The following is a 243,108-nucleotide window of genomic DNA, read 5'->3' on the forward strand; positions in this document are numbered from 1 at the left end:
GTCCCTTTGTTAAGAGTTCATAAAGATTCCTTAAGCAAAGACTGGAGAGATGACTCAGTGAATAAGAGTTTGACTCCCGTTTTGGGCAGCTCACATTGGCTTCTAGCTCTAGCCCTAGAGGGATGTGATACTTTTTTCTGTCCCCTTTGGACTCTCTCTCTCTCTCTCTCTCTCTCTCTCTCTCTCTCTCTCTCTCTCTCACACACACACACACACACACACACACACACACACACACGAAGGAGTGACTATCCCAGATGTGTTCTCTCATCTTGGGTGACATGCTACTTTCACTCATGTAGCATGTGAAATACTTCCTCCTTTCTGTCTTCTGAATGGTTCTTTTTAGAATTCTCTGTGAGTGATTTAATATTCCAACCTACCTCTAACAGAGGAAGTGTCTACTATTTCATTTCAAAAGGAAAGAAGATAGCTCTGTTCAGAGAGCACCGAGTCTGTGTAAGCAAGAAAACAGAGCTTACAGTGACAAAAGCTGAGTGGGCAGCTTATCTTCATGTCTAGTCATGCCTGTGAACGAGGAAGGATTGAAGTCATGTGCTCTGTTCAAGGAGAAATGCCTCGTAAACAGGTGTCAGAGAGGAAAGTATTTGACCAAAAGCCAGACAACCTCTGCCACAAAAGGCAGGCCAGGAAACTCTGAGTTGCTATTTCACCAAGAGGCAAGATAATTACTGAGTTTGAGTGCTAAATAAATCACTGAAATCCTAATATTTTCCTTTGTCTCATGAAGGTCGTATTCATATATGAATACATACACGCATATATAATCTCAAGAACATAGTCACTAAAGGGAAGTCGGGGAGATTCAGCAGCCCCAGGTCTGGGCATGTAGCCAAGTTGAAATCAGTGTATCAAAGAGATGTTTGTACTCCTATTTTCATTGAAGCATTATTCTTAATAGCCAAGACCTGGAAACAATTGAAGTATCTGTAACAGCCTAGGCATGAATTTTCTGGACAGGACTCCAGTAGCACAGGAAATAATCTGAAGAGTTGACCAAAGAGATTATAGGAATTTCAGAAACTTCTCCACAGCAAAGGAAACAGCCAAAGGAGTTAGTATACAGCCTAGACTATATAGGCCCCACAGAGTGGGAAAACATCTTTGCCAACCATACATCAGACAGGGAATTAATATCCAGGATATATGAAGAATTGTATAAGTTAGATACTAAGAAAACAGATTATACTATGAATGACTGGACTAATTAAGCAAGCAGACAGTTCTCAAAAGAATGATACAAATGGCCAGTTGATACTTGAAAGTATTCAGCATCCCAAGGCATCGGGGAAATCCAAATTAAAATGTCTCTGAGATTCTGTTGCAGCCAGGCATAGTGTCTCATGCCTTTAATCCCAGCACTCAGGAGGCAGAGACAAGTAGGCCCCTGTCTCAGAGATTTTGCTTCACCCCAGTCAGAATGGCTGTCAGCAAGGAAACAAACAATAACAAATGCTGGGGTTGGGGGAAGAGGAACCATTCTTCATTATTGGTAGGAATGTAAATTTGTATATCCATCATCGGAGTCAGTGGGTGATGTTACTTGAAAAACTGACAGTGGGTCTATTATATTATCTAGGTATACCATACTGGGGCATATGCCCAAGGTAGTCTAAGTGGACATATCGCTAACCACAACAGCCAGAAATGGAGCCAGCCTACTATTCATCAAAGGATGAACAGATAAAGAATATGTAATACATTTGCACAATGGAATTTTATGCATTACAAAATCACCCATTTGCAGGCAAATGGATGCAACTGGAAATTATTATCTTAAGTGAAGTAAGCCAGATTCAGAAAGACAAATACTACATGATTTTCTCATATTTGAAACATGGATTTAAAATTATGTATTATGCATATATATAAACAAGGAGAAACAAAGTGTATACAACAAAATAATGGATGATATAATACACACACACACACACACACACACACAATGAAAACTGATTCAGCCTTTACAAAGAGATTCTGTCATTACCTCATGGATGAACATAGAAGACACTACATGATCCTCCTGATACAGGGTTTTTTGGTTTTGTTTGATTTTTGAGACAGGGTTTCTCTGTATAACCATGACTGTCCTGGAACTCATTCTGTAACCAGGATGGTCTTGAACTCACAGAGATTGCCCTCCCCCTGCCTCCTAAGTGCTGGGTTTAAAGGCATGTGCCACCACTGTCTCACAAATTTTTTAATGGTTATTATTGTTGTATATGACTTACAATTGTCTTCTCCCAATCTAGAGTAGCCTTCATTCCTTTAAGAATGCCAGGGGCTAGAGAGATGGCTCAGTGTTTAAGAGCACTGGCTGCTCTTGCAGAAGACCTGGGTTCAATTCCCAGCACCCATTTGGTGGCTCGTAATCACCTATAACTCCAGTTCTGGAGGTCTGATGCCCTCTTCTGATCTCTGTGGGCACTGTTGCACACATAGTATATATAAACTCATGTAGATGCACACACACACACACACACACACACACACACACACACACACACACACACACAATATTTTTGGAAAAAAGAATATCTTCCAAAGAACACAAGTTTTTATTTTGGTGAAGTCAATTTATTTATTTTATTGTTGTATAGTTCTCCCTATATTGTTGTATAGTGTCCTGTTTTAGAAATCTTCATCTAACAAAAAGCTATTAAGACTCTTCACAGTTGGGCAGTGGTGGCGCACATGTTTAATCCAAGCACTCAGGAGGCAGAGGCACGTGGATCTCTGTGAGCTCTCAGAGCTCCCCAAATAGAAACTATGTCTCATGGCTTTGTTCTATTTACTCTTCGCGAATCCCCACCACCCAGAGGATAGTCTCAAGTTCCAAGCCATCCAATTTATGTTTCACCCTCTGCTACTTCTCACATTTCACCCTCCAGCATTCCTCTAATTTCAGCCAAGTTCGAGTTTTGTAGTTTTGCCAGTGCCTCCCTTGGCTTTGAGAGTAATGCTTCCTTCCTGGAAGTGCTTTCTCTCTTCCTTTGCCTCGCTGAAATTAACTTGCTAGAAATTAATAGTCTGCTCAGGCTGGTGTTTTTCCCTGGCGCCCTATTTTTACCTCCCTTTGATCCTTATATAGCACCATGTGAAAGGTCTCTGTTTGCCTTGACAATGTTTGCTCACACATCTGTATCCCTGGCTATGTCTCTCCCTTAGGGTAGGAGGAACACTGTCCTATTCAGTGTTTGGTATTAAATAGGCAGTCAACAAATATTTGACAACCTAGTACACGCTATTTTATTTGTAAGGACAAAGTGGTCACCAAAGCAAAGAGGGATATTTCCCTGTCATTAACTGGATAGAAGCATGTGAGATACACAAATAAATGAGTATAAGCAAAGAGTCAGGTAGGTATGGTGGCTCATACCTTTAATCTCAGCACTTGAGAAGCAAAAGCAGGCAGCTCTCCCCTGCAACCCTGGTTGCAGGTTAGCCTGGTCTATATGTGAGTTCCAGGGCAGTAAGATATGTGACACCCTATCTCAGTAAAACAAAAACAAAAGCTATGAAGAGAACAACAAGTAATAGTATGAAACTGAATAGAGAGGGCTACTCGAGGCAAGTGACAAGGAAGCTGATACGGGAACGCCGGCGTAGAGGGTCGGTGGGTCTCCACGTGTAGGAAAACAGAGAAGCTAAGGACAGACGAGACAGGGGTGAGACGATGTAAACTTTGCAGCAGCGCGAATTTAGATTGTGCTGAATTCAAGCGTGGAGAGGGGCCTCGTCTGGTTTACATCTTTACGAAGGTTGCTCCGAGGCTACGTGGCAGAGGCCAGAAGGGAAACTGAAACCGAAGCTCCAGTAGCTCGGAATGGGCGGCGGCCGCAGTTCGAGGGAACCGAACGGGAACCGGGGATTTACGCATTTAAAAAGGCTGTTCCCAGCAGCAGCGCCCGGAGCGGACCGGCCGCCCAGCGTCCCAGCCCAGCGCTCCGAGGGAGGGGCCGGAAGAGGAAGTCGGGGCTGCACCCCAGAGGTCCGGGTGCCGCCAGCGCCTCCTGCGCCCCGCTGCCCGCCGCGGGATGGGGCTGCTGCCCTCGCTGCACGTTCCGGCGGCCGCCCTGCTCTGGAGCTGCCTGCTGGGACTGGTGAGAGTCTCCCTCCTCTCCCCTCCCCTCCCCTCTGCTTTTCCCTCCCCTTCCTCCCTCTGTCTTCCCCTCCCTTCTCCCCTCCCCCCCCCCCCCCTCTCCTGCCCTCCACCCCGCACCCTCCGGCCCTCCAGTTGTGCTCACCTGCGGGTCCCAGCATTCCTCACCCCGCCGTGCCCTGAAATCCTGCGAAATACCCACCCCAGAAGAAACCCGCGGGGGTGGAGGGGCTTCTTACACCTTGGTCCTGAAGCTCTCTCTATAATTTTTTCAGCCTGCCGGCACGTTTTCTTTTTAATTTAAATAATTCACTTGTGTTTTATTATGTAGCCCTTCTTATTGCTGCTTCCCCCCCCCCTGGAAAAAAGGGGGGAGGGGTAGCGATAGGCTGGGTTCCAGTGTTAGCGTTCTGGAGTTCTCTTTAGTTAACTGTGCTCACATACATTTCTTTCTATAACCATATGAATATCTGTGTGCTTTTCTTCCATTCCCATACAGTTCATTGTCTGTAAGGTGCACGTGATTATACTGTGGGAATTTGTTTTGTGCTTTTGTTTCTAATATACTTTAGGTATAATAGGTATACTTTAAAATCCCTTTAAAGAGAAAGTATCAAAGTGGCCCTCGGAGGTTTTTAGTTTGAAGTCTAAAGGGGTAGAAGAAGGAAAAAAAAAATAACAGATATGTTCGCACATAGCCATATTTGCAGAAGTAATGTTTTAAAATTCAGCATCAGGTAATTTGAGTTCTAAGGGGTGACTAAGAAGCCAGCTTTCAATATTTCTGATTTTGTTTCTATTCACTTTCTTTTCTGGAGTTTCAGGTTGGGACATTTATCAGTGTTGTTTGCACACTGTTGTGTAAACAGTGTATGCAGTCATTTCCCGGAGAAACTAATTTCACTCAAACACTGTTTTATTATTCTGGGCTTTAAAGGGTCGGCAAGAAAGGGTAAGCTCAAAACCGATTAAGAAGAAAAAAAAAAAAAAGAGTAGCCTTTAGTGTTCTCAGAACTACAGGAGAGAACTCATACAAAAGGTATTTTGAAGGGAGAAATAACAACACAGTAGCATTACTTTGAGTTTTTAAGGTGTGTACTGAGTAATCAGACAAGTGACATTTAGGTCCAAAAGAACAACTCAGAGGGTATGTAAATGTCCTGAACCTATGAGTTATATGTTAAACTTAGAGCTCGTATCATTGAACCTCTTAAGATGATTAAGAAAAAATGACGTTTACACACTTATAGTTCCACTAATCCTTTCTCAAGATAAATCAATATTTAGCATAGTAATGTATCAACTCTTGATTAACCACATTGTCAGGCAGTGGTGGCATATGCTTCTCCCAACACTCTGGAGGCAGAGGCAGGTGGATCTCTGTGAGTTTGAGGCTAGCCTGGTCTACAGAGTGAGTTCCAGTAAAGCCAAGGCTACATAGAAACCTTGCCTTGAAAAAACAAAACAAAAGAATTGATCAACCCACACTGTGGTCATTAGTAGAGAACATGAAGATCTAATGGCATGGATCCATAGGGTTATGGGTTGCATATTTAGCAAGCTGTCTTTAAGTACCACCCTTGCTTGTGTCAGGTACTGGGTGCCACTGCTGCTGCTGCTGCTGCTGCTGCTGCTGCTGCTGCTGCTTCTTCTTCTTCTTCTTCTTCTTCTTCTTCTTCTTCTTCTTCTTCTTCTTCTTCTTCTTCTTCTTCTTCTCCTCCTCCTCCTCCTCCTCCTCCTCCTCCTCCTCCTCCTCCTCCTCCCCCGAAATAGGATATTGTGTAGTATAAACTTACCTTTGACCTTGAGCTAACCAAGAATGACCCTGAACTTCTGATTGTACTGAGTGTGGGGATTATAGGCATGGACCACCAAACTCAAACACAAGGCTTCATGAATTGTAGGCTTCATTCTTAGCCTTCTGAGGGTTTTCTTTTTTTTAATGGTTGGGGGTGGATGGGTGATCTATTCCCATGATTGCAACTTTAAACATATCCCTTTTCTGGACAAATTGCAAGGATTCCAAATACTTTTGTAGTGTTTGTGCCTCTGATTCTCATCGTAAATCTTAACTAAAAGCATCCAATAGTACCTGTGCTATACAGTTTGAACACCAAGCTACCAGTACGTTACCTCTTTCAGGTTAGTCCTTTAAGCTCAGCTTCCCACAGAGTCAGAGTATGGACAAAATGAAGACAAATTCTTTGCCAGAATGTACCACGTATTGCTTTTAGCCTAATTCGATAGTCATCATTCCAGCTGTGAGTTGGTGAGTCTGCCTTTTGACTGTCTACATTGCTGTCAGCATTCTGCTCTTCTGTTCTCTCCCCCAGAATGGCCTTGTTAAGCTCTTCTTACAGCATTGTAGGCTTTCTCTAGCCTGCTTCTCCTCACTTCCAGACTTCTCCTGCAAACTAATGTCAATGGCTTATGGGCCATATTATCAGCTATAGTCATAAGCAACAGTCTTCCTTTGCTAGTTAGCTTTCTGTCACTATGACAAAATGCCTTTTTAATGCCTTGAAAAGAATGAAGCTTGGCAATGGTGACACATGACTTTAATCCCAGCACTTGGGAGACAATGGCAGGAAGATTTCTCTGAGTTCCAGGCCAGCCTGGTCTACAGAGCGAGTTCTAGGACAGCAAGGCTACACAGATAAATCCTGTCTTGAAAAACCAACAGAATGTGTGCTTTAGCTCCAAAGGCTTGTATGTTGTGTTTATTTTGTGTATGCTTGTCTATGTCTGTGCACACGTGCCTTCCTGTGCCCAGCCCATGGCAGAAGTCAAGAATTCAACTTGCAGGGGTTTGTTTTCTATCCACCATGTGGGGCTCAGGTATGGAACTTGGGTCATTAGCCTTGGCTGCTTGTGTTTTCACTTACTGACCCATCTCCCTGGACCTCTTTTTCTTCCTTGTGGATTTTGAGATAATTTGCTCATCGAGAAGACAGGAAGAACATCTGTTGAAGGTGGTGGATGACAGGAGCAGTATGCTAAACATTTGAAGATGTCTCTGCGTGTCTCCCATGTCCCCCCCCCCCACCTTCCTTATCCTTTTCCATCACTTTGTCCTTTCCCCCTATCTTTCTAGGCAATAGGAAATAAGACAAAATGAAAGTATTCTAGTTCTTTTTTTAAAAGTTATTTTTGTTGTCTTATTTATTTGGGGCAGTATATGTCAGGGCGTATGGTCATGCTAAAGGACAACTCATGGGAGTCATTTCTCTCCTTCCCCCTTGTGGGTCCTGGGATCAAACTCAGGTGGTCATTTTTAGTGACAAGTGCAGTTACCAACTGAACTATCTTGCCAGCCCTTCTAGTTTTTTTTATGTTATGTTATTTATTTTTGATTGTTTTGAGACAGGGTCTCTCTGTATATAGCCCTGACTGTCCTGGAACTTGCTCTGTAGACTAGGCTGGCCTTGAACTCACAGAGAGCCACCTGTCTCTGCCTCCTGAGTACTGGGATTAAAGGTATTGGCCACCACCACCACCCGTCAGGCAATTTTTCTCTTACACTCTGCCTTGGTGTATTTGGATAGGCTGTTGAAAGTTCTTGAAGACTTGAGTGAAATGCTTTTAAATATAAGGTGATTGTATTATACAGAGGATACTTAGAAGTACTCCTGCCTCTCTTTAACCCCACGGAGAGGTTTTGGGTCCACTCTTCTTCATGATGAAGTCATAACTCATCAAAGAGTGGAGAGAAGAGTGTCAAGCTGAGAGGGCAGGCTGGCATTATTACATCACAGCAAGAGCCCTCCTAGGGATGTTGCCCTTAAGACAAGGGTCATGGTTAATCTTGTAAGAAATTGACCCATCTTCCCCAAAGAATGAGCTCTAGACAAGTGTGTTTAGTTTCATTATTCCTGGGCTATTTAAATTAGAGTAAATAAACTCATTGGAGGAGGACTTGCCCTCTTTAGGAAATGTGATCAAACCTGCATATAAGTAGTTTTATTAAAATCCTTAATTACGGACAAGCCTAATTACGCCGCCACCATGAAAGTTGTTGTTTGTATTTTAGACAGCTGCTCAGGAAGCCATCCTGCATGCGTCTGCAAATGGCGCATCTTTACTTTCCAAGGACTATTGCATGCATTATAACCCTAAATGGACAACACTTCCAAGTTCCCTAGAAAATGCAGTAAGTAAATAACATGATAATTATTCATAATAATAAAAATATTGAATAGGAGTAATAACTATATTTTAGGGTATGGCTCAGTTATGGTATTTGATGATTAAAAAATACTTTGTTGACTTTAGTTCAGTGTTTTCCTCTTCATTAAAGAAATGATTTAGGGAATTCTTTGGTTTTTCTTAGACACGGTCTCACTAAATAGACTTGACTAGCCTGGAACTCATTATTGTCAACCGGGATAACCTCAGAGTCTTGGAGATCTCCTTGTCTCTGCTTCTGGAGGGCTAGCATTATAGACAAGTGCTGCTGTGCTGGGAATGATTAAAGATAACTTACTTGACTTTATGTATTGGTGTTTTGCCTGCGTGTATGTTTGTATACCACATGCATGCCTACTACCTGCAGAGGCCTCAAGAGGTTGTCAGATCCCTGGAGTTACAGATGGTCATGAGATGACATGTGGGAGCAGGGAAGTGAACCTGGGCCCTCTGGAAGAGCAACCAATATTCTAAGTTGCTGAGCCATCTCTCTGGCCCCAGATTTGGGGAATTTTGACATTTGTACCTCTCTGTCATAAAGTTGGTTTTGTTGGTTAACTAAGGCGTCAGTGCATGCTCTACCCCTGAGCTACATCCCAGCCCCTAAAGCACATTGTATTAAACCAGGGTTGGTGTTTTGTTGCTGAATGCTGGTAGATGAAATAAGGTATCTGTTTTATTTAAAACATTTCTTCTTTTCAGACTTCTCTTAGCTTGATGAATCTGACTGGCACGCCACTGTGCCACCCTTCTGATATTCCTCCTGATGGCATAAAGAACAAAGCAGTGGTGGTACAATGGGGACCCTGCAATTTTCTTGAGAAAGCCAGGGTTGCACAGCAAGGTGGTGCTGAAGCATTGCTGATTGCCAACAGCAGTGTCCTCGTAAGTGTGAAAATGGAGTGACTTCTAGTGAGCCTATTGAACACCAAGTCTCCTGGGAACTGAGTTAACTCTGTGTGTGTGTCCTAGAAGCTGAACTTTTAATAATCTTGTAGATTATTAATAAGTATTCTAGATTTATTAATAAAACATTCCAATCAGAAAGTTTTATAGTTTTTGCTGTATTTCTAGAGTTGAGAGGACTTGGAGTCTTAGAGTTAAGATATATATATGTGTGTGTGTGTGTGTGTGTGTATGTATGTTGTATGTTTATACAGTGTCTATACCATGTGATGTCATGTACAGTATATCTAAGTTCATGTTAGAAGGATTTTGTTTTGAGGACTTACATATTGTTAAGAAAGAATAATGAAGCTTTGGTTTTACAATTCAATATAATATTTGCACTTAGTGTAGTAGTATGTATATTTTTCTTCTGTAAATGTATTAGTAGTTAATCAAGTTTCATTTTTTTTTCTATTAGCTTCCTTCCTCAAGGAACAGATCTGAATTCCAAAATATGACTATACTAATTGCAGTTATAAGCCAAAAAGACTTAAAAGACATGAAACAGGTTAGTAATTGCATATTGTGTGTTTATAAATGGTACAGTTGTTTGCATTTGATCACTATACTCGATTTTGAGTATTACTCGTTCTCCATGTGCTAACAAGGAGCTTGAAGGACTGAATGAGCTTCTAGTTGCCCATCTTCCCAGCTCCCTGATGAAATGTAGATGTTGCTGCTCTGCTCTCACAGATTCATTCCTGTGTTTAACTGTCACTTTGCCCTTCAGACTCTTGGAGATAACATTACCGTGCAAATGTATTCTCCATCCTGGCCTAACTTTGACTATACTATGGTGGTTATTTTTGTAATTGCTGTGTTCACTGTGGCATTAGGAGGATACTGGAGTGGACTCATTGAATTGTAAGTTTAATTAAACTCTTTATGGCTTCCTGATAAATGGTTTTAAATAGTGTTTCATGATAATCTTAATAGCAAAAATATTTACATTTTTACCTCAGTGTGTATAGTGCCATTAAGACCAGACCAGATTGCAAGATTGTCCTTTTTTTTTAATAGGAAGGTTGTAGGCACCTGAATTATTTGTTTGTAGGGAAACATTTAACTCACATTAAATACTCTGTGGCGGCTTATCAAGACACTCAGTGGTTAAAGTATTCACTGCACAAGTGTGAGGACCTGAGTCCAAAACCGTAGAACTCACATAAAGCTGGACACAGCTGTGTAACCCAAGTGCTCCCACAGCAAGATGGGAATCTGTGGACACTCGAAGGCCAGTTAGACCTGTCCCAAACAGAGAAGACAACAAGGGCCAAGGACTGACTCCTGAAGTTGTCTTCTGACATCCACACATTTGTTGTGGCAGGTGTGCACTCACACACAGAGTACAATCTCACAGCATGAACTGGGAATATAGCTCGCTAGTAGAGATTTTGCCTAGTGTTTTGACCTTTTACCTAGTTGTTTGAACCACTGAACTCCCAAAAGAATACAATTAATGCTAATATTTAATGTATAAATCAGGTAGTTGGTTCCCTGTCTAGAAATTGTTTTATAAAAGCTATGTATGGTGGTTCATGCCCATAATAATCACAGCACTTGAGAAGTGGAGGTCATTCTTGGCTACATACTGAGTTCTAGGCCAGCCTGGGCTACATATGACCCTGTCCCAATGCATCCCCCCAAATTAAGTGTTTTATGTCAGGTATGGTGGTACACACCTATGACCCCACTGCTCCCAAGTCTGAGTCAGGAGGATCATGAGTTTGAAAGTACCCGGGTTACATATTAAGTTTAGGGCCAGCTTGTGCTACATAGCAAGAATGTGTTTCAGAATGGGGAGCGCCTTATGCTCTTCAATATGTGGATATGAATATGTGAAGCATTATGGCTTGCATGTCTACTGTAAATGTGTTTTATTTATTTTCAATGACAGATACCAAAGGCCGGCACCTTTTTCCACTTAGGTACCACATTACTAAAACTTCTGTTAATGCACCAACATCCTGATCCAGAGTTCTGGGGGAGGTGTTGGTGTCTCTGCACTAGTCTTGTCCTATATCCAGGCAGCCTGTCTAGAGTTGCAGATGCCACACACTTGAGACCATGACAATCGTCTGTAATTTCCTGATGGAAAAGTAGTGTGTTGGTTAACAGTTGCAAATGTGAAAATGTTTAGATATGAAGTGAGCCCAGACTTAATGATCAAGGCCAGTAGATGCACGCCAGGGTGTTGAACAGGGCAGAGGTGAAGAAACTAGGGCTGGGAACACGGATTAGGTTCTGTGTAACCCGGATGATACAGTGATGTGATAGCAGAGACAGTAAGCTGTCTACTTACCAAAGCCACCTGCTGCTCCTTTCTCTTTGACACCTGTCTCTGCCTTTTATTAGTGAGGTGATTACTTGGGAGAATTCACGGAAAGTAACAAAGGTAGGACAGGACTGAATCTGGGAATTTAAAAATTCTTCCAAATGCATTAATGAACACAGAATAGACGTATAGTAAATACTGAGTTTGCTTATTAACAAAATGCATTAACTTGTTAATATAATAAACGTCATCTGTTCTTATTTCAAATTTGCGTAGTGACAGATTATCTCTGGAGAGTAGGAATATAGGATGTTTTAGTTTCTAGATTAAGTATTTCTTTTTGGTACTATTTATTTATTTTGGGGTTTTGAGACAGGGTTTCTCTGTAACGTCCTGGCTGTCCTGGAACTCACAGAGATCCGCCTGCCTCTGCCTCCCAAGTACTGGGATTAAAGGCATGTGCCACCACCATACCTCCGGTACTTTTTAAAAGTGCATTACCTTTGTAATTAAGCTTAAGTTGATGTTAGAAAGGGACTTTTTGAAAAATAACCGAGCGTGGTAAAGCCTTGCTGATGTTTCTCTGTGTGTGTTTATACAGGGAAAACATGAAGTCAGTGACAGATGCTGACGAGAAAGAGACGAGGAGAAAGAAGGACGAGTATTTGACTTTCAGCCCTCTTACAGTTGTCGCATTTGTGGTCATCTGCTGTGTAATGATCGTCTTACTCTATTTCTTCTACAAGTGGCTTGGTAAGAAACTGGTTTTTAGGGCTGGAGAGATGGCTCAGCCATTAAAGGCTAGGCTCACAACCAGAAATAAAAGAAACTGGGTTTTATGTGTGCTGTATCCCCCCCATTTACATTGCTAGATTCATCTTTCCCTTTAAAACATTCATCTGAAAATTATGTTAAATAAAAAAAAATCACCTGACAAACAAGCAAATAATGTAAACAATATGCTTAATGTACAAAAATGTCAGGTTTTAATTACTGAGATATGTTAAAATTAAAATTAAAATTACTACAAAAACACACACTCACTCACTAGTGTACATGTTCTCAAGAGGCTGAGGCAGGACGAGTGATGTGGGTGTGGGGCCAGCCTGGAATATGTAGTAATTTCTAGGCCAACCTAGGCCTCAGAATTGTTCATGAGACTCTATGTCAAAATACTGAAAAATTGGGGCCGGAGAGATGGTTCAGCTTCTGAGGGCATGTACTCTTGTGAAGGGTCCATTTGGTTCATAGCACCACATGAGGCAGCTCACAACCGTCACTGTAGCTCCAGGGAGTCCAATGCCCCTGGGAACCACACTCACAGGCACACATATGGACATATAATTAAAAATGTTAAAAGAACATTTACAAGTATAATTTTTAATGTGAGAAGGAAATCATTCAACTTCTTAATTATTCTAAGACATAGTACTTAATTAAGATTGGCCAATGCCTCATGGAGTATTTCTAGATTTTGTTTACCCAAAATGAGTCTTCATGGCTAAGATGGCTGCTATTTCCTAGTATATTCTAATAATTGACAGGATTGTACTGAATTGCTAAGGCTTCCTTTACCATTTTAGGATTAAGATATACTTAGGAAAATAACTGGTGTTCGCCTTGAGTATGCTTTCCGGTAAACTTCTCACATTTAAAAGAAAACCAACTGGAAATGTGTTACGATAATAAAGTTCTTCTTCACATGGGATCATTTCCTAAGTGGTAGTACCCTACTGGATGAGGCACTAAAGCTCTGTGATGACCTTGAGAAACATGCTACCTAGCAGGCAGTTAAAAACTTGGGTCAGGCAACTTGGCAGAAGATATACCAAAATCCAATTGACATCCATGAAGGGTCTGTCTTACTCTCCTCTTAGCACACATGACCACAAGTAACACGTGCAGGGTGCATGCACTTTATACATTGCTTATCTAATCCTCACAACAACCCAGTGTGTACTTTTCATGAACTTGATGTGTTAGATCTGAACACCAGGGGGCTTAGAGTGGCTTATCAAACTTCACTCAGAACCAGGACAACCCCAAATTTACTGTACTTAGACCATCTCTGTTTCTCACTTCCACCACTGAGCTACATTCTTCTGAAATCAAATAGACCTTGAAAATTGAGGTGCAGCTTGTATCTCTATCACAATATTTTCTAGAAAGTTCAGAAAAGGAATATTGTAAGGAATATAATAACCCTACCCCCTTTATAACAACAGAGATAAAATATCTTCAAATAATTTTCAAATAAATCTGGATAATATAGAATGCTTGTCAAATTTTACTACCTTGGTATCCCATTGCAACAAAGTTTCTTTGCATGGATTTGAGTGGTGCCTGTGGGTGCCTGTGGGTGCGTGTTGGTGCGTGTTTCCCTTGAGGCAGCATCTTGCTGTATAGTTTTGGCTAGACCAGTACCTTCTGCATAGCTCAGGCTAGTCTTGAACTGGTGGTTACCATGCCACCAGTTTTAACATACGTCAAGTTGTTATAAATTCTCTATAGGAAAACATGGATAACATTGTTGATACCCAAGGCAGATATTTGTTCTCATTCCTAAATTGCATTACTAAAATATTAATAGTTTGTTAATTCAAAGCCAGGCCCAGTGGCACACGCCTTTAATCCAAGCACCAGGGAGGCACAGGCAGCCAGATCTCTACAAAATCAAGCCTATATACGTGTATATAGCAAGTTTAAGGTCAGACGGGGCTACCAAAAAAATTTGCTTCTTAATCCATTTTGGGATAACTCAGTTGAGTACTTGCCTAGTATGCACAAAGTCCTGGGTTCAATTCCAGGTGTCAAATAAGCTGGGTATGATGGTGCACCTGTAACTTCGGGAATTAGGAGGTAGGGACAAGAGGATTATAAGTTCAAGGTTTTCAAGGTCATTCGTGAGTACATAGCTAGTTTGAGCTACATGAGACATGTCTCAAAACAAAAAAAGGTTTGGAGAAATAGCTCCTTTGGTAAAGTGCTAACTATGCAAACAAGACCAGAGTTGGATTCTAGAACCATGCAGAAAAATCCCCACCTGATGGCACAGTCTTGTAATTCCATCACTGGGTAGGTAGAAACAGGTCGATCCCTGGAGCTTGCTGGCCAGTCAGAGTAATCTGCTTGGCAAACTTCCAGGCTAGTGACTCACCCTGTTTCAAAAATAAAACAGAAGGGAAACAAGACATCTGAGGAATAAAATTGTGTTTGTTTTCTGGCCTCTACACATATCCAAATACATGTATGTACCTACCTACATACATACAGACACACATATGCACAAAAGCTCACCAGTCCTGTTTAAATTAAATGTTTATAAATATCTGTAATTCACTTCACAAAACTTTTAACAAACATGTCACTTTGAATTATTGAAAAATAGAAAATGTGGCTGGGAGTTGGTGGCACACACCTTTAATCCCAGCACCTGGGAGGCAGAAGCAGGCAGATCTCTGTGAGTTCAAGGCCAGCCTGGTCTACAGGGCGAGTTACAGGACAGCCTCCAAAGCAATACAGAGAAATCCCGTCTCAAAAACAAACAAACAAAAAAACAAAAAGTTAGAAAAGAAAAAGAGAACGAGAAAATGTAGAACCATTTTCAGCCAGTTAACAGTTCCCTAGCAGTGTGTGTTGCAACTAAAATCACAAGCAACATGCCCCACTTTAAAACTCAAGCTATAAATATTTGCAGCTTAGCAACTACTACAGATGACATTATAGTTACAGTCTTGAAAATATTATATAATAAAAGGAGCTAAAGAATTAATAACTGTCTTGTTCTTTTCTAGTTTATGTTATGATAGCAATTTTCTGCATAGCGTCAGCAGTGAGTCTGTACAACTGTCTTGCTGCATTGGTTGATAGGATGCCATGTGGACAGTGCACGTAAGTATCTCTTGGAGAATGCTGTAATTTGTAATGGAACTTAATACTGGAAAACTGAGGTGTTGCTTTAGGTCTGTATATTCAGTATACATTAGATTTATGGCTATCCAAGTCTAAAGTCAATAATGTGTTTGAGATTTGTTTTATTTTTGTTTTTGATTTTTGAGGCAGGATTTCTCTGTGTAGTTCTGGCTGTCCTGGAACTAGCTCTGTTGACCAGGTTGGCCTTGAACTCACAGAGATCCACCTGCCTCTGCCTCCGTAGTGCTGGGATTAAAGGCATGTGCCACCACCACCCAGCTTATGCTTGAGTTTTTTTTTTTTTGTTGTTGTTGTTTTTATTAGTTCTAGTTAGGGAACAAGCTTGTTACACATGTAAGTCCCTTCTCCCTCTCCCTCCCCTCACCCCCATATGCTTGAGATTTTTAAATTGAATTCCTGAGGTACATTTGAAGTGTTCAGTAGCCATCTGTGGCTAATGGCCATCAATATTGGAAAACAGAGAGAACATTCCATTACTATAAAGGGTTATTTTGAACTAGTTGTTATGCCTCATGGGTTTTATGTAAAATCATGACATCTAGATTAATATTCAATAACTTCTTGTTAATGTTTGTCACGCTTTGTATCAAGTGAACATTGTATTTTATCCACAGCAAAATGAACTATTTTGATTTATTTTTAGGATTTCCTGTTTCGGCAAAAATATTAAAGTGATCCTGATTTTCCTCTCTGGACTGTGCATCTCTGTCGCTGTTGTGTGGGCTGTGTTTAGAAATGAGGATAGGTACGATGACTTGAGTTTGTTTTAGATTTAAGGATGCAGTGTTTTATATCTTGTCCTGACTCTTATTTGTTATGATTATTGTGGATTTTTTTTTATTCCAGAACATATCTTAAAACGAGGTAATTTTGTTTTGTTTTGTTTTTTGTGTTTATTTCTCTGTGTAGTCCTGGCTGTCCTGGAGCTCACTCTGTAGACCAGGTTGGCCTCAAACTCACAAACTCACCTGTCTCAGCCTCCCAAGTGCTGGGATTAAAGGTGTGTGCAACCACCACCCAACTAATATTTTTCTTTAATGAATACTGTATTTAACAGGATCTCTGTATGTGTCCCTTGCTAACTTGGAACTTGCCATGTAAACCACTCTGGCCTTGAATTTGCGATGTCCCGGTTTCCTCTGTCTCCTGTGTGTAGAGGTTACAGGTGTAAGCCACCAAACCCAGCAAATAAACAGATCTTAGGCTAATGCTTTGCACTTGTACAGGGAAGGAAAATGGATTATGCTTTAAATGTCTAGGCTTAAATTATGCTTAATTATGGTATGTTCTTTGAAATGCCTTGTAACTTTAGCAAATAGTCTCTGAATTGATAATGCAGTGATTTCTAGAATGTATTTTTAAGTGAAAAAGCTGTCATATTTTCAGTTCCATTACTGTGATAAAATACCCTGCCAAAAACCAATTTAGGGGTGAATAGGTATTTTAGCTCACAGTTGTGGGTGATAGTGCAGGAACTCGAAGTAGCTGATCACATCACATCCACAGCCAAGAGCAGAGAGAAATGAGTGCATGGGCGCTTGCCTGTCCCAGCCCTATCTCTGCATCTACACAGTCCAGAACCCACACCCAGGGAATGGTGCCGCCCACATTCAGGTATTTCCACTTGAGTTAACCCAGTTAAGAAAATGCCTCACAGACATGCCCACAGGACAACACAACTTCCTTAGTTAGGGTTGCTATTGTCGTGGAGAGACACCTTGACCACAGCAACTTTTATAAAGGAAAACATTTAATTTTGGTGACTTGCTTACAGTTCAAAGATTTAGTCCGTTATCATCATGGTGGGAAGCAAAGCAGCATGTAGGCAGACAAGGTTCTGGAGCTGAGAGTCCTTACGTCTTGATCCAAAGGCAACAAGAAGTGAATTGAGCCAGGCGGTGGTAGCACACGCCTTAATCCCAGCACTTGGGAGGCAGAGGCAGATGGATCTCTGTGAGTTCGAAACCAGCCTGGTCTACAAGAGCTAGTTCCAGGACAGCCTCCAAAGCTACATAGAGAAACCCTGTCTCAAAAAAAAAAAAAAAAAAAAAAGGTGAATTGAGATACTGGTCAGTATCTTGAGCATACAGGCACCTCAAATCCCACCTTCCCATGACAGACTTCCTCCAACAAGACCACATTACTCCAACAAGGCCACACCTCCTAGTAGAACCACTCCCTTTGGGGGCTATTTTCTTTCAAAATACCTCAACAGACCATTCCTCTTTGAGATTGTCTTCCCAAATAATTCTGATCATGTCAAATTGACAAAACTAATCACCATAAAAGCAACACGTAGCTGCAGAGGCAGGTGAATTGGATGTCTGTGAGTTACAGGCCAGCCTGGTCTACAGAGTGAGTTCCAGGGCAGCTAAGACTACACAGGGAAACCCTGTCTCAAAAAAAACGAATAGACACAAAAAAGGAAAATGTAGAAGAATACATATTTTGCCTTTTACATTAGAAAGAAGGGGATATGAAAGATATCTGTCCATTTACTGAGAGCAACAGATATGGTGTCTCTCTTTTAAAAAAATTATCACCTGCATTTTGTGTGTATGTGTGTGTGTCTCTCACGTGTGTTCATACTAGGCATAATTGGGGCAGTCAGAGGCCCACTTGAGTCAGCTCTCTCCTTCTACCCAGTGGGTCTTGGGAATCTCAGGTCATTAGGTTTGATAACAGGTACTTTTCCTGCCCAGCTATCTTGCTAGCCCGGTGTCTGTCCATATCAGGAAAGAAAACCTGAGGAAAGTATATAACATATGTTTAATGGCTTATTAATTAAACTATTGATGACCTAGAAATATTTTTATAATTATCAAAGTTCTTAATGTTATCACTGGTTGTTAGTTATGCATATTAGTATCTAATAAGTAAGTTGTGTAGCTTTCACTTGGTGTTCAACTGGTCTGGATATGAACATGAGGATTTTGTTGGCAGCTGTCTTTGTAGAGGGAAACACACAAAGCTGCGAAGATTAAGGTGAAGACACACTTGCATGAGACATACATTCTTCTGAGGTAGCCTTTGCAATCATTATTCTGCCAGGACAGTAACTTGCTGATCAGGGAGGATATGAGGAGAATGGCATAGCCATAATGATCTATTTATTTATCTTTCATCTAAAAGTAATGGAATGAAACAATAGGTTGATCTCTCTTTCTCATTATAGATGGGCTTGGATTTTACAAGATATCTTAGGAATTGCTTTCTGTCTCAACTTAATCAAAACAATGAAGTTACCCAATTTCAAGGTAAAATATATTACTTTCATAACTGTAACAATATTTTTAAACAGTATGATTGAGGTATAATTTGCATGCTGATTTTGATTACACTGTTGAAATGTTGCACATGTATGTATAGCTTTTATAACTTCCATCCAGATGAGCTGCAGGCCATTTCCCAGTCTTCAGAGAGTTCATCCTGCCTGTTTGATCTTACTTCTAACCCCAAGGCAAAGACAGCTAGTATGATGCTAACTGAATGTTTTTCATCACTCATTCTCATTTAATAAAACTTCATAAAACTAAATATTGGGGAAGAACATTCTTTTTAAAAATTATTCATTTTTATTTTATGAGCATTGATGGGTGTTTTGCCTGCATATATATGTATACGAGGGTGTCAGATCCTTTGGAATTGGAGTTACAGACAGTTGTGAGCTGCCATGTGGGTGCTGGGAATTGAACTCTAGTCCTCTGGAAGAGCAGCCAGTGTTCTAACCACTGAGCTACCTCAGCAGTCCCCCATGTTGAAGAACGTTCTTCAGCTCAATGATATTTTTAAGCAAATGGGATGCAGGAAGTAAGGATTTTTAAATGATGTGTTAAATAAAATTATGTATGAAATGCCTTTTAAAACAGTGTTCAAATGTATATTCCCATCCTTACTTGTATTTGCAAAGCAATTTGATGTGTTAGTTTAGCTATAGGAAGTTTGATCTTTTAAATCCCTTTTTTTCCCAACAGTCATGTGTGATACTGCTAGGCCTTCTCCTGGTCTATGATGTGTTTTTTGTCTTCATAACACCATTCTTCACAAAGGTATGACCATACATGCATTTTAAAATCATGATGAAACATTAAAAAAGATGAAACTCTTTTCAAAATCCATTCATTTGCTTTGAGACAAGGTCTCTCAGCATAGCCCTGGCCAGTAGAGAACTCTCCATGTACACCAGGCTGGCTTTGAACTCACAGATCTGCCTGCCTCTAGATTAAAGGCATGCACCACCATGTCCTGCACTGCCACACATAGCTCCTAAAATTTTTAAAAAGTTTATTTATCTTTATTTTATGTGTATATATGAGTACCTGTGTGTATGCGTGTGCACCCCATGCGTGCCTGGTGCTCATGGAGGCCAGCAGAGGGCATCCTTTCCTCTAGAACTGGAATACCAGACTTCCGTAAGCCACCCATTATGGGTGTAAGGACCCAGGTCCTTTGCAAGAGTAGTGGGTGCTCTTAATGCTGAGCCATCTTGCCAGCCTGGAGAAGAGAACTGTAACTCTCTTCAGAGATTGTCGGTTTTGCCGATTGTGTACCTCAGAGTGAACTTTAATTCCTGAAGGGAATTGCCTTTAAAATTGGCCTTTTAGTAGAGGGTATTTCAAGCTTTCAATTACTTGTTAGAGAAAATAAAGAACATCTGATTAGTATAAAGTGAGAATGTCCAATTTTTCTTTCCTTTTAAAAGTAAATTTTTCTTATCATCAATGTGGACAGTTTAGAGAGAGGGAAGGAAAGAGGGAGAGAAATGTGTCATTGCTGCCTTCATAACTGAGAACAAAGAACAGCACACCAACTCTGCAGGCCTGGAGTGTAGTACTGTCTAACCTGGTGACCCATCCTGTGCACCGAAGATGCCCCTTGTGCTTCAGGGTCCCTGTCTACTGAGTGAGAAGCCATGCTAGCTTTCCACAGTTGAGTTCTTTTGGCTTCAGTGGTAGAACCCAACTTGATCTTTTTTGTTTTGTTTTTTGGAGACAGGGTTTCTCTGTGTAGCTCTGGCTGTCCTAGAACTTGCTCTGTAGACCAGGCTGGCTTTGAACTCAGAGATCCACCTGCCTCCTCTTCCTGAGTGCTAGGATTAAAGTCGAGTACCACCACCTCCTGGTCCAACTTGATTTTTCTGTGCTCAGGATAGAACTCAGGACCTGTGTATTTTATGCAAGTACTCTACCACTAAGGTATATCCTTAGCCCCCTCCATTTCTGTAGACAATATCATCTATGAAACCACTGCAAAAACTACACTTCTGACATATACTGCCAAAATTGCACCTAGGAAATAAAGATTTAAAACTGTCAGGCAGTAATGGCACATGCCTTTAATTCCAGTGCTCAGGAGGCAGAGGTAGGCAGATCACTGTGAGTTCAAAGCCAGCCTGGTTTACAGGAGTTCCAGGATAGCCAGAACTATACAGAGAGACCCTATCTCAAAAACAAAACAAAAACAAAAAACCCCCACCAAAACAAAAAACAAAACAAAACAAAAAACAAGAAATTAAGGTGATCTGTTTCACTCAGTGGTGTTTTGTTTTGTTTTGTTTTTTTCGAGACAGGGTTTCTCTATATCATTTTGGAGCCTGTCCTGGAACTCACTCTGTAGACCAGGCTGGCCTTGAATTTACAGAGATCCACCTGCCTCTGCCTCCTGAGTGCTGGGATTATAGGTGTGTGCCAGCACTGCCCGGCCTCGCTCAGTGGCATTAATGAGCACCAGTGACCTTAAGGAAGGGAGGGAGGGAGGAAGGAAGGAAAAAGAAATCATTAAAATAGCATTGTGAGTTGTAACTAAAACTGGGCACTTTTAAAAAGCATGTTTTCAAGTCTGGCAAGACAGAACGTGCCTATAATTCAGGGGGAAGAGGCAGGAGGATTGCCAGCCTATGTTCCAAATCAGGTTCCAGGACTGCCTGGGCTGCATAGTGAGATCAGAGCCCAAAACAAAGCTGTCTAAGCTAGTATTAATTTATTTGGTACAAAACAGTCTTGTAGAATACACTATCAGAGATCTTTTCATAAAAGTGAAACTTCATTGATTCCAGCGCAGACCTTTAATGCCAGCACTCTGGAAGTAGAGGCAAGCAGATGTCTAGGAGTTCAAGGCCATCCTGGTCTGCAGATTGAGTTCAGGACAGCCAGAGCTAAGTAGAAAAACCCTGTTTCAAAAAGCAAACAGTATGTACCAATGTGCAGCTATACACTGGGTTTATATAGCTGGGGCTTTAGAGTACTTTTTTTCCATTTTTTTCAGCAGACGTAGTATCTCAACTACCACTCAGGAAAATGCTATGAGTGGAACAAAAGAAGGAGGCAGGATTGAATCTCAGTGGGAATCGGGCTGGAGAAGGTTCTCATATTGGTTGGATCTTTTAAATTTGACTTCATAGTTTTGTTGTGGTAAATACCCAGAAGGTCAAATATATATTTTTTTTCAAATAAGGTTACTTATATTTCGTAGAAAGCTAAATTTAAAGGCTTTTAGTATCTCTTTTTTTCCTGATGTTGAAAATGACTTAAGAACCATAGTATACATAGTAAAAAAAAAAAAATGAAATACTTAAATTTTATAACCTATTAACATGTTAGATATCAGTAAGTATAATCCAGATCTCCAGGTACACTTGAATAATCTGTTTGGTATCTCTGCCAATCTGATAATTATTGAGCTCCAGTAAAGTGTAGTGTGCTAGCTGAATTTTGTTTAAGATGACTGCAGTTTCTGCTGTTTCTAGAGTCCAAGGAAGAAGCAGTTGATAGTCCCTGTTCAGCTGGCAGTAGGCTGTGTGCCATGGGCTGTCAATCATACTTGCATTGTGGCAGGTTGTTTCTTAAGAAGACTAAACAACATCTCTTACTTTTCTCCCTTTAGAACGGCGAGAGCATCATGGTGGAACTTGCCGCTGGGCCTTTTGAGAATGCCGAAAAGGTGGGGATGGCATGAATAGGAGTGTCCATCCAGTTAGTGTCTACCTGTCTGTTTCATAATTTTGCCTTCCTCCCATAACTCATTGGTCATGGGTGCATGTTAAAATATTATAAAACTTATTTCTCACAGATATAGCCATTTTCTTAGTTATTCTAAATTATTAAATACATATTGACTTGGGTTTCATCCTAGAATGATGGAAACTTTGTGGAAGCCACTGGTCAACCCTCAGCTCCCCATGAGAAAGTAAGGATTGTTTTCAGATAAGTTCATTGGACTTTAAAATCATACCCTTGGAGAGGAGACTCTTTGGGTGGGAAAAAATGTAGCTTGGCCAAAACAAAATGAAAAACATATCAAAGTCCGAGACCTATTCTTGGTAACAAGAAAAGAAAAAATTGAAAGTTTAGCTGTGGGGGGAGTGCATTAAATGCTGTTCATCCTCCATGTGTTGGATTTAATTTCCTAAAACTACATGTCTTATTTAAGTTTTTGTACAGAGTGTATATATGTATTACATATGTGTATGTTTCTATGTTTATGTCTTCTTATCCTAAGTTTCCTTTAAATAATCAGCTTAAAAAACACTAAAACAATTAGTACAGTGTCAGTCTTTCCCTTCTTAAAAGAGAGATTAGGAAGAGATTTATTGGTTCATTCTCTCTCTCCCTCTCTCATTCCCCTCTCCTTCTCCTTCTCCACCCTCCCTGCTCCTCTCTGGTTTTCTTTCTTACAGCTGCCAGTACTGATCAGGGTGCCAAAGCTGATCTGTTACTCAGTAATGAGTGTATGCTTCATGCCCGTTTCAATATTGGGTTTTGGAGATATTATTGTACCAGGTAAGTGAATATAATAATTTTAGCAAAACTATACTTATGGTTTTAAGGGTCATATCATAGCGTCTGGTAAAAGTTACAAGGCTCTATATTTTTTGGCTGTGGGATCAATGACATAGGTTAAAAAAAAATGCCCTTTGAAGGGTAAAAGAGAAATCTCCATTCAAAACAGCCAAAGTAAAATGTCTGCTGTCTGAAAAGTCTCTTGAAACAGCAAGGATTCATTAAACCTCCAGTAGATCATATTTTGTGATCCTTTCTAAAAGCTGAATATAATAACACAGTTTATTTCCCTTCTGTTTGGTAGCAATAGTTACATCTTAAGAGTCTTTAGCAATGTCAGCAAGGTAGTGTTGAAGAGCAACAGAACCCCAGCTTACGTAGCTTTATAATAAAAGACAGTTGATTGGGAAATGGAACACAGTAGCCTGTAGATTGGAGGCAGACGGGGCCCTGTTGGAGAATTAGAGGTTGAGAGAGACACAGACAGGAGTGGCCAGACTGGGTCAGAACACTAGATGTGAAACCTAGGCTCCATATGGGGGGAGTTATGGAGCGGGGAGCAAGTGACCTCACCTGCCTAGACACTGGAGATGGACATCTACAAATATTTAATTGTATAACATGAGATGTGTCTTTGGTGATGTTTGACAAATTTTTTAAAAGTGGGTATTGAGTTATTCCTGCATATTTGCATGTACAAATGAGAGCTTGCTTTTCATTGCTTTTTAAAATTCTTAGTATTGGGGCTGGAAGATGGCTCAGCAGTTATGGGACTGTTCTTTCGGAGGACCCAGGTTCAATCCCAGGACCCACAGGGTCACTCATAACTCTGTAACTCCAGTTCTAGGGGATAGAATACCCTCTTTTGATAGGCAGCAGGCACACACACGGTGCTCACACATACATGCAGGAAAAGCATTCATATTCATTAAATAAGTTGTTTTTAAATAAAATTACTGTAAATTAAAACTTAAAGACGATGATTGTAGTGATGCACACCTGTAGGATTTGTTGAAGGAGGCAAAGGTAGGCAGATCTCTCTTAATTCAAGGCCAGCCTGGTCTACAGAGTGAGTTCCAGGACAACCAGGGCTACACAGAGAGAAACCCTGTCTCAAACAAACAAACAAAACTTGTCATTCTTCTAAATATTATTTAAAGTTACTTTTCTTAATGTATTTCCAATATATTTTAAATGCACATGTATTTATTCATTTAAAAAATTGAAAAATAGCCAGATGTTGGTGGCGCAAGTCTTTAATCCCAGCACTCAGGAGGCAGAGGCAGGCGGATCTCTGTGAGTTCGAGGCCAGTTTGGTCTCCAGAGAGAGTGCCAGGATAGGCTCCAAAGCTACACAGAGAAACCCTGTCTCGAAACCCCCCCCAAAAAAAAATTGTGTATTTTATTATATGCAACATATATTTTCTAAATATGTGTACAGTGTAGAATGACAAGCTGATTGACATGTATTACCTCACTTTTTTTGTCTGTCATGAGACAATTTGAAATCCACTCAGCACGTTTCCAAAATAATATATTGCTATTAACTACTATCAATGTGCTGTTTGATGAATTTATTTCTATGTGAGTGAACCTTGTCTCCTTTGATCTGTATTTCCTCCCCAAACACTCCTGAATCCCACCATTTTATTCTATTTCCATTTGTTTTCTGTGGCTGGCTGCTTGTTGGTTAATACAGTATTCTACAGATTGATCACAATGCTACCACCACAAATGACAGGATTTCCATCTCCTCTCTCATTTCTGCTTTTCTCCTCCCCCTCTCACTTCTGTGTGTGAGTGAGTATGTGTGTGTGTTTGGTGTATGGAGGTTGTTGGGTTTTGTTGTATTTGTTGTTGGTTTTGGCTGTTAGAGACAGGGTTTCTCTGTTGAACCCTGGCTGTTCTGGAACTTGCTATGCAGGCCAACCTGGCCACGGAACTCACTCAGAGTCTCCTGCCTCTTCCTTTTAGTTCCATTGCTGGAATTAGAGGCATGTACCACCACCTCCTGACATTATTTATCTATTTATTTGGAAACAGGGTCTCTCTACAATAGCCCTGGCTGTTGAAGAACTCACTCTGTAGACCAGGCTGGCCTTGAACTCACAGAGAGTCTCCTGCCTTTGCCTCCTGAGTTCTGGGATTAAAATTATGCACCACCATACCTGGCTCTTTAAAATTTGTATTTTATTTATTGTGTGTATAGGTGTTTTGCCTGCATATATGTCTGTGTGCTCTATGCATACAGTGTCTGTGGAGGTTAGGAGACAGTATCAGATCCCCTGGGACTGCAATTACAGATCGTTGTGAGCAACCATGTGAGTGCTGGTAATTGAACCCTGGGTCCCCTGGAAGAGCAGCCAGTGCTTTTAACTGCTGAGCCATCTATCCAACTCAGTGTTTATTTTTTTGAGCTAGTAATCCTCACTGAGCATGGAGCTTGCTGATTCAGCCAGGTTGGGTGGCATTTGAGATCCAGGGATCCATCTGTCTCCTTCTCCCTAGTACTGAGATCACAAACATGCACTATCACATGTTGTTGCTGGGAACCCAAACTCGGGGCAGTAAGAGCAGCAAGCCCTTTATCCACTGGGCCATCCCTGCAGCCCAATTTCCTTTTTCAAGGATGAATAATACTTGATTTTTTATATGTACTACATTTTCTTTATCTACTGATTCATTAATAAACACTGAGATTGATTTGATGCCTTGGCTGTTCTGAATATGGAACATGTCTCTTTACATGCTAATTTCACTTCCTTTGGATTTTTGCCCTGTAGTGGAATTGCTGAGTCACATCATAGACTTGTTTGTTTAAAACAGTCTTTGCTATGTAGCTATGTAGCCCAAGCTGGACTCAATATCATGATCCTCCTGTCTTGGTCTCCCAAGTCCTTGAATTACAAGGTTATGCCACCATGCCTAGCCTGTTTTTAATTTTTTGTTGTTGTTGTTATTTGTTGTTAGGGCTTTAGCCCTACTAGGCAAATCCAAGAAATGCTGACGTAGTCTTCTGCCCATTTTCTCATTGGGTTATGTTTTTTCTTACTGTTGGCTTGTTTGGGATCCCCACATGTGTTAGGTATTAGCCCTTATCAGATGTGTTTGCAGATACTCCCATTGCATAGGCTTTCTCCTCACTCTGTTGACTGCTTCCTTTGCAGAGTGGGAGATTTCCTGTCATCATCATCATCATCCTCTCTCTCTCTCTCTTTCTCTCTCTCTCTCTGTCTCTCTCTGTCTCTCTCTCCATATATATATGAAACATAAAAATATTTTCTCTCTAATATGGAATATTGAACAGCTAATAAAGGTCATAGTTTTCAAATACTATTGAATGGCTTAGGAGAAATGTTTAAAGTATGCTATCAAATTTTAAAAATCAATATATGAAAGTTGGTTCATAATTCAAGATACTTTAATGGTCTTATAGTACAAAAAACGAAAGTGAAATACAACCAGTATTGTTGCCCATTATAGCAGTTGATTTTGTAATATTATTACTGTTTTAAGAAAATAATGTGAATTTTCTTTTAGGCCTGTTGATTGCATATTGTAGAAGATTTGATGTTCAGACTGGTTCTTCTTCTATATACTTTATTTCATCTACAATTGGTAAAGTTCATTTGTTTTTATTGTGTTGCATTATATTGTATGGAGAAAAAAAAAACAAAGGGCTAAAAAAAGCTAGTCTGTTTCCCTCTTTTTATGACTTTTACATGAAGTGTTATAGATCATGTGCATAGTCCTAGGCATAAATCCATGAAATAGTATTTAAAAATTAAATTATGAAAGCAGATGTCAGGCTGGGGGTAGTTCAGTTGGTGGAGTACCTGTCCAGTTGCATAGTGCCTTAGGCTTGGCCCCCAGCTCCACATACACCAGTATGATGGCTTACCTGTAATGTCAACATGTGGGTGATAGAGGCAGGAGGACCAGGAATTAAAGATAGTCCTCAGCTATCTGAGCAGTCTGAGCATCCTTGAATACATGAGGCCCTGACTCAATAAATACATAAATGCACATAAGTAAGTAAGTAGTAAATGTTAAAGGCTCACACAGAAATATGTCCCCCAAAATAGAGTTACTAATAATATGAGCTTTGGTCTGAAGAGCTATATTTTGGTGGGGAGCTTAGTGCAGGGACTCTGATCAGCTCAAGTGTGGTGGGCATGGCTCTGGCAGGCCTTGCCCTTCTCCCCATTCCCCAATTTAAACAAACAGACAAAAACAAAACAAAACAACAACAACAACAACAAAAAACTGTTAGATTACATCTCTAAAGCTAGCCGCCAAGATCTGTTCCCTTATTTGACCACTTCTTCCTCCTGAGGCTGATTACCAATGTCCAGCTACCAAAGTATTGAAGTCCAGCAACTAAAGCCCCCTTTGGTTCATGCCCAATCAAATTTAAACACCACCTCATCCTAACACAGGGTTTCCCCTTTTAACTTTATGAGCTGCCGTTTGCCTATGAGCCACATATATCTCCTCTCTGCCCAGAGATAGTCCTTTGTCCCTCTGGAGCAAAAAAAACAAAAAACAAAACAAACAAACAAAAAAAAACTCCTTTGTGCTAAGAAGTTGGCTTTGGGGGATCCTGAGCTGATACTTTTCCTTTCAATAAGTACCACTTTTTTTTTTCCCTAAGGCAGGGTTTCCCTGTGTAGCCCTAGCTATCCCGGAACTCAATCTTTAGACCAGGCTGGCCTGGAACTCAGAGATCTGCCTGCTTCTGCCTCCCTAGTGCTGGGATCAAGGGTGTGCCACACCACCGACCAGCTAAGTACTCCTTTAAGAAAAAATGGAAATACATGAAACAGCAAATCTAGTAAAAAGTTAATAGAACACTTACTTTAGAAGTTATATGTAAACTAAAGCTCATTCAAATAACCTGTAAGGATAGTCAGATTTTATGATTTTAAATAGTGAAATGTTGGGCTGAAGAGTCAGCACAGCAGTTAAGAGAACATGTTGCTCTTGCAGAGGACCTAGGTTCAAATCCTAGCCTCTACTTGGTGTCTCACAGTTGTCTGTAACTTCAATCCCAGGTATCTGACTCCCTTTACTGACCTCTGAGGGCACCAGACACACACATGGTACACATACCTGCATGCAGCAAAACACCTATACACATATAATAATAAAATAAATCTGAGTGTGGTGCATGTGCCTTTGAGCCCAGTTCTCAGAGGCAGGTGGATCTCTGAGTTTGAGGCCAGCCTGGTCTACAGAGTGAGTTCCAGGACAGTTAGGGCTACACAGAGAAACCCTGTCTCTGACCCCTGCCACCTCGCCCCCAAATACCCAAGGATAATTAAAGCCAGGAATAGTGGTACACATTTGTAATTCTAGTACTCCAGAAAATGAAAAGTTCAAGGGTATTCTTGATTGCTTATCAAGTTCAAGGCTAATCTGGTTTCCATGAAAACCTGTCTCAGAAAAAAAAAACAAATTAATAGGACAATCATACTCTGTAATTTATATCACAAGATTTTAGAGACTTTAAATTAAAAGTTGAGTATTTACCAGGAGCATGCCTTTAATCCCAGCACTTAGGAGGTAGAGACAGGTGGATCTCAGTGAATTTGAGGCCAGACTGGTGTATAGAGCAAGTTCTAGGACAGCCAGGGCTATGTAGTGAGACCCTGCCTTTTAAAAAATTGAGGTTTTATATATGTTTCTTAAAATACCTGGAACACAAGTAGCACCTAAAATGTTTATTACTTGACTTTTCTAGCATAGTGTATAGATAACCATAAGTATATAAATGAATTAATGTTGTGAGTTGTTAGTTCCCTGGTACTTATGTTTCAGTTATTGAAATGTTAACAATAAGACATTGAAAAGAAAAAGCTCTGCTATCTCTGAGTATTCTGGATGGGTATTTCAACATCCATGCACCAAAAGCTCTGGGTGCTTGGGCAAATGGCCTGAGCCAGAGTCACAGACTCCCCTGCAAGGCTTTCTAGTTCATGTAGAGTTAGTCTCCGTGTTAGGAGAGAACAATGACACTAGAAATGGGAACCCCAACAGCATGAAAGAAATGGGAACCCTAACAGCATGAAAGAAAGCTAAGTGAGGGGAAGGAAAGGAAGTGGAGAAAGGACCAGAGGGAAGTAAAGAGAGAAAGAACAGAGGAGGGGGGAGGGAAGGGGAAACAGATGACCCATATAGTAGCAAGAGACTTGAGGAAGTAAGTACAGCACCCTCTAATGGGAGTAGCACCCAGTACTGCACCGTGCCTTTTCTTGTTGGTGACCAGCCAGCTCCCAAATCACTACACAGAGCCAACTTAATTAGTTTTGAATGCTCAGCCTTAGCTTACCTCTTTTCTAGCTAACTCTTTTAACTTAAACTGTTACTCTTCATCTACCTTTTGCCTTGGGGCTTTTTACTTTTTCTGAATATCTTACTTTCACTGCTTCTCGTGTCTGGCTGGCTGGCTTGCTGGCAGTGGCTGCCTGGCTTCTTGCCCCAGGTGTCTCCCTCATTCTCTCCTCCTCTCTTTCTTCCTTTTCCTCTTTTTTTGAGCCTAGATTTCTCCTCCTATTTATTCTGTCTGCTTGCCAGCCCCGCTTATCCTTTCTCCTGTCTTACTATTGGCCATTCAGCTCTTTATTAGATCAATCAGGTGCCTTAGGCAGGCAAGGTGGGAAAAAAAGCAACACATCTTCACATAATTAAACACACATCCTTACATCATTAAACAAATGCAGCATAAAACAAGAGTAACACACCTTTACACAGTTAATATTCTGCAGCATAAACAAATGTAACACATCTTTACATAAAGTAATTTCCACAACACAGTACCAGTCAATATGATGGAATCAAGAATGCTCAGTCAAAAGACAGCAATAGGAGTATTTGTCAATTCTGCTGTGTGACTTTGGGCAGCTCACTTAACCTCCCTGGTCTTCCATCAACTCATCTGTACATTATGTAGCTAGACTAAATTGCCTGTAAGATCTTTGCAGCTTCAGCAGTCCCAGACCCTGTACTCATACAGCATGCCAGACCAGTAGGAAACTATGTACTTGTTAAGGGAGTCTGTAGACTGCACTGGGGCAATCTTAAGGTTTGGTTTGTTTCTACTTATGTGACATGTGTGCCTCTGGTGAGTGCAGGTGCACGGAAGAGGCCAGAATCATCAGGCCCTCTTGGAGCTGCAGTGTCAGGCAATTGTAAAAGCCCAGGACCCATTGCAGTTGACTCATGTGCCTATAACACCAGTTCTAGGGCCTAGGACACCTCTAACCGCAGGAACCTGCAGTCACGGTCACAAATCCACACAAAGATACAAACCCATAATTTTAAAAATAGGTCTTATTTAAAGATGTCTTCAGAAATATTTGAAAACTAATATTTTAATGGGGAAGGGAGAACCCACTCCTGGAAGCATGTAAAATTGACCTGGCTTCTGTTTTCCCACAGCCTATGCTGTTGGCATGATAATTACATTTGTTGTCCTGGTGCTGATGAAGAAGGGGCAGCCTGCTCTCCTGTATTTAGTACCTTGTACACTTCTTGCTGCCTCAGTCGTTGCTTGGAGTCGTAAGGAGATGAAAAAGTTCTGGAAAGGGAACAGCTATCAGGTATGTGCTTATATTTTATAATTCACTAGCTATTGTGCTATAGCCCATCTATAGCAAATCTTTATGTGTCAGAAGCTTAGTGTAACCACAGGATGCCCTGAGGTCCTTCTGTTCACCCCATTGACATCTGCCTGCTGTGGCATGGGTTCTTGGTGCCCACTGTAAGTGAATGCCAAAGCCCTGTAAAGTTATTGTGAGAAGACATTGGGAAAGCAGAGCATTGCAACATGTATTAAAATCCCTATAAACATCATGCAAGATGCAACTATATAAAATAAATGCTGAAGTTTGAAACTGACATGAGAAATTGATAGTAAGAGAGAGACCTAAGGTTTTGAAAATGAAAAATATATATTCTCTCCAGCATTTGAATGTACCAAACTAACTTCAGGTAGGTACTCATGTCAGACTTAAGTGGATCAAGATTGTCCTTTCTTTAAAATTCCTATAACAAAGAAAATCATAATTTCAGAATCTCTTTCTCTTTCCTAAATGTTCCTGCTAGTCCAGAAACGTTGGTTTGCATCAAAATTGAAGAGAGTTGAGGAGCCCCCCCCCTTCCTACGCAGTACTGGCCCCTTCCCAGAGGCATTTTGTTAAGCAGTTGTTTTTGATTTGTTGCAGTAGAGAGAACTGTCCCCCGCACCACATCCTCATGCATGTGTGTCAGTAGTCATATACACAGAGAGACACTTAGAGTAGGTGGCTGCAACTATTCTTACCAGAGAAACAGTTCAAATCTCTCACAGTATCTTTTGTTGTATTTAAGAAGAGATGGCCAACATTATATTTCAGGCTTCTATAACTGAAAAGGTGCTGGTTTAGAATTCTTCCTGGTAAATATTGCAATTTCTTTTTGAGATTTAAATAAAATAATAATACCTACCTTACCCACTTATCACTGCTATTGTTTCAGCCTGCATTAATGTGTATAGAAAGTTGTTATGCTTACAAGGTCCTTCATTAAACTAGTAAGATAGCTGATAATTTTTCCATGAAGTTGACGTCCACATCAATTTTTTTTTCCCCAATGCTGGAGATCAAACCTAGAGCTCCCATATGGTAGGTGTGTGTGTGTGTGTGTGTGTGTGTGTGTGTGTGTGTGTGTGTGTGTGTGTGTGTGTAAATAAAAGAGTATCCAGTCATGTATATTTCCCACACTTGTAATCCCAACTCTTGGGAGATGGAGACTGGAGGATGAGGAGTTCAAGGCCAACCTCAAACACATAGCAAGTTAGACACCCTATTTTAATCAATTAATAAGATAAAAGTGTGTCCTAAAACTACTACTAATTTTTGAATGTCTTATCATCAAAATGGCTCTTTATCCTTTTTAATAGTTTTATATTTCTGCATTTAATGATTATTTATTGAACAGCTCTTTGGGGTAAGTATGATTTCAGACACTGACTCTACAGGATGAACAAGTTTCAAGCAGACCTCCTCCTGTGACCTTGTGAAATTCCTAGGAAGCACAGACAGAGTCATTAGACATAAATTGTGAATGCATTGATAATGGCTAAGTGTCATGGTACCTAGGGATGGGACATGTAGGGCCAAGAATTCAGGACAGGTTAATGGGTGATTTAGAGAAAGGCTTCTAAAAACTGTTTAAATCTCACTTAAAAGTGGACTATATGTTCATCTTAAAGGAACCATGTCTTCAGATGTCGCAAGGGAAGAATGCCGGTACGTTCTGAGAACTGAATGGAACTTAGGGAAGCTCTAGTGTTTGAGTATGGATGAAGGGCCTTTTCTTAGGGTTTCCACTGCTGTCAGAGGCACCATGAGCATGGCATCTCTGATAAAGGAAACATTTAATTCATGGCTGGCTTCCAGTTGCAAAAGTTTAGTCTATTATTGTCATGGCAAGAAGCATGACAGTGTGCAGGCAGACCTGATGATGGAGAGGAACTGAGCATTCTACATCTTGATCCACAGGCATCAGAAGGAGACTGTGTGTCACACTGGGCATAGCTTGTGCATAGGAGACCTTAAAGACCGCCCCCACAGTGACACACTTCCTCCAACAAGGCCTCACCTCCAATAGTGCCATTCCCTATGAGCCAAGCATTCAAACACCTGAGTGTGTTTGAATTGCTATTCAAACCACCACACTAGGGTGTGGTGTATTTCATTTATAATTTCTTTAAAAAAAAAAAAAACTGCTGGCTGTATATTACTATTCACTGGGTAGTGGTGGTGGTGGCAGCAGCAACAGCAGCCCACGCCTTTAATCCCTGCACTTGGGAGGCAAAGGCAGGTGAATCTCTGAGTTTGAGGCAACCTGGTCTACAGAGTGAATTCCAGGACAGCCAGAGCTGCACAAAGAAATCCTGTGTTGGGAAAAAAATAGTATATTTGCTGCATTCTTTATCATTTATTTTTACCCAGACATTTCTTCTTAAGGGATTTTCTGGGAAATGGTAAAATTGACATGAAAAGATGTTCATTGCAGTACATCTGGCCTTTTTTGTTCTACTTAAGTGAATGTAAGTTAATGTCATTGGCAGCTAATGTTCTTATTGTCTGTCTATAGACTGTTTTTTACTTCAGTAATTCTTCTGTGTGTTTTGATTGGAAAGTAATATATTTGTTTACTGGTTGGTTTGGGTTTAGGTTTTGAGTCTTTTAAGACAGGGCCTCACGCTGAAATCCAGGCTGTGTTAATCTCAAATGTAGTGCCTGATAGATAACCCTGGACTTTCAGAAATCCTCCTGCTTTACTCTCCTGCATGCTGTGATCATAAGAGTCTGGCACCGTTCCTCAGCTTGTATTTGTATTTTTAATTAAAACGTTTTAAGATATATTTATGCTCAGTGGGGGAGGTGCCTGCAGAGGCTAGAAGATCACTTGAAGGAGGGCTTACAGGTTTATACTAGGAACTAAACTCAGGGGCCTCTGAAGAGCAGCAAGCACTTTTAACCACTCATCCATCTCTCCAGTCCTCATTTTTGTATTTTTCAGATAAGAAATACAGAAGTGAGGTTGCAGACATAGTTCAGTGTAGGGAGAAACCCTGATTATAGGGAGAAACCCTGATTAGAGGTACCACTGACCGCGCCTGCTTGGGCCTGGTCACAGGTACCTCTAGTCAGGGTTTCTCCCTACAGTTCAGAGATACATTGATCTTCTAAAGGACCACAGCTCATTTCCCAGCACTGACATCCAAGCAGCTCACAACTGTCAGTAACTCTTGTTCTGGGAACCCTACACACCTTAGAGGATTCCTGCACTCACATGCACGTATTTATTTACTAAAAAGAAAATAAGTCTTGAAAAATATACAGGTGCTAGAGAGATGGCTTAATGGTTGAGAACACTTGCTGTTCTTGCAGAGGACCTGAGTATCGTTCCCAGAGTCCACATGAGAGAAAAATGAAGTAGAGTTTAAGGTTTGTGGGGTGGTATTTTGTTTTTCTAATAGTAAATCAAGTGGAATGAAATCCGTGTAATAGCTTCAAACAAGCTATTTGTTCTGATGCTCTCAGCCTGTTGATATCCAGTGAGCAGTGTGTCTGTTAAAGTCACTGGCACTTGTAATTATTTTTAGAAGTCACAAGCTATAAGTCACGAGTTGGGATACAAAGGTACTTACAGTGACTGCTTGAGGATCAGGAGCTCCAGTTACTCAGGTTAATTTATTAGGAAGTTTTCAGAGATTAGTTCTGAACAAGTAGAACTTTGAAAATGCCAGGTTGGCTGGCCCAGTTTCAAAGGACACATTTTCAAACAGATTGCCTATTTACAAATGTGAAATAATGATTTTGCCAGTTAATTTTAATGGCTGTGTAGGTTTGTTGAGTTTTTATAAATACTTCATGTTTGTTCTGTGTATTTCTCTATTGTTTTTACTGAAATCTTAGAGAACAGGAAGTAGAAATGATAACTTTCAATTAGTAGACTTTGACATTGTTTTGTTGTTGTTTGTTTAGCTTTGTTTTGGGAACACAGGGAGAGTGTCTCACTGTGTAGTCTAGGTTGCCTGAAAATTCAGACTCCTGCTTCAACTTCCTACGTGCCAGGATCACAGCCATGTACTACCATGACTGGTTAATTAATATATCTATATTTAGGGCTGGGATTATAGTACCCAGTGTGATACCTAAGAATTAGGAAAGCAGAAGCCTGTTATAATGCTGGATACATAGCTCTTACTCTCCAGGGTGGTTGCCAGGTACACAGATCACAGAGAAGAAAAGGGTTGTGTTTTCCCCATCCTTCTCCCTCCCTATGGCTGCTTCAGGCCATAGGGAGCACAGCCCTGGCCTTTTGTCAGGAGAAAGGGGTCCTAAGTGTATCTATGTATATATCTATAATCTTAAATGTGATGAAAATGAACTGCCCTTATGTCTCATGTTGTGGAGTGCTTAATGTTACCTATCCTGGCTTTTATTTGTTTCTAAACACATTTAAGTTTATTGTGTATTTTTGTGATGCTGTAAAAGAAACTCAGGGCTTCCATATGCTAAGCAATCCTTTTACATCCCCATCCTTTGATTTCTCTCTCTCCTAGAAGTGCTGTGAACATGAACTGCCTTAATCTAGGTGTTATCTTTGACAGATAAAGGGCCAAATAAACGACTATGGCCTTTGATAACTTCGGTTGCTGACAGGTGAACTTTACTGGAAGTGTCCCCATTGGTTGAGGTGCTTGTCAGCTGAAAGCCTCAGGTTAGAGGCACTCTTGTTTGGAAAGTCCAGAAAACCCTCCTTCAAAAAAAAAAAAAAAAGAAAGAAAGAAAGAAAGAAAGAAAGAAATATGTAGAATCTTAAAAAAAAAAGAAAGAAAAATTTATTGCTTGCTTTTCCATCTTCTGATTCTCAGTAACAGAGAAAAGAAAACATATAATGATACTGAAATCTAGTCATTAATTGACCTAAAAGTCTTTGACAATTTTTACAAAGATCACATTTTCTATTTTTAAGTAATTTTATCTGAAGAACAGGGTAAAAAAAGATTTGAAATATTTAAGCATGTCCTTTTTCCTGCATTTCTGAATATTTAATTTTTCTTTTTCTTTTCTTTTCTTTTTTTTTTTTTTTTTTGAGACAGGGTTTCTCTGTTTAGCTTTGGAGCCTGTTCTGGAACTTACTCTGTAGATCAGGCTGGCTTCAAACTCAGAGGTCTGCCTGCTTCTGCCTCCCAAGTGCTGAGATTAAAGGCATGTGCCACTACCGCCCAGCTAATATTTAAAATTTTTTAAAAAATAGAATATGGGTAGAGTTGATGTAAAAAAACTTCACTTGTAATGCCTTTAAAACATTCTATTATTGAATCCATTTGATTTGTTTTTAAGTGTTTAAGTACTCTTGTTTGCATTTTTATTAGTAGGAATTTTTATTTATGCAATATTTCCAAACTTTCATGTATCATTCTTTTACTTGCTTGAGTGGTGGTGGTGGCTTTTTGTTGATTTTGTTTGCTTGGTGTGAGAGGAATTCAGTGTGTACATGTGCGTGTGTCTCGAGATATTCACCATGTAGTCCTGGCTTGCCTAGAACTTGCTATGTAGACCAGACTGGTCTGAAACTCATAGATATCTGACTTCCTTTGCCTCTCAAGTACTAGAATTAAAGGTAGCTTCCTATGTTATCCTTACATTATCTTAATAATGCAGAGCCAGCAGGCATTTTCATACCAACTTCTGCAATCATTTTTAGCTCTCCACTTACACAAGTGCACACTCCCTCATAAGTCTTCTTTTGAAGTGGAATTCTCACTGCTACAAAGGGCAATATTCACAATAAATGGAAGATCCAGAAAATGCAGTATTCCTATGGGCTGCGAGTCTTATAATCCATCCTTCTGCGAAGTTAAGCATGATGTTGACCTGAGCAGTGTTTCAGAAGAAATGCTTGGTTCCTTGGGGTCACTTGGTTTTTAAGGTTTATTTTTATTTTTAATTATGTGTATGTATGTGGGTGTATACACCTTAATGCAGGTATGGTGGTCAGAGGCAAAGGATCCCCCTGGCGCTAGAATTACTTGCAGTTGTGGTCTCACCAAAGAGGGTGCTGGGGACCAGACTGATAGCAAGTGCTCTTAACCTCTGAGCCATCCCTTTCTTGCCCCAAGATTACTCTTTTTTTGGTTTTGAGATAAGGTCTCTCTGTGTAACTCTGGCTGTCCTGCAACTTACTGTGTAGACCAGGCTGGCTTTGAACTCACAGAGATCCTACCCCCCAACCCCCAGCCTCCTGAGTGCTGGGATTAAAAATTGGGGCATGGGATGGCTGGGGAAGTAGCTCAGTTGGATCTTGGAGGGGGAGGGGACCAGGAGGAATAGAGGAAAGGGAAACTGTGATCAGGATATATTGTAATGAGAAAAGAATGTTTTTAATAAAAGGGAAAGGGGGTGGGGTGGGGCCATAGCTCCGTTTGTAAATTGCTTTCTGAACAGGCATGAAGGTGTGATTCTAAATGCCCAGCACTCATTTGAAAGCCATGTGGAAAGGCTCAGGCTTGGTGATGCTTGCTTTTTAATCAATCTCAGCACTCTGGAGGCAGAGGCATATGGATCTCTGTTAGTGTCAGGCTACCCAAGACTACATAAGTGAGACTCTATCTTAAAAATATAAAAGTAAAAAAAATAAATAAATAAAAGAAAGCTAAGTTCAGTGGGGATAGGTCGTGGAGATAGAAGGACCCTGGAACTCTCTGGCCAGCAAACGCCAGGCTTAGCAACAGTGGAAGGCAGCTGAGGACGATAACTACACACATGTGCATACACGTGCCTGTTTACAAGGATGCACACATGCAAACACACACACACGCACGCACGCGCGCGCGCGCGCGACACAAAACCAGAAGCCTGGAAGAAGGGTTAACATTTGCATTTTCTGATATCTTTCATTTTATGCCTAGGTAATGAACCATCTGGACTGTTCAACAAATGAAGAGAGCCCAGTGACTACTGATGAGCAGGCTGTGCAGCAGTAATTATGTGGACCTACAATGATGTGCTGTTGATTTTTTACAAATAGAATTTGCCACACATACCCCTTTTTATTTTGGTTTTTGAGACAGTCGGTATTGGAGCTCACAGTCCTCCTGCCTCTGCCTCCCAATTGTTTTAAATCAAGGTTTGAACTGAAAATTGGAAACATTTGCAGTGATGTTTGCCAATCCATATATTTTTATGACCTGGTAAAATTCATCATACATAGTGAAAATGCATTTTCTTTTAACTATGTTAAAGTTGTGCCTTCACAATCAATGAAAAACATAGGGTTTCTATAGTTTCCAAATGTATACATTATATTTTTCTAAAAAAAAAAAAAAAAGCCACCTTGACTCTCACCTGTACTTTTCTTACTAAAATATTTCTCCAAAATTTAAGGATAGATCATTTATAAGTGTCAAATCAAGTTTCTTGAGTAGATGTTGTTGTTAAAGATTTATGCAAATCTTATCCCCTCTACAGGAATAACTGCTTAAGGCTGTCCAAGAAAGCATTTCAGCAGCAAAAAAGTGGTCTTTATATCATGTACAAGTTTAAAAAAAATACAAGGGAGTACATAGTAACACATCCCTTTATAGTTTCAGTTTAAAAATTTTTCTTTGCCTTTATTTTGATTTCATGTGTATCGGTATTTTGCCTGTATACATGTCTGGCTGTGCACCACATCCATGCCTGGTGCCCATGGAAACTGGAAGAGGGTGTTGGATCCCTTGGGACTGGAGTTGCAGATGGCTGTAAGCTGCCATGTGGGTGCTGGGACTTGAACCCAGGTCCTCTGGAAGAGCAACCAGTGCTCTTAACTGCTGAGCCATCTCTTCTGCCTTGTAGTTTTAGGTTTTTAAAGACTTGTAACCCTTTTTAAAACTTGAGTACCTAGATTAATTCAGGCTGCATATGTATTATATTAGAGTGTTTTTTAGATAGAAGGAAACATAATATATAGAAATAGACATTAGAAGGACACAAAAACTGAATCTAGTTTCTATCAGTACTCCATTTACTTGAAGATACAGATTAAACTTCCGTACTTACTCAAGTTTTATTTTGGTTTTTCTGATCTTTGAAATTTGATTCCATTGATTAGGTCAGGTTTTATCTTTTAAATTTTTATCTGACTAGATATTATATGTATAATTTATTGTTTGCCTGGACCATCCTGACAATCTTCCCATCATCTGTCATCACCCCTGGTTTCCAGTCCTCTTCCCATAAGTGAGCCCTGCTGACCTGGGAGGGATGTGTGCTGTTCAGGGTACAAATGTACTCTTGTTCATCCGTTTTCACACCTCCAAGATGAGTAGTTAGAACTTTATATGAGTAGTGCTAACTAGCAGTAGTTATCACTCTGCTAACTTGCAACTTGAAAGAAATAATTTTCTTTTCATTCTTTGCAAAATCTCAGGTGTTTTTCTAGAAATTAGAGGTGAAATTAGCTCTCAAATTATTTTAATTTCTCTGAGAAAGTACCAAGTGACAAGTCATTACAAAAGCTCAGGATTTTGCATTTCTGTGTAAATAATGCACGTGCTATGTGAACAAACCCAGTCTTTAATGTTAAAACCAACTCAGCTTATTCAAAGGTAAAAACTAGTGTGTTGAAAAATGGACTAGACCTTTGATATTTGAACGAAAGTTCAATTAGATGCTTTTGTTTAATTGTTAACTTTTGCTGAGTAAATGACGGAGAGGCTGCACCAACAGCCCCATTCTATTCAGTACAGGCCTGGGGTCTTCTGTTTACAGCAAACGAGCTGTCTAACAAGAGAGACAAGTTAAGTGCCATTTTACAATTCTAACTGTACTTTCACTTATAATGTCAATAAAATGCTTGCCAAAATACAGCTGTTTTACTAACATCTGCATCCTCCTTCAAATCCGATATTAAAAGCACCAGTTACGTTTTATGAAGACTGTTAAAGAAAATTAGTCTTTTAAAAACTACGTTGAAATAACACAATTTCTTAAAATAATTTGTTTCATTAATTTGTAACTAATATTTAATTTCTTAATTTAAACCATTGCTCCAGTAAAATATTAACACATCCAGAAATATCTGAATTCAGACTTATTTGAAACAAAGTCTCTTTTACCCACCCATTATATTGTTGTAATTGAAGTCTTACATATGGGCTGGAGTGTTGGAGAACTTGCCCACCATGTTCCAAGTGCCTACCCCGGCACTGCTTACTAAGTAGCTATAAATAACAAAAAGAATTTCCCAGAGTCTCTCTATCCTTACTGCCAATTTCATATGTACTTAAACAACCCTCTTAGCAACATAGATGAAAATAGCTCCTAAAGAAAATAAAATACATAAATACTGGATCTTGGAAATAAAAGTGAATAGATAACCAGAGCTGAAAATTTGACTCTGAGAATTTGCCATCTCTCCCTCTCTTGCTTACCTAACACCAATAATTTTTAAGAGGTAGAGAAGTTGGATTTCTTCCCCTTGAACACCCTTTAAAAACAAAGTTTATTATATTTATTAGCATTTATTACAAAATACTTGCTAGTAAGCTCCACACTTGTGGCTTAGAAAATAGAAATCATTGAACTTAAATGCATTTTATTTACTTCTAGCTTCTAAGTTTTACTTTTGATTAGCAATTCTTTATAGTAGAGTGTAATTTAATACCCCTTTGAAGGAAGATACCTTTGTCCCATATGCTGCTGTCATTCATGTATTTTAGTTAAATGGGCAGACAGGTTCTGGTGGAATGGCATATTTTTAATAAATACTAATGATCTTTCTAGTTTTCTTTGCTCTTTCAGTGTCCACATTTTTTTGTTTGGTTTGTTTTGTTTTTTCAAGACAGGTTTCTCTGTGTAGCTTTGGGTGTCCTGGAATTCACTCTGTAGACCAGATTGGCCTTGAACTCACAGAGATCCTCCTGCCTTTGGCTTGATTACAGTCAGTCAACTTTCAGAACTGGAAGTTGTCTTCCTGGCTGGTAGACTACTCTGCTTAAAGAAGCTTTTGTAGTTTTCCATGAATAAGAAAAATAGGTTGAATCAACTCAAGGTTGTAGCACATGATCAGTTGGCCACAAAATGGTTTTGATGAGGCATTAAACGTATTATAAACAGCCTTGCTATTCCTTTGAAATGTACATTTAAAAATATCTAAAGTATATCTGGTTATCCTGCAACTTCCCAGTAGGAGAAGTGAGCGTAAATTCAGTAGCTTTTGTCTGTTTTCCCCTTCTACCCTTTTAAAAAACATAATTGGATTTTTACTTCTTAGGTGGTTGATTTGTATATGGAATTCTTTTTCTAACACCTTTTCTATGTAAGTTAGTACAAATTGATATTTTTATAACACTGCTAGACTTTACTTTTTATGGAACATGGTTTAAAACTTAAATTTTGCAGTGTTAATTTTGAAGTAAGTAAAACTCTTTATCATGTGCCAATTCTGACAAGAAAAACAACTTTTAGTGTATTGAATTCCCTGCAGTGTTCAATAAATTCTATTTTAAAATAAAAAAATTGAATTTGTTTTATTTTTGTATGGCAAAAGAAGTCATTGAAAAATGAATCAAAGGCACACTAGGTTATGTCCATGTATTATTCACACATGCATTATTCACATGAAAAGGAACAACATGAAATTTTGCCATTATTCAGGTTTGACAATTTATCTTTAATTTATCTTTAATCCAGATTCCATAGGTGAGACTTACTTGAAAATTATATTGTAAAGTATGTATATGTTCTTTTTGAGACAGGAACTTCCTGGTTTGTAACTCTAGATCCTCCTGCCTCAGTCTCTGGACTGCTGAGAAACAGGCTTGTACCACCACATCCCATGGGATCTTTTTGTTGTTATTGTTTGTCTGGCCTGAAATTTGCTCTGTGGCTGGGGCTAGTTTTGAACTCAGATCTTACTACCTTTACCTCCAAGTACTCTGATCATAGGTGTATGCCACCATGTTGGGCAACAGAAGGCATTTTTGTTCATTTGGTTGGTTGATTTGATTTGATGTTTTTAGAAATTATCTGTAGCACGATTAATAAAAACCCAGAGACAGATTTTGGTGTTCAAGCTGAAGATCAGAAAAGCAAAGCAGCCAAACCACTAGAGAGTTCTTACCTCTACCAAGACTAATACCAAAGAGGGGTGATCCTGTCCTCAGCTTAACTGCAGACTGCAATGCTCTCTGCCAAATACCTCAGACTGCTCTGAGCTCTTGCCTTAATATTCCTCTCTAGTGCTGGAATTAAAAGCGTGAACTCCATTTCTCTTTTAGACTGATTCGTTCTCATGTAGCCCAAGGTGGCGTTGAACTCACGGAAACCCATCTGCCTCTGTCTCCTGAGTGCTGGGATTAAAGGTGTGACTACCACTGTCGGTCCTCTACGGCTAACTAGTAGCTGTGTGTGTGTGTGTGTGTGTGTGTGTGTGTGTGTGTGTGTGTGTGTGTGTGTGTGTGTGTGTGTGTGTCGTGTGTGTGCGTGTGACTAACTAGTGGCTTACCTCTGCTCTCTGATCTTCGGCAAGCTTTATTAGATCATAAACAAAATATCACCACAAGTACCTCACCTCAGGGCTGCAGGAATGGCTCAGATTTTAAGAGTGCTTACTGATCTTGCAGAAGACCCCTGTGCCAACATTAGGAGACTCACTACTGCCTGTAACTTTAGTTCTGGGGATCCAACACCCTCTATCCTCCATGGGCACTTGCACACATGTGGTGCACATAAACTCAACACAGGCACACACATCCCACATATACATAAATAAAAATAATAAATAATAAGAAAGTACCATGCCAAGCCAGAAAGATGGCTCCATGACTAAAAGTGATCCCCTGACCCCACAGTGGAAGGAAAAAAACTCTAAAAAATGTTCCTTGGCCTTCCATACATGCAGTGTGGTGCCTGTGTGCCCATACATACATTATATATGCACAAAAATCAACGATTTAAAAAAAACATAAGTATCTCATGTCTTTGGAACAGTGCAAATGTTTCTCCTTCTTGCCATCATGCTGTTTCTTTTTTGTAGTGCTGGAGATCAAACACCAGGAAGCGAGGCAGGTTCTCTGAGTGGCATCCTCAACCCTCTACTCTTTGGTTGAGATTGGTTTACATGTGTGCTGTTGTCTTAAAATGATGAGAAAACACTTTTCTTCCATGCATTCCTGATAGGGAGGAGCCTTATCCCTCTGGTCCAACTATCTGGAAAGATACAGAGTACTTCAGAGAGAAAAAGAGATGGTTAGAACATAGGAAGAAGAATTTAGCCCCTTTCCTGGATCCTTGTGGCATTTTGTGTTTTCTATTTTATGCTTCTATTAAGTATTCAAAGAACAAACTATCAAAGTCCATTGTTATTCTCTTAATGAAGGTACTCATATTAGACTAGGGGTGTAACTCAGTTTGTATGAACTGTGCATTTGACCCTTAGTACTGTGTTATAAAAGCATTCATACTAACAACTGGTTTACTCATATTTTCTACAGAAGGTTGAAAGGTACATGGTAGAAAACAGTTTAATGTATGTGGTGTGAGTTAAAAGAGAAATAATTAATCAACTGGGAGGTGAGGCAGAGGCAGGTGGATCTCTGTGAGTTCGAGACCAGCCTGGTCTACAAGAGCTAGTTCCAGGGCTCCAAAGCCACAGAGAAACCTGTCTCAAAAAAAAAAAAAAAGAAAAGAAAAAAAGAAAGAAAGAAAGAAAAGAAAAGAAATGCAACTTGCTATACTAGAAAATGGGAAGCAGAATTAAATTTTGTATTAAGGTCATTTCCACTTTTATAATCCCATGAAGTCTAGAGTCTTAAGGTTTCATCTTTTTGGTTGTCCCAAATGACCCAGGTCAAATTAAATTGAAAGTAGGGGCTGTGGGTGAAAGAGTTTATGCTTGGCATATATAAGACCCTTGATTTGCTTCCCAACACTAAAGCCACTATCAAAAGTAACGATGTTTACCCCTGAACCCCCAAAAAAATAGAATGTGTCAGAAAAGCATGAGTTCTATTGTGGTAGTCTGAGTGAAAATGGTCCCCGTAGGTTCATATGCTTGAATTCTTAGTCTCCTGTAGGTGAAACTGTTTGGGATGAATTAGGAGGTGTGGCCTTGTTGGAGGAGGTGTTATCACTGGGGTTGGCTTTGAGGTTTCAAAAGCTTACTCCACTCCTAGTGTTTCTCTCTGCTCCTGTTTGTGAATCACTATGTGAGCTCTCAGCACTGTTCCAGCACTGTGCCTACCTGCCTGCTGCCATGCTCTCTGCCATGGTGATCATGGACTCACTCACCCTCTGAAACTGTAAGCAAGCCCCCAATTAAATGCTTTCTTCTATATGCTGTCATGGTTTTTCTGCATAGCAATATAAAAATAACTAAGATACCGGTCTCACTCTATAGCCCAGGCCTCAAAATCAGAGATCCACCAGTCTTTGCCTCCTGAATGCTGAGATTAAAGGCATGTGCTACCTGCCCCTCAGACCCTGAAAACCTTGATTTTAAAACTACCCAGGCCAGGTGGTGGTAGCACACGCCTTTAATCCCAGCACTCGGGAGCCAGAGGCAGATGGATCTCTGTGAGTTCGAAGCCAGCCTGGTCTACAGAGTGAGCTCCAGAAGTGGCTCCATAGCTACTGAGAAAACCTGTCTCAGAAAACAAAAAAAGACAAAAAACAAACAACCATAACAAAAAAAGACATGGTATCTTTTTTTTTTTTAATTCTCAGGAAATAAATCAGGTGACAATAGGATGGATAGTTACATCATTAAAATTAGTAAAATGGTATAGCTTATTATAGGGTGATGTCTTTGACCCTTCTAAATAAGCCAAAATAATTCTTTCATTATACACTCAGTATTAGTCCCAGCATGAATATTCTTCATTAACGTGTTGAGAATGACAAGGCCAAGGCCCAGGGATAATTGCATTTACAGACCAGAATTGATACAAATGTTTTAATAAAGAATAGAAGGTGTGGGCAGAAATGCTGAAGAACAAATGAAGGAGGGGCATGGAGGGGTGAGAATGACCCCCTCTGAGATAAAATGGGGTTCTTATAGAGCCCTTAGAAGTAGCTACCTGGTCTTGCTTTCTGGGCCATTTGTGTGATGCTGTACTTGAAGTGAATTTATCTTAAGGTAGTAAACACCAAGGGTCCTGAGACTGGCCAGTTGGGTGGGATGCAGCCCGGAGGGACCATTAGACTGGAATTGTTTACATAAGGAATCTCAAGTCACTGAGTCAGGCTTCCAACAGTTAGGGTCCAGCTGCTGGAGAATGTGGGATATTTTTATTTTGGGCCTTTAATCTTTTTGTCTCTATAACATGGAAGCTTTGCTAAATTTGAAGGGAAGTTTCTCTGTATGGCTACTGGTTATTTTGTTTATTTACTGAAGCAGGACTTCACTGTGGCCCTGGCTAGGCTGGAACTCACAGAAATCTGCCTGTCTTTGCTTCCAGGGTGCTGGGATTGAAGGCGTGTGCCACCACATCCAGCTCTAGTAATTTGTTTTTGATTTTGTCCAAATCTTGTCACTGAAGGAAGACTTAAGATTGTAGGGAGAAGGCCAAAGGAGTAACTTAGTGTAGAGAACATATTTAGCACATGTGAGTCCCTGAGGGCAATCTTCAACACTGAACCATAAAAGACCCCTTAACACACATACAACAAAATAAAAGTGCGTAAGCAAGAAATGTTTCTCCCTTTAAAAATATTTTGAGGGAGAGCCAGGGAGTCAGCTCAGTGGGTAATGGTGCTCTCAAGCTAAAACACAAGCCTGAGGTCAATCCCTGGAACCCATGCACAGATAGAAAGAGAGAACCCAACTCTATAATAAAAAGAAAAGAAACTCTGAGTGCAGTTCTGTGGCAGAGCACTTGTATGACATCCCTAAAGCCCTGGGTTTATCTATAGACTCCCTCCATAAATATGTACGAAAACGCTCATAAATAGTAAAAGTTTATAAAATGTTTTAGTTGTACATTTATAGATAATTAGCATATTGACATATGGTTGAAGAGCACCTGTTTGCATCTTCTTAAGTCATTCAGGAAATAGTTATTGAATCCTTATGGCATGTCAGACTGTGCTGTGAAAGGGAATCCTGGAGAGGCTGACCAAGTTGAAATTCATGGATGTGGAGAAGATAGAAGGGGCAGGTCCAGAACCTACTACATCTATCTCAGGCTGTCTTGAGCCCCCTAAGTGCCATTCCTCACTTACCTCTGGTTGGACAAAACTTGTAACTAACAAAGTTGAACTTGACATCCTGTGACTAGCAGTTACCCTTTGGAATGCATTAACTTAATAAAACTCTACTTCTACCAATCAAAGAGCTAAGAATGCTCTCAGGTCGCATCGAAAGCCTATAGCAGGATTTTCTCCTCTCCCAGTTCTATAATCCATCCACACAATGTTCCCAGTGATACATTTGAAAGGCGTTTTGATTCATGACATTGTTTCTGTTATTATAAAAACTTCATGAAACTGATTCCATGTTGGACCATGGAATTTGAGATAACCTAAATCTGTGTTCCTGGGCCACGGGCACTCATATTGGGCTCCAAAATAAACTATCTCCTATCCCCTTTGAGGTGAGTGTTGTGTTTTTGTGTCTACAGTACCCTGGTACTGATATTAAAGATTAATTCAAAACAGTCCAAGTATTTGTAGTTGGCATTTAATAAGTTTTGTTTGTGACTGAGGGTCATGCTTTTGAAATAGTATTGTTTAAAAATCCTCTAATATATCCAAAGCAGAGCAAAATTTGTTGAAACTGGTTAATCACCCTCTGTTTATATAAAAGATTCTGTACTGACTGCCAAACATTCTTGACTATCAGACTTTAAGTTATAGAAAAATGTTATGATAACTGGACATTTCATATACTGACTTTCTATTAGATTTAAATTACTTAATGTGAGCATCTTAAGTCACCCTTTTCTTTTTCTTTATTCTGTGTCTTTTTGTTTTGTTTTGTTTTCTGTTTCTCGAGGCAAGGTTTCTCTGTGGCTTTGGAGGCTGTCCTGGAACTAGCTCTTGTAGACCAGGCTGGTCTCGAACTCACAGAGATCCACCTGCCTCTACCTTCTGAGTGCTGGGATTAAAAGCATGCACCAATTTTATGTGTCTTTTACATCATGTATCTTGATCCCATTCATTTCCCTGTCCCTTTGCATCTGCCCTCCATCCCTGCACCCCCCCCCAAATAAAACAAAGTTTAAGGGAAAAAATTAAAAGTTTCATCATGGAAGCTGCAGTGTGGCACAGTGAGACATGCAGTAAACGCTTTGTTTATATATCATTACTTGCAAGTGTTTCTTGCAAACAGTCATTGGTCTGGTTCAAGGCCTTTGATTTCTACTACAGTACCTATGCTGGGCCCTCACTAGGACTCCTCCTGGGTATCCTGTTATTGTCCTGTGTTGTGGAAATCCTGAAGCTTTGGGTCTTCAGATCAGCCTCTTCACGTGCTCCATCAGATCATAGATGGGTGGCTGTTGGGGCAGGCCAAGTCATAATCCTGGTTCTGGTGTCCTGGGCAGCTGCAGGGTTGGTCTGCCCGCCAGTTTTCCCCAGTTGTCACCACCAGGGTGAGCTCTCCAGCTCTACCCCAGCTAAATTCACCTCTTGTAGCAGTGAGGGAGGGGGAGAGGCCTGTTCTGCTTTCACACCCTCAGGGTCCTCTCTCCCACCCTGACACCATCAGGGCCAGCTCCATTGTGTTGCCCAGGTGAGGTTCAGGTACCACTCTCCTGAGTGCTGCAGCTGGTGAGGGGCAGGGTCAGCCCTCCTGCTCTTATGATCCCAGGGCAGCCCCTCCATCTGTCTCAGGTGTTGATGGGTGGGAGGGCATCTTTCCTCTGACCATGCTACCACAGATTCAGATGATTAATGGGGGAAGCTCTCCTTTGCTCATAACATCCGGGCTGCTGTGCTGTGCTGCCTGGGCAAGGAGCAGGGCCTGTTTCCTGAGGGCTGCAGCTGGTAAGGGGAAGGGTCAACTCTCTAGTCTGTTGCAGGCAATAAGGGGGAAGGAGTACAGGGGGGGCATTTCTCACTTTCCCACATTGCCACATGATCTACAAGTAGTGGAGACAACTCTCCCATACTTAAAACTTCCGGGCTGCTTCATCCATGCCTCTGTTGGTTGGTTCTATTGTGTTACCAAGGTGAAGTATAGGGCCTGCTCCCCAAGCGTTGCAGCTGGTGGGGGTCAGGGACAGCTCTCCTCTATGACCACAGGGCCAGCTCTCTCACTTGCCCTAGGCATTGATGGGCTGGTGGGAAAGAGCAACTCTCCTCCACCCAGGCTGCCTCAAGACATGAGTAATGGGGACAGCTCCACCATGTTCATTTCTCAGGGATGGCTCACCTCGGTATTGATATACAGTGTCCCCTCTCAGCTGACTAGAGATATACTGGTGGCAGTCCCATCCAGAGAGGTCTGAGGGATAATTAACGTGGAAATAATCATACAGTTCAACAAGTTGATTGATTAAGCAGAATAAGGAAAGATTTTATAAAAGACTAAAAAATGTATAATCTTTTTTTATACTTTTTATGGGTGTCGCTCAGGTGGGTCTTTTTTTGTCACAATAGGGAACACAGCATACAGCTTGAGGACAAACTCTAGAAGGAATAATATAGTACCTGAATAGCTGGCTCTGCCCTCTGTGCAATGCCTCTGTACAATAAGGTTATTGGTAACAGCTGATTTGTAGAGGCACAAGAGCTTAATGAGTGAACGCTAAGGAATCAGAACAGAGACCTAGAAGAAACTATATAATTAATGCCAGCTACACTGCATAAAGACAGGAGTCTCTGCTTTCAAATTATTTTACCGTCCTGCTTTTACTTACATTGGAAGTAAATCTCTGTATTATCAAGATTTGTGAAGCAATTTTAAATAATTTCAGGAAGGTTTTGTCATTGATGTTTTGTTTGCTTTTTGGTTTTGTTTTGTTTTTGAGACAGGGTTTCTCTGTGTAACAATCCTGGCTGGCCTGGAGCTCGATTTGTAGACCAGGTTCCATTTGTAGACCTTAAACTCACAAAGATCTGCCTGTCTCTGTCTCCTGAGTGTTGGAATTAAAGGTATGTGCCACCACCACCGGGCTAATTTCACAAAGTTTTAAAACCTGACTAGTGTAAGACATTTGCAATCACTTACAATTTGTAGTACTTTTAACTTGCTGGTTTCTAAAAATGTATTTTCGGGGCTGGGGTTTAAGTTTGGTGGTAGAGGATGTACTTAGCATGTATAAATTCAACCCACAGCTCCAAAAATAAACTCATTCAGTGTTGTAGAATAGTATTACTCTTGTTTGTGTTCTGGAACATTTGTTGAATAATGCAAAGATGTGTTTTGATTAAATAAAATTCGCCTGTGGTCAGAAGGCTGGGTCAGCAACTATCTGACAGGAAGTTGTGAGGAAGAGCCAGGTGCGGGGGAAGGGTGAGAAAAGCACAGGAGTTTCTTAGGAGATGAGGTGAGCTAGGTGAGCTGCTTGCTATTCAGCCTCTCTGGGAAGCAGAATTCTACCTCAACCTTTGAATCTTGAGTTCTTTAGCTGGACAGAGATTTAAGTAAGTTTCCTTAGTAGCTTTGAAAGAGTCGGTGCCTGAGGGAGCAGAATTCCCTCAGGCTTCAGCCCTTGTAGCCTAGCCGCTGCTAGCAGCAGAACTGCAGTTGCTGAATAGGATAACTGTAGCTTAAAAGACAGCAACGACAACAACAAAAAAGAAAAACAATTTAAATTTCAAACCTAGAATTAAGACTACTAATCAACACTTTAAGAAGTAAGATGACAGATTATTTAAGCAGTAAATCTGCAAAAGCAAGGACACTGTAGCAATTATATCCCAACCCACAGTTTTCTACACTGTCAAATATACAACAGTTCCCTTCACACTGTCCTCAACACTGACCAACAAGCAAATTGAGTTCATATTTGTGTTGCTATATCTCCTAAGATAATGTGGGCTTCTTCTGATGCCCTGGCATCTCAGGTGGAGGAGAGTGAGGGAAATGAAGCTTCACTTAGTCATAGAGAGACTTTGGGGCAGAGTACCAGTTATGGTGCTTTAGATGGGTGATCCTCCCTCCCAGATACCTTCCTAGTCAAGCCTGTGGAGGAACTGAGCAGCCCTACCATCTTTCTGTTCTCAGCATAAACACTCTGGATTCCCCAGGGGAAGAAGCAATTGCACAAGGGACTCTGGTCTATACTTGGCCACAAATATCACGGCCAGCTACTCTGTCTATGTATATTCTCTTTGAGACTTAGGAAGTACAGACTTGTACATTGCCTTAACTTGTTCATTGATGTGAGTTCAGAGATGGTGAACTTCATCATGTAGTATTATAACTGTGTGGTATCCAGAGGCTTTTATGTGTTCCACAGCTGCTTATAAAATAATCACTCAAGCCGGGCGTTGGTAGCACACGCCTTTAATCCCAGCACTCGGGAGGCAGAGGCAGGTGGATCTCTGTGAGTTCGAGACCAGCCTGGTCTACAAGAGCTAGTTCCAGGACAGCCTCCAAAGCCACAGAGAAACCCTGTCTCGAAAAAACAAAAAAAAAAAAAAAATTACTCAAAGGCTTAATATTAAATATAATTGTTTGGCCAATGGCTCAGGCTTACTATTGACTAGCTCTTACATTTAAGCCCATTTCTATTCAGTGTATTACTATGTGGCCCATGGCTTACCAATGGTGCTCTGGCAGAATGTTCCTTGGACAGCTGGATGGCATCTCTCCCAACTTTGCCTTCCTTCTCTTCCTTATCTCTGTTTGGATTTCCTACCTAGTTATATTCTGCTTGCCATAGGCCAAAGCAGTTTTGTTCATCAACCAATAAAGGCAACACATATTTTCAGCATACAGGACATTCCATACCATGGTGCCATCTACAGAGGAGCAACACTCTTTTTTGTTTGTTTGTTTTTGTTTTGTTTTGTTTTGTTTTTTTGAGACAGGGTTTCTCCGTGTAGCTTTGGAGCCTATCCTGGTACTCCTCTGGAGACCAGGCTGGCCTCGAACTCACACAGATCCGCCTGCCTCTGCCTCCTGAGTGCTGGGGTTAAAGGCGTGTGCCACCAACACCTGGTGAGGAGCAACACTCTTGTAGGATATGTTTAGACCTTTTTTCCTATACATGGTGGGAGCTGCAGCAAATTGTTGGCATGTTCTGGAAAGGTTTGAATTTGAACTTTATCAGCTGCCATAGGCAGCAGGGCAACTCAGGAAAGAATTAAGCACTAGCAGAAGCAGCCAGATACAGCAATATGCACTAGAGTTAGCTGTTCTTGCTGAGCACGTTGCTTTTAAAACTTCATAAAATATAGACTTGTACAGATTAGCCAATGAACTGGAGCTGGTCCCTTAGCCAAATCACAGAATACCATTCTGCTTTAATTCAAGAGAGACTCCATTAAATATGCCCTTGTTATTTGGGAGGGCCACCAGTTGATGGCATTTAAACAAATCTAGAGGTACAGCATTAGTGTGCATTTGCTCACAACTTAAAACCTACCAATGCCACATAATGTGTAAGAATTCATTGAGCCAAATTCACAACTGTTTTCTTCTGCAGCATCACTGTCAGCTTGCAGGAATAAGAGAGCAGGCCAGGTTGGGTATGACTTCAGTCAGGGTGGGTGAGACCATTGGGCATCAGCTGCAATTATGGTGCATTGAAGGGACTCGCTGGTGCTAGGTGGCCACCAAGACAAGAAACCTCTCCCTAAGATGTCCAGCACTCAACCTTTCCCTTAGAAATGTTTGAGTTTCCAGAGGCTGAGAGTTCTCCTGACCCTCAATTCCATGCCTTTTCCCTGAAGAAACTTTGTAATGTTTAAAATGATTGCTGTGGGGCCTACATGTGTATCAGTTTCCTGAGATTAAGACCTTCTATCATTGAGGGCGGCTCATTAAGACAGAGGATATTAAAAGGGGGGTAAAACAGCAGGATATTCTAACCTGAGGTAAAACAGCTGAAAGGCTTCAGGAAGTCCCTGAAACTGACCAGACATATTAGGTACTTCCCTCTCCAAGCAAATGTAACCTGCAAGGACTGCTGAGAGACACACCTAGACAAACTAAGTGCCTAGAAAAGGCTCAGACATCCAAGGTATCTGAGGAGACAGTCTCCCACTTGTTGAGCTGCCAGCAATTTGTTTAGTGTTCAGGTTCCCAGCTTTTGTGAGCCATCACCCATGTTGGGATGGCTTGTTTTGTTTGTTTTGTTTTTTGAGACAAGGTTCCTCTAAGTAATATCCCTGGCTGTCCTGGAACTTACTTTGTAGATCAGGCTGGCCTCAAACTCATAGAGATCCTCCAGCCTTTGTCTCCCAAGTGCTGGGATGAAAGGTATGAGCTCTGTTTCTCTTTTAGACTGATTCAATCTCATGTAGCCCAGGATGGCCTTGAACTCACAGAGATCCATCTTCCTCTGTCTCCTGAGTGCTGGGATTAAAGGTATGGACCACCACTGCCTGGCCTCTATGGCTGTGGCTAGCTTTGTACTCTGATCTTCAGGCAAGCTTTATTAGATCATAAACAAAAATCACCACAATTTAAGGACCAGCGTCTTGTCTCAATTTGACATGATGCTCTGCATGCCAGAATTGGAGGACAGAGTGACATATTAAATTACATACCATGAAGGTGTTTATTTTTATGTATATGTGTATTCATTTGTCTGTGGGTATGCCATATGTGTATATGTCTTGGGGACAGAAAACGTATTGGATCCCCTGGAGGTGGAGTCACAGACAACTGAGTGGCAGATATGGTTACTAAGAACTGAGTTCTGGTTCAACAGAGAATCAGCCAGCCCTTTTGTTTGGTTTTAAACAAATGCCTTTATCTTGTTAAATGCTGGGCTGGGATACACTGGTAAAGATGGCTAAGGCTCTGATCCTTATTCAGTTCACTGTTTAGTGGGCAAAAGACAAATACGTTGGTAATTAGAGCACAGAAAGAACTGGTGAGCTGGAGAAATGGCTCGAAGCTAAGAGCACATCCTGCTCTTCCAGAGAATGGTCAACATCCAGCACCCAGGTAGTGAGGGCTCACAACTGCCTGTAACTACAGCTCCATGGGAATCCAACATCCATGGCTTCTATAGACAACTTTACTCATATAGACACATAATTTTAAAAAAATTCCCTTTAAAAGATAAATTGTTTAATGGAAATATACAGTATGCAATGGGAATGAGCATTCCAGAAAAGGTTCCTAGCCCAAACTGCAAGTGTGCTGAGGGAAGGGCTACCATTTCTTGAAAGAAGAACCTTATAAGTTGTAGTAATAATGGACTCTTCACAGAAGAATGCTTACAAGAGGCAAGGCTGAAATACAAAGATTTTAAGGTATGTGGATGTTTTTATGTATGTATGTATGTATGTATGTATGTATGTATTATTGAAACAGGGTTTCACTACAGTGTTAAAGGTATGCATCATCATGCCTGGCTCAAACTTGTTTATGAGAGCAACAAGCACCACAGAAGGATTTTCAGTGTAGGAGTGGCTTAAAGTACAATTCTTTTTACATTAATTCTGGGTAATTCTTTTGGGCTCATTACAAGAATCCAGGCTTCTTACCACTTAAAAGGATCGATGTGGGTTGGTTATGCCTTTCTACACTATGCTCTTGTCTAGGAATGCCCTTTTTGTTGTGTAATTTCATAAGACTCAATTGTAATTCAACTGCCTTGATGATTTCCAAACATCCCCAGTTGTAATTAGATTATACCATGAAATAATGATTTAGTCATACCATAATTTTATCAGTTAGATATTGCTATGTAAATTATCCCAAAATGTCGAGGCTTACAAGAACAGTAAACAGTATTTTTCACAGTTCCAAGGGTAAGAGTGTTGGGAATGGCTTAGCTGATTTCCTCTAAGAGGTTTTTGGACTTAATGAGGGTGCTGAAGCTTTCCACAATGGCTTACCTACATGACTGGCAAGCAGGCACAGGCTATTGGCAGGAGGTCTTAGTCGTCATGTGTACTTTTTGAAGGGCAGATTGGCAGCTTTCTCTGAATGAGTGATCTAAATGAGAAAGATGGAAGCCAAAGTGTTCTTTATGATCAAGCCTCAGAAGGCATGCACTGTCATTTCTACAATACCCCATTGAGAACATGAGGTCAACCCTATTCAATGTGAGATTGTCAACCATAGGGTAAGGATACCTGGAAGGTGAGAAACACTGAGGGTATTAGTGAGGCTAGCTAATATGGTGTCAGTAGTGTTTATCTTCACTGTGGGTTCATTCTTCTTATAGTTGACTACTCTTGTGCACTACTCACTCTTATGAGAACCCACTCCAGATAACCAAAAGTCAGTGCCCTCATGACCTAAAGACCTCCCACAGGACACCACCTTTAAATATGCTGTAACAATAAATCTTTACTCCAAAGCCGCCCGAGCCCTGCTGCCACATGGGCACCTTCTGCCAGCTGCCCGAGTTCTGCCAAAATAATACAGTGACTTATATTAGGTACAAATGCTGCTTGGCCAATGACCAGGATTTCTTATTTGCTACCTCAGTCTTAATTATCAATGGTAACCATAGTCTATATATTTTAAAAGACTTAGAGGACGTCAGCAGCTGCTGGTGTCTTCTCTAGCTGGGATCACCTGGCCACTCCAGAGCAGAGAGGAAGAGCAAGAGAAAAGGGACGACTTCCTTTCTTCCCTTGCTTATATGAGTCTGCCTGCTATCTCACTTCCTGCCAGGATCACCGCTTCTTTACTACATTTCCCAGAATCCTCCTTGACTCCTAGTCCCACCTAACATGCTGCCTCATTGGCCAAACAGTACTTTATTTATCATCCAATAAGACAAACACATACACAGAAGCACTTCCTCCATCAATTTGGTATTCTGATTATGATTATTATTGTAGTATAGAAGATAAGGAGTGGGATGGAGAGATGGCTCATCTTTAAAATTCTTAGTATTTGTGTGTGTGTGTGTGTGTGTGTGTGTGTGTGTGTGTGTGTGTGTGTGTGTGTGTTCTCTCTTTCTACCTTAACACTGGGTCCAGGGAAGGAACTTAGATCTCTGGGCTTCTGCAGCAATCACCATTTTGGCAACTTCTGAAAAGTTTGAATTAAACTGCTTTATTTTTACTTTTTTATTTTTTGTTTTGGTTTTTTGAAGCATAGTTTTTCTGTGAAACAGTCCTGAATGTCCTGGAACTCACTCTGTAGATCAGGCTGGCCTCGAACTCATAGAGATCTGCCTGCCTCTGTCTCCCGAGTGCTGGGATTAAAGTAGTGCACCACTACTGCTCGCCTATTTTTACTTTTTTAAATTATTATTTTTATTTTATGTGTTTGGGTGTTTTGTCTGTATGTCTGTGTACCAGAGTGTACCTGATACACACAAGAGGAACTTGGGACTGGAGTTACAGATGGCTATGAACTGTCATGTGGGTGCTGGGAATTGAACCTGGGTCCTCTGAAAGAGCAGCAGTGCTCTTAACCACACAATCACCTCTCCAGCCCTGAACTAAACTGTTTTAAATAATTGCCACGGGAGGATAATGAGATGCAGTGAGGATGGGAAATATACATGTCATTGACCAAAATGGAAAAGAGTCCCTAAAACAAAGAGGTGTTGGAGAAAGAACTGTTTACCAAACATTTTCTGAAACACTCAGTTTATCATTCCTGTTCATCACTGTGCTGAATAGTTACATGTTAACATGACCCAAGCTAAAGTCCCAGAGAGGAGGGAGCCTCAATTGTGAAAATGCCTCCATAGGTGTAGGGAGTTGGCTCCACCCCCCACCTGAGAGGGTGCCCCAGTGACCCAGACTAACCAACTCAGCTACTACCCAGGCCCACAGCCAGGCCCTGGGTTGGCCCACCCTAACATCTACCCCATCTAGGACCTGTTCCTGTGGAAAGTTACCTGCTGGCCTTGGGATATTGGAGATGAGTTTCAGTGAGGATCCAGTAATGATAGTGTACCAGAAACCAGAGGCCCTGAAACAGACCAGTGTCTCATTGCAATGAACATTTGCCAGTAAAGTTGATTGGTCGAAAGCGTACTGTGTGACCATCAGGACAATGAAGAGGTGTTGGAGAGGAAGGAAAGATGGAAGAGTGAAGGTTTTTATTTTGTCTTTGTTTGATTTTTTTAAACTTTCATCTGATTTTTTAAAAACTATTTGGGAGGGATATACTGCAGGATTAAGAGGATATTCGGGAACTGAGAGGTTAGCAGAGTTAGGGTGCATGATGTGAAATTTCCAAAGAATCAATAAAGAAATTGTGCTAAATTTAAAAATATTATAAGAAAGGAACGAAGAAAGAAAATGCCTCCATAAGATCAGGCTGCAGGCAAGTATGTAGGACATTTTCTTTATTGGTGATTGATGGGGGAAGGTCCAGCCCTTTGTGGGTGGTGCCATGCCTGGGCTGGTGCTCCTGGGTTGTATAAGAAGGCTGAATGAAGCCAGGTGGTGGTGGCGCATACCTTTAATCCCAGCACTCAGGAGGCAGAGGCAGAAGGATCTCTGTGAATTTGAGGCTAGCCTGGTCTACAAAGCTACACGGAGAAGAAATCATGTCTCAAAAAAACAAAACAAAACAGAAACAAAAAGAAAAGAAAGGTTAGCAAGCCATATGGAACAAGCCAGTAAACAGCATGTCTCCACGGCCTCTGCATCAGCACTTGCCTCTAGGTTCCTGATCTCACTGCTTTTGATGATGAACTGTTATATGGAATTGTGAGGGGAATAAACTCTTTCCTCCCCAAGCTGCTTTTGCCATGGTGTTTCATCACAGAAATAGAAACATTAATTAAGACAATCACTGACATTAAATAGAACTGTGTCTGACTTATTCAAGCTGGCCTCAAACTCTAATAACTCCCTGCCTTTGCCTCCCAAGTGCTGGGATTAATGGCCTGTGCCACCACACCCAGCTATTCCTGACACATTCTTGGTCACTTAATAAATATTTTTATTTAATAAATTTAGTCTTCAGAATGACTTTTGGGGAGCATGGATAAACTTCAAGGCTGTCTGATAGCTGAATATTAGAAATGTATTTTCGTGAGTTTATGGATTATTCTCATTCACCACTTCCCACTTTAAGTTTTGCAATTTACCAGAATTCAGAAGCTTATTTTTACCATTTTATTCCTATATCATCCATGAAAGGAGAAAAACACTTGCTATAGGTACAAAAAGGATTGGAGTTACAAAAAGTTCCCAAGAAATAAAGTACTTTCATTATATTTTGATTTTCTTGTTGTCCTACCTTCTAGACTACAAAGCCACTAAAGGCATGAAATGTATAGCTCCAGTTGAAATAAAAAAATGTTTATTGAATGATTTCACAGGTTAGTTCATATCCCTGAAATCTTGACAGGATATCTATTATAACATATGTATTAAAACCTTTTTTTTTTTTTTTTTTTTTTTTTTTTTTTAGACAGGTTCTTACTATGTAGTCGTGGCTGGCCTGGAGTTTGATATGTAGACTAGGTTGGCCTTGAATACACAGAGAGGTGCCTGCCTCCACATCCCTAGTGATAGTCATGTGCCACCATGGCCAGCAATTAAAATTTTTTTTTTTTTTTTTTTTTGGTTTTTCGAGACAGGGTTTCTCTGTGGCTTTGGAGGCTGTCCTGGAACTAGCTCTTGTAGACCAGGCTGGTCTCAACTCACATAGATCTCCTGCCTCTGCCTCCCGAGTGCTGGGATTAAAGGCATGCGCCACCACCACCCGGCTCAATTAAAACATTTAAAAACCTGTTTCTCCTAGTCCTGCAAGATAGGGAGGGAGTACCCAGTGCCTGAAGATTGTTTATCAGCACCCCAAAACTTGTTAGAGAAACACTGTTTGGGTCAGTTTTGTTGAAAAGGCTCTGTTTCAGTGACCTATGGGTCATATTGCTTGGGAGATAATAGTTATGCAGTTATGAAAGTAGCTAGGCCAAAAGAAGCTAAGTGCACATTGTGTAGAACTTCAGCTTGTACAGACAAAGACAAAATATAAGCTGAATACAATACATTGGTATTGACAAAGCCGGCCAGTGCAGTCAGCTATCCTTATCCTTGGCTTCCACATTTGTGGACTCAACCAACCAAAGAAGGAATCTAGAAATATTTCAAAATATTTGGAAATAAAATTATATTTATACTGAAAATTTTATTAAACTCTAAAAAAATATACTTTTTTGCATTTTGTTAGGTATTGCATGAATTTAATGCATACTTGAGGATTATGTTATATACAAACATATACCATTTTATAAACGGGTCTTGAACATCTGCTGGTTTTATTATAGGTATGGAGAGTCCTGGAACCAACCTAGAGACAACTCCAGTTAAAAGGTGTGATGGTCAGACACAGGAAAAAAAACAAAAAATAAAACAAGCTTGCCAGGGACTTGGGGTTAATGAATTTGTTCATTGCCTTGATTGTAGTGATAATTTCTTGTAGAATTTTATCAAATTGTACACTTAACTGTGTCAATTATTCATCACCAAATCTGTTTTTGCTGTTGTTTTATTGAGACAGGGTCTCACCATGTATCCTGGGCTGGCCTGGAACTTGCTATATACAGACACCAGGCTAGCCTTCAACTCAGCGATTCGCCTGCCTCTGCCTCCCGAGCGCTGGGGTTAAAAGCGTTCATCATCACGCCCTGCTTTTTAATTTAATTTTTTTAAAAGAGAGAAGATAGAGGCAGGAGCCTCTAAATCTGTAAGAGCAGAAAGAAGACGTGTCAAAAGCAGGTTTGGTTTTGTGTTTTTAAGATGGTGTCATTCTAACTCGGGCTAGCCTCCAATTTACTGCAATCCTCATGCTTTAACCATTTGAGTGTTGGGATTACAGGCATGTGCTATTACTCCTAGCCTAATAACACTGTTGCAGGATGGCAAGAGCCTGTAATCCCAGCATTGTGGAGTTAAATGCAGAATTCAGAGTTCAAGGTCAGGAACCCGGACTACAAGAGATTCAAAAACCACTAATTGCCTGGAATCCCAGTTCCGGGGATGCAGCGCTATCTTCTGAGAACACTGCGCGCACACACACACACACACGGTACGCGAGACATGCATTCAGGCAAGACACACATGCACATGAAATAATAAAATATGCCTCTAATAATTGCACCCTTGATGGGAAAGGAGAACGGGCGGAAAGCGATCACTAGTAACCAACGTCGAGCGATGCGACAGCAAAACAGACAGGCGTGCGCTGCTGAGGGAGCTACTCTTGGCGAACCCTGGGGTCTTGTCATGGAAGCGGAACAAGTTCTCACTGCCTGAGGTAGGGGAAGCCGAAGCCGGCAGCATCCGGGAAAGCCGCAGCTCCGTCCTTCCGGGCCGGCGGCTGGGCGGGGCTTCGGGGGAGGGCCGCAGTAAGTGCGCCCTTCACGTGACGCGCCCTCCGCGCTACGCACTCGACGCGCCCGTCACGTGGCTGCCTCGGCCCGTCTCCGGCGGAGGCGGGCGCGGGCGCGTCCCTGTGGCCAGTCACCCGGCGGAGCTGGTCGCACAATTATGAAAGACTCGACTTCTGCTGCTAGCGCCGGAGCTGAGTTAGTTCTGAGAAGGTTTCCCGGGGCTGTCCTTGTTCGGTGGCCCGTGCCACCGCCTCCGGAGACGCTTTCCGATAGATGGCTGCAGGCCGCGGAGGAGGAGGAGGAGCCGCTGCCCTTCCGGAGTCCGCCCCGTGAGGAGAATGGTACGGAGCCGGCCGGGCCTGGCGCGGGCGGGCCTCGCGGGAGCCTGCGCGGCGCTCCGGGGAGCTCTGCGGCCCTCCGGGGCGCCGTCGCTAGCACAGGAGCCGCCGAGTTGACACGGAAAAGGAGGGAGGGCTGGCGAGTTAACGGAAAGGGGGAGGGCGCGGGTTCCGAGCTGTGACTTGTTGGCTGTGCCAGGAACGCTCTACAGGTACATTTTCCTTTCTTTTTTTCTTCTCTTTTCTTTTCTTATTTTTTTTTTTAAAGCTGAACTGGAGTGGTTTTGATGGTGCAGAAGGTGATGTGGCTCGGGGTTTTCCTTAGCAAGAGTGAAGGGACGGGGAAGGGACAGTTCCTGGGAGGCTGAGACCGTGCGATGCCAGGTCTGCGTCGAACTACCTCATCTGTTGTCCCAGACAGTTTGAAGCGAAGGTGCAGACTGGAGGGAGTCGGTGCGTCGCAGCGCTGGGTAGAGTTTTTGTTGTTGCTAAGGCCAGGAACCGGATTTGGAGATTTCTTACAAAGAAAGCCATTTAGATCAAGGACCTGAGCAGGGAAGACATTCCTGGTCAGTAGTTTAACTTGATAGGCTTTATGCAAACTGGTCTCCCCTTTGGCGAAGTCTGACAGGTTTCGTTTTCTTCCTTTTCTTTATTTTTGAGACAAGGTATCACTGTGTTGCCCTGGCTGTCCTGGAACTCATATATAGACTAGATTGGCCTTAAAAACTCAGAGATCCACTTACCTCAGCCTCTGGAGTGCTGGGATTAAAGGCGTGCGCCACCATGCCGGGCTAGGTTCAGAAGTACCTTACCAAACTTGAATCAAGGTTTTACTTTGAAGTACTGAGTTAAACTTTGAGTAAATAATGCATTTTCCACCTTCATTTGTAATGTGTCAGCGGAGAAGACTTTCTCTCTCTCTCTCTCTCTCTCTCTCTCTCTCTCTCTCTCCCTCCCTCCCTCCCTCTCTCTTCCTCTCCTTCCTTCCTTCCTTCCTTCCTTCCTTCCTTCCTTCCTTCCTTCCTTCCTTCCTTCCTTCCTTCCTTTCTTTCTTTCTTTTTTTTGAGACAGGGTCTCCTGTAGCCCACAGGGTGACCTCAAACCGTGAAGCTGCCAGTGAGTTCTTTATCTACCTGCCTTGATCTCCTGAGCGCTGGGATTACAGTTGTCTGTCACCATCCCTGGTTTTTCCTATTTCTTGAAAGGAAAGTTCAAATCCCTCTACCTCCACTAAATCACTTCGTTTTAAGTACTTAAGTGGCTTTGATTTAAAGGACTACTGGAGGGCGAGTTGAATCGAAGTGCCTTGCAAACCGTTAAATACTGACTATTCAGTGCTATATCTAGTTTTTCATTTTAGATGGCAAACAGCATAAATTTCAGCATACTAACTCAGCATTAAAGAATGTTTTCAGTAACACATGAAATCGCCCCTCCAAATTACTTTGTAAGTAATTCACCATATATGGTATATGGCGCATAGTATGAACTTAATATTGTTTGGACATGGATAAACTTGTTGAGAGAACAATCTCATTTAAAATTTTAAGTTAAAAGTAATTTGTTTTGTTTTTGTTTTTCGGGACAGGGTTTTTCTGTGTAACCCCTTGCCATCCTGGAACTGGCTCTGGCTTGTTCAAGTCTGGCCTTGACAGCTTCTGCCTCTGGAGTCCTTAGGTTAAAGGTGTGGCCACCCTGACTAAATTGAGTCTTAATTTTCTTTCTTTTTTCCTTCCTTCCTTCCTTCCTTCCTTCCTTCCTTCCTTCCTTCCTTTCTTCCTTTATTAACTTTCTTTTTCATGATTTCTACTGAATTGAATGGTTAACATTGCAATATGCAATTGAATTATAGTGAAACCTTCAGATAACTTAAAATATGGATTTTTGTTTTTGTTTTTTGAAGACAGGGTTTCTCTGTGTAGCCCTGAGTGTCAGTAGACAGGCTAGCCTTCAACTCAGCCTCCTAGATGCTGGGATTAGAGGCTTGCACCACCTGGCCAATAGGTGGGTTCTTTGTTCAATAATTCAATTTAGTTTCCTCACCATCTAGGTTAATCTTCCAAAAATTTACTCATGTATAATGGGTCTATGCTGTGTAATTTTTATTGTGATTGTTATTTAAAACACTTCTGGTAAGTAGTTTCTACTTTGACACTGTAACAATAAAAATGTTTCAAAACCCTGACTAAATAACAACATAAAAGTTACAAGATACCCCCCACCCCCCAAAAAATTTTCATCTGTCTGGAGTGGTGGTCCATGTCTTTAATCCCAGTGCTCCTGGAGACAGAGGCAGGTAGATATCTATTTGTTGCAGGTAGCCCAAGCTACATAGTGAGACCCTGTCTCAAAAATAAAAACAACTTCTCCCCACACACAGAAACCCCTACAACAAAACTATCTGTTACAGCTACAGGAAGTTTTTCTCTTACTCATTTGATAGTCAGTTGCTTATTTAGTTATGTATTCTAAGTACTGTGATATACTGGAGTGACAAAGATAGGCTAGACAAGTCTACTTTCTTTTTTTTTTTTAAAGATTTACTTTATTATTTTAAATTAGGTGTAGGTGTGTGTGTGTGTGTGTGTGTGTGTTTTCATGTGGGTTTGTGCACATGAGTGCTAGTGCCCACAGAGGCCAGAGGTGTTGGATTTCCTGGAGTTGGCATTGTAGACCATAGTGAGCCACCTGATTTGGGTGCTGGGAACCCAACTTGGATCCTCTCTGGGAGAGCAGCAAGTGCTTATAACTGCTGAATCACTTCTCCAGTTTCTTTTATTTTGTTTATTTGCATTGATGAGACTAGATCCCAGAGTCTCAAGTGAACTAGACCATTGCTGCAACATGGAGATGCATCCCTTGCCCCATAGATAAATCTGCTTTTGAACAGCTTACATTGTACTAGTTTATTAAATAATCTACTTGTCTAATTGTAGATATATTACTTCATGAAACAAACATTTATTGTCTCTTATGGTTTCTTGCACAGTGATAATAACCTTGAAGGGCAATATAAATATACACAACATAAAAGAGTTTAATACAATTGCCTGGATTACTATGACATATGTAGATAGGACAGCCAGGAGAGAAAGGATTATTTTGATTTGGCTTGAAAATGATAGAGGCAAAGAATAGGAATAGAGGTGGTGGGCTGGAGAAATAGCTCAGAGGTTAAGAACACTGCTTGTTCGCCGGGCGTTGGTGGCGCATCCCAGCACTCCGGAGGCAGAGGCAGGTGGATCTCTGTGAGTTTGAGACCAGCCTGGTCTACAAGAGCTAGTTCCAGGACAGCCTCCAAAGAGATGGCTCAGTGGCTAAGAGCTACTGGAGATGGGTATTAGTTCCCATGCCCAGTGGCTTATAACCACTGGTAGTTAGTCATTTCTAGAAAGCACCAAGGAATGCAATATGGTCGGTCTTCTGGTCTCTTGGGCACCTGTACATACATGGCACATTCTTTCTCTTGCTCTCTTACACACACACACACACACACACACACACACACACACACACACTCACTCACTAAATAAATAAATCTTTAAAAATAATAAGAGTTAACCTGGAATAGATGCATTTCTGAATTGGTAATTTTAGTGCAAGGGAACTAACCTCTAGAAGGGAAGAGCATCCTTTTCTAATACTATTGTACAAAACTAGACATGGTTTGTAATGAGTAGAGTATGACAAGATAGGCAGTCCTGGTAGGAAAGCATATTTCTGAAGGTAACAGGTCATGTAGTGGAGTTTGAGTTCTTCTGGAGATGTTGGGAGTCTACAGAAGGCGACACTATGAATGGTGAATTAGTGTGTTAAATTGAGAGCAACTCATAAGAGTCTGTTATAAGGCATAGAAATGGCTTCTTGGGTAAAGGTAGAAAGAAAAGATTAAAATATTTAAAAATTAAAGAATTAGGTCACTTGAGTGCAGTAGTATTTCTAAGTGTTGTTTGTGACCAGCTGTGAAGTGAAACCATGTTGCATTTGGTCATTGCCTAAAATGTGCAGGTATGGTGGTTGAAAGCAGTACTTAAGCTAATAATTCTTATAACTGGATATATAGTTCACTGGTAGATAGTATACATACCTAGTATGTGTGATGCCTTGGTTCAATTTCTAGTATTGGGGATGGGTAAATAAAAGTTTTGAAGTGATTTATTGTACCAAAGTAAACATTTGCAAAACTGAAGTTGGAACGTTCTAGATAGAGATATTTTGACCCAATACCCTTATATTTTTGTTCAATATTTGAACACTGGATTACATACTTCCATACTTTTAAAAAAAGGTTGACCAGTAGATTTGTTATTAGCCTTAGTTGTAAAATTTCCTTTAACTCACTCACATAATACTTTTAGTTGTAGCCTTTAATGATTTTTGCCATTGATAATTATTTAGTCTTGATTCTTTTTCTTTCTCTTTGGGGAGCTTTCAACCCTGAGTATGTTGCATGTGTGTTTTGTGTGTGTTTGTTTCTTTCTCTTTTAAAAGTATGTTTTAAATTTGGTATCTGTAAGTAAACTAGATTACTTGAGATTAGCTTAGGATAAAAGCATCATGAGCATTTGAACTCCCTCCCTATTTACAGTGAATCTGTACTGTAGAAACTTAGATAGGTGTCACTTGTTTTTAATTTTTTGGGTTTGTGTGTCTGTCTGTCTGTATGTATATGTACACATGCGTAGGTGCTTGCAAAGACCAGAGTTGTTAGATCTCCCTGAAGCTGGAGTTATAGTGTGTGCTCTTTACTGCTGAGCCATCCCTCCAGCCCCAGGTGTCACTTTTTTTTTTTTTTTTTTAAATAATGGGGTCTCACTGACACTGTTTGGCCTGGATCTTGCTGTGTAGACTGGCATTGAACTCAGAGGTCTGCCTGCTTCTACCTCCAGATTGCTAGTATTAAAAGGGTACATCACTACACTTGGCTCAGTGTGTCATCTTTAAATGGTATTTTGTAGCTATTAGACTAGTTTGGATGGTTTGTGTATATGATTGAATTGTAGAATTGAACCTTTCAGTTTATTTTAAAAAGTTACTGATTCTAATTTGAAGTGCATTAGTACTTTTAGAGACTTATTGATTCTTTGGTTCAGTTTGCTTTATATTTAGAAAATGGTTGGTTAGTATGCTTGTTCCCTGAAGATTTAGAATTTTTAGACCCTATTAAGTCTTTATGTGTGAAGGTGAGCAGTTCTTCAGCATTGGTAGACTTGGCTGTTACACTGAGTATCTTTATCAGATTAAAATCATTTTTCTCTCTTTCTTTTTAAGAATGGGTCTGGCTTTTTGCCCAGGCTGATTTCCACCTCCTGGGCCTAAGGGATAGGGCATCTCTGGCTCCTGAATAACTGTAACTATAGTTGTATGCTGCTCCACCTAGTTTAATGTCATAGACTGCTATGGTTATTAACTTCTAAAAGTAGATGGTCATTTTTATCTATTTGACGTCAGGAGCTACACTAGGATTAAAGTCTGTGAAGCCCCACCCCCTTTTTTTTGTCTCGCCTACCATTATTTAAATACTCTAATAACCTAATACCTCAATTATCTAAATTCCAGAGTTTTGGAAGCCTTAACCTTTTCCTTTACTCATGGAAAGAAAAAAGATTCCTAAGCCAAACCATATCAAGAATTTTAGCAACCTTGACAAAGTTTATTTATTGCAAAAGTATGCACAAAGTGAAATTTAACAGGTATGGTTACCCACTTTCTTTTGACAATTTGGTAGTGTGCCAAAAGTGATAGAAGAAAAGGTAGCCAAGAAGCTGTTACTATGAGGAGGAGACTGGAGAAGCACTTTTTTATATAAGAAAGAGAGCTTCACCTTACCTTTTAAGGTATGAATCAAATCTTTGTAATCTTTAAGAATATGATTTACAATAACAAACACAAGATATAGTAGGCTTGAAACAAATTTGATATGATTGGCTAGTAGATTAGCTAGTAGCATTTAGATGTGTCTGTTGTTCTGAATGTTTTACGTATGCCAGTTACATATTAATCACTCAAGAAAACTATAAGTAAGCACTTATTTCTCTATTAATTACATAAGAAGGGAAGCACAATTACTTGTTAAAGTTTCACAAGTTACTGAGTGGTGGAATAGGTATTGATTTGCCTGGGAGTGGAGCTTGGTATTTAAAGAAATGTATATTTGTGAGTTTTCAGATGAAAGGAGTTAAAGTTAACTTTAGTTTTTTTTGTTGTTATTGTTTTGTTTTTTCTTTCAGAGACAGGGTTTCTTTGTGTAACAGTCCTGGCCGTCCTGGAACTTGCTCTGCAGAACAGGCTAGTCTCGAATTCACAGAGATCAGCCTGCCTCTGCCTCCCCAAGTGCTGAAACTAAAGGTGTACGCCACCACTGCCCAGCTTGGTTTTGTTTTGTTAAAGTAAGATTGGAAGCTGGAAAGATTTCTTAGTAGTTGAAGAGCACTTGCTGCTCTTCCAGAGAATTAAAGTTTGGTTGCTAGCACCTACATTGGGCAGCTGACAACTAGCTGTAACTCCAGCTCCAGGGCATCGGATACCCTCTTTTGACATATGAGAGTATTGGCAAGCACATGGAACATGTACATAATAAGTATAAAAATAAATATTTGTTCTTAAAAAGGAAAATCAGTGCTACAATCCCCCCCCCCCGCCCCCACCGCGTGCACGCTGCCCACCTGGTTTCTCTGTGTAGCCCTGGGTGTTCTGGAACTTGTTCTGCCTCTGGAGTGCTGATAGGATTAAAGGGTTTCGCCACAACCACCGGCAGTTGTACTTTTTTATTATACCATATTTTTTTCCAGTGACATGAAACCCAGTAGAATTTACTTTATTGCTAAGCTCCTTACATGTAGACAGGTTGCATGTAACTCAGTTTTATTCATTTTACTCTGACAAAATACAGACTTCAACTATGTGAGAAGATTCTTAGTAGTTGGAAAAGTTGTTTACTAAACCAAATAGATTCTTTGAGAGTAAATCCTGTATTAAGGACTGAGAAACATGTATGTATCAATAAAGAACTGTGAAAATACTAAGGGATAGACCACATGTTAACACCATTTGCCTATGGTATAAAAACCAGGCTTTCTAGTAGATAATGCCTCAGTACTTCTTTAGGTATCCCCCTTTCAGATTAATTTTTGTTATATATCCAAACATTATCATTGGTTATTGGTGGGTGGGTACATTTATTTGATGTATCTGCTGTCTTGTTAGGAAAAAAGTCCCTTTATTAAGAGAATGTACCGCTCGCTAAGCGTCTGCTTTGAGTGAGACATGTTTCCATAGACTCAGGCACACTTGGCTCTACTGTTTGGGGAAGTGTAGGCGGTACAGTTTTGCTAAAGAAAGTGTATCATTGGGGGTGGGCTTTGAGATGAAAAAGTCTAGCCTACTTCCCGTCCTTTCTCTGCTTCATATTTATGGTATAGGGTGTAGCTCCAGCCTCCTGTTCCTGCTGCTTTCCCACCATGATGGACTCTTATCCCTCTGGAACTGTAAGCCCCAATAAATTCCACTGTTCATGGTATTTTATCACAGCAGCAGGAAAGTAACTAATGCATGTGCTATGCACTTTCAACTAGTAAGCTGTCTCTAGCCCAGCGGTTCTCAACCTATGAGTTTTAACCTCTTTGGCAAACCTCTTCCTCCAAAAATATTTATATTACAATTCATAACAATATGAAAATTACAAAACCACAGGTATGAAGTAGAAATGAAAATAATTTTATGGTTGGGGGGTCACCACAATATGAAGAACTGTATTAAAGGGTTGCAGCATTAGGAAAGTTGAGAACAACTGCTCTAGCTTCTTTGTGGTTTTTAATATTCTCTGTGTGTGTGTGTGTGTGTGTGTGTGTGTGTGTGTGTGTGTGTGTGTGTGTGTGTGTGTGTGTGAGTGTGTGAGTGTGTGATACCCCTCTCACCTTTCCAGCCATATTATGATTCAGGGCCTGCTTGGATTTATTTTGAGCAACACTGTTGGAATGTATCTGGCTCAGAACTGTGACATTTTAAACCTGGCTAAATTGCTTGAAAGGCAAGAAGAAACTCCTTAGTTCCTGATGCCCACCCTGGTGCTGTATTCTGTACTCACTGATTCCAGCTCTTGTGGGGCTTGCTTCATTTATGGACTCATCCCAAAGCTTTTGTGTTCCTCCTTCAGTTCCAGACCCTGTGTGTTGCCTCAGCCATCTTGGGGCCAAAAGAGTCACCGTTTATGTTTTCAGCAAGCTCACCTCTTCCCATATTCTTCTTCCAGCTACTTGGGAGAATCTAAGACTGAAATTATGATGTCAGATTAGCAGACAGAACCTTTAATTAATAGTTGCCCACCCATCCTTTGGGATTTTTACTACCTATTGTCAAGAAAATTACTGAGTTTCTATAGCTGATCAGCTATAAGCAAAGTTGCTGATTTCACTGTCTAGCTACCGCTTTGTTTTAAGGTAACTAAAATTAATATATCAAAAGGTTACATATATATGAATGTATGTATTGTAATTAGGGTTTTTATTGACTGAAAGCACATGAAATCTAAAAAGTCAAAAACAAGCAGAGTACAGCGTACAGTGGTTACCAGGAGTAGGGTGGTAGAGTCAGGATACAGACTGGAAGCCCTTTCCCACCTGCTATTCATGCAACATATGGAAGAAAAGTGCCTGTGGGGGTAGGTGGGAGAGGTAGGTGCTAAATAAAGGATCATATGCTCTGTGCAGCCCAGCACTTCTGGAGCTTTCCCCTCAGATCACTAGCCTGCTCCCATTCTCAGGAGTGCTTTTCCTTTCTGAAACTGTCTCTATTCCTATTTCTAATCATGTGTTCCAGGTCCAATTCTTTGCTGTGAGATAGAAGGACCTAAATATACTTAGGCAGGAACCTTTAACCCCAGATCCACACTTATAACATTGGGGAAGAATCAAGGAATAGTGTTTAAAGTGTTTCAATTTATAGTCACAAGAGGAATACAATCTGGAAACCTAATTGACATAATGAATGATGTTTTGTATACTTGAAATTTGCTTTGTAGACTTGAAATCTATTTGGATAATAGATGCATTAGTTTAATTATAATCACGTCACATCAAATTGCATAACTTGAAGATACAACTACTTTTCTTGTTTTGTTTTGAAACTGGGCCTGGCTTGCAACCCAGTTAGACTGAAACTATGTGCAACCCAGACTGACCTCAAACCAGCAATCATCCTGCTTCCACCTTCTAAGTTCTGGGACCACAGGTGATGCCACTGCACCTAGATAATGCATACAGTTCTTTTTGTTTGTTTGTTTTTTGAGATAGTGTTTCTCTGTGTAACAGTCCTGGTTGTTGTGGAAACATACAGGTTTGTTGTTGTTGGTTGTTTTGCTTGTTTGCTTTTGGTTTTTTGAGGCAGGGTTTCTCTGTATGGCTTTGGAGCCTGTCCTGGAACTAGCTCTTGTAGACCAGGCTGGTCTCGAACTCACAGAGATCCACCTGCCTCTGCCTCCCGAGTGCTGGGATTAAAGGCGTGCGCCACCAACGCCTGGCTCTAGCATACAGTTCTTTTTTTTTTTTTTTTTCCCCCATGGAAAACTCAATTTATTGACTAATGTTCTTAGTTCTGGCATCGTATTCTGTTATGTCTTCTGGTTTTTTTTTCCCCATTCATTTATTTAGCTCATAAATAAAGTCATGCACAATTATGATACATAATACAGTATGTTCACAATGGCATGGCTAAATTAAACCAATTAACATGTTATGTCACACATTCATCATTTTTGTTTTGAGAACACTTAAAGTATCTCACAACTTTTAAAATATAGCATATTGTTATAAACCATATTTATCATTGCATACAGTTCTTATTAGTCAGTTACACATTAGTAAATAATTTTCTTTTTCTTCCTCCAAGAGCCAAAAGGCAGGATTAGATCTATCTGCTCTATGGTTGATCTAAGGACTCTCATCTGTAACTCTAGCTGTGTCAAGGTGACAGAATGATCAGGACAACTGACCCCTCGTCAACTTGGCACATTACTACATTACTATTAAACCACAACTCTTTCTTTTTTATTCCCAAGATCTCATATAATATCACAGTATGAAACATTAATAACTAAGGTTTCATAACTATGGGTTCCTGTAAAATCTAAAACAAGTTAAATACTTATTCCAAGAGTGAAGAATGGGGCACATTCAGATCAAAGCAAAACCAAAGTCCATTGATGTAATGTTAAGTGTCAGACATCTGGGGCTCATGATCTTCTGGTTCTAAAGAGCATGAGTATCTCCACTTCTCTATCTCTTCATACATAGCATGTATCATAGGCTCAGGCCAGCTACATTTCATATCTGTTTCTGTCCTTGGTGATTGTCCTGTGTCACCAAAATTCTGGAGTCTCTACTGCAACTAGTCTGCACCTTAAGCAATAGCTTCTCTTGGGCTCTCTTCAGGGACTCTGACCCTGCCACATGGTATCAAGCCTCAGCTTGGCCTCTTTAGACCTTCTGTTGCAATTTGAGGCTGCATCTTTACCATTGGCCTTTCCTGATCTCTTATAGTGTCAGGTCCCAGCTTTTCTCCTTGACTGTTTTCATGCCTTTAGAACCAGGTCTCATTCTTATACATGACCAGGTTTAGTTGCCAATGTGAGGTACAGCTTTGGTTCCCTCTAGACTTCAGTTTCTATGTACTGAACCTGAGGAAACACTTCCCAGAATATTTTGCCTCAGTGATCCTGTTCTCTTCTTCATTTTTTTTCAAGTTCTGGTAATTTATTTGTTGTGGTTTTTTTTTTTTTTTGAGACAGGGTTTCTTTTCTATGTATAGCCCTGGCTTTCCTGGAACTCACTCTGTAGACCAGACTGACCTTGAACTCAGAGATCCACCTGCCTCGGCCTCCTATAATCTAAGTACCAATTTTATCCTAGTTAAGTTTTTGTTTCTGTTATGAAAAGCCATCATCATCAAAGCAAATTGAGGAGGAAAGGGTTTATTTTAGCTTACAGATCTCTGGTCACAGTCCACCATTCACCAAGAGAAGTCAGAGCAGGAATTTCCAGGGAGGAATTGAGATAGAAGTCATTGAGGAACACTGCTTACTGGCTTGATCCTGTGCTTGATCAGCCTGCTTTATTACACAAACCTGCCCAGGGTTGGCACTGCCCCCAGTGCATTCAGCTCTCCTGTATCAATCATTAATCAAGAAAGTGCACCCACATTTGCCTACAGGCCATCTGATGGAAGCATTTTAGGTATAGTTTCCTTTTATAACTTTGCTTGGCTTCTTGGGCTTGATGGCACTTGAGAGCCATCAAGCTCTGCATGAGAGCTGTCTTTCAGTCACTACAGTATTGAGAGAATTAATTTGCCATTTGCTGATACAGGCAAAAATGCATGAAGAATGAGTGTTTGTGTGAAGGTTCAATTTTAAGTTTGGGGTGCACTTTAGGTATCAAAAGAACTCAATGCCAGACAGTTGATATGTGACATAAGAGTTTAGTGGAAGTTTTGAATTGAAAGGCAATTTTTTGTTTGTTTTTGAGACAGGTCTCTCTAGTAGACTAGGCTTTCTTTGAACTCACTCCCAAGTGCTGGGATCAAAAATGTGCACCATTACACCTGGCCTGTAATTTTTTTCAGTGTTGGGATTGAATGTAGAAATGGAAATTTGTGAGTTATTCAATGTCTGTTTTTTGTTTTTTATGTATGTATGTATGTATGTATGTATGTATGTATGTATGTATTTTTTGGTTATTCAAGACAGGGTTTCTCTGTGTAGCTTTGGAGCCTATCCTGGCACTCGCTCTGGAGACCAGGCTGGCCTCGAACTCACAGAGATCCGCCTGCCTCTGCCTCCCGAGTGCTGGGATTAAAGGCGTGGGACACCAACGCCCGGCTTATTTATTTCTTTTTAGAGGCAGGGTTTTGCTGTAGTTTTGGAACCTATCCTGGAAGTTGCTCTGTAGACCAGATTGACCTCAAATTCAAAGAAATTCACCAGCTTCTGCCTTCTGATCACTGGGATTAAAGGTGTGCACTACCACTGCTGGGCTCCCAATGTCTGCGTTTTAAAAGCAGCCTTTAAAAGATTGGGAAGGAAGGTTGGATTTGGGGACACATCCCTTTAATCCCAGTACTAGGAAGCACAAGCAGGCAGATCTCTGAGTTTGAGACCAGCATATTCCAGCCCTGGAGTTCAGGCCAGCCAGGTCTGCATAGTGGGGCTTGCCTTTTTTTGTTTGTTTAAAGGAAGGAAAAGAAAAACAATTGGAGAGGACTGGGTATATAGCTCAGTGGTAGAACATATGGGCATGTCCATGAATTCAATCCCTAGCACCCTCCCCCCAACCCCCCCCCAAAAAAAAGAAAAGTAAAGAAAAAGAAAAAGAAAAAACTGGGGGAAAAGAATGAATCTACAAGGAAATGAAGAGTGGACCATGCTACAACAGTCAGTAATGATCGACTTTATTAAGTGATTCTATTTTATAAATGAGAACAAAGTCTGAGAATTAACCTGGGGATCTAAAAAGCTGTCAGTTGGTGGTCTGCCAAATATTTCAGAGATTGGTGCATACCTTAAATCCCAACATTCTGAAGTTGAAGGCAGGTGGATCTTTTGAGTTTGAGGACAGCTTGTCTTCATAGTTCAGGCCAAGCAGGAGTTACATAAGGAGACCCTGTTTCAGTAACAATGAAACTTACATAAGGAGAGTCAACTTGAAAACTTGACTATATACAGTAGGTTCTAGACACTGTTAGGGGTGATAAAGAGCGTAAAACCAACATTCTAGTGCCTTTGTAGTATCATGTAGAGGTAGAAACATGCAGCAGTTTAGCTTGAGGGAAAAAAGTGGAGTCAAGAAAAGTTTTTGTCTTTAAAGAGCTGGAGATAATATGGTGCATCCTGATGGGAGTGAGCCAATTAATTAAAAGGAAAAAAATAGAGAATTGGTCAAGAATGTCCTTGGTTTAGAGTGAGATAGAATCTGGGGCCAGTGGTTGGATTTGAGTGAGAATATAGTTGTAATATAAGGAAAAGTGAATGTATTGATCCAATAGGAAGGTAATTTTGTTGTTTTGTCTTGGGTTCTTTTGTCTGTTTTTAGGGAAACTGGGTCTGATTTTGTAGCCCAGGCTGGTTATAAACTCTTCCTCTGGCCTTTTTCCAAGAATTGGACTCAAGTTACTATGTTTGTGCTGCAAGTACTTTTGCCCTCTGAGCCATCTTGTCAGTTCTAATAGGAGTTTGTTGCACTTTTGTTCTGCTTGCTTTAGTTTTTCTCAGTAGTGGGATAAGAGACTGAGAGTGATGATGGGTGGGAGTTTGGGAAGGAATTGCAGTATATCTAAGAAGAAAAAAAATTCAGTGAAGTTTCAGGTATTGTAAAAACACTGCCAAGGTAATGAAACTACAAGTTTTCTCATATATTTTCTTTTTTGAGTGATAGAAGAGAAACACATTCTTCATAAAAATAACCAGATTTTTAGTTAGACTAAGAAGGTTCTGGAAGCACTATGCAAAATGAGTTTTGTCATGTAAGAAATGTTGACAAAAGACCCTAAGTTCCATAGGGCCTCACCTGTGACTTTGGTGGTTGAGGGCCCTGGTATAATTTTTGTCTAAGCGAGTTTAAAGGAATTTTTTCTAGTAAATGGAGAATTTGAATGAAGTCAGAATGATTGGAAGTGGGTTTGAAATGAATTAAGATTTATCATTATTGTGTTTGACCTTCACTCCTAGTTTTATTTCTTGTATAGGTTTTCTTTAAAAATATAAGTTCTTCTGTATTGTCTCTGAGTGTGTCTGCACATATATGCATGCTTGTGTGCTTATGTGTGTAGGATATAACTTAAAATTTTTTTTTATGTTGTCTGGGAATTGAACTCAGGTCCTGAACATGCTAAGAATTGCTCTGACACTCAGCTATGGTTCTACAGTCTTTAATTACTCTATTAGAGAATAACTTCTAACTTAACCTCATATCCTTGGTTCTCCTTCCTGTTGTTTTTGCTTTATTATTATTTACATTTATTTATTTGGTGTATGTGTATGTCTGCACACATGTGAAGGTCAGAAGCTGGATTGGGGAGTCAGTTCTCTTCTTATATTTAGGCTTCAGGAATTGGATTCAGGTTCATGCCTTTATCTGCAAAGCCATCTCACTGGGCCAGTGTTGTTTTTGTAATTTGTTTTTGTTTTTGTTTTTAATTTCCCTCCCCCTCCTTTCTTTCTTTCTTTCTTTCTTTCTTTCTTTCTTTCTTTCTTTCTTTCTTTCTTTGTGTGTTGTTGAAACAGCGTCTTAGTCTTTTTGTCTCCCAGTTACTGGAATTACATGTGTACTCCACTATATTTAGCTTAAAAAGAAACTATATAATTGTTATTTATATGTATCCCTGTATGTGTGAGCAAATGGCACTTGAGTGCAGTGCTGGCAGAGGCCAGAAGAGGGGACCAGATCCTCTAGTGGGAATTCTAGGCAGTTGTGAACCATCTCATGTGACTGCTGACAGCTGAACTCAGGTCCTCTTCAAGAACACCAAGTGCTCTTAACTGCTGAGCCATCACTAGTTCCCAATATATTTTTTTAATTTGGACATTTAAGTTCATCTTCCCTATGTCCCTCCTTTTCTCTCCCTCCATCCATTCTCTAAGGCTATACTTTTCTTCTCACACAATTTAGACTATATTTAGCCTGTTGTCAACTTTATACATCTGTGAAGAGGAAACCTCATACAGACATACTTTTAGGCAAAACACCAATGAACATAAAATAATAAATTAAGAAAAGAATTTCTTCTTTCAGATTGGCCTATGGGCATGTCTGTAATGCATGGTCTCTTGGGGGAGGAGGTGTCTTGAGACAGGGTTTCTCTGTGTAGCACTGACTGTCATGGAACTCTGTAGACCAGACTGGGCTGGCTTGAACTCAGAGATTAAAGGCATGTACCACCACCACCTGGCAGGGCACATTCCGTGTGTGTGTGTGTGTGTGTGTGTGTGTGTGTGTGTGTGTTTGGAGACAGGGTTTCTCTGTGTAGCTTTGGAGCCTGTCCTGGCACCCTGTAGACCAGGCTGGCCTCAAACTCACAGAGGCCCACTTGCCTCTGCCTCCCGAGTGCTGGGACTAAAGGCGTGCGCCACCACCACCCATCTCAGGGTGTATTCTTGTTACTTGATGTAGGAAGGCCCAGCATACTGGAGGTGATGGGCCCACGATGTATAAAAAAGCTAGCTTTGTGAGACTGTATATGGCATTTTCCCATGATTTCTGCTTCAGTTTCTGCCTTGGTTTCTCTCAGTGATGAACTGTTAGTTGGAAGTATAAGATGAAACAAACTATTTCTTCCTCTAGTTGTTTAGGCTTATGTTTTGTCATAACAAAGAAGCAAACTAGAACAGACTGACACATCATTCACATCTAAGAAGTTTACATACTTGTGGTTTTTATTTTGATTCTTAAGTGTTTTATTTTAAATATTGAGGGGTGATTTTATATGTGCTTTGTTAGTTACAGTGTGATCAGCCGGTATGGTCTACAAGTATACATTGTCTTCATATTTGTTATTCATCCTTTATGGATAAATACACTGTAAAATTCCTATGTGTGCTTGAAGAAAGTGAATGGGTCTTTTTTATGTGGGATGCAAAAATAGGCAGGTGTTTAGCAAGTTGAACTTGTTGTGTTAAAACTTTTTAAAATACCTTACCTGATTAGAGAGAAATGTGTTAAGTGTATGTAATCTAGAATTGTTTAGTTCTCCTCATTGAAATTTTGCTTTGTCTTTTGAATCTGCCTGATATGGTTGGTCTTACAGAATATGGGCACACAAATTTGGTAGATGTTACGATAAATCTTTCTGCCAAAAGCCTCCTGAGCCCCACCGCCAGTGTGAGCTTTACGCCAGCCGCCCGCCTGAGTTAGGGCCCAAATGAATACACAGAAACTGGCATTAGGTTCAATGCTGCTTGACCAATGACTAGGATTCTCATCTGTTAGCTCAGTCTTAACTATCATAAACCTATATATTTTATAAGACTTATCTTATCGACGCCTTATTGGCGTCCCTCCTTGCCGGTGGATCACATTGTGCTGATGGAGCAGGAGCGGAGGGGAAAAAAGGGACCCTTCCTGTTTCTCCTTCTTTAAATATGAGTCTCCTTGCTATGTCACTTCCTGCCTGGATCACCACTTATCTACTACATTTCCCAGAATCCTCTTTGACTCCTAGTCCCATCTAACTTGCTGTCTCATTGGCCAAACAGTATTTTATTTAACAATCAGTAAGATAAACATACACAGAAGTACTTCCCCCATCAGGTAGATTAAATGTTTATAGTCATTTAATAACTTACTGTATCTCCCATCCAGGTACTTAGGAGTTCCTGCCCTGTTTAGCTTTCAAGATCAGGAGATTGGCTGCTTTTTGAGTGGATCATAGATAACCTGCTTTATTTCTGTTGGTGTTTAACTTTTTTTCCTGATATCTTTCCTTTGACTAGAATTTTGTTTGGTATCATTTTGTATGGAAATACCATTAGCTATTATGTGCCCTTAAGCTTTCTAGAAAAACCTGATAGCTTAGGCTAGGCTTTTGTTTTCTTTAAATTAAATGTGGCTGTCACTTTTGGCTCTTTTAAATGGCTTAGGATCTCTTAAGTCCCTCTTGGCTTACTGTGAGAGTCTCTCACTTGTTTCCTCTGGCACAGCAATGTTAAATCATGTTGGATTTAAGTGGAATTATTTTAATGATTTAGGTGTGTTAGCACGGAAAATAGTATATAGCACCTACTTAATGGATTCAAACAAAATTAAATACCACACATATATCTATTGTAAAATTATTTCCTTAGATCAAGAGGCTGTAAACTTGTAAACGATCTTGAACTCTCTGTTTTAGTCCCAGAAATCCTGGATAGAGAGCACTTTGACCAAGAGAGAGTGTGTGTATATTATACCAAGCTCCAAAGACCCTCACAGGTAAGCACATGTTGGTTTCTTCTAGGATCTTCTGGAAATTTAGATGTAAATTTATTGTTATTTGCTTATAGTAAACAAAAGTTATATAGTAATTTAAGGTTCCTGCTAATTTTTATTTTGAATGGGAGGGAGACTAAGCAAGGTACCAGTGCTCTGGGATTTCTTTGTTTTTTTTTTTGTTTTTGTTTTTGTTTTTTGAGTCAGGGTTTCACTGTGTAGCCCTGGCTGTCCTGGAACTCACTCCGTAGACCAGGCTGGCCTCGAGCTCACAGAGATCCACCTGCATCTGCCTCCTGAGTGCTGGGATAAAAGGTGTGTGCAGCCACCATCTGGCTGCTCTGGGATTTCTTTCCTCAAACTGTTTGCCTGTCTCTACTACCCGATCCTGAGAACAAAAGATACTTCAGAATTTGTTATTGGGCATCTTACTATGCACACAATGGTTGATGCTGAAGAATATGAGCCTGTACAGTAGGCACTTCCCTTGCCTTCTTGCTTGAGGATCAAACCTAACGCCTCTCACATGTTCCTGTATGTGTGTATAGATAAATACTTACTAGAAAAGCTGTCACCAAAGGATATAGGTATCAAGTGCCTTTTTGATTTTTAAAATGGCTTTGAGAGGAATCTGACAGTTCATCAGAAAAGTTGGCCTTGTGAAAACTCAAAAGCTAAGAGTGATGACTGCTCTTATAGAGGATTTAAGTTCAGTTTCCAACATCTACATCAGTCTGCTCACAACACTTGCAACTCCAGCTCTGGGGGAATCTAAAACTCTCATTTAAACCCTGCTTCATTCATTCATACATACCTCTCCCACAGTTACACACTTATGCACAGAATTACAAATAAGATAATTAAAGAAAAGAAAAACATTCTTGGACCAGTGAGAGATGGTCTAGTAAGTAAAAGAGCTTTCTGTACAATCCTGATGACCTGGGTTCAGTTCTCCTCCACCCACAGTGGAGGAGAGAGCTGACCATTGAAAGCTGTTCTTTGACATCTGTGCGCATGCACAGTAAAATAAGAAAAAATTCTTATTAAGATTTTTTTTTGGATTTTTTTGAAGTCTAAAATTAGTTAAAAAAAAAGTTTAAAAATGCAAATCAAAGGTTATTCCCTAGCCTTACAAGGGAAGAAACATGGCAAGCATTTATAACAGTGGTTCTCAACCTTCCTAATGCTGTGACTGTTTATTACAGTTCCTCATGTTAAGGTGACCCCCAACCAAAAAATTATTTTGTTGCTACTTCATAACTAATTTTGTTATGAGTTGTAATGTAAATATCTGATTTGTGGATATCTGGTATTCGACCCCCAAAGGGATCACAACCCACAGGTTGAGGACTGGTGATTTAAAAGATCTTTGGGTCTTCTTGCCCTTTCCGTCTGTTAAACCCTGTTCTCTGTCAGATTACTTGCTCTGTAACTTTCACTTCTATTGGGCATGTGATTTTTTTTTTTTCTTTGTTCCCATTGGCCAGTCTCTTCTTTCCTCCCTAACGTGTAGTCCTTTCTGGCTTCAAGCTCAAGGTGGCCCTTATCCAACAACCTCCACAGTCCTAGGATTATAGGCATGGGTCACTATACCTAGCTATAACTCGCAAAAATTTCTAAAAAGACCAGCACCTCTGTTGCACGTAATGCTCTGGGCTTGCGTGACAGCAACACACACACACACACACACGAAAGATTTTTGTTAATAATACTTTTTGTTTTGGTATTTAAGGACTCCAATGTTAGTTTATGTAATGCCAGATGATTTATAAAAGTGGGTTATTTATGAGTGGTAGCAAATACAAGCAGGAACTTAATTGAATATTGACTAGGATAGTATACTCCATTAGCTTCAATATATAGTGATAAATGGAAAATAAAAAAAAAATTAAAAACAAAAGAAAAAACCCCAAAAACTTTAGACAGGGTTTCTCTGTGTAACAGGCCTACCTGTCCTGGAACTTGCAGAGATCCACCTGACTGATATCCTGACTGAGGCAACTCTCCAGACCCTGCAAAGGTTTTAAACTCTTTCAATCATTAGATGACCTTAATATCCTTTGACATAATTAGAATCTGTGATTTCTTTTTCTTGAGTTCTGTTGTTATATCACAGGGAAACAGGAGTAGTTCCTAACACTGGGGTTTGTATTTAGGGTCCTAATTTACCATGCCAGTTCTAAGACACCATTTTTCTTCGAGAAAAGAGTGGTTTATTTTGTTAAAAACACTAGATTCAGAGCCAAGGGTGGTGAGACATGCCTTTAATCTCAGCACTTGGGAGGCAGAGGTGGGTGGATCTCCAAGCTCCAAAGCAGAGTGAGTTCTAGGGCAGCCAGTATGGAGAAACTGTAAAAACAAAACAAAACAGAAACCACCAAGACCCTCCCAAAACATCACCACCACCACCACTAAAAACAATAAATTTGGCAGGGTGTGGTAGTGCAAGCCTTAATCCTACTACGTGTGAGACAGAGACAGGTGCAATTCAAGGCCAACCTTGTCTATGTATAGTCAGTTTTCAGGTCAGTCAAGTCTGTATAGTAAGTGAAAGGTTCAGGCTGAGTGTGGTATCATGTGCCTGTAAACCAAGCACTGTGGTAGGCAGAAACAGCTTGTCTAGCTCAAACAACAACAAAGGTTCAGTGAAAGCAATCCTGAATTAAAAACAATGTGGAGAGCCGGGAGTTGGTGGCACACACCTTTAATCTCAGTACCCGGGAGGCAGAGGCAGGCGGATCTCTGTGAGTTTGAGGCCAGCCGGGTCTCCAGAGCGAGTGCCAGGATAGGCTCCAAAGCTACAGAGAAACCCTGTCTCAAAACAAAAAACAATAAACAAATAAATAAAACAATGTGGAGAGGGCTTTAGAGGACTGAGTTTTGTTTTTTTTTTTTTTTTTTTTTTTTTTAAGATTGATTTATTTATTATGTATACAGTCTTCTGCCTGCATGCCAGCAGAGGGCACCAGATCTCATTCAAGGTGGTTGTGAGCCACCATGTGGTTGCCGGGAATTGAACTCAGGACCTCTGAGAGAGCAGTCAGCGCTCTTAACCGCTGAGCCAAGAGAGCTGAGTTCCATGTCGGAATCATTTGTATTAGCATAGTAGTTCCTTACTGATGAACATTTTACTTATAATCTGTTTTTCTCTTTGATGTTAAAAATGCTATAATGTATTGACTTAAATTTTCATTTTTTCACATATACTTCAGATACTCAGACTGACTTTAGCATATATTTTCAAAATGCTTTTTGGTTATTAGTGTTGGGGAGTTGAACCCAGGATTTTATGCCTGTCAGAAAGGTGTTCCACCAGTTCTGGCCCATACTTTTAGAACTTGAGATAAGAGTTTGAGGAATTGGTATTTTTTATTTTGATAACTATCATAAAATTTTCTTCCATTAAAACACAGTTCATAAAATATACTTTACCATGGACTGGAGAGATGGCTCAGCTGTTAAAGGCTAAACTCACAACCAAAATATACTTCAGCAGATAAAAGAATCCTCTCTATGTTCATGAAGCTATTCAAATGTTTTTAAATCTTTCCTAATTGAATCTTTATATCTGTGTTTTTACTGTGGTCTCTTCATATTTTTCCGTTTTCCTTTTTTTTTGTTGTTGTTGTTTGTTTGTTTTCTGAGACAGGGTTTTTCTGTAGCTTTGGAGCCTGTCCTGGAACTTGTAGACCAGGCTGCCCTTGAACTCACAGAGATCTAACTGCCTCTGCCTCCCAAGTGCTGGGATTAAAGGTGTGTGCCACCACTGCCTGGCTATTTTTAATTTTTTTATGTAGGGTTTTTACAAATTGATTTGAGGAAGCTCTTTATATATTGGGGAAACTTTTTTTTAGTTTGTGTTTAAATCTTAGTTGCAGATTTTTATTACATGGAAACATGATTTTATGTAACTAAACTCGTCATTTTTCTCTGTTGTAGTTGCTTAGTTTTATTTCAAAATTAATATTAGTTTTATTTCAAAATTAATAATACTTAAATCTATGTAAATTTAAAGGGTTAGTTGAATGTATAAACCAAGGTATGTGTTATCTATGGCATCTACTGAAATTAATTATGTTATAATTTTCATTTGTTTCATACTTTTATATGAATTTAATATAGTTTACTATAAAATAAATGTTTTTTAATGAAGTAATAATTTACCTTTCTGCATTTTATAGATGTCTTCCAGGATGTCAGATCTGTCAGCAGCTTGTCAGGTAAGTTTAGCATGCATTGCTGAAATTTTGAAAAATAACTGATACATGAAAAACACAGCTTGGTATAATACAGTGGGATAAAATTCACGTGTTATTATACTTGAAGAACATTTTACTTAAACATTTGACAATTCTGCTACAAACTTAAAGGTACCAGAGTAGGGTTCTAAGAGAGTGAGTTAGTAGAACAGAGTGGGGGACAGGGGATTTTTGACAAGCAAAGCAGGCTGTAGGAAAAGCTGAGAGTTAAAGACACTGTGGTTCTATCAGGAAACTACAGTGTAAGATATAAGGTTGGGCTGCCAGCATTGAAGAGACAGGCAGGCAGATAGATCTCTGAGCTCAAGGCTAGCTCATATATTGAGTTCCCTGCCAGCTAGGCTACACAGTAATTCCCTGCCTTAAAAAACAAAACAAAAACAATTGGAGAGAAATAAGAGACCAGATCATTTATGCATAGTGTATAGTAAGTATGTCTTTTACTTCTGATTTTCCATTAAAAGAGGTTAGTAGCAAGCTGGAAAGGTGGCTTATTGTTAAGAACCCTAGCTGTCTTCTAGAGGAACCAAGTTTGATTTCCAGTACCCACATGGTAGCTCACAAACATCTTTAGCTCTAGTTCTTGGGGATCCAATGTCTACTTTTAGCCTCTGTTGGAATTGCCTGAATGTGATGCACATATATATTCATATACATAAAATTAACATAACTAGATTTTCCCATCCCTCTTCCTTTACAATTCTTTTTTTTTTTTTTTTTTTTGCATGTTGATTTTGAAGACAGGGTCTTGTGTAGCCTACACTGGCTTCAAACTCCTTGACTAAGGCTGGTCTTGAGTTCCTACTCCTCTTGCCTCCGCTTCCCAAGTGTTGGATTACAGGTATATGCCACCACTCCTGGCCAGAATTTATCATTTTTAATTAATTTGCACATGACTATGCCATTTCTTTATTTATGTTTTGGTTAGGTTATATTCTAGTTGAAGAATTTTTTTTTTCCTCAATTTTCAGCAATCCCCTAGCATGGCTGACTTAGTTATCTGTTTTTGAGACCAGGTTTCTCTATGTAGTCCTAGATGTCTTGGAACTCACAGAAATTCACCTGCTTCTGACTCTTTTAAGCACAGGGGCTAAAGGTGTGCATGGTACCACTCCTGGCCCTAGTATGGTTTTGTTTATGCTTGGTTGGTTTTTTTTTTGTTGAACTGCTGAGATATAGACTCAGTAATTTTCAAATTGGAATTTTTCTTTCCTTCAACATGTTTCAAATTTTGATTTCTAGTTCTTCCTTTTGGACGCATAAATTATATGTGTTGAGCTATTTTTATATTATTCTAACTTTTAATATAACTTCCAGTTCTCCTTCAATGTGTTCATATTTTCCTCAACTTTATGGGACATCTTAATACTTGGTGCTTATTTCTAATACTGGCTGTCATTTCTGGTTTTATTTAGTAACATATTTCCCTACCCCCTTTTAAAATTTTTTTCCTGTTTTTGAGACAGGGTTTCTCTGTGTAACCTTGACTGTCCTGGAACTCACTTTGTAGACCCGGCTGGTCTTGAACTCACAGATCTGCCTGCTTCTGCCAAGAAGAGTGGTGGGATTAAAGGTATGTGCCACCACTGCCTGGTGATAGGGCTTTTCATATACTCTTGCTTTTTCTCTTTAGGTGTTTTTGTGGCCGTTTGGTCAAGCAACATGCTTGCTTTACTGCAAGTCTTGCCATGAAATACTCAGATGTGAAATTGGGTGAACATTTTAATCAGGCAATAGAAGAATGGTCTGTGGAAAAGCACACGGAACAGAGCCCAACAGATGCTTATGGAGTCATCAATTTTCAAGGGGGTTCTCATTCCTACAGAGCTAAGGTGTGTCACTTACTTACTTTTTATTTCATTTATCTTGTAATATGTGTAGTACCAAAACAGAAAGTAAGGTGCAGTGCATATATTAAAGTTCTTCATAAGGGTTGACATAAATATAGAATTATTGTATGTAGATCAAATCATTTGTCATTATAAAGTCTTTTTTATTTTATTGACAGAATCAGTGTTTTCTGAAAGGAGACATAAACCTCCTTTCTTTCCATTCCCTTTTTTTTTCTCTTTAAAAAGGGGATATTTCAATTTTCCTTAAAAAGGGGAGACAAGTGCTAGAAACATGCATTTCATAAAACAATGACACTTGTTATAAATACTTCCTATAGATCCCATTCATTTAAAAACTTACGATCAATAAAGCAGTTTTATCTTTAGTGATATTATTTAAAAAGCCTAGAGATTTAAAAACAACAGTAAAGATCTTTATACATTACACAGTAGATAAAGCTATTAAATTCCTCAGTATCAAGAGCAAATCACTACCACCAACCTAGCTACATCACTGGAAGGTGGACACCACTCAGTTAGCTGCTATGTAGATTACTTGGAAATCTACATGGCAGTAAAGCCATGTGATAATTAACTCCTGAAGTGACAATGCTAGCCTAACACACAGAAATACAAATGCAAATATCTATACTTGAGGCATGGCTGTCAAGTAACAAGATGGATTTAATACAGATGAGCAGAGAGACAAGGGTCCCAACACATGCGAAATGTCTTTTTGGAAGAGGCTGGGATTTGCTGTGAAATGTAAGAAAAAAGAAAAGAACAAACCAAAAAAAGGAAAACATCACAAAAAGGAAAAAAAAAGAAGAGAAAAAAAGGAAAAACATTTTTCCCCTAACCGTTCTGAATTCATCAAAAAGTAATCGAATCTTTGGCCTAACTCAGGAAATTGAAGAATTCAATATTTTTAATTATTGTACCTTCCTTTCCCTTTTAAACTTTTCTTACGGTAAAAGATGTCATTTTCTAGGCATTGTGAAATGTGCCTGTCACAGTGCTACTTGAGAAGCCAAAGTTCGAGGACCACTTGAGCCCACTTTTGGGATCACTCTATATAGTATAGGAAAAGCCTGTCGGCTAAACAAAATCAAAGCCACAAAAGTGTCTTTTTAGTAGTGTATATAATTTTTTCTTTATCCCTTTGTCTTATTATTTTTGTTAAGTAATTTTTTTTGTTATTGGCTTCCTTTATTCATATATCATTCTTCTGTTCATTGGTGAAATTTTGTAATAAACACAGTTTTTACTTACTCTAAACTTGCTCTCTGTTAAAAATTAACCACATCTCTTACTTACCACTCTACAATGTTAAGAACTTTCAGAACATCTGTAACTGCATTATTTCTCTTGTGACTTATGTGCATTTGTTGGCAGGAATTTAAATTCTGTGTATTTTAAAATCCTGTAATGTAATTGGTTATCATTTGCATTAACATTTTATAACCTTTGCGTTGTTATTCGTCCTCCCTGTCTTAGGAAGAGTAGTACATAATCATCTCCACGTTTTCTTATTTAGTTCCATAAGCTCTTATTGCTTTTGTAGCTGACTGATCCTAAAATACATGTCATTTGTCTTAATGCTTCCTACTCTTTGTGTACTCATAGTAGGCAATAAATGCTGTGGATGAATTGATAATTCAGTATAAATTTGTAAATTGACATCTGTGTCTTAATTTGTGTAAATTACAGTGCTAGTACTATGTATCACAATTTTTACGAATTTAAAAGCCATTTGCTATTTTATGTCTAGGAGTGTAAATATTACCTACTTTATGTAAATTTTTTGTTGGTGGTTTTTGTTTTTGTTTTGTTTCATTTTTTTTTTTTTTTTGAGACAGCGTTTCTCTGTGTTTCCCTGGCTAGCCCGGAACTCACTCTGTGTAATTACTCTTTCTCTGTCCTGCCAGCTAGCTCCCAAGTAATGACATAGGGACGTATATTAATTATGAAAGCTTGACCTTTAGCTTAGGTTTGTCTCAGCTAGCTCTTACAACTTAAATTGACCCATCTATATTAATCTGCATTTTATTACATAGTGTTAACCTCTCTGCCATCTTGTACCTCATGTTTCCTCTCCATGTCTCCTGCCTTCTTCTGCATGCCTAGATTCCTCCTCCTCCTTTCTTTCCCCAGAAATCTGGTCTTTACTTCCTGCCTAGCTATTGGCCATTCAGCTTTTTAGTGTACCAATCACAGCAATATATCTTCACAGTGTGTAGATATCCCATAGCAACTCTGTAGACCAGGCTGGCCTCAATCTCACAGAGATCTGCCTTCATCTGCTTCAATTGCTGGAATTAAAGGCGTGTGCTAGCACATGCCTTTAATGTATCTGATTTATTGAATATCAGATGATGTTGCATTATTAAATCTCTGAACATAGTTATTTTGGCCCTTTGTTTGTTTTAGTATGTGAGACTATCATATGATACCAAACCTGAAATCATTCTGCAACTTCTGCTTAAAGAATGGCAAATGGAGTTACCCAAACTTGTTATTTCTGTACATGGAGGCATGCAGAAATTTGAGCTTCATCCAAGAATCAAGCAGTTGCTTGGAAAAGGTCTTATTAAAGCTGCAGTTACAACCGGAGCTTGGATTTTAACTGGAGGAGTAAACACAGGTAATATGAACACAGTTTTATTAAATATATTTGTCAATCTTTCATATCAGGCATTTGAAATAATAAAGTATAAATATATTTGATTCTTCTGGTAATCTATAATCTTTGATAATATCACTGATAAAAATAACTTAATATGCTTGGTTGTCATTCAGGCTATTAAAATACATACTTTAGAGCAAAAGTTGGCAAAGTTAACCTGTGTGCCAAATCCAGTTTAGTTAATCCTTGTTCTTATGAATAAAGTTTTATCTGAGCATAACCACATTCATCTATTCCCAATTTTGTACTACAATAGGAAAGGTGAGTAATTATAACAAAGATTAGTAAATAAATACTCTGTACAACCAAAATACTTACAGCTCTCCTTTTACAAAATATTCACTAACTCTACTATAAAGCAAAGTGTTTACATTTTCTGACTACTGATAAACTGGTAAAAGAATGATAGTCTGCTCCTTTGGCTCTGCAGGTGAGAGCACTGGCTGCTCTTGCAGAGGATAAGTTTTTTTCCAGCACTCACATGACATCTCACAATTTTCCAGTTCCAGCGAATCTGACACCACCTTCTGGCCTTCTCAGTTTCTAGGGACATACGTGGTTCACATGCAGATCTGTATATACATAAAAGTAAATTTGTGAAAAAAAGTGGCTTTCAAAAATTAATATTTCATCCATTATTCTCTCTTCACTCAAGATCTATTGTATAATGTTTAAACTTTGAATTTAGGGAGGACAGGTTTATTTTAATTATTAAACCTAAACATAATTATTTAAGTCGCCTTCAGCATCTCATTCATTATTGATAATTATTAGGCCTCGTTGTAAGTTATTCTTTGAGCTGTAGGATATATATTGTTCAAATATCAGTCTGTTACGGTGGGAAGGGCATGGCAGGGTAGAGCAGTTGGTATCATAGTGGCCTAGAAGCAGAGAAGTGGAAATATAAGAAAAAGCAAGGACATCTCCCTAGGGATCTACTTCCTTCAGCTTGGCCCTATCTCCTATCCTTCGTGACCTCTAAATAATGACATAAATCCATTCATCTCATCAGAGCCTTCATGATCAAATGTGTCTGTAAACATCAGACACTTAGACCTGAGCTTTACTAGTCTCTTCACTTCTCAATTCAGTCACGTTGACAAGAGTAAATAGATTTTTACTGATAGGATGACATTTCAAAAAGATGGGAGGAAACAAAGAACAGAAAAACTTGGGACAGAGCAAGTAGAGAAGAGAAAATCACTAGTGTATTGCAAGAAGAATAAGATGTTTCCTATGTAACAGAAAGGGGGGGATTAAGCAAGGAGTTTTGGTCAGAATTCTTGGGAGATGATAAAGCATGGTGATGTGGAAGTGTGGTGCATCATAAGTTATAGACAGATACTTTTAAAGCCATTACAAACATTGTGGCTTTTCCTTTTGATAAGGAAAGGTTTTTAAGGTGCTGATTGGTAAGAACAAAGATTACTTGAATGTGTTTTAAAAATTGATTGTAGGCAAGGAAGGCAGTGGGAAAAGCTTAGTGAAGACTTTATTTTCTATATTTTATATGAAAGATGAGATCTAATATGTTCCAAGAAGCAAACTAAAAGATACATCAGTTTGTTAGGTCTATGTCTACTTACCAGTGTGATAGGATTCGATTTACATGTGATTTGGACAGTTACAATGGATCTGCTATTGGTAAGCTTGCTTTAGATCTTACAGCCTTACGATCTTCTATTTAAAGAAACTTTATAATTGTAATGTTAGAAAGTAAATACAGGGTTTTTCTAATGGTGAATAAATTTTGTATCAACAGGTGTGGCAAAGCATGTTGGTGATGCCCTCAAAGAACATGCTTCCAGATCATCTCGAAAGATTTGCACTATTGGAATAGCTCCATGGGGAGTAATAGAAAACAGAAATGATCTTGTTGGGAGAGATGTAAGAATGATTTTTGTATGTCTTAAATTTGAGCTTGTATATAAACAGAAATAACTTGATAGGCTATACTATACTTTCACATTAAGTTTAAAACAAAAATTTCAGTGGCCATTTCTGATCCTTATGCATCTATCAATATAAATGCTTATAATAGTGTTAGTAATTTTTGTTTTCTGTCTTTCATGTAGAATGTTATTTTTAACGTGTTTTTCATATCATATTTGCATTGTAATTGATTTGTTTGTTTTTTGTTTTGTTTGTTTTTGAGACACCTTGATGTGCTAGAACTTGCTCTGTAGACCAGCCTGGCCTCAAACTCAGAGATCAGCCTGCTGATTATAACATTAAAGATTAATTTTTGTCATTAAGACTAGGAATCAGCCAGGCATTGGTGGCACACACCTTTAATCCCAGCACTTGGGAGGCAGAGGCAGGTGGATCTCTGTGAGTTAGAGGTCAGCGTGGTCTCTAGGGCGACTGCCAGGATAGGCTCCAAAGCTACAAAGAGAAACCCTGTTTCAAAACCCCCCTCAAAAAAAAAAAAAAAAAAAAAAAAAAAAAAAAAAAAAGACTAGGAATCAAATGATGGTGCTTATTTGAATAGATTGAAGATATGAATTGGTTTATAGATGTTCACCATGAGCCTATTAAAATAAACTGGCTTCGCATGGTGGCACAGGCCTTAAATGACATGATACAGCACTGGAGGCAGAGGCAGGCCTGCTTCCAACTTTATCTAAGAAGCAGGTTCCCAGCAAGCTGGGACTATATAGTGAAATTCTATCTCAAAAAACAAAACAATAGGGGGCTGGAGAAATGGCTCAGAGGTTAAGAACTCTGGCTGCTCTTCCAGAGGTCCTGAGTTCAATTCTGGCAACCACATGGTGGCTCACAGCCATCCATAATGCAGACCTTTTCTGGTGTGCAGGTATACATTAATAAATAAAATCTAAATAAAAAAAATGTCTTACCTAATGTTTAAAAAAATTGGCAATAACAAAACTCAATTATGAGGATCATTTTCAAGTGTTATTAAATTTCCAATGTCAGCTTGAAAAGGTTGCATTTATGCTTTGGGAAATAACACTGTCATATTTTACTGCTTTATTACTGTCTTCTTATTGTACTTTACTCACTTACTATCCTTATAATTTATTAGCACTGGATATATACTTACTGCTCCATTTACAAGTGATGATAAAAAACACAATTTTGCAAAAAGGAACAAGATGTAGTTATGTGGTTCAATCTGTTATTCATCTACAAATACTTAAAAACTTAAGCATTTTCTTTATATCTACATGAAAATAGAATTTTACCTCTGTGGGTCACTTCAGAATTTAACTTACACTGTGTTACATTCAGCTTCCTTCAATTGACTCTTGTTTTGCTCTTGTTTAGGTGGTTGCTCCTTATCAAACTCTATTGAATCCCCTGAGCAAATTGAATGTTCTGAATAATCTCCATTCCCATTTCATACTGGTGGATGATGGCACTGTTGGAAAGTATGGGGCAGAAGTCAGACTGAGAAGAGAACTTGAAAAAACCATTAATCAGCAAAGAATTCATGCTAGTAAGGGAGTTAACAGATTTGTTACTGTTTTAATTATTCAAAGCTTATTAATAGCCAGCAGCATACTTGAATAGTAACATTCCCTTTGAAGTAAGTACACTTTTCTTTACATAGCAAGAGAACCTACAAAGCATCCAATAATGACTGATTTAACAAAATGGAAAGACCTAAGTTTCATACTTAGGTTTTACAGCCAAATCCAAAGAGAATTTTTTGTTTTTTAATTTTGTTGTTATTGTAAATCCCTGCTCAAAGTGCTTACTAACAGGTTTTGTTTGTTTCTTTTTAAGATAGGGTTTATCTGTGTAATAGCTCTGGCTGTCCTGGAACTCGATTTGTAGATCAGGCTGGTTTCAAACTTAAAGAGATCCACTTGCCTCTTGCCTCCCAAGTACTGGGATAAAAGGCATGTGCCACTACCACCTGACCTTACTAACATGTGGTAATTCTAATATGTAACTTTGACATTCAAGACAGTGATGTGGTGGTGGCTCACGCCTTTAATCCCAACATCCTGGAGGCAGAGGCAGGTGGATCTTTGTGAGTTTGAGGCCAGTAAGGGCTACACAGACAAACCTGTCATGAAAGAAACAGGAAAAAAAAAAAAAAAGATAGTGATTTAAAAGGAGCAATACCACTTAAGTAAGATTGAGTTTTGCCATAAGTTTATAAAGTGAGTCTGTATTGCTGTGGCAAATGAATCTTAAAAGCTGATATCCTTGGAACAGATTTTGTGTTGGACTTTCTCCTTCAATCAATCTGTATTTTATTACAAGTAGAAGGAATTCTGTAACCCTAGTTCACCAAGAATATGAACTCTGACAAAGTGATATAGAAATACAAAATTACAGAAGAGCACACATAGTAGAGTCACAACATTTGTGTAAACCAGTAATTTAAAAAAATATTCTTTGGGTTGGAGAAATGACTCAGCGGTTGAGAGCACTTGTTACTGTTGCAGAGGACCAGAGTTCAGTTCCTAGCACCCACATGGTGGCCTACAACTGTCTGTAACAACAGTTCCAAAGGATACAATGACATCCAAGGACACCAGGCACACATGTGGTGCACAGACCAGCATGCAGACAAAATGCTTATAAAGAGATAAATCTTAGATAAAATTATTTTATTTTATTATCCTCTCTCTGTGTCTGTGTGTGGGTGACTGGAGGTTACTGGGAGCTGATTTTCAAGGTCCACTGTTGGATTTGGCAGTTGAACTCATATTGTCAGATGCTTTACTCACTGAGTCCATCGTGCCCACCCTGAGAACTAGTAATGTTTTATAAATCTAAACTTAAAAGTATTTTGTGTTTTGTCACCACACTTTAGGTTGTAGTAAAAATGAAAATTGGTATTCTTCACTAATTTCTTTCTTTAATCTTGTAGAGGTCTTAGATTCTTATCAAAATAAATAAAAGTAGGTATATTTTAGAAATTTAACCAATTCAGTATTAAAATGTAAAATAAGCTCTCCCTTCCCTCATGGCTCTTGGTTGTAATCACAGCTCTCAGGAGGCTGAGACAGGAAGATCTTACATGCTAGGCATGCCTGGGTTACATGGCAAGACTTTGAAAAATAAGAAAAAGTGAAGAACCTAGACATACTAAGCCACAGATCAATACTAATAAGTATCTTGCCAAGAGCTCAATTAATACACGAAAGTTTATTTTCAGTAATTATACCCATTCTAGTTGGTACTAAATCATTTATTGAATTTCCTGATTTTTATATCCCAGAACAGATTTCAGTGATTAAGTATAGTGCTCCATTATATAAGCCTGAATGTTACTAATGTCCAGGGCTTAAAGTAAAGCCAACTGTTTCATAAGAAATTTTATTTTTAGTTTTTATTTAAAATAAAAGATTAAATTACTAAATTCTATCAGATTTACTAATTAAACTTTTATCCTTTTTAGGAATTGGGCAAGGTGTTCCTGTGGTGGCTTTGATATTTGAAGGTGGGCCAAATGTCATCCTTACAGTACTGGAGTATCTTCAGGAAAGCCCCCCTGTTCCAGTTGTTGTGTGTGAAGGGACAGGAAGAGCTGCAGATTTACTAGCATATATCCATAAGCAGACAGAAGAAGGAGGGTGAGTGGGGAGTATAGCAGATTTTACACCATATTAGAGTCTTGTACTGGATTCCTTTGTCTATTTAATGAACATGAAAATCTCAGATTTAAAAAAATGCTTTGTTCAGACCTAAGGCAGTAGCTTGGGTCATACACTATTGGACTGAACTAAAGTGTGGTCATCTTGGAAAATAATTATTGCTTTGGAGACATATCTTTCACCTGATAGTTTAATTTCATGTAATGGTTTCTACAGGTGAACACTTGTATAAAATTTCTTGTTGTAGGGTTGTTTATACAAGATAAGGACATACTAGAACATCTATCAGAAGGGGCCTAAGTAAATAAATTTTGGCATATCTATTCTGTGGAATGGTTATAGCTAAGTATGAGTAAAGATGAAACCTGTGTGTTAGATTTGTCAGTTAACTACATGAGAAGAAGTATGGCTCTTGTTTCTAGAGAAGGAGATACCTATGCTTACCCAACTATGACAGTACACATACCCAGACTGTCGTGATGCAGAGAGAGTAGTATACCCTTTATGCAAGGATTACATTTGAACTTGTGAAGCATTTCATACTTTTTTTTTCTGGTTTTTCGAGAGAGGGTTTCTCTGTGGCTTTGGAGGCTGTCCTGGTACTCACTCTTGTAGACCAGGCTGGTCTCAAACTCACAGAGATCCTCCTGCTTCTGCTTCCCAAGTGCTGGGAGTAAAGGCGTGCACTACCACTGCCCAGCTTTCTTTTCTTTTCTTTTCTTTTCTTTGCTTTTCTTTGCTTTGCTTTGCTTTGCTTTGCTTTGCTTTTCCTTTTTCCTTTTCCTTTTTCTTTTTTTTTTTTTTTGCATTTCATACTTTTAAGAAGAAAATTATATTACTGAAAAACATTTCAGAACATTGTAGGTAGAGTTTTTCTGTGTTCCACAGCTGCTCCCAAATAACCATAGTTAAGACTTATTATTGATTATAAATGCTTGGCCAATAGCTCAGGCTAGTTACTAGCCAACTCTTACAACTTAACCTATTTATTCTGCCACGTGACATTACCTCTCTTTCATCTTGTACCTCCTGATTCCTTTCCATGTCTTGCTGGCGACTCCTCTGACTCCACCCTTCTTCTTCCTGTTGTCCTTAGTCTGATTCTTCTGTTTAACCTTATTCTGTCCAGCTACTGGCCAATCAACTTCTTTATTAAACCAATCACAGCAACATGTATTCTCACAATGTAAAGGAATATTCCACAAAACATCACACTGGTGGACCGTGATTCCTGAAAAGAACTGAAGTAACACTAGACAAATGGAGACTTTGATCATGAACTCCTGCATTATTCAAAGTGAAAATACTCCATTCTTATGCCATAGATTAAATAATGGGTGTCTCAGGAAGTTACTATTAATATTACTACAAAACCTTCAGAAGCCTTGCATGGGTCTACTGGTACTCCGTTTTGATCCTATAGAGAATATGAAATGAGTGAAGTAAATTTTTTTTTTTTTCTTCTACCAGGAATCTTCCTGATGCAGCGGAGCCTGATATTATATCAACTATCAAAAAAACATTTAATTTTGGCCAGAGTGAAGCAGTTCATTTATTTCAAACGTTGATGGAGTGCATGAAAAAAAAAGAGCTTGTGAGTAGATTTCAGCAGAACAAATCTTTATTTCTTTTAAAGCACATTCTAATTCATACAATACTTTAGTTTTTAGTTTGTTACTTTAGTTTTTAGTTTGTGTTTTAAGTTTTTAAAGCTGATCTGTTATTTGCTTTTTGGTCTTTAGCTGAGTGGCATAGAAAGACTAATTTTTGCACAGTGATCAGACGTTGTATTTATTCTTTAAAGGAATTTTCATAACTGAGTCTCAACTGACTGCTTAGTATTTAAGAAGACTGCAGAGGAACAAACAGCATGGCTTAGTGGCTATAGCTGCTTGCCACCAAACCTAGTGACCTGAATTTGGTCCCTGCAACTATGCTGGTGTAAGGAGAGAACCAACTCTCTCTCCTGAAACTTGTCCTTTGCCTTTAAGGGGATGCTGTGTGCCAAACACACCCACCCACCCATGTGTGTCTGGCCGAAGAACTATAGCTGCTAGTGGCTTCTCTAATAAAATAGTTGGGAAAGTTTTTTTAAGCCTGCTTAGTTTCATACATGTAAACATAGGCTTATATTTAGAGATAGAATTTTAAAAGTTCTGTAAATAGATAGGAACATGGATTTGCTGTCGCTTCTTGGCCTTTTGGCTTTGATCAAATGTTGATTTGCATTGTCTTTCATTGCAGGCTTTGTTTTTTTGTTTTTTGTTTTTTTTAATTAGCCAAAGCACATACTTTATTAGCTCCTGAATTCTAGTTCTCCTTCTCCTGTACAGTTTTGGTTCCACATAGTCGCCCAGTCTGGCGGGCAGCATTGAGACCCACTTTGCGCCCAGCAGGGGCATCTCTTTGGATAGTGGATGGTTTGCCAATGTGCTGGTGGTTACCACCTCCAAATGGATGCTCTACGGGATTCATGGCCACACTCTGTACACGTGGCCAGCAGTTCCTCTTTGCCTTGTACTTGTGGTAGGCACGACCAGCCTTTAAGATAGGTTTGTCAATTCTACCCCCACCGGCCACAACACCAACAACAGCTCTGTTGGCGGAGGAAATAACCTTCTTGGACCCCGAAGGCAGCTTCACTTGAGTTTTGTTGGTCTCCGGGTTGTGGGAGATGACTGTGACATAGTTCCCGGATGCTGGGGCCATCTTGCCCCTGTCCCCAGGCTTCTCCTCCAGACAGCACACGATAGTACCCTAAGGCATGGTGCCCACCGGCAAAACATTGCCGATATTTAGCTGGGCCTTCTTGCCGCAGTACACAAACTGCCCAGTGTGGATTCCCTCTGCGGCGATGAACAGCTCCGTGCGCTTCTTAAATCGGTAGGGATCCCGAAAGACCACTTTCGAGAGGTTGGCGCCGCGGCCGGGATCATGAATGTTATCCTTTACGATACTCTTAATATAGCCGTGCCACTCAGCGAAGTCCACAGCACGCAGGCGGGCAGCACCCTTACGGTGTTTCACGTGAGCGGGGAACACAGATCCAGCGCCTTTCCTCTGCCCTTGGATCACATGGCCCATGGCGGCAAGTCTGCCAGCAAACACCGCAGGCTTTGTTCTTTATAAAATGAAGTTAGTTGAAAACTTTGTACTTGTATAGTAATCATCTTTTACTTTCTGAAAAGTACCTAGGTAAAAACTTCCTACAATGGTTTTATATTTCATATGATTTATGTGCCTCACCCAAGAATGAATGTGTTGGCAGGGCATAGTGGTACACACCTGTCTATGATTTTAGCACCTGGAGGTTAAAGCATGAGGCCTGTGAGTGCTAGTACAGCTAGGACCACATTGCAGGAACTTTCCTTAAAAGAAAAAGGAATACAGTAGTCATTTTGAATAAGTACTCACACTGTAGAAAGAGCAACATGATTTGTGCTGATAGTAATCTCTAGCTTCTACCCACAAACTGCTTAGTCAGCTGACAGACAAGATAGGTTAAAAAGAAGTGAATGTGATATAAAACAAACTACTTTTGGAAATACCTGGTAATGTGTTTGATTAGTGATAGTCTCAATTTTCTGTTTTTCGTTTTTTTTAGGGTTGAAATGTTAGATCACTTATGTCTATAGATTTAGAAATCTGTATAGTTATAAAGATATGTAAGTGACTTCAAAAATCTATTTCTGTATAAAAAGTATTATTAGTATTGTATGTGTGTATATGATTGTGGGTGGGCATGGAGGTCAGAGGACAACTTTGTGACGTCAGTTCTTCTTCCTTTACGTGGCTTCTGGAAATTGAACTTAGTTTGTATGGTGTCTTAATTACTTTTCTATTGCTGTGTAGAGACACCATGACCAAGGTAACTTATAAAAGATCATTTAATAGGATTTTACAGTTTCAGAGGGTAATTGAGTTCATGATTATCATGTCAGGGAGCATGGCAGCACACAGGCATAGAGCTGGACCAGTAGCTGAGAGCTTTCTCATTGAAACAGTAACCACAAGGCAGGGGAGGTAACTGGGAATGGTGTAGGCTTTTGAAACCTCAAAGCTCCCTCACAGTAACATACCTCCTCCTATAAGGCCATACTTCCTGATTTTCCCCCAATGTTCTACCAACTGAGAGCCAAGCATTCAAACATGAGCCTCTGGGGTCCATCCTCATTCAAATCGTCACATATAGCAAGCACATTTACCCACTTAACCATCTTGCTAGTCCTGTAGATATCTGTTTCTATACATATATACATATCAATGTATTTCTTTGTATTGGTTAAAATTGTTTTTTGTTTTATAATACCTTAGTTTAAAAATAAAGATGTAATACTAATTATTTTGAAACAGATCACTGTTTTCCACATTGGATCAGAGGAACATCAAGATATAGATGTGGCAATACTTACTGCACTGCTAAAAGGTAAGGTTTTCTTTTTTTAATTTTGTTTTGTTTTTATTTTTATTTTTTTTGAGACAGGGTCTGTCTCTCCATAGCCTTGGCTATCCTGGAACTCACATAGAACCTCCTGCCTCTGCTTCCCAAGTGCTTGGATTAAGGTCTGAGCCACCATGATTGACTAATATGTGAGATTCTAAAATCTTATATTATCTTTAGTTTAGTCTTATTTATATATAAGGTAGGAATTTTCATTTAGCTAAAGGTTAAGGAGTGGATTTTTTCAATAGTTTTTTTTTTTTTTAATGAAAGGCACATTAACTTTTTAGTTGACAACAAATTAGTTGTATAGATTTGTAATTTTCTTTCTTGTAGACTTTTATTTTTTTAACTTTATGTCTCCAGGCTCAATTATCAGGTTTTTTATTGGCCAGTTATTCCCGGGCTTGGGACCTGCCCTGGAATCCATGGTTTATTTTTATAAGGGGAATTTTTGTTTCATTTTGGTTTTTTGTATTGTTGGCTTTTTGTTTGTTTTGATACAGTGTGTGTGTGTGTGTGTGTGTGTGTGTGTGTGTTGAGGAGGTAAAATGGATCTGGGAGGAATCTGGGAGGAACAGGATCAAATACATTATATGGAAAATCAGTTTTTTAATTAAAAACAAATGTGGCAGGTGTGAGCTTTGGATAAAATACTTGTTGTGCAGGCACCTGTATAAAAGGCCAGAAGTGGTAATGTGCACCTGTAATCCCAGTGCTGGGAGCACAAATATATGGACCCCAGAGGGGCTCACTGTCATTCAGTTTCTCTGAAAGGGCAGACTCTAAGGTAATAGGATATTCTATCTCAAGCAAAGTATGGAAAATGCTATTTTCTTTTGAAGAAAATTTGAAAACTAATGTTTTCTAGGACTGAGGGGTTGATACATATGCACTTTTAACTGTTTTTCTCTCAGAATCTTACCAAAGATATTCATTGACAGAACAAAATGTTACATTGAAAAATATTTTCGAAAATAATGTCCTATCCGGTACTTGAAAACAACATATTTGGCAGGAGCAAAGGTCACTGTTTTGTTATCCATAAGGATGTCTCAAATATTGGACCACAACAAATTGCCAGTATGTTTTTAAAAATAATATAATTTTTAAAATTTAAAAATAATTTAATTAAGTATATATCATCTATATATCATTTTGGGATCAAGCAATGCCTAAGTATTAAGAAACCCAGAAGCCATAAATATAGTAAGTAAAAAAGAGAGATGACATAAATATCACAGCATAAGGAAATAATAGAACACTATTGGGTCTGGAGAGATGGCTCAGTGGCTAAGAACACTAGCTGGTCTTCCAGAGGTCCTGAGTTCAATTCCCAGCAGCCACAAGATGGCTTACAACCATCTGTAATGAGATCTGGTGCCTTCTTCTGTCCTGCAGGGATACATGCAGACAGAACACTGTATACATAATAAATAAATCTTCAAAACACTATCTGTACTGCTTGCCATATGTATTCTGTGTGCTAGCAGTCATCATACGTGGCCTGTTTTCTTTATCTTTTCTTCATTTTACAAAGGAAGAAACTAAGGAATAAATATCAAAGTGGAGGAATTTGAAAGATGGCTGTGTTGGGCCATTGAGATGGCTGAGTGGATCAAAGCACTTGCTACATGAGCCTGACAACATAGGTTCAGCCCCTGGACTCCATAGTGGAAGGAGATTATCAATTCATGAAAGTTGTCCCCTGGGCTACACATAATTGTAATTACACACCCAGACTCACACACACAAGTAATAAGTAAAATATTTAAAGGCTATAAATTTAAGAAAAAGATGGATATAGTATAGAAATACGAGTATGATACCTTAAAGGAGAATCCAAACATATGGTTAATGGAATTCTATTATTCTATTATTATATAAAAATAGAAATAAGGCATTGTGTGCTGACCTAGTCTGAAAAAGGTAGCTCTCACTCATCAGAGAAGCTTGTTTTTATATAAGATAGGGACCTTTACATAAATACCACAGATGCTTAAAATGTGGAAAACAACTTATTGTAGGATGCCCCATCCCAATGGCTACATTTACAACATAAATGTACACCGAAGACACATTTTGAATGAAGACTGTCAGAGCCAGAAGCCCAGGAAGTCTGCTGTCATATTGTATCTTCTGGCTGTGACAGGGTTGCCACATGAAGTCTCAGCAATATAGTATCTAAGCAAGACCTAATCAGTGATAACGCCAATTGACATGTAAAGTAAATGATGACTCACAAGGGCCCCAACATAGATGAATAACTAGAGGCAGTTAACCACTACTAAGAGTTATTAGTCTTCACCCACAATTGGTTATTCAATACTGAGTGGTCAGCACTAGAAAATAAATTTTATTTGTTAAAAATAATAAATTAACTTTGCTGGGCAGTGGTGATGCACGTAGTTAATTCCAGCACTTGGGAAGCAGAGGCAGGTGGGTCTCTGAGTTCAAGGCCAGTCTGATCTACAGAGTGAGTTCTAGGCCAGCCTGGGATATACAGAGAAACCCAGTTTCAAAAAACCAAAAAAAAAACCCTAAATAATAGTAATAAGGGTTATAACAATAATAAATTAATTAAAGTAGAAATGAATTTTAAATAAGTGCCACTATCTCCCCTCCCACATAGAGAAGTACAGATCTTCTATGTAATGGTACAAGCTTCTGGAATGTATCAGAAGCCTTAAATTGATATTTTTGTTTGTTTGTTTTTCAAGACAGGGTTTCTCTGTAACAGCCCTGGCTGTTCTGGGACTCAATCTGTAGACGAGGCTGACCTCGAACTCAGCAATCCACCTGCCTCTGCTTCCAGGTGCTGGGATTAAAGGTGTGAGCCACCACTCACCCAGTTTAAAGTGATATTCTTATACCCAGAAGATTACCTCCTAGAGAATTGTCCTATTTAAATAATCAAACATAAGCTAATAAAATATACTTTAAAAGTTTTAGATCAACCTAAATAGCTATGTACTAGAATGTTTTAACACATACAAAGTGAAATTATGTATTCTGTTAAGGAAAGACATGTATAGTGAGTCTCATAAGATCGCTACTAAACTTGTGTTTTCAGTCAGACTTGCTCTGTAGAATTACCTGGCTTTATTATCATGACATTCCTCCTGATACAGCGTGTGCGTGTGTGAATGCGTGTGTGAATGCGTGTGTGAATGCGTGTGTGAATGCGTGTGTGAATGAGTGTGTGAATGAGTGTGTGAATGCGTGTGTGAATGCGTGTGTGAATGCGTGTGTGAATGCGTGTGTGAATGCGTGTGTGAATGCGTGTGTGAATGCGTGTGTGTGTGTGTGTGTGTGTGTGTGTGTGTGTGTGTGTGTGTGTGTGTGTGTGTGTGTGTACGTCATGACACAGCCTGTGTGTGTCCAGAGTCGGTTGCCTTTTTATAGTCTCTGAACTGAGGTCCAGTGAGACTGGTTGGCAAGCAAATTCCCCATCCAAGCCATAGGGTTACATTTGTGTCTCCATCTTTTTTTTTCATTAATAGGTACTGGGATCAGACCACAGGTTCTGATCTCAGGTCTTCACAGAGCAGCTACTTTGTCCACTCTGCCATCTTCCCGTCCCTGATCCTGTTTATTCAGTCTTTAAAAAAAAATTAATATGTATTTATTTATGTGTGGTTTGCACAGCCATATGCATTCAAGCATGCTGTGATACACATGTAGAGGTTGAAGAACAACTTGAGTTGGGTTTTCCTTTTACCATGTCACCGGGAGATGGAATTCGATTTGGCAGGCTTGGGACAAAAGCATTTTTTCAGATGCCTTGAAGTACTGTGCCTATGATAAAAACAAATCCTCTTTGGCTTCTCAGTTCCTACATTATGATTTTCTTTTGCCCAACTAATGAGGGGATGTAGTTTTATTCTTGAAAATACAAATGTTCCATGGTGGTGGACACCACCTTTATAAATTTAAGGGTTCTAGGGAGACTTTGTAAATGTTTACAGATTGATGGAGATGTATTCTTCAAATGTTTTCTTTATTCATTTAGGTACTAATGCATCTGCATTTGACCAGCTAATCCTTACATTGGCATGGGACAGAGTTGATATTGCGAAAAATCATGTATTTGTGTATGGACAGCAGTGGCTGGTATGTAGATAACCTAAATACACAATATAATGAAATTAACTATAGTGGACACTTAATAGATACAGGCTTTATATCCATGGATTCCTCCAACCACAGAATGAGTACTATGTAGTTAGCCTGTACAGAAGTTTCCTTTCTTATTCCATAATCAATATAGTGTTAATATCTCTCTATGAAACTTAAGTATCTTAAGTAATCTAGAGATGTAGGATATTTGTATTACCTCAGACAGTGTACATCATTTTGTTAAAAGTGAGCATCTGTGAATTTGTTATCAGAAGAGGTCCTGGAGTTGGAGTGACTATAAGAAAGTATTTATTTGGGACAGTGATTTATACTCACATTTTACCTTTCTGCCCCAAGTGTAAATGCTAGTAAGGTGTATTTGCTTAATAACTTTGTTTTTTTAATAAGGTTTTTAATAATATCTGTAACGATTCTAAGGTTGAAGTCTTGGAACTCTTGCTCTGTGTATAGAACTCATTGTGACATGCCTTGGTTTTAGTCTGGTTTCTGTGCAGTCCCTCCATTTATTATGTATTCGTAATCTATCTTTCTATTCCTAGAAAATAAATTTTGTGAGGGTGAGTGTTTTTTAGGTTCCCTCTCCCACTATATGCACTGCTTGTAATCTGTCTGGCTAGTTATAAGGGAGACAGGGTAAATACAGTATGTAGAGTAGAGGATCAAAGGGAAAATCTAGTAGGTTAGAATATAAATGTTATAAGTAATAACATAATAATTGTATGTAATGACAGAAAATAATGGTGCTTAAAATAGGAGTAACATCCATGATAAATTATAACCTATTAATTCAGATAAAATTTACATTTTTATGTGTTTGACTTTATTTTTTAGTATAACATCAAAATATTTTCCTTTTCACAAAACTGAGTAGTAAAAAATATTTTTTAAAAGGCATTCTTCTGTCTTGAAATTTAATTATCTATAGCAAATATATAAGGTTACCAGGTAAATAAAGTACATTAGAGACCAGACAGTGGTGTTGTGTTGCACACCTTTACTCCCAGCATTTGGTAGGCAAAGGCAGGTGGATCTCTGTGAGTTCAAGGCCAGCCTGGTCTACAGAATGATTTCCAGGACAGCCAAGGCTACATAGAGAAACCCTGTCTTAAAACCAAAAAGGAAAAAAAAAAAAAATTAAAAAAATATTGATCCTCTAGGTGAGTAGAAAAGAAGATGAATTGGTGGTAGTGATAAAGGATAATAGAGGGAAACTATAATTGTATGGAAAACCTTTAAGGACAAAAATCAGAATATTTAAAATGGCAGTGTAAAACAGTGATTTCCAAATTAAATTTTTCTACAAGAGTTTTTTGTTGTTAAAAATCTAATGATGAAGTATTAAAAGTAGAGCTGAGTTGTAGTTCAGTAAGTAGAGTACTGTTTAGTTTGTATGAAGCTCTGGGTTCTAGTACTGTGTAAACTGGAGTGGGTGGCACACTTCTGTAATGCCAGCTCTCAAGCTGGAGGCAGCAAGCAGGTGTCTTGTCCCACTGAGAATATCCTGGCCCTGCTTTGTCAATTTAATTGGTGATGGACTTTGCAGCTCCTTTTCCTTACTCCATACAACATTTGCTGTCTTAGAGACAGAGAGAACGTTTATGTAATGTTATTTAGGGAATCCTGTGACAGGTAGGTCTTTTTATCCATTCTTTGAATACCTTAGATCACTGTTTTGCATCTTTCTCATTTTGTTCACACACTATTTGAGAACATGTAGGTATAAATTATGAGGACTTATATTTAAGGAATCCCATAGTTGGAACATGTGAAATATATTTATTAATTTGGTACTCTAGGTTGGATCCTTGGAACAAGCTATGCTTGATGCTCTTGTAATGGATAGAGTTTCATTTGTAAAACTTCTCATTGAAAATGGAGTAAGCATGCATAAATTCCTTACCATTCCCAGACTGGAAGAACTTTATAACACTGTAAGTCTGATAAAATTCTTTGTTCCCTTGTTTTATTGTCCTTGAAAAATGTCATTTTATCTGAAAATATACACTCCTATTGATAGTTTTTAGTGTCTTATAGTTGTTTCGGGGGAGAAATACAACCATTCTTACTATGGATTCTTGTATGACAGTCTGAAGCTACAACTCTAGTTTTAGAAGCCCTTCTGTAGCCATGTGGGAAAAGTGACGTTGACATAATAGCCTATCTTTTCTTTCCCTTTTTACCTTTAAAAGTATAGGATCAGCTTCTTACTTAGAGGATGATGTTTTACTTTGGCTTTTTACTCTTTTGTTTATTGCAAAACGTACACAGTATTTTTCCTTTCTTGTTTCTAAATTCATGGTTGTTGACCTTCTGGTGTCTTTTTTGGTGTATTTTTGTCATTTTTCTTGTAAAAACTTAATATTCTTTCTCTTTTGATTTCATATTTCATGTCAGTGCCACTAGGGAGGGTGAATACTTCTTCGTGAGTTTTCTGTGGATCCACTGCAAATCTAATTGAGCTATGCTATGAGGAATACTGAACAAAGCCAGGTTTTATAACTTCTAGAAAACTGTGTACTAATTCATCAATTTCTACTACTTATTTATTCCTCAAGTCATTTCTAATTGACTTTGGTCATTTCTAATTGACTTCACTACCATTGTTCAGCATTTTAATTTCCTTCCTTCCTTCCTTCCTTCCTTCTTTCCTTCCTTCCTTCCTTCCTTTCTTTTGGGGGGGGGTGTTGAGATGGGGTTTCTCTGTATAACAGTCCTGGCTCTCCTGGAACCCACTTTGTAGACCAGGCTGCGATCCACCTGCCTCTGCCTCCTGAGTGCTGGGATTAAAGGTATATGCCACCACCGTCCGGCTCCATTTTAATTTTCTTTACTATATTATATCTTTAATCTCTTTCCTTGATCAGATTCTTTAGTTTTTATAATAATATACTTTGCTGTGTCTTTATGTAGTTTAGAAACCTTTGGTAATTCTTTAGTGTTTACACCATATAGTTTGATTATTTTCAGAAATAGATTTTAAAGTTCTGAGACAGGATCTCACTGTGCTGACATGGCTTGCCTGCAACTCTCAATCAAGACCCACAAAAGTTGGACGGCTTCTGTATCTAGAGTACTGGGATTAAAAGCCTATGTCACTGTGTTAGATGGTAGCCACGTTTTTTATGCTACCTACTTTTCTCACTATACTTGGTACCTCCAACTTCAGATACTGTGTGTGCTGAGTATATTACCTACCATTTTCTAAACACACAAGCTATTTAGAAAAGCATTGATTACTTGATGTGCTGGCCTGCTTTTTTCTCTCTAGTCTTCATTTACTGAAATTTTATTCCGTGCATGATGCAGTTCTCATGTTCTACTGCTTCCAAGAAACCTACTAGACTAGTTTAGAAGAATTGCATCTTCCACTATGGGTTATAAATTTCTTTCAAATATGGTTATAGTCTTATTTTGGTTTTATCCATTAATACTGTCTGATGTAAATACACTGAACCTTACTTGTGTTCTGTCTCTTTTTAATTGGTGTAAAAATTAAAAGGATCACTCATTGTTGATATGAAGTTTCTCTGTGAAATATAAACCAAATATAAAGCAGTAAAAATAAAAATTGATCCCATTATCAAGGAAGTCTTTTAGAGTTTGTTCAAGATGCTCATTGTAAGTACTGTAAGTGTCAAAAAGGGAGATTGTTTATTTTAGACCAAAGCTAATAGTTTCTTCTTGTTTTTCCCTAAAGAAACAAGGTCCAACTAATCCAATGCTGTTCCATCTCATTCGAGATGTCAAACAGGTATGAAATTGTCTTCGTTATAGGAAAACTTTACCTTATAGTCATTTGAACTTTATTTTTGCCCTCAAAACACATAAGTGCATTTTAAAAATGAGAGTAGAAAACAACAGCTTTTTGTACAAGGTAAAAATAAGAGTCATAAAAGAAAAGAACTTAGAGTTACAGAGATGGCTCACCTGGAAGAGCACTGCCGAGAACCCAAATTCTATTCCCAGCCCTCAAATAGGGCCTAATAACAGTCTGTAACTCCAGTTCCTGGGCATCTGATCTCTAATGGCTTCTAGGCACCAAGTCCACATTCACAGACACACATGAAGGCAAAATATCCATATACCTTAATTTAAAAAATTAAAAGGTTTATAGTAAAGAACTTATATCCAACCCAAGAAAAAAGAAAGCTTGTAAAATTAATCCCAATTTCCTAAGATTCTATCAGAAAGAACACAAAAGATACATTTTATATGTTAATTGGTTTAGAAGAGGAAGATCAATAATAGAATGTGTCATCTTTCTCTTATCAGAAATATATTACCTAGAAATATGTCTCAATGTAAAGGACACTGAGCAATGCATTAAGGACTGATCTTCATCGTTGAAGAAAGCCCTAATGCCTGCCCGTCATTAACACTTATGCTAGCAGTAGTCACCCTGGATATATGAAGCGTGACAACTTTCTCCTCCTCTTGATGTTCTTTGTGAATTAGCTGTTTTAACTATTTGTCAGCTAATTTTAGAGTCATTTAAATTATTGGTGTCAAATGAAGTTTTTTTCTTTTTTGATTTCGAGATCCACCTGCCTCTTATTCCCAAGTACTAAGATAGAAGACGTACAACACCACACCAGGCAATAATTCAAATGTTTTAAGACTTGTAAAAATAAAATACTTTTTTGTTGTTGTTGTTTTATTTTTTGAGACAGGGTTTCTCTCGGTATCAGCCCTGGCTATCCTGCAACTCACAATGTAGACCAGGCTAGGTTCACAGAGATCCACCTGCCTTTGCCTCCTGGGTGCTGGGGTTAGAGGTATGAGCCACTACACCCAGCTTAAAATACTTTTTAAAATTTACTTTGTGAAACTTTTATGTTCTACTGTGAGTGTACTACTAGTAAAGTTTTTTTTTTTTTTTTTTTTAAATTTATGTTGAGACAGAGTCTCTGTATAGCCCTGGCTATCCTGGAACTCACTATGTAGACCAGGATGATCCACCTGCTTCTGCCTCATGAGTGCTGGGATTAAAGGCATTTATCACTATACCCAGCAATAAGCCAAACTTCATTAAAAAAATTTTGTCATTTCTGTGGTTTTTTTAAATTTTTGTAATATAGGAAGAACTTATACTTTAAAGAAATGGCCAGTTTGTGGCATGTACTGCATTTAACACTCATAATTTATAGCCTGTGTGTGGAATGTTGGGGGGCATAAACATGGGCTGTCTTTCAATGTTAGACTGGACTGACTCAAACCATACCTGAGACCTTAGAAATGTCATAACCTCATCATCTTATGTGAGGAACCACTCATTCATTTCTTCTGTAAAGATAACTGTTAACAACCCAACTTCTTATAACAAGTAACAGTTCTTAATTTGGCAGATTATGCTTATTCCTAGGTCTGGCAAGGCAATATTGAGTAATACTATTCTATTTAATATTTTGTTTCCCAGGGTAATCTTCCTCCAGGATACAAGATCACTCTAATTGATATTGGGCTTGTGATTGAATATCTCATGGGAGGAACCTACAGATGCACATACACACGAAAACGTTTTCGATTAATATATAATAGTCTTGGAGGGAATAACCGGGTATGTATAATTTTGGTGGTTAAAAGTTAAGAATTAGTTATAGTAACTGAGTTTGATGGAGCATACCTATAATCCAGTGTTTGAGAAGCAGATGCAAGATGCTGTGAGCTTCAGGCCGGCCTGATTCACTTAGTAAGTTATAGGTTAGCCAGTACTTCTGATGAAATGCTGTCTCAACAAAACAATCAATCAAAAACAAACAAAAAACAACCAAAAAAAAAAAAAAAAAAAAAAAAGGATGGAAGTAGTTCCAAGGTAGAATGATGCCCTACTTTGTGTCAGTCCCAGCATCATAAAAAGAACAGAGTGTTAGTTTCATTAGAACAGTAACAGTGATATTTGTCTTCAAATGTGAGATTTCAGCTGGTGTGGCAGTGCACATCTTTAATCCCAGCATTCGTGAGGCAGCAGGAGGACCTCTGTGAATTTAGTGTTAGCCTGGTCTACAAAGAGTTCCAAGACAGCCACTGCTACTTAAACTGTCATAAAACAAAACCTGAGATTCAGACTAAAAGTAATTATATTTTAATTACTTTTTAAAAGTTGGTTGGTTGCATATACATATTCAGTTCCTTGAGTGGCTGAGCCAGACTTGGCAATGTTAGAGAAAGCACTATCACAGAAAGAAAGGAGAGGAGACTGTAGCCAGAGGTTGAATGAATGCAATCATCATGATACATATGTAATCCTTGCCCTTGGGGCCAGAAGCAAGAACCACAAGTTCAAGGCCAACCTAGACTACATAGTGAGACAGATATTGCAAGAGAAGGGGGGGAATATGGTAGTTAAAATCCTAAGCCAACTATTTTTACACATAGACATTTACAAATGTTTATAAATTATCCTGGAATTTTTTATAACATTTTAGCATTTTAAATTGTTTTTAAAAAATAAGCTCTCATTTTCAGAGGTCAGGTCGAAATACCTCCAGTAGCACTCCTCAGTTGCGAAAGAGTCATGAAACTTTTGGCAATAGAGCTGATAAAAAGGAAAAAATGAGACACAATCATTTCATTAAAACAGCCCAACCCTACAGACCAAAGGTATGTTGATTTATTCTTTAAAGAAAATGGGTTTGGGTGGCCAGTGGTGGTGCATGCCTTTAATCCGAGGAACTCAGGAGTCAGAGACTGGTGGATCTTTGAGTTCAAGGCCAAGCCTGGTCTACAGAGCTAGTTCCAGGACAGCCAGGGATACACGGAGAAACCCTGTCTTAAACACTTCCCCTAAAAAAGGTTTGTTTAGCATATTAAAGATGAAAATATCCTTCCTAAATTTTGCTTTTTACTAATTACTATTAAGTAAAAAACTTTGATTTAGTGAGAATTATCTTTTGGTTTTGGACTTTTTTATATATTTGACTATTTTTCCATAAACAAAGAGATTTATTATGAATTAACAACTCCATTAGGTTTGTCCAGTTTTATCTATGATAATAACCAGATTTAAAAATTAACAGACTTTAGTTTTTATTCTAGTATATACAACAAAAATATTATATAAACTTGTTAAATTTTTATTTTGTCGGATATTAATTCAAATAGTATGACCATGCCTCATCCTTTTTGTTGAATTTACAATTTTGTAAAATGAATGATGAATTATAATAAAAAGTATGGAATTTACATTATTTTGTTACAGGCATTATGAAGTTGAATAAAGAATATTTAAAAGTTTCACTTAAGCCAGGCAGTGGTGGCGCATGCTTTAATCCCAGCACTCAGAGGCAGAGGCAGGCAGTTTTCTGTGAATTTGAGGCCAGGCTGGTTTACAGAGTGAGTTCCAGGACAGCCAAAGCTACACAAAGAAACTGTCAAAAAAAAAAAAAAGTTGGTTGTCTTATGGTCTTGTTATTACTGTCATTACTGTCAAGCTGGAAGTCAGGTCCAAATCTCTTTGCCTACTGGGTAGGCTGTGTCCCAAAGAGTTAAATCTCCTGCCCTCATGTGGCTTTACCTTGAGTCTTACAGTATTTATTTGCCTTGAAGATGGATACAACTATGGAAGAAGGAAAGAAGAAAAGAACCAAAGATGAAATTGTAGATATTGACGATCCAGAAACCAAGCGCTTTCCTTATCCTCTTAATGAATTATTAATTTGGGCTTGCCTCATGAAGAGGCAGGTCATGGCCCGCTTTCTATGGCAGCATGGTGAAGAATCAATGGCTAAAGCATTAGTTGCCTGTAAGATCTATCGTTCAATGGCTTATGAAGCAAAACAGAGTGACCTGGTAGATGATACTTCAGAGGAACTGAAACAATATTCCAAGTAAGTGACATTTTAACACATGAAAGTGTTTGCCTGCATGCTCCAGTGCTGTGTCCTTAACAGGGATATGTGTAGGGCTGAGGGGAGTATTGAGTTTATTGGTGTAACTAAGGCAGAAATATTTTAGGTGCATTATGTAATTTTAAAATTTGAAAGGAAATTTTCTGTTTGATATGTTAAACATTTCAGAAAGTAAGAAAGAAATGGGAGACGTTAAATAAGTATACCAAGCAGCAATTACATTAAGAATTCTGTTTGGGCCAGGTGGTGGTGGTACATGCCTATAGTCCCAGTACTCGGGAGGCAGAGGCAGATGGATTTACACAATGAGCTACAGGACAGGCTTCAAAGCTACACAGAGAAAAACCAAGGGGGTGGGGGAGGTTCTGTTTGGGATGTAAAAGAAAGAATGTGGAACTGGAGAGATGGTTCAGCTGGACTTCCAGAGGACCTGGGTTCAATTACTAGCACCCTCATCGCAGCTCACAAGTATCTGTACCTACTGTGTGTTTCAGAGACTCCAACACCCTCATACAGTCATACATGTAGGTAAAACACCAATGTACATAAAATAAATAACTTTTTCATAAATGATTGTTTGGTTTGGGGTGTGTTTTTAAGAAATGAATTTAAACTGGGAAGACATTTTAGATGATGGAATCACAGATACTAAAGAATAAAATAGTTTATAAGTTTATAGTTTGTTTAGGGAAATAGTGTTCATTTCACTCTGGAAAGGTAATTTATGAAAGTTTTATAATAGATATTTCTTATCTCCAAGTAAGTCAATTTTGGAAGAAATTAACAGTTGTTACTGAAAAATCTTAAAGGGATTCTTTTTCTACTTAGTGGGAATTGACGGTGTATGTTATTTCTTATGATTAAATTAGTCTCTACTGCACTGTTCCTATTTCCATGTTTGAAATACAATGTAGAGAGGATGGAAAGATGACTTAATGGTTAAGAGTGTTGGCTGCTTTTCCAGAGGACTTGGTCTCAGTTCCCAGCACCCACATGATGACTCACAACTCCCCATAACTCCAGTTCCAGGGGATCTGATGCCTTCTTCTGACCTTTGTGGTCTCTGCACACTTGTAGTGCACATACATACCCATAAAAATTAACTTAAAAATAAGTATTAAAGAAAACAATAAAGTTGTAGGATAATTTAAGACTACTTGATTAAAAGTATAGTTTGTAGACTGGGAATATGGATAAATTCAGTAGTAGAGTGTCTGTCTGTCTTCTTTTTTTTTTTTTTTTTCTGGACAGTGATGATGCACATCTTCAATCCTAGCACTCAGGAGGCAGAGACAGGTAGATATCTGACTTCGAGGCCAGCCTAGTCTACAGAGTGAGTTCCAGGACAGCCAAGGCTACACAGAGAAGCCCTAAAAAAGAAGTGTGTGTGTGTGTGTACACACATTTTTTTTTTAATTTACGTGTATGGATATTTTGTTTCCATGTGTGTCTGTGTACTTCCTGTGTGCCTGATGCCCAAGGAGTCCAGAAAAGGGTGTCATATCCCCTAGGACAGAGTTACAGACATTTGTGATTTGCTGTGTGGGTGCTGGGAATCATACCCAGGCCCTCTGGAAAAGCTGTTAGTGCTCTGAACTGCTAAACAGCTCTCCAGCTTTTTTGGTGTGGGGGGAGACAGGTTTTTTTGTGTAACAGCCCTGGCTGTCCTTGAATTAACTCTGCCGACCAAGCTGGCCTCAGACTCACAGAGTGCTGAGACTAAAGGTATGTGCCACCACCGCCCAGGTCAGCTCTTAACTTCTTAATTATATTTTATTTATTCTTGTCTTTGGAAAGGATAGTAGAGTTTCTGTCTAACATACTTTAAGATGTTTGATTCTCAGCAAAAACAAGACAGCCTTAGAGTTTCTTACCTGAGTATACTTTAGTGGGTTGGTTTGTTTGTTTGTTTGTTTTGTAGTGATTTTGGCCAACTGGCAGTTGAATTACTGGAACAATCCTTCAGGCAAGATGAAACCATGGCTATGAAATTACTCACTTATGAACTGAAAAACTGGAGTAATTCAACCTGCCTTAAATTAGCAGTTTCTTCAAGACTCAGACCTTTTGTAGCTCATACCTGTACACAGATGTTGTTATCTGATATGTGGATGGGACGGCTAAATATGAGAAAAAACTCCTGGTATAAGGTATATCTTAAAAATAAATAGACTTAAAGTATATAATGAGATACAAAGGATAAACAAATTAACCAACACATGGTAGTGAAATGATTTGCAAGGATAATGGAGGGCAATTAGAACATGAAGAAATGAGTGCTTACTAATTTGTAAAATTCCAGACCTATCATATACTAACTTAATGTGTTACTGAAGTATATATAGTAAATTAAATGTATCCATGTGCCTAGTTTATAGTATAGATTAGTATATCAGTGTATGCAGGATTTAAGTTCAACTATTTGGGTAAAATAGCTAGCACTTTCAGTCTTGAAACTTTTTTATTCTCTCCTACATCTGCATTAACAATAAAAAATTAAAAGGCAGAAGATTGTGTAAGTGATAATGTAATGTTTTAGAACTAAACAGTTTATAGCTGTATAATGAGTCATCATGCTATAGCATGGGGTATTTACAAGAGAGGTTTTGGGTAAAATAACAATAGCACCTTCATTATGCTTGAGTCTTGTCTAAATAAAAATATATTTCTTAACATATTATAATGACTTTATTTAAAGGACCAGTCTGTAATGCTTATTAAACCTATGCTGGGTGCTGGAGAGATGGCTCAGAGGTTAAGAGCACTGGCTGCTCTTCCAGAGGTCCTGAGTTCAATTCCCAGCAATCAAATGGTGGCTCACAACAATCTATAATGAGATCTGGTGCCCTCTTCTGGCATGTATGCATACTTGCAGGCAGAACACTGTATACATAATAAATAAATAAATCTTTAAAAAATAAATAAATAAACCAATCTGCCACTATTGCAATACTAAAGTGATACAGTTTGTAAAGAAAAATGAATTTTTAATTTCTGCTACAATTTTAGGGTAAAATGGGTAGCATTCAAAAGATATTTAATATGTAATTTACTGTTTTGTTTTCAAATGCTGTAAAATGCAAGCTTTTATGTTTCTACACATTCTAGGTTATATTAAGCATTTTGGTTCCACCTGCCATATTAATGCTAGAGTATAAAACCAAGGCTGAAATGTCCCATATCCCACAATCTCAAGATGCTCATCAGATGACTATGGAAGACAGTGAAAATAATTTTCACAACATAACAGAAGAGATACCTATGGTAAGAATGGAAGACTTCAGAGCAGATATAAGTTTGTTATGAGTTAGTAGAAACTAAATACATATTTTTAATTTTAGGAGGTGTTTAAAGAAGTAAGGATTTTGGACAACAGTGAAGGAAAGAATGAAATGGAGATACATATTAAATCAAAAAAACTTCCAATCACACGAAAGTTTTATGCCTTTTATCATGCACCAATTGTAAAGTTCTGGTTTAACACGGTATGTTTTTAAATTATTACGTTCATGGTTTGATTTGGCAGGTTTGGTTTATTTGGGTTTTTTTTTTTTTTGGTTCTGGGGAAAGCATACTGGTTTTAAAAAAAAAAAAAATGCCTTGTTTTGTTTTTGTTTCCAAGACAGGATTTCTCTGTATTGTTCTGACTGTCCTGGAACTCATTCTATAGACCAGAACTGGCCTTGAACTCAGATCTACTTGCTTCTGTCTCCCAAGTGCTTGGATTAAAGGCGTGTACCACCACTGCCCAGCAAAAAGATGCTTTGTAGAAGACTTGTAGTCAGGAATCCATATTAATCTTCATATAATTTAGATCACTGAAAATACATTATATTTGTCTTACTTCAGCTAAGTTGCCAGTGTCTAGTATAATAAGTACTAGCAAATTTTAGTTCTGATTAGAAATAAAATTTATTAACATAATAAGCATACACCTTTCTAGAAGGTGACGAATATAAGCTGGTTGTGGTGGTACATGGCTTTAATCCCAGCAGGTGGATCCTTGGGAGTTCAAGGCCATCCTGGTCTACATAGAGAATTTCAGGACAGTCTTCAATAAACAAATAGAAGGTAACAAATATAAGTTTTATTAAAAATAAAGTTGAGACTATAGCCCAGTAGTAGAGCTACACACATGCTTGCATGTTTGAGGCCCCACATTTCAACCCCCAGTATTTGATAGCAGTGGGGGAAATCTAAAGAAATACTGACATCTAGCATCATGGTTGTAAAGGGAGAAGAGAATCAAATCCAGTGTTGTCTTCTGACTTCCACATGTGAACTGGGTTACACACACACCAAGCATCAAACACAATCATAATAAAAACAAAAATAATGCTGAAGGGTCAACTCAAAATGATAAACATTGTAATTTGTGTTTTAGGGTAAATAGCAAATAGCACACAGAAATGTTCAGAAGTAAGTCTGCTGCTTTAAAATAGAAGGTCCAAAGTAATCCATATGGTCACTCTAGTGGCTTTTTTTTTACAATGGCCATTCTTTAGTCATGTACTCCATTGCTTTCCTGCATTGGCTTTTCTCTTAATCTGTGGGGAAATGTATTGACAAAAGCATAAGTCCACAGAAGAATGTATTCATATGTTGAAATGTAGTGTTTGCTTATTGTTGGTTCTCTAGTTAGATTATTGAATGTCTTGTTGGGGCACCCTCTAGGAAGGAACATATCTGAAGAAATACATCAAATTAGCCCCTCCTTCGAACCATGGCCTTTCTCAGAAAAGATGATTTAGGGTTATTTGAAACAGAGCTTCATGTAGCCAGACTGATCTTGAACTTGATATGTAAGGAAGGCTGACCTCTACCTACAAGTGCTGCACTTAGAAATTTCTGATGCTTATATATGGTGGCATGTGCCATCATACTTTGCTTGAGAGAATGGTTTTTTTTTCATTCATTTATTTAGCTCATAAAGTCATGCACAATTATGATACAGAATACAGTATGTTCACAGTGGCATGGCTAAATTAAACCAATTAACATGTTATATCACACATATTTATCATTTTTGTTTTGAGAACACTTAATGTATACTATCTCACAACTTTTAAAATACAGCATATTGTTATCAACCATATTTATCATGCTCTCAGTAGACCTCAAGACTTCAGAGAGTCCATGCCTCTTGTCCAGCTGCAGTTTTATATCCTTAAACCAAACGTTTCCCCATTGTTAAAAGACCCACATTGAAGCCTAATAGCCACAATTCTGCTCTCTGTTCCCATAAGTTCATCATTTCTAGATTACACATAAAATTGAAATTGTGTGACATTTGTCTTCCAGTGTGTCACTTATTTATTTATTTTTTTTGGCAAGCATATGACTTTACTACTTACTAAAGATGAAATCAAATTTGCATGCATAGGTGAGCACTTACTGAAACACCTTGGATTCATCACATAGCTTATATATATATATTTATATTTATATAAAAAGAGCAATAATGGCAATATGTTATGCATCAGTAGCAGCAACAGCTTTTCCAGGTTCTGCAGTCCTTTGAACAAAATTGTAGAAACATCCAGCACACTCCATTTAAAAAAAACAAAACAACAAAAAAACAAACAACAACAAAAAAGTAAAAAACAAAATCCCAGAAAACAGCACAGTTCTGCTACTCTTTTTTTTTTTTTTAGTTCTGTTACTCTTGTGGTACTTGGCACCATTAGTTGAGAGAATGAATTTTTATTCCCCTTCCCAGGAAAACAAAGTAATGGTGTTTGTTCACTTTCATCAGCATTAGACAGTTGCCAAAATTGACAAATGGTTTTGTGTTAGGATGAATATTTAATAGTTTGTTCTCACTTATACTCATTGCTAATCACCCTGTGATTAATTTATTACATTTCTTTTGTATATGAAAATTTCTTGTTCCCTCTAGATGCAGATAGTGCAAACCTCTGTTATCTGATCCCCAAATTCTATCCCACTAATGGAAATAATGAGAAACATTTGCATTCATGTGAGTGGCTGCTTATAACAGCCAGCCCAGGTTGCCACTTAAATATCTGTCTTTACATTTCCCTAATTACCATAGCTCAAATTAGATTTTGCATGAACATGAATATGTCCATAATGTTTTATTTTGTGATCAATTTTGTTCATTTAACTTTTATTTCTTTTTTATTAGTTGGCATACTTAGGATTTCTGATGCTTTATACATTTGTAGTTCTTGTACAAATGGAACAGTTACCTTCAGTTCAAGAGTGGATTGTTATCGCTTATATTTTTACCTATGCTATTGAGAAAGTCCGTGAGGTATGTCTATAGTTTTTCTTACCAGTAACTTATTCTTTAATTTTGTTGTGGTGTTAGTATGTTACTGTAATTTCTGTGGTGATATATAGAAGTCTGGAGCATGTTTATTTTATCTTTCTAAAAACCATGGTTTAAAAACGGGGGTGGGGTGGGGGTGTGGGAGGGCAGGCTCAATGGTCTGGAAGTTCAGGGTCATCCTTTGCTATACAATGGATTGGAGGCCTGTCTGGGCTACTTGAAACACTATTTTAAAAATAAAAACAAACATTTAATTTATTTACTTTTGTTGTTGTTTTCAAGACTACTTTGTGTAGCTTTGGGGCCTGTCCTGGAACTTTCTGTAGATCAGGCTGGTCTCAAACTCTAAAGTTTCACCTACTTCAGCCTGGAAAGTGCTGGGATTAAAGGTGTGTGCTACCACTGCCCAGCTGTTTATTTTACTTTATATGTATGAGTGTTCTAACTGTATTTGTGTACCATGTGTGTACCATGTGTGTACCTGGTACCCACAGAAGCCAGAAAAGGGCATCATATCTCCTAGATGAGTCGGATTATGAGCTGTCATATAGGTGCTGGCAATCAAACCTAGGTCCTCTGAAAGAGTACCCAGTGTCCTTCACCACTGAGCTACCTCTCTAGCCTAAAAGATGGTTTTTTTTTTATGTTGGGTGTTTTATTTGCATGTATGAATATGTATTATGTACATGACTGAGTATTTTCTGTTTAAACCAGTAGCTATATACTTGTAACACACTTGTGAATTGTTATTTCAAGTCTCTGCTTTACATGAAATTACAGAAGTAACCAGGTGATGGTGGCGCACGCCTTCAATCCCAGCTCTCAGGAGGCAGAGGCAGGCAGATCTCTGTGAGTTTGAGACCATCCTGGTCTACAAAGCAAGTTTTGGGATAGCCATGGCAGTTACACAGAGAGACACTGTCTCAAGAAAATTTAAAAAAAAAAGAAAGAAAGAAATATGAAATTATAGAAGTAATTAGGCATAGTATTTTCCTCCCACTTTGCTACTGCAGGAGTGACTTGCAGTCCATGTGTTTTTGAAATCTGTTATTTTGCCAGGATGCCTGAAATTAATTTGTTTAATGATAAAGTAATTGTAATATTTTTTTGCATGAATTTGTGTGAATGGTACTAATTGTATTTGCCTTAAGTGGGAAGGGAAATTGAGAGAGGAAAGCAAAAGCAGCCTTCACTATGGAGGAGCACTCTTATTTTGTAGTTGTGAATATATTACTCAAAAGGAATTTTTTTCTTGTTTTGGGTTTTTTGGTTTGGTTTGGTTTGGTTTTTGCAGACAGGGTTTCTCTGTGTAGCTCTGTAGCCTGTCCTGGAACTCGTTCTTAGACCAGGCTGGCCTGGAACTCACAGAGATCCACCTGCCTCTGCTGAGTGTTGGACTAAAGGCATGTGCCACTACCTACCACAAAAGGTAATTTTTTTCATTACTTGGATAGTAGACATTTTTAATAAGATTTATACAGTTACTCCAATCATTGAATTAATTAACTTTCTGCACATAAGGCATCTTTGGAATGTACTGCGAATGTATTCAAATACTTCTTTGATTTGAAATAAATATTTCAAAAGCATTTCACATTCCAGCTTCCTAATTCCATTACCTTGCTGAGCAAGTTATTCATTCATAAGAAGTCTTTTTTTGTTTGTGGGTTCTTAGATTTTTGTCGCAGGCTTTCTTAGATTTTGGAATCAAATGTATTTGTGACCATGTCGGTCCCTATAAGGAGTCTTTTATCTGTTAATGTACTATTTTATTATTAAATACATCTTCAAATACAAGACAAGATCTTAGATACTTTGAAACTAAAATTCTTCAGTAATGTTATAGTTGGATCCTATATATATTTTAATAGGAATGATTTGATTCAACCTTTTTTTCTGTTAAACCTTTAGGTCTTTATGTCTGAAGCTGGGAAAATCAGCCAGAAGATCAAAGTGTGGTTTAGTGACTACTTCAATGTCAGTGACACAATTGCCATAGTTTCTTTCTTCATTGGATTTGGACTAAGATTTGGAGCAAAATGGAACTTTTTGAATGCATATGATAATCATGTTTTTGTTGCTGGAAGATTAATTTACTGTCTTAATATAATATTTTGGTATGTGCGGTTGCTAGATTTTCTAGCCGTAAATCAACAGGCAGGACCTTATGTAATGATGATTGGGAAAATGGTAAGTTGAAATGTTTGCTGATATGCATGAATTAATTGTTTCTTTAACATTATAAAAAATATTTTAATATAGCTTTACTTGGGCCCACAAATATTTGTTAGGTTTATTTGCCTCATACTCTGAATCTGCCATTCCTTTAGGATATTTCATCAATGTGTGTGCTTATTTGGAATGTGTGTGTGTGGTGTATGTATATGTGTGTGGGGGTGTGTGTGTAGGGGGGTGTATTGTGGGTGTGTGTGGTGGGTGTAGGTACACACAAATGTGATGGACAGAAGATGACATTGGATATCTTTTGTTACCCTTCATCTTACTCCTTGTAGACAGGGTTTCTTACTGACACTAACCTTTTCTCCTTCCCTTCTTTCTTCCCTTCCTTCTCTTCCTTACTCTCTCCTTTGCATCCTCTAGCCCTTCCTCCTTTTTCTCTTAATTTTGAGATAATTATAGATTCATGTGGAGCTGTAAGAAATAATAATAATTCTGCTAGCCTCTATCTTGCTTTCTCCAAAGGTTACATCTCCACTCTTTTTGTTTAATAAGCTTTACCTCCTATGAGGCAAGGTAGAGGAAAGTCTGCACTTCCATTGTTAATTGATTTACTGGAATTAAGTCTCCAAATTTGCCCATGTAAACCATAGTTTTTGATACATTTGTTAGGCTATATTTTGAACTACTGATACAGTTTATTATAGAGACAAAGATACCTGTGACTTGCTTAGCTTCAATCTCCTTCATCAGGTTTATGTAATGTTAACATTTCCCTGAGTGCTATTATCAGCAATAAATGGAAACTCAAATACTATCTTCTACAACATTAGAAACACCTTTTCAGATGAAATTTGTTACAGGAATTAAATTCTCTTGTGTCTTAACCCCGGTTTTTTTTTTTTTTTTTTTTTTTTTAAACAGGTGGCCAATATGTTCTACATTGTAGTGATAATGGCTCTTGTATTACTTAGTTTTGGTGTTCCCAGAAAGGCAATACTTTATCCTCATGAAGCACCATCTTGGTCTCTTGCTAAAGATATAGTTTTTCATCCATACTGGATGATTTTTGGTGAAGTTTATGCTTATGAAATTGATGGTAAGAATTTATATTTACAAAATCATCTTTGGGTTATCTTATAAAGCCAGAATTGCATTCGAAAAATATTGCATGTTTTCCACTCAAACTTACAGCCTAAATCCCCCTACAGTGCAGTTCTTAACAGCAGAAAAAAACAAAATGTGGATCAAAAGTGTTTTGAAAGTTGTTCAATGATATGTGGTAGAGGTCTGTCCTAAATTCTTAGATAGTAAGGCTATTTATTAATTCACATAATAGAAAGTTGAGAAGTAGAATTGTGTTTGGGGCTGGTTAATTCATAGCTAAGGACTTAATGAGGAGGAAATCTGTCTTTCCACTTGCCTTATCTCTTGGAAGATCATCTTTCAGGGGGTGAACTTACCATGATTATCCTAGACCAAGTCAGGTGGATTGGTGTTGGATCAAGCACAGTGTTACTGGCAAAAGTAATGGCCCTATGTGAAAATTGAAAAGCTTAAATAAAGACAATTTTTTAAGGGGATAACTGATTCATTACGAACTTACATCAAAATTTTGAAAATCTGAATAAACTAATAAATGAAGCACCCATCTGTGTTCAACCCATTCTTGGTTAAAGCATTACGTCTGTTGCACATTTCTTTGAGGTAACTTTTGAGCTTAGCTGATAGGTAGTAGCTTCCAGGGGTGTTCTGACCTCTGCATCTGAGCTATAGAGTACACAGTATGATTTTAGTCTCTCTCTACTCTTCCCTGCCCCACACTTGCATCTCACACACACACACCCCTAGTGACTTAAAATACTGATGTTTTACATACCTGTCAAAATTTTTATTTAATGGCTTCTCGTTCAGTGTCATTTTTCAGGGTTTTGTTGCCTGCTATTTTTCTAATGCCGTCTTAATGTGTGATTGTTATAAAATATATGCAAGCTGGGCATAGTGTCATACACCTTTAATCCCAACACTTGGGAGGCAGAGACAGGGTGACATCTATGATTTTGAGGCCAGCCTCTTCTACATGATGATGATGATGATGATGATGATGATGATGAGAATTTCAGTAATATACACATTTTAAAATAGTGACTAAATACTAACCATTAAGTATACTATATATATGTGTATATATATGCATATATATATATATGTACATATACATATTTGTCTCTAATCATAATGGTTTTCGTCCCTTCCCTGCCCAAATGAATCTTGTGTTATTCATTATAATTCTGGTGGCTATGAAAACTATGCCCTTCTTTGCTTGTGTTTAGCTGTGTCCTAGCCTCAAAAAGGTTTCAGGTATAAGTAATGGAAAACAAGGAATTCAAAACTAGTCATCTAAAAATATATATTTATTTTTAATTATGTGTATATTCGTTTGTCTGTGTGTGGGTATGTGCACCTATGTGTGGGTGCCTGTGAGGGTCAGAAGCATGGGATCCATCTGAAGTTGCACTTACAGGTGGTTCTGAGTCACCCATCATAGGTGCTGGGAAACGAACTCAGATCCTAATTTTTAGCTGTTCAGCCTCCTCCCCAGACCCCAAATCTAGTAATTGTATATTTAAAACGCATTTTAATACTCTTTAGAGACATAATGAAGTCTGAAACTCCATAGGGTTTACTATGTATGGATCTGTCATGTATTTTTTAGGTTCAGATTTTTTTCTTATTTAAATGTTATAATTTCACTTTATCCAGTGGTTTTATCTGCCTTTACCTTCAGTGTAAACCTGCTTTTGGATAGCTGTAAAATGTAGTAGTCCTTGCTTGTATGCAGTGCAGTGGTATGGCAGGGCAGAAGGCCCCACACTTCTAAGTGTTGGAGTCTTTGTAAAGCAGAGGTCCAATGACCACCTGTCAGAGATCCTTGTCTTTTAAACTCTTAAGCAGATTTGCCTGTGCTCAGAATTTTCTATTGAGACAAAGAACCTGGAACACTAAATAAACTATTATATTTAAAACTCTTTTTTCTTTTCCCAAAGTGTGTGCAAATGATTCCACTATCAAGGAAATCTGTGGTCCTGGCACATGGTTGACTCCATTTCTTCAAGCAGTCTACCTCTTTGTACAGTATATCATTATGGTTAATCTTCTTATTGCATTTTTCAAGTAAGAATTTTATTTACTTAATATATTCATTGATACACAGTTCTCATTTTGAATGAGAGCCTGAGTTTTAAAATCTCAATATTGTTAACACCTAAAGTATTAGAATATCTTGGAAAAAATTACAAATAAGATGTGAATTTTCAAAACAAAGGAATTCTAAATGTTAGGTTTTATTATTTTTTTCAACATAAAATGTGTGTGTGTATGTTATGTGTGTACTCATTCACATGTGCATGAGGATGTGTGTGAAGTAAAGGCTAGAGGTGGATATTGAGTGTCTTTGTTAATCATTCTCCACTTCATATCTTTATTTTAAATTTCATTTTATTTTTTGTGTTTGGGTGTGTTTTTGCCTGCATGCATGTCTGTAGCACATTATGCAGTGCCACAGTGACCACAAGTCTAACTCCATGGGACTGGAGTGAGACTGTTTTCAGCTTCCATGTGAACCCTGGGAGCCAAACTGTGAAAGAGCAGCCATCCACCTTTTTGTTTGTTTGTTTGTTTGTTTGTTTTTGGTTTGGTTTTTTTGAGGCAGGGTTTCTCTGTATTGCTTTGGAGCCTGTCCTAGAACTTACTCTATAGACCAGGCTGGCCTGGAACTCACAGAGATCCACCTGCCTCTGCTTCCCGAGTGCTAGGACTAAAGGTGCGTGTCACCAATACCCAGTTGTTTTTGTTGTTGTTTGTTTTTGCTTTTGTTTTTTTAATCCACCTTATTTTTTAAGAAAGGGTCTCATTGAATCTGGAGGTTGTCAATCTGGTTAAGCTGCCTAGCCAGTGAGCCTGTGTGGTCTACCCATCTTACCCCTAAACATGTAGTTTCTTTATAAATATAATCTTTCGGGAAACAAAGACAAAAGACTAGTGAAATGAGTTGATAAAGGTACTTATTAACAAGTCTGGCCCGGCAGTGGTGGTGCATGCCTTTAATCCCAGTACTTGACTTCGGAATCAGAGGCAGGAGGATCTCTGTGAGTTCAAGGACAGCTTGGTCCTCAGAGTGAGTGTCCAGGATAGGCTCCAAAGCTACACAGAGAAACGCTGTGTCGAAACAAGTCTGATTCCCCAGGACCTCTGCATATGACACACATAGGAAAAAACTGTTTTATAGTTTTTTAATCTTTATCTGAGATTTTTTCCTAGGTTGCTAGAGAATTACAGAAAAACGCAGAACTTATCAGTAATTGCACTTGATATTTAGGTAACATTCATAATGTCATTTTTCTGAATATATAAATTGTGGTTCTCAAAATAATCTCTGTGTCTGTGTGTGTGTGTTGATTTTTTTTGAGACAGGGTTTTTCTGTGTAGCTCTGGCTGTCCTGGAACTTACAGAGGTCTACCTGCCTCTGCCTCCCAACTACTGGGATTAAAGGAGTACATCACCACACCTGGCACTTTTATATTTTTTAAAGCAAAAATTAATGTTCAGTTTTTTTTTGTTTTTGTTTTGGGTTTTGTTTTGTTTTTGAGACAGGGTTTTTCTATGTCGCTTTGGAACCTGTCCTGGTACTTACTCTGTAGACCAGACTGGCCTTGAACTTATGGAGATCTGCCTGTCTCTGTCTCCCAAGTGCTGAGATTAAACACCTGTGCCACCACCGCCTGGCCATTTATTAGTTTCTAATAAATATGTCATTCTCCATGATCTAGATCATATTTCATGCCAGTTTATTAAACTTCTCAATTAGGTTATAATTTTTGCTAATATACATATTTTCAAAATGTTTTTTCCCCTCTCTAAATGTTCAGAACTGTTGAGGATATGTAGTTCTAGTACTGTTTGGCTTTACATCAAAATAAGGCTGTGTCCCTTCCTGCTGACACTTGGTATTATGTTTCTTATTAGTTGCCAATTTTGATAGTATATAAGAGAATCTAGATTTTATTTTTACTCAATTAATGATAACTTATTTTTTAAGTTAGGATGCCTTTATGTAGCATAAATAAGCAAACTAAGCTTAATTTTGGGGATGTGGGGATATGGGGATGTGTACTGGTCTGTGTACACGTCATGAAATGAGGAGGATACCAAGTGTTTCTTATAGCTGTCCATCCTATTTCCTTGAGACAAGGTCTCTCACTGAACCCGAGATTTACCGTTTTACCTAGGCTGGCTGTCTAGTGCACTCTTGAGATGCACTTTCTCTGTCCCACAACACTGGGGTTACATGCATGTGTAGCCACACCTGATTTATACATGGGTGCTAGAGATTTGAATTCAGGTTCTCATGTTTGCATAGTAAGTACTCTTAACCGCTGAGTCATCTCTAAGGGTTTTTTTGTTTGTTTGTTGGTTTGGTTTGGTTTGGTTTTGGTTTTGATTTTGATTTTTTTTTTCTTTCTTTTTTTTTTTTTTTTTCTGTGTTTCAAGACAAGGTCTTCCTTTATATAGCCTTGGCTGTCTTGGAACTAATTATGTAGACTATGCTGGCCTCAAACTCACAGCTATCTGTCTGCTTCTATCTCCCAAGTGCTAGGGTTAAATGGATATGTAATGGATATGTAAATAAATTTGTAATGGATAAAATGGCCTATTTTATCCATTACATATAATTTTGTAAAAGCCTGAAGTCATTCCTTTCCTGCCCATTTTTCTGAGGTCCTTATTTAGGGCCTCAACAATATCAAGCTTTCATGTTGCATAAATATGTTATAATTTTTCATTTACTTTTTTTAAATGAAAGTATACTCACATGTAGTGCAGAATTATAGTGAATATTTAATATTTAATATTTAAGTTTTTAGAATATAATTGTTTGATTTGTTTTTGTTCATTCTAGCAATGTATATTTACAAGTGAAGGCAATTTCCAATATTGTATGGAAGTATCAGCGTTATCATTTTATTATGGCTTATCATGAAAAACCAGTCCTGCCTCCTCCACTTATCATTCTCAGCCATATAGTTTCTCTGTTCTGCTGTGTATGCAAAAGGAGAAAGAAAGATAAGACTTCTGATGGACCAAGTAAGTAAAATAAATTAAGGAAAATGTTTTTCTTGCTTCTCGTTGTTAAACTTGAATGCTAAGAATTGATTTTAAAGCTTATTGGATTAGTTATTGTGAAAACTTAAATTTTGCCTCTATATGAAGAAATTTTAGGTACAGTTTGAGTATCTGAAAATAAGAACTGTGATAAGTTGAATATGAAAGACCAGTCTTTTTCAGAATTAGAGCAAGTACATAAATTGATAGCTATGAAATCAAACTGGCTAGAAGAATACTAGAATTGAAAGATAGTAAATTATTAAAAGTGCTTCAGACTTCAAATGTTGCATAAAGTGCAAATAACTCTACCCAGAGAAACAACTTATCAATCTGGTTAAAGCATAGGATGATACCTGTCAAGGATCTCTTGGTTGATTAAGGTGCCTACTTTCTTCATCTGCTGCTTTTATTTATTTATTTGTTCTCTGTATCTGGTATATCTGGTATATTTTATATGGTATAAAAAGAGGACTATTATACTTGAAGTTAAAAGGAGACAAAATACCTAAAACTGTGGCCATAATCTGCATGGCTTTAAAACCAGCAGTTGAGAGGCAGAGGCAGAGGGATATCTATGAGTTCAGGGCTATGTTGAGAGACACTGTCTATTAGATAAACAAACAAATAAATAGGCTGTGTAGAGAGGCCCTGTCCATAAGAATAAATAAGTAGAAAGAAAAAGACACAGGAACTGAAGTCTGAAAGCCTGGTGGGTAGTGTTCATTGTTTTGTGTTCTAATTTCTTTCTGGCCTTCTCCTCCTTAGAACTTTTCTTAACAGAAGAAGATCAAAAGAAACTCCATGACTTTGAAGAGCAGTGTGTTGAGATGTATTTTGATGAAAAGGATGATAAATTCCATTCTGGAAGTGAAGAGAGAATCCGTGTCACTTTTGAAAGGTAAATATACTCTTTAATTATCACTGGCTGTATGTTAGAATGGATCCTGTTAGTTGATACATGTTCACTGTTCATTTTATCAAAAAATGTTTTATGTTACATACATTGAGAAATCAGGTTAGTTCTTTACATTTACTACATTTAACCCAGTAGATCTTATGTTACAAGCTTTTATTTTATTTTACTTTTCATAAATATATTTTAAGTTTTTATTTTTATTTTATGTGTATGGGTGTGCACATGCGTGCATGTGCATGTACATTTCTTGTTGAGGTCAGAAGAGATTATTGGGTCCCCTGGAACTGGAGTTACAGACAGTTGTGAACCACCGTGAGGGTGCTGGGACTCAAACCCCAAGTCCTCTGAAAGACCAGCAAGTGCTCTTAACCACTGAGTCAGCAGTCTAGTTCCTTACTTTATTCTTTATAAATGCTGGGGGTCAAGCTCAGGCCTCACACTCATTAGGAAAGTGTTATACTGCTGAGACTGGCCATCAGTGCTCTTGTGTTTTGGCTTCAGTTACAAAGGAGAGACGATTTGATGTCCTTAACTATTCAAGAAAATAAAAATAAAGCTATCATAGTTATTTTAAAGCTTTTGTTTCTTTATATTGTGTTTGTTTCATATTAAAAGCATGTGGTATTTGTATGTGGTATGGCAGTCCTTTGTATATGTAGTTGTATATACGTTTTGTGAGGAATAGACTCAGATAACTTATGGAACAAAATTTGTTTGTAAAACTTTGTGTTTTAAACCACACATGGTGGCACATGCCTTTAATTCCAGCACTTGGAAGGCAGAGGCAAGTGAATCTCTGAGTTCAAGGCCAGCCTGGTTCATAGGGAGAATTCCGGGACAGCTGGAACTACACAGAGAAACCCTGTCTCAAAAAGAGGGTGGGAGAGGGACCCTTTGTGTTTTAATTATGATTGTATTAGCACTGCATCCTTCTCAAACATAAGGTATAATTTGTACAAACTCACAATGGCACTTTATTTTTGCAGTTTATATAACAAGTACATTTTCTCCTACCCTTATCATCATCCATTTAGACTACAAAAAGCAATCTGTATGTTTTTTTTTTTTTAATTATTCTAGCTCACAGACAATAACATAGTCATTAAAAACTGAGAGATAGCTCAGAGGTTAAGAGCACTGAGTTAAGGTTCAGAGGTCCTGAGTTCAATTCCCAGCAACCACAAGGTGGCTTACAACCATCCGTTATGAGATCTGGTGCCCTCTTCTAGTATGCAGATATACATGGAAGCAGAATGTTGTATTCATAATAAATAAATAAAATCTTTAAAAAAAAACTTAAATAAAAAAAAAACTGATAAATGCACATGAAGTTTTGCTTTAAAAAAATCCCAGCACTCGGGGCAGAGGCAGGTGGACATCTGTTAGTTCAAGGCCAGCCTGGTCTGCAGATCAAGTTCCAGGACAGCCAAGGCTGTTACACAGAGAAACCCTGTCTCAAAAAAAAAAAAAAAGTGTCCCTGTGTATGAATGACACTTATGCTGTGGCTTAAGTGTAGATATTAGAGGACACCTTTGTTGCCAGAGACATTCTCTCTTTCCTTTCCTGACCGGCTTCCAGAGCTCAAACTCTGGTCTCCACTGAGCCAGCTCCCTGTTCCATCTACATTAATTTTCACATCTGTAAAATGCCCTTTTTGTCCCCCTACAGAGTGGAGCAGATGTGCATTCAGATTAAAGAAGTTGGAGATCGTGTCAACTACATAAAAAGATCATTACAGTCTTTAGATTCTCAGATTGGTCATCTGCAAGATCTCTCAGCCCTGACAGTAGATACATTAAAAACACTTACAGCCCAGAAAGCTTCAGAAGCTAGCAAAGTTCATAATGAGATCACTCGAGAATTGAGTATTTCCAAACACTTGGCCCAGAATCTTATTGATGATGTTCCTGTAAGACCTATGTGGAAGAAGCATAGTGTTGTAAATACACTGAGTTCCTCTCTGCCTCAAGGTGATCGTGAAAGTAATAATCCTTTTCTTTGTAACATTTTTATGAAAGATGAAAAAGACCCCCAGTATAACCTGTTTTGTCAAGATTTGCCTGTGATACCCCAGAGAAGAGAATTCAACATTCCAGAGGCTGGTTCCTCCTGTGGTGCCTTATTCCCAAGTGCTGTTTCTCCCCCAGAATTACGACAGAGGCGGCATGGGGTAGAAATCTTAAAAGTATTTAATAAAAATCAGAAACTAGGTAGTTCACCTAATAGTTCACCACATATGTCATCCCCACCAACCAAATTTTCTGTGAGTACTCCATCCCAGCCAAGTTGCAAAAGCCACTTGGAATCTGCAACCAAAGAACCAGAACCTGTTTTCTATAAAGCTACAGAAGGAGATAACATAGAATTTGGAGCATTTGTGGGTAAGTTTGGCAAATCGTACTGCATATTAGTGTTGCTTTTGATGTCAGAAATATTACCTTAGGAAAATAATTGGCTAATTAACTAAAATGTACTGTATGACAGGTGGCCTTTTCATAATAGTCTTGTAAAGGAATCAGAAATGTTAAAAAAAAAATAATTGAATTGGGCTGTAAGAGTTCTATTGTCATATACTTATTTGATGCCATTTATTATAATAAACTTATTGGGCGCTGTCTTGAATTGAAATATATCTTCAGTTGGATTTGTCAATTGTTGGAAGGATCTGAGTGATTCGTGAGTGGTAGATACTAAGGTAAAAGTAGAGTGTTACAAGGGAGGTTAGAAGTTGGGCCAGTGTGTAATTTCATATACAACCAGGACAGTGTTGAAAATGAAAGGTGTACTACAAGCAATTGCGTTAGGAATACAGACACAGCACATTCATTCTTTACTTAACAGTGATACATTTGGCAGTATGATCATATGAAAAATTTTAATAAAAACTAAAAAATGGTTTATCTAAAAGCAAGTTTTGTTACTCTACCAATCAAATATATGTCTGTATTTACAGTTCAGTCAATTATAGATCTAAAGATGAAAACATTTCTATTTAAAGATTTTTCTTTATGAGTTTTTGCCTGCATATATGTCTGTGCACCATGGATGTGTCTGTTACCCACAGAGGTCAGAAGAGGATATCCAGTCCCTTGAAAGTGGAGTTATAGATGGTTGCAAGCCACTGTTTGGGTGCTGGGAACTGAACCTGGATCCTCTTCAAGATCAACAAGTATTCCTGATCCCTGAGCCATCACTTCAGCCCCCTTTCCCACTTTTTTTATCAGTTATCTTGTGCACTAAAGAACCAGCACAAAGGAGCTACCTTTTCAATTCTCTCCACTTCCTTTTCCTCACTGTTCCGAGCTCTGGCTAGTGGGCTAGTATCATGTCTCATTTAAGGGGTAGCAGTCATTCTCAGCTCCTTAAACTGTTATGAATCTCTGCATTGACTGCTTCCCACTGCAAAAAAAGCTTCTATGACCACAGTTCAGAGCAGCCCAGGTCTGTGCGTGCAAACAAACATTTAGAACAAGTATCGGCCAAGTATCGGACATAGGTTTACAGTATCAGGATGGATCTGTTGTGGAGCAAGCCTCAAATCCGTTAGAAAGCAGCATACTCTACAAGGTTGTGCCGCTATTGCACCAGAAAAGACAGGTGCAAAAGAAAAGTCTTATACTTACTTACAATAGCCTAAGTAAAATAATAGAAAAAAAATACTCTTTTGACAGTAATCATTTGTTAATAACATTTCTGAAAATCATTTGGCTAGGGAATTGATGGAGAGCTAGACTGTAGTAAGATAAATAAAGCATGAGGAGAATATAAAAGGGTGGTTGGACAATTCCCTGAAAAGCTTAATCTTGAGAAGAAGAGTTGTAACTAACAATGGGGTTTTGTTGTTGTTGTTGTTGTTTGTTTTTGTTTTGTTTTGTTTGTTTAGGATGTTTTATTTGAATTTTGGTTTGAGACAGAGTCTTGCTGTATCACCCAAATTATCCTTGAACTTAGAATTCTCCTACCTCAGCTTCCCCAGTCCTGGCATTACTGTAAACATAGTCTGTCATACTGGGCAGATGGTCTTTTGTTAAGTGGTAATATAGACCTAAGCATATTTAAATGCTGGCAGTGTGCCACATAGAGAAGAATAAACAAAGAGAGAAAGTGTCATAGGTCTAGTTCAGATCTGTGATTTGAGAAAATATAGTATTCTAATTGCCTCCTAAGTATTTAACTAGGGTGGTTTTTGTAATAACCTGCTCTTTTATAGTAATATTCAAATTATTATAAGATCTACCTGAGGCCTTTTGCCTTGTTGTGTCTGACTTTGTCCATTGGCTTTCTACTCAAGTCTCTGTTTTTCTAGCTTTCCCAGCCTATGAATTTACCTAGTTGTGGACATTGTAAGAATCATCTGGGGAATCTGTTAATAAGATCATGTAAAAGATTAATATTAAGGCCAACTTGGCATGCTATCTAGTTATGAGATTACTGATATTTACTGTTAGCTTATATGGAGAATTAACATTTCCTACATTAAATCTGTCCCAATCTTACTAAGTCCAAGTTTCCGTTAAACTCGTTTGACATCTTGTTGCTCCTACCTATACCTCCCAAGTGCTGGGATACAGATGTTTGCTACTATCCCTGTCTCAGCCTATTTTATATTTCTTTATCAAGAGTAAAATGTCACCTTTTATTTCTAAGGTTAATTTAGTTTGTTTGTAGGGTTCTCAATAAGAGGCCTTTGTTGTTTCCTGTTGGACACCTTCCTGGTAGGTATTTTAAGTATGACTTATAAGAGCTAAAAGAAAGTTTACAGAGCCTGAAAGCTACTTGAAAGATCAACATAAATCATTTGTTTCTAAGATTTTACTTCTTCTAATAGGGAAGAAAAAGTTTTCATTGTAATCTTTTTTTCCTTTTCCCCTATTAAGGACACAGAGATAGTATGGATTTACAGAGATTTAAAGAAACATCAAACAAAATAAAGGAACTGTTATCCGTAAGTGATACTTTATAACAACACAATTAAATGTAATTTCACTTTTGTGATCATTTCTTCTAAATAGAACTAAACTTTTTTTCAGCAAAAAATAGGTTAGCAGAGATTGTCATTAGTATGATTATCAGATACCTGAAACTCATTGGTCATTGGTATGATTACCCCAGATAGGTGAAACTGTTGTTTCAAAGAGAAACATGAAAAAGTTCAAATTAGCTTGCATTTTTGTTGACTAAAATAAAATGTTTAATTTTATTTAAATGCTTTTCCCTATTAATTTTTTAGGAGTAATTACTGAGCTTGACTTTTCTTCAAGGACCCAAAGTTTATTCAAACATGATCCTTCCTCTCAAAGAATTTGGAATCTAGAAATAAAAAAGCTATATATAATGTACACATATAGAATATCAAATAAATTCTTACTGACATCTAATGAGTGAATGGAACAACTGTCAAAAAATAAAAAGATGTTTTTCTTGCCTAAAAAGTAGTTTTTGGCCGAGCGTTGGTGGCACACACCTTTAATCCCAGCACTCGGGAGGCAGAGGCAGGTGGATCTCTGAGTTCAAGGTCAGCCTGGTCTCCAGAGCGAGTGCCAGGACAGCCTCCAAAGCTACACAGGGAAACCCCGTTTTTGTTGCTTTCATAAATTGCCCATAGCTATTAATCACTCCCAGAATAGTGATGTAGCTACTACACTATGAGTTCCTTGAAGTTCTTTAATTCCTCTGTCACTCAAAGAACTTAAATTTTGAAATGATCAAATGACAAAGGAAGCAAGATTTGCTTCTAAAGAATAGCCAGGGGTATAATAAGCAGCATGCTCTCTGAGTCATCACTCCACATATGATCCAGTATTAACTGTGTCATTGCTGTCAGAGACATGTTGTATTCTGCCCTGCATGTAAAAGGCAGACTCAGATGTATTAACACAATGAACATGATATCTAATGAAGATAGTTGTATGATTTTCTTGCTTCAATGGAGGATGATATATAAGATGTGATTATAGTGTATTCAGAGGTGCCTGAATATCCAGTAATATCTCATTAGTGTGTGGGAGTCAGAAACTCAGCTTAGTGTTCACATAAGCCTTTAAATGGGGCAATCCGTAAATTTAGTGTACTTTTCCTGAGACTGTTCTTCACTCACAGTCCCTCTTCACCCCCATTTTAAATCGAGTGTTATTTTTGAGGCAATCTCATGTAGCCTGAGGTCAGGCTGGCAGGCAAGTGCTGCCACTCAGCTTCTTTGTACAATATTTTTTTATCCATTTTAATTCTCTGTTGGCATACTTCTAATGTTCTGAATATTTTCATTATATATGATGGTTTTGAAGGAGACAGCTAGATAGGTGAGTTGGATGCATTTTAGACAGCCTTAGCTAGCATGTGATAATGAAAAGAGAAAGAACCACAAGACATAGATTATTGGAGCTTGTTTTAGGATTACTGTATTGGGAGAGATGCTGTGTGCTATGTATTAATTTAGGGTTTTTATTTAAGTTTCCAGTTGAAGTGGATTTTATAGGTAAATGAAGTACTCTATGGATATTCATGAGTCTTAGGAAAGCTGTTATAATCTGAAATTTAAAAATTAGTATATTTTCTTGTCTGTGTATGCAAATAACTGACATTAATGTACTTATGTGGCATTATTTTACTGTGTGAAGCACTTCCTATACATAGAACATGAAGTTCAGGGTAAAATAACACTTCAGACTGTAAAACCTAAGTGAAGACTCATAGCATTGCTGTGTAAATTGCCTACAGTGTGAAGAGTGTGCAGCATCAAAGCCAGAGATGCTTAGTATTTTGAGGTAATATTTTAATTTAATGAAAGTGGTAGATTATTGCAGCAATAATGCTTTGGTGGTCAAGGTTCAGAAGTATTTTAAAGGTTGTGTAATAGTGTTAGAGTTGATAAACACTATGGGGCTCAGTGGTTAGGAGCACTTGCTGCTCTCCCAAAGGATCTGAGTTTGGGTCCTGGCACCTATATCACAGTCAGCTCCAGGAGATCCCATGTTATTTTCTGGCCTTTGTATGCAGCCATGTATATGTAGCTTGCACACAGACACATCCATAAAAATGAATCTTGAAAAAGAAAATGATGTGATGATTTAGTTTGTCTGGAAAGAAGAAAGTTAAAGAGAGCTGCTAGATACTAAGATATTTTGTAGCTAGAATAGTTGAAAGATAAATATTTAATGAAATACCATTCCTGTTGAAATAAACATTGAAGAAAAGAATTTAGTAAGAGGGCTGAATTTGAAAATGATGAAGGAAGTGCTTTGTTAGTGTAAATTGGAGAATGGGGTAGAAATTTGAAAAAATGTCATCATGGCTTCATAAATTTGGATGAATCCTAGCTAACTATGAAAAGTGTAATCAGAAGTTTTTAATGAAATGCAAAATAATTATTAGGCCAGAAAGGCAACAAGCCTCGTTTGTTTTGGTTTGCTTTTTGAGACAGGTTTTCTCTGTGTAACAGCCCTAGCTGTTCTGGAACTAGCTCTGTAGACCAGGCTGGCCTCGAACTCACAGAGATCTGCCCTCCTCTGCCTCCTAAGTGCTGGGATTAAAGGCATGTGCCATCCCCGCCTGGAGCAGTAGGCCTTTTTAAATGTATAAATAATACAAAGCAAAAGGAAAGCTTCAGAGATATTGGAATGCTGTATCCACATGTCAGACAAATTCAAAGAATTTAAAGTTTGACACACAGCTTCTACAAAGTAGTATGTATTGAACCACGGTGGCATCTACTTTTTTCTTTATAAAGTAATGGCTTTGGTTTCAGCTTTTCTCCACTTTTCTATATTTTCCCAAACATATTTTTGTTTGTTTTTGTTTTTTAAGACAGGGTTTCTCTGTAGCTTTGGAGGCTGCCCTGGAACTCGTTCTGAAGGCCAGGCTGGTCTCCAACTCACAGAGATCCACCTGCCTCTGCCTCCCGAGTGCTGGGGTTAAAGGCATGTGCACCAACGCCCGGCCCTTTTCCAAACATCTTGAGAATGCATATTAGTATAAAAAGGATTCATTCAGATGAGTAGGTTCAAGTAGTTTTTGAGATTCATATTCAAGTAATCATATCACACCTTTTAATGCCCAAGTAGAATAAATCATATTGAATTAAAACAAAAGAATTAGTGCGCAAAACAATGGCTTGAAGTTCAATTGTTTGTATTACAATCTATGCAGAATGATACTCCTTCTGAAAACACTTTGAAACATGTGGATGCTGCTGGATATAGTGAATGTCACAAGACTTCTTCTCTTCACACAGAACAAGGTGAGCGTTTTGACCTTATGAATTCTGTTAGCAAACATACTTACTAAGCTTTAAGTATATATTAGTCAAGTATCTTAGTAATAAGTGTTATTTGAGTCACAAGATGAAAATCCTGGTCAATAATAGTTAATGTAGCCTTGGAAATGAGTAATGTAATTATATATAATTATTTAGACAGAAAAGAAAAGATGAAATTCAAAGGTCTTTTAAACCTAATTTTAACATTTACACATTGTATTAGTTGTTCAACAGATTTACTTTTCCAGTTTAACTTGGTTAAATTGTGTTGAAATTAAAATACAATTTGAAAATAATTAACCACCTTTCATTCCAACCACACATGGAACCACTATTGTTTTTTTGTTGTTGTTGTTTGTTTGTTTGTTTGTTGAGACAGGGTTTCTCTGTGTAGCTTTGGAGCCTATCCTGGCACTTGCTCTAGAGACCAGGCTGGCCTTGAACTCACAGAGATCCACCTGCCTCTGCCTCCCGAGTGCTGGGATTAAAGGCGTGCACCACTAACACCCAGCCACTATTTTTTTTTTTTTATCTGCATTTAGCCAGTATATTCATTTTGTGGCCTGAAGATCATATGCAGCCATGGGTAGCTACAAATACAGGCCAACACAAAGTAGTGAAGCAGTGACTTAGTAAAGCATTTAAGAGTTTTGGTGATTTTCTTTTTTTGTTTAAGCCTAATTATGCAATTCTTAAGCATGAACTTGGTGACTACATTGTATCACAGTGTCAGAGGTTAGCCATGTCTGCTAGTCTTCACCCTTGTGCATTCATTTATTACAATATATGTTTTTCTGTTTCCCATAATTTATTCATGAGATAGCATAATTTTCTGTGCCATGGCAATATTTCCGTATTAAGTGTGGGTGGGTTTTTTGTTTATTTGTTTGTTTTGTTTTTTCTTTAAGATTTTATTTATTATGTATACAACATTCTGCTTCCATGTATATCTGCACACCAGAAGAGGGCACTAGATCTCATTACAGATAGTTGTGAGCCACCATGTGGTTGCTGGGAATTGAACTCAGGACCTCTGGAAGAGCAGTCAGTGCTCTTAACCTTTGAGCCATCTTGCCAGCCCTGGTTTTAGTTTTTCAAGACAGGGTTTCTCTGTATAACAGCCCTGACTGTCTTGGAACTCACTCTGTAGACCAGGCTTACCTCGAACTCACAGAGATGTGTCACCATGCTTGGTGGCCTTGTTTTTGAGATGAGGCTTCACTGTAGCCCAAGCAGGTCTCAAACTTTTGGACTCAAGTGGTCCTCCTGCCTTAGTGTCCCTAGTTGCTGGTACTAAAGGTACATACTACCATACCTGGCTTTGTTTTTATATAAATGCCTATAATTGAAAGGTTGAATAATTATGGAGTTTTCCTTTTAAAAATCAGTGCTTCCTTGCCCCCTCACCATCACTTATTTTAATCTGTTTCTGTACACTGAGTTCAGTAGTGTATATTACTGTAGAAAGAGGGATACTCCCTGAGCCTAGACACACGGGGGTGGGCCCAGGCCCTATCCCAAAGGATATGACAGACTCCCTGGGGAGCAGAAAGGGTATGGGGTAGGTAGGGTGTTAGTTGTGGGGGAGGGACAGGGGAAGAGGGGAGGGAGAGGGAACTGGGATTGACATGTAAAATAATCTTGTTTCTAATTCAAATAAAAAAATGGAGGAAAGAAAAAAGAAATTCAGTTTGGCTTGGCAATCAGAAATATAATTATGTCATACATGTGAGTGATCCTAGCAGATTCGAGCCTTAAAATCATCTCAACAGCTGCAGAAAAGGCATTTGATAAAATTGAGCCATCTATACATGAATAAAACTCACATAATGGGTGGGGGAGAAGGAATGGGGGTGAGGAGAGGGAGAGGGAGAGGGGAATTACATGTGAAACAAGCCTGTTCCCTAACTTGAATTAATAGTAATAATAATAATAATAATAATAATAATAATAATAATAATAAAAAGAAAAAAAACTAAAAAAAAAAACAAAAAAAAACTCACATAATGCTGGGCAGTGGTGGTCCACACCTTGATCCCAGTGCTAGGGAGGCAGGCAGATCTCAGTGAGTTCCAGGCCAGCCTGTCTACAAAGTGAGTTCCAGGACAGCCAGGACACACAGAAAAACCCTGTCTAAAAAAAAAAAAAACAACAACAAAAAACCTTACATAGTAATATAAGAGTGGAGTTCTTTAATTACAATAAAAATTTTCTATAAAAACTTACCACAAATCTATTTCATGTCATGCTGAGTACTAAGATGAGAAATGAGATAGAAATTGGAGCTGTTTGTATTTTATATCCTAATCCTGGAAATAAGGCCGGTAAAAGAAATAATAGAAGTGATTATCAAAAGGTGAAACTGTCAGATAATGCTTTTAAGATAATGTGTATATTGTTTCTAAAAATAGCACAGTTATATTGCTCTATTGTCTCATTTCACTTTTAGGTCAAATCTCTTTTAGTTTGCTTGCTTACTTTTTTACTTCATTCACTTATTGTTTGTTTGTTTGAGACAGGGTCTCTTTTTGTGTTCCTGGCTGTCCTAGAACTTGCTATATAGATCTAGACCAGGCTGACCTTGAACTCACAGCAATTTACCTGCCTCTACTTTTCAAGAGCTGAAATTAAAGGTGTGCACCACTATGCCTAGCTCTTAGCTTTCCTATCTAAGTGGAGACTAAACTCTTTTCCTGCCATTTCCAGATTGAACACCTACACACAAATACGTATGCCTTCACTCTTTTCCACCAGTGTAGTCATGTCACAAATTTATTTAAATCAGCATCTTAAATTCCTTGATATTTAACTATGGTTCTTTGAGATACTCATAATGTTACATATTCTGTCATTTTTAAGTTATTAAAGTTTTGCCCTGCATTTGGTAATATGTTTCAGTTTACTATTTTTTACTTTATCTTTTGTTTTATGAGATAAGATCTAATTATGGCCCTTGAACTCAAGACAGTCCCCCTGCTTCAACCTCCTAAGTGCTGAAATTGAAGAGGTGTGCCACCATAACTTACTTTTCCCTATACATTTGGCATAAAACTTTTTTCTAAGAGTTTTAATTTCTTAACTTTGAAAAAATATATTTAAGTTCATTTGGGATTTTTAAAAATGACTGTGACAACAAAGATATATAATCTTAAGAATGGAAAGAACAATATAGTACTCAATATTATCATCAAAGTAAAAGATTAGGAACAGAGCGGGGCCTTGTTGGCTCACACCTTTAATCCCATCAGAGGTAAAGCACATCTCTGAGTTTGAGTCCAGCCTGGTCTACAGAGCGAGTTCTAGGACAGCCAGAGTTGCAGAGAGACCCTGTCTTGAAAAAGGCGGGGCGGGCATGCCTTTAATCCCAGCACTTGGGAGGCAGAGGCAGGCGGATCTCTGTGACTTTGAGAACAGCCTGGCCTACAAGAGCTAGTTCCAGGACAGCCTCCAAAGCCACAGAGAAGCCCTGTCACGAGAAAACCAAAAAAAAAAAAAAAAAAAAAAAAAGTATATCCTGCTTCACAGACAACTCTGTCAGATATGCTAGGCCTTCTAGATGGATGCACCAGTGTTGCAGAGAAACCTTGGGTGACTGTCCAGGCAGCCAGCTATTTCTGTCATTTCTCAGTTTTTGCCGGGCGTCGATGGCGCATGCCTTTAATCCCAGCAGTTAGGAGGCAGAGGCAAGTGGATCTCTGTGAGTTCGAGGCCAGCCTGGTCTCCAGAGCGAGTGCTAGGATAGGCTCCAAAGCTACACAGAGAAACCCTGTCTCGAAAAACCAAAATAAATAAATAAATAAATAAATAAATAAATAAATAGTCTTAAAGAAAAAGATAGGCTGGAGAGGTGGCTCAGCAGTGCAGGGCACTGTCTACTCCAGGTTGGATTCCCAGAAACCCACATTGTGGCTCACCACCTTAAGTAACTCGAGCCCTAGAGAATCCTAATTAATTTTTTTCCTTATTTTTATTAGTTCAAATTAGGAACAAGCTTGCTTCACATGTCAATCCCTTTTCCCTCTCTCTCTCCCTCCCCTTTCCCCCAGACCCCCCCCAACCCTCCACCTGACCCCCACCCAGAAAATCTTAATTAATTTTAAAAATTTAATGGTAATAAGACCAGAGTCAGGTGGATATCTGTAAGCTTGGGGCAAGGGGCAAGTGTACCAGGTACATCAGGTACCAGGCTAGCCAGGGCTACAAAGTAGGACCCCCTTCTCAAATAATAATAATATTAAAGGTATGCACCACCATGCCTAGATCTTAGCTTTCTTAACCTAGTGGAGACATAATAATAATAATAATAACAGTAACAACAACAATAATGATGACAGTCATAATAATACTAATAGGGAATCCCTGTGTACTTTGGTGGAACATCTCCAAGCTTAAAGTTAAAAAACCTAAACAAACCATGCACCTTATCACAACCTATAGTTTTGGATACTCAGGTGGCAGAAATAGTAAGATCATTTTTAAGCCTAGGACAGCCTGGGCATCATACAAAGACACCTATATCTGAAAACAAGCCACCTAACCATTAAGGAGAGAGAGAGAGGAAAAAAAAAGGCACCCTCAAAGTACATATTATGCTGCTGTTTACATAAATTTGTAGTGGTTATATGGTACATACATATACCATACACTGACTGAAGCACTCTCCAGAAAGATGCACAAGAGTGGTTTGGCTGTCAGTAGGGGTGATCTGAAAATAGGAGAGGACTTGTTTTTAAAATATGTTTTTTCTGGGCTGGAAAGATAGCTCAGAGGTTAAGAACATTGGTTGCTCTTTTGGAGGTTCTAAGTTCAATTCCAGGCTACAACCATCTATAATGAGATCTGGTGCCCTCTTCTGGTGTGCACGCATACATGTAGGCAGAACACTGTAAACATAATAAAGAAATCTTTTAAAAAAAAAAAAAAAAAAGAGGTTTTGCTTCTTAAAAGTTTAGTTGCTTAGCCAGGTAGTGGCGGCACTTGCCTTTAATTCCAGCACTTGGAAGGCAGAGAGGCAGCTGGCTCTCTAAAGTTTGAATCCAGCCTGGTTTACAGATTGAGATCCAGGACTATCAGGGCTACACAAAGAAACCTTATCTTGGGGGAAGAAAAAAAAAGTTGTTCAACTATGTCTTGTTAATTTCTTGTAGCAGAAAACAGTAGTCGAAGAACATCTACAGAAGATTCCCCAGAAGTAGATTCCAAAGCAGCTTTGTTGCCGGTTTGTATATTTCAATTAAGTAGCATATTGACAAGAACATGCACATACTAATTTATATTAAAAAGCCATGATTAGTATTTTATGGACAATTATATCAAGTTTTAAAATCAGTTTTCCTTGGAAAATTGACCTCAGTACATAGTGGCAGTTAGAAAAGAGTCTTCTGCCATGAACACTCAGAAATTTTACACAGAAGAAAAGCAAGACCTCTCATTTGAATTGAAACTAATTATATGAATTCATTCCCAGCCACCTGTTGTAATGTAATGTTTGGTTTTTGCAAACTCTCCTTTAAAGAACCCGTCTCACAAAACCAAAAAAAAAAAAAAAACCTTTCATGGGTGTAGAACATGTGCCTTTAACCCTAGTACTTAGTACCTAGAACAGAGGGAACATACTTTAGGCCAGCCTTGCTACATAGAACATCCCAGACCAACCTGGGTACACAGTAATATCTTGTCAAGATTAAAGCCCAAATGTTTCTGTTGGATTACAGGTGAGATACTCTCAAATTACTAAGTAAGGCCAAAATGCAATACAGATGAAGGTACATTTAGGGCTGGAGAGATGGCTTAGAGGTCAAGAGCACTGACTGTTCTTCCAGAGGTCCTGAGTTCAATTCCCAGCAACCACATGGTGGCTCACAACCACCTTGAATGAGATCTGGTCCCCTCTGCTGGCATGCAGGCAGAAGACTGTAAACATAATAAATAAATAAAATCTTTAAAAAATATTTTTATTTAAAAAAAAAGGAAGTACATTTAGATGGAAAAGGAATGAAAGACCAGGGAAGTACATATAATTGGCAGTGAGACAATAGAATTTGAAAAAATGTAAATGAATTAGGATTTCCTAAGTTGATGAAATGTATAAAAATTCAAATTCAGAAAATATGAATTACAATCTAGGGAAGTTAAACATGTCTAGAAATATGTCTACTAAGTTTGCTGAATAAAAACCATGTGCATGGGTGTGTAAAATGGCTGCAGTGTCTTAATGCTTGTGTTTCCATTTTATTTGGATTTAGTTGTGATTTCAATTCTATTTATACTTTGATGTCCTTTTGGCAAGAAGCACAAATTATTTTTAGAATCAGAGACATGCTTGGAGAATAAGATTGTCATCAGAAACAAAGAATTTGAAGAACTAGAAATCCTGGAGGCTGGGAGATGAGTCAATAGGTAAAGTGCTTGCTATATAAGCCTCATGACCTGGTTTCAGATTACCAGCATCCATGTAAAAGCAAGCATGAGATAAAGGAGGATACCCACATGGGTGCACAGAGAGACATAAACACTACTCTTGTAGAAAGTACCGTTCCTGAATTTGCTTATTCCCCTTTATGGTTATTAGTTACTTGTATAAAACAGGTTCTCAGTCCTTCATTTTAAAAGAATGTTAAGAAATGAATGTTAAATAGTTGATATTGATTCAAGAGAACTGCTTCTATATTTTAAGATTTTGTGTTTTTTTTTGACTGAAGGATTGGTTACGAGATAGACCATCAAACAGAGAAATGTAAGTAAGTCTTGTCTTGATGACCTGAAACGTATCTGAGTTAATGAATACTATATTTGTTCTTCTCTGTCTTACCTTGTTTATAGTCATTTTAAGATACTTGAAACATTTACCATTTTTACAGACAGGAAATTGGAAGAACTTAGTTATTAGTTACACAATTTGATTCTGTTCTTCCAACATGCTCTTGAATAAATTGTGGAAACTCCTATCTGGAGACTTCAGTTAATGCTTGGTTAATATTAATGTATTTGTCATTCATTCTAAACAAACTTTATAACATATGTATATATGTTTTGGAAAATAACTTGATGATTAGAGCAGTAATACATGACATACTTTAGAAAGCTTGGGTACTGTAAGGTTATCTGTTGAATGTGCAAATCCAGAGCTAGAAAAGTAAAAAGCAGTCTGATAGGTAATGACCCCTAAATGACTGACACCCATTTGTCAGTATGCCCAGGTAAGTCCTACTGGAGAAGAAAGGCCATTTTCAAGCAATGTGTATTTTCAAGCAGTATGTATTTTTATGAATCTGAAGTAGGTATAAACACAGAAGAAAGTAAATGGTGTTGACATAATTAGGTTAGACTTAACTACATTTAATTCCCTTCTGTTACGTCTTTATAATCAAAGCCTTAGGAAATAAGCACAAAAGTTTGTTTTTTTTGGTGTTGTTTGTTTTTTCCTTTTTTCTTTTTTGGTAATGGGGATTGAGTGAAATAATGAGAAAAATGTGGCTCACCAGCAGCAGAAAAGGGGATAATGCTGGATCAAAATCTTCCTTACAAGAAAAACCTTTACCTTACTAAAGTGAAGATAACCTTGGGGCCAGGTGGAATATGGTAATTGAAAGAGGCCTTGGTGGCTGTGTTTCCAGGGTCCTTTTGGATCTTGAACTTTAGGTTCCAACTAAGGCTCAGAGCTGCATAGTGGGAGAACTCAGCCTGTAATTCATCCTAATCAAATCCCACTCCTCTTTTCAATATAACTCATTTACATATGAATCCTTGGGATTCAAAGTACTCCCACTTAGAATCAAGACTTATTATATCAGTCTGTTGGAGTACTTCTGAAATCATAGAAAATCATTTCCGGGTATTGTCACAGTACTGAAATGAGCCTTCACATATACCGAACCATGAAATAAAAATATTGTTCTATTAAGATCTAATAGCCATCAATTTGGCACCAAAATAATATTTATGTAGCCATAAAATGGAAGTACAGGTTGTTGGTAACATAAATACATGTAAATATATGCATGTCTGTATATGGAGTAGGGGAATGGCAAGTAGTCAAACATAGAGATCTGAACATCTGTATTCCTTTAATTGCATTTCATTAAGTAAATTATAACCTTATAAAATCAAAAGTTAAATGATAGTCAAAACTAAGGTTGTTGCATAGCTTATATTATTTTTATATTTCTTTAGGCCACCTGAAGGAGGAACATTAAATGGTGAGTCTGTGTGGTAGACTTAATAGAAAATTGAAGGTCATAATTAATGCATTTACCACATTATCATAGGCAAGACATTTTAGACTTCAAGTTTTAAAAAGCCAAGGTAGTTGGAAAACTCTTCCCTCATCTTTAATATAGGTATTTTACAAACACATGACCCACCCTGTGAATTACGATGACCACTCCCCACTTAACCAGCACCCCAAACCAGAATATTGCTAATATACCAGGCTCTTGCTGTGGCCTCCATCCTAACTAATATAGTGGCTTACTTTATGGTACAATATAAATGGAGTCATAGAAATGTAATTATTATGAAATTCATCAGTATTATTGTTTTAGTGTAGCTTGTGCATTATTAGTATTTCATAGTATTTCATAGTGTTCCAATATATTGAATTTATCCATTCTAATTGATGGGTATTTCAGTAGCCTCCAGTGTGTAACTATTATGCTTTCTGTTGCTGTGAGCATTCTTGTTCATGTTGTTTGGTAACATAAATTTGCTTTCCATCGGTTATATGCCTAAGGGTAGAATTGCTGGGTCATAGTTTATGCATATACTCATATTCAGTAGTTACTGTCTCCCAGATAGGTTTTCAGAGTAGTTAGTTATTCCAGACTGGCTTCCTGCCTATAGTTTTACTGCTAGTCTGTCTTCTACCACCAAAATAATTTTCCTGAAAGATTTGATCTTGCCACTCCTCTGCTTTACATTTTTCCCATTGTCATTCAGTAAAATGCAGTGTCCTTTCTTTGCATGACATATTAGGCTCTTCACAATTTGATATTGCCTGCTTCTGTAGCTTCACCTCCTTCAGGTATGCTTATGCTCTTGCTCGTTAATTTGCAATCTTGGTTGCATATTCAAATCACTATAGAATCATCTGTGTGATGCCACAGACCTGTGGAATTAGATATTGTGGACTGTCAGTGGGTGATGTTCAGAAAGCTTCACAGACTATTCTGAATGTATTCTTAACTAGTCATTCATACTAAACTGCCTGGGGTTTCTCAAATTTGCATATACATTAGCACTTCAGATATTCTTGTAAATGTATCCCTAAAAATCCACTGCCTTGCAGATTGCTATCTCTTCCCCCATGTGAGGTAGCCTCTGCTCTTATTAACCAAGCACCCTTAATTACCTGCCTTTGTAGTCCTTACGATGCAAGTGTTTGTGTGTAGGTATCTATAGATATTACATCTTTTTATATTATCACAGTGTTAAAACTGTTGGCTTTTATTTCCTGTGAAAATGTAGATTCCTTCTCATTTATATTCTAAAACTTAGCACATCACAGATCTGTTATTCTCCCATCTCTTCTTCCTATGGTTAAAAATGAAATCCTCAGGCTGGAGAGATGGCTCAGAGGTTAAGAGCACCGACTGCTCTTCCAGAGGTCCTGAGTTCAATTCCCAGCAACCACATGGTGGCTCACAACCATCCGTTATAAGATCTGGTGCCCTCTTCTGATGTGCAGATATACATGGAAGCAGAATATTGTATACATAATAAATAAATAAAATCTTTTAAAAAATGAAATCCTCAAAATAAATAAATATATAAAATGTAGATGTGGAGAAGGGGACCTAGAGTATTTTTACATCCCAGGATCTCACTTCTCATGTTAGATCACCTAAAATGGTTAGATAGTTACTGTTTTCCCAGCCCAAAAGGCAAGACACTGGACAGTTTTTCTTTTTGAGTGGCAGGTGTGAAAGTGCAGTTTATGTCAAGAGCATCATGTGCTTCTTCCCTGGTGTTGGGAGCACAGTGGCCACTGTTGTGCCTCAATGAAATAGGGTCATGTGATACATGATAGTTTTGTTACCTTTCTTCCTTTTTCCCCCTGGTTAGGAGAGGTTGTGAAAGAAATTTAAGAGTATTATTTGAGAATGTGTGAGCATAAATTTATACTACACAAGTGCTTTTTAAACAGTCTGGTTTATTTACAATTTTAGGTCTTGCTTCTCCATTTAAGCCCGTTATGGATACAAATTACTATTATTCAGGTCAGTGATACTGAAAACAAAATTTACTGATATTTGAATCATTAGAGATTTCATTTCATTTCTCTCTATTTTAATGCAGCTGTGGAAAGAAATAACCTGATGAGGTTGTCACAGAGTATTCCCTTCGTGCCTGTACCTCCACGAGGTAAATCCTCCAAAAATAAATAAGAAGCAACTCCCACTGGTCTCTGATCATAACTTAGAACATGGGTCAGGTCAGATTGAGAAGGATTCCTTTGAAGAAATACCATTTTCATTCACCTTTGCCTACTAGCAGGGCAAGGTATATTGAAATAGGAGGGAACATTAGAAACCATTCTGTGTGTTCTATTTCAGAAACCTTGATCCATTGTCAGGCAGCAGAAGTGTAGGACAATTGACATCATAGTGTGTGTACAACAGATTTCTCTAACCTCCTGTCTAGAATTATTTAAAGTTTTACTTGCTTCCTAAGAATTTATCCCCAAGAGCTAAGGAAGATGATTCAGTCAGTAAGAAGATGAGTTCATTCCCCAGAACCCTTGTGAAGAAGCCAGGCGTGCAAACATGTCTTGTCATTTGGGGGCCCGCTGGAGTCACTGAGCTTTAGTAGATGGCTGCTGAGGAATAATAGCCTGATAATAAAGTTACCTTCTGGTACCCACTTGCTTATGTGTATATGTACCCCACAAAACAGTTCATCTTTATCATAATTTGAAGCATGCTTATCTTTAAGCATGTTCAAAATATGTTGGGGTGTGTGTGTGCACAGAGACCAGAGTAGAACATTGGGTTTTATGCTTTATCACTCTTTGTCTTATTTCTGTGAGATAGGATCTCTTACTTTATCTGGAACTAGGCTGGTAGCTCACAAAGCCCAGAGTTCCAAATAACACTGGGGTTCCAGGTGCTCATGTGCTGGCCTTTATACGGGTTCTGGAGATTTGGACTCCGGGGCCTCTCTCATATTTGCCTAACAAATATTTTTATCCAGTGAGCCACAGCCCCTCTTAAGGAAGTGTGTTTTTGTTTCCTGTTATTTATTACTTTTTATAAAGTTGCTATAAAATTTAAAAAATAAAAAACTTATTTTACCTTGCTTAATATTAACCATAGATACTTACAAATATTTATTCTACTTTATTATTTTTAAAGTTATATGTTGATCTTAAACTGTGTCCATTCATGTTGTAGGTGAACCTGTCACGGTGTATCGTCTGGAAGAGAGTTCTCCCAGTATACTGAATAACAGCATGTCTTCTTGGTCTCAGCTAGGCCTATGTGCCAAAATAGAGTTTTTAAGTAAAGAGGAAATGGGAGGAGGTTTACGAAGAGCAGTCAAAGTACAATGTACCTGGTCAGAACATGATATCCTGAAATCAGGGCATCTTTATATCATTAAGTCTTTTCTTCCTGAAGTGGTTAACACATGGTCAAGTATTTATAAAGAAGATACAGTTCTTCATCTCTGTCTCAGAGTAAGTATCCATGAAAATGTAATTGAAAGATGTAAAGTGTGAATAAACACAATGAAATTGTATTTTAAATACTGACCAAGGCATTTCTCCCCTTCTGTAGGAAATACAACAACAGAGAGCTGCGCAAAAGCTCACATTTGCCTTTAATCAGATGAAACCCAAATCCATACCGTACTCCCCAAGGTAAATCTTTACATTTGGTGAGGGCTTAGTATTATTTGGGTAACAGTCTCTTTTGGCACTCATTATCGGGTATTTATTATGCATCTTGCATATCAATTAGAATCTTATTTAACAATCCCCCTGGTATTGTCTGTGACTTTTTATAAGGTTCCTTGAGGTTTTCCTGCTGTACTGCCATTCAGCAGGGCAGTGGTTTGCTGTAGAAGAATGCATGACTGGAGAATTTAGAAAATACAACAATAATAATGGTGATGAAATTATTCCAACAAACACTCTGGAAGAGATCATGCTAGCCTTTAGCCACTGGACCTATGAATATACCAGAGGGGAGTTACTGGTACTTGACTTACAAGGTAAATCTATTACTAGTTGAATTACCATCTAGTGAAATTGTGTAGTAGGTTCTCACCTATTCATATATTACACATGATATACAGAGTCTGATAGAAGATGTAAAATAAGTCACAGTCATAGCAACATAGTCATTGGGGTTTTAAGTAATAGGATCTGGCTGTCTTTCCTTTTATTAAGGTGGAGTTTTGCTTTCCATCCCAAGCTGGCCTGGTACTTGTGATTTTCCTGTCTGAATCTCCTCATTGCTGGGACTGAAGGGGTGTGTCACCACACCCAGCCTGCCTATCTTAATCATTGTTAGAGTGGTACATGTTCTTGGGAACTCTATTACTGTATACTCTGAGGTATCTGGCCTTTACTATTTCATAGGTATAAAAGAATTTTTCCTGCTGAGCATTGGTGACACACATCTTTAATCCCATCATTTAGGAGGTAGAGGCAGGCAGATCTCTTGAGTTCAAGGCCAGCCTGGTTTACAGAGTGAGTTCCAGAACAAGCAGGACTGTTACACACACACACACACACACACACACACACACACACACACACAAAAAAAAAAAAAAAAAAAAAAAAAACCCTCTCTCAAAAAACGTTAATAATAATAGTTTAATTGGAATTAAGGATCTTAGGTCTATGTTAACTACCTGAATTCACTTCCTGTCCATGTGACTAACATGGGCTTTCCTATATAGTAGGATGGTTTTAGATAGCTGGCATCTTACATGGTAGCTGCTTTTGCCAAGAGAAAAAGCTCAGACTCTTTTCCCTGCCCTGGTTGTTTGTTTGTTTTTGGCAGGCTCATAGTATATCCTTGTACTTGCATCCTTGGCTGACCTGGAGCCCACTATGTAGACCAGGCCTGTCTATAAACTTAAACTCACAAACCTGCCTGTTTACCTGAGTGCTGGAATTAAAGGTGTGCACCACCACACCTAGTAGTAGAATGCTGAATCTCCTAAGAGTTTGTTCCAGATTCTTTCAGCCCATTTTTCTCCTCTCCCTCAGGTGATTTTTCAAAACAATAAGCAAGCACTCTACCCCTACACCCTTTTAAAAATTATGCGTATATGTTTAGACTTTTTGGGTTATTTTTGTTTTGTTTTTCTTGAGACAGGATCTCATTGTGTACCTCTGAATAGCCTGGAGCTCTCTGCCCTCTGAGTGCTGGGCTTAAAGGTGTGCATCACCTTCTGAGTCATTGGGGTGGGGGTGGTACATCTCAGAGGACAACTTTGTGGAGTTGGTTCTTTGCATCTATCTTTTCCCAGATTCTTGGAATCAAACTGGTGTTCTCAGCCTTGCATCTTCAGGTAGCAAGCTCCTAATCACATCTTGCTGGTCCCCCAACATACACACCCATTTTTAAAGATTTTTAAATTGTATTTTATATGTCTGAGTTTTGCCTCCATGGTGTGTTCCGGGTGCCATGGAGGTCTGGAACTGGAGTTACAGGCTGTAGTGAACTGCTGTGTATGTGCTGGGAACTGAACCCTTGTCCTCTGGAAGAGCAGAAAGTATTCTTAACTGCTGTACCATCTCTCCAGCCCCTCTTCCTCTTTTTCTTCCTTCCCCCACCCCCCTTTTCTTTTCTTTTTTTTTGAGATAGTGTTTCACTAAGTAGTTGGGGTGGCCTTGAGCTCCTTCTGTAGCTCAGTTAGGCCTTGAGTTTTCCATTTCTTCTGCCTCAGCTTCTCAAGTAGCTGAGGGTACAGTGCTGTGCCACTAGGCCCAACTGAGCCATTTTTTTTGTAGGAATATTTTAGGTGATTACTATGACAATTTCATGATACAGAAAGACCAAATATTCCTATCTTTGTTGCTGTTGTGAAGACATCCAGAAACCACAACTCACCACTCCCATCCACTCTCACAGATTAGTACAATTCTTTTAGTTACTTAGGTGAGATATGGGTGTGCTGGGCTTTGCAAAACTAGGATTACAAAATGCATTTTTTCAACCTAACATCATAGGTGACCTCTGTGTAACTGGTGAGTCTGAGTTATGGCTTTTAGTACCAGTGTGAGCATTTATATAGCATGGAGATGCATGATGTATTCCTGCATTGGTAGACTTTCATTCCAGTTTTAATTTTTGCTTCTACAAATGAGAGTTGTTGCTTTTATTTCAATAAAGCACTAGTAGATTACTTTCAGAAAAGCTTATAGGTCCTGACTTCCCTCTCAACCTTGTATGTAAGTGCCCTTCTATCCACTAGTGATGGGTACTCAGCATTGTTAGTTTTTTCCAATCTGTTGGGTAAAACAGCAGTATTAGGAGCCCAGGAGATGACTGAACTGCCACACCTGACAGATGATTTTGATCTGAAGACACTGCATAGTGAAGACAGATGTTGTCTGACCTCTGTACACCTCACCATAGAATGTGCATATTTACACAAACTCTTAAATGTTTTTAAAACCTTTTTTGTAAATAGAAATATGTTGTTAGTGTTTGTTTTGCTTTGCTCTGCTTTTTGTGTTCTTTTATTTTGTTACTTGTTTTTGTGAAATAGGGTCTTATTTATCCCAGGCTGACCTCCACTTCACTTTGTTCAAGGATGACCTTGAATATAGATATGTGCCATTTTCACAGTTTATGCAGTGCTGGGGCTTGAACCCAGACAGAGATTTGAGTATAGTAGGCAGGCACTCTACCACCCGAGCCCTGGTATCATGTTTTAATTCTGGATTTTCCATTTGTGAAACTGGACCATTTTGGTTTCACTGTAATGGGTTTAAGTATTTATGATTATTCAAAAAAAGATTCAGCCAATTTTTTCATACCTCTGGGAAAGATTGAAGATAAAAACAAACAGCCAAAGATTTGCTTAAATGCAAAATAAATGTTCTGTAGGACTTTTTAAAAGCCTTTAGATAGCAAAGCGCACTTTTCTAGTGAAGCTGAACCGGAGGCAGCTTGTGCATACCTTTATACATTGAATCAGGTGCTGGAAACCACCAGGGTGGTTTTGGATGTAATCTCCTACATTCTTCCACACGCTCCTTACCTCATCTACATTTTGCCAATTCTGCTGTCCTCCAAGTCTGGCTGGTGACTCTGCCTTTCTTCCCAGAGTTCCCTCTGTCCAGAAGTCCCTGCTATACCTCCTGCCTACCTTTTGGCCACTTAGCTTTTTATTAAAACAATCACAGTGACACATCTTTATGAGATGTAATCAAATATCAACATTTGTGCCAACCTCACCCACTCTGATATGTAATTTTAATCACATACCAGATATGGTAGAGTGATAAAACACTGTTATGAAATATCAGGAGAGAAAAATACTGCTTTGAATAATTTAACAATATAATTAAGAATGATGCTTTAAAACTCCAAACCTTATTATTATGTAAGCATAAATGTTTATATTGATTGTATAATTTATGTTGTCTTTTTTTATGTATACATTTAAAGGTGTGGGTGAAAACTTGACTGACCCATCTGTGATAAAAGCTGAAGAAAAAAGGTAATAAGATTTAACTGCTTCATTGAGTCATAATTTGCTGTTTTTAAATCCCATGTTTCCACTCAAATAAACTCCCTTCTTTATTTGCCCCTTCTGCAGATCCTGTGACATGGTTTTTGGTCCTGCCAATCTAGGAGAAGATGCAATAAAAAACTTCCGAGCCAAACACCACTGTAATTCTTGCTGTCGAAAGCTTAAACTTCCAGGTAAAAACTTTCCCTCCTTTTCTGTTGTTAGGTAGCCCAAGTTAGCTTTGAATCCAGGATTCAGCTGCCTTAACCTCTGGGATACTGAAATTACATATTTGTCACCATACCTGGCTTCTGTGTTTTAGTCCATATGCTATATAAATTGCTATCTAATTTGTTTACTATAATAATAAGGCCATAGGTACAAAGACTTGGTTAATTGGTCTGCTGGGTTCCTGTTTAGAAAGTCCTATCCTGTGCCAATGAATTCAAGCTTATTCCCAGCTCTGTCCTATATCTGATTCAGGGCATCAGATCTTTTGTTGAGGTCTTTGATCTGTTTGGAGTTGTTGAGTTTTGTATTGGATGAGAGAAAAGGATCAAATTTCATTCTTCTACATGTAGCAGTCCAATTTGAAAAATACCATTTGCTGAATATGCCCTCTTCTCTCCAGTGAGGCTTGTTGGCCTCTTTGTCAAAAATCAGGTGACTGTAAGCATGTGGGCCCTTATGCTAGCCCCATGATGTTTATATTACTATAACTCTGTAGTGTATCACTTAAAATCATAATAATAAAAAAAGGAGGTTTACTATCATTTGTATTTCCATATAAAATTTAAGATTCTTTTTCAATTTCTGTGAAGAATTGTGTTGGAATTTTGATGGAGATTGCATTGAAGCTGTAAATAGCTTTTGGTAGGATGGCCATTTTCACAATCTTACCGTAACAATCCATGAGTGTGGGAGGTTTTCTGGTATAAAACTTTGACCTCCTAAGCTTCACAAAAGCAGGGCCTTGTTCATTACTCTATTGTCACATTCCCATGATTTCAAAAGCCAGCACCATGTACACTGTGTCATTCCTATATAGTCATACTTTCATGATTTACTTATTATGTGGTCCTCATGTAATAATTGTATAGAAATGTATGACTATTAAGTGTAAGATTTAAGGAAATAGATCTGACACGTTTAGAGGAAACTTAATGTAGAAAATGGTTTTAAGTTTTCATTTGTAAATATACTGACTTTTTCCCCCTGCTGGAATTGTGAATGTAGATCTGAAGAGGAATGACTATACGCCTGATAAAATTATATTTCCTCAAGATGAGCCATCAGATTTAAATCTTCAATCTGGAAATTCCACCAAAGAATCAGAAGCAACAAATTCTGTTCGTCTGATGTTATAGTACTGAATCATTGATTTTTGCCTACATTTCACAAAAGTGTGACTGTCATTTTTCCTTCAGGAAGGAATTGATGATATAAAAATATGTGTGCAAACTGAGCTTGCTGGCCCCACACATAGTTTAGAGGCTGATGTTCTCATTGAAAAGCACCTTGATACAATGACAGCTGGGACTTGTAACAGTGATAGAAAGTTAGTGCTTTCAACTTGTGAAGGTCTCTTACAGCAGGGCTCTGAAACTCTGCTCTGTCATCACTTGGTGCAGCACCATTAACCAAAGTCAAGTGTCTTTGAATTGTATTGGCTGCTCAGTTACAGCCATTCAGCTAAAGAAACTAAGTCACGCAGCTTTTTGGTTAAATGGCAGATGTCTTCCTCAGTTTGATGTGCTGCATGATAATGATGCTAGCTTTCAAATAGATTTGTGACCACAGGGAAAACGACTCCTTATTGTTGTAGCTTCACAGGCATCTTCAAAAGCCTGCACTGAGAACCATGTGTCTTCCCTGCCCCTTCTCTGTGTCTCTCCCTCTCTTCTCCCTTAGTATTGAGTATCAAATCCAGGGCCTCACGAAGACCATTTTCTAAGAGGGATTTTATTTAAGAATCAACTTTAGATTCTGTTTATGGATACAGCCTGTTTCTTGTTAAACAAAGCCCCAATTGTGCAAAAGGGTTTTTTTTACATTATTTTATCAATGTTAAGTAAAAGAAAGCCATGGTAAATGAGAACGAACTCACTGTTAAAAGGGTGTTTCCTGTGAGGAAGGTTACAGTAGTAACCACCTGCAGTTGCATACATCTCCAAAGATTTACTGACTTAGTGTATCCAATCAGAGTGTCGTGTGAGCTCTCACATTTAAAATTGTGTAGGAATGTGTCAATGTGAATTCTGTTTTTGGTACTTATTTAAGAAATCAGTTGTTGGGTTATCCTTATTCAATATAGGGAGATCACAACCCAACTTTATGCCAATAAAATGTAATTTAATTGCCCAGATATTTTTGCATATTTAGCAACAAGAAAACCTTATCATTTGACTCAAGTTTTATGCTTTCTCTTTCTTTTCATTTCCTAGGTACTAATTTTAATTTTTATTTGGAAGGGAGCAGTGTAAAGCTTATTTGTATTCAATAGTGTATCTCATAGATACAGACAAGGCAAGCAGAAATGAGCTGTTTAATAGTGTTTAATGTTGATGTGCAGAGAAAAAGTGTATTACTTAAAGATACTATACCATATGTTTTGTATATCATTAAATCTTTAAAAGAAATTAAATTTATTCTTGTTTACAGATGTTTAATGAATATTCATTCTGAAATGTGTGATTTTTCAGTGTCAGTCTGTGTGGGTGTGTCCATGTGACCTGCCATGGGTTATGTGTGGTCAGAGGATAACTTCAGGTGTCAGTCCTCTCCTTTCATCTTAAGAATTTTTTTACATTTATTAATCATTTGGCTGGGAACTGTGCACATCTTACGGTTCACCTGTAGGGTGTGAGGATAACTTAGAGGAGTTGGTTCTCTCCTTCCACCGTGTGGGTTCCAAGGATCAAAATCAGGCCCTTGGGGTTGTCTGCATTTGTTACCTGCTGAGTTGTCTTGCCAGCTGCCTCAACCTTGTAAACACTTTTAATGATGTGGATACAGGGTAGTTGGGCCTTGTGTGTCAGGGTTCCTTCACTCTTTTCCTTCCATCTTTCCATAGTACACTCTGGGATTGCAGACTTGATTACTGCAGCTGGGTTTCACATGTGTTGCTGGAGGTTTCTTGTCCTGCTGCCACCTTTCAATCCCAAATAAACACACAAAGACTTATATTAATTATTAAACTGTTGGCCAATGGCTAGGACTTCTTACTAGCTAGCTCTGTCTTAATTATTAACCCATTTCTATTAATCTACGTGTTTTTACTTGGCCTTGGCTTACTGGATAATGCCTGATGTGTCCTATCCTCCCTATCTCTACATGGCATTCCTCTTCGGCGCCTCTCTGCCTACCTTTCCCAGAATTCTCCTTGTCTCTGAGTCCTGCCTATCTTCCTGCCTCTATTGGCTATTGGCCAAAAAGTGTTTTATTCATCAACCAATCAGAGAAACATATACAGAAGGACATTTCCCATCACACATGGGTCTGGAGATCTAAACTCAGAGCTTACAAGAGCCAGTTCTCCTTCCACCATGTGGATCCCAGGGATTGAGCAGTTAGGTCATTGTGCTTAGGTAAGCACCCTAACCCATTACACCATGTCTTTTGTTGTTTTTAATCTCCAGGTTAATCTGAAAAAGAATTGGTTCATGCTTAATTTTGTTGTTTTTACAAAATAATATTAAAACTTAGTTCTTTTAAATACTTTATGTACTTAAGTACTTTTAAATACTTTATGTACTTAATTCTTGTAACAGTCCTGTAAAACAGATGCTAGTATATTTTGTAGGTAAAAGAAATCAAGGTTACTACAGATGTTTTTAGTCTGTAACTATATTAGGATTCAAACCCAGGCATACTGGTTTTCCCACACCTTTAAGCAGTGTCCTGTATTGACTCTCAAGCCCAGTGACCATTGATGGTCACTTTTAACTGTCAACTTTGACACTTGGGAAGAGAGTTTCCGTTAAGAATTATCTAGCACATCAGGTGGTGGTGGCACAAGCTTTTAATCCCAGCACTAGGGAGGCAGAGACAAGCGGATCTCTTGAGTTTGAGGCCAGCCCGGTCTACAAAGCTACACAGAGAAACCCTGTCTCGAAAAAACAAAACAAAACAAACCCAAACCAGAAGTATCTAGCTGAAGTCAGCCTCTGGGCACTTCTATTGGGGGGGGGGGTCTTCATTGATGTGGGAAGTTCAGCCATTCCCAGTTCTGGACTGTGCAAGAATGGGGGACGGGGTGCTGAGCACAGGGCAGTCATTCCCTTTGCATGACTGTGGGTATAGTGACTTGCTGGTTGGAGCTTCCCTGAAATGCTGAATGGGGACCTGCATTTGTATACCTGCCTCCTTCCCAACTTGAATTTTGTCAGGAAATACTGTCACAGCAACAAGAATTACCTGGCTTGATGGCTCAGTAATTAAAAGCATTTGCTGCTCTCCTGGAGGACCTGGTTCAGTTCCCAGCTCCCACATTGTAACTCATAGCCACCTGTAACGCTAGTCCCACAGGATCAGCTGCCATTTTCTGATCACCAAAGGCATCAAGGCATGAAAACGGTACACATGCTCTCATTCAGGCAAAACAGTCCATAAACTATAAAATCTTAAAAAAGTTTTTCCACAAAACCAAATGAGTATGTGGAACATGTTTTGGGTAGACAGCTAAGGCAAGAATTTCTAGTAAATAGCTGTTAATTGCTTGGAAATATGGTAGGTAGTCGTATGCAGAAAACATATTTACACTTTGCAGACTTTCCCCCCTGTTTACTGCAACTTAATATTTTTACACAGGACATCTTGTGCTGAGAGAGGGCCCACATTACCTGTGGGCTTTTTCCTTAGAAGGATTCCAAACTCAGAAATGTTCTGATTGTCTATACGATTGTGTTTTTTGTTTTTATAGGCTCTTGTTACAGTGTCGGGGCAGAGATACTGTGCTGGTGTACAGCACCCATCAGGACAACATGGCCTTCGTGCCCTTTCCCCCCAATGGCTAGCTCTCTTTAGTCCTGGGATTAAAGTGTGTGTCACTATTGCCTGGCTCTATGGCTTGTGGCTAGCTTTGCTTTCTGTACCCTCAGCAAGCTTTAATAAATCATAAGTAATATATCCCCACACCTATCCTTTGAGACTTTTTCCACAAATGAGTATATCATGGTATAGCTGCTTCCATTAGGAAAACTATGAGTATGCACACTTAGGAGACATGTAGATATGTATAATGTGCATCAAAGTGTTTACATTAATTACACACACACACACACACACACACACACACACACACACACACACACACACATCCTTTTAATGTGTATTGTGAGTGCCTACATGTATGAATGCACCATGTGCATTCTGGGTGCCACTAGTGGAGGCCAAATGAATGTTGGATCTTCTAGAAGTACAGTTACAGGCAGTTGTGAGCTCAACTCAGGTGCTGGGAGCTGACCTCCAGTCCTCGATAAGAGAGAGAAGCCAGTGCTCTTGACCACCAAGCCATTTCTCCAGCCCTCTGTGTTCAACTTTAAACATTTCTTTTTAATTTTTCTTTGTGTATATGTGTTTTGCTGCACACATCTGTGCCCCTTGAGTTCCTGGTGGCTTTGGAGGCTAGAAGAGGGTGTTGGGTCCCCTGGAGCTGGAGTCACACAGTTGTGAACAGCCTCTGAGTGATGAAAATAGAACCTGGGTCCTTTACAAGAGCAGCCAGCACTCTTAACTGCTGAGCCCTTTCTCCGGCCCTGATTTCTTTTTGGTATCTATGTATGTGGATATGTGTTGGTGAAGGCTACAGGTCAACCTCAAGCATCATTTCCCTAGGAGCCATCTACCTTGTTTGTAGAGACAGGGTCTCTTGAGCTCACTGAGTAGACTAGATTGGCTGTCTGGCAAGCCCCAGGGATCCTTGTGTATTTGTTTTATCAACACAAAGATTGCACTCACGTGTCACCACACTCTGCTCTCCTGCATGGCTTCTGGGATAGAACTCAGGTGCTTGTGATTGTATGGCAAGTACTTTACCAACTGAGCCATCTCCCAGATTTCCTCTCAACATTTGATGGCATTTTATGGTTAACTTTTAAGAGTAAAACTAGGAAAAATATTAGATAGAACATTTGACTGGCATGCATGAGGCCCTAGGTTCTACCCAGCACAGGAAGAAAGGGGCGAAAAGTCAGTACAAGCAACCATAATATTACCCTTTTAAGAAATCTAAATTGGTCTGGAGCAATGGCTCAGTGGTCACTGGATGCTGTCCCAGAGGACCCAGGTTCGATTGCCAGCACCCACATGGTGGCTCACAACATCTCTACATCTAGTCCCAGGGGAATCCTCTTCCCTCCTCTGGGCTCCACAGGCACCAGGCACACAGTGCACAAAGCACATGCAGACAAAACACTGGCTATATCAAGTCTTTGTACCACCAGTTCCCAAGTTACAACATGGAGACTTATTAATTATGAAAGCTTGACCTTATCTTAGACTATTTTCAACTGTCTCCCGTAAGAACCCATTTCTATTAATTTACATTCTGCTGTGTACTGCCCATCCTGCTTCCTCTGGCATCTTCTCTGTGTGCCTAGATTCATCCCCAGTTTCTCTCTTTGCCTGGAAGTCCTGCCTATTTTCCCTGCCTAGCTATTGGCTGTTGAGCTTTTTATTACACCAATCACAGCAATACACCTTCACACCGTGTACAAATATAACAACTGGCACACATAAATTTTTGTGTGTGTAATTTAAAAGAGCACTGGTTGCTCTTGTAGTGGATCCAGGTTTGGTTCCCACCCACCTGCATAGTGGCTCACAGTCACCCTTAACTTCAATTCCAGCACATCTGACAGGCTGTTTTGGTTTTTGAGAACACCAAGCACACACATGTTACACATACATACATGTCAGCAAAGCATACATTTAAAAATATCTTTTTTTAAAGTTTAATGGAAATATGCAAGAGTTGGAAATCACAGAGCTGACATCCAAACTGTCAAAGGCCATAAGTTATAATGTGAATAGTTACTTGTATTTTAAACCTGTAATATCAGCACTTAGTAGATAGAGGCAGAAGAATCATGAGTTCTAAACCAGACTGGGCTACATAGTGAGACCTCTCAAAAAGGAGGGAGGGAAGGGCTTGGGGGATGTCTTAGCAAGTAAGAGTGCTTATTGAGCAAACTGGGTGGAATTGCATAATCACCTGTAGCCACAGTACGGAGGGGGATAGAGACAGGGAAAGTAGGGTTAGTAATATTGAGGAAGAGAGCTATGATGGCTTGCAGCTGGATATGAGGCAGCAAAACTAACTAGATAACCAGGAAAACCAGGTACTCTGGTGTAAGCATTGCAGCTCTGATAGAAAGGTATCCTGGTGGCCAGGAGCCAAGGAATACCACAAAGTCACCCTAAAGCATAGCATCTTACAACTCTGCTCCAGGGAAAGGTTTCCCCAATGCAAGTATAGCAACTCTGCTATGGCAATGGAGGGTTTCCCCCAATGAAGTGTTATGCCTCTGCTCCAGAGACGTGTTACAGCTCTGCTCTGCTAAGGGAAAGTTTCCCCAGCAAAAGTGTTCCAGTTCTGTTCTGATCTGCTCCCTCTGAAATTGTTACAGCTGGGCTCCACTCGTAGGAAAATGTTACACTGCACAACAAACCACACTATTTATTAGGAAGGAAGAATCCAAGAGGGTGGTTGCTTCAGGTGAGAAACAGTGGCAAACTAAACAGAGTACAGACCTTATATAGGATTTCTTGGTGTGGGGATGTGGCTTTCCAGGGTGGCTTGGGATTGGTGATTTTTGTAGACTGATTCTGAGGCAAGCTCAGGGATTGGTAAAATTCTGCAACCTGACTCTGGGGCAAGCTCAGGATTGGTGGGATTTTAAGCCCTGGTCCTGGGATCAAGTCAGGGTCAGGTCTTGGGTCTAGTCAGGGACCGGGTGTTTTTTCCTTGGTCTCTTTTACCCTACATCTGGGAAGCAAGTTGATGTTTGCAAGTTGGCTGGCCAGCTCTATGAAGCCATGGAAGACATACACGAGGCATGGTTCTTTCAAACTTTTGCTTCTAATGCCACTAAATGTAATAGACTGAACTTTAGGTGAGGACAGTTTTACCAAGAAACCTCCAGAGGACACCACCCCATAGACAATGAGCTAGTGTGTGGTAATCAAAAAGGACTGTGGCTATGTCTTGATAAGTTCTTGGTAAGTGATAGGAGTCACTTCTCACCCTGCTAAAACATACAAACCAAGAGAACGGATGATCAGTTACAGACCCCACCCAGGTCAGATCAGCAACACCTGCAAGGTTGGCAGAGCTGGCAATGTTGGGCCAGGCTAACAGCCAACAAACCAGCCAAATGCAACAAAGCAAGTCAGAAATGAACAGAGGGCTTCAGGGGGTGACCACGCCCCTCTCTGAATGGGCCAGAAGAGCATGCACAGACTATGTACACCTTTAATTGGTCTAGTCCCTGATGTGTGGAGAGAATCAACCAATTGCAATAGGATTTTTTTTTTTTTTTATGTATACAACATTCTGCTTCCATGTATATCTGCATACCAGAAGAGGGCACCAGATCTCATAAGGGATGGTTGTGAGCCACCATGTGGTTGCTGGGAATTGAACTCAGGACCTCTGGAAGAGCAGTCAGTGCTCTTAACCTCTGTGCCATCTCTCCAGCCCCGGATTCTTTGTTTTTTGAGACAGGATTTCTCAGTGTAGCCCTGGCTGTCTCTCACTCTGCAGACCAGGCTGGTCTTGAACTCAGAGATCACCTGCCTCTGCTTCCCAAGTGCTGGGATTAAAGGTGTGTGCTGACGGGCCCAGGTAAGATTCTCAGTATCTGTCCAGTTTCTACTCTAAATCCTATAAAAAGGCCCTAGACAACAAACCAGTTCTATGTTTATTCTTTTCTTGGGAACCCTTCCACTTGCTCTTCCCTAGTTTCTCACTTTGATTTCTCCCAAGAAAGATTGCTTTCGCTTTGCATGTTTAATCTTCATCATTGTGAAAGAATTAAAGAGGCACAGCCATGCATTAACTTTTGCTGGATGTTGAGTTTGTGGAACCCCAAGTATTGGATCACACCTATCTGGGCGGAGAAAGGTCCCACTGACCTCAAAATTACATCACATTGAAAATTACTAAGTATGGGTAAACCTCAATCTCCTAAATTTTACACTAAAGATCACTTTCCTTCTTGAAGTAAATAATTCAGCTACAACACAAGTGGTTTAAATATAAATTTAGCACCCCAGTGAGGTGGAGGTGTGTGGGTTGACTGAACAGGGAGGGATCAGCCCACTGGATTACGTGCTGGGGATTTGACAAGGTTTTGTCAATTTTGTGAAATGAATTTAATGATTATAGGGGTGAAGTGTCTCTCCCCAAACATCATGCACCTGATCTCTCCTTTTCTTATAATTTTCCCTGTAATATTCTAGAAAAGCCTACAAGAAAAGGGCTGTCAAAACCACAATGTAAATAAAGAATTGCATGAAGTCAGAATTGTGATGAGGTCCTGTTTACAGATCCATTGTAACTGTGCCAGAGTAACAATTGGAAAAGTGCCTGGTGCTTTCATTCTTGATCTATCAGGGAGAACCAAAGTTGCAGCATCAAGGATGTTTAACCACACAGGGGAGCCTCACTGACAGGAGACAGCTACCAAGACAGCAGTTTCCTTTGTTACATCACATTGAACTCCCTACTTTCCAGCCTCACCAGGAGATGTTAAGTAGATTAATATAAATGTTCACACAAATCTGTTATTGATTACAGATTAATAATTATATTTAAATAAGCTTAAAAATAATATAGTTACCCTTGCTACTCAACTTTAGTCATAAATATATTAAAAGGACGTAGACTACACCTTCATATTGTCAAAATATCTAAAGTACATGGAAGTAGATTTTGAAAATACGGCACAAGTTTCAGGTAACTAGAAAAAAAGAAATCTAAGAGGAGCAGATTAAAGCAAACCACCAGAGAGAAGGAAAAATGCAGAGCCAGCCCTCTCTTCTTGTAACTTAGGTAAGAGCATGCTGTGGGGCTGTGCCCTGGTGTGCCGCTGAGGCCTGGGTGTCAAATGCTAGGAAGAGGGAAGGCAGCTGAGTCTCCTGCAGTGGTCAATGAAATAAGGAGAAAAAAACTAAAATAAATCTGGAAAGATTTGGAGTTGGGATTATTGGTGTGAATTCTGATTCTCACACACTGGGGGGGGTATCATTATGGATATAATAATTGATGCATATTTCAGGGGGTGCTCAGGGCCCCCACGGGGAGGGGCAGCATGTGGTTTGGTATAGTATGTGGTGTGCTGAGTGACTTGTAATTAAGAGACCTGTTGAATTGTAGGCTGTGTATGCTCCTGGAGTCCATCATCCTTAAGCTGTCACTCATACTTGGGTGGGTTTTTAGTGATGGCTGTCTAGGTTATATGTGCCTCCCATGCCCCTCATCTATATTCGCTGTTGCTTGACTGCCTCGGTAGATCTGCTAGGAGGCCAGCAGCAGTAAGGACCCCGGCACAGATGCTTTCCCAAGTCACAGCCACGTGCTTTCTTGGAGTAAGGATGCCGTCCTCTTCCCTGGTCTGAAGCACATGTCCCTTGGAATATCCTAAGCTCAGAGAATCACACATACCCATGAGGTCATAGCTTATAATATGCCTGTGTGCTACAGGTAATGTGTCTGTGTGTATCCTTCCCAAGAAGTACTACTACTGGTGACCCCACTGCAGCATGTGTTGGAATCAGAAAGTCTGCTTCCCTCCGTAGGGTGAGAGATGCTCTGCTAGGGACCACGGGAGCAGGGTTGCCATGAACGTCTTTCTGTGCGCTTGTGTGTAACATACATGTACCCAGAAGAAAATGAGCAAAGCAGGAAGAGCGGTGACATGGACAATTCATTCTCAGAAAGTTGGTCTTTGAAAAACAGCTCAGACTGGTATCCCTTGACAACACACTAGAACCTTGGCACGAAGAGAGACAATTGTGATGCAAGGAAAGGACCAAGTTGGAGCAGGCCTGAGTCAGGTGAAATCAGTCTGCAGTAACCACAAGGGGGAGGGGGAGAGCATTCAAAACAAAACAAAAACAAAAACAAAAACAAATCCAGGGAAACAGTCTGGGAGAAATGAAGTTAAAAGGATCAAACTTAGCTCCTGAGTGGAAGTGAAAATCCAACGTGCTCCCATTAAAATGACTTCTCATCGGCCATTCCCTTCAGATGACCTCCGCGTCTACTATGCTCTGTGAGCCTCTATGTGTGCCTTTATATGTACCCTTAGGGACGGGGGAAGAACCCTACCCAGAGGAGCTGGGGCACGTGTTGCATTGGGGAGGGCCCTGCTGGATTTGACCCATGAAGGACCCCAAAGAGGTAACATACATGTACTTCCTGAGCAGTCAGTCCAGGGCCTCTGTGACATCAGTGAGTAAAAGTGAAAATGACCCTCCATGTACCAGTGAGCACTTTTCAGATGGGTGTAACTGTGAGCAGAGGTACCGAGAGAGACTGCCGTACCGGGGACACCAATTTAGATTCAGGACATGGGAAGAAAGATCATAAAGGACAAAGGTGTTGAGTGACCCGACTGAAATAGGTCACTTAATAAAAGGAAGCTGTTGAGGGAAAGGAGGCCGCACAGGAGCCTGCAGCGCTTCTCGTCTCCGTGTGTCAGGCAGATCTTCCCATCCTGTCTCTTACCATTAAGCGATCCTAAATAAGTCACTGTATTTTGTTTAAGATTTATTTTTATTGGGGTGGGGGAGGGGGAACGCACGCCTTTAATCCCAGCACTTTGGAGGCAGAGGCAGGTGTAGCTCTGTGAGTTCGAGGCCAGCCTGGTCTACAGAGTGAGTTCTAGGACAGCCAGGAGTGTTATATAGAAAAACCTTGTCTCAGAATACAAAAAGATTTATTTTTATGTTATGTGTATGAATGTTTTGCCGGCATGTATGTGCAACAAAGCAGTGCTCTTGGAGGCCAGAAGAGGGCATTAGATCCCCTGAGACTGGAGTTTCAGATAGTTGTGGGCTACCACGTGAATGCTGGGAAATGAGCCAGCGTCCTCTGAAAGAAAAGCAAGTGCTCTTAACTGCTGAGCCATCTCTTCAGCCTCCATTTTTCTTTTAAAATATACCACTCACTGTGTAATCTAGGCTAAATACCTAGTGTGGGACCTGCATAACCCTTGCAACAACCCTATAAGGAAGTAGAGTATTCCTTGTGCTGGTGGGGGAACAGGTAGGTGCTCAGGACGACCTACCAGACGTTAAGCACACTACCACACACTCGTCGTTTATATTTTATAAATGAGCAAGCATAAGAAACTCAGATTACAACTGGGCAGTGGTGACGCACGCCTTTAATCCCAGCACTCAAGAGGCAGAGGCAGGCGGATCTCTGTGAGTTCAAGGTCAGCCTGGTTTACAGAACAAGTTCCAGGATAGCCAAGGCTCTTACACAGAGAAATCTGTCTTGAAAAAAACCAAAGCAAATCAACAAAAGAACCCATATAATAAATATATAGTAACTAGTTACTAGCAGGGTAATAACTATGTATATGTGCATGTGTGCATATATGTACACGTGTGTGCATATATACACATTTGTGCTCTTATGAATGTATATGTTCCTACTATGTGTATGTATATGTTCTCAGTATGGCACCAATATACTTACATACATTCTTGGTATATACTAAAATTTCAAATAACCTAATAGTCAAGTAAGATAGATAAATATTTTCTTCTGCATCACTGTATACTTCTCCTTGGGATGCTACTATGGGCAAATGACTAACTCATGTAAGTCTGTTATCCCTTCTGTAAATGGGATTTTAGAAGAACTGTTTCTACTCTGAATGGCTGTTAACAAGTATTTAATGGGGAATGTATATTAAATACTTAACATATACTAAGTGCAAGATATGCATAGACGCTGCTGTTATCTTTAAATAGTTGAACCAATAATTGAACTATACAGAAAGAGGACAGGCGTCGAGGTTTTGGGGTGGGGGTTAGAAACAGGGTTTCTCTGTGTAGCCTTGGCTGTCTTGAAACTCTGTAGACCAGGCTGGCCTAGAACTCACTGAGATCTGCCTGTCTGTGCCTCCCAAGTGCTGGGATTAAAGGTGTGCGCCACCACCGCCCGGCCAGGCTTTGGTTTTTAAAGGAAGGTTTGCGTTTTTAGTCAGGTAGCCTTAGGACCTGGAACAATGCTCTGCTCCATCCTTCTGCTGTAGTTTTTTTAGGAAGAAAACTTAATGTCAGACCCTTGTTCAGAGTTCTGGGCTCTATGATGCAATTTTAGACACTAAGTTAAAACCCTCCTGTCCTTGGTGGGGAGTAAATTTGAGAGGAAACTTATTAGGAACCCTCCCTAGCTAGCCATAGCAGTGCACACCCTTAATCCCAGGACTCCGGGGGGCAGAGGCAAGGGGATCTCTGAGTTGAAGGCCAGCCTGGTCTCCAGAGCCAATACTGGGCCAGCCAGAACTACATTGGGAGAACCTATCTCAAAGCAAAACAAGCAAAACCCATTCCTAGCCAAGCTGGTAGCAGGTAACTGTGAAATGTGAAGTGAGGCAACTGTCAGTCCCGAGACTGCCTAGGTTACAAGACCCTGCCTCTCAGCTGCAAAAGAACTCTCATTTCCTAAGTGGAGAGGGCCTCACTGTCGCTTGCACTTACTCTCTTCCCTGCAAACACTTTCCTTCCATGTGGCCCACACAGTTCGGAGTGTGCAGATTATGACTCCCTTCCAGAGTTTGAGACCCAGCTACACTTCCAGGGCGTGACAGGATTGCGAAACCTGGGCAACACCTGCTACATGAACGCCATCTTGCAGTGCCTGTGCAACATATCTCCACTGGTGGAGTATTTCCTCTCGGGAAAGTACATCACCGCTCTTCAGAAGTAAGAGACAGTCTTCACTGGGCTCTGCCCCGCCCCCCAACCCCCCCAGGTGGGGCAATGGTGGTGGTGGGACAATGGTGGTGGAAGGACCTGCTGGAGTGCTTGTGAAGGGCTGTGGGAGCCCAGGCACTGTCGGTCCCTCCATGCCACATCAAGGCTGAGCAGAGCAGGGTGGGCGGGCACAACTGATGCATGGACTGGTCCTGTGCTCCTACGACTGAGGCTTGGCTTTCCATTAAACCAGCAGGGAATATTTGCCCCTTGCCCTTCTCTTCTTCCCAGGGACTGCAGTGAGGTCACCACCGCCTTTGCCTACCTGATGACAGACATGTGGCTTGGGGACTCAGACTGCGTCTCACCAGAGATATTTCTGTCGGCTCTTGGCAGCCTTTACCCAGCTTTTCTGAAAAAGACACAGCAAGATGCACAAGAGTTCCTGATTTACGTCCTCAATGAACTTCATGAAGCCCTGAAAAAGGTAAGAAGTAACTGCCTTGAGCTAGGAGATGTGCACCTTTATCAGAAATATCTGCTTGTCTGCGTGTGTGTGTGTGTGTGTGTGTGTGTGTGTGTGTGTGTGTGTGTGTGTGTGTGTGTTCAATCTGCATGGCCTGCTCTGTACTGAGTAGGGCAGGGCTATGGGTGCTGGGGGTCCTGAGGAAAATGTACAGGTTAAGATTTGTTGCTTGGGGCTGGAGAGATGGCTCAGGGGTTAAGAGCACTGACTGTTCTTCCAGAGGTCCTGAGTTCAATTCCCAGCAACCACATGGTGGCTCAAGGCCATCTGTAATGAGATCCAGTGCCCTCTTCTGGCATGCACTGTATACATGATAAATAAATAAATAAATCTTTTTTTAAAAAAAGATTTGTTGCTTATTGGCTGGTTTGCTTTTTTAACTTAAAAATATATTTTTTTAAATTTTTATTGAATTTGCATGTATGTATGTGTACTTGCTTGCCAGGTTCCCATGGAGGCCAGAAGAGGGCATCAGAGCCCTTGGAACTGGAATTGAGTTACACACACAGTTAAAAGCCACCATGTGGGTGTTGGGAATTGAACCTAAGTCCTCTGGAAGAGCAGTCAGTGTTCTTAACCATTGAACCATCTCTCCACAGCTCCTAAAAATCTTTTTAATATTTATTTTTATTTTATTTTTTTCTGAGACAGTCTTACTATGTTAGGCAGGTATATGACTACTAATCTTCCTGCCTCAGCCCCCTCTCCAGATGCAGGAATTACAGAAGAGATCTGAGATACTCACATCCCAGCTTTCCTTGGCATATGGCAGATGCCCAGTAGCTTAATAGTACTCCAAATTTGCTCAGACCTTCAAGGGACAATAACCCAAATGGTTCAACAGATATCTAGCAGCTCACAAAAGCCTCCAAGACAACCAGAAGGCAAAACCCAGGGCAAACTGACCAGGAGAAATTTACCTTTGTTCAAAACAAAGTGTCGAAATATTCGGTTCTCTGCTAAATTCAGGTACAAAAGTAGCTCACACTGGCTGAAACCAAAGATCAGAATCCTTCTAGGGGCCATGTGAGGCCTGTTAATCTGTCCTCTCCACTGAGGGCCATGTTGTTTGCAAGTGCCTGCCTAGTTTGCCAAGCTTTTAAAGGGTCAAAGCTTTGGCAAGTTCGGTTCAGCCCCCACCTTCTTCAGGAGTACAGTTAGAGACAGTAACTCTGGAGCAGTCTGGCTAGACTGGGAAGAGAAACCAATAAAGAGGAGGTCCAGTGATCCCCAGTTTGGGGTAGTGACATGAGGTATAGGTGTGACTAGGTGGCTAGAAGTGTACATAACTAAGAATCTGTTCAAAGTGAGTCCTGCTCATCACTGACCCATTATTGTTTCTGTGCCTATCTTTCTTAAAAGACAGTCTGATAAGCTGTTGCAACTAACTGGGTTTAATCTCTGTCTGGGAGACTGGCTCCTTCTCCACCCACACCAGGCTTCGTTCAGCGATGAAAGCAGCAATCCAGTTTTTGAAGGACCATTATTTTCAGTATTCTGATAGCCCAAGGGAGGACACAAATGTCTCCCCTTGAAGTATCTTTTCTTCTGCCAGGGCAATTGCTATCATTCTTTAGTTTCATCTAGAAAGGGAAATGGCTCAGTTATCAAATCTCACACATGGCATATGCTGCCAAGGTCTTACTGTTCTGGCTGAATCCAAAATAACTGTTTTCTGGTCAAAAGGTACTATTCTAACAGAAAAAGCAGCCATTCTGTTTTTGCATGGGTTTTGTGGCCACTCGATGACCAAGAGGAATTTGTCCCTTTATTCAGCATTGCCGAAGAAGAGCATATGAGAGAAGGTCTTCTCAAAAATGCTGCCGGAAGGTGATGGCCAGTGAGACGTCAATCATCACCCGGCTGTTTGAAGGACAGCTCAATTACAGCATCACATGTTTAAAGTGTGAGAATTGCACCTACAAGAATGAAGTTTTCACTGTCCTCTCCCTCCCCATCCCATCCGAATATGAGTGCTCCCTTCAGGTAGGGAGTCCCTAGTTCCTGAATAAATGTTCTTGTTTTAAGACAGGTTTTCTTGCTGTGTCATCTAGGCTAGTCTGGGACCCTGGGTCCAAGTAACCCTGCCTGAGTCTCTCAGATATTGGGATTGTAGTCATGGCTGTCATTTCCTACAATTTTAATAGGAGACAGCTATTGTATGCCTTAAAGATATAAACAAAGGAAGTGTGTGAATGACCAGCAATTTTTGGAAAGGCAACCTATGGTTAATAGTTACTGTGAATTTAGTTGTATTTCTAAATGTATTCAAGACAAACCCTCACTTAAAATTATAAATATGGGTGAAGTTCATTCATTCTTGTGAGATGGGGAGTTTGTGATTTCTATGAAGACCTATGACTCACCTCCACACTCTAGTCTAAGAACAGGACTAGCTATAATAGACTCTTAAAAAAAAGAAGTTTATTTTATTATATAGTGTATGCATGTGTGCCTGAATGCATTTATGTGCACCATGTGCATGCTCGGTGCCCAAGAAGGCCACAAGGGGCATCAGAGTCCCTGGAACTGCAGTTCAAACACTTGTGAGCCACCACATGGGGACTGAACCTGGACCCTCTGGAGGAGCAGCCAGTGCTCTTAACCGTTTAGCCATCCCCTCGGCTCCTAAGACTCCAGACTTATACTTTGGATGGAGGCAGTGGGCTGTGTTGGGAAGAGAGAGGAATCTGGTGGCTTAGTAAAGCCTCTCTGATTAACCAGTATGTAATCGGGGAGGGGAGGTTACGTGGCTTTGGTCTAGGAAGGAAGTGGCTGGTTAGGGACAATGAGGAATCGAGGAACACTTTTCTCGCAGAATTTTGCACAAATTTTTCTTTCGTGATTGTGAAGACTTCTGTATATATCGTTGGGGAACACAAATCTATTGGTTTTCATTTGTTTGCCCTTAGATCAAAAGGCTAAAGATTACTGGAAAGAATTCCAGATTCTTGGGGCTGGAGAGATGGCTCAGAGGTTAAGAGCACTGACTGCTCTTCCAGAGGTCCTGAGTTCAATTCCCAGCAACCACATGGTGGCTCACAACCATCTTTTATGAGATCTGGTGCCCTCTTCTGGTGTGCAGATATACATGGAAGCAGAATGTTGTATACATAATAAATAAATAAAATCTTAAAAAAAAAGAATTCCAGATTCTTGAATGGTGCACTGGAGACAGTTTGTACCCCTCCTCCTCTAAGCTAAGAAATTGCAAAAGCAGGGCCTGGCTAGAGATGTCATCTCCTCTGGGATGCACTATAATTCATCTACTGTGAATTGTCACCCCAAACCATGAGATAGGATCCATTTTCAGATGCCTACCCCTTGTTGAGTCAGCAGATTTATAATAGAAAACAGCTGTCTTGATTAGTTAGTCTGTATTATTCTGAAATAAACCAGCAAAGTTAAAATTCATAGATTATTAGTGGGAGAAGAACCTAAGCCCATGTTAGCAGCTTGGTGAAAAAGCATCACTTGTTGCTAGGCAGATTTTTATTTATTATTCTTGAGACATGGTCTCACTGTACAGCCCTGGCTGGCCTGGAACTTGGTATGTAGACCAAGCTAGCCTTGGACTTGAAGAGTTCCTCCTGAATCTGGATTAAAGGTGTGAGCCACCAGCCCCAGCTAGGTAGATTTTACAGGACTGTGGTGATGGGTCATGACTCTTGGGTCTGTTCCTTAGGAAAACTTCCAGAAGCACATTTACAAAGCTCTTTCAAAGTTTTATGTGCTTGAAAGACAGGGTCTCCTTGTATTGCAAGGCTGGTCTTAAACCCACAATCCTCCTTCCTCTGCCTCCAACGTCAGCAGGGTCCCAGGTCACCAGATGTTCTTTCTCCCCCAACAGGACTGTCTCCAGTGTTTTTTCCAACAAGACACATTGACCTGGAACAACCAAATCCATTGTTCCTTTTGTGAAATCAAGCAAGAAACAGCTGTGAGAGCCACTATTTCCAAGGCACCAAAAATAATTGTTTTTCACTTAAAAAGGTATGTGGATTTTGACATCTGGTGGGCAGATGGTTTTCAACAGTTTTACTGAGATGTCATTCACATGCTAATAGTCTATCCATTTAATATGTAGCTTATCTTAAAATCAATGGCAAAATGGGTGCTTTGCTGCAAAGGATCCTGGGTTTAGTCCTCAGTGTCAGAGAAGTGAAAAATAAAGTGTCCAATCTATGTACTGCATTGGATTTCAATTTAATATGTAATTTCTTTTAAATTTTGTAATAAAATGTATGCAATGTAAAATCTATCAATTTGATCATTTCAAGTGTGTAATCCATTTGCATTTATTATCTTTACAATGTTAAATGTCAATCACCACAATTTCCAGAACTTTTCAATACCAAACAGAAGCCCTGTCCACTCAGCAACACCTTCACGTTCTCCCTCTCCCTTGTTCCTACTTTTCTAATGTATTTTCTATCTGTGTAGAGTGACTGTGCCAGCTAGTTTTATGTCATCTTGACAAGCTATAGTCATCTGAGAGGAGGGACTCTCAATGGAGAAAATGCCTCCATAACACTCAGGCTGCAGGCAAGCCTGTAGGGCATTTTCTTTTTTTATGATTTTTAAATAATTTATTATGTACAAAGTGTTCAGCCTGCATGTATACCTGCACTCCAGAAGAGGGCACCAGATATCATTACAGATGGTTGTGAGCCACCACGTGGTTGCTGGGAATTGAACTCAGGACCTCTAAGGAGGGGCAGCCCATGCCATTAACCTCTGAGCCATCTCTCCAGCCCAGGGCATTTTCTTAATTAGTGATTGAGAATCGAGGGGCCAGCCTATTGTGGGTGGTGCTGCTTCAGCATCCTGGGTACAATAAGAAAGCAGGCTGAGCAAACCATGAAGTGCAAGCCAGTAAGCAGCCCTCCTCCATGGCCTCTGCATCAGCTCCTGCCTCCAGGTTCCTGCCCTGTGTGTTTGGGTTCCTGTCCTGACTTCCTTCCATGATGAACGGAGAAAGGTGAGCCAAGGAAACCCTCTCCTCCCCAGTTGCTTTGGTCACGATGTTTCATCAGAGCAATAGTAACCCTAAGATATCTTCGTACCAGGATAGTGGGGTATTACTGTGACAGACTTGATCAAGTTGGGTTGGGGAGGATTGTGGAAGGACTTTGGAACTTTGGGCTAGAAAAGCCAGTGAGTGTTGAGAGCTCAGTGGGCTGTTCTGTAGGATTTTTGGAAGATAAGAGTGTTGAGAGCACTGGAGACCACAGAGACCTGGCTTGTGAAGTTCCAGAGGGAAGTTTGAGAGCTATTTAAAAACTGCCAGGGCTATTGTATATTTGTGGTTCTGGTCAGCTGGGACTGAAAAATCAGCTGTGATTAACAAGATCTGGGGCCCCTGCAATGGAACCTCTGCTTACTGTGACAATTGATGATTGGCTGGAAGTGAGGAATAAAGTGTGCTGAAAGAGACCAGTGGCACTGGGTAAAAGGAGCAGTGTTTCCTTAGAGTCAGCGTGCAGACGCTGTGTTCCACAGGAGGTCAGGGTTGTACCTTGAACTGGCAGGTGAACTTGGTTGTGTGTAGAGTCTCCCATGTGATACTGTTTTTGAAGCCATGAAGGGGTCATGGAGGACAGATGAGGTTTAGTGCTACAGGAGGCCAGGAGAGGCCATTGGTGAAGAAGGTGCAGCCTCAGTAGCAACTGAAGTCCAGGGATTGAAGGGGTCGGGTGAGAAGTCTGTAATGTGTTTTATATTGTGATATCAATATGAGATGCTGGCAACAACAAGAAGGAAAAGGTTATGTTTAGTAAGTGATGTGTTTGTCTGTCAAATTGACAAGGATTAATTGTACCAGTTAGTTTTTATATCAACTTGACACATGCTAGAGTCATCTGAGAGGAGAGAGCCTCAATTAGGGAAATGCCCCCCCAAAGATCAGGCTGTAGGCAAGTTTGTAGGGCATTTCTTTCTTTCCTTTTCTTTGTTTTTCGAGACAGGGTTTCTCTGTGTAGCCCTGGCTGTCCTGGAACTCATTCTGTGGACCAGGCTGGCCTTGAACTCACAGAGATCTGCCTGCCTCTGCCTCCTGAGTGCTGGGATTAAAGCCCTGTGAGCTGCCACAACACCTGCAGGACATTTTCTTAATCAGTGATTAAGCTCCTGCCTCCAGGTTCCTGCCTTGACTTCCTTCCACGATGAACTGTTAATATGGAAGGATGAGCCAAGTACACCCTTTCCTCCCCAGTTGCTTTGGTGACATCACCCACAGTGGCTACCCAGAGAAACTCTGTTTTGAAAAACAAAAACAAACAACAGCAACAAAACAAGACAGCAATGCACACAGTTCGTCCTTTTTGTCTGGTAGGCTTCACTTAGCATACATTTTGTATTTTATTTGAAGGAGCTCATGTAGCTCAGACTGAGTTGCACTGTCTTCTATCTCCCTCTCCTGCATTCTAAGATTACAGGCTGCAGCCACTACACCTGGTCTGCCTAGCAGAACGTTTTGTAAGGTTTGTCCATGTGTAGCCTACATTCTTGTGGTTGAATAACATTCTACCGGGTGTCCCTGTCTTATTTCTTCATCTAGTGAGAGACACTTGGGTTGTTTCTACCTTTGAGTGACTATGAATAGCCGCAGTTAACACTGTATCCAGCTTCTGCGTTCTGTTCCTCTAAGAATGGGATCCTGTGAGAACAGCCCGTGGTTTCCATCCTGGCTGCACCCATTTACTTCTCTCAGGCTAAACACTAGGACTCAAAGTTCTCCCTTTCCCAATATTGGAAATTTCCCTTTTTGTTTTGTTTTTCAAGACAGGGTTCCTCTGTGTAGTCACTGCTGTCCTGGCACTCACTCTGTAGACCAGCTGTCTTCAAACTCGGAGATCTGCCTGCCTCTGCCTCCCAAGTGCCGAGATTAAAGGCGTGCGATACAACCAATGACTCTTGTTGGCTTTTGATAATGAACTTGAACAGAACCTAGAGGCAGCAACTGAAGCAGAGGCCATGGAGGAGTGCTGCTTTCACTGGCTTGCTCCTCCTGGCTTGCTCAGCCTGCTTTCTCATAGAGCCCGGGGTCACCAGTCCAGAAGTGGCACTACCCACAAAGGACTGGGTCCTCCCCATCAATCACTAATATAAATGAGACAGCATTTAACTCGCTCACTCATATTATGTAATATGTTAGTAAAATATGTTTCTTAGAAATAAAGTTGGAAGCCAGAGAGATAATTTGGTAGGTATCCCCTGATGACCTAAGTTTGACCTTTGGGATTCACACGATGGAAGCAGGAGAGAACTAGCTCTTGTAAGGTGCCTTCTGACCTCCACATGTGTGTGTTGGCACACAGTCCCTTCAAACCATAAAGAGCTTTAGCATTGAGTTTTTTACTATTAAGATACATTTACAGAAGGGCTGGAGAGATGGTGCAGCAGTTAAGAGCACTTGCTGCTCTTGTACATGGCCAGGGTTTGGTTCCATCATGGCCTACCATCTGTTAACTCCAGTTCCAGGGAATCCAAGGCCCTATTCTGATCTCCAGAAGCAACAGGCACTTGTGTGGTGTACACATACACAAGGACAAAACACTTATGTACATAAAACTTTAAAGTAAACGAATTTTTTTTTTTTTTTGGTTTTTCGAGACAGGGTTTCTCTGTGGCTTTGGAGGCTGTCCTGGAACTAGCTCTTATAGACCAGGCTGGTCTCGAACTCACAGAAATCCACCTGCCTCTGCCTCCCGAGTGCTGGGATTAAAGGCGTGCGCCACCAATGGCCAGCTGTAAACGAATTTCTTAAAGATGTATTTACACATATAAATGTATTTTGTCTATGAAATTATACAAATGCATATAATGCATATAATCATGTATGTTGCAACCCATGTATGGACAATACCTGTCATTTCAGAAAATTCTCTGACGGTCCTTTACCACCGTTCTCTCCCTTTGCCATAAGCACAGGGATTACTTAAAAATATGTGCATGCCTATGTGTGAGGTCTCCAATTTCGATCATACAGTTAGCTTGTTCTGGGGTCTCCGCCTCTGAGAGTTGAGGTTACAGGAGGGCCATGTGCTTCCCGGCATTGACATGGGTGCCGGGCATCTAAACTCAGCTTGCATGACAACCATCTTTACCTGTGACCCATCCCCACAGCCCACCCCAGCGAATTACTAATGTTTTCTGTCTCTATGGTTTTGTGTTTCTTAGACCACCCAACACCATGCTACTTTAGCCTTTTGAGTTTGGTTCCTTTCACTTGACATAATGCTTTTTAGGTGGCCTGTGTATATATGCGGCAGGTCCTTGTCGTTGCTGTTTTGGTCCTTTGTGTACAATTATTTCACCATTAGCCCGCTGGTAGATATTGGTCTTGTTTTCATTCTGGGCAAATGGAAATAAAGTCACCATATTGTGTAGCATGAACATCCAGTCTATAAAACTCTTCATGTTTCCTGACTAGGCCAGGTCACAGGGTGTCTTAGGGTTTCTATCACTGTGAAGAGACACCAGGACCACAGCAACTCTCATAAAGGAAAACATTTAATTGGGGTCGGCTTACAGTTCAGAGGGTTAGTCCATCATCATTGATGCTATTTTGAAAATCCCTGGTTGTGGGTTTCTCTGCCGATTCCAAACCCAGCTGAATTAATGAGACCAGGTTTAATAAACAGCAAAGCAAAGGAAAGCTGGGCACTCACGGGTGACTCTTGGAAACTGGAGGAGGAGAAATCTCGGTCCAGGGGTCTTGAGCATCTCAGGGGGAGCAGCTTTCTGAGTGGCAGGGTTTGGAGGGGGGTGGGCTCAGGCAACCTTTCCATCTAAACAATCATCATGACAGGAAGCAGGGTGGCATGCAGGCAGACATGGTGCTGGAGAGGTAGCCAAGAATTCTACATCTGGATGCACAGGCAGTAGACAGAGTGCCACTGGGTCTGGCTTTAGTGGCTGAGACCTCAAAGCCCACCCCAGTGACACTTCTTCAGCAAGGTCACACCTACCTCAACAAGTGCCTCCAAACAGTGCCACTCCCTATGGGCCTGTAGGGGCCATTTTCATTCAAACCACCACACAGGGTATACTCTTAGTTTTGGAGAGTGGAGTTTCTTGCTTTGTGGCCCAAGAATGGCCCATCTCTAGTCAGTTCTCCTGCCTCATACCTAAATAGGCATATTTTCTGGGGGAACATTTTTTTAAAGGTTCTGAATGATCCTGATAAGAGCTTAGATTTGGTGACTTCTGTTTTGAAAGATTTGAACAGAATTTCTTATAAAACAGATGGAGAACTCAGTTTTGAAACTAGATGCTAACATTGCCAACATTAAGACAGGAGCCAGGTGTGGTGGTGCATGCCTTTAATCCCAGCATTCTGAGGGACACAGCAGATCTATATGAGTCTGAGGCCAGCCTGGACTACACAGTTCCCGACCAGCCAAGGCTACATAGTGAGACTCTAGGGAGGGGGGTGGGAAGACAAAGAAGGAGGAGGAGGAGGAGAGAGAGAGGCAAGGAGGAGAAGAGAGAGCTAAGAGAAGAAGTGGAGGTGATTTGACTCGGGCCTCTGCCACGTCTGATGTGCTGGCCTCCAGGCAGACGCTTGCCTTGCTGTCTCTGCACCAGGCAGGGTATCCTGAAGTCTACATTGTCTCTTGCTGACTCACTTTGGTGAGGCTGATGGGTCTGGCATTTCTAAATATATTTCAATAAGGATGTAATTTATATACCAGACAATCATTTCAAAGGTTACTCTAACTGCATGTGTCTAGGGACGTGGACCTCACTCACGAGGGACTTCCACACTTACTTTCAATTTCACGCATTTGTTATTTCTCCAGGTTTGACATCCAGGGCTCCGTGAAGAGGAAGCTGAGGACAGACATCCGGTACCCACTCACCAACCTGGACATCACTCCTTACATCTGTCCAGTTTTCCGGAAGCATCCTAAGTACAACCTCTGTGCAGTGGTGGTGAGTTTACCAGTAAAACTTGCAATCCTAAAGGGATAGAGGTGGCTACTGCAGAGCTCTGAGTCTTGGTCACATGGACTCCTAGAGGTCAGGCCCATGTTAATAGCTTGCCTTGTGTAATCATGAGGCACTTTGTAGCCAGCCCCCACACACTAGGCACTTAACAGTCCCAGGACCCCACGCCTGGCTGAAGCCTGTCCCAGGGGCTCCCTTCGGCTCTCAGTCAGCTATGATCGGTGCCAAGTCCTAGCAAAGGAAGAAGTACAGTTCACACCCACTCTCCAGAATCTCCTGCATGAACCAACCTGAGCATCGAGCCATTCTCTGGGCTCCTGGATCGTGGTATGAGCTGTTGCTTCAGATGGTGAGGGTCCTTCCACAGTGCAGTCCTGTCACAGGAGCCTCTGATATGCTGAAATTGATCCTGCCAGTTCATCTATTGCTCAGTAGTATAGTAAAAAATGAAGCCAAGTGTGGTGTTGTACCCCGCCAGCACTCAGGAAGCAGAGGCAAACAGATCTCTGATTTCAGGGTCAGCCTGGTCTATGAAGTGAGTTCCAGGACAGCTAGGGCTACATACCTTGCCTTAAAAATATTAAAGTAAAAAGAGGGGAGGGGATTATGTCTAGTCCTCCACATTCCATGGTTCAGAACTACTCTTGGATTTGCACAGTGCTCACATCTTTTTTTTTTTTTTCTTTTTTTTGAGACAGGGTTTCTCTGTATTGCTTTGGAGCCTGTCTGGAACTCGCTCTGTAGGCCAGGCTGGCCTCAAACTCACAGAGATCCTCCTGTCTCTGCCTCCAGAGTGCCAGGACTAAAGGTGTGTGCTGCCACTGCCCGGCCAATGCTCACTTCTTACTCCCCTGTAGGCCGTCTGTTTCCTTTATGCTGGCTTTTTTCTTTCTCCCATCAGATGCAGATGCTAATTAATGTGAGTTTCAAAGGTGCTGCGTCCTAAACTTCCGTTTCTGATTCTGGAAAATCTTTTTTTTTTTTTCTTTCAAATGTACATTGGGGTTTTGCTTGCATGTTTGTCTGTGTGAAATTGCCATATACTCTGGAACTGGAATTACAGTTTTGAACTGCCATGTGGGTTCATGGTAATTAAACCTTTGGTCCTCTGGAAGAGTGCCAGAGTGACCAGTGCTCTTAACTGCTAGCCATTTCTCCAGCCCCTCATCGATGAGTTTTACCCCCAGGTTTCTCATTTATTTTACCCTTACCTAACCTGTGTACCAGGCACTGTTCAGATCTCTGTGTAATCCTTGCACCATTACAGCCCTGTCTTTTGAGAAATATCTACTTAGGCCCGTTACTTGCTTTTTAGGTTAGTGTTTCTTGCTCAAGTTGTTATCGTACCTATTTTGTACACACACACACACACACACACACACACACACACACACACACACACACACACACACACACACACACACACACACACACACACACACACACACACACACACACACACACACACACACACACACACACACACACACACACACACACACACACACACACACACACACACACACACACACACACACACACACACACACACACACACACACACACACACACACACACACACACGATTTCGGATACCTCTGGAGGCCAGAAGAGGGTATCATAGTCTATGACATGATGTGAGCTGCCTAGTAATGATGCTGGGAATTGATTTTTGGGTCCCATGCAAGAACAGCAGGTTCTCTTAGCCACTGAACCATCTTCCTAGCCCCTCCACCTTACTTTTTGAAACAAAGTCTCTCACTGATCAGCTAGACTAGCTGATCAACAAGCCTCAAGGATCCAGTTCCTCCTTCCTGATGTAGGAGGGCCCAGCCCGCTATGGGCAGTGTCACCTCTAGGCAGACAGTCTTGAGTAGTATAAAAAGTAAACTGAGTAAGCCATATGGAGCAAGCTGGTAAGCAGAGTTCCTCCGTGGGCTCTGCTTTAGTTCCTGCCTTGGCTTCCCTCAGTGATGAGCTGAGATTAGGACCTGTGAGTCAAACAAACTCATCCCTCCCCTTTTGGCCAGCGTTTTATCACAGCAACAGAGAAGACAACTAGAAGACATAACATAGAAATCTAAAACTTTGAATTGAGGATCCACATATGCAAGGTCTGTCTTTCTGGGCTTGGGTTATGACCTGGCTCGACACAGTATTTTCCAGTTCCATCAGCTTTCTTGCAGAGTTTCTAATTTCCTTTAGTACGAATGGAATCTTAACACGTGAATGTACATTGTCATAACACCTAGGTGACAGCCACATCTGTACTGTGTTTAGTTTCACGAGGTCCCACTCGCCTTGTTTCCCTGGCTGCTAAGTCCTGTCATGAAGTCCTTGCCCATGCTCACATCTTACACGTACTCCTACCCTCTCCTACACTGTGAATTGTCAGGGTTTGTGTGAAGGCATTTGATCTGTCTGGGGTTGATTTTTGTACATGTAGCTGCCAGGTTCTCTGAAGTATTTGTTAAGATGCTGTCTTTTCTGAGTCTTTTGGGCATCTTTGTCAAAAAGTAGGTGGCTTGGTGGTTAGTGGTCCAGCACCCACATGGCAGCTCACAACCACGGGTAACCCTAGTTCCAGAGGCCTCCAACTCGTTCATCTGGCTTCCCCGGGCGCCAGGAATGCCCGGTGCAGATGTACGTACATGTAGGTAAAACTCTTACACATAAATTAGGGGGCTGTGGTTGCACTTGGCTCTTCTGTTCTACTGAGCCACACATCAGTTTTATGCCACCACAATGCTGTTTTGTTACCATGGCTCTGTAGTATACTTTTCACACACCATCCATACACTCCCATTCATCTCTAACCCTTTGGTACTGACTGACAAACATGGCCATGCAGCTCTATCCTGCTGATTTTGCAGATCTGTACCTGGTTGTTGTAAGAATCAAAACCGCTCACACACAGGATTCACAAATACAGACTACTCTAAATTCACCACCACCATCCATTTCACTGCTAACAAAAGCATCCCAGCTCCAGTCTGTTGGAATTGCCAGAGGTGGAGGCAGGCTTATGCCCAGCCTTCTTGTTGTTATGCCCAAGTGCCGTCTGGAGAAAGTGCCCTTGGTTCCGGAGCCTCTGTTATTGGAAGCACTCATTCCTCTGCCTCTTCTCTGTCCAAATCTGAAGATGCGCAGTTCTCACTTCTACTGGTTGAGTTTGGTTTATTAAGTGACTTTTTTTTTTTTTGTATTTGGTATCAATATGTGGCATTTGCCAGTGGTCATGTCAAAGGAGCAGCAGATGGCATTTGAAGTTCGAGGTGTCAAATCCCTGATGGGTGAATCTCGAGCACTGACTGCTCCTCCAGAGGTCCTGAGTTCAATTCCCAGCAACCACATGGTGGCTCACAACTATCTATGAGATCTGGTGCCCTCTTCTTACCTGCAAGCATACATGCAGACAGACACTGTATACATAATAAATGAATAAATCTTAAAGAAAAGGAAAACATTGAGTGAGAGAATAAGGAAGAATGTAGATTTAGAAGAAAAACATCAAGAATGAGAGAAGGAAATCACCAGGAAAATAGAAGAATAAAGAAGGAAAGCATCAAGAGAGTGTCTTTTCCCTTACCCTTCAGATAAAGTCATAGTACACAACTCCGTAGATTCCCTTTGAGGCTGGCCCACAAGGCAGCAGAAAGCATCTGATGAAGGCACCTTTTAGCCCTAAACTTGGTGCTGCCCCTGTGGGAAGGTAATGCTGCCTCTCTGCACCTGTGAGGAGTGGCAGATGCTCAAATGCAGCTATGTGGAAGAGGGCTGACCAGAATGCTGCAGCGCTAGCTGTGTGAGTCTTCTGAGGCCCCATGCACCTGGCCTCTGAGGGAAGGCTCCTCTTGTTCCCCAATTCTTGAAAGCCTTCTCTGTTCCCCACCATGTCACACCACCTAAGTTGGTCACATAATGAGGCTGAGTGGGAGTTGGAGGGCCGGGCTGTTTGGTTCGTGATGCAGCTATCTACTGGAATGTCTGTAGGGCCCTGGAGACGGACGGACCATGCACACTCCATTTAGACAACAGCTCCTGGCTACAGCACCCTGAAGATCGGCAGGAAGATGATGAGAACTGGTTTCCAAAGTCAGGCTACTTGTGAAGATGTGGATTAGATTAGTTATCTAGTTAAAGCTGCAAGTCTGTGTGGGCTGCCAGGCTTTCCACTAGCCAGATTCACCATAGTCCATATGGCTGATGGAGTGGGCAGTCTCTGTCACCCTCACCCTGCAATGAATTCCCCCCTGCCACCGGGCTGGGATAGCCAGAGTCGATGCAGTTTATGCCACTGTGCTGTTGTCCCCAGATCTCTGGGCCTAAGTTTGTTTTTCTGCTGATGACCAGTGTTCTCCCTAGTAACTCCCTCACAATGCAGTTCTACTTGTTGCTTGGTTCTTTGTGGAGGTACAGGGGAATGCTGGCGTTTCTGTTAAATTACCTTGTAGAAAGTTTTGTTTTTTATGTAAATAAACTGGTGGGCTGGGATGTGGCTGTTGATAGAGTGCTTGCCCAGGATCCACAAAGCCTTGGTTTCTGAGCACAAGTTCTAATAGGTCTTAATAAAAACCCAGAGTCAGATATCGGGGTAAATGCTCAAAGGTCAGAGAAGTAAAGGAGTGGTCCATCCTGTCCTCAGACTGCACTGAGCTCCTGTCTCGAACCTTCTACTCCTCTCTCCGCCCAACCACGTCACTCCTGTCTCCACCTCCCTAGTGTTGAGATTAAAGGCGTATGATCCCAAGTGCTAGGATTAACTTTGTGTGAGCTCTGTTTCTCTCTTAGACTGGATGAATTTCATGTAGCCCTGGGTGGCCTTGAACAGAGATCTGTCTGCCTGTCTCCCGAGTGCTGGGATTAAAGGTGTGTGTCACCGCTGCTTGGCCTCTATGACTAGCTAGTGTGAGTAGCTCCACACTCTGATCTTCAGGCAAGCTTTATTTGTTATAGCATAAACAAAGTATCACCACAGTTTCAATCTACAGCACAATAAACAGCCACTGGTGGTGCATACCTATAACCTAAGCACTCAGCACTCAGGAGGTACAGACAGGACCAGAAGGTCAAAGTTATCTTCATCTGTATAAGCCTGAGGCTAGCCTGGGCTACATTCGACCCCCAAACACATAAAATCTGAGGATACAATTTGGTGACTTGTCCAGTGAGCACATCCATGCAATAAGAACAGGGCTCATGCTGGGCAGTGGTGATACACACCTTTAATCCCAGCACTCAGAGAAGGATCTCTTGAGTTCGAGGCCAGCCTGGTCTACTGAGTGAGTTCCAGGACAGACAGGACTATGAAGAGAAAACCTGTCTCGAAAAACAAGCAAGCATAATACAAAACAAAACAAAACAAAACCAGGACTCAGACATCACCATCAGTGTGTAACTGTCCTTATCCCTCAAAACAAAACCAAACCAGGGCTCAGACATCACCATCAGTGTGTAACTGTCCTTATCCCTCAAAACAAAACAAAATCAGGGCTCAGACATCACCATCAGTGTGTAACTGTCTTTATCCCTCTTCAGGTGCAGAGACCATTCTTCTAACACAGTAACTCTGCTTTTGTGCTTTATGCAAATGCACCCTGCAATATGTCCTCATTAGGATCTGGTCCTTTTGCTTAAAATTCTGCAGGTTATCCACACTGCTACACATTATAGTTCATTCTATCACTGGATAGGGCCCATTGTGTAAGACACCGTAACCTACTCATTTGGTGTTCTGCAGATCATTATGAGTACTGCTGTAGTTGTTCATGCATGTTCTGGTGATCAGACGTACCTGGACTTTTGGAGTCTGTTTTCAGGAGTGCGGTACTGGTGGGTGGGTATGCATATGTCAGCATTAGTAAACTCAGACCCATAGCATTCCTAAGCAGCAGCACCAGCAAGTGTGGTTGCCTTAGGTCCCTGTTGTACTCGGTAGCTTTCTGTAGGGCTCTTCTAGTTGCTTGCATGGTGGGATAGCATTTGAACTAGAGTTTGTCTTTGCACTTTCACAATGGATGGGATGGCCTTGAACTTGCTTCCTGGGTGCATTAGCAAGCCCCACTGAAGTTTGTTTCTCTGTGTAAAAACAAGTCTTAAGTCTTTTGCCTGTTTTTCGATCATATCGCCTGTGTGTTTCTTATGCATTAAAGGTCTGAGGACATAAAGCTCAGTGGGAGACCGCTTGCCTGGCATGTGTGCATCTCTAGGTTCACATCTGGGAAAAACCCAATCTTACTGCATTGTGTAGTTATTTACTTGTTTGCCTAACATGCCTCAGCAGGGGCGCATCAGGGCACGGACTCACATCTTGAGATGGGACACATACACATTGACCTAAGGCCGCCTCCAAAGTCCACATCTCTAAAAGTTCTACCACCTTCCACTTTGGGGACAAGGTCTTCACTTGTGGATCTATGGGTGGCACTGTTCCAGATGATAGTGTGTGTGGGTGTGTGTCTGCATGCAACAAATACACTCAATTTCTGGCTGGCTATAAATATCTTTTTGTCTTTCAGACTTAAAAATTCTTATTTGGATAACTGTAAACTTCACTTAGGTGTGTAGAGTTCAGTGGGTTTTGGTGTATACTTACGTACTTGTCCATTATAACAATTACATTTTGGAACATTTTCAGTATTCCTAAAAGAACCTTCACTACTCATTTCTTCTCCACATCAGCCCCTGGCAACCACCCAGGGACTTCTTGTTTCTTCTATTGGTGTGAATCATAAAACTGCCTTATCTTGGGTTTTGTTGCTAAGACAGAATGTTGTTATACAGCTCTGGTCAGCCTGGAACTTACTCTGTAGAGCAGGCTGGCCTTAAGTCCCTCTGCCTCTAGAGTAGATTAAAGGCACGCTTTTAAAGGGTTCCCTGGGTTGTAACATGCACTTCTGTCTTACTGCCAAATAACATTATCTTATGTAAACACGCCACATTCCACTCATTCACTGAGAGGTACTTGGGATGGATCTACTTTATGACTGTTACCATTGATGCCACCACGCAGGGCTGTGTGTGGACAGTTTAATTTCTCTTAGGTATATTGCTAGACATGTGCTAACTGTATACTTAACCCTTGAAGAGTCTCAACCTGATTCCAATGTGATTGCCATTTGTTCCACCAATACGTCATATTCCAGCTCGCTCATTCTCCTTGCTTGTTATTACCCTGTTCTTAAATATTTAACCAATGCTGGGCAGTGGTGGCGCACGCCGTTAATCCCAGCACTCGGGAGGCAGAAGCAGGTGGATCTCTGTGAGTTCGAGGACAGCTTGGTCTACAGAGTGAGTTCCAGGACAGCCTCCAAAGCTACACAGAGAAACCCTGTCTCAAAAAAACCAGATAAATAAATACTTGTTTATAAATAGATGCTCTTGTAACCCAGGCAGGTCTTGAGCCATTCCCTAAGTACTGGGATTACAAGATATCCACCACACCTGGATATCTTATAGTTTTCAACTCTGATCTCCTGCCTCAGCTTCCTGTGCTGGGATTTCAGCCACCATGTCTAAGACTAATGGTTTTACATTGAAAGATTTATGCATATGTATGCACGTGTGGAGGTCAGAGGACAGCCTGCAGGGATCAGTCCTCCTCAGACCACGTGGGTTCTAGATACCCAGATCAGGTCATCAGGCTTGGTGGCAAGTGTCTTAATCTGTTCTTCCATTGAGGTGCGATGACATCAGTCCAGCTTCTTGTTTCCTGGAACCTAAGCCCTGCTCTCCAGGGCCCCTGTGTGGCTTCATGGTTCAAATGCTCTGGTTACCATCCACCTCATTCTGCTCTTCAATCTGCTTCCTCCATTTTTGTGATATGAAAAGAGACAAGATGGAGATGAAGGAAACATAAGTTGGTGTCTACCTCCTTTGTGCTGGTTCTGTAGTGAACAAGGAATCTCCCAAAGGCTGAGAGGGGCTGGAGCTATGGCTCAGTGGTTAAGAACACTGGCCGCTCTTGCAGAGGACCTGGGTTAGGTTCCTAGCACCCACATGGCAGCTCTGTGACTCCAGTTCCAGGGGACCCAAAACTTTCCTCTGGCCTCTGCATACACCAGCACACACATGGCACACAGATATCCATGCAGAGAAACACATTAAAATAAAAAAGCTATCTGGTCCAAACTTTGAACCTTGGGGTAGTCCTCCTGCCTCAACCTTCCAAGGGCCTCAGCTTCCTGTGTTGGGATTTCAGCCATGCCTGGTACTAATGGTTTTACAGGATCTGAGGATTACAGGGATGAGTTACTTCTGGCTTAGGACTTACTAAGTCTTCTTCCCTGATGTTCACAGATGTAAGGTTAGGGCTTGCAAGGTGGAAGTGTGTCTAAGGTTATCATTTGCTGTATTTTCTTTCCTTTATATGATGGGTCAGCAAACTTTGTAAAAAGCCAGCTAGAATATATTTTAGGCCTTAGTGGACATAGTTTCTTTTGCTGGCTACTGTTTTACTGTTGCAGCATTGAGACACCGAGGCCAGGGTTCAGGTCTCAACACACACAGGGGCTCACAACCATTTGTAACTCCAGTTCCAGGGGATCCAATGCTCTCCTCAAGCCTCCATGGACACTGGGCATTATGTAGTGCGCTTGCATATATGCAGGCTATACACCCATACACAAAAATTATCTCCAAATTTTAAAACCTTAAATATACTGTCTGACTTCCTTTGTAATTCTGTCAATGAGTACAATATACAAGCAATTCAAAGTCAGAATTTATGTAAGACTTGACAAAACTATTTCCTCAGTATAAGAGACAAACAATTTAAAAAGGTTTTTGGCTTTGTCATTTTTATTCTACCAGAGCATCTGCATGTAGAAACCATGTCTTACACCCTTTCTTTCCTAGAACCACTTTGGCGATCTGGATGGTGGCCACTACACTGCCTTCTGCAAGAACTCAGTAACTCAGGCCTGGTATAGCTTTGATGACACCCGAGTCAGTGAGATCCCAGATACTTCAGTTCAAACGGCTACAGCATATCTCCTGTTCTACAGCTGCCAGCCCTTTTCTATACCGACACAGAGACCCAAGAGCTAGGACAGTGCTCCTGAGCACTGCAAACAAGCCATCAGAAAATGCAATGAAGTGTGCCTTGTCATTAAACCCTTACCACTTACATCGATAAGGGTTCTAAGTCTCACAGACAGCCTCACTCAGGGTAGCATGCCACACACTGCCAACATAGGGGTCTAAGAACTGCAGGTTTCAAAGGTCAATGTTTCATGAGGCAGGTTTCTATCATAATCTATTTCATAATTATAAGTAACAAGTTATTTTCCAAAAATTTTATACTTATTTTGTATCTATGTGCACATAGAAGTCAGAGGGTAACCTGTGGGAGTTCATTCTCTTTTCCACCATGTGGGCTCAGGAAATTGAACTCGGGTCCTCACTGTGCGATCTATTCAGCCCAACACAAATGATTTTTGTTTATAAATGTGAGTGTTTACAAATGGCTCAGTGGTAGACTGTCTGCTCAGCATGCATGAGTTCCCAAATTTGATCACCAGCACAGGGGAAAAGTTAAGTGCAAATGTGACCCATGGGGCTGAAGATGGCCCAGCGGTTATGAGCCCTTGCTGTTGCAAGAGGACCTGGGCTTAGTTCTTAGCACCTATAAGGTACGTGTACACACACACACACACACACACACACACACACACACACACACACACACAAGCAAAATACCAATACATATAAAAAATCTTACAACTTGAAACCCAGGCTCTAGCCCTTCCCCCTGTAAGCTAAATAACCACTTCCCAAAACACCTTTAGCACTTTATTTAGAAGAGACTCCCAAAACAATATGGACTATTGTACTGCCCTTAGTTGTCTTCCAGAACCTGAAGGTAAAGACCCTACTGCTGAGGACACCACACACTTCAGATACAGGACTTGAAGGAATCAAGCTCGAACTGACCTGGAAGCCTGCACTTGAGGACTAGGTCTCATAATATCCCAACATGCTATGTACGCTACCAAGGGAGGCAAGCAATCAACAGTCACAGTCAGCTATGAGGCAAGAGGCCTCATAGGTGCAATGGTGGCACTTACATCTTGGGGATAACCAACAGCTGTTTAATTGGACTAAGTGGACTTAAACCTTTCAAGAGGAGGGAATCCATGCCTGGTAAACTGAGTTGACTACCCAAAACTGGTGAGGTGATGGACCCTAGAGGAGACCCTCCTACTGCCAGTGTAATTCCCAACTTCATTCTGAATACGTAGCCACAGGGAAGTGTAGTACTCTACCCCCCATCAAAGAAGCTTTTTGCAGCTGATGGAGACTACCAATCAAAATGCAGAGAACACCTGACCAAGTGGTGCTTGGCCCCAAAAGACACATCTACAACATAACTACATCATCTCAGGCTCAGGGAACATCTGGGAGGAGGGGCAGGGCATCTGCTATGAAACAGTGTCTTGTGTTTATGACAAGGAAGCTGCACCCTAAAATCTCAAAAAATGAGACTTGCACAGTGACGCTACCAGTTCATATGCCAGCATTGACAGATCATCTCACAAAGTCCCACCCCTAGATGAAGAGCTACATGCAGTTAACTTAAGTATGGAAGAATAGACGCACTCAGGAGGCAGACTCCCATCACTGTGAGTTGAGGCCAGCCTGGTCTACAGAGTGAGTTCCAGGACAGCTAGGGCTGTTACACAGAGAAACCCTGTTGGAGGGGGATGCAGGATAGTGATGCAGGGGAGACAGGAAGAATCCGTCTTCTCCAGGGATGAGAATCCTGACATTTAATCCAACACCAGAAGGACTCAGCAAGGGTGGGTGGGTGGGTGTGTGTGTGTGTGTGTGTGTGTGTGTGTGTGTGTGTGTGTGTGTAAGAGAGACTTAAGAGGCAATGAATTTGAGAGGAATTAAGAGGATGGGATGGAAATGATGTAAACATGGTACTGTATGAACTCCTCAAGAAGTAGCTTCCTGCTGCTGTCCCGGGGGAAGGCTAGGGCTCTTGATGGTGGCGTGCTTCTTGCTGCAATATTTTACCTTAGAGCACACTGACTCAGCACTCTTTAACTCTTCAGTTTTGATAGGAGTCTGGGGGTTTGTTGTAACTGACCTGCAGCTTTTAAAGTCTGAGTACCACATGTGAGGGGGTTAATTGGGTCCTAATTCTACAGAATAACTAATGTAGTGAGTAAAGTATGTGTAAAAGCACTTAAGAGGCAGGTGGACCTCTTGTGAGTTCGAGGCCAGCTGTTGAGTTCCCGACAGCCAAAGATACATAATGAGACCCTACCTCAAAAACACGGGAGGTGGGGGAGGAGATGAAAGACGGAACACTTACAAGGTTTCAAATGATTTTTTTTCATTAAGATTTTAATGTAGATGTAAATGAATTCTTTTTAAAAAATTAAAGTTTCCATTTTTTTAGAATAAAGATTTAGTGCACAAATACAGCCCAAAGCCAACAGAAAAATAGTTTTGCCTTGTCATTTCCCCAAGAAAGCACTGCAGCTACCTAGAAAAGGCCAAAAGAAAAAAAAAAATCCCTTCTAGGCTTTTCACAGAAGGACATGTTAAACTATGTACAGCGATCTGATGTGCAAGAGTGCAATAAATATGTACATATACATTCCTATCTGCGTTAGATATTCTAGAGTATCCATAGTGGATTGACCTGGGACTAAAAATGAGAAAAGGCTATAGCAGTGAATAGGAAAATGAGGGTTATAATGGTTTGATAACAACAGAATAATAAATGTCTGGCTAATGAATTATTTTTAACTTTGGGGCAGACTAAAAAAGTTGTTTTGAAATAAATACCTGTAAGGGATGCTTACTATAATACTTGTTAAATGTCAGGTTTTTTTTTTTTTTTTTTTTTTTCCTTTTTTGTTTTTGATAAACAGCATTGACCTGATTATATGGTGCTAATAACAGCCCCCAGTATTCTGGAATTCCTCTACACAGCCAGTCGCAGCGATCCATTATCTTTGTAAGCATTAGGAGATGCACCTCTGTGATTTGAAACACCAACATGCCCATAACCTATACCTCTATGTGGCTACATCAGTTATGCGTGGTCCCACTGAAGTATAAAAGAGGATATAAGCTGCTGATGACTTCACAGAAGACACAGAGATATCAGAGACTTCATGATCATCAAACTTAAACCAGCGCTGCCTTGCTGCATTTTTACAATAGGCAGTGTAGTGACCTCCATCCAGCCCGCCGTAGTGGTTCTGTAACAAGCAAGACAAAACAGAAACTGAATCATTACTTAGCATGAGTCAGTTATTTCTAAGTCTTGGCTGTTCTCACACTCCTATGAGGTAATGAAGTGCTGGAGCTGCCTGTTTGAAAAACATCGTCAGTTCAACAAGATACTTACTGAAACAGAAAACAAGTTATACTTCTTCAAACTGCTCTTTGGACCAATAACATACTGTGACAAGTCAAGATTTTCTAGCGGGAAGTCCACAGATGTTTGCAGCTTCTGCTTCCACCTGCCGTCGTAGGAAAATCTGCAGAAAAAACATCACAGGGTTAGGCTGACAGGAAAGACAAGACCGAGCTTTCACTATTTACATGGATTTCAGGGCAAGCTCTTAAAGCTCACATCTGTGAAGTCTTAGGGTCAGTGAGATGATCAGTGGGTGAAGTGCTTGCCATGCAAACCTGATGACTACTTGGGCTTGACACCTAGAACCCACGCAAGGGTGGAAGGAGAGAAGTGATCCACAAAGTTGTCCTCTGCCTGTGTGGCATGACAAATGTAGAACAAAATTAATGAGGCCTCTGTTTTAGTAATGGAAAGATTGATGAAGACATGTTTCATTTCTATTTACAAAGGAGGAGGTGTGGGTTGCAGACAGTAAACAATGTGCCCAAGATAGAAGAAAGAGAATGGCAGAGACAGCTCTCATTCAGGTTTCCTATTCCTGGGCCAGCTACAACACTACAAAGGCACAAAGGTGTGGTGATATTTTGTTTATGATCTAACAAATAAAGCTTGCCTGAAGGTCAGAGTGCAGAGCTAGCCATACTAGTCAGCCACAGAGCCCAGGCAATGGTGGCTCACACCTTTATTTGCAGCAGCTACCCTAGTCAGCCAGAGACTCTGGGCAGTGGTGGTGCTCAATCCCAGCACTAGAGGGAAACATAAGACAGGTGGAGACAGGAGTGCCATGTATTTAGTCTGCAGTCATGCTGAAGATAGGATCACCCTAAGCTTGGTAGAGGTAAGAACTCTCTAGAGGTTGGCTGCTTTGCTTTTCTGATCTTCAGCTTGAACCCCAGTATCTGTCTCTAGGTTATTATTTGTGCTACACAAAGGAGGCACTGAGGGAGAGCATCTCTAGAATTTTGCCTGTACTTGGGGAAACCAGAACTAAAAATGAAACTGCAGGGAGACCTGTGTTCAACTCCTTCCAACCTTCTGTGTAATTACCTCACCGTTGTTATGCACAATGTCAGGGACAAACCCATGACATCATACATAAAAGAACAACAATGAACTGCTTCTCAACAGCTCAATTCTACAGTTGCTTTAGAGCCTTCACTACTAGAACTTTTAATATAACAAACCTATAGTCACTTAAAAACACATTTATTGCCACAATACTCCAAGTGACAGCTAACACTTGTCAAAACTATAAAGGACAGAAAACTGAACATCTCAATGTTGAAACTGACTTAAGCAACTGGCTCCAATAACCCAATATAAATGCTTGATTCAAAACAAAATATACTTCACAACTAAACTGAAACTTTAGGGTTTTCTTGTGAAGCTGACTCCGGCTGGGTATGGTGGTGTGCACCTATAATGGCATTAAGGGAAGGAAGGCTGGGTCATGGCTCACCTGAGGTATATAGGCAAGAGCCTGTCTCTTTATAGAGAAACAAGAGCAGTGGGGCTATGGCTCTCAATGCTCTGCTCTGCTGTGTGGGACCCTGTCCTTCCACTAGATTAGACTCAAGACAAGAATGCTTGTACTTAGTGCCCTCTGGAGGCAGATGGATCTCTGGGAGTTCGAGGACAGCCAGGGCAACACAGAGAAACCCTGTCTGAGGAAAACAACAAAAAACAAGCAACAACCAAAAAGGCAGGAGAAAGCTGACTTCTGTTCTCCATACATGAGCTAATGCAGCCATATTTTGTACTCACTTTTTTTTTAAAAGCATAATTTTTTTAACACAAGGCTGAAATTACAGGTATGTGCCATCATGTTATACATGATTAAATTAATCTTGCTATAGTTTATAATCTGGATATTAACTAAAAAATATTTTATCATTTTATATGTATGGATGCTTTTCCTGCATATATATCTATGCCCAATACATGTGCCTGGTACTCAGATACCAGAAGCGGGCACTAGATCACCTGGAACTGAAGTTACAGCAGTTGTGAGCAGCCATGTAGGTGCTGGGAACTGAACCTAGGTCCCCTGCAACAGCAGCTAGTGCTCTTAACAACTGAACCATCTCTCCAGCACCTGAATGTTAATTTTTATCTGGTAATCTGTTTGGAATTACACTGTGTAACATTTCACTTGAGGTGACTTAAAATTTTGTTGTCTGAAATGCAATAATTTAGTTCCATTAATTTTTTTTTTAAGAAACAGAATCACAGGAAATAACATAAAATAACAAGTACTATTATTCTGCTTGTCATATCTGCCACTAATTATTGCTGGAGAATCTTCATTAGGTTTCCTTAAAAAACAACCCAGAACACAGATTACATAGACATTACAGTTCCTCCATCAACTGCTAGTACGCAAGCAGAGGCTTTACCGTTTCAGGTGTACCAACAGCACAGGCGGCAATTTCCAGATCTCTATCTTCTTTAGAGAGTCCCGCCGAGCTCTGCAATGGCTGCAGTAAAATCTGTTGTTATCTGTGAGCTTTTCTTCTTTGGAAAATAATCTAAGGCAGTCCTAGTGGCAAAAAAACACACTGTGAGCAGTGATTTACTTCCTCATGGAGTTCCAGGAAGCCCTCTTCAGTAAGAGTGCTGCAGACGCACGGACACCTTCAGAAGGTGGAGTAAGTGTCTGGATATGGAGGGACGTCACCAGTGTTGCAGAGGGTCAGCATAGCACACACAAGGACCTCTATCCTGGGTATGGTGGACTTGGAGGAAGTGAAGACTGGAGGTATGAACACAAGCTATTCTATTACTTACACTGCTGTCCTGTGGAAACCAGTATGTCTGATCCCCAAGTAAAGTACATCGAAACAGTAGATCTATGGTAATGTCAATTACAACTTCCTAAGTTAGCTTTCAAAACTAATTAAAAATGCAAACTTTTGTGGATGGGGGTTTGGCTGAGTGGTGAAGTGCTTCTCCATTATACACTGGCTCTGCATTCAATGCTGCCTGGGTCAGAAGCCTGCACCTGACGACATTGCCTGTACTCCCAGCACTGTAGAATCAGATGGAACAGTTCAAGTTCAAGGCCGGTCTGTGCTTTATGGCAAGATCCAGTTCAAAAAGTCAAGGGCTACAGGCTAGAGAAATGGCTCAGCTCTTGCTGAAGACCTGGGTTTAATTCCCAGCACCCACATGGCAGTTCACACCTCTGTGGGCACTGCATGCAGCTGGTGCCCAGAAAGGTACTAGCAAAATACCCATACACATAAAATAGTAAGACAATAAAAATCCCCAAGGGCTAGGATGTAGCTCACCTATTTTCCTATGCGGATGAGGCATTTTGCTATGCACACACAAATAACATTTTTACCAACCCATTATCTCTTCATCTTAAACTTACCTGTAATGTGCATTTACTTGTGGATGCTAGCGGCAATGATAAATACATGAAAGCCTCAAATGTCCGAGACTTTTTGTGACAGGTGAGGCACTGCACTGTGGATTTGAACTGACCCTGAAAAAGTGCGACAATGATGGATTCATTGAGCTGCTTGTGCTTCTGCCAAGCATGTTCTGCCGCTTTAAAGTCATCGAGGTGATCGTTGTTCTCTTCCTTATGCCTCTTCCGATTGTCAGCCTAGGAAGGAGAACAACTCACTCAGTTCTGTTAGTATCTAAGAGTTTGGTGGTATTGACAGTTAAATATGACATTCAAGGAATGACATTTTACAGATTTAGCCACACTGAAGAGTTTTGTAAGTACTACCAGAAAAATTAATTCTACCAACCAAAACCCACTTTACTGAAAAGAGTGTGACTTGAACTTTTCTGTTTTGTTTTGTTTTGTTGTGAGACAGGGTCTCACTATGGTGCTCTGGCTGTCCTGGAACTGTTATGCAGACCTGGCTGGCTTTGACCTCAGGGATCTGCTTGCCTCTGCCTCCCAAGAGTTAGGATTAAAGGTGTGTGCCACACCTGGCTTTTATTACAACTTCTGGACTTTTTTATTTGCAATGTGTAAGAGGCCTGAACTACTTCTGTCAACGCTGAAGACTGACCCACTGACTTAAAGTTGCTCAATTCTGCTTCAGAGTAGAAGCTATTCTTGCAGGGTCAGTGGTGACTGGAGAAACTCATAACTGGTCAATGTATTGAGAATGAATGAATGCTGAATGCCCAGCCATAAATGGAACATCATATCACCCACTCTAAAGTTCATGGAGAAATAGTGGAAGGAAGAGGAGGGCAGAGAGGTGTGTATAACACAAAAGTTAACACACAAGTTGTGACTGCCCACATCAGATGTGAGCGAGACTGGGCCAGTACCATCGAAGGGAAAGGTGCTTCCGACGACTCCCCTGAGGATTTACAGTTAATGATTGATTAATGGAGGAAGGAGAGATATTTTCTTCAGTGACATACCACTGACAAGGTACACATGTTCCAGTAAACAAACCTCGATCATGGTTCTGTGAGTATCATTAATGAAACTCACTGAATTACAAGAAAAAAAAAGTATGAAAGGTAGAAAGGAATTAACCAGAGTGGGAGGGGAGCAAGAGACTAAGATGGGGTAGAAATACTTGAAATAGATTATGTACATGTATTAGAGGTTTTAAGTCAACGCCGTTGGTTTTTAAGAGATTTTACTGTTATTACTGAGAGTGTATGTGGGTCTGGTACGTGTACAGGCACATCTATCAAGGTGCGTGAGGGTAGGAGGACAGTTCTGTGGGAGGTGATTCCCTCCTGCCTCCTTTACTTTTGTTTGGAGGATCAAACCAAGGTCACCTGACTTGGCTTTGCCAGAGCTTTTACACCAGCTGAGCCATCTTGCTAACCCAATAGCACGGCACTGAAGAGAAGACATCATCTCACATAACCAGGCATTAGAGTTAAAACCCAATAGATGCAATTTCAGTGTTACAACAGTATAGGCTCTTGAATTTACATACATCTGACTCCTTGAGACAATCTCTATGTAGCCCCAGGTTGTCCCTGAAGTAACAATCTTCTTGCCTCAATTTCCTGAGTACTAGCCTTAGGTGTGAGCCATCAAAATAGCTTGAATTTTTGTATTTATATTCAATTGAAAACCATGACCTTAAAGGCTTTCTGAAGAAACAGGTAACAAGCTTGGTGCTAAGAGAAGCTGTGTACAGAAGGAGGCAGTCCTTATGTAAAGATACTGCTTTAATAAATGCACCATTTAGATGCACCATTTGGTTACATGGAGCAGTTCTTGTTTTGGAAGATAAGTCTAAGAACATCAGAGTAGAACACACACAACACACAAATATGCAATAATATATAAAGAACAAACATGCTCAGGAGACAGTTGTTTAATAAAACCATGCATGACTTTGCTTTCATTAGCATGAGGGTCATAAAAATACCTGCAATAGCTATTTTACCACTTGTAAACTGTTCAATATTTCCTATTAGTACTTGAGCAAATAACTATACACTTCTTTTCAAATCCAGGTTCCACATTCCTAATCTAAGAATACAAGACATGGCATGCTGCCACAGTGGAAAATTATACTCCATGAGAAAAAAAAAATCACTAAAAAATAATTATTCAAAAATATTATAAAAAATCCACTTGAGGAAATGCGTACATAGAAAACTTATGCTGAGACCAGGGTTCCAGTCCCAACATGTCTCATTGTATAAATGCAAACATTCGGTTTTGTTCTGGGGAGCTCCGCAGATTCATGCTCAGTATGGTCACTGTCTGTAAAGAAGGACGGCTGGTGAATGGGGATTTAAACTGCTACAAAGACGGAAGCAAGCAGAGCTTAGGAGTGCCATTCATACCTTATTTAGATCCTCATGGAGGCCATCCATGAGAAACAGAAGCAGTTCCTGTGAATCTTGCTGGCTGGATCCTGCAAACTGGTCATTAATCTTCCCAATGGTGACTTTAAAGTCTTTTGGACTGATGTATCTATACTGTCCTGTCCACAGCGCTTTCATGATTATACCAAATTCTTCTGCCACTTCACCCTTATGCCCCAACAAATTTGATCTGTGCAAGTAAAGGTACCAAAAATAAAGGGAAAAGATTTTAAAGTTATAGTGGGTTCTTGATATCAGCACAAAACTACATGCACAATACACAAAGGAGTCACTCGCCTACAGGCCTGCACCAAACACATCTGAACCTGACTTTGCTGTGGTCCTCCAGCTGGCTTCCTTATCCTGGCTACAAGCCCTGCTCCTCACACTCATCAACAGGCAGCAGTCAAAGATGGAAGCTGTAACCCTGACAGTGTCTGCCATCTTGTTCGTCCTTTATGACCAGCTGAGATAACCATCCAGTATTCTTGCAGATAAAGATAATTTTCTTTTACTAATTTGACTCCTCGGAGGCTGAGTGGCAAGTGCTACAGTCTATGTCCCTCCAAAATTTAGGTATTGCACATAGACTAGGAATAGGCCCTTAAGAGAAACTGTTGCTTTTGCAGAAGACCCAGGTTTGATTCTAACACCCAGATGGTAGCTCACAATTATCTATAACTCTAGTTCGGGGATTTGGCATTCTTTTCTGGACTCCTCAGATACTTACACTTACGTGTGCATATACTCCTAAAGACACATGCATAAATACACACACACACAAACACACACACACACAAAAGTACTTTGAGAGGTGACAAGCAAGGACATGACCTAATGGTTGAGACTGGGTTTGCTGAAAAAGGGCATAATGAAGGGGCTCACCCTGTGCCCTTCTACCTCCTGCTACACTGTGACAGCACAGATGAGATACTGACACGCTCATCTTGGACTCTCAATCTCTACAACTATGAGAAAACAAACTCAGCGGTAAAGATTTTCACCATGTGAGCTGACAACCTGATTTGATCCTGCAGCCTACACTAGAAAGAACCAATTCCTGAAAGTTGTCTTCTGACTCCACGTGTGTGCTGGCTGGTACACGTGCCTTAGTTTGGGCATATCCACACAGACATACAAATAAAAATTTAAAAATTAAAATTCTTTTATTAAAAAAAGATTACCAGCCGGGTGTTGGTGGCACACGCCTTTAATCCCAACACTCGGGAGGCAGAGGCGGATCTCTGTGAGTTCGAGGCCAGCCTGGTTTCCAGAGTCAGTGCCAGGATAGGCTCCAAAGCTACACAGAGAAGCCCTATCTCAAAACCAAAAAAAAAAAAAAAAAAAAAAAAAAAATTACCTAGTCTTGGGTTCTTTGTTATAACAATACAAACAGAGTAAGGCAGACAGATTGCAGTTAGACTACCTTTTACCAGTGTACTGTAGAAGTGAAAGTCCCTTTACCTGTTGATGTCATCCTGGTAGCAGTTCCGGTTGAAATAGTCAGCCAAATGTGGAGCATTACACAGGCACTGCAATATTGAGTTCATGTAACAGGTATTCCCCAAATTACGAAGTCCAGTAAGAGCTGGTCCAGATCCTCCAAAAACAGGATTGAGGTTCCGAATCTGAGAAGCAGAAAGTCTCGAGATCTCAGCTTTGGGCCTAAGGAAGAAAGAACAGATGCCTTATGCATCTCCATTTGAGTACATACTGAAGATGGCAGACTGCTGGAGCAGCTGGTTCGTGATAATTTTGTTCACAATCCACATGCTAAACTGCTGTGTTTTCTAAGACATTTAGCAATTAGCTTAACTGACTGTGTTCCAGGATCCTCCCATGAAATACATGCCTACAACTTTTCCTGTGAGTTCTTGTTCTTGAGGTAGTCCGAGAGGTCCTCTAGCTTTCAGGGACTGAGCTACTGCCCAAAGGGAGAAAGCTCTTTCAAACTTCTCTAAGTAGCCCAGAGAGGTTAGCATGCTCCTAACTTAATCAGAACATTAGAGAATTAAATACAATAAAATCATACATACTTATAAAATATATGCTTATTATAGAAGGACAAATATATAGTGAGTTCTCTCATATGTAGATCCCAGCTGCTAAAGACTAAATGATATATTTAAGTGGCAATAAAGGTGAGTAGAAAGAAACCCACTAGACAACAAAAAAGAAACTAAGGAAATGCGGTTGGGGAGAACAACAGAACACATGAGACATGAAGGGATCACTGGAGGCAGAAGGAAGCAGTGGGAGGCTGGGAGTTTGGGGTGGGGAGAGTAGGACAGTGTCCGAACTGAGTGTATGCAGACATTTTTCTTGTCACTATTTCCTTAATACTGTATCTGCACCGCATTTACACTATTGTAGATATTATTATATACTTAAGAATTAAAGAGAGGGCTGTTGAGCTGACTCAGTGATTAAGAGCACTGCTGCTCTTCTAGTAGATCTGGGTTAAATTCCCAGCACCCACATGGTGGATCACAGTCATCTGTAACTCCATGTCTGGGGGACCTGATGCCCTCTGCTGGTCTCCAAGGGCACCAGGCATATACATGGTACACAGACATACAAGATACAAAACACTGCCACACGTAAAATATTTAAAAAGTAAAGAGGCAGATATTCACACTCTTGCAAAGAAAAAAATTAGAATACAAGTGCATCTTGTTTATATAATTATAAAACAGGCTTCAAATGAGACAGAGATCATCTGGGTACTATTACCTAACTATGCCTGCACCCTCAAAGTCACACATGGATGGCCACACTCAATTAAAAATTAGAAATTCTGGTCAGAAAGAGGCATCTGCTGGGCTCTGCTGGGATGAAGGTGCCCCTGGCTTCTGTGCATGTGCCCATAGCACTGCAGTGAAGGGGACCTGACTAGGGGATGGTCCTTGTCCTGCTGATCCTCACTTAGTGTTCCCTACCTGTGAGGGAAATATGGAAAATTAGCAAACTATCCCAGCTTTCTTTACATGCTCTTTCTCTGTTCATGTGTCCCTCTTATTAAGACAAAATACATGAATTGTATATGAGATAGCTTCAAAATACTGCCAAATTAATGAACTTTAATAACATTACAGTGTGAAGATTTCTAACATCTGGATTGTACTAATTCCAAAGTTCTTTCAAATAGGTCTCTTCCTAGCAAGGTGAAGTTTGGGAAGTGACCAATTACTTCCTTGGGATGTGCCAGAAAAAATAAATAGAAAATTCTTAGTAATTAACAAATAGTATATAACACATGAAAAAAAAAAGTCACTTTACAAATACACCAAACCATTATCCAAGACCCCTACAGTAAACAGCAGGCAAGGATAGTCTATGCCCGAGACAAAATGCTATGGTGTCTCATTGACCTATGCACATCTTCTTGTTTCCTTTAAACCACTTCTGATTATTCATAATAGTTGTTATAATGTAAACAGCTGTTATGCTGTGTTAAAAAACGATGACAAGGACTGGTGTTCAGTACTTCTATAGCCCCCCCCCCCCACCCACCCAATTGGTTAAGTTCCTAGATGCAGAAACTACTCAATTTGTTCTTGCTTTCGTTTTTTTTTTTTTTTTTTTAAGACAGGGTCTCATGTAGCCCAGACTGGCCTCAAACTTGTTATATGGCTGAGGATGACCTTGATGAACTTTTACCCCTCCTGTCTCCATTTCCTGAGTGCTGTTCTTACAGGTATACCTCACCATGACTGGTTTATATACAGTATTGGGGATCAATCCCAGGATTTGGGATGCTAAGCAATTGTTCTGCCAACTGAGCTACACTCCAGCCCAGACACCATGGACATGAAAGGCCAGTTGCATCTCTACCACCCCCACAAAGTGACCAATTTTTATCACTTACAAAGAGAAACACAAGTACATGACATGCTACTTTGAGAAACTTAACCCTGCTGTGATATCCCACTGTGAGTAGAGATGAGAATAGAAAAGGAGAAACGAGACAGAGGAAAGGAGCCCGGATGGTGCCTGCATTTTTAGACAGGAGACTGTCGTCCTCCATGACTGGTGAGAGAAACAAAGGCTGGATACTGAGCACTGTAACCCTGCCAACGCAGCAGCCCTGTAAATTACCTCCTTGTGCGGTCAGACAGCCCAGCAGATAAAGGCGCTTGCTACAACATCACCTGAGCTCAATCCTCAGGACCCACACAGTAGATGAGAGAACTGAAATCTCTCTTTTACAAACACACACACAGACACTTTTCTTTCATTAATTAAGATTATGATCTATGAGAGATGAGTGGAGGCCTGGGGCATGATGGGGTGAAAGCACTGTAACAATATATGTAACACTTTCATGCCTACATCAAATATAAAATTCATTAATCCTCTCCTATGTTAAGACAGCATTTTGGGGAAAAGCCAAGGGCATCTCATTGGTTTCATATTTTTCCCTCCATCATAACAATGGAATCTTCTGAGACTGTAACTCATACGTGGCGACATTTAACAGGTTTAAAACAATGACAGGGTCTTAGTTCTGTAATTGGGAGAGCTTACTTGTTTTCCCGGTTGACTGTCGGGGTCACTGCTGGCCTCCTCCTCTCCTCTTCCTGCAGGGCCTGAGTGATGTCTGGGGATGAGTAGGAGCGCTTCAGTTTGGATGGCTCCCTGTCCCGTTCGGCAGGGATTTGAGGCTTGACTTTGTGAGTAGGAGGGGTGGAAGGAGGTGCAGAGGAAGGAGCTATTTCTGGTGGATACATATGAACCGTGTTGGTAGGTGAATGATAGTAACGAAAGGTTCCAGTGATTGGATCAAGAAACTTGGAAAAGAAAAGCAAACAAAAAGGTAAAAAAAAAATCAGATAAGCTCTAAAGTAATTAGTGTTACCCCCACTGCAACATTTACGTCCAGGTTAAAACACATATGCGAGCTAAGATTAAAGCACAAACTCTATCAATTACATTAGTCCCTAAAATAATTTGAAAAGGAGTTGTAATCACTCTGAAAACTTTCAATGAAATTTAGGCTTGCTTTAACGGAATATTAAATTTCAAAATTCTCCTGGCAGGGTGCTCATGTGACAGCCAGCACCTGAGGATGTCTATTAGGGGATTTCACCCTGCAGTAATCAGGGGGAAGAGTTCATGTTCTCTATAACAAAGCAGAAGGACAATTAACTAGACAACAGTACCTTTTCAAAATAAAGTAATTTGTATTTCAGTTTACCTTGGCCCAGCCTGAAGGCAGTCCTGGTACAATTCTCCCCATTTCTTCACTTCGAGCTCTTGTCAAAGGTTCTCGTTGAGCCTAGTTTGAAACACAATAATCTGACTCTCCAATTAAAAGTTTCCATTCATGAACTTAAAGTACACACTCTGAAGAAATCAAAAAACAAAACAAACAAAACCCTGTCTTGACTGCCTTTCATAAGACAGAGTCAAAGATGAAGGCAGTTTTGTGTTCTCACAGTCTACCATGCCAAGGGTTAGAGGAGAGTGAAATGAAAAATGTAGTATTTCTAGAGCTTTCCAAAGGAAGCTGAGAGGGAAGCAGGGACTCGAGCTGCTAGCTAGGATGCAGATGAGGTAATTAATGACTACACTGTACTCAGAGGCTGGAAACATTAAAAGGTTACAGCCTCTTCAGAACACTCACTAACAGCTGTGTGATTCTTCTCTGTCACACAGCAATTCCTAAAACTTTAACCAGGCTATTTCTACAGTTACTGTGTTTGCAATGACTAAAATGAGTGTGCACAGAAGCCTGGCAGTAGTGCATTACAGCTTCTCTCTGTGTGTGTGTGTCCGTCCGTGTCCGTGTCCATGTCCACAGTGGTCAGCAAGGAGAAAAGACAACAGAGATAAATAAGGAAACTTACCAGATGATTATCTCATGGTCTATTCTAAACCATCTTGCCCTCCAAACACGGCTTCTTCTATATCCATTTTACAAAAATAATGGAATATTCTACGTAACTAAATACAGGTCAATACATTGAAGCATCAACTTCTATACTGACTACAGATGCTTCTATGTTTAGAAACATTTTTGTTTGTAAGACTTCCTTAAATAAATGAAAGATAATCCTCAAAGTGGAGAAAATATTTAAAAATCTTATTTCTTTTCTTTCTTTCTTTCTTTTTATTTATTTATTTTTCAAGACAGGGGTTTTCCTGTAGGTCTGGAACCTGTCTGTCCAGAACTGTCAGTCTAGGATGGCCTTGAAATCACAGACATCCTCCTGCCTCTGCCTCCCGAGTGCTGGCATTAAAGGAGTGCATCACCACCTGGCTATAAATTTTATTTCAAATAAAGGATTCTATCCAGAATATTATAAATTCATATAGCTCAGTAAAAACTGGCAATCTACTTTAAAAGTTGGCTATGACTTGGATATACATTTTGTCAAGGACAGATAAGCTGGCTGTGATAATGCATGCTTGTAATATCACCTCTTGGAATGGAGAGGCAATAAAGTCACCAGTTCAAAGTCGGCCTGGGCTCTATGAGACTTCCTCAGAAAACCAAAAGCAAAGATAAACATTAAGTCCTATATCACAGATGTGGAAGTAATAAGCCATCACTGCCATTGGGGAAATGTACATTCACATTACAAGCTACAACTTTGATCTTTGTGATGTTTTTGCTAGTATGCAAGTATGTGTGGACAGGTGTAAAATGGGCAATTGCTTAGGAAAACATTCTGTCAAGCTTTTTTTTGGTTTTAAGTTTCTTTTTTGTTTGTTTTGTTTTTCAAGTTTCTCTGTGTAGCCTTGACTGTTCTGGAACTCACTTTGTAGACCAGGCTAGCCTCAACTCAAAGATCCCCCCTGCAAACTCACTATCCTATTGGGGCTACCACTACGAATGTTGGGGAATACCCAGCATACCTTGAGTGTTTTCTTTTTTTTTTTTTTTAACTTTTTGTTGTTGTTGTTTTCTGTTTTTCAAGACAGGTTTTCTCCGTGTAACAGCCCTGGCTGTCCTAGAACTCACTCTGTAGACCAGGCTGAACTAGAACTCACAGAGATCCACCTGCCTCTGCCTCCCAAGTGCTGGGATTAAAGGCGTGCGCCACCAACCTGGTTTTTGTATCTTAAGAACTTAATTTCTTTAATTGTAGGTGTTTAAAATGTTTCACACAGGCTGTACTCTGGTTAACTTTACTCTCAGAGTGAACTCAGGGTTTAAGTGACACTGAGTGAGCTGAGGCTACAAGGCATGTGCAGTACACCCAGGCAGTTTGAGCTTTTGTTCTACAGTGAGGTCCCCACATGATCCTAAAGCACTGTTTGAAGGTATAAAACCTGACATTCTGTATGGTAAGCCTTTGCTTCCACGGAAGTAATTTCTGTACTACCAAAACTGTTTCCTCTTTACTTGGATGAGCTGTTACACAGCATTCAAGAGGAAAGGACACTGGTTAACCACACGATGAAGACAAATTAAAAGTGTATCATTTCATAAACATACCCTCCAAAATTAAGGCAATCAACTTTTGAGTCAAGGAAAGAAAAAAGTAACACTGATTTAAAATGTACTGGAAGAAACAAAAATCACACAGACCTGACACAATCATATGCAAAGATAAACTCTAGACTACACATTCTAAGTAGACATAAACTACCTTAACCTATTGGCACTCTCTCTCTCATGAGATTGTATTTCATCATAGTCTTTTGATGGTTACATACCAAACACAGAAATGAATATAGCTACTTGTAGCAATAACTAAATAGACATGGCATTTTACAGGCAAAAGAAATTCTGTTGCCATCCAACCATTTAATGTACACTATCACAGGCCTCAAAAGAGCAGGGACGCAAATACCAATGGGACAGAACAGTTTTTCACCCTCTACAGCACTATGCAGAATGCTTGCCCTGTTTGTGGAAGGCCACTGTACTGCCATCTTAAACACATTTACCTTTGGTTGGTTTTACCTACCTTGCTTGCACTCAGCTCTCCTGACACAGACACAGGGGACACATCTGCCGGCCTCTTCTGCACTCCTGACGTGGGACACCTTTTACCTTCCACAGACATCTTGGCATCAGAAGCCTCATGTTCACTCTTACTTGGTCTTTTTGTTCCTGTGGCTTCTTCCTGGCCCCTGTCTGCTGAGGGCTCTTTTTCTTCCATCTTGGTCTGCTTGCTGTCTCTCTTCTCTAGTCCGTCCTTTGGTTGGTTCTCACCGATGTCATGTTCTTCTGAGTCCTTTGTCTTTCCAGCTTTGAGTTCTTGTTCCTCCCTCCTCAACTTCTCTTTCTGTTCCTTCTGCTGCCTTTCCCAAAGTTCCTTCTCCTGCTTGTTTTTCTCCATGCGAAGTGCGATTTCTTCATGAATACGGGCCTTTTCTTCATCTGTTAACATGGCAGTTGGAGGGGGAAATACTGGCTTGGTGGAACGATCAGGAAGAACTCTTCCACTCTGATCTGTATTTTCAGATTTTATTCTATGATCTTCAGGCAACCTCACTGTTGGTTTTTTTGTACGGTCAACCTAGAGAAACACAAACAACAAAGCATGCTTTTTTTGTGTCTTTTTTTTTTTTTTTTTTTTTTTTTTGAGACAGGAGACAGGGTTTCTCTGTGTAGTTTTGGAGCCTATCCTGGCACTCTCTCTGGAGACCAGGCTGGCCTCGAACTCACAGAGATTCATCTGCCTCTGCCTCTGCCTCTGCCTCCCGAGTGCTGGGATTAAAGGCATGTGCCACCAATGCCCGGCTTGTGTCTTGTTTTTGAGGCAAGGTCTTGCACATAGGTCAAGTTAGCCTCAAACCCACAATCCTCCTGCCTCAGCAAAATTTACAAGTATTACTTCAGTTTTAGTTTGCAATGAGTCATATGTCTTAATGCTCAACCATAGCACCTAGGCCTGACAGAGGAGAATGAAGCTCCATTACTAAACACCCAACTACCCCCTGCCCATTTCCACATAGTGTTCCATAATACCTCACACCCAATATGGCCCAAAAGGAAACAAACATGGAGCTTCTCTTCATTCTCTAAACATGTAAAAGCAGTCAGCTAACAGTGTTCTTCCTACAGCGTTCTGCTGCCTGGCGAAATTGCACACAGCTTTACTTCCATCTCTGAAACTGCCAGGAAGCCTGTACCTAACATTCTCTCTTCCGGAACTCCAGCAGAGACTCCTACTGCCTGCTCACCTGTTTAGGGCCATTTCTAGTTACTTCCCTTCACTGTGCTGAGAGTGACCAGTTAACTTTTCCTCATTTTAAAAATTATGTAATATAGTATCATAACATATGTCCAGTACGTGTGAAAATTAAAGGATAATTTTTTGGAGTTGGTTCTTTCCTCCCACATTTATGGAGCCCTTTCTAGGGGTCAAATTCAAGTTACCAGGTTTATTTGGCCAGTGCCTTTACCTGCCCAGCCATTCACCCACCCAAGTAACCATTTTCTAACCAATCTGACCATGTTTCCCTTTTGTCTAATAAAATCCTATTTTACATTGTTACTCACTATATTTAGGTTGTAGTGCACACACACACACTCAAGCACTAACACTAACACATAATAAAATAAAAATCCAGTTTATTATGGCCTGCTTACTTTTCACTCTTTTTTTTTAATTTTTCGAGACAGGGTTTCTCTGTGGCTTTGGAGGCTGTCCTGGAACTAGCTCTTGTAGACCAGGCTGATCTCAAACTCACAGAGATCCACCTGCCTCTGCCTCCCAAGTGCTGGGATCAAAGGTGTGCACCACCACAGCCTGGCCTTTTCACTCTTTAGTACAAAACCATACTTATTATTTAGTGTGTGTGCATGATGCACATGAGTGTGAATGGAGAGACAAATGGGGAGGTAAGAAGACAACTCTGAGAAGCTGGGTCTCTTCTGCCATCTTACAGTATCCAGGGACTGAACTCACAGCATCAGATCTATATATCAGTGCCTCCATTTCACCAGTCCTCTTTTTCATCATACTATTTTGTTTTTTAAATTATATCATTACATTTTATTTACTTATTTATATTTTGGGGGGTAGTCAGAGGACAACCTATAGAGTGGGTTCTCTCCTCCTACAACATGGGACCTAGAGATCAAACTCAGTCATCTTTAGCTGCTGAGCCATCTTGTTGGCCCTCCATCTTACTTTTTGAGACAGAGCCTTTTATTGAACCTGGAGTTCACCAATCAGGCCAGAAAACCCCCAGACTCCTTTTCTCTGGCCTCCTGAGTCCTGGGATTTCAGTTGTGTGATGCTGTAATGTGGCTTTGTTGTGGGTGTTGGGACTCTGAATTCAGGTCCTCATACTTGTACAGTAGGCACTTTTGCGACTGAGCTCTCCCCAGTCCCGCCAGCTGATTAAGAGAGTTGCCGTATTTCTGGAATGTGGATCTGCTTAGCTGCTATAACAACCTCAGGAGATTCTAATTAGTTGCCTTCCTCAATTCCTCACCTAATAAGTTGCATGTTTACCACCTGCATTTAACAGCATATTAATAGTACTATATTGTGGGAAGTAAGCACTGAAAATACAATGTGCAAAAACAGAAAGGAGAACTCAGCACCTTCCAGGAATGACCCATACAGCATGGCTAGAAAACGAACTCTGTTTCCATTAGTACAAATTTAGTGAAAGAAGAAATATCCCAATTTCTTTTCACTTTTATTTTGACTTTTCACTTTCTCAAATAAGCAAACAAATCCCCCAAATAAACATATTCTTTTATTCTTTCTACAATTGAGAATGAAGCAGGCAGAACCACTGTGGAGATAAAGTCAACTAAAAATACAGCAAGAACAAAACTGAAGCTCCATTCCTGGCTGGTGGCTCACCCACCCTTCCCCTGCCTGAAAAGCATAACCTGTGGTTTACCTTGTTTGTACTCTAACAAATAAAGCTTGCCTGAAGATCAGAGGGTGGAGCTAGCCACTAGTTAATCATAGAGGTCTGGAGGTCTGTACAGACACAGGAATTGATAAAACTGGATGGAGAGAAGAATATAAGGTAGAAGGAGACATTAGCTCAGTCTCTTTCCAGCCTGGAGATTTCAAAGAAGTAAGAACTCTAATGGCTGGCTGCTCTGCTTCTCTATCTTTCAGCTTTCATCCCTTAATATCTGACTCCAGGTTTTTTTATTATTAAGAACAATTAGAACTCATGCTAAAACAACCTACTCTTAATACCTTAAACTTACAATTCTTTCTTCAGTCCCCCATATCTATAGGACAAAATTCAAATTAGCTTCAAGTCTCTGTCACTGTGTCTGTTCTCCAGTCTCATGCACTGTCACAGTGCTCTGTCCAACACAGACCCTCACCTATTCAGGTAGATGGCCATCTGGTCCCAGTCATTTAGCTTTCTACTTGTCTCTGTTATTTGCAAACCCCACTGAGCTCTTAGAGCTCAGAAAGCTGCTGCTTCTCCGTGAAGAGAAACTCAGTCTTCCTGCTCTGCTCTCCAGTGGCTAGCAGAGCAATGGTTGGCTGGGCTCTACACTGGTTTCTCAGTCATTACAGACAACCATCTTACCCACACTTATAAACTTGCATTTCATACAGAAATTTCCTCTATCACTTCTCAGATTTTAAGTGCAAAGGACCTCAAAATACATTGAACAAACTGCACATTTCTCAGTCATCTTGGGATAAAAGATTTAGAATTCAGTTTAGTCGGTTAACTTGACATATAATATACATTTTCTTTGTAATTTCTTACATTTCTGTTTTAAGGAAACCTGTTTATTCAATTTGCTTCTTAAGATTTAATCTGAAATATTAGATAACCTTAAAACATGATGAAGACACTGACTTTCAACAGCTCTAAAGAAATCAGCATCATCTACTTCAAATATTAAATGTTACCTGAGGAAAACTGAGTGCTACAAATTCATATTGAATAATACATAGGTAAGTTTTATTACTTTTCTTCAAAGAGAATTTAACAAAAAGCTCTGAACATCTTTGCTAAAGTTTTAAATAACTTTTTGTTTTGTTTTGTTTTTTGAGACAGTTTCTCTGTGTAGCTTTGGACCCTGTACTGAAACTTGCGCTGCAGAACAGGCTGGCCTTGAACTCACACAGATCCACCTGCCTCTGCCTCCCAAGTGTTGGGATTAAAGGCCACTACCACCTAGCTTAACTACCTATTGTTAACATTTCAAACTCCAATGAAATGGAACTAAAATGCTGTTTTAAAACCAAAATACTGGCATCTCACATCTATCATATGCAAAAGCAAGCAAACCACCCTCCACAGTGACAGGTTCACACTCCACAGTGATGGGTTCCACACTGAAATGTTCTGTCTGTAAAACTCTGCTCCTGTCCCGAGGATGTAGTACTCTTGTCATCAGTACTCTGTCAGCAGTACAGCATCACAGTCATGGGAAGGAATGCAGAGATGGCTTCAACTCTGGGTGGTGTGGCCTACAGACCATCTGTAAGAGGGACTAATCATTTGGTAGCTTCTTCAGGACAGCTGTGCCGGTCAAATCACAGCACAGTGTCACCAGTTAAGCAATCCCAGCTCACTTCAGAACACAAGCCTTTGCTACAGGTTGTGGGAAATGACCACCAGCTGGGATTGAAATCTTGTAAGTGAGCTAATAAAGCCAGAATGAATCATTATAAAAACTTTTTGTAAAAATAAAGGGGACACAATGTACATATCCTTCTGATGTTTCATAAGGTGTCACAGGTTACATATAAAACCTTTTCTCTGTATTATGTGTCAGTATGGTATCAAAACAAAAGATAACAAAGTTAGTAAAAAAAAAAAAAATACCTGTGGAACAGTCTTTGTAGCAGGCATTGGCTGAATTATGGGTGAAGCTTCAGCTGTGGGAGGGGCACTTGGTCCAGCTAGAGCTGAATGGTTCAGTGGTCTTGGTTTTTCATCTCGGCCAGTTACCAATTCTGCATTTTCATCTACTTCTATAGGTGGAAGAGGCATCTGGGCAGGAAGTTTGGGAGGAGCTGGTTCTTCCAGTGAAGGATACGTAAAATCCACTAAAATCCCCAAAAGAACAATGCATGTTTTTAACAACAGCAAACTCCACACACAATATTTTTGTTACCCATGCTCTTTGTGATAGCTAAATGTGAGTGAAATGGCAATCACTACAGTCTTAAAGAAAACATGAACCCCTATTCTGTATTTGCAAACAAACTAGCATTTAATAGGGCAAAGGTATATACAAGCAAGGTTACCCTGAACATATGTTTTATTCTGAATTGAAGCAATTAAAAAAAAATTTCCACATACATACATGAGACAGACACCTCTTCAGTTTTGCTTCGAGGGGGTGGAGTGACCTTAGCATTTGTTGTATACTGCGGATAGCAAAGAAGCCAGTTTTCATAGCCTCCCTCCAACACCAAAGGCTCATGGCGCAGGACGGTTTTACTTTCCCACTACAAAATGAAGACAGGATATTTTTAAGATAGTAGCAGTCTCTTGACAGCAAAACCACAACCAAAGTAAGACCAAATGTAGAGCTACTTGCTGTCAAGCAAAATGAAAACAAAGAATTAAATTCAAAACCCAACATTAAATGCAGTATTAGATATAAATCAATAACGGGAGTTTTAAGAACCAACAAATAATCCATTATCTTAGAAGGAAAGCTATAAAATAAATCCAAGACAAAAACTACCTAAAACCTAACCACCTAGAGATAGCCCTTAACATTTGGAGTTAGTTCCTACTCTCACACATATATACACGTTTCAAAATGTATTTTTATAAAACAAAGAAACTTTTGGGTTTTTTTTTTTGGTTTTTCGAGACAGGGTTTTTCTGTGGCTTTGGAGGCTATTCTGGAACTAGCTCTTGTAGACCAGGCTGGTCTCAAACTCACAGAGATCCTCCGCCTCTACCTCCCGAGTGCTGGGATTAAAGGCTTGTGCCAACGTCCGGCTCAACAAAGAAACACTTAATTTGCAGCTCTTTCTTTTTCATGAATCTCACTAACAGTTGTATCATTTATAGTGATTACTATTGTGTGTGTGTGTGTGTGTGTGTGTGTGTGTGTGTGTGTGTGTGTGTGTACAAATAACCCCAATGCTGGAATAAACACCAAAGATAAGCACACATCTCATCTCCCTTAATAAAATTTCCAAAATTGGAGCAGCTGAGTCCTGGCTCAAAAACATCTTATGACTTTCAATATTAAATGTTCACCTCTAAGATGGTTACTGAATACAACTTCCTAGGCATACAGATGGTTTGAAAGTCTAGTGGAACCAGTCAAAAGCAATCTCCACCATTTCCCAACAATCAGACAAAACTTGTTCAAGTAACGAGGGGAGCTGCCCACCTTGAAAAGTGCATCTTTTAGACTCCGCAGAGTGGTCCCAAGCAGCAAATCGTTCGCTGAACTAAACCAGTCGAGCAGTACCACATAGTCCACACTTCCCCTCTTTTTCCAAGTGTCTTTGGAATCATCTGAGAGGTTTGCTTCAATCCAATTAGCAGTGACTCTGAAACGAATGAGCATTTGTATTGAGCAAAGTGGAGAAATGATCCCCGCACTCTGTCACACCACTACAAGCTTTACTCTACCCGTCACTACATGCTAGTGCTTTTAGTAATTATTAGGGAGGGAAAGAGACTTAATTCTGACCCTTTTTAAAAGATTGGGGAGCCGGGCATTGGTGGCACACGCCTTTAATCCCAGAATTTGGGAGGCAGAGGCAGGCGGATTTCTATGAGTTTGAGGCCAACCTGGTCTCCAGAGCGAGTGCCAGGATACGCTCCAAAGCTACACAGAGAAAAACCCTGTCTCGGGGAAAAAAAAAAAAGGGGGGGGGGGTTTACAAAACTGAAAACAGAAAATCATCCAGACAATTTCCTCTGCCAAATCTAAACTAAAGAATCACCTCAGCAACATCACTCATATTTCAGCTCATTTCTATCTATACACATAATAACTAAACAGTGTGTTTTAATTTAATTATCAAGCACACACAGCCCTACTGTGTGCCAGATCCTGTTCTATATGCTTTGGATCTTACTGAATCCTCACAAAGGTACACTCAGGAGACATTACTCCCACTTTATAGCTGGGAATTCATGGCATATAGAGGTCTTACAGCCTGTCCTCGGTTACAGCTCAGGTCTACGCTTACATTCTTGCATCAGCATGTTCTCAATTACACAGGAGACGCAGTGTTCAGCTACTCTTTTGCTCATATGGAAGCTTACACACATCCTTAACATGGGCCGTTACATAGAACACAATCCTCTTCCTGCTGCCTTCTCTTCTTTAACTGCTTGTCCCCTTTGCTCATTCACACCAGCCATGACTTTTGATTCTTGATTTATTCAGACATGCTCCTGCCTAAGGGCCTCTATTCTTGCTGTATTCTCTGTTTCCTACCCATTCCTGACCTCAGAATGTAAACCATCCATTTCCCCAACATATTCAACACTTGCTAAGAACTTTCCTGTGAGTCTTCCTGGAACTAATTTTAGGGTCTACTCCAAGACAGACAGACACACCCACATATCCCAATACATATCCACCCACCCACCACATCATACTAATTAACATAAAGAACATTTTTTTCTATCTTATCTGCCTATTTAATTAAAGCTTTACAAAGGCAATAACTGTTATCTGTTCATAGGTTTAGCCTCATCACTTAGAACCACAGTAACCCATCCTACCTCTGAATAAATATTTGCTGAAATGACAGAATAAATAACATTCCTTTGGTAAAAGGTGCCAGTGCTTAGAAACCATTCAGCATTAGTAGGTATTTCAGTATTTAACTGACGATACTAGCAAGCGGAATGAGACTGGAGAAACCTGCTTGCATTTTTCTTTCTTTCTTTTTTTTTTTTTTTTTCTTTTCTTTTTCGAGACAGGGTTTCTCTGTAAAGCTTTGGAGCCTGTCCTGGCACTCACTCCATAGACTAGGCTGGATCCGCCTGCCTCTGCCTCCCAAGTGCTGGGATTAAAGGCGCCACCACCACTAGGTGGGACTGGTGAAACTTTTACCCACAAATAAAACAAAATGGCTCTGGACTAAAAACAAAATAAGCCTGTTCCTAATAAACCAATGTTACTCTACTGGGAAATGAAGAGGAAGAGCTAATATAAAATACCATATCTTAGCTGTCCTTATAGAGACAGATCAAGATGCACGACCTACAGAGAATGGAATGTGAGCATTTATTAAGTAAGGGGCATTTATTTGCCTACACACTCCTTTAAGGATAGGTTTTCAAGTGAACATATGCTGGGAAATAACAGACTCAAGAAGTGTTTCCTAAATTTAAGTTTCTCATGTATTATCTTCATAATTTGCTCTATAGTTTACCTTAAAATGTAACTTAATAATCAATAAATTTAATTATACTGTTTATTTTAATAAATTCATACGTCTCTGTATATATTCATAACCAATGTATAAAGGTCAAGTCTAAAAATAAAACAGATAAGTAAATTATATTGTAGTCACCCAAGGGAACATACAGAGCAATGAGAATGAACACACTGCACTTACACACAGTGATGGAGATGACTATCAAAACACACGCTGAATGGAAGAAGTCATTTACACACTAGGGAGGCCAAGTGTGAGGACCAAATTCAAGCCAGTCTGTTAGCGTAACAGGACCCTGACTCTCCCTTTTATTTATTTATGTTTCTTTTTGGGTTTTCTTTTCTTTTCGGAAGAGCAGTCAGTGCTCTTAACCTCTGAGTCATCTCTCCAGCCCCTCTTTTTGGGTTTTCAAGACAGGTTTTCTCTATGTAGCCCTGGTTATCCTGGAACTTGCTCTGTAGACCAGGTTGTCCTTGAACTCAAGAGGTCTGCCAGCCTCTGCCTCCCACGTGCTGGGATTAAAGGCGTGCACCACCACCACCCAGCCCTTATTATTTTTTTAATTTATTGTTCTCTCATATATCACATCCCCACTGTAGTTTCCCCTCCCTCCTCTCCTACCAGACCCCCCCCCCCATTCCCTCTCCCTGAGATCCACTCCTCCTCCATTTCTATCCAAATACACAGTAACCTACCCTGGACTGATAGCTTCTTCAGGAACACTGAGAGAATCTGAGATACAGGAATGCTGATAATCCTGTGCTTTTCGAGCATCCATTATAATCAAACTGATGTTTTTATCCATCATCATTGTATATAGTTCCTTTGCTGTGATTGCTCCTTGGAATCGAGACACACAGTAGTAAACAACAAGAAATGCCCAGTTCTATTTGCTGGTACATTAGCAAACACAGAATAGCAAAGTATACTTGGCATCAGACTTGCCATCCCATCGCATCGTTTTTTATCCTTTACATTAACACTAAGTATAATTCATGTTAACATTTACTAAGAGACTAATTCCATATCTTGTTTATACACAGACTGGACACACAGCTTGATGGAATAGTGTCTGCCTAGCTGTGCTCAGCTCTGGGTTTGGTTCCATCGTTCCTCCCATTGCCCAATTATAAACTTCATGTCAAGGTTACCACTGTATCTGGCATCCATTCTATCACTAATCTCAAATAAAGAAAATTAAATGCGTCTTATTAAGACAGAAAACAGTTCACACACAAAACACACAGTTAATAAAATCAAGGGCTGTGATGTGGCTCAGCTGGTACTATCCAGCACCTGAGGCCTCGGTTCAGGCCCTAGCAACTGCACAAACAGGGCATGGTGGAGTACATGCACCCAAGTTCAAGGTCATCCTCTGATTACATACAAAATTCAAAGCCAGTCTAAGGTAGGAAGGTTCTAGTTTATCTTTTCTAATTATTTTTTGAGTTTCTGGAGAGGTGCTATGAGGAGGACTATTTGAATGTTTAGATTCCCAATTATTTATTTAATTAGGATGCATCGCGCAACTTGGCAAAAATAAAACAAACAAAACTCTCTATGTTGGTATTTTTTGTTAGTTTGAAGTGAAAGATCAAAAACCATCACATGGAACTTCAGATACGAAAGCTGTTTCTGTAACTGCTAAAACTCCTTTCTTCCTCTCAAACCATCAAGATCATTTTGATAACGAACAGACTAAACAAGCAGAGAACAGCAGCCACCCAGAGGGATAACAGCTAAGCATGATGGGCTACAAAGGAATGAATGATGAAAACTAATCTTAAGATAATCAACAACAGCTTCTAGGAAGGCACTTTATACTACTTAGTTTATTTTTAATGTATGATAATAAGTGCTTTGTATTACATGTTTGATTTATTATTATTTTGTTTTCCTGAGACAGGGTTTCTTTGTGTAACCCTGACTGTCCTGAAACTAGCTCTGTACATCAGGCTGGCCTTGAACTCATAGAGATCCACTTGCCTCTATCTCCCGAGTTCTGGGATTAAAGGCGTACACCACCACTGCCCAGCTTGTCAGAGTATTTTATCTTAGCAACAGGAAAAGAAAATAATACAACCCCACTTTACAGATGGGTGAACTGAAGTAGAGTTGGTTAAGTATCATATTCAAGATAATGAGCAGCTTTTGAGAGTCCATCCTCTCAAACACTATGCTACATTTAACTACTGCATCTACAAAAGATAAGTAAACTGCATATTACCATATTTCATCATGCCAGGCTAAAATATTCATAAAATATCTCGAGTAAATCAATACAGAACTTAACAGTATTTCAATATATTGTAGAGTATAGGAAAACACAAGTCTATACAGAGATCAGAGAAAGTGCTGAGACGCACCGAGAAAACCCACAACAACTTGAAAAGACACTGACAGACATCCTTTCTTACCTTTCTCTGCAGTTCCTCCTTTTTCACTCTTCTCACCATTGATCTAGGTCACAGAGGAAGAGAGTTTCAATTTCACAGGAAAACAGGCTCAAATTTAATACTTCATTTCAATGGAAAACTAGGAAATGCAGTGTGCCAAGTAATGAATGGCATTTTATAAAAACACACATAAAAAGGGACAGAGCTCAGTAGTAGAGTACTTGTGCAAGAAGACCTGGGTGCAATACAAAGAAATGCCCTTGAAGTAATGCCCTCCACCCTTAAGAATTCAGATACATAAGGGCTCTGCTATATTCTTTTACTAGCAAGCAGCTAAAATAATCAGTAGCATATCAGAATCACTGTTCATTCTCAAATTTTCCTAAGTTCCAGATATAATTTAAAATAAGTACTTAATTAGAAAGTGCTTCTTATAATGAAACAGCAATTCTAGCTATTCTAGTCGGTGTTTTCCACTATAAAATTAAAGGAAAATCAAGAAATAAAACATACTACTTACATAGTTTACATTTTCTAACAAGGTTACATGAGATAACCCTGTTAGATGCTAGCTCATTTTACAGACAAGAAAACTGAGGACCCACCCGGACCTACAGATTGATCAAGTTAGCAGCACACTTGTATGTATGTACACATTTGCACAAGTTATGTATACAATATCATCTGCCTCCTAGTACGACACAATACGAAACACCAGGCACCAGCTGCAGAGAATTCTTGTCATGAGACAAAAGTTGCACTTGCCCTGACCACGCAGGAAATAAAGAAAAACCTACAAGCTGGAAGAAGCAACACAAGATATGGTTCACTTTCTCTAATCCGTCAAGTGCACAGCATGAAAATTCAGAGGAAAAGAATCTCAAATGGAGATTATTTTAGAGCCTTAAGAGATATAACAAGGGCAGGGCATTGATGGCATGCACCTTTAGTCACAGCACTCTGGAGGCAGAGGCAGGCGGATCTCTCTAAGTTTCAGGCCAGTCTGGTCTACAGAGTGAGTTCCAGGCTCCAAAGCAATACAGAGAAACCCTGTTCACAGTTTTGCATCATGATTCAACAAATCAACTTGAAAGTTGAGACAGATAGGAAAGTCTGATATAGATTCAACACCAGGCAACACTAAGGAGTTACTTTTAAATTCAGGGTGGGATATAGGACTGTAGTTATGTGAGATGGATAGCGAAGTGTTCAGCAGTAAAGTAGCAAAGCAGCTAGAGACTCGCTTTCAAATACTCAACAAAAGAAAAAGTGTAGGAAACAGATAAAGCAGGGCAAATGTTGAAGTAAAAGTAACAGAGAAATAGCTGGAGATGTAGCTCAGCTGGCCATTTGCTTGTCCTAGCATCCTGTTAATTAGGAGTGATCACACAGGCTTACAATCCTAGAAATTGGGAGGTTGAGGTGGGAGGAGCAGGAATTCAAGGTCAGCCTTACCTACAGAGTGAGTCTGGACTAGCCTGGGCTACAAGAGACTCTGTCTCAACTAAAAACAAAACAAAAAGTAACTGACCACTTTTGAAAAGGCAACAAAATGAAAAAGTTCCCTTCATAGCATTCTTTTAAGTCCTGTTATTTGGTTACAGCAGCCACTTGACCTATTGACAAACATTTCCCTAAGTTAGTGGTTTCACCACACATCATGAATTCCAACAATGGAAGATGACATTTCTTCATCTTTTCCAAGTAGGCAGCCCAGTGAAACAGCTTCCGAATGACAAGAGTAACCCATGCACAAGTGACAGGACTGCTACAAAGCTAACGAAATGCACACAAGACCAGAGGAAACAAAGCAGCAAGTTTCCAAGGGTTTCAACAATCCAGAAGAGATTTGTACTTCAGGAAGAATAATTTCCGAGAAAGTAAAGAGGCACAGTGACAGCTGGCAGAGACTGGTGGCTTCTGATAAGGAGATCTTGTCGATGTGCTAGGAATACTACGTGAAATGCAGAGAGCAACAGAAAGACAAAGGGAAAATGAATAGAAAAAGGACTGAATGAATGAAAGTGAATGAGACTCCAGAAACAAAAATTGTTTGGGACCAAACAGAGTAGCAAACAAGTCCTTCTTTCTTTTTAAATTTATTCTATTTTTGTTTTTTCAGGATATGGTTTCTCTGTATAGCCCTGGCTGTCATGGAACTCACTCTGTAGACCTCTAGGCTGGCTTCAAACTCAAAGGTCCACTTGCCTCCTGAGTGCTGGGATTAAAGGTGTGTGCCACCATGCCCAGCCCACACTTGGCCCAAATCCTTCTCTTAATGTAGATTTGTTTGTTTGTTTTTTTTTTAAATGTAGATTTCTTAATGAGGCAAAAGACACCTGAGATCCTGTTTCAAGATCTTGATTTGACAAACAAGCAAACTGAGTCCAAGCCTCACATGGACCAGATCACAATCAAATGCTTCCTCTCTTCCCACCCTAGTTCAATTTACAGTCACTGCTGTAATGATGGCCAAAACAATGTTGCTGTGGATGCTTACAAGAAAGCCCAGAACCAACTGCAGCTGGGGCATTTGATTCAATTTCTAATTTAGCACATGAAATGTTATCCCTGTTGCCTCAAAAAATTCTACAGGGGCACGTCAACTCCTTACAGGCACATCACCTGGCAAAAAGAACCACTGTTTACACAATAAACTTGGAATACCCTTTGGGTTTTGTTTTTGGAATCCGATACATTCTCCAAAGAGCGTTTGGCCACAGCACCGCTGTCCTCTCTTCCTGCCTCCTGCCTTTTTTGCTGCTGTAGCTGCTCTTCCTCCCGTCTGTCCTTTTCTTCAAGCTTTTTCCGAACTTCAGCCTCTTCATATCTAGTTGAAAGAAGAATTCTTTTATTAATACGACAGAGAACAGTTAAGGGAGTTCATGTTTCATGTACTTAGCGTCCTGCCTTGGGCACACTTTATGGCCTTTAACTCACCCCGTCCAACTGAAATTGAATTGTCGTAGAGTTCCCAAACAAACCACACACATCTGCTCTCAAGGCTGGCTGTATGCTTACTTTAAACTGCACAAAAGCCCTGAAAATAAATGCTATGCTCTCTATTAATGTTCATTTTGCCTTTACACTAATTTCAAATTTTTAATGATCAAATCTGCTACAATTTCCTTTTTAAAACACAAACTCTTGATTTTCTTTGCAAGAGAAATTATTCTAATATCAAAACTGTGTTGATTTAGATCAAAATGTTAAGACAAGGTATTCAAGAATGATATTATCCACACCAAGTGGAGAGACATTATCAAAGTCAAGAACAGATTGGCTTAAAAAGAATGGCTTCATTGAAAAGTCTAATGTGCCGGAAGTTAACCCCGCTATGGTGACTACAATTTGCAGAAATACAAGGTATTTAAACTATTCTCCATAGAATCAGAAGCAGTACTTTTGGGAATGTATGCTAACAAGGACCTGTAACCTTGCTTACCCTGTCATTAGTGATGATAGCAATGCCTGCTGGTTCTGAATTTAAGAGAATGGGGGAGGGGGGAGAATGAGATAGAGATGGTTAAGGGGGAGAGGGAAAAACACAGAATGGAGGAGAAGGGGGTAATAATTGACTCAGGTCGGTTAGTAAAGAATGAATCAAACTTTGACTTTATTATTCTGTTACATGCTTATACTATTTATCCTCCATATGCCATACTGTATATGGAAGACACATGTCCCCACCGACAAGATACAGCTGTGGAAAGACACATAGACAAGGAGCAGGCAGGGTGATGGACTGGGAAGGGGAAGAGCATCTGTGAAGCTCTCTGATTTTGATGGCTTTGTTCTTAATGACAGGACTGGAGGCAGCTAAAACTCCTATGAAAAGCCATAGTTCCAGTCTCGTTGCATAGTTGTCCATGTCTCTAGCCAATACCCAAACTAAATAAGAATAGAGCATAGCTGGGCATTGGTAGCTCACGCCTTTAATCCCAGCACTCGGGAGGCAGAGGCAGAGGCAGAGGCAGAGGCAGGTGGATCTCTGTGAGTTCGAGGCCAGCCTGGTCTCCATAGCGAATGCCAAAATACACAGAGAAACTCTGTCTCGGAAAAAAAAAAAAAAAAAAAAAAAAAAAAAAAAAGAGCGAGAGAGAAGAATAGAGGATACACTGAGAGCTAACTCTGAAAGAGAAAAGCTAAAGAGACATTTCAGATGCTGGCTACCACAGGCTAGACAGTTTATAAAAATCTGACTCCAGTCAAGTTCACCACCTTCCCAGAACAAAATACTCCAACATTCTTCAAGGGAATGAAACAAAGAGCTGAGAGCCTGCATAGCCCACCATGTCCAAAGCTACTACTCTACATACCATAAAAAGGAAACAGGATATCCATAAAGGGAGGACAAGTGATACAATCTGACCAAGATAAACCTATGACAGACTCAGAACAGAGCTATACCTCTTCAAAGAAGCAGATACTATAAAATAGCCCAACAGAAATCTTGGAATTAAAATGCATCTAAAACCTACCTGAAAATTGGTAGAGCAACAGAAACTTTCCAGTTTAAGAAGAGAGAGAATGAGCTAGGCGTTGGTGGCGCACGCCTTTAATCCCAGCACTCGGGTGGCAGAGGCAGGCGGATCTCTGTGAGCTTGAGACCATCCTGGTCTACAAGAGCTAGTTCCAGGACAGCCTCTAAAGCCACAGAGAAACCCTGTCTCGAAAAACCAAACCAAACAAACAAAACAAAACAAAACTGTGGATTTCTGTAAAATGGTTTAAAAGGTAATGAACACAACCTCAGATAGATTTCCTGAACAAAAAACCAAAGGCCTCTCACACGTATAGCTGGAGTGCCAGCAAGAGAATGAAACAGAATAAAAAATATTTAAAGAAATAATAACCTCAAACTCTCCAAATTTGATAAAAGATAGAGATTTACAGATACACAGAGCTCAGTGAAGCCCAAACAGGAAAAATACAAAGAAAAATAATGGTGCAGCCATTGCACTTTCTTTTCAAGTACACAATGCATATTGGCCAAGAAAAGGCTGCATGTAGAACCAAAGACTGTTTAAGGACAGCATATCTCTAGCTATAATGAAACTGAAATAGAAATCAGTAACATACTCAGAAAAATCTCATATTTGAACATTAAGTACCATACTTCTAAACAATCATGGGTCAAAGGACAATTTAGAAAATAGTTAAAAATAAATGACACAGCTTGCAAACTGGAAGAACAATACTCTTAGATTCATAAAATGCAGTATGTTAGCTGACACAGTGGTATATACCTCTAGCCTTAGCACTCAGGAAGCAGAGAGAGAATGCTGTAGATTCCAGGGCAGCCTGAATTACACAGCGAATTTCAGGCCAGCTAGGGCTACAGCGAGACCTCTGTCTTTAACAACAAGCACCTACAAAAATAAGTGTATTCTCAAATCTCTGGCATATTCACTTCTGTTATGTCTTAAACACACTTGAGCATCATTATACACTGTTTCAGTGGAAAGTCAACCTTAAACTGTTCTCCCTATTTCATGTGCCAGCATCTATTTCTACTATCATAAAACAGAAATGAAAGACTTGGAACTGCAACTGTTTTACCCGGACCCTTCAATGCAAACCATTAGAGGACCATAAAGGAAGGCGTCACAGACCAAGACTGCTTCTATTGTTAATAACAACAGCAGCAAGGAACACTCACTCAGAATCCACTCCAGGCACCAGTCTAACAAACAAGTTTTACATTTGCTTACTACATTAAGAAACCCTGTAAGGTAGTGTCTTGGTTTCTTTTTCTGTTGATGTGCTCAAATACTCTGAACTAAAGAGATTTAAGGGAGAAAGGACTTACTCTGGCTAACAGCTCCATCAGTAAGGAGATCAGTATGGCAGGAGCTTGAAGCGGCTGATCACACTGCATCCACAATGAGGAATAGAGAGATGATGCAAACTGCTTTTCCATTTATACAGCCCAGAATCCCAGCCAGGGAATGGCTCCACCTGTCCTACAGTGTTGAGTCTTCTAACCTCAACGCAATCAAGCCTCTCCCACATATGTACCCAGAGACCTATATCCCAAGTAATTCTAGATTCTGTAATTGAGGATTAACAGTAACAACCACAGGTAGTTATTCTTATCCCAATTATGGATAAGGAAACACAAGCAGAGGAAGACTAAGTAACTTGCCTAATAGCACACAACAGTGAGTAGAAGAACTGATACTCAAACCCCGGGAGTCTGGCTCCATACATGTACTCATGCTACAGACCTCTTCTCTAGCAGCAATCTATACTGTAACAGTATGGGAACTGTCTGCCCTAAGAAGTACAGTCAAGGGCTAGGATGCCTCTCAGTGGTAGAGTGCTTGCCTAGCATGCACAAAGTCTTGGGTTTATCCCCCAGTATTGCCAAAATGAAACAGAACAAAAAAGACCACCAGGCTGAATTTAATTTAAAAGTAGAAATGAAGAAATTTCAAGATTCACTTTCCTGTTGTCTCTGTCATCTGCACCTTACCATATCTGCCATTCCATAACTACAGTGGATCTCTGTAAATATGCTTACATAGATCTCACACTGTTTCTACTTTGGGTAACCTGAAGTGAGATCAAGGCTTGCCCTCCATCTGGCATTGACCTCTGGTTCCTTTATCTGCCTCCCTAATCCCTTTTGCTGGGATTCTAATACTTTCTGATTTGATCAAATTAACCCTAAGATCACCTGTAACATGGATATAAAAGAAATGGGTAGAAGAACATGAACACATGTGTTTGACAAATTCTCACCTAACACAAGGTAATATTAAAACTTGTTTTCTAGGCACTGACTAGGTATTTTTTTAGTGTTTTATGAAATTGGGAACTTGGTCTGCCCTAGCAGTGGATAGGTAAGATACCACAATACCAATGACTAGGAGTAATTTAGCAGAAGATGAATGTTGAGGAGTCCAAAATTTTCACCTTAAAGCTATGATCCTTCCTAAACTCCAAACTCTAGCTAGCTGGGGCTGGACTCAGCAGTAACAGCACTGGCTGCTCTTCCAAAGGATCCAGGTTCAATTCCTAGCACCCACATGGCAGCTCACACCTGCCTGTAACTACAGTACCAGGGCTTCTGACACCCTCACACAGACATACATGCAAAATACCAATGAACATAAAATAAAAGTAAATTATACATTAAGAAGAAGAAAAAAAAAAAAACATCTTTCCAGCATCCTGCTCTTTCTCAGCCTATTAGTCTGACAAGAGGAATCCTAACATCAAAGAGATGTCAGAATCTCAAAACGGAAGACCTGACCTGACTAGAGAATCACTAAGGACAGGTGTAGAGTATGCTAATACAGAGCCAATGAAAGAAACCAAATGTGGGGAAGCAGGGGAAGACAAACTGAAAAGGTTCTCCTCAGTTAGCTTCACAGTAAACTAAAACACAAGAAAACCCCAAACACCCTGAAGAACCTCATAATTAGAAAGCCCCAGAGGGAATTCCATAGCCCATTCTATCACTGAGTATTCTCAGCAATGAATTGGAGAGTTATTTCCTCAATGAAAAGTGATGAGATAAGAAGAAAAAGAGACTGCAAGCACTGGGGAGGCAGAGGAAGGTGGATCTCTGTGAGATTGAGGTCAGCCTGGTCTGCAGAGTGAGTTCCTGGACAGCCAGGGCTACCCAGAGAAACCCTGTCTCAGAAAAATAAAATAAAATAAAATAAATACAGCATCCTGTCTTTGTAAAAGATAATTTGTATTTATTGTATGAGAGAGAGAGAGAACCAGCATGTTTGTGAGTGCACATATATGGGAATCAAAGTGGGGAGGGAGGGGATGGAGAGATGACTTGCTGCTCTTGCTTCTGATCCAGGTTCTGTTCCCAGCACCTATACTGCAGTTTACAAAAGCTTTAACCCCAGTTCCAGGGGTTCTGATGCCTTCTTCTGGCCTTTTTAGGCATTGCATGAACATGGCACACAAATGCAGGTAAGACATTCACACATACAAAAATAATTAAAAAAAAAAAACTTTTTAAAAATGTGTATGACCCGAGGGTCGGGGGTGGCGCAAGCCTTTAATCCTAGCACTTGGGAGGCAGAGGCAGGTGGATCTCTGTGAGTTCAAGACCAGCCTGGTCTACAAGAGCTACTTCAAGGATAGCCTCTAAAGCCACAGAGAAACCCTGTCTGAAAAACCAAAATAAATAAATAAATAAATAAATAAAAATAAAAGTGTATGACCCTTCAGAGATGGAGTTTAGGCATTTTCAGGATTCTTGGCATGTTATGTGGATGCCAGAATCACGATGCAGGTTCTCATGACTGTGCAAGATGAACTCACACTATTGAGTCATCTCTCCAGAGTAGCATACTGATTTTAATTTGTAATTTAAAAACATACTTTTTCAACTTCTGTATATGCATGTCTGTCACATGTATACAAGGGCCTATACAGGCCAAAGAGAACATCACATCCCCTGGAGCTGGAGTTATAGTTGGCTGCAAGCTATCCAATGTAGGTAGTGGGAACCAAACTCAAGTTCTCTAAAAGAACAAGTGCTCTTAACTGCTGAGCCATCTCCACAGTCTTAATGTGTAATCATTTCATACCCTGGTAAGACAATCATGGTAAATACTGGAATTAGATTGTTTTTAAGCATATGTAACTTTTGCAACTATAGGGAGATTAAAACTAAGAGTAAATACTTCATTTCTATAATGATTATATCCAATAGCAGTTTTTAGTACATCATGTAGTATATGAAAAATTAAAATTCCCTTATTGTCAAAAATTTTACAAATACCATTAACATATGAAAAAATGGATGTGACTTCTAATGTAAAACAACAGTGCTATCTTAACAACCTAAAATTTTCATGAAGAATATTAATGTGGCACATCAACATGGGCAATATAGAAAGTGATTTTCAGTTTGGTACTACACGGTTAACTTGTTTCTAGGAAATGGGGTATTGGTATGGTTAGATATAAATGAACAAACCTAAATAGTATTATCTTCTAGTTTGCATTTTTTTTTTTTTTTACAGAATTTATAGTAATGTCAGTACCTCAGTTTAAGGCTCTCGGACAGTCTTTCAGCTTCTTCAACAGCTTTTTTGATGTTTGCAGGTCCGAGTATTGAATGATAATAATCCTAAAAGTATATGAAAACCATTCCACAGTTAGTATGGGCACTGATACAGCACTGTTGCTATGTACAACACTAAAATCATGGTGCCTATAGAAAAGGAAGTTTACATGAAAGCAGAAGTATTTGTTTTAAACTTCTACCCTATTTAAATGCACAATTTATTGCCCGAATGTTTCAAAAGTATCTCTGTATATCAACAGTATGCAAAAAATCCCCTATGTAATACATTTAATTTATTTATAAGAAATCATTAAATGTAAACACTATTCTTATTGCTTATAAATAAATGCTGAGGAGTTTATGAGAGCAAAGCAGATTTTACTCATACTCATTCTAATTTGGGGGTGTTCTTCTATGAGAGGCCATGTTTCCTTGTATTAAACAGATATTTTTGCTTCTATCTGTATTTGTAATAGTTACATGCAACTAGAATCAGCATAGTTGGCATCCAAAACAATTTTTATATTTGAGGAAATCATGAATTTCTGAAATAAATAGGAAATATTAGTATAATATAACTAAAAAAAAGATTTAATGTGGAAATTTCTAACAAACATAATGAAATTTGTTTTTTTAAATAACTACTTCAAAAGGTGGTTAGTGAAATTTTCCAACCAAGGCTTTTCGGATCTACTTCACTACCTGCTATTGTGACCTTGTAAATAGAACCTATTAGCACAGTTCATCACCAGCAGTAGTAATAATAAAAAACGTGTGTGTGTGTGTGTGTGTGTGTGTGTGTGTGTGTGTGTGTGTATGTGTATAAGGCAATGAGGACCGTGAAGATAAAAGGACTCATCTTCAGCAACGAGAAGTGGACAAGAGTGGCGATGGCAAAGAAAATCCACTGTAACCATTATCACATATCTATTTAAACTAAAAGAAATCATACTTTGATTGTTTACTTTCTAATGCCTATGTCAGAAAAGCTCTTTGCCAAGTAATACCAATAAAAGTGTAGTTTATTCAAAAGTGCACCAACTGAACTACAAGTGCAATATGTTTTTTAAAAGTCTAATGCAATCATCATTGCAAACTTCTTACAAAAATAAAACACAAAGTAAAAACAAAAATATTCTCGTTTGTTTTAATTTCATGAACTCATTACTATGAGGCAGCATTCCTCTAACATTAGTGAGGTTTCCTAGAGGTACAGTTATCCGCATAGATACTGTCAATAATATGACAAGTAGCAGTAGAGAGATAACACCCGATTCCTACTCAACTAAAAATTTTTCACAGGTTTACCAGTAAACTTTCCTGTTCCTCTCAGATTCCCTATGTAACAAGGTTAGTCAGTGGGGGTGTAATGGTACACACTTTTAACCCCAGCACTCATGAGGCAGAAGCAGGTGAATCTCTTGAGTCTGAGGCCAGCTGGGTTACATAGTGAGACCCTGTCTAAAAAAACAAAACAAAACAAAACAAAACGAAACCCAAAAAAGGGTGTGTGTGGTGTTGACCAATGATTGCTAGAGGATTATCAGCAATGTTGATAATTTTAAAATATAACTCTAGTTTCATGAGAATTTACTATGCTGGTTTTTACTCCTTCTCTTCCTTTTCAAATGACCCTGAAAAGCACTGTTCAGGATTGAGCAGGTTTCAGTTATATCATTGTGCCCTCTCTACTACATTAACAACCCTTACTTACAACTTAAATACTCTGCAACATAAAGTGAGAGGGAAAACACACAACTCTGAAGGAATTCAGTTACATATTCTGTCCCTACACAATTTGAGTATTCTAACTATAAAATATCTAGGTACCTCACAGACTTGAAAAACACTAGGAAGACTAAAGTAAATGAAATAGAACAAAAACAGTGCTAACACAGGAAAGATGAGGTAATCTAGAAAGACCAAGCAAACAGGGAACCAAGCAACTGTAATATCCCAAGTAACAGCCTGAGTTAGCTAACCCTTTGCAGGTAGCTTCCTAACTTGACTTTCACAAACTCAGAGGCACTGTGGTAATGGAAAGAGCTCGTTAATCAAAATTACTTCCAACCTATTCAAAGAGGAGGATCAGATAGCCACAAAGGTAATTCCAACATTGCCAGAGGAAAAAGCATTTCTAAGTTCTAAAAAGAAGGCAAAAATCATACACAAAATCAGTCCAATAACAGACCCATCAGCAGACAGTGGCTACCAAAGCTAAGCAATCCTCAAGCCTTCCAAGCATTTATTTTAGGAAGCACAAGATGGGGGTGGGGGTGGAGGGTGTGACACACCACCCCCCAGAGCTCATGTGGAAGGCAGAACAACCTGTGGGTCCAGTGAATTGAATCAAGTCACTGGGCTCTGCAGCAAGCCATCTCACCAGCTGGCCCACTTTAAAGGCAGTTTCACATGAACAATTTTAAGTGTTTGAATTCAGGCACTGGGTTCTTAATCTGCAGATAAGAATGCCTATAAATATTAGAAGATGTTTTCTACCATGGCAGGGCTAATTCAGCTATCTATGAGCAGGCAGATGAGCCCCTAAGTGCATGGTGACACTGCTCTAAAATCCAGTAACCATTAGCATAACTTTGCTGGTTGAAGACATGACTTACTACCATTAGCTTATCCATTAAAGGCATCCCTCTTTTTTTTTTTTTTTTTTAAAGATTTTATTTATTATGTTTGTTTGGTTTTTCTGGATTTTATTTATTTATTATGTATTCAGTGTTCTGCCTGCATGACACAAGAGGGTACCAGATCTCATTATAGATGGTTGTGAACCACCATGTAGTTGCTGGGAATTGAACTCAGGACCTTTGGAAGAGCAGCCAGTGCTCTTAACCTCTGTGCCATCTCTCCAGCCCAAAGGCATGCCTCTTTACTAAGAAAAGAAATGTTATCAGTCACAGTACTCTGGGGAGAAAGAAAGGGGACTTCAAATAAAATTTCTTCTTTCTGTAAGTCAACTTTCCCACTACAAAACAAAGTAAAGTACTATAAAGTATCAAGTGCTAACAGAGTGTGCCACTGTAACCGCCAAAATAAAATATTAATATTGATTTGGAATGGCTGGACATGATGGTGCACCATTGAAATTGCAGCAGTTTGGAAATGAGGCAGGGGGACTGTAAGCTCTAGGCCAGCATAGCTATGAGGTAAGAATTCTCTAGGCAGTATTTTGCTATTTCTAGGTGATAACAAGGTCATTTCTAAGGTGGGAACACTAATAGCATTCTTCCTATTCTTTAACACCACCTATATATTATTTTGCCTGTTTCTAGGACAATGGAAGTTCAACCATTTTTTTCTCTCCACACCAATCCCAGTTGTCAGTTTCTCTGTTTATATCACAACTGCCCTCCCTTTCTACTTCAGCAAAATGAAAGACTAGTACCTGCTAAACAGATTAAGAACAAAAGAGAAAAGAAAACACAAACATGAAGAGACACTGAAGTCTTATTCTTAATTCTAAAGCCACATCTAACACAGCTTCAATGTCAGCCAAATAAAAGGGCTGGCACATAACAAATGAAAACACAACTGAAAACATATTCTTACTTATTTTTATTTTATGTGTGTGTTGTATGGTGTATGCCATATGTGTGCAGATACCCAAGGAGGCTGCCCTGGATACCCCAGAGCTGAGTTAGGAGCATTAGTAAGTCATCTGAAGTGGGTACTGGGAACCACACCTGGGTCTTCTGCACAAAGTACTCTTAGCTGCTGAGCCATATCTCCAGTCCCTCTGTTTTATTTACTGATACAGTATCTATGTTGTCCAAGCTGGCCTGGAACTCTTGGGCTCACGTGAGACTTCAGCAGGAGCCACTGCACTCAGCAATTATTTTTCCCATTCAGTGCATGAATAAACTCAATCCTTCAATTTCACCTAGTCATAATTTATTACAACAAAAAGCAACCCAATTATATACTGCTACATACACATACTGACTGATCCAAGCCAAATGTAAACATTCACATACTTGTAAAATAACAAAACTATGTTTTTGCTTTGCTTTTCCCAGTCACATGTGAATTTAAAATTGTCAAGGTATCATGTGATCTAAATCTACTGTTATGATGGAGATAGAGTTCTGCTTAGCATTGCCAGGCTCAGGAGAGAGGCAAGGGTGAACAAAAGTAAATTTCAAAGTTAATGAAAACTTTTTAGAGGAAATCAGTAGTTCCGTTATGCAAAAATAACAAATAAAAAAGCAAAATAGGTACCTGCTGTTGCTTGAAATCAGGTCTTTTTTTGATAAGGTTATAAACTGCCACATATTTCATATAAAGCACATAGGCCCTTTCCTCATCACGATCTAGTCTGCATTCTTCTGCTGCCTTGAAGATCTTCTGAGCACTGTGTACATAACTTAAAAGAGAAAATTTAAAATATTTGGTGTTGGGGGGAAATACACATCATATATAAACTCTGCAGATAATCATGATAAGATAAATCTCATGATTTAGGTTGTATTACTTCACACAGTTACAATTTATACCTTCCTTCTGGGATTAAGCTAGTCTTAAGAGATAAACCATAGACAGGTAGAAAGGAATGACTATCTTAGGTCTAACCTTTACAGCAGTCTTTTCCTTAGTATTTGAAAAGTTTAAGGTGGAATATAACAAGAGTTAAACAAAATTACTTTCCTTGTTACTCCACATTTACCAATTTAGCTCAAGAAGTAAGCCAGCCAGGTGGCTCACACCTTTAATCCCAGCACTTGGGAGGCAGAGGCAGGCGGATCTTATTGAAAGACTAGCCTGGTCTACAACGCAAGTTACAGGACAGTCAGAGCTGTTACACAGAGAAACCAGGTCTCAAAACATTTAAAAAAAAAAAAAAAAAAAAAAAAAGGGTAAGACAGTCTTTCTCCATTTCTTCTATAAAAAAGTTTGTTTTTTGTTTTTTAAGCCATTCTATTACTGGTAATATTAAGAAACAATGATGTTCTCTGGGATTTTCTCTCCTTACTTTTAATTACATTTTCACCACTCTCCTCATTTTTCATTTATTTCCTTGAGAAAATGACTCATTAAAATGGCCCTGTGCTCAGAGACCAGGTACTTGAGATAGACCAATGAGTCCTTTCAATAAACATCTGCATGTAAAAATATATGGATAAAATACATGGCTTACTGTGTGACTTAGTGTGTCACACTGCAGCTTCTATGACAAGATTTTCCCCTTCTTCCTTCTTTTCCCCCTTTTACTCTTCAATTTTATATTGTTTTATTTTGGGTCGGGATGGGAGATGGGTGGGATCAGGAGGCATGATGTTAAAGATACAAATAAATAAAAATAGATAGATAAATTAAAAAAAAATGCCCCTGTACCCACACAGGTCTCTTTAGTTTTGTCTTCATTGGTTCATTTGGGATCATGTTACCTCCTATTCATCTCCAATCAGAGAATACCTATTGCTCCTCCTTGTTCTCTAAGATCTACTTTTCCTAAGTCTAGGGAATGTGGTAGCTAGATCCACCTTTCTAAAACTTTATTTCCATCTGAATAATAATTTAATTACTTATTAATCTCTAAATCTCTCTTGCTGGAGAAAATAAAATTGAACAAAAAGTCCTCTTACTGTTCTCTGTTCCTTAACTACTAAAATTGATAATTTTAAGGACAACCTATTTTTAGCAAATTTATATTTCCAGCAAATATCAGAATCAGTCAACCATTTGACCATGAAAGTTGGAACCTCTCTTGGAAAGGCACAGTTTCTACCTGTGCCTTAGATGGCAAGTATATACCCAGAGAAATGAAATCACATAAATCATTAAGTTGAAGATTGTATCAAATTGGCACAAAATAAAACTTACAGAATAATGTTTCTATCTTAGTTAGAGATTCTATTGTTGTGATGAAGGACCATGACCAAAGCAATTCAGGGAGGAAAGGGTTTATTTGGCTCACACATCCCTAGTCATAGTCCATGGAGGGAAGTCAAGTCAGGACTCAAATCTGTGGAGAACCTGGAGGCAGGAGCTGGTGCCGGAGCATGGAGGAGTGCTGCTTACAGACTTGCTCCTTCCTCAAGCCTGCTTTCTTATAGAACCCAGGACCACCAGCTCACAGTTGTTCCCACCCTCAGTGGGCTGGGCCTTTTCCATAATGCACTAATTAAGAAAATAGCCTACCGGCTTGACTTTCTATAGCTCTATCTTATGGAGGCAGTTTTTTTCATTTAGGGTCCCTCCTTTCAGATGACTTTAGCTGCCATAAAACCAGTCAGGACAATTAGACAAAAAAGCAGTCACAGCCCCCCTTTTAATTAGAGAAGGACTATACCAGCATCCTAACTTAGATGTGTACTATACAAGAATAAAAACAATCTTTAATTAAAAGTTAAAAGAAGAAAATGGTTTGTGGCAAAATGGCTTTAGTAGAACTCTCATATTCTTTTAAATTTATCATCTAGTATACATATTGGCCAGGAAGCAGGTAATTTACATCTGAGTAGTCAAACATTTATTCTGCTAAGACAAAGTTAAGAACATCTCTGGATTTATTTTACTCTTGTAATCACATTATTTTTCAAATAAGTTTTAAATTGGCTAGTCATTAAATCTAAATAATAAGGAAATGAAGTAAAATTAATGACTTAATCGAACTAGCAAGAAGCACACACTTCTTGGTGCTGGTTTTCTCAGGTTTAACTTCTGTCTTCTTATTGAGGTCTTTTAGTGAAGAACTGAGGTAGAGTTCTTTAGGAACTGAAGCTACAGCAGGCATGATGAATGATGCTTGCTTTTCTACTTCAACATGGGATGGTGTAGTTCATCAAAGTAGTTCTTCCCTAAAAATAAAACAAACAATTTCACTAATTATCCTCATTAGCAAAATGTAAGTGTTAAAAAAGAAAGAAAGAAAGAAAGAAAGAAAGAAAGAAAGAAAGAAAGAAAGAAAAAAGAAGCTCCTGGATTAGGGATTTAGCTCAGTGGCAAAGTGACTTCCTGACATGCAATGCTCTGGATTGAATTCCTGGCTTGGCGGCAAGAACAACAACACCACCATCACCACCCTCCACAAACACAGAGCAAAACTATTACTATATTGTCAGGCATAGTCCAGCAATTGGGAGGCTGAGATAAGATTTATGAGTTTATCACCAATCTGTTCTCCCCGGTAAGACTGTATTAAAACAAAAACAAATACCCACTATTTAACTGTGTCCTTCCCCAACAGGGTTCATTTTAAATTATCTTGAATATCTATTTTAAGATACACACACACACACACACACACACACACACACACACGCGCGTATATATACATATATATACACATATATCTATGGTATAAGCATAAGCAATACTTATTTTCAAATGTTCATTAACTAAATGGATTGTTGGGCCATCAATGTTTTCCCATCAATATCAAAATATCTATTAAAAAGAACAGAACAGTAAGAACTTTTATATTTTTGTATGTTAAAACTACGTTTGCCAGGCTGGGGAGATGGCTCAGCGGTTAAGAGCACTGACTGTTCTTCCAGAGGTCCTGAGTTCAATTCCCAACAACCACATGGTGGCTCACAACCACATTGGATAAGATCTGGTGCCCTCTGCTGGCATGCAGGCAGAAGACTGTATACATAATAAATAAAATCTTTAAAAAAAAAAAAACGTTTGTATACATATTACATATAGAATTTTCGACTTGAAATATTTTGTTTTCTTCTTGGTATCAGTTTATAAAAAGAAAAGTTGTAGGTAGAGCTAGGTTTATATGGAGCTGGGAACAAAAAAACATATTTCTGCTCCTGCCAGAAAATACACTATGGTTTACTCTGAAACAGTCTTTGATGTTCCGTGGCATTCTTTGTTTCCTGGTATGCTCTGTCAAATTCTGATCAGAAGAAAAAACATGGAGTAAACAAAATGAAAGCATGAAGAATGGCAAGGTGTATACAATTAAATTGTGTTTGTGAATATTCACAAAGATACCTAGAGATGGAGCAGATCAAAGCACTCAGGTAGAGTGTCTTGGTAAGATCCTAAGTGTCTACACATGAAAACCTTGGTGACCCGATATGTGGTCTTCTGTAATGCAGAACTAATTACAATTTGAATTATAAGTTACATTAATACATTTAAGTGCAACTTTAATTTTTCCCATCATTTCTCTCTGCTCTCTAAATGATCCTATCAAATTCAATTTAATTATATAAATGGAAATCAACAAACACCTAATCCCTAAAAGACTGAATAATGGGGGGGGGCGCTAGAGAAATGGCTCAGAAGCTAAGAGCACTAACTGTTCTAGCAGTGTTCAATTCTGAGCACCCACATGGTGGCTCACAACCATCTGTAACTCCAATTCCAGGAGTTCCAACACGAAAGTGGTATGTAAATATACAAGCAGGCAAAACAGCCATATACATAAAATAAAATTTTAATTTGTTTTTTGTTTTGTTTTTCAAGACAGTGTTTCTCTGTGTAACCCTGGCTGTCCTGGAACTCTATTTGTAGACCAGGCTGGCCTGGAACTCACAAAGATTTGCCTGCCTTTGTCTCCCAAGTGCTGGGATTAAATGGGTTTGCTGGCTAAAAAAAATCGTTTTAAAAGGTTAAGTACAATTTAAGAGAATGGTCTTAGTTCACTTACATGAAACTCCAAAAGCACTCCAGTTTCCTTTGGCTCTAGTCATTCCTGTATTACACACTAATTCTTTAGATTTATCCCTTTCAATTCTGTGTTAGTACTACCACATTCTTAGTCACCAAACCATTTTTCTCTAAAAAAAAAAAAAAATCACATTTTTACCATTTTGTTTTCTCTATCTATACTTGCTCCATACATCTACAAGGACATGTTAAACTAAACAGTAATTGATAACTTGAGTTGTATGCAATTAGAAGCAATGATCTCGCCTTTAAAACTTGGTACATTTTATCTCCTATCTTGAATCCTATGTATAAAGATGTAATAATGGGGAGAAATAGTCTCTGTCCACACCATCACTACAAATGGGTTAACCAACATTGGATGTGTCCTTCTAATGAGGTATCAATTCATAAATGATTCATCATCAAACCAACTAAGAACATTCATTAAGTAAAGGGTATGACAGGATCTCTTAGATTTCCTCATTCTCACAGACAGCATCAATATTTTAGTATCGATGTAAATCACAGGCATGCAAGTTCTGTATTGAAAGACTGGTGTCAAAGACAACATAAGATCGGCTCCCAAAGGATAAACACTAGTTCAAAAACAGAAGGTCTCAGATCCCTTTGAACTGGAGTCACAGGTACTGTGAAAAGCCATATGGGAATAGAATTTGGGTCATCTGGAAAAGCAGCCAGTACCCTTAAAATCTCTTTAGCCCATAAGGCTTGGATCTTTAAAAGAATGTGCAAATCATGTCAGATTATAGATACTTTAAAAGAGTAGGTCACTAGCTACTTTAAAGTTAAATTTTAACACTCACAGATAGCCTACTATATAAATACTATGCTTTTAGAAGCTAAAGGATTAAAATAGGTTATTTCCACACAAGGCTTAAAAATTAATGTGAAACAAAATTGTAACAGTGGAAACAAAAATAGTAGATGGTGTTCCAAATAAAAACATTAAGAAGGAAAATTATCACCAGAGGGAATAGGAAGTAATCAGAAGAGAGAATATATGTATCCCCTTGGATGAAGATGGCTTTAACGGACACGAGGAACAGTATGGTCAAGAAACCAAGCGCACCTCTAGGAATCAGCTAAAGTCACAAAAACAGTCTCCACACTGGTCATAAAAGGTCTTGAAAGGCACATTAGTACTGGCCTTGTTTTTAAAGGTAATGGCAGAGTCACAGCAGGGTTCTGAAAAAAGTTGTATAGTTCCAACAAACAAGAGTACAAAGATGGGCTTTAAGACCCAAGAAAGAAAATCTTAGTTGTCTATTGTAACAATTTGTTAACAACAGTAGAGAAAGAAGGATGGAGGTTAGAATTAGGGCAACAGAAATGGAATAGAGGAAATATATACAATAAACACTACAAAGATCATGACAAGATGATCAGACATAGCATGAAATGATGTCACTAAGGTTGTTAGCAATGGCTTTTTGGACAAATGAGGAGATACACACACACACACATTACCCCCCTCCCCCATTTGAAACAGGGTTGGCCTTAAACATACAACTTAGCAAAATTATGCAATTCTTCAAAAAAAAAAAAAAGATTGTAAACTAAACAAAGTAGCTAGATGTGGTGCTTGCCTGAAATCCTGGCACCTTGGAAGCTGAGGCAGGAGAACTGAGAATTCAAGCCTGCCTAAGCTGGAGAGCAAGGCAATGTCTCAAAACAAAACAAGAACTCAATTGCTCACATGACAGAAGTGCTACTCCAAATGTAGTCCAAAGACCAATACTGATTGGGGAACTACTTCTCTCTAGTCTGTGACAAAACAAGCTTGTGAAGATGTGAAACAATTAAACACACTGACTTTTATCGTGATCAGACTTCCATGCTAAGGCAAGCTTTTATATCCTAAGGAATGCAGAAGACTAGGCAGGCTACTTAATGCAGCCATGTCTCATCACTGAAGGTAAGGTGGAACCTTCAATGATTCAGACTCTGAACAGCACTGTTCTATAGCACATAGAGAACAGGGATCTAGTCACATATGTCTAATATCAATTGTCCCACTATATATTAATATGACTCTGGTCACTAGCAAGACTCCAGGAAAGAAAATCCAGTTTGGCTAGAAAGAGAGAGCTTTGGCCAGCCCACAGTGTCTTTTTCAATGTTGTCCCCTTCCTCTTTCAGGGCCAGCTTAAGTTTCCCCTCTGTCTCTGATGTTCCAGTTCGTGGAGTTTATTTCTTAGTCTTGAGTCCTACTGTGTTCATTACCTATATACTGCTTGTTCAGTACAGTTTTGACCCAAGTAACAATTTGGCTGAAATGACAGAACTGAGGTGAGAAAGGAAACATTTCAGAAGGGAAGTACCACAAAGAAATAAATTGACAAATTACTATGGGAAAACAATGAAGAAAAGTAAGGCAAACTATAGAATCACTAAGCAATAATCTACTTTTAATAATCCTCAGTCAACACTTAATAGCTGCTAGCTAACAATACATTAGTTAAGGAAATATAGTCACAGAATCGAGGATCGGTGAAGTCATCCAGAAATGTTTACATTTTACTTAGCAAGCAGTAAAGTCAATATTACCCCATGATGGCCAAAATGGGTAAATACAAGATAGATATGAAAGAGACGGGAATAAGGGAACAGTACTATAAGAATGGTAAAGGCACGACAGGAAAGAACAAATTAGGTACACTGCTTTGGTGATTCAGTGATTAAAACAGTATTTTCACTTGCCTACATTACCCAATTTTCCTTCTGTGAAAAGGGAAGAACACTAATGTTACTAATTAACAATAACAAATATTCAAAATGAGCATTATACTGTGGTGTATGCCTACTCAAGAGGCTGAAGCTAGAGGGTGGGTGAGTTCAATGCTACCTCAGGCTCATAAAAAGATCATGTCTCAAAAACAACCCAACAAGCAAACCAACAACAAAAAATGTAGAAAACAAAACAAAACAAAACAAAAACACAAATTGTAGTTTAAAAACTGATCATTGTGAAAAGCACTTTTGAACCTTTGCATTCTCACATTTCAGACAGACTGAACTTTTATTGTGGAGCCTGCTCTACACAGTGTAGGACATTTGGCAGCATCTCTAGCCCCTGTCCACAAGATACTAAGATTCCTCTTTCTTTCTCTAGCCCTGCTAAACAAATGCTCTGAACAATGCTCAGAGTTCTAGTTAGGAAACTGCTCCCAAAGAACCACCAATTTTTAGGAAAGTGAGTAGCTCAGTTGAGTATACATAAGAGAACAGTATCTAAACAATGGGGCCTAAACAGAAATATTGTGTTAATTTAAAAACCTCAGTTTCAGGCAGAGAAAAGTTGCTCATTAGTTAAGAGCACTGGCTGCTTTTGCTGAGAACCCAGGTTCAGTTCCCAGCAACTACATAGCAGTTCACTCAAGTTCCAGGGAATCCAAAACTCTCTTCTGGCCTCTCCAGGCACCAGGCACACACATGGTGCACAGACATACATACAGGCAAAACACCCATACAAATAAAAACTAAATAAACCTTTTTATAAAATCCCTCTTGGGAGAGTACAACATACTGTCACTGAAAATGATATTGTATTGCTTTTATTCTGTGACAAAATACCTAAAATGACTTAAGATATTTTTGGCTCACTATTTTGGAGGAATTTCAGCCCATCATAGCAGGGAAAGTTACGACAGGGTTTATGGCAGCAAGAGTATGCTGAAGCAGCTCCTCTAATCTGGCAGGTCTGGGGGAACCATGGGTTGGAACAACCTTCAACAAGCTACCCCCAGCAACAAACTTCTACCAGTCAGGCCTCACCTCCTAAAGGCTCTATATGCTTCAATTTTGGGTCTGAAGCCAGGGTCTAAGCACCCCAAATTTGAGTCTGGAAAGGGCATTTTACAATAATCATATTTTCCTTGTTTTTATGTAGTATGTTTTAAAACACATATAATACTCTTTAAAAACACAGACATTGGACAGTGGCATGCATCTAATTCCACCTACCTGAGGATGCTAAGGCAGGAGGATCTCTAAAGCCTAGGAGTTAGAGGCCAGCCTTGGTCACAGTAAGACACTTTCAAAAATATGCACAATAAAAACCCATAGACATTATATCCTAATTATTAAAATCAAGAAAATAAATCACCAAGGAATTGAACCCTTGTTTTTCTACAGCCAGTATTTTACTTAAGGCCCCAAACTCAGCATTCTAAAGAAAGATTCAGAAAAAGAATAGACATTATTGCAATGAAGGAAAGTATAATGCTAAACTAGGAAAAGAAGAATTCTAAGGAACTAGAATAAAAATATTAGAATGCTGAGGAAAAGAAAGGAAGGAAATACCCCTAGTTTCTAAGAGCAATTATATACATATTTGGATTATATTTGGTTAAGTATTTAGAATATTCCATACATACAAAATACAGTTATGTGTGTTGTATATGGGTGTCCACTGATGCATACATGTCAGAAGCCTATAAAGTGGTTTTGAGAGCTTTTTGTTTTAAAAGGTAGAAGTCAGGCTGTGGGTATAACAGGTCATAGCAGTGCTTTGATATGTATGTGCCATGCCCTGGGTGCCCTAGTACCAAACATACATAAACACAAAAATGGTGTAAGACTACCATCTGATGGGGAGGGCTCTTTGATTGATCTAACCTATAGGATATTTTTGAAACTAATGTACCAATTTCCTGGTACAGGCTTTTCGGAGACTGACAGCTTCCATTTTCTGCCTGAAGGCCAAGCCACACAAAGAGGCTGTATGTAGTTATCATTCCCAGCTGCAACTAACATCAACAACTATCCAGATGAATGAGCAATCTTGAAAACCAGTCCAAGTTGAACTTTCTGATAACTCTAAACTCAGTCGATTATTTTTGTAACAAAATTAAATGCAAACCTTCTGCTTCTTGACTGCCATAAGGTGAACAATTTCTATGGCATACTCTTACCACCAAGATACTCTGCTTCACCTCAGACACAAAACAATGGGTCTAACCAATCTTGGGCAGAAGCCACTCAAACTGTGAGCCAAAATAAGTCTTATTCCCTTTAGAAAATTAGGATACTAAGCATTTTATGAATAAAGTTTGATGTACTGGTTTTATTTTACAGCTGTCTTATTTACAAAGCTCTCTGGATTCTATCCCATTTATATTATCAACAAACAAAAGATCATAATGATTAATAAACTTCAAGCAAATAAATCAACAAGTTAAATAAAAAAGACACCTTTAAATATTCTTGTTAGTTTTTCTTATTTCTATCTACGAGCAATTATTCATAACTGAAAGGTACTTGCAATTCAACTTTAAAAGACGAATCTAATATGTAGTCAAAAGATCAGGAATATACATTTTCACTATCTACAATAATATGGCATAATTAAGATATATCCTAATTATTAGTTATAATTAAATGTAATTAAAGAAGCATGAATAGAGTCACTATCACCATATTGGCACGGTACTCTATAGATGAGAAACTACCTAAATCCAGCATGACTGACTGACTGACAACAGGGAGTCTTAAACAGAAAGAGTTGAAATGCAGCAAAACCTACTCACAAAGCTAAGCAGCAGAGGTCTTTTAAAAAAACAACACGGGGAGCTGAGTGTGGTGGTGCATGTCTTTAGTTCCAGCACTCCAGAGGTGGGGGCAGGTGTATCTCTCTGAGTTCGAGGCCAGCCTATTCTAAAAAGCGACTTCCAAACAAGAATTGCATCCTTCAGTTAGGTAGGCATTATTATGATCCGTAACCCTAGAGCTTTTAATAAATATTAAACTCCTTAGACTCTGCAACACCTCTGTGAGTCAAGTAAATATTTCTTGAATGACTGACTTGGTCAAGGTCACAGAGTAAACTGAAAACAAGACCTAAACCTAGGAACCGGGTCTGCAGCTTTGTAAGTAAATGAACTGCAATCTGGGGTTCTGACAATTCCCTCAGGACATACGAGTTGAAATGAACTTGACTGTGCCACAAGTCTACAATCGAAGGCACATCTTAGGAAAAGAAAACCCCCTCTTTGAATAAGTTTTAAGTGTGAGGAGTCTGTTTAATTCACTTCTTGTTCTTCACTAAAAACTTGCGTGACTAGGTCACAGTTATTAGGAAAAACATGACAAGTTGTTGTGGTCAGGCCTGGGATTGTAGGTAGCACAAAACCAAAACACAGAAGCAAAAGGAAGAAGACCAAAGTCGGGTCTAGTGTCCAAGAGAAAGGAGAACTGGCCAAGGCCACCCTCTGAGACGGGCAACCGTAGGAGGACAACGCGAGAGACCAGGAGTGCGGGCCCTTGCTGGGCCAGCCAGTTGTCTGGGGTTGTCCCACCCCTCCGCGGACGGGGCTCGTCTCCCGGATGACCAGCAGCTGGCGGACGCCATCCCCGGGAACCGGGGCCGGAGCCTGGACGCACTCACCGCAGCGCCCGCGCTCCGCTAACGCCGGCCTCCTCGCCCGACGCCCATCGCCCACCACCCGAAAGAGAACGAGCCTTCGCTCTCAGACGCAGGCCTGCGCAGCTCATCCCTCTTCCCGATTTGCCTTGCGTGGCGACGCGTCGCGTCTCTAGACGTCACGGCAGAGGCGGGGCTTCCAGTAGCCCCGTAACTCCTCCCTCTGCTTCGCTGGGAGGGACATCGGGATGGCCTGCTCTGGAAGGGCGAGCGAGCGCCGAGCAATCTACGCATGCGTAGGAGGGGCGGTTTGCCCCTGTGTGGGACGGAAGCGCGTGTCGGGTATTTCCGGGTTCCTTGCGCCTCTCATTTCCGAGGGGTATCAAGTTTGACGTGTGTCATTCTGTGCCTTGGACCTCTCTGCGGAGTAAGCAAGGATATTCTAGAACCTCTTCAACTGTGTATTTTTCTTCTCAGGTCTGAAATTAGGGGGAAAAAAACGGGAAGGGGATTGATACCTCTAAAACTTGGGAATAAGCATCCTCCAAATCCAGTCCTCTAGTTAAAGAACAAGACATGTTCGGAAAACATTGCAGAGACTCAGTCAACATCTCCTAAAGACCCAGTCTTACAAAGCAGGGGTCTGGACTTTGGGGAGAGTCTACCTAAGCACTCTTATGGAGAAAGGATGAGTTACTCCGATTATCTGTGTACATAACGTTGCTTAGGGTGGAGTTGTTGGCCCTGGTCAATAAATCCTTAGGGACAGCCCAAATGTTTAATGCATGGAAGTACACATGTCTACTAAGTGTATAAAGTAAAAGTACTTACCTAATAGGCAGTCATTAACCATAAAAAGTAGTAAGTGTCCAGTCCACTAACGGTGCTTCACATACAGCCTTAAAAAATAACATTTGTGTTAATTTCCTTTCCAGTACAATTAGGCACATGTAAAAAATATTCTTGTATTTCTACTTAAAAAATCAACACTAGCTGGGTGGTGATGGTGCACGCCTTTAATACCCCAGCACTCTGTAGGCAGAGGCAGGTGGATCTCTATGAGTTCAAGGCTAGCCTGATTTCCAGAGTTCCAGAGCTCCAAATCAAAACAACAACAACAACAAAAATCAACACTATATTGCATACTATTGGTTTTTCACCAACATGTAAAGACTATTGTAATAAGATAACATTGTGGCTGGGCTACAAAGTGAGAGTTAGGACTATTACGCAGAGAAACCCTGTCTCGAAAAACAACAGTGACACACAGATGTAATCCCAATACTTGGCAAGAAGATCAGGAATTGAAGAACAGCCTCTGTTACACAGGAAGTTTGAAGCCAGTCTGGGCTACATGGGACCCTGTCTCAAAAAAAAAAAAAAAAGTAAGACAAAACAATATTTTTAAAACTATGCATTTACTGAATGCATATTCTATGCCACTCATTTTAAATTCAGGAAGTAAGTCCATGGTCAATAAAGAGTTGATTTGGGTTCTAGTGGGAGAGACATAATAAATACATATATTCTATGTTATCTGTTGTTAAATTCTAAGAATAAAAATAAAGGACCAGGAAGAACAGCAGTCTCTTTGATGATGGCATTGACAGGTGAGGGATCTATGAAAAAGAGATACTCTACTGAGCCTTGGGTAAAGAGAACGAATAATGGATACATATGGGACAAAAGCATCTAAACTGTGAGACTCTTCTCACAGGAAATAGTGGGTGTGCTGGAGGAATTGCAAGACTACTAGCATGAACCCATAAGTGAAAATCTCTAAGTCCATGTGATGGCATTGCAATCAAAACTTAGGCATGCTAAAAGTAGGGTATAAAATTACCTGTTTTTATATGAATAACATACAAACTTTACATTTAGATTTGGGGTTCTATCTCCAAGATACTTTACTATATATTGCAAATATTTCAAATAAATAATTGAAGCCCTGACATTCTTGCTGTCCCAACTATTTCAGATAAGAGATACGCCGTTTTTTAGTTGGGGGGTATTAAGTTTCACCTATGACGCTTTAAGGAAGCATCTAAAGAAGACATTTTAAGTGAACATTTAATATTTATGCTTTCACATAATGTGTGTGCTTCTATCTAATCCTTCCTCAAGAAAGAATTGTAGCTGGGCAGTGGTAGTGCATATCTTTAATCCCAGCACTCAGGAGGCAAAGGTCAGCCTGGTCTACAGAGTGAGTTCCAGGACAGCCAGGGTTACACAGAGAAACCTGTTACAAAAAAGAAAGAATATATATATATATATATATATATATATATATATATATATATATATATCCAGAATATGACTCATAACCACCATCTTAGTAATTTTTTCTGGGCTCCAAAGGGCCTGAGCCACTCTGCTTCTCTGGCTCTACCGTCTATAGTATACACAGCTTTTCCCACAGGCTTAAGTCAACTCCATTCCACACTTGCTGCTGACCTTAGTGGTCCTTCGAAGGTACTAGCATTTTTAAAATGCTGAGGTCTCCATTGCAACAGGATTGCACCTTCACCTGTAACCTCTTCTGAGTTCTCTCCAAGGATCCTAAACACTGCCACACACTGGGGCTCCTAATGCAACTAAGTTTGTACCTTCACCAATGGCCTCTCCTGGCCTCAGGTGTTCTCCATGTTTCCTTCATGCCTTCAAAAAACAGTACTACCTAGGATACTCCCCCCTACCCCCCGGCTTTTTGAGACAGGGTTTCTCTGTGTAGCTTTGGAGCCTATCCTGGCACTCGCTCTGGAGACCAGGCTGGCCTCGAACTCACAGAGATCCGCCTGCCTCTGCCTCCCGAGTGCTGGGATTAAAGGCATGCGCCACCAACACGCGGCTCCTAAGATACTCTTACACATTCCAAATTAACCTGCCAGCACAAGATACAGCCTTGGTCCCCATAGGACCAGATCTTCTGTGTGCTGACTCTGAGGAAGCATTTCCTAGAAGACTCTGCTTCCTTGATACTGTTGGTCTCTTAATCATAGCTTATTCTTCAGCCCCAGCTGACTAGTATCATTAATTTGAGCATAGGAAATATTTTAGCAGTTCTGGCCTCCTAATGACAGCAAATTCTTCAATTCCATCTGACCAGAACCACAGATTCCTAATTTAAAATATCAAATGGCCCTGATAGAGTCATGAGGGGATTCTCAAACTGCCTCTGAAACTTCAAAAGCCAGGCCTCTATCATCTGCTCTGCTCTCAGCATTATCTTAATTCCCACAATTGCTCATTAAGCCCTGAACTCTCAATGGCTTTTCTGGTCCAAAGTTCCAAAGTACTCCTGAAAAATTGGTCATGCCTATCAAGAACAATATCCCATAAACCTGATATTAATGTCTGTCTTGGTGAGAATTTCTATTGTGATAAAAACACCACAACCAAAAGCAATTTGGAGAGGAAAGAGTTTATGGGCTTACACTTCCATCACTGAAGGAAGTTGGGACAGGGATTCAAGGCAGACACCTGGAGGCAGAAACTGAAGCAGAAGCCATGAAAGAAAGCAACTTGGTGGCTTGCTCAGCCTGCTTTGTTATACAACCCAGGTCTTCCTGAATAGGGGTGATGCTGCCCACAATAGACTGAGCCCTCCCACATTATTCAGTAGTTAAGAAAATGCCTCCAAAGCTTGTTCACAGGCCAATTCAGTGAGAGCATTTTCTCAGTTGAAGTTCCCGCTTTCCAAATGACTCTAACTTGTGTTAAATTGACAAAAACCTAACCAACAAAACACCCAAGATTATTCTATAGCCTACATACACAGACACACTCACATACAAGTATACACAAGCACCTGCACACAAAAAACCAATGTGCACAAATGGTGTTGTATAGCTTAGCCACCAGGGAGTGGCACTATTTGAGAGGGATTAGAAGGATTAGTAGGTGTGGTCAGGTTGGAGGATGTGTGTTGCTAAGAATGGGCTTTGAGATTTCAAAAAGCCCACACCTTGCAGATGTAGACTATTAAGATGTGTTATATTTGTTTATGCTATGGAACATTTGTTTAATAATACAAAGATGAATTGCATTGTTTTTTTGTTGCAGTTGTTTAACTCTGTGAAGCTAATAAAGAGCTGAATGGCCAATAGAAAGGTGGCAGAAAGTATAGGTGGGTCTTGCAGGTAGACAGAATAAATAGAAGGAGAAAAGGATCAAGGATCAAGAAAATAAGGGACTAGCCACACAGCCACACAGCCAGACATGGAATAAGAAAGAAAAGACATACAGAAATAGAGAAATGTAAAAACCCAGACTCAAAAGGTAGATTAGGTAATTTAAGAAAAGCTAGCAAGAAACAAGCCAAGATAAGGCCAGGCATTCATAAAAAAGAATAAGTTTCCATGTGTGATTATTTGGGATCTGGGTGGCAGGCCCCCAAAGAGCTAAGAGCAAAAGAGAAAAAAAAGAGAGAGACAACCAGCCGCACCTGACTCTGGTCATGAAAACAAGTGGACTAATTGCAGATCTTCACTTATTCCTTCTCTTCTCCAAATCCAATGCCCTAGTTTTATTCCTAGCTCTGTAGCAGACCACAATGCTCCAGTGAATCATACAGATCTTCTCCTTGAAAATACACACACATACACACACACACACACACACACACACACACACACACACACACACACACACCACTTTGTCCCAGCTCCCAACTCTAGTAGATAGTCCCTGGGAACACACTGCCTGCCACACAGGCCAGGAAAGAAGCCAGGCTAATAACTGCAGATCATCACCTCTCCCTCTTCTCCAAATCAAACTCCCCAGTGTTGTAATTTGAAAAGCTCCATGAAGAGAAGTCATGCCATGCAATGAGGCTCACATAGGAGGTTTATTTAAAGAGGGGAGAGAAGGGGCAGAGAGGTGGGCAGAGACTGGTCCCTGGGGACAAGAGTGGTGGGGAGAGGGGAGGGAGGGAGAAAAAGGTGGGAGGTGGGTAGGGACTTTTGAAAGGGGAATGTAGTCAATGTGCACAGGTGGTGCTCTTAGTGGCTGCAGCTAAGGACATATCCTGTCAAAACCCCAAGGGCAGGCGGGTACAGATGCTGGAATACTAACACCCAGTCTCCTCCCCAGCTCTGTAGCAGTCCATCTGCTGCAGCATTGCCTCCCTCCCTCTCCCATCTCCAATGATCACACAGATCTTCCCTTCTAACCTTTCAACCCAGCCAGGGAAACACATAGACTAACCACAGACCTTCACCTCTCTCTCCTCTCCTCTAAATCCAATGGCCCAGTCTCACCCCAGCTCTATAGCAGATGACATGCTGCAGCCTCCTCATCCATTACCCTCATCTCCAGCATATCATGCAGTCCTTCCCCTCCAACCTTACTCCCCACTTATCTTGTTACCCCAGTCCCCAAGTCCAACAGGCATTCTCTGGGAAATCTGCCAGTCAATATTATCAGAGAAGCAAATAGGCCAGACATTGAAGGATATAGGCAAACTCCAGATCTTCACTTTCCCTCCTCTTCTCCATATTAAATGCCCAGTCTCACCCCAGCTCTCCTTACTCTCAGCCGTCATCCCCAGAGGACTAAGCAGATCCTGGTGGAACATCCCGCTTTCCTCCTTATTATGGAATTCCCCAGTTTCCCCATTTGACACCCCATTCTAGCCCATCCCCATTCCTAAATGTCAGCTACCAATACCTAGAAATATATTTTACCTGGAAAATTCCAGTGGCCACACCTATTAGAATACCAGAAGAATTTCCTAACAAGGCAAGACAATACTCTCCTAAGAACCAGAGAAGGCAACAGAAACCAAAGAACAAATCACCTACTCAACAAAGGCAAGACAATATATTAATACCTAGAACTACAATTTTCCCAAACCCAGATGCCTAGGCACCAGGTTAAAACACAATCAGTAACAGCCAGGACAATATGTCTTCATCAGAGCCAAGCTACCCTACCACAGTAAGCCCAAAGAGTTGCAACATAGCTGAAGCAAAGACAAAGATAGCCGTTATAAACCTGATAGAAGTTATTAAAGAGTAAATTAATAAATCCCTTGAAGAAATCTATGAAAACACAAACAGTGGAAGGAATTGAGTAAAAACAGTTCAATACCTAAAAGTGGAAATAGAATCAACACAGAAAACTCAAACTGAGGGAAATCTGAAAATGAAATTTTTAGGAATTTGAACAGGAACCCCAGAGGCAAAACTCACCAACAGAATACAAGAAATGGAAGAGAAAATCCTATGAAGGCACAACACACAAAACAACAATAACAGGAATCAACAAGCACTGCTCATTGATACCTCTCAACAACAATGGTCTCAATTCCCCAATAAAAGCACATAAACTAACAGACTGGATGCAAACACAGGATCCATCCTTCTGCTGCATCCAAGAAACAGACCTTCACATCTAGGATAGACACCAACTCGGTAAAATGATAGAAAAAGATTCCAAGCAAATGGACCTGAGAAGCAAGATGGTGTAGTCACTTAATAACTGACAAAATACACTTCAAACTAAAACTAATCAGAAGAGATAGGGAAGGACACTACATACTCATTAGAGGAAAAATCCACAAAGAGGACATTCCAATTCTTAACATCTATACACCAAACACGAAGGCACCCAAGTTTATAAAGAAACACTTCTACTGTATAAATAACATATTGACACTCCCACACCGATAGTGGGAGACTTCAATACCCAACTGTTGCCAATGGACAGGTCATCCAAACAAAAACTAAACGGAAATGCTGGACCTGATGGTATAAACCAAATGGACCTAACAGATATTTACAGAACATTTCACCCCAACACTAAAGAATATATCTTCTTATCATCTCATAGAACTTTCTCCAAAATTAACTACATAACTTGGACACAAAGTAAATCTCAACAGATGCAAGAAAATTGAAACAACACCCCATATACTATCTGACAACAACAGATTAAAACTGGATAAAACTGGATAACAGAAATAACAAAAGGCTTACAAACTCATAGAAACTAGACAACTCATTAGTGAATAAAAAAAAGATCAAGACAGAAATTAAGAAGAAAACTAAAGACTTTCTAGAATTGAATAAAAATGAGGGGGCTGGAGAGATGGCTCAGAGGTTAAGAGCACTGGCTGTTGTTCCAAAGGTCCTGAGTTCAATTCCCAGCAATCACATGGTGGCTCACAACCATCTGTAGTGAGACCTGGTGCCCTTTTCTGGCATGAAGAGACACATGCAGGCAGAATACTGTATACATACTAAATAAATAAAATTTTTTATAAAATGAATACACAACATACTCAAAGTTATGAAACACAATGAAGGGGATTCCAAGAGGCAAATTCATAACTCTAAGTGCCTACACAAGGAAAATTATAGAGACCCATACTAGCAACTTCACAGCAGACCTGAACGCTCTAGAACAAAAAGAAGTAATCATACCCAAGAGGATTAGATAGCAAGAAATAATTAAACTGAGGGTAGAAACAATAAAATACAAAGAAAACAATTCAAAGAATCAATGAAATCAAGAGTTGATTCTTTGAGAAAATCAACAAAATGGATAAACTCTTATCCAAACTAACTAAAAGATGGAGAGAGAAACTAGATTAACCAAATCAGAAATGAAAAGGAGGACATAACAGACACTGAGGAAATCTAGAAAATCATAAAGATATACTTTAAAAACCTGTACACTACCAAATTGGAAAATCTAAAAGACATGGATAATTTTCTTGATACATACCACTTACTAAAGTTAATTCAAGATCAAATAAACAATGTAAACAGACCTATAGCCTGTAAATATAAGTAGTAATTAAAAGTCTCTTAACCAAACCAAAATAAACAATAACAAAACAAAACAGGGTCAGATGGTTTTAGTGCAAAATTCTACCAGACTTCTAATGAAGAGTTACTGTCAATAATCCTGAAATTATTCCACAAAATAGAAACAGAAGAGACATTGCCCAATTAATTTCATGAGGCCACAGTTACCCTGATGTCCAAACTACATAAAGACCCAACAAAGATAGAGAATTATAGAGCAGTTTTCCTTATGAACATAGATAAAACTATTCAATAAAATACTTGCAAACCAAATCCAGGAACATATAAAAAAGATCATACACTACGATCAAGTAGGCTTCATCCCAGAGATGCAGGGATGGTTTATCATACATAAATCAATAAATGTGATCCACCATAAAAGCAAACTGGAAGTCAAAAATAATGATCATTTCATTACATGCAGAAAGTGTTTTGACAAAATCCAATACCCCTTCATGATAGAAGTACGAAAGAGATCAGGCATACAAGGGACATACCTCAACATAATAAAGGCAGTTTACAGCAAGCCCTGAGAGAACATCAACTTAAATAGAAGCAAACTTAAAGCAATTTATCTAAAATCGGGAACATGACTCGATGTCCTTTCAGTGTGTCACACCTTGATAAAAACTATGTAACACAGCAACCCTTGGCTATTTCAGAATGTAATAGAGTGCTTCTGTTTGTGTGAACATGAAAAGATAAGATGGCTGGTCTGGTCTGCTTACACACACATATAGAAGGAGGGTAGAAATTTAGGATATAAGAGAAATTCATAAGTAGATTTGCTTACTACTTCATGATTGGACTATATGAAAAAGATTGAGTGACTTGCTTACTCTGTCTTGGCTGTGACTACATATGACCTGCATGAAGCCTCCATGTTTGTGCATTGGAAGCTTGGTTCTGGGTGTGGCAGCCTTGAGAGGTGGTGTGGATGCTTTGTGAGGTGAGAGCTAATGAGAACACTACTCACAGAGCAGAATGATGACTTACTCAAGAGACTAGTTCTTGAGAGACCATTGTTATCAAGACAAGTGAACCAGACCACTGACTCTCTCCTTTCCTTTTTAAATTGTCACAAGACCTCCTTTCTGCTATCAGGGGTCAGGTGAGTCCACTTTGGTATGGAGCTTTCCTACAGCCTTCTGATGACTGACAGACTTAAACCTCAAGAACGAAATAGCAGCAGAGAGTGGGCTGCTGACAGCTGGTAATGCATCTACTGCAAAAGAAACAACTACAAACCCCCAGCAGAGTGAACTGCTCCCCTGGAAGGAAGCAGGGAAGGAGCAAGCAGCCTGCGCAGGCCGCTGTAGCCCAAAACAGAAAGAAAAGTTTTTACAGGTTGCCTCCCTCCACAGAGAAAGACTTGACTATGAACTTTTAGTAACTTTTTGTGGGCTCTCCCCTACCAGTTTGACAGCTGTTGCCTGAGTGAGCCTAGTTTTTTTCTTTCTTTCTTTCTTTGCATAGTTACATTGTCCCCATCAGGGACAACTAGACATAACAGGCCCGCATAAAGTTGGATCTAAGAGTGCAAAGGGTAGTGGAACTGCTACAGCAGACAGAGTAAGAGGAGAAGGAAGACTTTTGACTACCTGCGTGATCAGTCCCCATGCTCCCGCTATTTTCAGGGGAAGATGCCTAAATGGAAACTCTGGAGCTCAGCTCCCATTGGCTCGTGCACTGAAGAGGAGGATACCTTCAAAACTCCCTGGAGAAAGACTGTTCACAGAGTCTCTGCGCCCGTGGCTTCTGCACTAGACAGGGAGCTCACTCAACCCAGCCTGCAGGACCCCACCACTCCTGCCTCAGCCTCTGAGACAGCATGTCTTGTCAGCTGCAGCTGGGAATTCATTCCAGCAGTTATCTTGAGTTCTCTTCAAGAGGAGCAAGTGCTCTTAAGCTGAGCCACCGCTCCAGCCCCATTAGCTCTTACCTTAATTTCCAGCATTCTAGCTTTTTCTATGTGATTTGAACTTTGCCAGCTCTAATAATTGCATAACACAATTAAAAACAATATCTCTTCCCCTTCCAAATACAAATTTGTATACACTATGCCTTTTATACTTACTTTATGTATTATATATAATTTGGGATGTATTTTGTATATAAATGAAATTTATATTTAATATATCAAGAGTTGGATACTATATATTTATATGGTTGTACCACTGGGTGGGTAATCAAATCCAGGTCCTTGTGCATGACAGGGAAGCAATCTACCATTGAACTACATCTCTGAAAGAGACTCTCTCTTTCTGTCTCTCCCTGTCTGTCTCTCAGTCTCTTTCTCACTAAATGCCCATCAGGCACCTGACATGTCCAATTTCCTCAGCCTGTCACAAAGGTCTCCATGATCTGGCTGTCTCTTGACAACTTTTCCTGTTGCTCTTTACAGCAAGCTTGCCACTTTATTGTATTTTTGTGCCTTTGCGTTGTCTGCCATCTAGAAAATTTTTTTGTCCTTAAGACTACAGCTTGAGCTTTACACCCACACTTTGAAGGAGGCAGACACAGCAAGCATCTCCTTATATATTCCTATCACACCTTGAATATAGATGCTTCCTTGAATACTGATCAAAAGTATGGACCCCCCCTCCTTTGATCCCATTTCTTATCCTTGTTGTCTTCTCTATGTCCCCAGAGTACTGGGTACTTAATTGTTTATTCACTGAAGAGTGTAAATCAATCTATCTCCCCCTCCTCTTCCGCAGCTCCGTGTAGCCCCATTTCTGCCAGTGGATTCTGAGTGTTTGAATGGAATTGGGGGCTATGGGGATAGCAAGAGTGGAAGGAGGAATCACACTGGAAGGTTCTGCTGAAAATAAATCAATTTGCCCAACTACAGCCTCCTGGGCCACTCCACAGAGGAGAGGCTTGGCTTAAGAAGTACTCAGCAAATGTTATTTCCCAACAGTGCTAATTATCTCACAGTGATTCAGCAAGGTTTTGTAACCCTCGGGATTGTGAAACCATTCTGTGCTGCAATTCAAGTAACAACAGATGGAAAGATTTTTAGAGTCCTGAGATGTAAGTAGGGTGTGGCACATGCCTTCCATATCATAAGATCGGAAGCAGAAGCAGGCGGATCTCTGTGACTTTGAAACCAGTCTGGTCTACAAAATGAGTTTCATGCCATCCAGCGTTATTTTATGTAGGGAGACCCTGTCTCAAAACAAACAAACGAACAAACAAAAACA

General features: G+C 39.8%; 4 protein-coding genes, 1 long non-coding RNA gene and 1 pseudogene across 9 annotated transcripts; 3 read left to right on the forward strand and 3 right to left on the reverse strand.

The window, feature by feature from the left end:
* Positions 1-3,968: 3,968 nt before the first annotated feature.
* Positions 3,969-40,570, forward strand: Sppl2a (signal peptide peptidase like 2A). Of its 2 annotated transcripts, XM_027421916.2 has the most exons (16): positions 3,969-4,124; positions 8,154-8,273; positions 9,011-9,193; positions 9,675-9,764; positions 9,987-10,120; positions 12,133-12,284; positions 15,326-15,422; positions 16,108-16,209; positions 18,640-18,721; positions 19,439-19,513; positions 22,347-22,403; positions 22,596-22,649; positions 23,140-23,242; positions 26,783-26,860; positions 30,683-30,843; positions 37,713-40,570. In XM_027421916.2, exons 1-16 carry the CDS (start codon positions 4,059-4,061, stop codon positions 37,785-37,787), a joined length of 1,629 nt encoding a protein of 542 aa, XP_027277717.1. In that variant the 5' UTR covers positions 3,969-4,058; the 3' UTR covers positions 37,788-40,570. The 2 variants fall into 2 exon arrangements, with proteins under 2 accessions (XP_027277717.1, XP_027277718.1); XM_027421917.2 differs by lacking the exon at positions 22,596-22,649.
* Positions 40,571-42,921: 2,351 nt separating this feature from the next.
* Positions 42,922-54,486, reverse strand: LOC118238647. The gene is made up of 3 exons (XR_004770418.1): positions 54,437-54,486; positions 53,749-53,848; positions 42,922-43,011 (listed from the first exon to the last, which is right to left on the reverse strand). It is a non-coding gene; the product is annotated as an uncharacterized LOC118238647 (long non-coding RNA).
* Positions 54,487-59,378: 4,892 nt separating this feature from the next.
* Positions 59,379-149,410, forward strand: Trpm7 (transient receptor potential cation channel subfamily M member 7). 3 transcript variants are annotated; one of them, XM_027421918.2, is made up of 39 exons: positions 59,379-59,512; positions 76,388-76,467; positions 80,646-80,684; positions 82,357-82,555; positions 84,986-85,199; positions 87,004-87,128; positions 88,530-88,701; positions 90,622-90,796; positions 92,288-92,411; positions 95,171-95,243; positions 99,271-99,371; positions 101,195-101,329; positions 103,096-103,149; positions 104,815-104,955; positions 105,864-105,998; positions 106,944-107,224; positions 109,167-109,395; positions 110,354-110,509; positions 110,587-110,730; positions 113,394-113,522; positions 115,452-115,730; positions 116,643-116,817; positions 118,766-118,892; positions 121,679-121,863; positions 122,650-122,782; positions 124,470-125,182; positions 127,679-127,746; positions 130,947-131,037; positions 136,203-136,273; positions 137,757-137,791; positions 139,228-139,253; positions 141,222-141,272; positions 141,352-141,417; positions 142,446-142,729; positions 142,830-142,912; positions 143,060-143,265; positions 146,685-146,736; positions 146,836-146,942; positions 147,985-149,410. In XM_027421918.2, exons 1-39 carry the CDS (start codon positions 59,510-59,512, stop codon positions 148,113-148,115), a joined length of 5,592 nt encoding a protein of 1,863 aa, XP_027277719.1. In that variant the 5' UTR covers positions 59,379-59,509; the 3' UTR covers positions 148,116-149,410. The 3 variants fall into 3 exon arrangements, with proteins under 3 accessions (XP_027277719.1, XP_027277720.1, XP_035302824.1); XM_027421919.2 differs by having other exon boundaries at positions 136,206-136,273; XM_035446933.1 differs by lacking the exons at positions 118,766-118,892; positions 122,650-122,782; positions 124,470-125,182; ... (11 more) ...; positions 146,836-146,942; positions 147,985-149,410 and having other exon boundaries at positions 121,679-121,844.
* Positions 93,128-93,901, reverse strand: LOC100752989 (annotated as a pseudogene).
* An 8,809-nt stretch (positions 149,411-158,219) lies between the features above and the next one.
* Usp50 (ubiquitin specific peptidase 50) lies at positions 158,220-181,959 on the forward strand. Its single transcript, XM_027420884.2, is given in 7 exon segments — positions 158,220-158,274; positions 160,437-160,692; positions 160,975-161,170; positions 162,986-163,195; positions 165,060-165,202; positions 171,016-171,148; positions 180,020-181,959. Coding segments are annotated over 7 exon segments (1,341 nt in total). The 3' UTR covers positions 180,368-181,959.
* Positions 181,960-183,004: 1,045 nt separating this feature from the next.
* Usp8 (ubiquitin specific peptidase 8) lies at positions 183,005-232,271 on the reverse strand. Of its 2 annotated transcripts, XM_027421921.2 has the most exons (20): positions 232,116-232,260; positions 225,708-225,837; positions 223,729-223,896; positions 221,318-221,462; positions 217,062-217,147; positions 210,706-210,868; positions 208,060-208,102; positions 206,338-206,482; positions 203,629-203,791; positions 202,579-202,723; positions 202,095-202,318; positions 197,282-197,836; positions 194,560-194,640; positions 193,890-194,152; positions 190,827-191,027; positions 189,342-189,552; positions 186,922-187,158; positions 185,942-186,084; positions 183,534-183,666; positions 183,005-183,384 (listed from the first exon to the last, which is right to left on the reverse strand). In XM_027421921.2, the coding sequence occupies exons 3-20, from the start codon at positions 223,830-223,832 to the stop codon at positions 183,199-183,201; spliced, it is 3,228 nt and encodes a 1,075-aa protein (XP_027277722.1). In that variant the 5' UTR covers positions 223,833-223,896; positions 225,708-225,837; positions 232,116-232,260; the 3' UTR covers positions 183,005-183,198. The 2 variants fall into 2 exon arrangements, with proteins under 2 accessions (XP_027277722.1, XP_027277721.1); XM_027421920.2 differs by lacking the exon at positions 225,708-225,837 and having other exon boundaries at positions 232,116-232,271.
* Positions 232,272-243,108: the final 10,837 nt, after the last annotated feature.

The sequence above is a fragment of the Cricetulus griseus genome, chromosome 6, assembly GCF_003668045.3.
Source record: "Cricetulus griseus strain 17A/GY chromosome 6, alternate assembly CriGri-PICRH-1.0, whole genome shotgun sequence".
Classification (NCBI taxonomy): Eukaryota; Metazoa; Chordata; class Mammalia; order Rodentia; family Cricetidae; genus Cricetulus; species Cricetulus griseus.

Excerpts from the sequence above, each read along its gene's own strand:
- Sppl2a (XM_027421916.2), top strand. The coding sequence starts at position 4,059 with ATGGGGCTGCTGCCCTCGCTGCACGTTCCGGCGGCCGCCCTGCTCTGG. Across the intron at positions 22,650-23,139 it reads CCTCAGCTCCCCATGAGAAA|CTGCCAGTACTGATCAGGGT; the intron begins GTAAGGATTGTT and ends TCTTTCTTACAG. Across the intron at positions 30,844-37,712 it reads GGAAAGGGAACAGCTATCAG|GTAATGAACCATCTGGACTG; the intron begins GTATGTGCTTAT and ends TTTTATGCCTAG.
- Trpm7 (XM_027421918.2), top strand. Across the intron at positions 101,330-103,095 it reads TGGAAGAACTTTATAACACT|AAACAAGGTCCAACTAATCC; the intron begins GTAAGTCTGATA and ends TTTTCCCTAAAG. Across the intron at positions 105,999-106,943 it reads CCCAACCCTACAGACCAAAG|ATGGATACAACTATGGAAGA; the intron begins GTATGTTGATTT and ends TTTGCCTTGAAG.
- Usp8 (XM_027421920.2), bottom strand. The coding sequence starts at position 223,832 with ATGCCTGCTGTAGCTTCAGTTCCTAAAGAACTCTACCTCAGTTCTTCA. Across the intron at positions 206,483-208,059 it reads AGGAGGAACTGCAGAGAAAG|GAGCAATCACAGCAAAGGAA; the intron begins GTAAGAAAGGAT and ends CTCGATTCCAAG. Across the intron at positions 194,153-194,559 it reads TGCCTTCAGGCTGGGCCAAG|TTTCTTGATCCAATCACTGG; the intron begins GTAAACTGAAAT and ends TTCTTTTCCAAG.